Below are 251,420 nucleotides of genomic sequence, written 5' to 3' on the forward strand. Positions count from 1 at the left end.
GATGACACTAAAGCCTCGCCTATGCTGCTGACACCTGGGACCAGCCGTGCCGATGAGATACAGCGGGCTGATGTTCCCGGGTGGCGTCGGCGGGGTGGCACTCCGGGACACAGACTGCTGCACTACAGATCCCAGGGTGCAGCGCGCCCGCGCCCCGCCCCCTCCAGCGCTCGGGCCCCGCGAAGCCCGCCGGGACTTGTAGTCTGCAGAGGCGGGCGGGCGGGGGCTCTGCCGGCGCGGCTCCCGCCTGCCGGCCCGGGGCCAGCCGCGCTCCCCGGATCCGCCGAAGCGGCGAGGCGGGCACATCCCGCGGCGCCGGGCTCTGCCTCCCCGCCGCCTCCCCTCTGGGCTCCCCGCCCAGCAGCCGGGAGCCCGCCGCGCGGGGGGCAGCCGGCGGGGCAGAGCGGCGGCGCTGCCCGGCGGAGCACCATGCTGGAGTCCATCTGTGTCACCGGTGAGGAGCGGGAGCGGGAGCGGGGGCGGCGCGGTCCCCGCCGCGCCCGGGGCAGCCGCGGGCCGCCGGCTCTTCCCCGCCGAGCGAGGAAGCATCGCCCGGGCGGCGCCGCGGGTGTCGGCGGGGTGTCTCCTGGGGACGGGAGAAGGGGCTCCACACCTGCCTGGCTCCAGGAGCAGGAGCCCCCCCGGTGCATGGGGGGTGAGCGTGTCACCTGCGGGCCCTGCCCCGGGACACGGGGGAGTGCGGAGGTGACACCCGCTCCGCTGGAGCCAGGGACGGACCATGCAAGGAGGAATGCCAGTAAAACTACTGCTGATTATATCTGGTGTCTTGCACGTTTTGGCTCTACCCTTCGCTGTGTTCTCAGAGAAGTTAACAAATCCGTATAGTATGTGTGTGTATACAAACCTGTATTATGACTATATAACGATAATATAGACGGGTCCTCGTGCCACACAAAACTGTCTTCTTGTGCTGTGTACAATACAGTTGCTGCTTGAAAACAGATGTTTTCCTTGTTTAAATTTGACATCCTTTCATGTGTCATTACTTCAGGTGCTGAAGCCAATGTTACTTTTCCGTGGGGAATTCTATCTACAAGAAATCTGCTGGAGGTGTCTTAGTGTGCCCTCATTCAATACCCTTGCAATCATAACTAAGATCTCTTACAGCTGCTCTTTTTCTGCATAATTGATATGCTGTTCCATCTGTGCATGGATATGACTAGAGTGTTACTTATGATAATGGGAACAGAAATAAAGTTCATGGGATTGATCAGAGCATCCCTGGAGATGTGCAATAGCCACTGCAGTCTTAAAGGATGAGATTTTGTGAAAAATAGTTATTTTGAGTCCATATCCCTCCATCAAATATTCCTGACTGCACCTGTGTTGCAGTAGAAGCTAGAGACCTGCTTGGATGAGTTTCATCCTGTGCAGGTCTGCCTATAAAGCAGTGTTCTTTGATTATATCCTGAGTTTATTACATCAGTAGGAGTTTGTTGCTTGATTTCATTAGAGCCAAGTCTTCACTTTTATTGATTATTACTGTGCCCATGTAATTTAATTTGAAGGGCCCGAATTTGGAGTCAGTTACATAATACTGTATTTCAATACAGAAGTAAAAGTGCAGGAAACTGCTTGCTAGTCAGTCCATACCTTTTTTTTTTTTTCTTTTTAGGGTAGAAAGAGTATATCTCAGATATCATTGTCATTTTGAAGAAGAAAATCCAAACTGCCAATCAACCCTAAAAATGCAGGGTTACTTACGAACACTGGCAGCTAATGATCAGATATACAAGTTGGCTGATAGCTGAAACCTTCCCTTGGTTTTGAAGCTCAGAATTAAAAGCTGGATGACAGATAACACCTTTACAGGAGAAAAGTAAATAGGTGGATATTTTTTTGCGGAAAAAAAAAGAGAGTCTTAGGTTAAATGTAAGAGTTCCCAATATCATACAGGCTCTAGTTAATAACTAAGATGCTTGTGAAAATAGAAAGTAATTCAATGTCAGTGTTTTTACAGAAACTCATTGCCTAATTCTGCTCTTAAACCATGTTCAGTCATTATAGACAGAGCTTCCAGTGCATTCTAGTTCAAGTTGCCTGACAGCTTCTGTTCAAAACTGGAGTGTTTTTAAACTTTAAAGGGGTTTCAAGTGGTGAGGAAATAGAATATAGGATTGTGGTCAGAATAATGTATGCCACAAATACAAGCCTGTAGTGTTTGAGAGGCAGCGGAACATTACAGGTTCATATACAACACTCTATGTTGCCTGCTTTTTTTAAAGAATATTCTTTCTCTGCACACACTAACCATACAGTCTAGAGCCCATAAACTACAGGGTGTTGTGGATCTATTCAAATTTTCTGAATATCGGAGATAAACATTTATTTTTAATGAAATTGTACCTTTGCCCAGTGTGTCAAAGGATGAATCTTACTTGTCACATCTGTGTACTTCCTTCTCATCTCACAGTTTCAAACTTAACTATTGCTTGTAGAGAGATTACATACACTATTTGCATTCCTATAAATTTGAAAATTTAAGTCAGCCTTGAAATTATTTCTGATCTTGAGCGAAAAGAAACTCAGCCGTATTCTAACATGCTAATGGTAATCTTAAAAACAAAAGTAGTGCCTCAGACCATTACATCCCTAGGACAGGAGGAAGTGCTCCATGGATATGTTTGCTAAGCACCTTTCACACTTGCAGTTTGGAGAGGATTTGTTCATTGTGCTTATATAACCTGAGTGACAGCTGCTCAAAAACTTGCAGGAGTTCTCTACTATTTTAGAGCAAGGCTAGCCAGACAGAGATATCTGTGCCCACAAATACCTGTCATTAACCTCATTCAATCCTATGGAACAGGTATTTAAGAAGCTGCTTGGATAGTAGCTGCCCTATAGCCTAGAGGAAGGTATTGTTTATACAACACACCCAAAGGCTAGGAAAATGCTTACACCTGGATTTCACCATGCATATTATTGACTTATTAGCTCAACCCATCAGTTTCTAAAGGACAGAGACCAATAATATAAACTGGCTCCTGAACATAACATAAAATCTAACATTTTTTTAAACAAATAACCTCTGACAAGATTAGGCAGTGTCTGCAGTGGTGCAAGGTTCCAGGCTAGGGACTGGGATGCAATTTATGCATGGAACGTGTTTCATTAGTGCAGAATGGTCATGAAATTTGTGGTTCTCACATATTCTGTTAGCACTCATGGACTTCATCCCTTTTCCAGTACTGCTGTGACACTGGAATAGCTACCTGTGTATAAATGGAAGTCACAGATCCTCCTCTTTCTGCAAAATCAAGCCTATGGTGTTTTGAATTGTTCTGTGGCACATAGTACACTTGTGTCTGCAGGATGGAGCAAGTCCAGTACTGCCAGGTCCAGCTGATGTCGTGACAATGATGGGATTTTGGCTAGGACACAGCCTGCTGTCTTGTGAGATTCTTTAGACTCATGGGGTGGTTGCCTTTGGCTGGCTGGCTGCCCTGCTAGCCCAGCTTATGGGACAGCAGACGTCGAACACCATGGCACTAAAGAGGGGTAGAGCTCTACTCCGGCCCAAGTTGCCATTAACAGAAGGATTTTCTGTTCTTTGGTACCCTAAATTATGACAAAACAGGGATAGGCAGTCCTTCTGTCCCCTCCTTGCTTATCCCTTGCCATCACCTTGCGCCCCAAATGTGGCAGATTGTTGCATGTTTCACCTGTGTCACTAAGACCATGTTTTTATTAATGTGTTGGTGCAGAAAGGAACAAGATATAAATAAATGGAAGTAAACATGATGGAGAATCTTTTAGGAAGAGACTGTTTTCGTTTTGTTGTGGGTTTTGGGTTTTTTTTAATTGCTGAAGGGCTTGTGGCTTTGTGACTGTTGAGTGTTTGGAAGTGAAAACAATGAAAAGAATCCTGGTAATGTAAATCACATGAGGGAGGTTCTCAAAGGTAACTGGAGCCCTGGGTATATGTTCTTTGACAGTTTTCTACTGCGAAAATAGAAATAAGTCAAGTCAGGAAATTCAGATTTGTACTTCGCAGAACACATGTAGCACATGTGAATGAGATACAAAAGATAAAACCTATGGGATCTGTAGCATGATATCTGTATTCTGATATGCAAGGTAGCATTAGACCATAGCATGGTGGTTTTCAATTTGCCTTTTTCATATCTTTTAGAAGTAATCTGTCCAATGGTATCCATAATTTAAAAGCTGGGAATCACTGCTAAGCAATCCATGCAATTAATCTGGGTTGATAATCCATTCCTGCTGTCTACTTTATAGCAGCACAGTATCTCAGTACTTTTTGAAATACTGAAACAAGTTTTCAGGAGGCAAGCTGTGCAATTAATTTGGTTTATATTCAGAATACTAGACCTCTTTTTCAATCACCAGGTATTGCTAATAATTGAAAACTCTTGGATGTAGTAAGACAAGTTTTTTAGAAGACAGTATATTCTTAATTTGGTTGATGCTGTCTGATTTACAGATGTGAGTTTAAAATATGTTATAGCTTAAATTAATGTACTGGAGAAAGAATTTAACATTTGGTGGTTTGCCACATGATTTTGACATAGTCTGAAATATTATTTTCTAATTTATTTAATAATGATGTTTAGAAGACCTATACAAAATTTTAGAATAGCAGTTAAATTACTTCTGTTGAAAACTGCTTAGTTATCTATTATAATGTTTCAAATGTGCCAGATTACCTGTTGATTCTAGGTTTCCAGCACAAATAGGCATGGAACAGTATCCTTTAGTCAGAAGAAAATTAAGGACAGCCACACTTAGTTTGGCAGCTGAAAAATCACTTTGCTACGAGGTTACGCTTTTAAAGTAACTACAGATTGGGAACAACTATTTTTGATATCAGCCATGTGCATGTGAAACCTGCCAGTGCATGTTCAGCACTCAGCCACCATTTGTGACACTTCCAGGAGAATTCTGACTTACAGCGTTCAGCGATTGTCTACATATAAGAGCATTTATTAATGGCCAGCTGTACCTCTTAACTCTAACAGCTTGCTGTCATGAGTTTTTGGTATTAGATTGACACAAGCATTGGGGGCGGGAGGGAATGGGTGGTTTAAGGTCATTTTGAGTTGTTCCCTTGAATTAAATTTCTTGTTTTTTTCTTTTCTATTTATCACTTCTTATATACATGTGTAATAATAGTTCTATTTGTTCCATTATAGCAGCAGTTTAAGGCTTCTATATTCTTTGTGGCTTTTAAGAGCTGGTTAATAGAGAAGGTGAAGCATTAATGCCTCTAGTATCATGTTATTTCTTTGTCTATATTTTAAGAAGTAGCTGTGTGAATTCCAAGTTTAATTTGGTCTACCTAAGCAAAGTCGTGCTCTGAAATTTAATATGTGTTCAGACATTCTGGAAACCTTGGTTTTCACTTACCCTTCTTAAAAGTAAGGATTCTCATACTGTAATAGTTGATACAGGTCTGAAGTCAGTCTTAAATACCAGAAATATGAGAGTGGTCATCCTATTCTGTTGCATCCAAAAAATGCATCTCTCTTACGTATTTAGTTTGATGTTGTTCTCCTTGTGATGGGGAACTGTGGTTTCTCACCATGACAGCTCATGGGAGAGCAAGATAAGCCATGTAGGCAGGTTGTCATGTATGTGATGAGAAGGATCTGACAGAATTTGAGCAGGAATGCCAAGGAGCACGCTCCTGTGCCAAGCATGGAAAGAGGATTCACAGACTTATGATGGAAGAAAACTGAGTTTGCATAGGATACACATGCTTTAGTGAAGGGTAATAATCTAATGCTTCTACCTCTCTTCTTTTCAGTGGAGAAAACACCCTGGCTGAAGATCACCCAGCATATGTTCATGGAAATAGGACCTCTGGTCTTTTTGTTTTTTAGGACAGGATGTTCATGAGAACTGAGGAACACAGGTTGATATGGAACTGACAGAGGTCCAACAGCATGACATACGTTGTCATGGGAGCAAAACTGAATTTTCCTGTGAAAATAAAGCTGAAATTAAGCCACTGTTGATTTTTTTCTGCCTTGGAGGCATTTAATGATCTCTTGCTGCTGTTATATTCAGATTATAATTACTGTATGTGAAGTAATTACAGCTCAACTACATATAACTATGGGATGAAGCTCAAATCCCTTTTGCAGTCTTTAATCATGCCACAGCCATATCTCCTGTTCTGTGAATCTTTTTGTTTTAGGTACAGAAGTAGGAAACATTTCAACTGTAGCACAAATTATTTGTACATGTAGTTTCAGCTCACCTAATGTTCTACAGTAAACTGGTTGTTGAGAGGAGAAGATGGTTAGAACCAGTGAAGTGAGATCACTTCTCTCTAACAAGCCAGCCCAAATGTTAAATTCAGTTTTAATCCTCAGTGACTTTTCCATGCAGCTGCTCTGCACCAGGGACCAGTCTCCCCCGAAGGCTATGCCAGGGGTCAGAGCAAGAAAGGAGGGCTCACTTATTAAAAAAACTTTATTTGCTTTTTTGCACTTAGTTTGGTTTACAATGTTTCTTCTAAAATGTTTTTTTTTTTTTTATTTATTTATTTTAAGCCAGCTGTTATGCTAGAACAGCTTTGATTAGATGAAATACCCACTGTTGTCTTAAGGCATTTCAGGAGTGTAATTAGCTGATCTCTCTTGCCTCTTTAAATATAGCTTATTGCCTGTATTAAGAGTGAACACGTGAAACTGAAGTCTTTTAAACATATATTACTATCCATATGCTGTTGTAAATTGTTCACAGTGGCTGGCCCTTTCCAATGTTCTCACCCTTTTCTGGGAGTAAATTCCGTGAATCAGATTTTGCGGATGAGATCACACCAGACTGCTTGTATCGCAGCACAGATCCCTGTGGGACTTCACTGTAAACACTGCTCACATGCTCCTATACAGTTTCCTCTTTTTTAAGTTATTCTTTATCCTTACAGAAAGCCTTCCTTGCTAAAAAGCCTTCCTTCTTTATCCTTGGTAAAAGATCAATCAGCTCAAAATGATACATTTGTTAATGTAGCAGTAAATGTTCCTGAAGTCCTGCAGAGTCTTCTTTTAAACAACTAAGTTCTTAGCTGCCAGCAGTGTAGTTGTACATGGAGATGCAAGCATGAAACACTCGTTTAGCTGGATCTTACAAGTCCCAGTCTAATTGTCCAAAAGTGATATACACGCTCAGTGATACACAAAAGTGATCTACACGTTCTCCCCCATGCCTAGAAGTCAAGATGAATGTGGTGTGACTGCAGTTAAGACATTTTGTGTTTCCTTTATGTTGCAGTTTTGAGTCTTTGAGATTAGTATCACTGTGTGAAAATCAAGTTTGTCCTCATTATTTCCTTTTTTTTCCTCCCCTCTAAATGCAGAAAAACTTCACTGGCCTAAGACAGAGCTCTCTAGGAAATCAGTCCTGAGTCTGGAAGTACATAAGCTGAACATTAATAATGAAAACAGCCTCCAGCATCCGCCTTCTGGGATCCTTAAGGACATTTTCACAACGGGAACCAGTAGCTACAACGTCCTTCTGCAGAGCAAAGAGGAGAAGAAACACCACGCTCAGAAGCAGTCCTCCTCCCACCACAAGAAACACAGGAAGAGCGCCACCAAGCGCTCCTCCAGCCCGCGGGGCAGCGAGCACCGCCGGGGCAAGGCGCCGCTGCCCTTGGCGGGCGGGCGGCGCTGCGGCCCGCGGCAGCCGCCGCTCCTCGGCGCGGGCCCCGCGGCCGCCGGCCTCCGCTTCGCCAGCGGCGCCTCGGCCGCGGGCGGCGCCCCGGCACCGCCGCCGCGGCCCCGGAGCAGAGCTAAAAGGCATTCTAGTCTCGCAAAGCCAAAGCAGTCCCCGTCCTCAAGAAGCCATGGGCAGGAAGGCGATGCCGCTGGCCAGAAGCTCTGTTTACTGACTGCCATCAAGCCGTCCAACGTGGAGAAAGAGAAGGTTAAGTTTTTCAGCTCAGATTTCACGTACAATCCTCAGTTTGAGTATGAAAACCCTGCTCTGCCAAATGTGTTAGCTAAGCACAGCCACGCATCTGACAGATTTCTTAAGCAGGTATAGTTGCTTTTATTCCCCTCCATTTCCAGTGATTATTTCTTCCTATACCTACGTGGTATTGGCTTTGTTTGTAGCAAGTAATTCTCCTTATTCTCCCCTGCTGTTTGAAGAATGCATCAAAGATGAGAATGCCTTAGAGAACTGAAATGAAATCTTTTTAATTAAAATCTTTCTGAAATTTACAGGATTTTAAGGGATAAAGGCACAGTCCCTTCCAAATGGGCTTACATGAAACATAATTTAAAGCAAGAAAGCTTTTTATGCAATGAAGCAGGGTCCGGTAGAGGAAAAAATACAGTGCCTAAACAGAGAGAGGAATAAGGCAGCATAGAAATCCTGCCAATCCTCTTGGTGACACAGGGATTGGGAGGGGATAGCAATTATTTGAGGTCGTAGTTATTGGATAAGCATATGTTGATGTTCCTTGTTTTAATCAACTTTGAAAGGGTTTTGAATATACATTAGACTCAATCAAGCAGCAGCCAAATTCCATTCCAGAGGGAAATAAATTTTAAGAAGACAATTTTGGTTTTTCATAAATTGCAGCCACACTGGTAACATAGCTACAGACATTCGCATTCTGTGTAACTGCCTTGGCTTCCTACCTGAGTTGCAAAAAACCTAAACAAAAGCCCTGCTTTCAACTTTGACCTAAGTGACAAAACCCAGTGCTTATCTGTACAGTAGAAGCAGTATTCTTCCCACTTTTGCTATATATGTATTCAAGTGATAACTTGACTTGGGAAGACATCCTGCCATTCCATGAGTTTCACTTTGCGATATGAATACTTCACTTAAAACTAAAATTCCTGGTGGCAAAGATACATTAATTAAAAGGACTAGGGATTGTAAGAACTGATCCCTGACTTGTGAACAGACTGATTTTCTTTTCTTTTCTAAATCCAAGAATGTACAAAAGTGTTATTACCCATTACATCATTGTGTTGATAGTTTCCATTCTCACATTGAAAATATCCGTATATTTTAACAACTCAGTTTCTGGGTTTTCATTAAAAATTGATTTTCTTTATGAGAAAAGGGAACAGCTGTTCTAGTCTCAAAATCTTCTTCCATACTTCCAAACAACGAACTAAATCATAATGACACTAAATAAAATTGCCCCTTGACTAGAGCTTTTTAGTAGATTTTCCTTTGATTTTTTTTTAGCAATATTAGCAACATAGATGGCAGCAAATCAACAACTACTGATTTGAGAAACCGAATTTAATACAAATTATCCCTTTTAGTGTGGGCTAGTAGAGCCTTAAAAGTCCTTTTATGCATGATGATTTTCTGGAGCAAACCTGTCTTTGGTTTAACCTTCTTTTAACAAAAACCCATAAGCATAAATACTGAATATTTTAATAACTAATGTTTCCTCAATATTTTTCTGATTTGTAACTCTACCTTTTTCCTTGTCCATAAAAAGTATGGGAAAATAAAGGCCCTGTAACAGCTTTGTAAAAGGCCGTAAAGGATTTAATATTCAAGGAAGTATATTTCTGACAATTAACAAGGAATATATAAATTGATTCACAAGATTTAGTTTGAGTCTAGAAAAGCATGTATTCTAAATTCAGCTCCTAAAAATACCAAACAAAAATACCTTGCACTTAAAAATGCCCAAACCAGCAGCTTTAACATAGCTCCAAGCCCAGCAGGTGTCACTCTCTCTCTTTTATCTACAACTAGCTTTAGAAATTTTCATCTCCACGCAAATTTGAATTTAATTTCATGCAAATTTACTATCCAGAAAAAGCAGCATTCATCAAAAATTTTAATCAGGAAGTATTGTAGAAGCACTTGCTTTTCCTCATTGCTATTTTTTTTCTCGCAGATTTTACTTGTCAGAAGAAACATGTAGGTGTCTTACAGGAAGTTCAGAAAGGATGACTGCAGTTGCGAAAAAAGTACTCACAGTATCAAGAGCTGGGTCTGCAATAAAAATGCAACTGTGTGTAGTCATCCTTTTTGCTACAGGAAGGTTCAGTTCAGTTTTGTTGGGTTTGTTTGTTTGTTTGTTTGGTTTTGAAGCATATTTGGCTTCTGTTTATTGCTCCACTTATTTTAGAAAGCCTTGGTAACTGTGGAACAGTTATTCCTATTTTTTTCTACAAAAGATGCTCATGGCAACTTACACTTGCCTGCTCTTTTGTGAGTAAAAAGCTATAAACCCAGCTCTTACTGACTGAACCCACCATGTTTTTAGGGGGCTTTTAGGGTACTTAAGTGAAATGAGCTCAAAACCTGACATTTCAGAATTTTAGAGAATTTTTCAGTCATGTCAAAAATCTTTTTACCCACAGCTGTGCATATCCTGCTAGGACATTAAAACAGATTGTGTTTTCTTATTGCCCTTTCTGCATTTGTGCATGTCTATGAAATTGGTTAATATAGCATTACTGAAATATGTCTGGAAGACAAATCACACTCTGCCCCATTTATTTACTTTTTTAATGGCAGAGAGCACTGAAGGTTTGCAAACCATTAACCCAGCAATGCTGTAGTGGGGAACACAGGCTTGTGACCACCCACTTTACCCCATGCCTCTACTTATATCAGAGCTATTAAACCTTGGGCACAGCCCAACACTTTTATTGACTGACTTTTCACAGACATAGAGAGAACATTTTTGAGTTATTAAGGCATTTGAAAAATGCAAATTTTAGGGTATTCCTTCTTATACTCTGTTCTGTTTGTTTCTCTCTTCATATCTACATTATATTTTCTTCATAATAAGTTTTCTTCATGAGTCACACAATGCAGTGCCTTTAGGGAAGTAAACTGGAGAATAGAAAATAGCATGCAAATTTGCACTCTTCACAAGGATTAACATATCTGATATTACAGAAGTTAATTTTCTTACCACTGTGTTTCAAGGTCACTGCAGCAGCTTTGTGCTCTAAAAGTTTTCTGGCTCAAACTATTTATCCCTCATTGTGAAGTTTCTTAGCACTCAAAGCATTGTTATTTTTGCTTAGATGCTAGAGGTGGCAATATTTGCTTAGAAATAGTTCCCGGTGTTTGCAGAGCAGATGAACTTAACAGTTGCAATTTGCTGAACCAAAATCAGGAAGTTGCAATTTTAGCTACCCTGTTTCTTTGAATTGTACAAGGCAACAAAAATTCTATTTCTATATACATTAAAAAAGCCAACAAAAAACCCCCATCCATTTTGTCAAATGAGTGATCCTCCAGAGTTATACATCCTCTTCCCTTGTACTCATAAGAGTATAGCAGTTTTGAGTTCATAAATAAACCAGTTATACCGCATTGCAGGTGTTTGTGTGACACCTTTTAAGGCAATAATAAAAGTAGCCTACTATTAGCAAATTTATCAGATGTTGGGAAAAAAATTTAGGTGGAGATGGAAGGCTAAACAACATGGCAGTCAACACTGAGTAATCCTTTACTATGTCCAAGTGATGCCACAGCTTAGGCATGTGGAAGATTCAAGGACATGACACTGTCTGTATAAAGCACTTAATTGTTAAACACTTCATTCTGCACTAGTAACAAATTCCCTTGCTAACTAGGATTTATAGATAAGGTGTGTTAATACATAACACAAAGCATGTCAGGCTATCCAAGTGGCACAGGTTCTCAGGGTCTGGCACAAATATCTCTCTTTCCCTAGAAGGGACTAACAGATCACTTCTGGTGATACCACAGTAGGAAGATAGCTTTACTTGAGAGCAGAGTCTCACACAAGAACCCAGCGAGTATTAACTTCAAATTCTTTACAAAGTAACTTAAAAGTTTTTAATTAAATATATTTCTACCAGCTCTAAATTACTTAAATGTGACCTTTATACCACTAAGAACAAGCATGCAAAAGAAAAGCCTCTATAAACACTGAACAAAACCCCAAATACTACAGCATGAGTGGACTAGCCTCAGAAATGTATACTTACCTTCCTCCCTCCATTCCTCTAGACCCAAACAGCCACCATTCTATGGCTGTTGATTAGATTAACAAGCTCTGCCTGGTACTAAGTGTTAGCTAATGATGCACCTTGGAAGCTTTTTTTCCCCCTAGCTGATAAGTTATGCAGGAAGAAGAGCAGTGGTGTGTGTCTACCTTGTCTGTCTTACAAATCTCAGCAGAGACTACAACCCCTTTGCAGCAGAGCTGCTTCTGAATATAGGGTGAGCTGACTTAGATAGGGGGCTGACTCCTAGATCAGTGAGACACTTGTCTGACTTGCTTGCCTCACACTACTCATAAGAAGTCATACCAGTACATATTTCTACAATAACTCTCAACCACTGAGCTGAGTTGCTGGACATGGATGACTTGAGATTCAGAGACCTACTTGGCTGCAAATAATTTGTTTTAAAAAGCAACACCACCATAACCTAAACCAGTCAATAAACAGCCTTGCCTTGCTCTTGTTAGTGCTTCTGTGTCATTGCTTTCTTGAGCATCAGTAGAGTTTGCTGTGCAAGAGGGCTTGCCTTGGGATTGCTATTTCTTTTGGCACTCTTTGGTAGCGATCAGAGGGAAAAGCAGACATTTTAGCTAATATTGAAAAGAACAGGAATTATTACTCTTAACCAGTAACCTAGTACAGCCACACAGTTCTTCTTCCATTTTTTTTTTTTTACTTGTTGCTGAAGAATTTACCTTAGGAACTGCAGCAGTACCAGTGTTCTGCTGGCCCGGAGGCTGGAAAATAAGCTCATAGTTGGATGCTGCAGTAGGCAGCAGCTGGCATGCTGGTCTGGATTTTCCCCTTTTCCAGCAAGTTCTTCCAACACCTGAGTGAGTCATCTCACCTTGGACGCAGGTGCAGAATCCCAAATTAAGGGCCTGGTGTTGTAGTCAGTGCCTGGAAACCAAACATTTCCCAAACCTTTTTCCTTTAGGAACCACCCCCAGCCAGAGTGGTTGTGTCAACAAGCGTCCAAACCAGGAACATCCCTGGGGATGGGGCTCATCCCAGTGTCAGGGCCATCTGCCACTCCCCAGGGATTTGTGTGCAATGTGTCTGTGTGTGATGGCTCTCCCTGTTGTTTTGGTGCTTCCAGAGCCACACCTGCTCAGCTGAAAAGAATTTTCAGGACTTCTGTTTCACTTGGAGCAGAGTCAAGAGAGGTGATAGCGATGAGCACCCTTCTTAGTAATTTCTGAATATCTGTTCAGCAATGAGGAGGCTTAAGCATAATGACTTTCTCAGTATGCAGGAGTTCAAACTTGCAACACCTGTCTGGATGTGGATGGAATGCCAGGATGTTGGTTACCTAGCATGGCACATAAATAAGTTTCCCCTTGAAGCTGTGAACTCTATCAGGTTGAGGTAGGAGAGATTGGAGTGGGTCTGTGTTTCTGGAGGAGGATCTGTGTCTGAAAACCTGCTGTTTGTATTGTGCTGTTGATTCAAGTGTCTCACAGCATTTAGGAAAGTCTTCAACAGCCCAGGATGGTACCTGCAGGCAGGCAGGAAGAGTTAGAACTTGGGTCTCTTGACTCCCAAAACCATGCTGCCTTCTGTGGCATGGAGGTCTCAGTTCCAGGGAGTTTGCTGTTGCAGACAGCCAAGCAGGAGGTTTGATGTGTTCAGTGCTCATTTTCTCACTGTTCGTTGTCATGAGGTTGTTTTAGAAAATGCCTGCATGCCAGCTAAGGTCGGAGAATCCTCTGGGATTTCATTTCAAATGAACTTAGGCAGCCTAGAATTTAAGTGGGTACTTAGTCGTATAGATGTAATTGAAATTTAATATCAACAAGTTGTGAAGACAAATTTCATGCTAGAAGATTGATTGACAGATGACTTCTTCCAGAGTGAACAAATAAAGTTAATTAATTGCTCATAGAAACCCGATATACCAAACAATTAGTAGATGACATAAATATCTTAAGAATCCGCACCTGGCAAAGAGACTGAATAGCTGTTATCATGAATTATTCCGGCTGCTGGCTGAGAATAAACTACCTGGGAAAAGGGTGGGAATATTTAGGTCGCTTCTTTAACCAAGGATTTTGTATAAGACAGGCAAATGCCTTAGAATGTGCAGACACTTAAAAAATTATAAAACAGACAATGTTTTTAGAAGTTAAAATTCATAGGTAATTTTAAAAAAGGAAAAAATGGTTTGGAAAAATATACATGACAAAGAAATACTGAACATTAGGTGCAATATTTCTTTGGCATTCAAGTAAGTAACATTTCCTTCATCAAAGAGTTATTAGACTTTAAGGATATGTTTTTTATGGGTTTCAGTAGCAATTACCTCAGGGTTGATTAGTTTCAACTTGAAAAACATTAGGGAAGGATTGTTGATAGCTGTGAGAGATAAAAAATTAATCCAATTTTTGTGGAAAATCAGTCAACCTGCCAATGTCAGAATTACATAGCTGGAGACAAACGTGTTCATGAAGGGATATAAGTATATAATGTAAAAAGAGACTCAGTCTGCAAGATTTTCACCTTTTATTGTTAGTGGTATTTTCTTAGCAAGAGCATTAGTTTTCTAAGGTAATGCCAGGAGCTTCTGTTATCAAGTCTATGACAAAAAGCTATTCCCTGTAGCTGGACTGTTGCTGGGAAAGAAGTTATTCCATACCACATTTTCTTTTAAGGGTGTGAAACAACATGCTGGAAAGAAGACAACTAGGGACGAGAACTTCACACCCCATCAATAAAATCTTCAATATGCATAGTTCAGATCATGGTTATGAGCACTGTGCTGAGCTTTGCTCAAGGGACTTCTACTAGCAGCAATTCATAGGAGAATTGTTGATACTACTGTATTTATCTCATGAAATAGGCCTTCATTTTGGAGGGTTTTAAAGAAGTACTGTGGTTTAAATGAAAAGTTTAAATTAAAGTTCTATAAATAAAAGTTCCTGCTCTCTCTCCTCCTTTCTCAGACAGACACCCATGGTACAAGAGATTTCATTATAAGGAGACATTTTTGGTAGAAGTATTGTTAAAATTATAGTTACACATCTGCCTAATCAGTGTTCCTAAATTAGAAAATGCCAAGAAATTAAGTGAGATGACAGTAATAGTTGATCTTTTTCAAATTCTTTGGAAAAACATAAAAAGAAACATGCTGTCAAACTGCAAATGTCCTGGAGACCTGTTACATCTGTTTTACAAAGCAGTTGTACAACATTGCCAAAATAAAAGAGAAAATGGGTATTATTTCACTAGACTGATAATCATCTAATCATCACGCTGATGTATGTGGGTCTAAGATGAGTTGATCAGAATCTTTTTTCAGTACTTTGGCATTAATGCACATATCTGAAGATGGTATAAATTTATTGCAGAGCGTTTCAGCATGTATTAAATGAGTACAGCCTGTTAGTGACTGCCAGTGAGTTAAGAAAAGGAGGATTTTAAACTAAGAAAAAAGGAAAGATTGAAAGAAAGAATACAAGTGTCAGTCTGACATGGGGATCTTACTGCCCTGATATTTGCTATGCTTTTTCATTTTATAGTCCATTAATATTATGAAGCGGACGTTGCAGAAATATGGAAGCTATGAAAAATTTGAGCAGGCCACTGGAGGCAGCCTGCTGACCAAAAGTCGTATCTGGAATCACGTCAGGAAGTACATGGTGAAAGAAGGCTGTCTTGGTGAGGTAAGTCCTGCATTGATCAGGAAAGAAACACTTGTGTAGACCTTAGACATTACACATGGATGGACCCAGGAGACCATCTGGGAGGCCTTTCCTCCATAATTACAAGAATATTCCTTACATCATACTTTTCTCATGGCTAAGCCCAGTCTGATGTTTGAACAATTGAAACGACACACATTCATTGTGAAGGCTTCAGTCATCTCTCTGAGCCTGTTTCCTGATTCATATATGCTTGTTCTTGAATTCTCTTCTTTTGGGAGTACCCAAGAACGACACCCTTCCTTCCCTTTTTTTTCAGCTACTTGGAGACCAGCACATTTCCATTTATTCATCAGTTCTGCCATCTGTTATCCTGTATCAAATTATTTACACCAAAGGAAAGAGTTAAGAAAAGGCCAAGAAAAATAAGCAGCAACCCAAGAGAGTGATTTATAAGAAGCAACACAAATGAAAGTGACATAAGTGAATAAAAATGTCTGAAAGAGCTTGTTGAGTTGGTCTGAGTGCTGTTTATTCCTGGCTTTAATCATATGATTTTTAGAGCCCTGTGAAAAAACTTATTTTCTATATTCAGAATTTTAGCATTTTAGATGACCAGTTTGATGAAGTTACATGAAATTGCTTGGAAAAATCAGATGAAATTGAATGTATAAAAAAGGGATTAATCCAAATGCAATCACCAGATGACAGAGTCAAAGACTTGGATGAGATCACTGGCAGTGAGCAAGAGGAGTCTGAAATCATGAGACAAAAATTAATTTCCCAGAAACTAGGTTTAATTGGTAAACATAATATTATTAGGAGAAACTGCTAAACACACCATACATTTTTGTGAGACACTGATAACCAGATTTGACACTGAAAATCAAACTTTACCAGTGTTTCTAAGAGTGGGATTAATAAACTACAGTTTAGAGCAAGCAGAAAAAATCTGTATGTTTTGTCCTTTCCTGTGCTTTTATCTCCCTTTTCATTTTTGGCTTGGTTTGATTTCATGGCAGCTGGATCCTGCATCCTCATCCAGGAACCCATGTCCTTCTTAATAAAATGCTTCACATTTTCTGTGAAAATAGGGTAAATACATCATTCTTAGCATGATCTAAAATATGAAAATACTCTCTCCAGCTGAAGAGGTGTTAATAAAGCTAAGTGGCACCTGTCCTTTCAATCTAAGTGCTTTGGGATTTACCTATTTTTCCTGCCTCTTAAATGCAAGTTTTATGGGACCGATGGTTTGCTGTTGAACTTGAAGCTGAGGATGAGTTTTGAGTACAGGGAAGTGTTATATACACCTTTGATCCCTGGGTCCTTTTTTTGGATACTTAAAAAGTAATCTTTCTTTAAAGTAGTCTCCCTGGTACTCTTCTGAGCAGTACTGTTTCATTAGGCTTTACATGAAGAAGGAAATGTGCTTAGTCTTCAACAGAGTTTCACTTTTCCCTCCCAGTCACTTGTTTAAAAAGGCTTTTTGAAGTCAAATAATACAATATATCAATATGCATTAGTTTCCTTCTCTGCCAGTTTTTGTTTTGATTACCAGTTTTCCAAGAGAGAACAGGAAAGCAAGAACTATTTTGCTGTGTATAACAAAACAATACCAGTATTTCAATATTTCAAGTCAGCGTCAAGTAAGAGGAGAAAAAGTACACAGTACTTCCCCCTCTCATTCAAGTGACTTTAGAATTGCAACTGAAATGCTTTCAGACAGCTAATTATATAGATGCCTAGTCACTTAATATGTTCCTACCTAGTATTTTTCAGTTCTCAGTAATACTAAGATAATTCAACAGAGTTCAAAAACTGGTATTTTCTCTAATTTACTGTGCATGCAATTGCTCCCTGCCCTCTGAGTCTAGTCAGTGTTACCATACTAAATTTTTCAGTGATTGCTCTCTCAATCACCTGAGAGAGCCTTCTGAATGAGTTTATCCTACTCACCTTCTGTCAGTAGCACAGGTGAATAGGATGAACTCATTCAGAAGGCTCTCTCAGGTGATTGCTGATCCCAAGACAGAGTTGTGGAGGGCAAGGGACCAAAGAGGAATGAAATAATGGAAGAGTCAGAGGAAAAAGCAGGATCAGGAGCGAGAAGAGAGCTCTTTCAGTTCTACCTGAACTCTCTCCTCTTCAGATTGTGGTCCATCTCACGGAGGACCTGCTGTCCCGAGCCTCCATGACCGTGGTGAACGGCCGCCCCACTCTCACCATCAATGTCTCCACTGCGCGAGAGCACTGGCTGGAGGGGATGCTGAGACACGAAATTGGTATGAGCATCACATCCCTTCTGCAGGCAAAGGGGAGTACTTGCATGCATTCTTACTTAAGGCACAATGGTGGGCCAGGCACTGGACAGGTACAGAAAGAGGGAACATCCCTATCCAAAGAACCTGTGCTGGAGATGAGCTAAAGGGAAGGAGAATCCTTTTTGTTACTGCAGCATGCAGTAAAAGGAATCCTTGGGTTCATGGACATTAGTATTTTAGGTCAGATCCAGAGCAAGCTTTTGAAGTAAGCCTAACAGCTGGTCCCACTTATAGCACTGAGGTTACCATGCCAAAGGAATCTTGGAGCAGGCAAAGAGTAATCCTTTCAGATGATGCTAGCCCAGAGGCTTCACCTCGGGGCATACCTTCTGTGCTGTCACTGCTCAGGGACATTTTGGTAATTTTTTTTTAACTATTCTGGAGTTAAAAAAAAAAAAGGGAAATAAAAATAATGTGACTCTTCAACCTCGGCTCCAGCCACATCACTTTACAAACCTGTTCCTGTCACGCTGCACTGCTTGCAGATGTAGGCATGCTTTAGGTATGAAGAATTTACCCAGTGATCCCTAAACTGGTGTAAAATTGCTATGGTTTTGCATTACACGAGGTTGGCCCAGCCCTGTGGAAAATTTCTACAAAATTTTCAGTGCATCTGTTTCAACTAAGTACATGAAAATTGGATAAACTTGGCTAATGCCTGAATAGCAACTGAAGAATAAGCCTTGCAATTACCTAGAACCACTGTTACTCACATTTTAGGGGACATAGCATCTTCCAAGGCTGCAGTAGTGCTGTTTAATCATCTTCAGGAGGCAACATTTCTGCCCATTTACTTTGATTTCCCTTCCTGCTGTTCCCTACAATGCCTAGCCTATGCCAGAGACAATTCAGCTTGTAAGACTTCAGAAAATTCCTTTTCACAGATTTAGAAAGTCAAGTCCTCCTGATAGTTGCATTCCGTAAGCATTTTCAGGAATTTCACTTGCAATCAGCAGGTGAATATTTGCATGGTGTATATATCTCTGAGAAAATTCTCTGTTGTAGACAAGGCTAAAGTCATCACTTTTCCCAGTGCCCACTCCAACCAGCTCAGAGTTCTGAAATGGGTATCTCCTTATATATTTTATAACTTTTTGTTAATCATTGGATGCTACTGTTCTAAGTGCCAGATTCCTTTTTTTTTTTTCAGGAACTCATTACTTTCGGGGTTTTAACAACAACAGCCAGCCTTGGTGCAACCGCAACGGCCGTAGAAAACACGGGTTAAAACCAATCAACCCTACAGAAGAGGGGCTAGCGAGCATTCACAGTGTCCTGTTCCGTAAAGACCCTTTTCTTTGGAGAGCTGCCCTGCTCTACTACACAGTGTACCAGGCCAGCCAAATGTCCTTCAGTCAGCTTTTCCAGGATGTGGGGAAATTTGTCAAGGACCCCAATACTAGGTGGGATTACTGCGTACGGGCCAAGAGAGGGTGGACTGACACCTCACAACCAGGTGAGTTCCCTATTTTTCTCCTCTTTTTTACTTCAGGGGGGTTTACTTCAGAACATGCACAGAGCTCCTTAATCATGTCACACAGTAAAACCATTGCGAAATGCAGAAATTAGACTCCACACTTTCTGAAATGGGGTCTCAGGAATTCTGCTATGGAAAACAAGGTTGAAAATGCTCATGAGTGAGACCTTCAACCTGAATCAGTAAAGGATTTTTTTTTTTTTTGTGGAAGTGGAACATAAATGCAAAACTTTGAAAAAATTCATATTCAGAGTTTGACCTGCTTTCCACAGATGTAATGTTGCCTGTGGTTATTCACAGGCCCTATCTTCTATGTTTGATTTCTTTTTCTGGCTAGTGGGTTTTGCCTTCTAGCTAGTTTTTGGAAAGGTGTTCAAAGTCAGGGATATAAATATCTATCTTTAAAAAATAAAATTGTTCTGCTTGTAATAGCTTCTGAGAACATGCCTTGACTGAGCACTTACAGAGTGCAATGTATCTCCATTCCTTTCAGGCTGTTTCAATAAGGACCAGGTGTACTTGGATGGCATCCTCCGAATCCTGAGATACAGGGAGTCCATTGATTTCCATCTTCTGACAGCCCTTGGAAAGGTGACTGAACTCATTATTCCCAAGGGTACAGTTTTATGATTTCAGCAAGCCTGCCTGTAATGAACTATGAGTCATGGTGCTTTTACTTTGATCTAGAATTCTCTGCTCTGTACAGCACCTTCAGTTACACTGCGCAAGTTGCAAGTATTTTGAGGTCCTAAAAATTTCTACCAGCTTGTCCTCATTCTTCACTTATCAGATTAAGATTTTATGGTCATATTTCTCAGACTTTCCTCCCTTTATGGGGTGCCACCTGACTTGCAGTACAACAGACTGCCTTGGCCAAACACGACAGGTACTAGATAAGGTAGTGGTCCTAGAAGATGACAAAAGGAACCATTTGATATTAATGCACCCCCCTTCTACCACAAGGAGTATTTCATCTCAAAGTTCTCTCACTGATGGCAGGCATTTTTTAAAAAAAAATAGGGTTTTTTCCCTCCAGAAAAATGGTATTTCTATATTCACAGAATGTGAGTTTTAGGTGCATTCTAACTGTCATGGCTTGTTTGTTCTCAGCTCATCCTAAAAAGTGCAGAAATTTTGTCACATTTCCTGAACCAAATCCTTGGGTTGCTAAGCTTTCACAGTTCATTAAGCAGGGTTCATAGTCACATAAACAGGGAGTCAAATTGACTTGAGCTTGAATGTAGAGCTGGTATACCAACATTTCTGCCTACTTAGCAATCAATGTGTGATAAAGGAAAGGGGCATATTTATGACAGAGGGTTTTGGTCCACATTTGAGTTTTCTCTTTACTGTCAGAATCATCCTTATTGATAAGCAAGAGCTATTTAGGTAACTGAACCAAGTTAGGAAGCTTTGAAAATAAAATCACACTGTCACATAAGTCTGCAACTTTCTGTCTGAAATTTCCTTTTACTTTAAGCCTGCTTAACTCCACACAGCTTCTGCCTGCTAAACCACTGAACACACAGTTCCTTTACTGCTTTATGCCTGTCTCTCTTCAGGGAGTCTGCAGGTTGTGAGACCTCTTGAAAAACACACTAAGTCATTCCTCCTAAAATTACAAATTACACTATGATCCACATTGCATGGCACCCACATTAAAGGTCTACAAGCAATTTATTTCTAGCAGTGTGATAATTTATAAGTGCTTGACTTTACAACTTTTAAAATCAAGAGATCTTAAAATGTATTCTGAATGGTTTAGCTTCACACATCTGCAGTCAAGCTGGAAATTTGTGTATCAGACCAATGTCTGCTCTCAGCGTCACAGATTAGTTGAGCTCTGCAGAGATCTCTCAATATCATCTAGTCCAACTTCCATGCTTAAGCAGTGTCAGCTAGAGCAGTTTGCCCTGGACCATGTCCAGTTGGGCTTTGAATATCTCCACTGATGGTGACTCCACAACTCCTCTGGGTGGCCTGTGCCAGTGTTTTTCCACCCTCATTGTACAAAAAGGTTTTTTGTTCAGAGGAGTTTTGTGCATTTTAACTGGTGCCCACTGCCTCTTGCCCTGCCAGTGTGTGCTGGTGAGAAGAGCCCCATTCCCATGTTTAAACATGCTGATGATTCCCATGAGCTTGCTTTTCTCCAGGCTAAACAGTTCCAGCTCTCTCAGCCTTTCCTCACAGGAGAGATGCTCCAGTGCCCTAATCATCTTAGTGACCCTTCACTGGGCCCACTCCAATATATCTTCTCAGGAAAGAGAGAAGCATAAAACTTGCACTGGAATCTAGCCTAGTGGTTTATCACCACTTTAAATGGGGGATTTACTTGGTGTTTTAGGATGGAATGGGCAGATAGGTTGTTCCAAAGGGAGTATTGAGCTTGGCTGGCACATTTTCCAGGTCTTGCCTTCCTGTTGCTTCTGACATTACTTACAGTATAGAAGAGTGTGGTGTGGATACATGCAAGCTGTTCAACATACCTAGAAGTGACTAAAGGAAAACACTTGAAACCTGAGAAAAGGTGCAGTTTTAAAACTTCACAGGAAAGAATCAAATGCAGGAAGCACTGCAAAATATTCATGTGGTAATTGCATGCAAATATTGCCAAAGAGAAATAGAATGCAGATATTGGGTGTACTTGAGTATAGCATAACTACCAGAGTCTGAAAAAGTAAAAGCAGCAAAATATGACTTACTGTTATGTTTCCCAAGAAACAGATGAGCACATTACGAAGAGCATAAGTAAGCCTGTTTTAGCCTCAGTCTTTTTTCTCTAGTGCAATGACAAATAAAATGTCGTAAGGAAGACAACCTGTTTCCACCACAGGATGGGATTGTTTTTTATCTCCTTAGGATATCAGTTTTGGTAATTTTTTAGCAATTGCAAGGACTGAGGAAATGCATCCCATTCAAACCATATCTCAGATTACAGATACATGTTTCTTGTTTGCAGCAGTAACAGAAACCTCTGAACATAAATATGAGGGGGGAAGGATCCTTTATTTTTCTTTAGGCAGGAAAAGAGGTAGAAATTGATTGCATGTGGTGCTGTGTCTCCACACTGAGAGATGGTATGGTTTTGTAGAGCTCCTCTCTATCCACTTTTAAGTTAATTAGGTGTAATGCCACACAATCTTCAAACAGCAGTACCTTAATGACTTGAATAAGCCTGAGCATGGGTGTCTGTTTGTTTTTTTTAGTTGGGTGCATCTTCTCCTTGCAAGTAGAAAAGCACTCTTGTGTACTCAGGTACAAATTGATTCTCTCTGTGGGCTTTGTTCCAATTATCATCACTGAGATATGCACTTGTCCCTATGGATCAGGTGTAGCAATCTGGATTGCACTGTCCTGTCTTTCCAGAAAGCCCTTCCATGCCTCTGGCACATTGGTGAATCCTTCATCCACATTTTAATCGCTGCTGAGTAGAAACCATCACGTGCCAAGAGGGCAGGCTGCTTCCAGGGAAACCAGACTATACAGGGTTCAGCTCCTTAAAGAAAACATGAGGCAAAAAGGTTGGAAGGAGCAGGCTCCACTCAAGCCACCTGGCACAAACCTCGTGTGAAGCACAGTGAGGTGGGTGGGCTTTGCCAGAGCACATGCTGCTGTCTGCAGGGTGCCCAGAACACACAGCTTGGAGACAAAGCAACAACCACACAAATTTCATCACACTGGACAGCTGCCCAAGGAGTCCTGCTCTGTGCTTCCATGGCACCTTGTTCCCAGCCAAAGCAGTCATCCTTTCTGGACTATCATTCACAGCATCTTGAGCTACTGTTTAGAAGTCCTAGCTTTTAGAATCATAAGACTACAAAGATAGAAATATCCATTTTCCTTAGGAAAAAAAGCTGTCAGATCCTCTAATAGCTGCAAAATGAGAGTTTAACACCAATACCCAGAAGGCTCTGATGCCATGAGGCAAACCCAGTGTGCACTCTGCTATTGAATGGCGAAAACAGAAAAAACTAAAATTGGGATGCTTAGGTATTGTTCGTGCTGTAGTTAGTTACTAGAGGTGCATTTTAATTTAGTACATTTACTATCGAAAATTAAGCAGCAGATTTCAGGTCAGCTGGCACCATGACTGTCCCATATTGTTTCCTGTGCCATGCCTGTGCTGCCCTCCCTTTCTAATTCCTTAGTCTTTTGCACAGTGTTTTTTCCATTCTCATGTAAATCTTCCTGCCTTGTTGAGAAGACATTCCAGGACTCACATGTGCTCCATCCTTTCCCTTTCTATTCCTGCAGCTGCTATAGATGATTGTCATTCACATTCCTACAAGTCTGTTCACTGATTGAATCAAAACCAGAATCAGGAATTATGAAGGCATTTGCTAAATTTACACTTCTTTTGCATCTTCCACTGAAGCACACAGTTGCTCATGTTTTCAAATGGTTCTCCAAGGTTTTAAATTCTCCTGCTCTGAAATATTTTCTCACTTACAGGAGAGAATTTATAGCAACAGCAGCAGAGAGGCAATGGGACTGTACTGCTAAATTGACCCATATCTTTCCTTACAGATCTCATATGAGGATGTGGATCGCCTGAAAGGTTTAGCTGTGATTGAGAACATGAGGGTGCCACACTTCTTGCAAGACCACGCCCGGTACATGGAACACTTGAAAAAGATCATGGAAGTCAATGAGCTGACTGATGAGGAGCTCCAGGATCTCATAAATTAAAAGTATTAGACATCCATTCACTTAACTGTGTCAGGATGTAGAACTGGACTTCCCAGAGCTTGCAAAAAGGGACTTACGAGGAATGGGAGGGAAGAATGGCTAGAATATGTGGAATTCAGAAAAAGCTCCTTTATGTCCTTTTGCATTGTGATTGTATACTGATTATTTTTTAAAGGGATTGTGCATTTTTCTAAAATTTGGCTTAGAAATTCCTCTGCAGTGATCTGTCCAATCATCTACTCTGTTTTGTATGCTTGTATAGTGCTCAGTGCTGTCTCTTGTAATATATTGCCTTTTCCCACCCAGGTTTAGAGGTGGAGGAAAGGAGACAGAGGAGAAATTCCCCCTTGTTCACTTTTGTTTGCTTTATCTGTGGTCATAGCTGTCATGGTTCATAGCAATAGAACTGCTGTAAATTATGCTGCATTGCTGTCTGCATAACTTTCCCATTTAGTCGTCATTGCAATGAAAACAAAGTTTAAAAAACGTGCACAGAAGCAGGTCTTTGTGCCATGGGATCGAAGTCTATAATGTTACAAAAGGTTTCAGGGTGGTTTTTTTTTTTTAGTGAGAGGATTAAAAGAGAGAAAAGGTAGGTAATGGTTTAAGGATTGTAAGTGGGTAGCAAAGCTTTCCCCTTCATTCCCTCAAAAAGTTACACCATTCTACATCTTTATGTGTACAGTACATGTTTCAGTAAGCTGAATTCTGGGAAGGGCCTCCCTCCTTTGAGGACAAGCAGAGCATGTCTAGGAAATTCAGCATGGCAGTGTTTTGGAAGGAGGATCAAGCAAAACTGTGATTCCATGACCTATGGTTCTAAATAAATTCAGGAACACAGGGCCATGACCCAGCACAGCAGGCAACACTCACTTCTTTGGATCACCTGAGCCTACAGAGGACCAGGTCACATTTTTGACCAGTATCCTCACACTACAGGAAGCTTGAGCTTGCAGAGCTCATTTCAGAAACAAGATGTGACTGGGGGAGACAAGACGACTCTCAAGTGCCCTATTCCTGTGTTCCAACAGAAGTGCTGCACCACTCTGGAGCAACTTTACCTCTGTTTTAACTGCTGGTGCTATATCCAGGACCAAGAAAGAAAGCTCCTTGCAGCAAAGAGCTTTCTCTAGTCACATGATGAATAACTTAGATGATGCAGGAGAACTTGCTACATAAGCTACATTTTCTGATTGTGGAGTATTATGGAATTGGTGAGGCAAAGTATTCTGACAAAGGGTTTTGTTTTAGTAGACAGAATTTTACAAGGGCTCCTCTGAGCCCCTGGGAAGCAGCTGTGTCAGGGAGGCTGGGCAGAAACTAGTGGGAGCCTTGGACAGGGCTTCTGCCCTTTCTAATCCTGCTGCTTTTGCCCACTGGTAACAGGCCTGGCATGGGATAAGGAGAGTAGGTAGAGCCAAGGTTTCCTCCACACCACATTTGCATGGACCTGAGCCACAGTGTCTTATCCTAGTCTTAATGTAACAAATGCAATAACTCTCCCACCTTATTTTACACCAGGACATTACCAGGCATTACAGTAAAATCTTGAGAACATGTTTTCTGATCCATAGGAAAATTTGTGAAGAAAAGGTTACAGTTGGCTAAGAGGTCTGAAGATATATGCATAATCCCATAAAGCAGCTGCTTCTTTCAGATACTATTGCAGATTGTTTGCAGTGGCTGGCTGACTGGTGCAAAAAGAAAAATGCATTCAACAAGCATAAATTTACTAAATTTAGTTATTTTCAAGACAGGGACTTAGAACTGCTTGCAGCAGCCTTAATTTTGTGTTGTCAGTATTGTTCAGGAGCTGAAAGCCATTCAGCCTCTGTATGCTGTTTTCTCTCCTTTCCTCCTTCAGGCTGTTTAGTTTGATCACTAGTGACTTCACCTGCCCAGCTTTGTTATAGAGCTGTGCAAAGCAGACACAGAGCTGTTGCAGCAGCCTGACAGGAACCATTTGCAGTCAGTCCCGCACATGTGGTCCAGGTTTTGCTCCTTTGCCAGAAACAGCAAGAGAGCCACACATGACTGAAGTCAAGCCAAGGATTACAGTCAAAAACTGTCTTTGGAGTCAACTGGGCAGAGATCATTTGAGCTACACTGTGGAAAAATCTGGCTCACTTTGCTGACCCTGGGGTATGCAAAAGGGACATTTATTTAAGAAAAGAACAATTTTGAACTGATTTTATTCTGACAGGAGAGATCCTTGCCTTTCTCCCATGACTTTTACATAAGCAAAGTGGTTTGTATCCTCCCACAGTGGTTGCATCTTATAATCAAAGCGCATGTGCATAATGTATCCTCAAAACAAAGAGGCTGTGCTAGTCACACTTTTGCCACAAAATGCCATGCTTGCAGACCACTCTTTTACCACTCTGTAGCTCTAAACACTACCACAGGCATTTTTGCTTTACTTGAAGACCTGCATCACCTTTTTGCAAAGCAGTAGTGCCATTAAACTTCCATTCTTCATTCTAGAAATAGATTTGCCTGGTGCAAAGTTTGGAGTCTGGAAGTGGTTAGTATCAATATGTAGCAATAGGTGAAGCTGTCAGCTTCTGGTTTTGGCATCACATCATTCCTCCTTTGTAAAAGTGTTTCAAATTTTGAAATGTAGCTTTTGTAAATTTTCCTGAATTTTTGTTTTTCACTGTGAAGAGTCTGGTTACTGAGTTGTGATACTGAAGTTCTGCGATAGAGCGTGTGGACAGCAGTGAGCTCGTGTCACTGCACGGTTTCATGGTGTCAGTGTTGCATTGGCAGCCTTTCCTGGCTGTCTGGCTTGGTTGCTTTGGTGTATATCTATGTGTTGCTATGTTATTCCTATACAGAAACCTGTCTGGCATTGGAAAAGCCTCCCTGTTTCACCAGACCAATTTTGAAAGGCATTTTATACAACTTTTACAAATAAAGACAAAATAATGACAGAAAGTACTGAAGTGTTGTGTGTGGAAGAGGTGCCTTTCTGACTCTTTTTCAAAAACATCACCTAGGGTTGGAGTCACGAAGGGCCTGTTGAAGTCTTACACTGGGTATGGCTCTCCCTGCTCAGTCAGAAGGCCTGGCTGCTCATGAGGAAATTATCCTCCTATTTTCTAGGATATGGTCTGAGGCAGCATTGGAGCCTCTTTGCTGCAATGCAATTCTCAGCACCATCCATGTGGGAAGTGGCAACTCCAAATGTTCCACTTTAACACTTTGATCCAGCCCAAAACCCCCCCCTCCCCTGCTGCTTCATTCCAGCGCTCCCCATCTCCTCTCACATTAGAAAATTTGCTTACTTATCTCCAGGGAGTCCCATCATCTCCTTATGGCTCAGCTCCTTATGTGTAAGTAAGGATAACATTCAAGGGTTGTGGGCTCTTCTTCAGGGAAATATTTTAAAAGTCAATTGCTAATTTTCCTTGCAAGACTGCTAAGTATTATCACACCATATTCCCTTGCTAGAAAGTTTGGAAAACACAGCCTGAAATCTGTTCCCTTCAAAGGCTCCCAAACCACCACTGCTCTCCCTTGCCCCATGCATCCCTGACACCCCTTGTACAGCATCAGTAGGGTGAAACACAGCCCTCAGCCATCACTGGCAGGTGTATTTCAGTACTGAATAAATCTCACATTTGTTACAGGTGATCTGCAGGACCAATGCAGCTCTGAAGTTTTTTTGCAGCACTCAAGTGCCAGGACTGTGAAGCTGGATGCCCTGCCAGCAGTTTGAGAAACAACTTATGCACCAAGGTTCTCTGTGAGGAGGGAAAAATGGAAATCATTGATGCTGGAAACCGGGATGGAAATCTGGGGACCCATGAGTCAGAGTGGAACTCGACCCTGTCTAAGCCAAGAGAAAGGCAAAAGGAAATAGCTGGAACAATTATTTTGTCTGGGTTTGTTTGGGGAGATTTTTGTTATTTATTTCTTTTGTTGGTCTGTTCAGTTTGGGTATTTATAAGGGAACAGTCATTTAAAAGTGTCTTAATAACTTCTGTAATATATTAACTCAAAATTAATTTAGAGGGTTTTTTTAGTATGCAGTTTAAAATGAGTGTCTGAGATACAGAAGGGAGAACCTATTTTGGCTTTGCTGAACAATTAGAGACTTCTCACAGTCTATATTAAATCAAAAAAATCTGGATATTGAAATTTAAACCCTTTCATTTACATTGATTCCATTGCAGAAAGATGTCACCAGGATTATCTTTCAAGGCATATCCTTACTCTTCCCATTAAAGTTGTCCAAATTAATTTTTTATGCTGCTGCTGAAATGTTTTTTATCTCCCCCAATCACACAGGGCCTCTGAGACACTTTAAACATGTTTTTCTGAGGTGTCTATGGACAAGCAGAGTGAAGTACAGCATTATTTCAGTTCTTTAGAAGAAGGAAGTGAAGAAACTGAGGCTGAAGGTGGAACTACACTGGCCACAGCGTGAAGAAAGAAAGAGTAGAGGTAGGGAGCCCACAAATAGGGCTCTCATGAGTGAGCTGGGTCAGGTTGTATATACATGGTTTTGAAAAGAAAACATTCTGGAAAAAAATTCCTTAAAAAGTTGGTGGCAGGAGAAATGCAGATGGTGGCACAGGAGGGGCTGGCATGAAGCCACGGTACTCCTGCCATCCCCCAGGGTCAGAGTGGAATGGATAGCTCCCTGCAGGGACCTTCTCCACTGGATCTGCGCAATTCCACTTCACAGCTACTCCAGTACAACAGAGCTGGGCTCGTGTTCAGGCCCTGTCCCAGGAGTGCTCTGAAAAGGACACTTGGAGGGTCTCACATTTATACTTTAGGACCCAATTTCCATCCTGTGGCATGTTCTAAGCAAGAGACCTGTCAGGCTGTTTTCTCCAGCTTACTGGCTTATTTCTGTCTTGTTTGACTTTTGTCCTGGTCTCTATCACTCGTCCATCAGGCTGCTTGTAATTCAAGTCCTTCACATTCCGTTTTATCTAAGGAATATATTCACTACCATATCATGCATCTCTGAGCCTAGAAAGTAAGTAAATTCACTCTCACCCACCTAAAAATCCACAGGTGATCTGTAAGTCAACCTCTCCTTCCTCTCCTCCTAGCAGTATTTTAAAGCTAAGCTCTCCTGTATTTTTGATCTTTCCATATAACTTTCAGCCAAGAAGCTTTTGCAGGCATGGGCAAGATATGTCACCAGACACACAGGACAATGTGGAGAAGCCTCCAGTGGTGATTCACTCCTCCATCTGTTGTCTCATCTCTGTCCTTCCCCATTTCCCAGTCTCTCTAGTCCACATTCCTCCAGCTCCCAGCACCCTTGGTAGGTAAAAGAAACAACAGCTGTGCAGTTGAAGGGATCAAGTTAAGGTTCCCCCAAAGGAGGGTGTGCAAGAGTACAGAGGTGTCCAGCCAGGCACGAATGAATGGCCTTTGTGGGAGCCTGCTGAGAACTTCAGGCAATAGGAATGGGGGGAGGCAAAGTGACCACTCAGCTGCACGGCATCATCTCTTGGCTATAGACAAGGAAGTAAGGAGGTCTGAAGGAAGAGCCTCCCTCAAGGCCACTCCCTCAAATCTGGTGGGAAAGTGCTCTGAGACCCTAATGTTCCTTGCGTTTCCACATGAAGTTTGAGCAATGTTGCAGTTCAGGTCTGTGCACGTTCCGTTTTTTTCCCTTTTTAAATGAGGCTTTTCACACAGCTGATAGACATTTGGACATCCTTCAAGCTGGGAACACCTGATTGTGCAGGGTTATGAGATGGCCAGAAGGATGTGTCATCAAAGGGTCATCCAGCAACATACTTCTTAAGTGTACACCTAACCTGTAGGTACTTTAGAGTAAATCCTTTTAGCTACTTCTATTTTACAAAGGAACTTTTTTATCTACAGATATGGAGGTAAAAATCGCTTAAGGCTTAAAACCCTAAAAAACAGGTAAGCAGACAAGGGCTCTGTCTGCAATTCTGGTCTTATCCTGCTCTGTGGAATGTGGGAAGCAACCCAGAACTGCTGAATGGTGACAGTGAGAGCTGTGCAGTCTGCTGGCATGGCCCTCCAGTCACCCTGAGAGCAGCCAGCTCACAGAAACCTGCTGCTGCATCTCTTCTGGGGATGAAAAAAGCTGCTGCAGGCTGTTTCCCACAAGAACCCTGATTCCCAGTCAGTGTGACTCCTCGCTTTGCATTTTGCTTAGGAAAAACAAAGAACATAAGCCTCCTATAAAGTTTTTCCCATCTAGAAGCTCTGTATAAAAGCATTAAAGTCAGCGGCCAGGAAATGCCTACATGCCTTTGCCTTGCTTCCTGCAGCTAAGGGAAAGCTCATAACCTAAATATGGGACATTTCCACCTCATTTCTGAGCACTTAAATTTATGACGTGACGCGCTCCCAGCAAATAACAGCTGCTGACCCGGGAGCTCTGCTTACCATCGCATCTGGCTCCTGCCTGTGGCCAGTATGCTCCATCAAGACACCAGGTTTAAAACCAAAAATCAACTCGATGTTAGAAGGCAGCATTTAGATGTCTAGGAAAACTTTGAAGTCCCCTGGACTGACCTTTTTCTGTCATTTTCTAGGAACACTGAGCACTGACTCCCCTTAGGGTTTAAGAGTGCCAAGACCAAGGCTGATTAACTTGGACAGTCAAGCCTCCGCTCCGGCGTGCTGCATCAGGATTTATCAACCCACTGCTGCCACAACCTGGTTCTTGGAAGTTCATCTCCAGGACAGTTATTTCCTTGTGTTTGCTCCTCAGAGGTTTTTAACAGCTCTCCAAACCCTTCTATATCACACCTCCTTTTTTTGATGGCTTGCAACACTGCAGTGCAGCAACACTGCAAAGCCAAGTGACCAAATGGACATTAGCCAAGTTCTTTTAAAAAGCCCACAGGACAAAGCAGAGGGTTTCCCATGAAGCAAATGGGTCAGAGCAAATAGGAAAGGAGAATAATTTGGCTAAGAATAATTTAAAAGCTTTAATTGTGAGGAGCAAAGAGACCAAATACTAGAAATGGACCCCTCAGCCTTGGTGAGCTAGGTGCTGCTTTTTCCTGAAGATGCTAAAATGTAAAAACTCAAATATGTCCTTCTGGGAGCCACTTCTCCTGCCAGAAGGAGGAGTGAGCTCCCTGCAGAAGCCACCACAGGGACCACGTGCTGTGCATCAGCTGTCGCCATGCCCCTGGCCAGGGGAGGTCTGTGGCTAGCACATGTCAGCAGAAGACAGAAGGCAGCACTTTGTGGTAAGGGAATGGCCAAGGCTCCATGTGCAGTAGACAGGGAAGAGCTTCACCAACCTTCACTCTGCACAGCTGAGATAAATGGCCTTACAAAAAAATAAACCTGGACCAAATCAGTCTCTAGCCATTGGTGACATTACTAATGAAGCAGGACCCTGCCTCACAAAATTTGGGCTCCTGAGGGGACCCCAAGATGCGTAAGATGTATCCACCCTTCTGTAAGAATGGCTCACTGCTTCTGTACCCCCTCCTTAGCTGCTGCCTTCCTTGGCACTGCCTGGGCACTAAAGCCACAGCCAGCTGGGCCAGCAGAGTTTGCACTAGGGGCATCTTGAAATAAAATTGCTATTCAGGTTTGCTCCCACAGAGGCAAGAGAAACACAGCCACCACTTCAGCTTCCGAACAACTGTAGCACAACAGATGTTCTCAGGAACTCCAAAATCCATCAGACTCAAAACCACCTCATCCTCCTCCAGGGCTGTCAGAAAAAGCAAACTTTTTAAAACTGCTGAGACCACAGTGAGGCACTGTTGATTGCCAACATGAAGTAACTACACACGTACCTCATACAGATGCGCCATGCACAGCAGAATTCCACATGTAGGTATCCAATCCCTCCATCTTCCTCCCATCTTAGCCCAAGGCATCTTTTTTTCCACCAAGAAGTCACCTTTCCAGAGCTCTCCTCTTGGGCTACAGACCAGCCTCATTAACTTTCCCTACGGCTCACACATGGGTTATGAAGGGGGCTCAGCTCATTTCCCACACTGGCAGCCCCTGTTAACTCATGAGCCAAAGCAAGGGCCCCTGCAGCACCTGTGAGCACTATCACCTGCTCAGGAGGCTGCAGGGGCTTCTCTAGGCTTCAGTGCCTCTGCACTTGTTTACACCCACAGCAGAATAAATGAAATCTGGCCTTTCCAAGTTTTATTTCTAGAGCTATAAAATAATTTCAGCCTCCAAACATATTTATAGCAGGGAAACACTAGCTGGTACAAGAGAGTGAGTGTGTTTTTTGGGTATATTGCTGCCTCTCACCTCATGTAATATTCATTTGACTAAGGCAACTCTATTGCATCTTCGCCTATTATCCAGTGAGAGTTTCCTGGGGAATCTGGTGCTGCTCAAATTAAAAGAGGGCAGCAAAATTGTGCCTGATTGAAAAGGACAAAGTTGCAGCAAGGATTGAGAATGAAAGCTGGAGCCAAGGTCTTCAGCTAGTTTCTTTAATGACCAGAAATAAGTGCCTGCACCTTTCATTTTCAACAGGGAATGTTGAGCAACTAAAGGTACATTTTAGGTCTGATGTTCTGAATTCCTAGTCATTCACTTGATCTCTTGAAACATCCTTGAAATCTCCCTCAGTCTGAAAGTCACCCCCAGGCTATGCCACCTTTTTCTGGGTTTAGTTTTGCATATAGACAGAAAAGCTGTTCAACTGTGTGTGTTTGCATGGGAATTTATTTAGTTGTTAGTTATTATTAAGTCGTTAGAAATGAGGTGATATCTCAGAAAATTACGGTAATAAAAATACTGCAAGAATATTTTACTGTTTTGCTCTAAAACTCTCAGTTATAACATTTCCTTTGGTGTGGCACTGCTGTCAAGAGTAGTGAGCCATGCCAGAGAACTTTCCTCTCCTTTCAGCAGCAAAATGTGTGGTCATCTGCAGGCCAGAGCAGCAGGCACTGGGTTAGGGAGAAGCTCAGCACCTTTCACACTCAACCTATTTCTCTTGCAGATGTTGAAGTGCTGATATGTTTCCCTTCTAGGTCACTGATTATTAATTGCTGCATGAAAAATCTCATGTAGGTGGCAAATTTGACGCTCCATTCCTGGTGCTGCCGAGGCAGGGCGCTGGCTGAAGTGCCCCCACCCAGGACATGCACAGAACCCAAACCCCCTTGGAAGCAGTCCCCATCCCTGCCATAAGCACGAGGACCACACACTGTATTTGGACCCCCTGTTGTGGTGAGTGAGTGAACCAGGCTTATGCAGCAGCGAGGCTCAGAAAAGGGATGCATTACTGCCTGGTCTGCCAGAGGGAGAAACTGAAACCCCCTAAAAAAGTCAATGGGCAGAGGTCAGTGCATCATGTGGGCCAGCCCCTGCAGGGATCACATGAATATGGGCTCACCTATAGACCTCTAGGATGCATGGCCTGCAGAACATCGACTCCTAGACAAAGACCCATGGCTACATCTCACTGATGCCAGCTGCAGGCCCAGAGGACAAGGGCTGTTCCTGTGAGATCCCCAACAGGGAGCAAGGCAAATGGCACTGGAGAAGTGGACCTGGCCATGCAGAGGGACAAATTGGTGCATTCCCAGCTCCTGATAACTATTGTGCAGGAGGAAAACCCAAAACTGAATGTTGCACCAAAAAAAAAAGACAAAGTCAAGCTCCAAGAAGCTATTCTGGGCCAAAATTACCTTGCTAGGAGCATAAGGGAGAAGGAAAGAAAGGATGGGTGGTGCATACATGGGGCTGCGGAGGAACAGTGACTCTTCAGGTTGGGGCAGAGGCACCACTCGTGTCTCACTGCAGGTCACATAGGGATCAGCTCCAGCAGCTTTTGCAAGTGCTGAATGGCATTTGAGACTTGCCAAGAATGTCCATCGTGTCTCTCTTTTTGGGGCCTCTCTTATTACCTCAATTTACAAGCAGGTAAAGGAAAATAACCATCACCTGCCCTTCCCCCTCCCAGCAAAACCCTGTTCAGCTGCATTTTAGCAAAGAGCTTTTCCAATATTAAAAGTACACTTTATTTTCTGTACAATTCTCATCCAAATCTCCAGGTGTGGAAATGTCCACTGTGTCCCTGGAAAAAGTTGCAGATTGTTCTGCTGCCATGAGACTCCATCCAGAACTGTCCAGGAGGGGCACAAAGCCAGGACCACCAAAATCAAGTGCTGATGCTTTCTAGATGCAGGGAGGAGAGCAGGAAGGAGAGGGAGGGGAAGGCAGTCCTGCTCTGCTGTGAAGTCATGAGTGACCATAGTCTTCCCTGGGTGGCAGGAGAAGCACCCTCAAGTTCACGTCATCGTTCATGCTTAGTGTGGGAGTCGTTGCGTTCAACTGTCACCCCGTTCCCATTCCGCGTCACCTCCTTCCTGTTCCAGTCCTTTTCCAGGTAAAACTCAGCAAGCACGGGGCAGTGCTCTGAAGCCACCCCACCCCAGGACCAGTTATCAGGGATCCATGGGTTTGTGAGCCCTTCTCGCACGACAGCCCAGTGGCCTGCATCAAAGAGAATCACAGGGAAAACGTTAGGGGACACTGCCCAAAGCAATGGGCACGCGAGGCTAACCTAGCTAAAGGTTACATGACTTCACTCAAGCAACTCTACCTGTGAAAACCTTTTTCAAGCTCCGACTGATCCAGATGTTATCCAGCGACTTGGACCCTTGTGGGTTCTTTGTGCTGATGTTGGTGAAGGTGCTGGAAGGGACCAGGTGGTGAAACTTCTCCTTCCTCAGGATGTCATGGTCGCTGCTGTCTGGGGCCTGGTTAAAATCTCCAAGGATTATCACATCTTTTTCTCCTAGAAAACAGGAAAAATAGAAAAGAGTGGGAGGAATGGACATCCATCACTCAAGTACAAGAGGATTAATGGAAAGAGGGAAAATACAAATACTGACTAAACAAAGTGATTGTACTCTAAACTCCTGAAAGAAATGCTGTTTGAAGCCTTTTTCGCTGACTATTTACTCATGGCCATTCTCTTCATGACAATAAAACTAGCCAGTACACATCTGATGCTTGTTTTAAAATATAATCTCATTTATTATAGGGTCATAGAATCATAGAAAATGCTGAGTTGGAAGGAACTCATAAGAGTCATTGAGTCCAACTCCTGGTCCTGCACAGGACACCCCAAGTCATACCATGTGCCTGAGAGCATTGTCCAAACACTTCTTGAACTCAGGCTTTATGCTGTGATCACTTCTCTGGGGAGCCTGTTCCAGTGCCCAACCACCCTCTGGGTGAAGAACTTCTTCCTAATACCCAACCTAAACCTCCTTTGAACTCAGCTTCAGGCCATTCCCTCAAGTCCTGTCACTGGGCACAAAAGTGAAGAGATCAGTACCTGCCCCTCCTCTTCCCCTCCTGAGGATGCTCATGATCACAATGAGATCTCCCCTCAGTCTCCTCTCCTCCAGGCTGAACAGACCAAGTAACCTCAGCTGCTCCTCATACAACTTCCCCGCAAGCCCCTTCAACATCCTCGTTGCCCTCCTCTGGACACTCTCTAACAGCTTCTTGTCTTTCTTATATTGTGGCACCCCAAACTGCCCCCAGCACTGGAGATGAGGCCACCCCAGTGCAGAGCAGAGCAGGACAATCCCCTCCCTTGCCTGGCTGGCAATGCTGTCCCTAATGCCCCCCAGGACAAGGTTGGCCCTCCTGGCTGCCAGGGCACTGCTGACTCATGTTCAACTTGCCATCGACCAGGACTCCCAGGTCTTTTTTCCACAGGGCTGCTCTTCAGCCTCTCATTTCCCAGTCTGTGCACACAAGCAGGGTTGCCCCATCCCAGGTGCAGAATCTGGAACTTGTTAATCTTCATGTGGTTGGTGATTTTCCATTTCTCTAGTTTGTGGAGGTCTCTCTGCAGGTCCTGTCTGCCCTCAAGGGAATTGACAGCTCCTCACAGTGTAGTGTTGTTTTCAAACTCTTCAAATTCCTCCTTCAAGTCCTATGTCCTTACTGAAGATGCTGAAGAGAGCTGGGCCAAGGATGGAGCCCTGTGGAACCCCACTAGTGACCAGATGCCAGCCTGATATCACCCCATTCACTGTAATTTTTTGGGCCTGATCTGTGACCTGGTTGCTCACCCATCATGTAACATGGTTATCCAGCTGTGTGCTGGACGTTTTGTCCAGAAGGATACTGTGAGAGACAGGCTTTACTGAAGCCCAAAGATTAGTGTCTTTTTCTTGCTACTCCCTGTTAGTGACAAACTCAAAGACAAGCAGTTTTAGTCTCAGAGGTTTTTAGAAATCTGTGCCTTTTTGTTTAGTTTTTTTTTGTTTGGGTTTGTTTTTCTGCAAGAAATATCTTCTGTCTTTAACTTATGTAGGTATTTTTTTAATAGATTTTCTTTAAGAGTCAAGGACACTTTTGTGAGGCACCCGGGAAGATGCAGCCTTATGCTGGTATATACCACACTGCCAAAAGTGCAGTGCTCATTCTAACCTCTGCATTAAAAAAATCCCAAGGAATAGGACCAAGGAGCAGTCTGCAAGCCTGAGAGCAGAAGATGAGTTGAGAAACCACACAGACACTCCCTGACTACACCAACTTTCTTTTGCCTGGCTGACTGAAGGGATACTGCTCAACTTGGAACAGAAAATTACTTCAGTTACATTTTGTTTCCAACCCTAATGAGTGAGAATAGAAACTCCAGACTCTAATTTCATATCCATGTGTGCTCTTCTAGCCCCACAGATGTGGATGCAGACATTCCACCTGTGCCCTGGGATAAGAGGACAAAGCACACGCCTCCGTGCCCATCTCAAACCACTGGCAGAAATATCTGACAAGACAACTGAAGAATGGTGACAGCTGACCAGAGATGCTTCCGTCTCACTGCTTGCCACTGGAGAAGGATGCTGAAGGAGGCACAAATGCGCAAAAAAAAAAAATTGTGCCAAAACTGACTTCAGAGGAGAGATCTATGAATATTCTATAAGCTTTTTCTTTCCTGGGATTGAAGTGTGAGAGGGGATTGGGTGGACAGACTTTCTCTACCATACTCAGTGCTCCAGATAAACCTCCTCATTTTTTGCTGTTGCTGTAGAATTCGCTATCCAGCAGAGGGAGCACAAGCTCAACAAAATCTATTCCACTCCTGTCTTGCAGTGCAGGAAAGATGAATTGGGAAAGGGCAAGAGAGCAAGCGAAACTGAGGGCATACCACTTACAAATACTTCAAAACATGGTGCTTGCTAAGATGCAGAGGGGCAATGAATAGTTAGTGAGATTCTTTGTGGTTTCTCTACCCTTTTTAAGTCACAAATTATATTGTAAATAACATGAAGTTTAAATATTATTCTATAAATCATTCATTACAGCAATCTTCCCACCTTTGAAGGAAAAAACCCACCTGAATCTGAACCTGAGTTCCTAAGCTCCATCAGAACCCAAAAGAAAAATCAGTCTTTGTCTAATGGGATGACTGTGCCTGCTGTGAGCTGGTAGTTGTGCATCCATCTCATGACAAAGATCTCTTGCAAGATCTCTTGCTTGGCAGGACCAGGAATCCTGAAGTGTAACTTTGGTCCTCCAGTGCTAACACTTCCTTAATTGCCCAGGCAGTACTTGGCCCCTTCCATGCTTTCATCTCCACACTATATGTGAAAACGCCATTACAGAAACCTCTGGAGCACATCCTTGGTATTTAAAAATTATAAACAGGCTGGGATCTTAACAGCAGTACCTTGATTATGCACAAAATCTATTATATTCTATCCTAAACCACTCATGATTTTTTAAGCAAATCTACAAGACTACTTCCCTTAGAAGAAAAATCCATGAAAAAACCCCACTGTACTTACAAGTGAAATTTTAACTGATTGAAAATTTTAACCTTTCCATTCTGGAGAGGTTAGAAATAGCAGAGTATAAAAGACCCAGCATTTGGATGCATGCTTGGAAGGAGGTAAGAAGTCAGCCTGCAGCTGACTGCCCAGGGAGGGAATCATGATATTCTTCACCCATTTAAAATTTGCATGCAGAATAACTTATCATAAAATCATAACAAAATGTAAAGTTGACAGACAGAATAGGCTGGAGCATGTTAAGAAGCTGAAACACCATTTGCCATTGGGGAGAGAAAGAAGTACTTTTGGTTCTCCTCAGAGAGGAGATTCTGGGGCTCCTCAGACTGCAAAAGAGGGGGGAATACATCAGGCAGCCCTATGCTAAGCAAGGAAGAGCAAGCAACCAGTTTTCTAGACAACCACTGACTTCATTTCCCCTTTGTCCTGGCTCACTCTCAGCTCTGCTCCTACCTCTGCCAGCTCCTGCAACAACAACATCAAGCATGCCAGAACTGCAGTTTCGTGTCTTGTCTGCCTCCCAAGACCCTGACAGACATCCAGCCATGAGAGGGAAGGAAGTGAACCCGCCTGGATCATCCTGAGTGTGTGACTCTGTCTAACTGGACACTCCTGAGTCTCTCAGCAGAGGCAGGGAGCAGAGCTTCCCATGGCAGCTGCAGCTCTCAGGGGTCTCATGGATGAGCCCCAATGGCTCTCAGCCAAACTTAGCAACAGTTCTGGAAGAAATCAGGCCCTTGCTCATAATGAGGGATGATAACTGATCAAAAATTGCAATCATGATGCCCACAATTACAATAAGATTGAGAGAAAAATAAAAAATTAAGACAATGCTACTGGTGCTGTGCTGTGATTTTCCTCTTTTGGAGGAAATGAGTTTAAGACTGGCAGGGCTTGATTCTACTCCTCAGGAGCCAGAGGCTCCCCAGTCAATGCAATCTGGTCCTCCTCCTCCTCCAACAGACAGAGTAGCAGGAGCTCTCTTAAGAACCAATCTTCTGCTGCAAAGGTCCCTGACACAGACTGTACTGCCCACAAGGACCCAGAGCCTCCATCTGTTGGGACGTGGTGGCATAAAGCCCACAGCAGCCAGGCATGTGTCCTGTTCAATACCTCTCAGCAGTGCTCCCACATACATTCACACCCTCTGGGCCTGAAGCAACCATGCCCTTGTCAGTGGAGAACTCTTCAGGTGAAAAAATAAGTCTGGTGAGTTTGCAAAGGCATCTTCAAATTCACTAAAGCACCGGCAAATTTTGGCAGTGCCTGCGGGTGGCTCTTGGCCAGCAAAGCAAAGCAGAACCTTAACTCAGCCCTCTGCTGCAGTGGCTGAGCTCTGGTGTGCCAAGGCAATCAGCTGAGGGACTGACAGTGCCTGCAGAAGGTCTGCAGTGTTGAAATCTCTGCAGGAACTGGGAAACCCTCCTTTGCTTTATGGCAGGCCAAGGGGACATCTGTAGGACACACTTCCTGACATGCCCTTCACCATGCCCTGGATGATTTCCCTCATGAATTAAATGCTCAAATCCTTCCTAACAGAGTGACACACATATGATGAAAAGGATGTGATGTTACATTGGCTGTTAAGAAGTCTTCTCAGAAGTCTTGTAAGCCCAGTGTCTGATGCATGGGCAGCCCATGGAATATGGCCAAGCCACATGGGAGAAGATATCACAGAATCACAGCATGGTTTGTATTGGAAGGGACTTTTAAAGGTCATCTAGTTCGAACCCCCTGCCATGGGCAGGGACACATCCTACTAGATCAGGTCATTCAAAGCCCCATTCAACTTAGCCTTGAACACTGCAAAGGAGGAGCATCCACAGCTGCTCTGGGCAACTTGTGCTTCACCACCCTCACAACCACAAATTTCTTCCTAATATCTCATCTAAAACTACTCTCTTTCAGTTTAAGGCCATTCCCCCTTGTTCCATCACTATATGTCCTCATAAAAAGTCCCTCTTCAGCTCTTTCGTAGTCCCCTTTCAGGTACTGGAAGACTGCTGTACGGTATTCCCTAAGTCTTCTCTTCTTCAGACTGAACAACCCCAGATATTTCAGCCTTTTTTCACAGGAGAGGTGTTCTAGCCCTCTGATCATCTTCACAGCCCTTTTGTGGACTTGCTCCAACAGGCCCATGTCCTTCCTATGTTGGGGATCCCAAAGACGGATGCAGCTCTCCAGGTGGGGTCACATGGGAGCAGATTAGAGAGACAGAATCCCCTCCCTCGCCCTGCTGGCCATGTGATGCAATCCCCTCTGACTGCCCCCCTGAACTGTTATGCTAGCTCAGTCTTGGGGGACGGCCGAGGAGCAGAGCTTCAGAAGCCAGGAGAGAGAGGCTCAGTTTCCATGTTTATTTTCTGGGGAGAAGGAGGAAAAAGAGACCGAACAACGGCGGAGTGGGTTTTTATCTAGGTTCTGGGGGGTTGGGGCCATCTGGCCTCTGGCCAATAGGTTCCCTCTAGGGTTTATGGGTCATTCTAACATTCCTATCTGTGGGGGTCTGCTGCAGGGTGATACCATTCCTTAAAGAACTGCAACAGCCATGGTGCTTTTGATGCAGCCCAGGATAAGGCTGACTTTCTGGGCTGCAAGTGCACATGGCTGGGTCATGTCCAGCTACTCATCCACCAGCACTTGCAAGCTCTTCTCCTCAGGACTCTCACAATGCACCCAGCACCCTGGTTCCTGGGTCCAGCCACTACCAGGACATCCAAAATAACATCTGTGTGCTGCCCATGGTCACCACACCACACCACTGGAGACGAACTGGTGGAGCTCTTGAGAAAAGACAGAAGAGCTGCTACAAAGAGCAGCTAACAGCCACTGCATCTCTCCAGCACTGATGAAGGGAAGAAAAGGGGGGAAGAGGAAACAGGACCCACAAACCTAATGGGAGAAATATGGGGATGCTATGCCCTGCATTAAGGGAGGCTGTGGATAATAAACAATGTTCCTCAAATGCTCACCTGCCTCTTAGTAAGAATAAAAGATAATAGAACAGGCATCTGTTAGCAAAATGAGAACAGAAACTCAAATTTACTGCAGTACCCACATACAAATCAGTTCTTACTGCCCATATTTTGTGGACTAATTTGGAAGAAACTGAAGGATGGTGGTAATTTTAAGCATGAAATTCATTTTGGCAGGGTAATTCAGTACTTCAAAGTCACATGTGTGCACTACCATTTCCTCAGGAGACCACACCTGCATCCCACAAGTTTGGAGGAATCTGAATTTCTTCTTTTGTGAAAGACTAAGCCAAGAACAAGCATACTCCAGTAATGTGCCTGCCATATGAAAATTAAAACATGAAATAAAGGTAACACCAACAGTCTAAATACAGATGCAGTGGAAGTGCAGCTCAGTTGACTTCAGAAGAGCTACACATTTATCCCATGTTTCAGTTCAGCCTTTGGGGAGTAAACAAATGACCACACCTGCATCCCACAAGTTTGGAGGAATCTGAATTTCTTCTTTTGTGAAAGACTAAGCCAAGAACAAGCATACTCCAGTAATGTGCCTGCCATATGAAAATTAAAACATGAAATAAAGGTAACACCAACAGTCTAAATACAGATGCAGTGGAAGTGCAGCTCAGTTGACTTCAGAAGAGCTACACATTTATCCCATGTTTCAGTTCAGCCTTTGGGGAGTAAACAAATGATCCTTTTGTTTATCTTCATCCTTTCCAGTTTTAAAGTACGTGGACAAATACTTAAATCAGTAGCACTTAAAATAGCTCTGACAGGCTTCTGCAGCTCAAAAGGAGCTACGATAGAACACACAGAAAAACTGCAAATACCTCTTGAGTTATACAAGAGGGATATTTGCTGAGCTGGGCAAAGTTGAAAATCATCATGCGAATAACCTTGCAACCCTTTCACATCTTTCTTAAGCAGTAAACAAAGGGCCAGACATTTCTTTTCCAGTAACAGGATCAGCAACATTTAGAATCTAAACTGCCTTGTTCTGCTTCACAGGAAGTTAAACATAATTGCAAGCTTCAAAGTAAAAAGCAAATTCACAGAAATGAAGTAAAGAAATCCAGCTTCCTATTTCAGTGCTCAAGCTCAGGTCTAAATTCTGGTGTCATTTCATCCTGGTGTAAAACGAGAGCAACTTATTTGAAATCAACAAAATTATTCTACATATTACATCTAGGTACCAAAGCAGGATTTGGTCTCTTTTCTCATTAGCAGTCATCTGCAAATTTGCATTGGGTTTTCCAAAGAGCTTCCAATTATCCAAAAATTAAATATATAGAACCTCTTTCTCTTGGAAGAAAAAAAAAATTAAATTTTGCTCTGATAACAGGTAGGTGTCATTTCCACAAAGCACTTAAAATAGGGTCTCAACTCTAGTGACTTTACTTTCCTTTGAACTTGCTGTTACAGTAGCACAAAAACAGAAGGAACTTAATTTGAAAAAATGGTGTCAAAGCCAATAGGATCTCTTGTGCTGTTTGTATTAATTAGGAAAGACTGTAAGAAAATGAACAAGGGAAAAGCACATTTGTCACGCTATGCATCACACAAATATGGGTAAAGACAATTGTGAGGCTGATAAGGGTATTTCTGAAATGTTCGCTGAGACAAAGTTCACTCTTTAAAAAATTCCTTTGAATTAGTTAGTGTGCATGTGATAGCTGGCAGGAAAAACCCCTGCCTTACCTTTCAGAGTCTCCTGCAAATTCTGCGCACAGGCTGCCAGTTTGTGGCTGTCGTGGTTCTTCCCGGTGCTCTCTCCTGCGGAGGGTGGCAAGGCCAGGTGAAGGTTAACCACGGTCAGATCATTCATTCCAACCTGGGGGGCAAAGAGGAGAAATCGATGCCGTGCACGTGGGGAATGGAAGGTCACAACACAAAACCACGTGCCAGCTCCCAGTACTTTCAGTAGTAAATCTAGGGCAGTAGGACTCATGCTGCTGTATATGTGGTGTGTCTTGGTGTGTCTCAGTGTGGGGAGGAAGAGGACAGAGGCATTTTCATTTTGCAGCTTTGTTTGCAGTAACCTCATACCCTCTCAGTTCTGGGGAAACTGGTTTGCATTAGCAAACAGCTTCCTTTCACCACTGTGGTGAAAAAGTCAGCAGAAAGAAGTCAGCTGCTTATGAAAATCAGTTTATGCAAAATCAGTTGTTAATAAGCTACAAATAATGTCATGGTCATTACAGGGGCTAATTACAGGGGCTGTCTTGTGATTAGCCCCGGCTTGTCACAGAGACCAACCAAGAAACTTAATGTACCTTGAAAGGAGTTGTTGGCTCCCTGCAATCTCCTGTTCACCTTCTGGGAATCACTTTGACCTATTTGTATGATCAATTAATTACTAATACTTTATTTATTAATAATTATTCAATTAATGCTTCTCTCAAAGCATTGCCAGAGATGTCAAGTTCCCTAAACTGGACCCTTTCATCACAGCCTGTGTGGAGATGGGCTCTCTCTGCTCATATGTTTGCTCCAGCATATGCCCAAGAACTGGCTCTAGAAGTGATGATGCTCTTTTAGATAGGTTTAGCCCTAGTGAAAAAGCTATAAAATGGAAACTATGAAGTGTGACAGCAACATAACATAGGCCAGCCCAAGTCTCACTGGAGCACTGTGCCTTAGACACACACACACTCATATATATATATATATATATATATATATATATATATATATATATATGTATATATATAGACACACATATATATAATCCATCTCCATTCTCCCTGCACTCATCCCTCTTTGTGGCACTGACAAGAATCTCAGCTCTGTGGCCTGGCTGCTATTGAGCATCCACTGACCATCAGGCTCTCAAATATTCCCTTGCAGCAGGGTTTGCTCTCACAGGAACAAGGGAAAGGACTGACTGTGGTGAACTACCACATGTATTAAGGTGCATTAAGCACCTATTCATAATCAAGCCATGGGACCGAGATAAGAAGGGTCAGAGACTCATGCAAATTTTTATCTGTGAGAAGGCTGTGTCTCATTTCATCATAGCCAAATTATTTTTAGTAAAAGTTCTGAAAGGTTGGACTGGCATTATGGCAGTTACCTTGAAATGTGCAAGATAAGGATGAGGATATGAGTGCCTCCCATTGCCATTAGTCTGTGCAGTCTCCTGAGATGAGGCATCTTTCAGCTCAATGCCAGCTGTTGTATCCCAGAGGAAGCCAGAATATTCAACTCCCTGGAATTAAAAGGGAAAAAGAGAAATGCCAGTCACAAGATGGTAAAAACAAAACATTCTGCCCAGATGTAGCCCCATACCTACCTATCTATCTATCTATCTATCTAATCTATCTATATCTATATCCAGGCATGGTGCCTGCTGAGGGCAGGAAGCCCAATTGGCTGTGCCCAAGCATAAAAGAGAAACAGCTTCCTGGGCTATCAGTGGAAGATACAGAGGACAAATAGGCTTCTTCAGTTCACCCCTGCCAAAACCCCCACCAGACGGGGGAGGAATGCTTCCTGGGAAGCTCCACTGACTTCACTGAAGAGTGAGTGTGCCAAGCTGAAACACGCATCACTCTGCTATTCACAGCCCCTCACACCTGCACACTAGCTATTGGACATCTAGTTACTTCCAGCACTGCTCCAGTAAAGCCAAGGACTTAATAGTCTGTTTTATCTTCTACAAGCAGAGCATGGTCAGGACCACTGCAGGGGTGAAGGATGCTGCCCTTCGTGTGTGTGTTTGGGCTGATGTGTCCCCATTTCCTCCTACTCCAGGCAAGGCACTGGATACCTCTAAGCGTGATCAGTAATGAGGCAGTTTGTTACATGATTAATTGTCTAACCATGAGTTTGGTGCCCTGAGGTCTCACTGGGTGACTGCTAGGGCTTGCAGCAGACAATGCTGTGCATAGTTGTTCCTTCTCCCCAGGCTCCACACCATCTCACAGCCTTTTTTCACCCACAAGCTATAAATATCCGGGCTCCTTCACTCTCTTAGTGTGAAATCTGGTCTAGACCTCTCAGCCCTGTCAATTTCTCTGTCTCTTTTCCAGCTTGAATGTTTCATGCTCAGCTCTCTGCTCCTTTCAGCTCTGCTTCTATGATCCTGAATGGGCTTCTTTCTTGATTACTTCATGATGTGCAATTGGCATTTTCAGAAAGCTGTCACACCAGCAGCAGTTTCTAATTCAAAGACTGTCAGCCTCTTCTCCCATCACTCAGACACCATTTCCCTTGGCATCATTCAAACCCACTTCCCTTAGCAAATCACAGTTAAATCCATTGCAAGGAAGAGTTTTCTCCATTTCAGCTGCAATAAAAAAGTGTTAACAGCTCCGCTGACTTCCCAAGAGCCTTGAAAGGTTTAAGGCTGGTTCAAATTCTTTGGTTGCTCCTTTGATAAGTCACCTTTAAAATACTGACAAAATTATTCCACCGGTAAGAAGCCTAAGGTCTAAAATCTGATAGAGGAAAAGACATGAAAGAATAAAACTGCTGTCAACAGCTGTTGGCTATTTCCAGGCTCCAGACTTCGTATCAACATGGCAGTCAAAAGTAATTGCCTGGTTGAAATTCTCAGACTGTATGGAAGCACAAGCCAGAAGAACCATCCACCATTTTGTCTTATTTAGACCTACACAACATCACAAAATCAGCTGGTGCCAAAGATGCTTTGCTCTTGGGGTTACACTGTGTTACCTCACTGCATTTGTGTACATGGTGCTCAAACCTGACACACTCTCTAACTAGCCCCAGAAAAAGAAGAGACTTTTTGCTTACTAAAGGGTTCTACAGCTCAGCCAGATTCCCGTTAAAAAGAAGAGTCAAGTAGATAAAATTTCTATTTTTAGTTTGGCTGCACATTTCTCCCATAATTTTGGGAACCATTCATCCTTATATACCTATCAGTAAAAAAAGGTGGATGATAATTTTTATTTAGGCACCCTGTAGTCAAAGCTGCCATTGTTATCTTTGGAAGTACAGCTCAAGAAAGAACTGACTAAAGACTCTGAATTTAACATAGAAATTCTGAGATATTTATTAATAATTCTTGGTAAGAAAGGAAAAAGTGGAGGGAACAACTTTGACAACTTTACACAACTATTTATATTCAGTGTTTTAATGATCTGGCCTAACAAGAGATCCCAAAGATAAACTGCCCAAAGGGCATTTACATTCTGCACTGCATTTAAGTGTGAATTGTATTAAATTTTAGACACATTCAGACACTCTGTGTCTGTCTAGCTAGAGTACAATCCTTGTCCTGCTCAGGTGGTGGGTTTTGATTTGTTTGGGTTTATTTTTCCCTCATTCCTGGGTTTTTCTCAGAAGGGCAATAAAAGGAGGTGCACCTGCAAAAACATGAGTCCAAAACTAGAGAACGGTGATGCAACCTGGTTTGGAAAAGCCAAAATAAAGAAATGTGGATTCTAAGTAGCATGGCTATAGGACACAACTGCAGCCACATATTTAGTAATAACAGTGCTCAGAATAGATCATTCTGGATCAATAGATTGTTGAAGACTGCCCCATGTGCTAACAGGCACTACTTGTTATGTGACAGGTCTCAGATCCTGCTTCTACCCACAACATCCACACTGCAATAACTGCACCGTGAGAACAACCCTCTTTAGCAACAACAGTCTCCAGCCCAAAAAGGGCACTGCTCTGAAAACTCATTAGCACCCTTAAAGGTGAAAAAGAGAGACTTCCCTTGGGAGAAACTGCTTTTGGGCACAGCTAGTGATGTCCAGCCCAGTGCAGCTACACTATGAATATTGTCAAGGGTAGGCAGGTGCAGCTGTCACCACCTTAATAAGTAAGTACCACCCTGCAGTACACATTTAAACACACACACACATATATATATATAGATATATTCCCAGAGCAGAAGATGCTGCAAGGAAAAGCACAGTGCAGCATGGTGCAGATTTCAAATGGAGTCCACAGGATTTTAAACACCTGTGCTGAGGACTCTGGGGAACACAAGAAGTAAACTCTTCCAGATGAGGATGACAAGCTGCAGGGCTCCTCTGAGGACTCTTCACTTGCAAACTAGGAAAATGGGAAGCTCTTCCAAATGCCAGCCAGTGCAGCACCAGGGAGCAAGCTCAGGTGACTTGCAGAAAAAATGTCAAAAGTACTGCAGCCTGCCAGGGGAAAAACTTACCTTGTCCAAATGCATAGCTTTTCATCTATATATCTGTACTGCTCCTGTCCACCTCCCCCAAAAACACACACACCAAATACACACAAACATCTTCCTCCTTACAAGCGTGCCACAATTCTTCCAAAACAGAAATTGTACAGTCAAATTAAAAGCTATAGGAACAGCCAGCTTAAAAAACAAGAAATGCAAACCTTGCCAAAAAGGATTTGCAAAAAAGTATTGCCTTAAACAGTCAAAATATGTCCTTGGTTAGAGGGGGGAAAAAAAGCAAAGCCAAAGTTCAAAGTTAGGGATTAATGTACCTTGTGTAGCTGGCCTGAGGGTTTTTCGGAAACAACACCCTTCCAACATCCTCTAGGGCCCTTCCACTTGCGGATGTTTGGCAGCGTCGGCTGGTTCAGCTCCATACAAAACTAGAGAGAGAGGAAAGGGGAAAAAAATAACATCAGCTTAGAGAGTTTTTAAAAAAATTGCAAAATAAAGTGTGTAGTAAAGCACTGCTAAGTGGCACAGAGGAGGACAGGTTATGCTCTCTGCCTTCCCTGAAGGCTTGCAAAGGAGGTGGTCTGAGCCACATCCCAGGCCGATTCACCCCCAAATTGGAGAACAATAAAAACTAAAATAACTCAGTGCAAATGCTGCAAGTAGAACATTTATCCCTCAGACCCTTTTCTTTTCCTCCAGAGCTACTTGTTTGATTGGAAAGGGGTTTCCTCTGTGCTGCCTCGGAAGATGCTGGCTGCACCATATCCCACCCCTGCCTGGGGCTTCACAAACAGCTGCCGAACCCTCCTGGCGGCAGGAGGCCCCCATAGTTTGGCTGGCCCCACTCCAACAACACAGCCACCAGCACGACGTGAGAGGAAGGGTGTTGGCCAAGCTCAGTATCTGGAGTTTTGGGGTTAAGGCTCCTCTGACTTTATGCCAGGGATACGTGCTTGATTTCCTCCGCGCATGAAGGAAGCAGCTGCACACTTGCACGCAGTTCTAGCACGTCCTTCTCACGCTTCCCAGAGGTGTTCATTTCCTTGGTCACTGCTGAACAGCCACAGCATTACATGTCCAAGCTCATGGTCAGAGCTAGAAAAGCTGCATCCCAGTGCCCAGCAGATCAGAGATACCAGAACTGTGGACACTGTGGAGAGCCCCTGAGTCTGCCTGTGTTACATCTTGAGATTGAAATAAAAGTAACTGACTAACTAACAAAGAAAAACCACCCTGGAATTTCTGGGATCTGAAACTCCTTTGTGTAAACAATGTAGAATACTTCTTGTTAGCAGTTTTTCAAAACCAGGCTCAACAGGAGCTAGAGTCCTTTGTAAGGCTGATGTTGGCTCCACGCAGGCTCTGGCTGGAAGCTGCCAGGGATAGGCAGCAGTTGGATGCCCTGATTGTGGCAGAGGTTCTGGCTGTGGGGAAAGGGGCTGGGAAAAAGTCATCCCTGTGGAAGAGCAACAGGGACTTCCACTGTGCATCATCTTGTATCATACTGGAGAAACTGGGTTGAAATGCAGAGGCTTTCACAGCGAAGAAGGATCCTCAGACAAAGTCTTGGATCTAGAGCATCCCTCCAGATCAAGCAGCAATTTAACAAAGTATTTGCAAGGTAAAGAATAACCTTGTGTGCACAGTGACTCTTTGCAGTGGGACATGTCTAACACAGTTTGAAGAGCTACAGAGCTGCACAGATATAAGTATTTCCTACACAGATATCAGTAAAATGATGGGATAGTTATTTTCATATTTATCTTTTGATTCAGAAACTAAACTCAAACCCCGATCTTTCACTGACACCCTTGTCTGCAAGTTCAGCATCCTGCACACTGAAGCTGTATGCATTGGTTCTCAGATACACACAACCCAGGCACCTGTATTTGCCTCAGAAGACCAGGAGCTGCTTTGGTTGCACACCCGATGTGGTGTTATATTTTAGTTAAATGGTATGCTCTGTCTCACCCCTCGAAAATGTATGGTTTATTCCAAGCCTGTGATCCTCCCCTGCAGTATCCTGTGTCTGTAATCCCATTGCCCAATCTGTTCTGCGCCCACTTTGAATCTCCCTGTTAAGTGTGCCGGGGGGATGTCTCTCTCTCTCTCTCTCTCTTAGCCGGCTCTCCTGGATGGTGCCCTCTCAGCCGCTCTCTCCCCCTCCCCTTCCCCCCGTCTCCCTCAGAAACCATGCTGCCTCCCGGGGGTAGGACCCCCAATAAACCCTCATCTAAAGAGCACCCTCAGAAGCCGTGTGCAGTCTCCTTGCCTGCCGGCTGCTACCAGCGAGCTCACAGCGTAACCCACCCTCCCACCCCCCCCGAAAGGCGCCGCTACAACCCGAAGCAAAAACGCTTGGCACAGCTTTTAAAACAGTTTTCTGTGGTGCAGAGGTTGGCTGGGGATTCTTATTCGAGATGCCACAGAAACATTGTTGCCCATTATGTACCCTCAGGCAGTGCTGGGGCTGGGCTGATTTATGGAACTCAGAGGCAGGTAGGGTGTTTGCACAGCCTGGGAGCACAGCTCTGCTCTCAGCTGATCACCAGGTGCTACCCCAACTAAGACAATAAATCACGGCAGCAATAATTACTCACTCCTGATGCCATTCTGATGTCTTCAAACAGAGTGGATTTGGTCAATGAGTTTTCTAACACTTAAATAACTTGAATTAGAAAAACAAAAATATTGTTGCAATTAGGAGTTCAACTGTAACCTGACAAAAGACTTATCTCTAGGTTGCAGCTGCCTAGAAGGTCCAGCCAGCATAAAGCATATGACAGGATGGAAAAAATCCTACAGAAACCATCATTTCATTAAAAAGAGCATCTGCAGTTGACTAATTTGAATAGTTTGTTTCCTTCAGATTGATGGTTTTTTAAGGCCTTGATTTGACTTTGTAGAAACAAAAAGACAACAAATAAGATAACACAGTTTGTTCGGAAAAAAAAGCCCATTCTGGGTATGGCTGCAGCCATGGAGAACTTGGCCTACAGCAGCTGATTTCAATCTGTACTCACTTTCCAAGGCTTACAGGCACACATATTTTGAAGCTGTGACAGCATACTTGCTGAGGTCATGTTTTTTTGCTGAAGTGAGAATGGCATTTTTCAAATCATGTTGTTCTGCCCACAAAACCCAATGTCAACCAACATTACGCTTTCCCTCATGCAGCAAAAATACACAGACAAGCTCCTAGTCCACACTGGGAATGAAAAAAATGCCTTTCCTCTTTTGCTAAGCTAAGTTAGAGCTATGCCAACCCCTTTGAAAGGCAGTTCTTAAAGTGGTAAAGAAAAACCAAAAATAAAATCTCAGTCAATCAAAACAACTTCCCCCCACCCTGCCCCCTCAAAAAATCCTCCTAAGGAAAAAAGCTCTAGCTTTTTCTGTAGAGCCTTTCAAGGTGCAAGTTTCCTGAAATTCAAGTCAAAGCTCACACACACACACACTATGAGACCAACAGCACCAAGGCTTCTTTATACAGATGCCCTGTGGTCTCTCGGCCAGCTGGGTGCTGGTTTTTGAGGGATAGGCAGTGCTACCAAGGAGCAGGAAAATGGCAGCACCAGGCTCCAAAGCATACTCTAAACAAAGGGAAGCCTGTGCTCGTGAGACGTCAACATCTTTGTGCCAGGTAACTACCTGCCCATTGGATTAGATGATCTTTAAAGTTTTCTCCAACCAAAAACTAGTCTTTACTTCTATGATTGCCTCCATCTGGCATACAAGGCACCAATAAGAGCCACTGCCTCAGGAACTGGGACAAGCTCTGTTGGAATTGTTGATAAGCAACACGTCATTTTCCCAAGAAGGGAGGATCCAAAGATGCCATTGCTCTTTGTCCACCCTGATAAAAAGCTGGCACCTGTCCCTCCCTGCCTGTCCAGCAGCAGAGACAGGTGCTTATGGCTGACTTAGAAAGAGAACAGAGGGCAGCTGGAAGAAGCTGGAGAAATGCACATTTGAGGAGCGACTGGAGAAGTGAAGGCAATGGGTCTTGGACTAATTTGGGAGCAGGGGGAAAAACATATGCTGGGCTGGCACATGCTGGGGACCATAAGGCAGTTACAGTCTTCCTAACACACCTACCTGCCTCCCCAGGGCACTCCAAGCACTGCAAGAACATCTAACTTGTGCATAAAGTTCAGTCTCTTCCAGTGCAGTAACCCTGCCCACTAGTAGAGCTGCCAGCGAGCACTCTGCAATTCTGCACACAAGCAGCTCCCACCACCTCTTCTTCAGGGTGCCCTAGTTACTCTGTGTTTTATTTTGGGGTGCTATTTGTGCAGCCAACCCCATTTGTGCAGCAGGGTCATCCTTCCCAGATGATGACACCACTGCATGCTGAACATCTTAGCCTGCCAAGTGTTACTCCTGTAATGCCAGGTCTGGGGACCACCCTGAGGCAGCGACCTCCCTTGTGGTGAACATCTTTTGCTCAAAAAGAAGATGGGCTACTCCTCAACCCCGAGGAAACTAAATGTGACCCAGGAAAACAATGCCTTAGGGTTTAATAAATTGCACATTTCTTATTAGCCAGGGATTGCTCTTTGGAGGATACCTTTATTTCAGACCTGGAGTCAGAGCAGAGGCTGTGAGAAGGGCACAGGGAGAAAGAGCAGTCAAAAGGAGATTGCAGGGTGAGCCTGTTGTTGTGGCACGGTATATCTAGGTGCAGTAATCATCACCTGAACTTCAGAAAGGCACTCAGAGTAATTAAATATCCATTGTGGTTAACTAACAGGGAAGCTGTCAGGCTAAAAGGGCACTGCAGTTGAGGTAAACAACTACTTGCTTCATCAAAGAAAAGGTGATTTTTGTTCCTCTTAATTGAGAAGAGAGATGAGAATGACAGAATAAATTTTCCCATTCTAGATGTCACATATGCACAGTTACTTTTCTTTTAATAAGCACTAGAGGGAGCAACTTTAATGAGTACCAGAGATGAGTAAGAAACTTCTATAAATTCCTTATCATCTCAGCTATGTGTGTCATATTAGCAAAATTTGTCTTTCCATGGGGAAAGACACTTGCAGTTTGAGGTAAGGGCTGTTTTGTGCTACAGCGCATTTCCAGTATGACAGACTTAGTGCATCCAGAAAGAGTAAACAGAAGAGCTGTAAGATAGACCTTGTAAACTGAGCAGTGGTGCTTGAGGAGAAGGCCCACAACACTCTCCAAAAAATTCCCATCCTGAAATATGATCTAATTTATTTCTGATAGAAGATATAACAAAAATGACAGTGGCTTCATAGACCATCTGCCAATACTCATTTTTAATCCATACTTGATTTCCCTGCTCTATCCCTATGTACTTTATAAATTAAGAATTAAATACACATTATCCTTTCTTTATTCATCCAACTGGACTGTACGTTTATTTCTAATTGAAAAAGCAGACTTGAACACCCATAATCCAAATCCAATCTACCACAGGACACAGTTAGAGTTGGCTCACCCTAATGAAGCCTGATCCAGAAAGCCAGGAGCAGAAACATTACAAATATTTCCAAGAACCTGAAACCAGCACCTTTGGTTTTCAAGCAAAACTTTCTGATTTGGCTTCCAGAAGATGAGCGTTTTATTAGATCAGGTTTGTGAGGAGGAAAAGCAGAGTTGGGGGCTGAAGAGACTTGTGGGTGCTGCACTTTATTGTACTGGCTATTGAGGTAGGGCAAGGTCAGAGGCTTCAGGACTATTGCCCTGGTGTAGGCACACGTGGCAGCTCAAGGCAAGTCAAGAGGAGATCAAAGACACAGCGGGGCCAGGATGCTCAGCACACTTGTGCAGCTGGGTAACACTGTACTTCCCACAGGCTGGACCAACTCAGGAAGGGGACACAGAGGAACATCAGATATTTCAGTGACACCTGGATTCTCCTATACCCAAATGTAACAGCACGGAAGGAAGCGTTATTACAATGAAAGCCTGAAACTGAGACTCATCACTGGACCCCACTGACAAGAATAGGATTTCCCACTGACAAGGATGTTGTCTCAGGCCTTCATTGCTTGTTTGCCTTTCTCTCAAGCGTAGCCCTTTCCTGTTTGCAACACAGTCGAAAAACACACACATAAGAAAGAGATGCATTCCCTGCCGTGCGGGATGCACTCACCAGCTCTATTTCATATAAGTAACGTGGGAAAACTGGGGTGACCCTATTTTAAGTTATAACATTTTTCACATGCCCATTCAAATAGCCCCTTTCAGGAAGACTTCATTAAAGACTGCATAATCTTTACTGCTTGTGTTGTTCATGTATTGATATTACACAAAGGCAGATAGGGGTCTGATAGGCAGGTAATTATGAGTGTTTTCAAAGGAGAACAACCCCCCCTTCAGGAAATCAGTTTCAGTCTAGGCCATATGTATATATTTGTGATGGAAAAAGTTTTCTTTTTCTCAATTTTGTACAAAATTCTACAATGGCGTTAGAGCTGAGGAAATAATTTTTAAAAATGTAAAAGTTGGGAGAAAAATTCTAGGACAGAGAAAAAAATAAAAAAGGAATCAATCCACTGAACAGGCAAGGGCTGTAGATTCATGCCTGGAAAACTTATCTGTCCCTTTGGCCATACCAGCCTGTCCTATTTGTACTGGGTCATTGAGACCTGGGGCAATACCTTCCTATCCTTTCTGTACTGCTTTGTTCTTCCTAGAACTAAATCAAAACATCCAGATTCATGACCAAATAAATTCTTGCTACCCTCCACCTTCTTCAAATTATCTTATTCACCCTTCAAAAAGCTCTATACACTCATTGCAAGAGGTGAAATCAAGGCAGAGCCCTTCATCACAGCCAAATATTCACCCCTTGTCTTTCTTCAGAAATAAGATGAGGCCCATAGACACAGGCACCACTTCTGCACAGCTTTGTGTGCTATAGACATACAAAGCTCATTTGTTGGGATAATGTGCAAATTGGGGGCCAAAAGCTTGGTCCATCTCAGGGCACCTATAGCTTTTTCCTCAACTCAAGAAGGATTCATTTTTTTCCTGGAAAAGATGCTGCTTCTGCTTGTTAAAGAGCACACCAGTAATTCAGACATCCACAAAGGAAGGATTTCTTTCCTCTGAAGATCAGATTCTCGCTCAGCTCTGGAATGACAGCTCCAGGCACTATGTTATGGACCACAGAACAAACACTCACGATACCGCAGCCTCACTCCCGTTAGCCTTGTGGTGACCTGAATTCCCAGCTTTGCTGCAAAAACCACTTCTAAGCTTTATACTTTTAAAGAAGGAAACTTTCAGGACTGAGCTTCTCAGAGGAGACAGGATGAGGAAAGATCATTTTTCAAGCCAAACTATACACAGGCTAGAAACTAAGTGGTCCTGTCCCTCTGCCTGCTTCAGAGGTGGGTAATTCCATGTCTGCAGAGAGGCACTGCTCAGCAAAGCATCAGAGGAGACCAACATTTAAGGCACCCTGGGGTAAGGCAGCAGCTAAATGATGCTTGGCAGGATTGGAAGGTTTTTCAAACTGAAGGCATTGTTTCCCACATCAGATATCTGAGCCCCTTCATGAGCTTGACTCTCTTTTGAACCAGCCCATGGATGTGGGTCCAGCTGGACACGCGCCCCTCTTCTGCCTCTGCTGTGTTACTCACCCATTGTACTTTGGGAATGTGCCGGAAATAATTATGCTGATAAGCTTAACATTATCTCAGTTATCAAAATTGTGTGATCGTTTGTTTCCACATACAAACTTGTTGGAATCAGATCACTTTTCCTTCTTCCTAAGTCAGGCTTTACAGGATCCATTGGGGAGTGGTAGGAGCCTAAGTTTGCACTCCCAAGTTACTTGCTTTCCCTTTTGATTACTTACTTTGGAAAAACTTATGAGTTTTACTTACTTTGGAAAAACTTACAAGAAACAGTGAGTTTCTACACTGCCCTCCCAGATTAATTTGCTCACCATAGCCAGCCAAATACTTACTTTTCTGTACTATCTAAAAGGAAATTACTCTTGTAATCTTTGAATATATGATTAAAAAAAATATTGCTGCCCATGAACCCAGTTCTTTGCTCACCTTTAAACACTGTGTTCCCAGGACAACAATGCAGATCATTCACTGGCCTGTTCTCCTACCTTCATCCTAAACAAAGGTGATTATTTATACAAACAGTGCCTTTTTATAGATCTTCAAAAGGAAGACAAGGAAGAACCTTTGGCGCAGAGCACCAAAACAACTGAAAGAGGCAATACAATAACTCCAATAACACACTTCTAGTGCTGGGGGCACTAGTGAAGAATTATGGAATATTCAGCTGCCTCTTGTCAAAATTGAATACTCACTATCTTTCATCCAGTTTGCCATTTAATGGAAAGATGTCTTCAGAGATGCTTGGTGGAAATCTATGCTGCCCTTTCCATTTGGAGGAAGGGCAGCATAGAGGACAGCCATATCTACCAGGCCTCCATGTAGAACATTTGTGGGTTCTTAATTTTTCATGTTTCCATTCACAAGCTGAGTTATTTCCTTGTACTTTGTTGGATAAGCTCATTTGGTAGAAGACACTTCATGACTACTTTGTTTCATACTCCTAAAGAGGTTTGTTTTTTTTTTTATATTAAACATAATTCATAAATTAAGGCTCAAGAGGTCATCAAGGATGGCCACAAATTTCTTGTTGAAGTCATTTCAAGACAGAGTTTTATACTTCATAAGTAGGCACTATAATTATTAACAGCTATAATGGCATGCCAAGGAGATTCACATGATATAAAAAGGAATAAAAAGAAGTCCTGGTGACTGTGAGAATATCTTTTTTATCAAGCTGGTTATACCAAAGTTGAGTGTTTGAGTTCAAGCAGTTGTACTATGTTGTCATAAAATAGTACCCAGCCCAACTGAGTAGCTGTGCTAAAATCACAGAATCATGAAAATCATGAGCATCCATGCAGCAGTTGTCTGGAGACATAAACTATGTGTTCATTTGGACTGGATATCAGGTACTAGGCAACCAGGAGTCAATTGCTTCCTGGGAACACCTTTTTATGGTTTTGGTTTGTTTTTTGTTTGTGTGGGTTTTGGATGTTTGCTGGTTGTGTGGGGTTTTTGTGACGTTTTGTTGGGGTTTTTTTTTTTTTTTCTTAGGGAGTGGGGTTTGGTTTTTTATGCTTAATCCTGGGTCAATTATTTTCCCATGAAACCCAGGAATCAATTTCTGTGGTGTGGTATAAAATGACACCACTGTGAATACAACCTTACTCACCCAGGAACTACCAGGACCGCACAAGGTGACAATGAGTTTATCAGAGCCTAGCCCTTAATATAGAAAGCAAATAGAAAACCATCCTATGAAACATGAGATACAAAAGTGATAAGGAACAGTAGATTATTCACTGACTAAAAGCACCCCAAACAAACTGACTGGTGAGCTCTATGGATTTGCCATCATCTGAATCTCCTCATCTGCATACCACCTTCAGCCAGAGGAGAAGAGGAAAGGGGGAAAATGTACTAATGCAAAAGTAAAACAAATAAAACTGAAAGGGAACAGGGAAATTACAATATTTAAATGTTATAAATAAAAGAAAGCTGCTTAAGCATGTAAGCTTAGGACTTCCTCCAGTTATAAAACTTCACTAATATCTAGAGGTAATAGTAAGTAAGTTGGGTGTTTTGTGGCTTCATTTCTTTCCTACTGTTAGTATTACTGTTTTCCCCAACTGATTTACATCTCTGCTTAGAGTAAGCATTCTTTCCCATGGTAAGAACACAAAAACAAGGAAGAAAGATACATCTAATATGACTCACAACCATTGCCAGCCTCAAATATTTATTCTTCCTTCAGGCATTGATTACACCACCCTACAGAACACTGTGCCATCTTCTGTAAAGTTATTTTAATCTGCCTCACCTCATAATTCCTTTTATATTTTTACTGCTTATTATCTGGAGGATCTCTTGTAGGCTGCTAGCACTAGGCCATGTTATCTTACCTTTAAAAAAATAAAAGAAAAAACTCATACTACTTTCTTTTTTGTTTTTACAGCTCTAGCCCTTAATTCAAAGAGCCAAATTTGACACTGATTCCTCTCTGAAACAGCTCATTCTTTATTTATAAGTTTCCATGAGTAATAATACATGGTTTTCTGTCTGTCCTTACTAGCATGCCCTCCACAGAGTCTACAGGACTGTCCTTCAACCCTGACCAAAGTTCTGCTCCAACAGATGCCATGGATTCTGGCTTCCCATAGAGAGCATATACATTACTATCGAAAATTATTTGGGATGACATTAAAACACCCTTGCTGCTATGTCAATATTTTAAAAAAGAAAAAAAAAAAGCAACCAAACCAAAAACTACTCTTCCTCAAATTGCTGACTATTCAAAACTGTTCTTTGAACAGTTCCTGTTCTTTGAACTTGCTTTGCCTTCTACCATCTTCTAGAAGAAATCAAGGAAAAAGAACTGAGTAAGTCCCCTCTTACTTCTACTATTCACAACCAAATCTTAATACTTGCCAGCACTTAAAAACACATACTTTCTGTTCCTCCCTGCTCTGGAAGTGTAGAGAATGACTTCATTATTGGGTGAGTTTAGCTTATGTTCAGGGATAAGACCAGATGATTTAGAAAAAATGCCAAGCTATTGGAACAAGCAATCTCCATATCACCACTGCTCAGAGAGGCAGAGTGGTGCCCTAGGGAAGAAGAGGGCACCTAATAAGGGAAAGCATTTTAAGAGAATTTGTGTTCTCTGTAGCTCCCTGTGCTGTGTATAGCATAGCTTCTAGTGTTTTGTTTATTGAAGTCCACTGATCATCAGAGAAGAGATGGGCAATGCAACTACAGAGAAAAAAATCCAGCCAAGATGAAAGACACCAGAAATCCTACTAGAAGAAAGCCTGTGCTTCCAATGCTGCTGACCAAGTGATAATATTTTGCAGGTGAGGGGCCTGGAAAGTCAAAGTAGTCACAGGTCCTCCTGCAGAGAGCTACTGAAATTATCAAGGACATGGCCAGAACTGTAAGGTCCACCAATACATGTCTTTAAAGTTCCAGCCATCTAGATCCCTCCTGGAGGACAGAAAGGAGGAAAATATGAAAGGCCAGAAGGAAACACAGTATAGCTGCAGTGTTCCTACGACAATTTAGTAGATATGACAAAGCCAAAAAAGGCACCCATTTAGTAAAAAATGCTACAACATTTGCAGCTCCACTCAGCCAAAAATTATTGCTTTCCAATTACAGCTATTCTTTCCTTCACTCCAAGATTTCATGACCCCATGGGGTGCAGTCTGAAAAAAATTAATACTTTGTATTCCTGAGTACCTGCACTCAGGTAAACAAGCAAGACAACAAAGAGAGGGGGAAATACAGGGGGGGTGTGGGAAAGCAAAAGGGCAAAGTAATAGGGTATAAGGTGAGAGAAAGAATAAAAGCAAAATCAGTGGGATGATTTGGAGTAATCTCCTTTTACTCTAAGTGATCAACCATTGACTCCATGATGTCTTTTGAAGGAACATCATCTGATGAACTCTGCAGAAGCCCATCCCACAGCTCAGACACTTGACTCCAGCTATCCTCTCTAGAAATGGGAGCAGAAAAATGAGGCAGTGACAGGGCTGGAAGAAACTGATCAAATGTCTTGATTGAGTCACTGGCCAAGTTGGCATCTCCTTTTCCTGATCTCAGAAAGCAAGACTGCTGTTTCCTTATCTGGCTCTAGAGGACATCCAAATGTACTTACTTTTCAAAGGGGTCAACTGCTTTCTGGAAAGGATAGGTCTAAGAAGAGGCAGTAAATATAACTCCTTTACAGCAACTAATTCATTCATTGCAAATCGCCTTATGATCTTTTTTAACCAACAGCCCAAAGCAAGATTGCAAGATAGGGCTCACACTGTACAGAAGGATTATGGCAATTAAAATTATGCACACAAAGACTCAGTCCCAGACTAACTTCATTTCTGGGCTACATTAAAAAAAAAATCACATCAAATGCACACACAACCACATTTATATCCATGCAAGCAAGATGGGATGTGCCTATGCTTACGCCTGCAAATGAAAAACAGCACCTCTCTTTCAAACACTGAAAAGCTCCTAGGGATAACCTTTCACAAATAAACAACCTGCTCTGCTCGGAGAGGGATTTTATAAAGAACAGAGATTACAATGGGCTTAATCATGATTAAACACTGATCTGGCTCAATCTACTCAAAAGCAGACAAAAGATAAATAAAAACCTCCAGCAGATGCATTTCATACTGGAAATTCTGGAACCTCAATTGACGTCATACTTTTTATGTTCTGATAATATCTGGAGGAAACAGTACACTGGATCAAGAAAACAAAAGCAAATTTTTAGTTAAAATTCTCCATGTGCTGTGTAAAAAGAAGGTGGCTACAGCGTGGAACACACAAGGCAGCTCAGCATTTTACAAACCTCTTTTTGACTGCAGCTGAAATTGCACCAGCAGAGCAATGCTACTAAAAGTAAACAGGCACCCCTTTTTTGCCTCATCTCCCACATCTTACCCAGTAAAATTGTGCAACAGTAGTCACTGAATTTCCTCTCACACAAAAGCCACTTCTGATCAATGTCAGGCGTGTTAAATTTCTTCTAGTAAAATAATGCCACCTCCTCAGTATCACCCCAATTGTGCTTCACTGATTCCTCATGCCCAGTGTAAAAATTCTGTGTGATGCAAAGGGGCTGAATTTAGCAAATATTTCCCAGATACAGATATCTGGTCTTTCCTATAGGTGAGGAAATCCAGGAAACTGATTCCACATCATGGAAGACAACTCCAGCCAATACTATTGCTGAAGGATGTGGGAAAAGCCAAAAAATGAGCATAGATTGTAGAGGTTGTTTGTTTACAGAACTAAGTTTTCTATTTAATGCAACCAGGTAAATATGAAGAGAGAGAAATAGCTCTTTAGATGGGGTGGGGGGAATCTACCTGGAGGAAAAGGCTGATCAGAGTTTTTTTTATTCTGTCATCTCTAACAGAAATTCCCAATGGATGACTAAGTAAGATTAGACCAGCAGATAGAAGAGATCCCTTCCTGTATTGAGAAGGTGCATGGCTGCCTGTCCTCATGTCCAGAGAATGCATTCTGTGCTTCAGAGGCACCAGATGAAAGACTTTCAATCTCTCTTGATTTGTGACCTCCAAAACTTCTCACTAGAAGTGAAGGTGAAAATCCCCACACAGACAGTGCAAGCCTACTGATAATTGCTTTGTTCTTTTCACTGTCTGACCTCTTGGACATTGCTCACATAAATTTGCCATCATTGTTATAGCCAGACTTTAATAGTGAAACTTGTGTTGCTTACACTGATTTTCAAGTTGCTAGTTACTGTAAACGTCAAGAACATTATCCCTAAACAAAATCAAAATTCTCACCCCAATTCCTATTGTCCTTCAGCCCACCTAGTGTGTCTCATAGCAGTCTAAGTAGATCTCTTCCAACTCCAGGCAGAACAATCATCACTTTGCAAGTGAATTCCACACTTCACAAACTGCAGATCAGAATCACATGATTTGCATTTCCTAGATGAGAAGCCAACAAACTTCTCTGTGGAGTCAAGTGGACAGTCCTTTGTCATCTTGAGTAACTGCAAACGCATTCACATTTTAATACACAAATAGGGAAATAATGGGTTACTGTTGCTTGTTCACAAAGCAGGCTTACCTTTTAAAAAGCTATCAAGGGATTATTGAATTGCACAAATTATTTAATTTTCCTCTATAACCCACCTCTGAAGCAGGAATGAGCTCAAGAGCCCCTGTTAACACCCGAAAAATGCAGGAGGAAATGCTTAGAATGCAAAGAATATTTTTATTTTTCTTCTAAGATGGATAACTCTTCCTGCATAACTTGCTGGCATCAAGCACCAATCAGAACAATTGCTTTGGTGTACGTGTTTGCCTATGGAAAAGGGCTATGGATTTAAATGCTAAAACAGTTACCAATGAGAAATGTCACCTGGCTAGGCAGTTCAACCTAATTACTTACACAGATTTATTTTTAAACCGTAAAAACAGCATGTTGCTTGGGAGAATTATTTTTCCCCCTTCCCCAAATAAATACAATTAACATTTGGCAAGCAGAATTCTTCTTCTGCAATTAAGGACTTGCCAAAATTAGATAAAGTAAAGTACTCAAAAACACATTGGGGCAAGAGTGTCGCTAAGAGCATCTCCCAGAGCTGTGATTCTGGGAGAGGAAGAGATGTCGCATATAGGACTCGGCACCAACAAGCCTGCATGCCTGTGATACTTCTTCCTAAAGTCTGAGCAGCCTTAAACCCTTGTGGGGACGAGGCTGGCATGGCTGGAAGCCTTCCCATGGCATCTCGCCATCTGTGCTCTTCCCTGCCCTCGGCAAATGCCAGCAGCACTTCTGAAGGGAAGGCACGTAAGTAACGCAGACCCACAGCAGCAGGGCAAGCTCAGCAAGGGGGCAGGAGGACGCAAACACATCAATTTGAAGGCTCAAGGTAGGACAAAATACAGGTAAGCATGGGCTTGATTTTAAGCTGCCTGCAAGTCCACTCACATGGAGCCTGTGCTGGAATGGATCTGACAGGCTATGGCCAAAACAAACACAAACCCACCTCTGACCCAGATTTTTCTCTAGGTAAAGGCTCTTGTTCTTCTTACGTGACCTGGTTCACTGAAATAAATTATTATTTTCCCATTCCTCCTAACAACAGTAAGCATGGTGCTGGGGCTCAGCTCGACAAGCAGCACCCTGTCTGTGGTGCTTACAGGAGCCTGTGGTACCCCAGAAAAACAAACCAGCTCATGAGCAGCATCCAAGGGTCAGTCCAGCTTGTTCTAATCCAGGACAGGCTGTAATTAAACCTTGCCAATCATCCCTCCTGTTTTGGCAACACCAGGCATAAACCCCACCAGTGTGGTAGATCTTCAGCTTAAAGGGCCATTTTGGCCCAATTTGCCAAAATGTTGGGGTTTAGGAAATTAAACAAATGGAGTCTTTGCATGACACAAAGCTTCTCAAAGTGTATTAGTTTATTTTCAAGAGCCAAGGTGGGAGAAACCTTTAAAGACACTTAAGTACCTAAGACAGAATGGCACAAAATCCTTTTCCAGCAAGCCAGACCCCAACAGTTCAAGCAAGTTCTCCCAGCCTGCTCCAACTGTGAGATGAAGCTCCACTGGCTTCATGTGCCTCACCTCACAGTCTGCCTGTGTTATTCATGGCTAGAATAATTTTATGACACTGCTTTGAGGCCCTGGTTCTCAAGAGACTAGCTGCACATGCACTTAACTTCAAGGTGATTTGATTTCATAGAGCTGATCTGCAGCCCCTAAGTCTGTTCAGCAGGGGGCTTCTGCTCACTCCAGGATTCCATACACTTGTCAAACATATATAAGAGCACTTTCAAAACTGGGCAGGAAATTTTAGAAACAAGAAAGTTTCTGAAGTTCAAAAACCATCTATGACAGACTGGAAAGTGTCCTACAGAGCAAACAGTTTTAAGTTATCATGTCCATAGCGAATTTAAAGGAAACTTACCTTTGAAAACCAGAAAAACCCATCTTAGAATAAATATGAAAATATTATTATTTAATAATATTCTTTATTCCTGCAGTATAATGCTGATAAATAATGACTTAAGACTACAAAACTCAGCACAGTGTTCTCAAAACCTGACTCTGCAAGCAGGCTGGACAAGGGATTTTGTTCTATTCTGTGGGCTTCTTTCCTCTCTTGTACTTAAAAAAAATAAAGACAGCAAATTTCTTTGAACTTACATAATTCAAGCCTGTTATTTTCCATAGGCCTTTTAAATTCTTTAAGCTTGGCATTGTATGAAAGCAGAGATCAAATATTCAGAGAGCTCAATTTAGAAAGATAATTTTTCTGAGGCTGAGCCTTTCTGAAGAGCTTCCTGCAGTGCTCCAGACAATGCCCCAAACTGCCACCCCCACCATGCTGAGGTCACTTAACCTTGCCAGGCCATGTTTTTGGAGGCATCAGGCCAAAGGGAGGTATGGGTCTGTTGGAAAGGTGGGAAGGGTACAGGGTGTGAGGGGCCAGAGAATCTGACTGCTGCAAACAATGGAAATTTGCTAAGATCAACCTGCTTTGCACAATGAGTGGTTGAGAACCATGTCTTGCTCACGTGTGAAAAACGACAATGTCTCCTGCGTAGTCCTGTGTCACTGCCTTTTATCAAAATCTACCTCTTCAAGTCAAAATCAGAGTTCATGAACACCAGCGAAGAGATGACCCATGTGAATTAACTGGGTGTATGAAGAATCTTGGTGAAATGCATCTCAGTCAGTGGCAAAGCACAAGGCTGAAGCACCCACTGCTGCTGCATCTTGTTTTACTCATTATTTCTAGAGTACTCAGCAGATGCAGCCTGAACACAGCACTGCAGGACTTCTTCCTTCACACAGACCAGGATGTGTTCAAGGCAAGAGAAGGGTTGCTCCTTCCTCCCTGAGCCTTGCCACACCACTCGTAGGTACAGAGGAGCTGCTTGGATCAGGACCAGCTCAGTGCCTGCTCTAAGACAGCAGTTTTTCCAACAGGGCTCAGAATCCACTTGTTTTCTTTGCATCCTTTTCTTTGCATAAAAGGTCTCTCATCCTGCCTCATAGCTGGCTCCTTGGTCTTGCAGGTGAAGGAGTTAGTGTAGAAAGTGAAGGGAAGCCACTGGTTCCAGAATGAGCACTGGGAGTCCAGTCCCACATGCCAGGCCAGAAGAATCATAAAGCAAAAAGAAATCTGGTCTTACATCCAGAAGCAGGCCATCATAGAACAGTCTGTGTCGGAAGGACCTTAAAAGATCATCTGGTTCCAATGCCCCTGTCATGGGCAGGGACACCTTTCACCAGACCAGGTGCCTCAGGGCTCCATCCAACCTGGCCTTGAACACTTCTCAAGATGAGGCATCCACAGGCCTGAGGGACCTGTTTAAGTGCCTTCTCACCCCTACAGTAAAGAATTTCTTCCATGTATCTGATCTGAGCCTGCTGTGTTTGCAATATCCTTGGATGAAGAGCAACACTGGATTTATTAGTTACTGCTTATTATTAAGCATTGCTTACCCCAAGCTTGCTGTAAAATCAGAAAACACCAAAAGCACGTGGTCAGCTTAGACAAAACATCAACCCTCTGCCTTCATACACTATGTAGCTAGGAAGATGTCCTCTTTTATGCAGCATGGTATTCCATGAAGTTAGGAAGCACAACTAACACAGAGGGCTTTAAGAGCTTAAATCTGTTACAATAATTGCATTAGATGTATTTTTAATACCTTTTCCAATGCTTCTCTGTCAGCCAGCTCCTGCACAGCCAAAAGCTTGATACTGTAAGAAAAAACGGAGAGAAGAAGAGAATTAATCACTCTACTGCAAGAATTACAGAACTGAAGCGCTGTTTTTATCTTCTCTCTTGACAAAAGAAATACAAGAAATGCTCATGATAAAACAAAATAAAGCAAGAGAGACAATGTCACTTTGTTTGCCTTGAATTAGCTATCACAAGCAGATTTTTTTGATTTCCAAGTTACAAGTGTATCTGAATTTGCCTTACAGAGAAACTGCATCAATCGTTACATTTGTAATATCCAAATTAACACCAAAGGATCTTCTGAATGACAAGCACAGAAAAATATTCTAGACATTTCTACCAGTTGTAGTCAGCTTTGTTCCTCAGTGTGAACAGGTTTCTACGAGTCCCAGAAAGCCATTCCAGGGATTCACAATATTATATATGAGGTGCAGTAGCTAAGACAACCCAGCTCAAGAAATTTGAGGGAGAGGTCAGGGAAATGTGCACCACCATTTAAAATTAGGATAGAAAGGTAATCCTCAGTGATTATTCTTGTAATGCCCTTTGCCAATCAATCCCAAATTTCTTCTACTGAATCTTTTCTAAGTTTACCTCTAGGGGCTAAATCCTGCACACTGAATTTCATTCACTTCAACAAGGTTATGAGATTCACTCAAATAAGATTCTACACCTGTATTGCAACTCCGCAGGCTCACTTCCCTTACCCAGCCTTAAACCCAGCCACTTAATATATTATCCTTGGACTCCAGAGGATAATTTCCTTTACCCAGAGATACAAAAGCATTTGCATGGCAATAGAAGAATCAAATGATGCATATAAATATTGTTTAAGTTACTCTCACCACCCTGCACACAGACACAGTAAAAAGCCAGTATAGTTAAAAGCTCATATTCAAGAAGGTGTGAATAGTCAACATAGAAGCCTGCCAAATGATATAATACAAAAAAGTTTTATTAGCCTTTCAGAACCTCAGAGCAATATTGCATAATTCTTGAGCATCCAGTGGCACCTTATATGCTAATTATGTACATCCATCCTGCAACAGCAGCTGGCAAAGCATAGTTCTAGTCCTGTCTTTCTATGGCTTTCCACTGCAGGTATTCACAGCCTAATCCCTAAACACCAATGTGCTTTCACTTTAATGGACTTCTAGCTTTCAGTGTCTTCAGGGTATCATATAAAGCCTGTACCAAATGAATTATAAAATAGCCACAGACAATGAATTTCTAGTCTGCAGAGACTATTACTACTAAGACAAAGAGGGTGGAGATGGTTCAGAAAACAATGGGATAATCAGAAAAATGAAAAAGGTATTCCATTAAAGCCCAAACACTCTGGTAGCAGGGGGCATGTGATTTGGTGTTACTCTTTGGTAAACACACTAGGCTGCACACACACACATTCAGATGCACTGGAAGGCAGTTAGGGAAAGTACAAAACTAATACAAGGTATATTTAAACATAATTTTCCTTGCAATTCTGCCAGCATGCAAAATAAAGATGGGCTGGGCAGCAAGCAAAGAAGGCAGTTCCATTTAAAATACACTGCAGTGCTGTGTCCAACTCAGAAGCAGACTTAGCTGATGCACCTTGGAGAACAAACTCCAATAACCCAGGCAGGAACAATGCAGCCACAGTCAAGACCTGTCTCTAATTCAGGAGTCACCTGTTCATTTTGGATGACTCACCTCTGTTGTGGTGCACTTGAGAAAAACACTGGATGGGTGAGAGGGAAGTAGGCTAACACACACGTGGATGCATTCAGGGTGCTCACAGCCCCCTGGGCTGCTGCAAAGGTGGCTTAAAGTCTATGTATACATGGGTTGGGGCTATGCATATTACTGTTGTATTTCTTTTTTTGAAGCTAGACTTTTTGATTACTTAATCAAATCCATCAAGACTGTGGATGCTTCTACAAACAGACTGATTTATTTCTAGATCGTTCTATGTGAGTTAGCTGACACTCAATAGCTACAGAAGATGTAGACTGCCCTAAAAGCAAGTACCACTTTCATTAAAAATCATCATCTCACTGTAAAAACCTACCTTCCTTCCCATTTACACCTGTAAAGCCCCACAAGAACTTTTTCAACTGGTATGTATTTTTTTTTAAAAGTATCCAGTCACACAGAAGCAATTAACTAAACAGGAAGCAGGAATCTTTTTACTTTATTTCATTATATTATGGAGATGCTGTACCCTTGTTCAGAGGTGAAGAAACCATACAAAGGTTTACATCTTACAGAGATACTGCATATGCAGGGTCCGAATCAAATCTCAATTCAGAGTTGCTGCATGATTTGCAGCAACACTGGTTTGATTCCTGGAGAGAAAAAGACTTCCTCTGCTGTTACAAATTGAGACCAATGTTTGCCCATTACTTTACTCTTTTCTCCTCAGGTATTTTTTCTTGGTCAAAAGGAATCTACAAACACAAGTATCACCCCTTATACAACCAGCTGCAAGATCCTTCTTTCCTTAAAGCACCATCACAGATGCTGTCTCTGTCCATTGGATTACAGCACATTACCTGGAAAATTGCTCTTGATGACCAGTTATTTACTGCTATTTCTTCCAGCAATTCCAAGTAACATTAGTATGAGCTACCTCGATGCAATGTCAGCTTGGAAAAGCAGCTTCTTTCAAGGCTGCTGCTTTGGGCATTTGATGCTTCAAAAAGAAGTCAAGCTGCTTATTTAAGCACCACATCAGCAATCTTACAACCACTGAGAGCAGCTCATAACTTCATTTGCTGTTTGTATCTTTTTTATTCACCAAGGATTTCAAGTTACATGGGAATACAGTCAGTAACTGGGGGGAGAGAGGGGGAGGAAGTCTCCAATTAAAAAAATCTCAAATGAAATGCAAATAGTTACTAAAAGCCAATGCTGAAGCCCAAGGTCTTGCAGACTACAATACAACACTTAAGTACTACTCTGTTTATATAGATCCTTGGTATTATTTCTTTCATCCTCACCCGTGTTGTGCAAATGCTAACTCATGAATAAAGTTGTAGAAAAGTCGTATTTTCCAAAGAAACCTTAGGGCTCCTGGAGAGTCTGCTTTAACTTACCAGCATTAAAATATACTGGTTAAGAAACCTGTAATATGAGTAATTATACTGAAAATGCCTCTGCTTGAATCTGAAACTCTATTATAAATACTCACTGACTGAATTACTTACATGATCTATTTAAACAAAGCTATTGAAATTAATATCCTGGCACCCCAGGCACACTCAAAATACTTGAAAACATGCAGTGATCAGGATGAAGGACTCTCCTCCAGCACTGAAAATATGCAAACATGATGTGCTGTCAAGGAAACATGACTCCTCTTTTTTTGGCCATGGGTGACGCACGGCATTCTCCTCTACGGGAATTCCTTTTGGTTTCCAGAAGATTAGTCACAGTGCTGAGCAAATGCCTGTAGCTACAGCACATTTCTACACCTCAGGGTATCATTGCAATCCTTTCCTCAAAGTCTTCCTACTCAAAAACAAGTAGCATTGGGTTTCTCTTTTTAATCCCACATACCCAGGAGTAATTTAAGTCTTTCTGGCAGTCTTTTGCAACACTGCAAACTTGCAGATAGGTCCCTTGCCTGCTGATGAATTCCTGTTCACCCTGAGCCATCATGACCACATTTAATTTGCACTGAGCTTCACTTCCCAGCTTGAATTCACATTGCCCACAAAATCCCATCTGCTCTTGCAGTGGGGAATGTTGGGGCTTTCCCAAGAACCACTAGAGGGTCATCTGCCTGCAAACCAGTGAACCTATGGCTCTGCAGCAAGGCAGATGGGATAGACTGAGACTGCCGCACAAGGCAGATCTCAGATCCATCCATGCAAAATGCACCTCAGGTCTTCATCTGAGGAAGAGAAGGTGCTTCCTCCAAAATCAGCTTGAAGAGTGCTTTAGGGATAGAAAGGTTTTTAGAATTACAGTCAGTTTCTGGACCACCCCTGCACAGACCTAGAACTGCAGCCATTATAGACACAGGTCATGTGGTTGCCACTATCAAGAGAGAGGGTCCCCAGAGCAGATCATCGGTGAGCACAGTGACCTATTTCTGCTGAGCTGAGCACGGCATGGAGCTGAGGCTTCCATTCAGTGCAGAACATGGCAATTTTGAGGAAAGGGGAAAGAGGAGAAAGTGAGGAAAATGTGAAGCATTACATTCAGCAATCAGAGACTCAGTGAAATGTTTAAGCAAACACTTGGCCTCACAATGGTGCCCTACAAAAGCTTAATTACATACCTTTGCTCAAGGCCTGAATTTTTCCAAAGCCCTCATGCTTTCTATCAGCCAGTGCATAAGCCTAAAGTTAACAACATTGAGAAATGCCATTTGATTTCTCTTGCTTTTCTGTCACCTTCTTCAGTGTACAGCTGCACCAAATCTTGCTTCAGCTAGACTCACAGACATTATTATAAATAGCCCATGCAAAAACCATTAAATCCCAAACCATTTCGAGCAACATTAAATAATTCCTTTCTCCCGTACTTTTTGTCTACAAACTCTTCCTCTTTGATCTTGAGATAAGATCCCACAAATGTATCATGGCCCACAGTGAAGCTTTATGGAACACTTAAATATCTAAGAGTAGAGCATGAATGAAAGTAATTGAAGTGTTTACTAACAGACACATGTGTGAACTAGTTAACAAAAAAAAACAGGACAAAACCACTTGGGCCACCAAACTTGTAGGCCAGAATTGTATCTGGAAACCTATCCAAACCAGCCTTGCTCATCAATCTATTCTGCTCTAAGAGATGAGCATGAAATGTGAGAGTTGGACTAAAAAAACAACAACAACAAAAAAGCAGCTGAGCTATGCTAATGGTACCTGGTACCTGGGAGGGAGCACTCCCCATCCCTCACCTTAGTCTCCCCTTGTGCTGCTGAAAGGGCACGCTCATCACCATTCACACCACAGTCCCTGTGTTTCCTTTGACACTTGCCAGATGATGGGGTGAGTAACAATAAGGATGGGGAAGCACCCCATGCATGTACGTGTTCCCTGTGAGGGCTCTGGTGGTCCCCGCTGCCCCAGCTGTCAACAGCCTGAGGTTAACGGTTGTGATGAGATGCTTAGAGAAATACATGGAGAGCAGGGAAAGCCAACAGCCCAAAAGTAGCAAACACAGATAAACACAGATCTAGTGGCTTAAACAAATGTGGGGGAATATGGGGGGGTTGGTGTGTATAGAGGGCGTGGGGGTGGGGTTTTTTTCTGTTTGGCTGTTTGTTTTAAGTATAGACTTGCTGCTGGACCTTACTGCTAATGACTAACGGGACCCAAGTCTTCTCTTCTGACTCTGTCTGCCCCTGTGATGATTAACTTGCACAAGGGTAGGTGAAAGAACAACAGGCTCCCGCCAATAGTACTTACCAGACTAAGTTTAACACGGTGAGATGATGGGCAAGCAAGTCTGAGCACCCTGGGGCTGCAACAGGATCTGTGCCACTCCTCTTTTGGGGTTGCCCACACTGACCAGGGCAATGGGTCACCTAAGTGGGAAGCCTTTACAGTGAAGGACCAACCTTTAAGTCTTTCATCAATGCATGGACTGTAAAAATACATCTTATTTTTGCTGGCATATCCCATTTACAAAGTTGTCTTTCCCCCCAAGACCCTATTCACTCACACCCCCATAAAAACAAAAGCAGGAGGAAAGAAAAGCATGCTCAATGACTTTCAGCCTCGTACACTTCCTTCATCTACCACGTGAAGTTGGATGAGGAAAAAAAAAAACCCAGTTTCTCCTTTTTCAATAAAAGCATCTGCATCTTCTCAATAACTGCTTAAATGGAAGGAAAAACTGTGTCCACTGCCACATCTTAATGGCTGCTGGAAGCCACTAGAGAGTTTCTGAAGTAAGCTGATGGGCTTGGATGGGAATACCATGCCATATTGCTTTGGGACTAACTGCCAGCTAATGACACAACAAAATATGTTAGGAGATTCTCAGGAAAAAATATATCCACAGTAAGAAGAAATTATGATAAAATCAGGGAGCTGCATTTCCTACATATTAAATGCATTTATATCTATCTGTACTATAGATACACATAAAAAAGAACACATACATGTTATATATAATTTTTGAAACATTCATATATATATACACAACTATATATAGGTGAATTTATTTAGGGCTACTTTTTTTGAAGCTCCCTCATTGGGATGAAAGCAGATATTCTTCAATGTCTAGTCATTGCTGATTTGCCTGCAGCATGGTCTGAAACCAAAAAGCAGATCAAGACACTGCAGCTGGAAAGGGAACCAGGAGTAAATGGAAGGAGCAGAGAAGCCGAAATCCATCAAGCAAATTGGCAATGTAGTGCAGGCCACACAAACACTCCCACCCAGATGTTTGCATTCATGGATCCTATTACATTATGCAAGTGATTGAAGTACTTGTCATGGGGAGAAAGGAAACTGTAATGGAACTAGAAGAAGGAAAACATGAATTATGGATGGTTACTACTGAGAGTTGAAGGGGGAGAACAGCAGCATTACAAGGCAGGAGGCAACTGAAATAGTTCATCTCTTTCCTATTTCAGTGGTTCTCTGGGTTCAGGAATGCTCTCTACTTGTTCTCTGCTCTAAACTTGCAGCAAAGCCATCACTTTGCAGGATCTATGAACTCTGCATTGAGGATCTGATTTATGTTCAGCTGATGCTGTGGTTTCAGTGCAGCTGTATCATTGCAGGAACAGAACAATGAATCATAAACTCTGAACATTGTGTATTCCCAAGGCACAAGAGAAAACCCAAAGTCTGCAAGAACAGCAAACTTCTTCCTAGAATACTGAAAGGGAATAAAACATGCTGAGAATGACCCAAACCACAACCAACTGCAGAAAACATGTGAATGCCCACGTATAATGAGACCTGGAAGCCTTCTTGACCACCTCTTTGGAAACACCCGACCCAAGCTATTTCCATATGGATGAAATCCATGCTGCTGTGCATACAGACTTTCTCACTACATCAGTAAGCAGAGCAGATCACACTCAGCAAAATTAAGAGGGGAGCTCCTCAAAACTTAGAAAATCTCTGTGAGCCCAAAGCAACATCAGTCTTATGCATCTACCCAGAAAAGGTGTCTCCTGAGTTGTGAGGCTGTTTCAGGACATTTGTACAAATTCTAGGGGGCTCTATCAGAGAGAGTAGGTTAGGAGCAAAAAGAAGAGTCCTATTTACCTCTTTCTGCACACAGAGGATCAGATCTTGGGCCTAATTTTTTTCTTTTTTTCAGGTAAGGGGGAAGAAGACAGGACATCATTTCTACTTATATAAACTCTCTCTGAAGATTCCCTCAAACTTTTACATTACAAGAAGTCACAGAAGGGTCATCCTTTGGCTGCATGCAATGCATACTGTAATACTGTCCTTTCTTTCATTGTTAGGTCCATAAATCTGCATTTGAGGTACAGAGTACTGAAGACTCAAGCACTGTGCTAACCGTACTTTTTAGAAACACTTGACTAAGTTAGAGGACATCCTATGGCCTTTTCTCTTAATATCCTGTTATTATTCTTTCCTGTCCTCCTCCAATTCAGTCTCTGCAAACTGGTGGGATGCCAAGAGAGTGGCAGCAGTTAGAAAAGTAAAAGTCAGGGAAGACTTCCAAGGTCCTTAGAAGAAATGCTGGTTATTAAGGGCTGGGATACATTGCACTTGATTGAACAGAATCAAAGCTGATTCCTGAGAGGCAAAGGTTAATTAGGCAAATGACTCAAAAGGATCAATCTGTTCTAACCCATTATTTGTTGATTTTTTTTTAATTTTAAAAGAGAGTTTAAAATAGACTAGGCAGCTGAAAATATGTCCCAAATTCCCAAACGCATGAGATGAAACCACAAAAGGCCTGAGACTGCCAGGAACATAATGACTACAAAATAGTAACCTACAAAATATTAACCTAAAGAAACAGTACATCAAATACCTATATTAAATTATACTAAACACAGCAATCTTGTCCATACATAAATACTAACAGGAACCAAGTACATGCAGTGGCAATGCAGCTGAACTCCTAAAATCATTCAAAACTCTTGAGTGACAGTCCAGCAGGCTTCTTTGTCACCACTTCCACCTCCACCTTCACTGATTGCTCCTGTGACGAACACTTCGCTACATGATAATTCAGGCAACAGAAGAGAATACTGCTGCAAGTGGTGCATCTGTGTGTATGTGTGTTATATTTATGCATGTAAAAATATTACACCAGTTGTTGCAACTCACTTCTGACAGACAGCAAACAAAAATCAGTTGCCTGCATTACAAAAAGGGGGGGAGTCGCCTTTTAGTTTAATTCATCTAATAATAAAATGCACTTTTCCTCCTCAGTATTTAATTTCTTATTATATTTAGCTAAGAGCAATAATGCCTTTATCCAAACCATTTCACCTTATGCGCAGTTGTTTTGAAGTTGGGCACATTCCTCTGTATAATGTCCACAGTCACAGGATTTTTTTAAATTTTTCAAAAGATGCCTGTTTCCTTGTAATTCCACAGGAAGAGAAAGACTCACAGAGAATGTTGTGTCTGTGGCAACATTGATTTCTTCTGAGTCATTAAAACTGGACATGAACAGCTTATTTAACTTGCACTGAATTATTCAAATCTGTCCAACAAGGGAGGAGACCAACACTGAAAACAAAAAATTAGAAGGTCATAAAAATCAAAGGTGACTTAGAGCTTCCAAATATAGTCATTATGTTATAGTGTATGCAGTCTCTGGCATTTGGCTCTTTTTCTGGATTTTCTGAATCATTCCCTGCTGGGGTAGAGTCTTCTAGTTCCAGAAACAGCACCTTCTCCCACCCAATCCTACCCTACAGCAGCAGTGGAAAAACTGAGTAGTCTCTAGTTAAATAAATGGATATGCTTGGGAAAGGGCACACCACCACACTTCCATTCTGCCGTGAATTAAAAAGCTTCCAGCAAAATTATGGGGCTTAGGGAGGTAAAGTGGTTAATTGGGACTCTACTTTAAAAATATACCTCTGTGTCCCTGCAAAATAAAATGTGATTTGGAATAGCCTACTTCCCTTTCTCTGTTAGGTACATGAACCATATGCTACCAAGCTCTTATGTGAAAGTTTGTCATGGCCCTGTATTCAGCCTCAGAAACTTAAGGCAGTATTACTTTGCCATACATGCAGAGCCTCATCTCAGAGAAACGAGTTTACACAGTTAAAATCATTACAAAGAAATACAGTGAAAGTCAGTTTGCTTTGCAAAATACTTGCTCAAGTGCAATGGTGCATCTTTATGGTGGTACAACTACGATCAGCTGGTAACATCTGAGTGCCACTAAGATTTATCCTGGTGTTGTGCAGAAAGCATTGAAGCTTCCTGGCTGAATCTGGGTACAGAACTCTGCAGTTTTTTACAGCACACTCTTAAGAAAGAGATTGACCCTCAAGAGCTGGCTGCTACCTCGAAGAGGCTGGCAAAGCGCCACAGCCATTGTATATTTCATATGCGCATCTTTTGCAGAAGACTTCGTGCCAGACTGGAATTGTTTAAGATGGTAGAAGATGCTAAACACTGAGTATTAAAACAGAAGAATGTACACAAGAAATGCTCCAAGAGACCCTACAAAATTACTGAGGAGAGGCACTGTGATGAGGGAAAAGGAGCACTACAGAAACCAAGAGCAGTGCTTTGGTCAAGTGCACTTTTCTCCATGGCTCTTTCACGAGCAGTTTATGTTGTTTTACAAATTCAAGGACATTTTGACAAAAAGGCTAAAATGAAGTGCATCATTATAACAGGTGGGAAACAAAGCAGAAACTGTATTAGCAGATAGCCCGTATGTTTTAAGAACTTCCCACTCAGTGGCCAAAAGCCAGCTCACCTGTATTCCTACAGTGGAGCTTGGGAAGCTGGTGACAACACCCTAACACCAGTGCTCTGCAAGGGCAGGGGCAGGCATCCAAAGACTTTGTCAAGATGACTGAGACCTTGTCACCGTGAGAGGGTGGAAAGCGTGGATTTAACAAGATAACACTCATGCATTACTACTCCAACAAAAGTCTCCAGTGCAGGCCTAGCCTAACACTATCGAGTCTGCATGTAAACACAGTGGAGCGTCAGTCAGCACCATCTGCTGCTCCACACACAGGAATGGCGTCAGGACCCACTGCCAACAACTGGGGTGCTCTCTTTACAGCATCTATCCCAGATGGTGAAGGAAAGGTCACAATAGATGAGAATTCCTCAAAACTGTCACTCAACTAGCCCACACAAAGGTTACTGAAAACAGAGCAACCCAAGCTTTGAATGAATATGAATATTATCCTCCTAAAACACAGATCAATTGCGCAGTCCAAAACAAAATGTGAAGAAATGGAAAACTGTGAAGAGGAGCAGGCCAGAGGCAGCAAAGGCAGAAAACCTAAGTTCTGCATACCAGTGAAGATGACACTGCTCCATCTTGCATGCACCCAAGCCTTTAAATGTCAGAAAAGCCACAGAAAACAATCTAAGCCTTCTGTCAGTCTTCACTACTATTTACAAGTGGTGTTGATGTTAAGCCATAAAGAATTTTGTTTACACTGATGCTATGCTCTTAGGTTGCCAGAAATGCAAAGAATATTGTAGTCAGAAAACAACAGCCAGCCAATACTGAGGTTGCATCTGCAAGAGCCCACAGAAAGCACAAATTAGATAAGAAAACTACCTGTCAAATAATGGTAAGAAGTTAAAAGCCTTCTTTCCAAGAGCTAATTACAAAAGTATCCTATCAGCTTCATCTACAATATCACATGAAACTACATTAGAAAAGGGAATTTAGCTTATGGGGCATTTGAAGTGCCATTTATATAACTTTAACCCAAATAACAGACCAGACGGTCTATCAGTCCAGTTGTTTTGTACTTCAATAATGACTTTGAAGTGTGATGAGGGTTATGTGAAGCTTAAGCCTCTGGCTAGCCAAAAGCCACAACTGCATATAGCCTTTGCTCTGGTATCAGAGTAACACGAAAAGGTTTTGATTTAAACCTCCAGTGGATGCATCACATAGCTGTAACTCTAATCCGGGAGCAAATGTAATCCGTCCTCAGTTCTCAAAGTCAGAAAAACTGGCTGAGTCGACACTCTCCCAGCCAACAGCTGTCCTCAAACCAGCCTCTGCTCAGTTTGCTGGCAGAGATACACCAAGCAGAAGGGACAGACCACTCAAAAAGAAAGTAGAAGCAACGCAAACATGCAGCCAGGCAGACTATGGCCTATTTCCACAGGCTGCTACCTTTCACTTTTTCTACTGCATCTCAGAAAATTCCTTAAGACAGTGTGTGGCAAAGAGAAGAATCTTCTACCAACCAAATCCTGAGTGCCTGTCTCTAGCAGTACTACAGAGCCACAAACACAGGAACATTGGTCAAAAGAGACCATTTGATGCAGCAGTGTCCTCAACACAGGGCTATCATGAGGTCAGCTGTAGTCTTGAAAACCTCTAAAACACTAAGATACCATGACCTTGAGATAACATCTTCCAGTGCTGCACCAGCTTCTGAGTGAGGAAGCTTCTTTTAATGTCTGTTTTAAAGATCCCAAACCAACAAACTGCCCATTTGTAGTAAAGCAGGGAGTTATTTTACCTGCAGTGCTGAGCTATGGGCTTCCACTTGAGCTTTCACAGGCCTTCATTGACACAGCTGAGTTTCTTCAGGATCTTCTGGATTCAAGGGCTACCATCTGCCACAGTGGCCACTCCCTCAAATTACACACTGTTATAGAGCATAACAACTAATTAGTCATCAAAAAGGATAATTATCCTGCATGGTAAATATCTACTGCCACAAACGGTCTTTGTTGACAAAGGAAGAGGCTTATCTGACCACATACAGGGGTCAAGTAATGTATTCTTTCCCCTGCCTCAACAGTAGCCTGTGCCAGATTCTTTAGAGACGCATGGTAAGGAAGGCAAAGGGTTTTTCTGCTTTCCCTGCTGCTCTCATCTTTCATAACAGGATGCCACCACTGTCCATATAAGCATCTTAGCTGGTGGTTCCCAGGCTTTCTGGGCTGCAGCCTGCTGTCAAGATTGAAGCTGCTCTCCACAGCAGATGACATGATGTTGTGAAATATTTGACCAGAAGATACACAAGAGAGATGTCTCACCAACAACGAGACCACAGTCAAATCAGTCACACCCCAGGAATGAGGTAGGTGGAGGGCAACTAATCCTTTATTTGAGCTCCTGCTAGGAGCTAGCCTAAACTGTGTGGCATTTTCTGGCATGGGTTTATGAATGTGCCATGTTAAAAGTTTCCTTGAAGAAAGCACAGCAGAAGGTTTTTCCCCTTGTTCTATAATGTGCTTAGCAAATAGCACAGTTGAGTGACTTTACATTCACTTATCACAGCAGCCTCTTTGTTCTAGTATCTTATGACTTTGAGATCAGGACAAACTCCATCAGTTAAGGAGCCTCATTAAAGTGATCTATTTCTCCTAGAGAAGTGGAAAAATCTTAAGTTTCTGTGATGGAAGTTATCACTGAGAGTTTTAAATTGTGGAATACTTATATGTGGAAAGCAAGTTTCAAATCAAGAGTGTTATATGCGTACACACACAGAAGCTTATGCTGCCTGTGATAATTGGCACTGTTACAAAAGCAGATCTTTTGGTCAATGTCTGCAGAAACACCATGCACAGCAGCCTGCCTAGTAAATGCTTCCCTGCAGCAGAGGTCTGTGCACAGAAGCATGACAGTTTACACTTTATCCTCGGTCCTAAGGAAAAGCCATGTTCTGTGGAAGTTCAAGAGGAATGCCATCAAAGTGGAGCCTCCTGAAACTCCAGGTGAATGGGAAGAACAGCAACAAAGCCAGAACCCCATGTAATTTCTAGAGCAATTCCTACAATTTCAAGAGCATGAATCATTACTTTACAGCAAACAGAACCCCTGCATTTGTCAGGGTGTTCAAAAAAAAAGCAAAATGAGAATTAGTGTCAGTGTCCAAGTGCCCGAATTTGATAATGAATAGTACAGCACGCTGAACAAGGCCAGGCAGAGCAGCATCATGCTGAAACACAACAGCACTGCCCAGGCACGCTGCTCCCTGTGCCAGCACCATGACCATGCTGGCCACATCCACCCTCTTGGGGTGGCTGTATGGCAGGGCTCTGTCTCCCTCAATGGGCAGCAGGACTGATCAAAAGCCAGAGGTGACCACCCAGAAAACCTCTCCCCGTGCCATATTCCCAGGACACAGAAGCTCTCCTGCCTGTGTAATTTAAAGTTAATGTCTTCATACACCATTCCCTGTGGATTTCCACATGCTTTACAGAAGCAACAAGTGGTGATGTCCCAAATAGCCAGAGCGTAGTCTGGCTGTCTCTTGCAACTGCAGACAACTGAGTGGTCTGAGCAGTCACCACTCCTGCTCGCAAGCTGTATTCAGCAGCTGTTTAAGTGAAGCCAATTTACTTGGCAGACAAGAAACTCCCAGATTAACCTGGATCAGCTCTGGGTGCTAAGAAAGAGTAACAAGAAGCTAGCGGGAGATCTCAGGGACATGTGCTGCTTCTTCACTGATCAGAAAGTGCTTGAAGCCACAGAGAAGTGACGGCACTCATCCAGTATCGTGTCAGAGAGGAGGTAGGACAGACCCAGAGAGTGGCTACAGTTCCCAGCCAGTCTACTCCACTTAGACCACCTCATGTTTTAGTGCCTCATTTAGATATTTTACAGAGCAGGAATGCATACACATTATATAAGTGCTAATTATATAGTGTACAGGGCTCCTACTTCTGACTTAAGGACAGCATTAATGCATTATTCATTACTTCAGCATTTACTCTTCACTATTAGGATCACTCCTCTGATCTTTGTAGTAGACCCCCTTCCTCCTCCCCCCGCCCCCCAATTTAGTCAAATAGCTCCTAGCTATAATTTTGATTACAAATTGCAAGCCCTGTTTTTTAGATGATTAATTATGGAGGCAGAGGAAAATCCTGGTGGATAACAAGTGGTAGTTTAGAAGCACAGGACAGCAACAGGAAGTGTCAGAGTCTTCTTCTCAGCAAGGCCCTGTTAAGCAACAGATGTCCAAGACTCTCTCCTTCTCAAAGGGCATCAAATAAATCCCCAAACACTGAACAGCTGCAGCTTAATCCTAAATGGCCATGCTATTAAAAAAAAAAAAAAAAAAAGCCAAAATAAACAAAAATTCAAACCAAAATCAGAACACCTAAGAAATCATAAAGGCTGGGAGAATGGAAAGGGTCATTAACTTTATTTTAAAGCTTTTAATAAACACTGATGCCTGCAAACTGCTGCAACTGCTGCAGTGCACAGCCAGCATGCATGTGTGTATGTAACCAATTACTATACAAAGTTGTAGAAATTACTGTGACATAAATTGCAGAGGACTACATCTATGGAGGAATTCTATTTAACCAGCCTGCTAGTATCCACTAAGTAAAAAATGAAAGATTTATGGTCTTGTCATATCTTCTTTACCAGATGCATAATAGTGGGCAATAAACATGATTCAGCTGTGTCAGCTGTCACCAAATGTTTTTCTTTAGAGAGGGTACAGGTAAACTTAAAAGCAAAATTCCAAATCCTTCTAATTTTAAAAGACTTTGCGGTTGCTGGGGATTTTAAAAAAATAAATCTCTTTTTAAAGCTCTTTAAAGAGCCATGGAAAGGAGATTTTGTTAAACACATGATTCTCAGCATCTTCTTATTTGTGCTACACAGTGTGTGTAGGGCAAAGATTTAAGGCGCTTTGCTTGTGAGTGGATGCAGCCTGCCACGAGCTGCAGCAGTGTGCATTGCCTGAACTGAAATAACCCTGCACAGGCAGGGATCCAGCCAGACATCTTAGGGGTTACTAGGATTCACACTGAAAGAGGGGAAACACTGACTCTCACTCTCTCTCACTAATAAAAATTAAAATTGCCAAAGGCAGATGTCTCCACATGCTTAAATTCAGCTGGATAATATTTGGTTGGGATTGCATTGCCACAGGACTGAATAAGAGGAAGTTCTCTTATCTCCCTTGGTTAAGCAAGGGAGCAAACAGCATATCTTTTTTGCTTTACAGAGAAAGAGAAAAATAGCACACACACCACACAGCCTCTGCACTACTGTAAGGGAAAGAAGTTCCTGATGTTTTGTAAGTCCTAGCAGGGTAAGAAAGGTTAATAAAGTTTACTGAACAATTAATAGGGCATAACTCTAGCATACCTGCACAGCATCAAAATGGTGATTTCATTCCTTTTCCTGTTTATTGCTCAATGACTAAAGGCTCAGAAAGGAGAAGAGGTTTGGAGGCAGAAGCTCTTTCTCCTTTCCATTCACCTTGGCTAAGCATTCCAGTTTTTTGCACATGTGCAGCACACATCTTCAGGGTACTGAAGCTTCCAGACACATTAATCACTTCAGTGGGACTGATGTTGGTTTGCAGTCCAGGTGGGCAGGAGAGAAGGAAAACCTCCACATTCACATGTTCTCCTGATGAAGAGGTGTCCATGGAATAGCAGCTGGGAAGGCACAGTCCCCCATCAGGCTGGCTTCTCTCATACACAATGCCAATCAGGCACTTGGGGCTTCCTGAATCTTAACCTACACCTGAACTGCCTGTGGTCCCTTGGGGCTCACCAGCTTCACTAGCTTAATCAATAAAATACTAAGCAAATGATAACCCTACTGTGGCATATACATACAAGCCAGTAAGGAAAACCACAAGTGCATCCCCAATGCCTGAAACCCCAATATTCAGGAAAAGACTGGCCATGTCACAGATGATGAAAAGCAAGCAGGTACAGCAGCATTCAGTCACTTCCCTGAATAAAAAAGCCAAGTGCAAGATGGCAATTTTGGCATCTCAGTAAGGTCACCATGAAGCAGCACCATCCTTGGGGATAGGAGCATGAGGAAACAAAAAAGTGAGCCCTAATGGAGCAAAGAGGTAGGATGAGTCTCTGGGTGACACCACAGGTCATAGCCAACCTCTTACCAAGTCCACAGGATGCTCAGTAAGGCAATGATGACAAGATTGGTTGGTCTCACTTGGACAGTACCAGATGCACAAATGATCATGTAGTGACATTGGAGGATGAGGAAAGAAGCAGTACCCTTGGGGAAGAAAGGCTACAGAGGCTGCAGTCATGTCTTCCTCTTTTAGGAGAACATTGGGAGGAAATGACAACATATGTTACATATCTCATGACATAAGCACAGAGAAAAATGCTAAGGACAGCTTTCCCAGAAAAGCAGGGTAGAAGAAGGGAGCAGAAAGGAGAATTTTAAATGGCCCTTCTCTTCAGAGAAAAGCACAAATAGTTCAGGCAAAAAAAATGACACATTTTAGTAGTCAGCATGGGCAGAAAAAGAGGCTGATCTAACACTGGAACAGATCTTCAGCAGTGATGCTCCTCCCTTCATTTAAAAGGATGGCAGAGTGCTCTTCCCAGAGCCTGGGTCACTACAAAACTTCCCACCATCCCACCAGCTGAAGTTTGCTGACCACAACCAAAAGCAGAGAGACAACCTGTTCTGATGAGCAAACGGGGACAACTTGTGCGTGCACAGATACAAAGACAGCGTGCAAAGGGAGTTTCGTTACACCATGAGGCAGAACCAACACTTTGTTGGGATCAATCTACCCCTCCCTCTGGCAGGAAAACATTGCCACAAACCACCACCTCACTACCAGCTCTGCACTGAAGAAATCTCTCACGAGGCAAACCATCTGATTTCCTAAGTCAGCAAAGCCACCATGCTGGGCTTTTGATTTCTTCTCTGCCCTACCCCCATCCCAAAACACAATAATGCTTTAAAGCCTTCTTTCAAAAAGGGAAATACCCATCGTGTCTACAGGATGTGAGGTGAAAGGGATGTGGGTTAGCTGGAGGAGGTGGAGGAATGTGTCTCTGACTGCTGTGCCCTTTACATCACACCAGGATGTGACCCAAAGCTCACAGCGGCAACGGATAGAATCATAGAAATATTTAGGCTGGAAAAGACCTGCAAGATCACCAGCTCCAAACATTAACCTGACAGCACCAAGTCCACCACTAAACCCTGTCCCTAAGCACCACATCAACACATCTTTTAAGTACCTCCAGGGTTGGCAACTCAACCCCTTCCCTTGGCAGCCTATTCCAATACTTGGCAACCCTTTCAGTGAAGAAATTTTTCCTAATATCCAATCTAAGATCATGATATCATTGTGGGATTTGACTGACTACCCACCTCCCACTTTAGCTGTCCTATCTCCCAGTAACACAGCCTATTCTATAGGACATGCTCTGAGGGATGAAAGCAAAAAGTGTGAGATTACAGATCACAACAGACCTGCAAAATTGTTAAGTGAAGCTCTGAGTTAACCCTGCTATTTTTTCCGAAACTATCTTCACCATTTTTGAATATTCCTAAGAGGCAAAACTTGAAGATTAGAGCCTGACACTACAAAGGAGGCTCCAACATCTATTTAGGGAATAGATAGGACCCACCATAGAACCACCATTGATTTAGGGATCCCAGTCATGCTGGCTGGTGCTCATGGTTACAGATGTTTCCAGGTTCTCATTATTAGGAGAAACCCCAAAAAAATCCCAGCTTCAGTACCAGCTTCCCTCTCTTTAAATGTCTCCTTCAGCACTCCAAATACACACAGCTAATAACATTTGAAGGAGCAGCAGAGTGAACAGTAGCACAGCCAGATGTACCAGAATTTCTAATTTCACCTGAACTCCTGACCTGCTAGAAGGCAGGAGAAGGTGATAGAACTTAGCTGGAATAAATTTCCCTTATTCTTCTTTCCCTTTGGACCTGTGAATGCCTTGAGAGCTGTGCAGTCTTCTGGAGCCACACCTTCAGGTATCAGGTGGGTTGACCTCAAGGCCACCATCTTATAAATGACACAATCTAAACCTCCAAGGTCAAATCCCTGCACTGAAAGATGTCCTTGAAAAGACATCTGAATATATCTATTTATTCATTACCTTGTTCTCTCTCTCTGCTTGTATCTGGGTTTGGGAAAAAAAAAAAGGCCAGTTCAGTTGAAAGCACCCTCCTCCCTGTCCCATTAACCTGCTTTTATTTCCCCATGCTACCAGCACACAAAAAGAAACGGCAAACCAGGTGTGGATCAACCTCTGAGGGGCTGCAAGAAGGGGGATGGGCAGATGGCATTTCTTCCTGCTGAAACCCAGCCCCACCACTGCTGAACATTTGTGCTTCTTGTTGGCAAGCCAGCAAGCAGATAAATGGAGCACGGCCACAAGCCAGCCTGGCTAGCCAGGCATCCTCCCTAACACACCACAGAGACAAAGGCTCATCCCACCATCACACCATGCAGCCGCCCTCTGCCTTGGCTCATCGCTAATTCAGGGTTACTTTATTCCCAGGAACCGCCGCTTGTGTTCCCACATGGAAAGCCAGCAAGGGAACATGCTAGCCTTCCGAAAAACCATGCTCTGTGAGAAGGAGGGGATTAGGAGGGAACAATGTTGGAGTGTCTTCAGTGAGCTGGAAGCAATCCCAGCTTCTAGCTGCACAATGACATGCAGGAAGGAGTTTTGAAAGCTTCTCAGTCAGAGAGGACCCCTGCGTGCCAGGCTCGGAGACGTCTGGACATAAGAATGGCCTTTACAGCATAAGGATGCAAGAGGACTACAGAGCCCCCTATGCAGACCAGCCCTGGCTAAGGGGGGAATGGTGGCTCAAGCTTAACTTTTCCTTTCTTGGCATTGGGTGCTAATTGTGTAGCCCAGATCCTTAACCTTATTTAGGTCAGGGGCTTCGGCACAAAACAGTCTTAGAAACACCAGACTTCTGTGGGAATGAGAAAGTCTGCTTTATGCAGACTCAGAGCTCTCCAAATATTGGAGCTGAAGTGCAAATGTATCTTGGAAAGGGATGACAGGAGGAAATTGTGCTTGATGGGATGCACAGACTGGTACAAAATTATGTATTGTGCAGCTTTTGATATGATTTGCATGTTTTGTAACAAGCTCCAAGTGAAACAAGCTCTTAACAAACCACATGCAAGGTATGAAACAGGATTATGTGGATGCTTATAAAGATGTTCCCCCATAGGTTCTTCCTGATGCCCTGGCCACCCACTGCCATGCCACACATCTCCAGTTTGCCACTGATCTTCTCAAGCTTGAGTAGGTGGTAATACCCCAAAACCAGTGTTTTGGGGAAATGGTGAAGCTGGCAGTGCAGACACCACCAGGGAAAAGGAGCAAGAACATTGAATGCTGAGCCCTGGTGACAATTTTATTGGATTCAATAAAATTGGACATAAAACAACATAAATAGGGCACCAGTAATTCTTCTCAATGGTGTTTACGACCTGCAGGTCTACAAAGTCCATGAAGGAGAAATTGTAAACCTTTAACAATGCTGATCCCACTCCTGTTTCTTGATTATTCTGAGGAGGAAGTTACTGATTATTGTGAGGAAGAATCATTGCTCCATGGAAAGCATTCCAGATTATTTGAAGAGGTGTACCTCACACAGACTTTGTTAGCATGACTGACTGCCTTCTAAAGTTGTGCTATAAAAACAGCCTATGAAAACAACCAAACCAGTAATTTAATACCTATGGGCAATAACACAGTACTAAAATATATCTTGCCATCCATTGCACCCGTAAGGCAAAATGCCAGTATGGAAAACAAGACATAAAAATAGGGTGACAGGGAAATATGCAGAAGTGTTTGATTGGATGAAGCACTCAGGAGGATGAAAAAAGGGATAATCAAACTATCCAAAATTTAACCACCAATTCAGTGGGAAAAAACTTCTAGATATGACAGCATTTCCAAGAACATCCCAGTTTTGAGGAATAGACCTGAGAGGTGAAACTTGAGCCAAGCACAGGGAGTAATAAAAAGGGAAGCAACAATCTCTGTGCTTTATTTGGATGTTGGATTCATGCTGTTGTATGACCCTTGCTCCTTGATAACATGAAATTGGCCTGCAGCAGATAAATACACAAGGAAATCTCATCTCCAGAAGAACTGAAGTTTTTAGACCATCATAGTTACATTCCTACTGAAAAACACACTTAGGGACGAGTTAAGTGAGTACACACACTTCGTGCTGGTCTGGCTGTACACTCCAAAACAATAATCCAAAATATATCACTAAGCACTGTAAAAACTGGGGCACAGGGAATCTTGTGTGGGCAACTCAGGCTTTCTCCTACTAATACCGGGGATTAGCCAAATCAATTTGGCACTGATGATGAACGACACTGCCATGACAAAGCTGATATTCCTCCAGTACTTTCTATTTTTAAGAGATATTCTGAACAGCGTGCTGTGCTGAAGAGCTGCTAGACAAAAAGATTCTTCTGATATAAATTCATCAGTCTCTCCTCACAGAGCTGACATCTCCAACACTATCTTCAGGAAGATAGGATGCATATGGAAGAGGAACCATAAACTGTCAGTGCAGCATGCACCCGCACAGCATAATCAGATAGGAAAAAATACTGAGTACTCACACTGCCAAGTGCCTAATGTACATACAAATTCCTTTAAAACAACTGCTCTAAGAAGTTAAAAATAATACCACAACCAACACATCAGGAAGCTAACAATTTATTTCTCTGCAGAGCTTTTAGTACCTCTGAGGAACAGAAATAGAAAACATAAATACTTTTTTCCTTTAAAGCAATGGTACAAGAGCCTCCTCTAATTGCAAGAATTCCTAACACCCTCAGACATAAAAGGCGAGGCTGCAGTTCTCAGGCAGCTTTTGCCTGAAACTTGATATATCTTAAAAGGCACTGATTTTCAAACTGCCTGGCAAAAGGCCTCAGCAGAGAAAGAAATGCTGCAGCACATCTTGGAGCAAGAAGATGGCATTAGGATGATTTGGGGGAAGTATCACAGATGATCCAAGGAAACTGAAGTCCTCAGCCTTGTAGGTGAGAGATGATTTCATTCAACCATTATTTCATGGTGTGAAAGCAAAGGCTTGATCAAGCAGCATTTGAGATAACTGGAAGTGTTCAAGGTATGGCAAGACTTGAACATACCAAAAAGCCAAGTAAAACCGGTGAAAAGGCTTTAGATTCAGGAGGGGTGGAAAGAGGACACGGAAGGGGGAATCATGTTCACGTTGCAAGAGCAAACTTCAAAAATAAGGTCAAAGATAGAAGCAAGATTATGAGACAACTTCCTTTCAACCTATGGACAACCAATATACAGATATCTGCCCAGGTTTTTTTTGCCAAATTTCAGAGCTCAGCTGGGCAATATAGGTCACCATCATCCTTGCATACAGGCCCTCAAAAAATCTGCTCCACACACATAGAAAAAAAAAAAAAAAAAAAGAAAAAAAATGGATAGAGATCAAGTCAAACCTCAGCCAAGTCCAAGTGCTCTCAGTTTAAAATAGAAATGGGAAACACCACATCCTTGGAGGTGGCTTTTGCACAGGTTCCATCCATCAGCAATGCTTTCAGAACTTTTACTGACAACAGCCCAGAGTCGACATTGTTGGAATATCTATCTGTATCCATATCCATGAGCAGATGACTGAAACTGTATCTTGTCCTTTAAGCCACAACTTCCTTTGGTGCAGTGCTGCTTTGCACTAGAGAACTCAGAAGCAATTAAAACAAAACATTGTGGGGGTTTCTTGGTAACCAATGGGTAATTCACCAAGAGATCCCTCTGGGATGTGTTGGAAGTACCTCTGATCTGTCTGCCAGCAGTACCGACACCTTTGCCCTCATTCAGGCCACATGCTGCTTATTGCTCAATAACGTATTTTCGGGAGAGTGGCCAGCACGGAGGGCAGTGGGCAGCTGGTAGTCCCCATTAATTATGAAAGGGGATTGTAAACACAGCTAGAGATAATGGAAAGAGCTGTACAAAAGACTAGCAGGAAGATATAGACAGATAGCCAAAAATTGCATTGTCATTGCTGCCAGAATCATAGGAAAACTTGGGTTGGTCAGAATAAAGGTTGCAAAGGGTAGTCAGGTACCACTGCAGCATTTTCTTGATAATAGCATTTATTTTAGCTCTTAATTCACCAGCAGCTCTGATGTTTTGTGTATGGGGGCAGAATCTCTTGCAGACACAGTGTACTTCCTCTCCTATGTATTGTGGTGCTGCTATGCGCCTCATCACCATCAGCCCCACACATCACAAGAGGGGAATAACTCAAAGATTTCCCTAAGGCAATCATTACGGAAAGGGACTCCATCATTGTGTCCGGTGGAAGACCAGTATCTGCCCATATTAGCTTAAAATGGGATTACCACTGAAAATTTCCTGGCCTAATAGAAAAGCAAACTGTTTTAAACCAAGTCATATGGGTTGTTCCCAGCTAAGACTATCCTCCCCAATAGGGGCTCACATTATTCCATGTTTCTGCCTGCTTAGAGGGAGAAAAAAAGAGGAGTAAGGTAGTCATTTAACATTCTACAGGCAGAAGGTTTGACAGCAAACCCGAAGAACTTGCCTTGCGTGTATGAAAGGAAAACTTGCCTGACAGTTCATTTTTCAACACCTAATTAAGACCTGCTTTTGACACAACACCCTGCAATTCAGTGACATTGAGACGGATTGGTCTTATTTGTTTAAATAGAATAAATAAAGAAACCAAATAGAAGGTTTCTAAGTTAACATCCAGTGTGTACCCAACAGCACACTGCTTCCGGTTCGGTAAAAGGTGGCTAACCTTTACTCCAGCCAAGCCTGAGCTAGAGAGAGTGGGCACTGACCGGCAATTACCTCAAGTGAGCCTGGAGCAAGCCCTGGGCAGCTGAGCGCCTGCGCCTCCGCACCCGCAGGGCTGCGACCCACAGAGCGACACGGAAGCGGAGGAGAACAACGGAGCTATAAATACCAAGGAGTGGAAGGATAAGTCTGAAGGCAAAATCAGCAGCTTCTTTATTCCGCCCGCCTCGCGAAGCAGAGGGAACGGCGGCTCTGCAGGACTGGCGCGCAGCAAGCTCAAGGGATTTAGGGCAGGAAGGCAGCCACTGCCTCACGCAGCCAGAGCAGAGTTGATCAATTAGCTGTTCAGTAACCCATTAAAAACCCGTTCAGCTGTGAATGGCCTGGACAGCTGTTGTAGCTAAATCTGCACAGGAGATTGAGCACGTTACCTGAAACACCTATTAAAACAGGGAGAAAAATAGCCCCACAGAAGGAAAAGGAAATTTTCTGGTTCCTCCTCTTTATCCATATCTGTAAGCCTATGGTGAGAGCTGCTCCCAGGTATAGCCTTGCCCATTGGGATATTCACCACAAAGAGCAGAAGGGCTTTGCTGCACTCTCCCCCCAACTCCATGACAGACACGGGGACAGAACAGAGACAGACAGCCTGCATAGCCATAAGGCTCCCTTCCAGACGGCCTCAGTCAGAGGGATTCCAATCCATTCTGCACAAGCAGGCTGCATTAATTCCACTGCACTCACAGTGCACATCCATATCCGCAGTGTTCTCAGCCATCCCGAGCACACACAACAATATAACCCCAAATGTATTTTTCCATAGGAATTTATTATTTTTTAAATTATATTTTTATACACAGTTGAACTTCTGGAACATGCACACACATGGGGCACATGCAGGGTAAACTTTTTTCTCTTACTTACTGGCCTCTAATAATTTTACCACAGGCACTGAAAATAACAGCTTGGTGCTGACACTGAGTTCCTTCCTGCACAAGCCCCCCGCGGCAGGGAGGGAAAGGAGGTCAGCAGCACTGAGCCTCCCCGACAGTGACTGAGAGGTTTAAAACACTCATGCCATTTGAACGTGCCACATGGTCTAATCAGGACATGGATATGCTGTATATGCCAGGGGTGAAATGAAACAGTCTATTGACAGAAAATATCCTTTTTTTACCACAGCTGCATATTCCCTCCATATTTATCTACCACTGACATGATGCCCACCCTGTTCTTGGCACCTTACAAGGCATTTTGGAATCCACTATGGAGCACCCTGGCCTGAGATGAGGGAGAGGACAAACATGAGAAAGAAGGTCTCTGCCAGGTCCTCCCCTCAGCAAAGCCATCACACACTTTTACTCTCTGATAAATCAGTGGGGATCACCAGCTATTACTCAAACAAAGTACCTCTGCAAAACAATAATGAAAAAAAAAAAAATGGAAGTGAAGAAGCTATTGTCTTCCTATTTTTAAGCACTTTTATTATTAATGTGCCATGGTTCTTGTCTCCATCACCACACCATATAATAATGTTAAGAAATTACTGCAGCATATTGTAATTATTTCAGTAAGGATGCTGTGCTTCCATCTGTCAGCTTACACTTGCATTACAATGAAGAACAATGTGACTTAAAAATAAAGTTACATGCACACTGTAATCCATGACCTATCACCTCTTCTCTGCTCATCCAGACAACTCTTGAAATCATGTTCCCAAAGAAACAGTAATTAAAGACTAAAGAAGCAGGGTCCTCCTAACAATGAAGTTGTAAGAAACACACTGAAGCTCAACTCCATCAAGAAGGATGCAGCTAAATTTGAAAAAAAAAAAAAAAACTGTCCTAAATGTCCCTGTTTAACACTGCTGGACACCTGTGTTCACAGTGAGATAGACCAGCACTTGGTTGCAGAGACAGTGTTTTCCTCTAGTTAATAGTGAATGACCAAGTTTCTGCTTGCACCTTGTCAGGAACTTAGCAGTTCCTTGTTTCTTCTTTCCCAGTAAGAATGGAAATGGTCCTATTGCTCTTTTCAAAGACAGTTAGAAAACCACCCTTCCTGCAGCTGTACTGCAAGTTCCCAAACCACAGAAAAAAAATCACGAAGCATTAAATATTTCTGTTTAGAGGACGAAGCCCTATGTGTAGGTACCTAGTCTGTCTCATAAAGTCATGTGGCACAATATTTCTGAAAAGTCAAGCAGAATGAGGTTAGAGTCTTGTGGCCTGTGCTTGTGATTTGGGAACAGGCAGTACAACATCACTTAATAATTCACCAATTTATTACCATAAATCTGCCAACCCATTTAATCTTTGCCACGTGGAATAAGGCAAACTTTGCAGGATCTGCAGGAATAAGCTGGCAGCTCTGGTTTACCAAAATACCTGCAATGAGCAACATTAATCCAGTGACACAAAATAACATGTGCAAAATAGTCAAGCAGGCATGGATTGAAACTATGTGGCCATTAAGTGCTGCCAGATGTATCAATTAGACATGTTGGGAGAAAAGAATAATATATGAACCAATTCTTTTCCCACTGTTTCATTTTAGTCAAGCTTTATGGCACAAGTAACAGTGGCAGGGCATGGTTATAATTTTAAAAAGGAGAAGAATAATGTTTATTTTATATGGATAAACCAGCCTTTAACTGTATTATTTTTCCAGCCACACTCTCAACTTTAAAGCAGATAAAAATGACTGGTTGGATACAGCTCTTGAATGTTCAGGAAATACGCTGAAACTGCAGTTGTGCAAAGTTAAAACAATGCCCAGATCTCCATTTAAAACAGAAAATCCCTGGAAAGTCTACTCAGGGGTAATTTCAAGGGCCTGTCCTACATTCCTATGTCATGTCTGAGGAAGGAAAGCTGTGGGGGCTGTGACAACAGAGACCAAGCAGGATCAAGCAGCATCAAGCAGCTAGCTCAGTGCATTCACCTCTGAGACCTCCTGCAGAGCACGTGGCTCCAGATGCCTTCTCCAAGTGTCTGGACACATGGACGGCGTATGCCCTTCACGGTCTTGCTTCAAGTCCACCCCCTGCTTTTGATCTCTCCTGCAAAGACCCAGCAGCTGCAAAGTATCTCGAATAAGCAACCCACCTCCTTCAGGAGGAGCAGGTGAAGCCCTTGTACCTTGTAGAGGGGCTCAGTACTGCGTCCATACGAAGCAGAAGCTGGGAAATGGAATTCAATTAACATATTATTTTATTAATTTGAAACTGACACCACCTGTTCCCCCAGCAGCAGTCCTGAAAGGGGCTGGAATCCCTATCCAAGACAGGAGCAGTACCTTGGAGAAGCCCTAACCCCCAGGGAGAGGGCAGTGCTCTTCAGCATTAAGCTTGGCAGCCTTCATGTGATTTTACACATGCAAAGGAATGGGCCAAATCCTGAACAGGAGTAAATCAGCCGAGTTTCATTTCACTGGAAAATACATATCTCAGGGTCTGACCTGCTGGTTTCCTATGCCAGATGGTATGCAGAAGACAGTTCAAGGCTCCCACTAGTCTCCAGTAGGTAAAATATCATTGATCTTGTGCACGTGGAGGCCAAAAAAAAAACCAACAAAAAAGCCAACCCCCACAATAACAGTTCTTCCATCACCCCATTTTTTGTCCTCTGAGGTAATAGAAAGTGCAAATTAATGGTGGCTTTATATGCATCATTTTTTCTACTGCTCATTAAAATCCTTTGTGAAGTGCACATAAATGGTATCATCTAGCAATTCCTTTTTTTCTTAAGCTTTCTCTGAAGTTGCAGGAGGTAGGATTTCTTCTCTATTACATAAGGAGAAGAGGGTGTATTTGTTCTTCTGCTGTTTAAGACTTATTAGCATGGTCAGGTTACTCAAGCCAGGCCCTCTTTCCTGATCTTTTCTTGCAGGGGAGTTATTCTTGGCAAGGCTCCAGCCTAACCCAATGGAGGGAAAACCAAGTAGCGTTACAAAGAAAGAGATATAAAACAGATGCACCTTAGGGCTTTGACCGACCACTGAGAGCTTCAGCAACAGCGTAGAAACAACAAATACAAGCTGGTGATGAGCCTCTGAAGTGTGCAAGTACATCCATCACTGCTACCATGATAAATTACTATGATGTCTGTTCCGTGGGGGTGCAATGTTTTTCCATCATCTTGACGGGAAACCCAATACAATCCTGGAGGCAAGGTACCACACCATACCCCTTCCCAAGCAAATTAACAAGGCCCAGTAGCAAAGAGCTGCCCCTTGTAAAACCCCACCTCTCAGCCCAGACTAAGAGACTGGAGAGGAAAGTAAAAGATCTACCCTGTTATTTAGTGAAGGGGAACAATGGGAAAAGTGGCTCTCCTGCCTCCAGCACCTAGTGCAGGGGCCTGAGCAAGATTAAGTTTTCCTCATGTCTTAATAGGAAGAGACTGCTTCAGAGCTTGGCTCAGAAACTTCTCTTTTTATTAGGTGACTAGAGGATGTGCTTAAGGTCTCCTGGGGTAGGGAAGGCTAAGAAGAGGAACTTTCAAGCATGGTGGCACAGCAAGGATTACCCAGGGCTTGCCTGTACACCCACTGCCTCCCAGGAAGCAATTTTGGGCTGAAGTTTACCTACTGTTCCCCTGGCTGGAACACTGATTTAAGTCCCAGACACAGAAATTGAGATTAATTTCTTGCCTTTGAGAGACCTCTATGCTTCTGTCTAACCAAACTGAAAACAGCTAACCAGTTACAAACCTTGGGAAGGAAAAAGGACTGACATGTTCTGAAGGCTTGCTGTCCATGCCAAGAAAAAAAAACACCACCAGTGCTAAGTACAAACCTTATACTGTTATTTGTATTTGTTACTCTATACACATGCAAGTTATAATTTTTTAATAGTGAAAAGAGTCAACCACTGGAACAACCTCCTAGGGATGCAGAAGAACCACACTGATAGAGGTTTTCAAACCTCTAGCCTGTGTGATTGGACACAGCGATAATTTCATCCAGGCTCCCCTTCCCAGGAAAGGCTGGGTCAGATGATATTCTGAGGTCACTTTCAACCTGAGCTCTTCTGTGGTTCTGCAGTTTTTGCAACAAGTGTTAAGGCTTTATTACTTACACGTTTTGCATGTAGAAGATGTAACCACACCAAGAAGCTGCCCAGAGAAAGCAGCAGAAGGAAACAACAGCTTGAACAGCTTGATATCTGAAAGGAAATGGAGCTGGGCTCTGTAGACCTTTGCACACACCATCATCTTGACACACGGTCCCCCTCCTTTAGATAGAGTACAAGTTCTGGCCTTCAAACCCTCTATTAATTTTCATTCAGTCAACTGTAAAGTGTGCTTCCAAGGGAAAAAAAAAAAAAAGTTAAGAGGTATTCATAAACTTGCTGCTCAGTATTATAAAGCATCATGAAAACTAGTTGGAAAACCTCCACTGGAAACCATGCTGGGGAAGGTACACAACTGATCACTGCCCTTGGCTACTTGCAGACTTTGAAGCACACAGTCAAACTGGAGTTTGCACCTTTAAGGTGTCCTGTCTGTCAGGCAGTGTTGCTCATGCCTGCCCCACACTTCTTCATGGGATCATCCAGCTGGCTCCCCAACAGCCAGAGAAAGTGGTCAGAGGGTGTCACAGGAGCCACAAACTCAGTTTGTGGCAAGCAGGGACAGGCCTAAGGCAGGTATGGATAAGGAGTGGCAAAAGTACCCTTCCTTATGGACCTGGGGTATGGGACAGTTCTAGGGTGCTTCCACCATCCTTGTCCAGAGGAAATATCCTCCCTCTGGGGTTGAAATATGGGGCTATTTATTCTCCACAAAAACACGTGCTGCCTTTTACCTGAACTTGCCCTTTTAATCATGCTGCTCTTACCCTACATTTTTCTTTATTTTTTTGGTGAGAAGAAGTTGGTTCCCTCATTCCTCCTGAGAATGGGGAGGACATGGAGGTCAGATAGAGGGGATGACTTGCATCCCCAGAGACAGGCCAACTCTGACTCTTTGTCAATAAATCCCAGATTTTCGGAACAACACCTGCAAGAAACACTGTGGGTTTGGGCAAACTCACCCCAGACTTGATACTTCAATCCAATTATGTGTCATGCTCGCCTCCTCGTTCATCATGTTAAGCTCTTCTAAAATTATCCTCTAGTCCTCTGAATGAAAACACCTCGCTCCTTCACTTCAAACACTGTGATAAACATAGATCCTTGTAATATGAGAAAAGAGGGTGAGGACCTTGCTATATTTCATTATTTTTGCACTACAGCAATGAATTTCAAAATAGCTTAGCAGTAGTAGTCATGCTTACTGATTTAGTGTACATTCCCTTCACTGCTCTTCAGAAATTTAGCACTTCTGGGAACAAGCATGAGACTTTGAATTAGGATTTTTTTTCCTCTCCTCCCTTCAGCAGGTTACAATATGACATTTTCTTGCTTTTTGTTTGGTTTTAATGAAAGTCCAGCCCTCTTTCCTTCCTGCACAATTATTCCCTCAATGCAAAGGGTGGGAAGACAGGAGGAGCATAGCCTTCTAGCCTCACCTGGAAAGAGGCAGTACTTTTCCCTGTTGTTAACACCTGAAAGAACAACCCTAAGGGGTTTTAAAGCTACTTGCTGTGACCAGGTCATTAAAACACAAAAAACCCCAACCAATTTTAAAAAGCAAACCCCAAAGCAAGACTTTTAACTGGCATAAAAGTCCCCAATATGTAAAATTAAGATTCTTTGCTTCTCTTTACACAGTTTTACTAATCTTCTTGACTTGCTGTGCTTTATTTCTGGACTTAAGAAACCAGGTGAGGCAGCTCCTCCAGCTGTATGTACTGCAACAAGACAGTACTCCAGCTTCTGAGGGCATCCTGGACTACCTGAGATCAGCCCTGACTATAAGGAACCACCATGAAGGAGCACATTTATTCCTGCATATCAGGGCAGCAGCAAGCAGGTGCCCATTAGCACAGCTCACGAGAGCACCTACAGTCAAGCCAAAGGGCCTTCAGATCCACCTCCAGCTTGGGTCAAAGCTGGAAACTTGAGCAACATGTGGGACACCCACAGAGCACCTTGAAAACACATCCATGGATTTGTGAACCTGAACCGCTGGTGAGCCCCGTGCAGTGATATATTCTTGCTTGGAGAAGCAAGAGGTGAATTTCTCCAGGTGACTGTCTACTGAAGTTGATTTACCTGGGCAAAGACTGGTTTGCAAGGCATTCTGTCTCTTCCCAGAGTACACAACCTGAGCTGGGAGTGAGACCACAGAGCTCAGAAGCAGAATGAAGGCAGTTTCTGGCCTCAGCTGAGGCTGTTTTACAGCTGCAAAGCTCCACTGACCCCAGCAATGCTCACACAAGCAAGAGGAAATTCCTCCCTGAGTAGCTGAGTATGGCTTTTCCCAACGTATAATTTTTTTCCTGCATAGTGTTGCTTTTTTCTGTTCCCACATTTATTTTCCCAGGAAAGTTTTGCAGGCTTGTCTGTGGATGCACATTGCTCTCATTTCTTTCCAGCTTCTCACGTTATCACAAATTGGATCAAGTACAGAAAACAATTGCATCGTACTCACCCTGTGTGATTGATGACACAGATATGTGCAATAAAACAGAACAAAAACAAGTACTTCTACCAGGCTCCTTTGAAACTTCAAAGTATCCAGGAGACATTTTACAGCACCCAGCACAACAGCCTGTTGGTTAAGCTGTCCAGAAACTAAGCACCATGCAGTCTAAGGGCAAAAATCAAACAAATTTCTGGGGCCAAACTCTGCATACACAGCAGGCAGGAGACAAGCAGGAAGCACAGGATACCTGAACTAGTGAAGCAGAATACTGATAGATGTACAGATGTTAGGCTGAACTGAAGCTATCAGTGTAACATCTCAATAACCCTGCTGGTCTATCATCTTCATTTTGGGTATCAAACAGTGGTGGCTGTGAGATGACAGATGTTTCCTACATGGGAGCATCAGGCTCCCAAGCAGTGCACAGCAGAAGTATCCCTGGCCACAAATACTGTACTGCAGCACAGGATTTCAGGGTTTCACATCACTGTCACCATCCTGCTCGCATGCCTGACCTCTGCAACCACACCGACAAGAGCTGTTATTCAGTATATTATTGGAAAAGGACAGAGATAACAGTTCATGAGCACTTCCCCTCCCCACAACATCCCTTTCAGAAAAGGCCAAGAATCCCCTGCCCCTATTCATTTCCTGCTGGAAGTGCGAGTTGCAGCCAGAGAGAAAAGTAACTTTACCTCTGTTGTAAACTAAATGCCAGATCAGCTGGTACAGATTTGACACAAAAAGGAAAGGGTAGAGTTATTTTAAAATGCTTATTGCAATCTACATTTCTGTGTCCAGCAGAAAGTTTTGTATGACAGACATCCCCAGCACTCTTGCCCAATTACACACCAAAAACAAAACCCAAACTCTCAGCTTTTCATTAACACCAGAAGCACCATCCTGTTTGCCATACCACCAAGTGCTCAGCGCAGTCAGGGCACAAAGCCTGGCACAAGGACAGCACAGCAGGCAGGCAGGTGCTGCATGTCTCACACCCCCAAGGATGAGCAGTCCCTCCAGCTCAGAAGATGCCCCATGACCACTCATTAACAAGCTGTGTCACCCTTGCCGGACGAGCTGTGGCATTCCACACCTGTTACACAGTCCTTCTCCTGCTACTGCCCCCCAGCTTCTGGCAGGAAAGGCAGCTCTCCATGACATGTTCAAAAGGCTCTTAATGGAGAAACAATCCTTGACCAACCATTAACAGGCCTAAGGTGACTAGGTACCAGCCCAGTCTCCCCTGCACATCTGTGTGTACACACCCCCCTCCTCAGGAGCTCCACTGCCTATCGAGGGTTACAGCAGCTTTATCGAGGGACAGCCACTACAGTCCCACAGCTATGGCTCAAACAGGGTTTCATGCAAGAAGTGGGAAACATTTAGTAATCCCGAGAAGGATCACAACAAGGCTCTAGAGTGCCCAAACCTCAAAGGCATGAGCCTACAATCCTGCATGGAGCTGGGCCTGCAGGTCAGGTGCTGCCTCTTACCTGTTCTCCAGCAGCGTCATGCACACGACCTCCCGCACGCCTGGGTTGTTGGCCTTCTCGATGGAGCAGCTTTGCAGGTTCCACGTAGCCACCCTGAAGACAGGTCTGCCATCTCTCACCCCTCCAAACATCTCCACAGAGGGGCGAGTGGATATGATCTGGGTTGGACCCCCAGGAGGAAAGTCCAAGTCCTCGCTCTGGAGGCTAAGAGAGGTGGGGCTGGGGTGAGGCTTGGCCATGAAGCTGAGGCCACCATTGGTATTTGTTGAAGGGGGCCTGGAGCGCTCTGCAAAAATCTGGTGCCTGATTTTGTCCAGAAAGGAGGAATTGATGCAGTCCATCCTCACCAGGTCCTCGATACTTTTGAAAGGCCCATGTTCTTTACGGTAGTCCACGATGCTGTTGGCAATCTTCTCAGTGATGCCACGGATGCTCATGAGCTGTGCCGGGGTGGCCGTATTGATGTTGATCTTGGTGGCGGACAGATGGTGCTCAGAGGCCGGGTCCTTGCGCACGGAGCTGGGCGAGTGCTGCGCCGAGCTGCCCTTGCTGCTCACGCAGATCTCGAACTTCACCTGCTCCAGCTTGGCCGCCCCCACCCCGCTCACCAGCGCCAGGTCCTCCACTTTCTTGAAGCCGCCGATGTACTCGCGGTACTCCACGATGTTCTGGGCCACCACTCGTGTGACCCCGGGCAGGGTCATCAGCTCCTCCTCCGTGGCCGTGTTGATGTTGAGCCTCTCCTGGTTGACGAGGATGTTGCTGAAGTTGCACGCCGCGCTGAACTTGCGGCTGTGGCACAGGTCGGCCGGGTCGCGGGGGATGGAGCGGTGGCAGCCCAGGCTGCCCCCCATCTCACCGCCGCCACGGGCCGCTGCCGGAGCCGGGGGAGCGGGCGCGGGGCGCTGCCGGGGCTGCCCGCCCGCGACTCATGGACCTCCGCGGGAAGCCGGCGACGGACCGGGCGGCGGCGGGGCAGCTGCGGACAGACCCCGCGCCGCCACACACGCCCGGTCAGCGGAACCCTGCGCCCCGCCGAGGGGCCCCCGCGCCTTTCTTCTTCTTCCTCCTCCTCCTCCTCTTCCTCGCTCCTCGGCGCCGGAGGAGCCTCTGCAGCCACTGCCCGCTCCGGCTCCCGGCGCTCGCAGCCGCCGCTGCCCCACGCCCCGCCGGCGGTAGTAGTAGCTCTGCGAGAGCCCCCGCCCCTCGGCCGGGCGAGGCGGGGCCGCCGCCGCCGCCACCGCCCCCCGGGCGTCACCCGCGCCGCGCCCGCCCCCGCCCGGGCAGCGCGGGGACCGGCCCGGCGGGGCGGGGAGCGGCGCCGCCGGGACTCCCTGCGGAGGGGTCCCGGCCCCAGCGCCTGCATGGGGCGAGGAGGAGGAGGAAGGTTCACCTCCTCCTTCCCGCGTGGGCACAGGGGGACTAAGAACGTCCCCAGTGCTGTCGCCTGGCCGCTGAGGGCGGGCGTTTTCCGTCCACAAGGTCTCAGGTGTTTACACAGTCCCTGCAGCTTTAGTGTCCTAGAAGTTCCCTGGGCCCGTCTCTCTGCATCTGGTGGGGCATAGGTGTGTTTTCAGACCTCATGAAAGCCTCATCAGTAATCTCCACTTGTTTTGTGCTCCTGCAGGCACTATGCTTTTATACATCGGGGTAAAGTCTGCATTTTTTCTTTTCCTTTTTATTTTTTTTTAACATCTCAAGCGATTACGAGAGTGCTGAACAAACTGAAACTCCCAACAGAATGATGCTTTTGGACGTGTTAGGTCTGTCTCAGCCGGGGTGGTGGTCTGCAGCATGCCCACCCATTCCCTGAGAGTAACTTCATTCTGCACTGAAATCGTGGCTGTGCATTGCCCGTGTGCCTCAGCTGGCTTTAACATAGTTTGTTCGAGCACTGAAGAGTCAGAGCAGTCCACCACAGCCCATTTTGGTGAAGCCACTGAAATATTTACCCAGTTTCTACTGCATCCAGTCCCATGCTGCACTGTCTGCAATGTTATCTGTAGCCAAATTAGCTCATTTGAAACTAGCTCGACTGTGCCCACACAGGAGTGACTGCAATGTCAATGAATCGAAATATAATCAGAGGGTGTAATTGAAAGGAAGGGGGAACTGAAAGAAAGAGCAAACATTGCAGATGCCAGCTATGTGCCCTGATGCTGCCGTGTTCTGACAGTCTCTCTCTATGTATTTATTTTAGCTGCATAGAATATGGTACATATGTATTTTCAACATCAAGACTCTTGGTTGGCCCTCTAATGAAAATGAAACCGCTTGCAATAGCAGTTTGTACATGTATTTTTCATGGCAAGATAATGGAAATTATTTGCATCCACCTGAAATAAAAAGTTACATTTATTTAGCTTCTTGGCAAAGGAGAATGTGATGTGCTTAAGGGAATGCAGGCTGCACCAGGCTTTACCAGACTCTCAGACTGCACAGGGGCACGGGTGCTTTAACACTGGCTCTGGATACTCTGCTGCGCATCACACATTTCCCTTCTGTTCGCCTGAGCAGTGGAGTTAGCAAATTATCCTTATGGGAATGGTACTGGCTGCATCAGGGCACTGGCTGCATTAGGGCACTGGCTCTCTGCTGACTGCTGGAGCGGAGAAAGTGCTCGCTTAGGTGATTAAATGCTTCCACGTCTGCTGGAAAGTGCTCTGTACACTGCGATAGCAGCGGCCAATGCAGCAGAAGTCATGCTGGGCCTATTTCTGCTGGGACGATACCAGCACAGAGCTGGAAACAATTAACCATTGAAATGAGTATTCTTTGTGAGGCAGTATTATTACAGTAATAGCTCCACAAGCTGTTATCTCAATGGAGAACACACTCTTTTGCTTTCTACAGCAGGTTGTTTTGCATTGATCCAGGCTCATTAACTAAGTTTTGAAGCTGAAAAGCCCCAAAATCCATCTGAAGCATCATCTATGTTGCAGGCAGCACTAGGTATTCTATGTTTAAGAAAAAAGCAGAAGCAGCTTCAGAAAGAAAACAGATGTCCCTTTTGTCCAGCACTTTCTGTTGACAGCAACTACTCATCATTTCTTGAATCTGCAGCACCAAAATAACATGTGAGACTGGATGCAGCTGAGGGATGCAACAAGTGTCCCATCACCTAATCCTGAGTATGACCTCATGCTAATGTGAAATGTGGGCAGGGGGGGAGAATGAGTGGATTATCATTCCATTAGCACCATACCTGTATTTTCAGTTGTTGTTGACAGTTACAGGAAGCTTGCTGAGATCTGAGTCAACCTTTGGCACATTTTAAGAAAGCACCAAAAGATGTGAAAAAGTTAAACAGAAAGCAAAGGAAAAAAAGATGTCAACTGGCCTGACATCAGTGTTAGGTAATCCATTAATTAGAGGCAATCCATTAAAATGAGGTTCAGTCAGTAAATTATTGAAAAAACAATGGCAAAATTATTGACAGCCAGTGTAGGCAACAGAAAATAAATCTCGTGAAACCCAGGTAGATACTAGATTTTTATCTTTGATCCAAACCTGAGCTCAGTGTATGTAAATTTATTCAAGAAGAGATGGATTGATCATGGTCTCCTGGTGATCACTGGCTGGGAGGTAGCCTCCCTGGTCTGCTTGGCACCTATCCTGGCAAGGGGCCTTGAAACCAGCATTCCTGAATCTTCATCAGCCCCAACAGGTTTAGAGGGCTCTGAGACACCGGGGGTGGCTTATTCCTCAGGATCCGCAGCTTGCTGCCTACTGAGCAGCTGGCTGCTGGCCAGAGCTGGCTTAGAAACCTCTCAGTGACAGCAAAACTGAGTTTCACTGCTGTGAGGGTGTGACTCTGAGGAGGACCTCACAGGGCCAGGCAGGCTCCAGCAGTGAGAGGTGTGGGGGGACATCCTCAAAAGGCCCCTGGGAGCAGCAATCACACTTCCTGCAGAGTCTTTTTGTGTTTTACTGGACAGTGTTACAAAGCAAGGAGCTAGACATCAATGGTTTTGTCATTGCCCAGTGACCATTTGTTGATCTTGGACTTGCTTTGCCACTGTCTACAGCACCCCTCAACTGAGCATCTCACATACTGTCCCCCTAAACTGGTAGTGAAAGAGGTTTCTGGACAGCAGAGTGGCACCAGAGCAAGCAGCTGGCCACATGAGAAATGCAGGGGAAGGGTTGTGTCACCTGCTTGCCAGCTCTGGAGGTCTCAAACGCCTCTTCCCTGCAGGAATTCTTCAAAGAGGAAAGAACAAAACTAAACCTTTTCCATATGAAGGAGGTTCAGCAGTACTTCAGGCCTATAAATGCAATGTTTAAGGATGATATGGAAGTGCTTGAACCTGATGGAGTGGGAGCAGGTACTGGTGAACAATGTCTTTTGGCATAATTGATGCAAAAAATCAGCCTACAGGCCAACAGATTTTAAAGGCTAACTTCTTAGCATTATAAGTTGGTCTTAAAAGAACCTATTAATCTATTTTTACACTTTTTAACATTCGTCATCTATGCTGCAGAGGCTCTAAACAAATAAACTGGGTTTTATGATGAGGCATAGAAGGAGCCAGAAGATGTTACTCAACAGAAAAACACAGAGTTTGCCTTCAGTGTTCAGGCAGCAATTGCAGTTCCTACCAGCCCAGCATGCACTAGCAGCGCCTTTTCCAGCTCTCACACAGTTTTGGGGGGCTTGGCAATCATGCTTTTACACCCTGTGTTTTCAGACCTGCTGCACTGGGCTCTTAACAGGCAAGGGCTCGAAAAAGCAGCTGGTTAACTGCAGTGCCTGTATTCTTATTAAAGGGAGCTATTAAAATAATTGTTTTCTTTCTGCAAGGACATCTTCAGTAACACTTGTAACAGATGCCCGAGGGAGAAGACAGGCAGTGTTTTTATAAAGACAAGTAATAACAAGTAGGAGTGAGCAATTTCATAAGCGGTGGGACTTACAAAGTCTGATTCTTGGTGGCTCTTTCCTTTTTTGCATTTCTGATCTTTATTAATAACACTGAGTCTCCATCAGTCTCTCAGTGGGGTCACTAATGTGGATATCTCTGTTCTAAATGGCCATCAATATTTGTGGCTCTTTTAGAAACTCTGTATTTTTGAGACATTTAACTTTTATCAAATTCACTTGAAATTAACCATCTCTCTAATAAAATCCCTGGGGAAGGGATGATGGGTAAAGCAGCAGAGCACACAATCACATGAGTTTTTTCTTGGGAATCCAATGTCTATGATGTGAGCTCTTTTTCCTGTAAGGCATTCTATACAGCTGCCAAACTTGTTGCAAAAATAGTGATGTCACCAGTGCTATGTTGCCAGGTTACGGGTGTCACATCCTACAGAGAAATACAGTCAGAAGGGTGAGCAGAAGTGAGTCATCCTCATACCTTGATTAGGGCTTCACTTGGCTTGGGCTTGAGTCTTAAACGCAGACCTCTCCTTCCAGAGGAGATCTCAACCAGTGGCTCACCAGTGCTCAGCAGGACAGCTCATCCTAGAGGGAAACAAAAGGAACCCAAGCTAGAGAAGACAATCTCCAGCAGAGCATGGGATGCATTTTCCAGTTTCCATATACAGCAGGGGGGATTTGATTCTCATGCTCCAATCTGATGCGACATAGATACCCCTTGGGGCACAAGGATAGAAGACAACTAAAAAATCTAGTCCTTCCTTAACACCAGGGAGACTCATCGAGGCTATACTTACAGAAGCTTGCCTACTCCAGGCCTCCAGTGGTGGTATCTCCCGAACTTCCCAGATCAGAAACACGGGATGTGGTGGAGCTGTGACCCAGCTAATGTTTTCTTTGAAGCCTATCAAGTCCATCAAGCCTCTAGTAAAAATGCCCACAAATCACAGCTGTGTGAATCTGGCATGGAGGAGAGTCAGAACTGGTGACTTGTGAGCTAGGTGCCTAAGCTCTCACCCAAGGGCAAGCTTTCTGTGGTTCCACCCAAAGACAAGCATCAAGTGGGTTTTTGTGGAAAAGATACAGGCAATGAGATTTTAGGCACCTCAATAGCTAAGCAGGAGAAAAGGAAAATAAACCAACATGCTGGAAAGGGTTGTTCAGTATATCTTTCAGCACTTCACACAGCACTTTGGTCATCAGCAGTTGGACCACCAGCCTCTCAACTGAATAAATTACTATTTTGCATAATTTGTAATTTTGTCCTTTACCTGTAGTTACTAGGTTATCATAATTAATTTTCTTGCTAACAAATTTTAGAGAAATGTGTAAAAAATCCATTTCATGTTTACCTTTTACTTTTCAAAGTGTTTCATGATCATTAGTTAACTCATGCATACAGCTTTTTAACTCAGTGATTCTGCAGTTACTGTAGCAGCCTCTGCAATTCTGCCCAGACTTTTATATTACTTATAACTTCTGCTTTTTGGGGGGGTTTGCTTTTGGTTTGTTTTTTGAGTTTGATTGGGAGTTTTTTGTTATAAAAACATAAGGGGTTAATCTCTACTCATTGAATAATTGTGTTTCAGACCCTAAAATTATTCAGATAGGCAAAACCTGGACTCTTAGTTCTCCTGATTTTCTCAGCTATAAGGAGAGGTCAGTCAGGTCTCTGTAAGATTTACTTGTGCCATGATTGTTTCCTGTCTTTTCCCCTTCATGTATAAAATTCTGTTTGCTAAGAAGAAAATAAACCACAAAGTAGAGTCAAACTTTCCCCGAGTCCCAAATTCTCAGAGATCTGCAGAGGATAGAGCCTCATTATAAAACCAGAGCTCTGTTGAGGATCAGATCATTGGTTTATAAAACAGAAAATGTTTTGATTAAGACTTTTCACACAAAACATAGCATATTGCGTAAATTAGCATCTCTGCAATGCTCTCCTGAGAAAATCTGTCTCTCACATTTCAGGTCCTGTACCAACAATTAAAATGGTTTAATGGCTTCAGCCACTCCCAGCAGACTTTGAACTTCTCTGAGGAGCCTCCCTGACAAGCAGCACAAGTTGCCTAGTTGTTACAACACCTTCAGTGAAAGCTTGATCCAATTCCCATGAAGACAAAGGAAAATGCTCAAAAAGATTCAAAAGGCTGCTCTGCTGATTCAGGCAAGCAGGAGGGCCTGCAGTGTTGGTGGAATTGACTTGTGCGATTCTCCATCTGAGAGCCAGGTTTTATTGAAATGAAAGCGTGCTGGAGGAAGAACAGCAAGACAGTATAGAGGTCTTCCTCGAGGAACAGGTCCTGTAGGATGGCTGCTTGGAGGAGACATGTGAGCTCAGATCAGCAGCATCTGGGGAATGGGCAGCAGAGCATCTGAGCAATACTGGACCAGTGGAGGACAAGCAAGCCCCTGACCACCTGGAATTGAACAGCACTGAGCTAATTGAAACCAAACTGAAGGACCCATTAAACCTAGCTTTGAACACTGGAAAGACCCTGGCACGGGATTTTAAGTCTTTGGAAAGTCCTTGGAAGCTGTTCAAAAAACCCCACCAGCATGGCTGTACCAAACTCACTTTTTTCTTTGATGTCATGACTGACTTGAAGGATAAGACAGAAACAGCTGATTAATGACAGAGGGTGTGGAGGAGCATATACTTACAAAGCTTGTGGGTGGAGTCAGAAAGCCTGCAAGGACTTGGGTGGGTAGGATCAAAATTCAAAAGTCTACACAGGTCAGAAGGACATTCCAAAACTGACAAGATGAATTTTGGTAGAGACTTAGGGAGGAGAAATCAACATCATCCATTCAAATTGAGAATACCTGAGATGGGGCAGGAAAGGCTCAAAAACGTAAATAAGAGTCATCGGGGTGGCCCATTAAGTAGAGACCAAAGTCTGTTTCTAGCTGATCTCACGAATCCCAACACCATGATTAGGAAAATAGCTATGCACTGACACAGCTGCACTCAAGAGCATGGTGCTTAGAGCCACCACGCCAAAGTATTGGTGAATTGCTGCCAGATGTTATGCATGTTGCAAAAACCACACAGTTCTCCCAAAACAAACCCCACAGCCCTGAAGTGCTTACCAGTTCAAGGCTAGATCCTAGTCCTTGCTTATGCCAAGTGATATGTACTCTAATAATTGGAAACACAGGAACTCTGAAGTTCTGTTGGACAGGAATAAAGCTTGCATATCTTAGGGTGAGGAGTTTCCTGCCTAAATAAAGACTTAAAGTAGGTAAGATGTTATTCTTTTTACTGTGTATGAATTTTTAGCTGAGGTCACATCCACAACTCCAAACCTTGTGTCCAGCCAAATAACACATTTTGGAGAGACTTTTTCAAAGTTTGAAGAGACATGAGGAAAAATAGCTGTCACGATGTTACACAAGCTTTTGCATTTTGTCAAAGCATGAGTTCCCCACACTCTGCAGGCCGTTCATTCCTGCTCACCTGGTGTGTTCTCACCACCATGACTCACCACACAAACAACACAGCAGATATTGGTTGGCTGTCATTTCTATGTAAACACTCTTCTGGGTATTGTGGGATGTCTGTTTTTTCTGTGATGGATTCTCAGATGTTGCTGTGGTTCAGGAATGGCTCCAGCACCTCCTACTTCAAAAGTAATCTCACCAGGTGTCCTGAAATCAGGTTTTAATCCTTCTCCCAAGTGTTCCGAAGCATGCAGTTGATTAATTCTGATTCCATACCACGTATAGCCATGTCGCACACACACATTCTTGCCAGCCAGTAAACGAGCCTCATTCTTCCTGTGTTAGTCATGGAGCATGTCTCCTTTAACCTGTGCACTTGCAATTATGGCATGTGGGGTGCTCCTCCCATGACTCAGGGGATATTCTTGTCACCTGACACTGAAAGGTGCTGGGCATCCCTATCCTGATACCTACCAAATGACATCAGGGAAGGCTGGTAACCCACCAGCATGACTCCTAAGACAGGACAGAAGGAAGATGCAACACTCTGTGGGGTCAAACTTGGAGAAATGGTTGGATGAATGACTCACTTAAGCTGACTAAGGCCCATCCCAAAAGTGCCTGTTGCTGACTCTGACTGTTTCTTACTGTGCATGCAGACATGCAAACTGTGGCAATCAAACACCTTTGGGAAGACAGCTGCTGCTCCTTCAGTTTATGCACCATATTGCCACCCCAAACTGTATGAGAACTCACTGCACACTTAGGATTGACACTTAGGACTGACTGCATGGTGGTGTTCCATGGGCTTCAGAGTGTCAGGTACCTACTTTGGATGTGCCAATTCCCTTGGTCTGCCTGACACCCAGCATTGCCTTAGCAAAATCACGAGGCTGCTCACACACAGTTCACCTCTTAGACCATTAGATTTGCCAGGTATGATTTACCCTAACCAGGTAAGCAGTTGTTGTTACATGCACTGCCACCTCCATGCTGCACAGGGATGGGGAGACTGATTTTCACCAAACCAAGTCATCACTCCTACTAATTATTTTTTTCAGCTGCAACTTTTTTCATGGTGTTTCACTGCTTGCCATTGTTACGCCTACTAGCATAGGACAGTAGGGTTTTAGAAAGGCAGGTTAAAAGAGAGCTAACAGTGGTCTCCATGTATTTTAGAAAACTTCAATGCAGTAATTATCCATCACACTAGAGTTTGCAGGTTTCTAATGGTCGCTAGTGAAGCTCTGTGAGGTCTTTGATCTGAGCCTGCTGTTTGCACACTGTGCATGAGGATCTGCCATCTGCACTGCCCTTGTTGAATCCAACACTCTCTAGTGTGATTATAACTAGCTGGAGAGTGGGGGATTTCCCGCTGTGAGAAAGGGTATCAGCACGTGGCCTTCACAGGGGCTGTTTGAGACAGGCAGCCATGCACATTAAGAGTTGGCAAGGACACTAAACTGCATTCACATCAATCAATCTTGATACCACCTGGTTCTGAAAGAGCTGATTCTTCCAAAGACAAACACTCAAGGCTTCTTGCCACCTTTGCAATAGGTTGAAAAGAAATGGGGAAGGAGTTTTGCTCTGTCTGTATTCTCTTGTTCTTGATACTTTTAGATAAGGAGACACAAATTTGCAGATTCCCTTTGGATTTAAGCTAGTCATTGTTTAAGGCACAATGATAACTCTGTATCACAAGAACAAATCATGAAAGAAACATTGTTAGAGAAGAAATCCTTCGAATCAGAAAGGCACTGTGTTTTGTCCTTCATTAAGCTCTGAATTTCATTTGGTTCTGCAGGGCGGAGGCTGTGGCAGGGACAATGTCGGGTGCACTGCCCAGCAAAAACATTCCACCAACTCACTGCAGGATCTTAAGTCAAAGTGGTTACCAGAGACAAATTCTCTACAGTGTTTGCAAGTCCCTCAGCAGTGGCAGGGACATTCTTCCCCTTGGATTTCAGGAAGGGCTAGAGATCCCCAGGAGATCAAGCCAGGCGTGGTGCATGAAAACAAAAAGTCAAGACAAGAATTTGTGTTAGCAGAAACCAAATGGGGAAAAACAAAACAACAACAAAACAAACAAACACAAACAAACAAAAACTCCACCCAAAAAGAAAACTGTAAAAAACATTTGATTATATAAAGTTCAAGACGTGTTTCTTTAACATGATTCAGGAATTTCACAGTGCTTCCTCTAACTCACATTTTTAAATCAAAGTGTTCAAAAACATTGCATCAAGAAGTTTCAAATTCCAGAGCTGGAACATGCAATAAAAAGTCAACTATAATCTTGGTTTTAAATGTTAAATTAAGCTTTAAAACAAACAAACATACAAATTAGAAAATTGGAATATCCCAACAAAAATTTCTTGATTAGCATAGTTGCTCTTGCTCAAAGTTTTGGACATTTGTGATGTCAAACCATTGCTCTAAGCTCATTGTTAAAAACAAACCCCAAACCTTTAAGGACTTTTTTTTTCAAAACAGCATGAAAAGCCTGTAATATTTGACTGATTTGTGTTGTTAAAGGAATCAGCTTTAAGGGTCTTCACTCATTATAGTGTGTCACTTTGTATGGTCAGATATTTAATGTTCACATATTTTAATCTCTGGACAAAGCACAGAGACTGCTCACAGATAAGATATCCAACACTCTCCAGAATGTCTTCCCAGCTGCCTGTAACTTCATTTTACAGCTCCTTGACTCATATGGTGTCACCACAAGAGACTTTTACTCAGGTCCATTTAATATCGAGGAGTAAATTATCCAGGAGAATCCATTTACTTTGCTTCCCACCTTCTGTGCCACCAACTTACCTTTCTCTTGGCATCCACCCCTGATCCTCAGAGCTGTTTATGCCCTGGAGCTAGTAGTGGCAGAGGAGCAGCAGCAAAGCCTGAGCTGGATGAGGAAGCATGGGATGGCACAAGGATTTCTGGGCATCCCAGCATGCTCCCACTTTTATCTTCTCTTCACAGCTCTGCTCATAAGGCTGTGCCAGCTCACTGCTGAAGCGTTTTTGCTCTCCCTGACAAGGAAGAGACTCCTACCTATGCATTAAAGCTGTGTTAAGACTCAAATTCAGTGCTTGGATTGCTGAGATGGAGGAGAGTCCCTTATGCCTGGCTGCAAGAGGAGAAAATCCATTACTGCTAACCATGGCCTGGCTATTAAGAGTAATAGAACTAATTTTAATAGCATTAAACTCTTGAAATGTATTATATTTCAGCAGAAAATTCTGAGTGATCTTTCCCCTGCAAATATGCCCATGATGGTGGTGCAGCCCAAGGGCAGGAGTCTAGAGAACCTGAGAAATCACCATCCTTGGAAATATTTGACGCACAGCACTATGTGGTTCCAAGTAACTTTGACCAGCAGGTCAGACTAGATGATCTCCCTTTCAACCTAAATTATTCTACAGCTTTGTAGAAAATTATGGCCTTGGATGTGTTGCTATAATAAATAGGAGCTGGGGGAGGATTTGGTAAGCTGCAGAGAGCACAGATATTGAGAGAGAAAGAAGGGAATAGAGGAGAGGTTGTATGGCATTGATAGTTTCATATCCATTCTTTGCAGATCCATGTGGATAACTATCCCATTTTAAACTATAAAGTAGCTTACAGCTGTATGGTTTGGGTTTTTTTTAGTTAAAGAAGATATGTGATCTAAGCTGGATCAAAAAAAAAAAAAAAAAAAGAAAGGAAGAAACAAGCAAAAAATCCTCATTCATCTGCTCTCAAATAATTAAGATTTGTTTCTGATTCTGCAGGAGTGGATATAGTGATTTGTTAATATTGTAAGAATAAAATACATAAGTCCTGAACCAAAGCTCTGTTGAAATGGTCCAGCAGAGAGACTTTCTAGTCAAGGAAGTCATCTTCTGTGGGAGGAGAGGTACCTTCTCTGGGAAAGGAGAAACAAGCCAGCTTGCAACCAGCAATGTCACAGAGCTCTTATTCTGCTGTAACTCTGCATGTTATACAGGGTTAATTTTAAGAGAGAAAAAAAAACCTGCAGGGCTTCCTTAGCCAAAGAGGGAGAAGTTCGATCATTTCAGAACAATGGAAGCAAAGAGAACTCAAGGGAATTATTCATCTTGTAAATGGAATTTGATTTTCTAATGCAAAGAGCAGGCTTTAATTACAGCAAATTGAAACAATAGAACATTTCCTTACTAAAAAGTTGGAGGGCTTTTTGTTGCTATGATTACTATGTGAAGGGGATGTTTGTGCTTAGAAGCCCTAGTTATTATAGGAAGGTTTACCTTCAGCCAACTACTTTGTAGAAGTTACAATAATTGACAACGGGAATGTTTTCCCGTAACTTACTGCTCTTACAGACCAAATACAGATACCATGATGTGTGATGTACTACATTGGAACAGAAGGGGACAGAAACCTCTGGGATTGGGAAAGAAATGCTTTCTTCATTGGAGAGCATGGCCCAGAAGAGAAGCAGCACAAAATGATCTCCATCTGCCACAGCTAATGGGATTTCCCATCCCTCAGAAGAAAGATATCAAACAGTTAAGTCATATTATAGTTCTGCCCAGTACTGCATGAAACAGTCCTTGCTAGCTCATGGTCATTACATTTGTTAGCACCTAAAAAAAAAAAGTTATTTTATTGTGTTCATTATGACTAGCTGCATTACTAGGATAGCCCAGGTCTCAGTGGATATGATATGATATGACATATGATATGATGATATATAACTCTGGTCAGGTGTTTAGGTTTAAATAGTTTATTTTAAAGTTTATTTCATAGCCACACTCCCATCATGTGCTGGGGCCACATGTACTGGTTGCTGGCATGACTTCTGGAAACAGAGGTTCCAAAACTTGAGGAAACTGAAGGAAAAGAAGAAATTCCCACACTAGTGTGAGACTTTCTGAATATGACAAAAATGCATGCTGTATTTCTTAGAGGCTGCAGTCATATTAGAGCTTAATTACATTAACATTTAATGCTTAAAAATATCAGGAAAGGACTAGGGGGGGAAAATAAATCAGAACTCAGAGACAGATGAGATGCACACAAGTTTAAATGCTGGATTTGGATTCCCAATGAGGAACTGTTACCATTATTTTTGCCTCATGCCAAACTGTAAACAAAAACTTAGTGTGTTTAATCTTAAAATGCCCCCACCTCCAGCTTGCTAAGCTAGTTGAAGCTAATCAAATTGAACTACCACTTCAAAATAATTTTGTTCCCTGGAATGTTGTTTCATAATGAAAATTGTGATGGGGATAAAAGAGATCATGCTCTTCTGAGGTCTCAGGGCTATCAGCCACGCTCCATTTAACCTTAGCAGTCATCTGAGCAGGAGCTTCAATCTTTTTTGCAGGGAGTAGATGCACTCAGAGCTGACTTGGCAACTGACGCTGTGCCTGCATAACAAGGATTGAGTCTAGAGAGCTGCTGCTTGTGCTCAGCACCTTGTTTCTTGACCCATGTAGCTCAGAAACTTGTGCCTCGGTGAGACTGGTGGCCTGTCAGACCAAGGGGAGACTAAGTATACAGTCAGTGCATCCAGCTGAGAGAATACAGGAGCTGTACACGGGGACAGTCCCTGCTAATGGAAGAGGTTCTATGCTGCCATTCTTTCAGTCATTAGATGTCTCCTATCAGCAGCAGTACAGAAGACTGATCCTGGTTATCTACTTCATAAAAGCCAGATGAAGTATTTTTCAAGCTCTTATTGAGGAATAGCTTGGGATTACAGTTTTCTTAATTATCATCCCCTCAAATATTAGTGAGGATTCCTACAAAATATAAGTTGTGCAGTCCTAGAAAGTCCAGTAAAAGCCTCTGCTTTGTGTTATTCGCTGAATGATAGTCCATTGGGATCACATTGCCAAGAACTTGGGATTTCATAGCAAAGTGAAATTACACATTATAAGAGAATGCTCATAAAATATGTTCATTTTTAATGAAGATATTAAAAAACCACTCGGAGCTTTGTCTCTTCACTTCTGTGCCCAGCCTACTGCCGCTTTAATGATCCCAAGGCTGGGAACATGAAGAAGAGAGATACTTCAGTATCTCTCTGTTAGTGAGATTTCAGGGGTTTGATCTCTTCATTTAAGAAATTATTTTACAGTAATGGATAATAATGAAAGTAAAGTGCCTGAAAGATTTTAGCATAAATGTTTTTGAGTGGGGTCAAGGACTGTATGCCTAATGAATCTTCCCACCATATATAAAACCCTAAGAAGGTTCTCTCTCAGACTGTGGCAAGCAGGGCAGTGGCCAGAGCTCTCAGACAAATGAAGCAAAGGATCATAAATCTCTGAATACAGCCAGAGGGATTGTAGAGCATCACACAGAACATTTCATCTCTCCTCTCTTCTAACAGCAAGGTTCAGACATAATATGTGGGTATCCTTTATGTCCAGGATAGGACATGCAGGGAGAAACCCTTTGGGAAACCTACAGTGAAACTATTTTCCTAGAGGTTTCTGATGATCCCAAGCCATGTTAACAAACTGCTTGGAGGCACTTGCTCTGCATGATCCAAAAGGAGCAGGTCTGAAAAATTAAAAACTAACCATGTGTGATTGCAAATCATTTGCTGAGGTCCTTTCTCCAATCCTTATAATCTGTGTGCTTCAGGAACATCACAGAAATCTTTCCTCATAGCACCTTTGTTACAATGGAAGTGCCATTGAGCTCTTTTTACAACTGAAAAACTAGGAAATAAAATAAAATGCCTGAAGCCTCAGAGCTTGATCTGTCCCAGCCTTTCCCCTTGCCCCTGGAACATATGCAACATACAGACAACCCTGCGAAGTCAAGCTGAGCAGGATAGAAAATTGGAACAGCAATTTATTTTGAGAAACACCATTCAGGCACTGCATTTATCCTGCATGAGTCAAAGCAAATATTTTCTTCCTTCAGTACCCTCTCCTGCCAGCTCACCAATTTTTCAAGACCATATCCATAGAAAGGTATTTCTGTAGAGCATGTGAAAATTAAGTGTCCCTGTACTGTAATGGCTTGTGGCAGGGACATATCTTGCGTTTGAATCCTTGCTCATGATGGTTTTATTTCTGGACTGTGAAATCTTGGCCACTTGACTCTTAGATTAATATATTAACAAGATAAAATTATATACCAGAAGGCTTCTTAGATAAAAAGCTTAGCTTCTTATTATCCCTTTTATCCTTTGCTATGTCAGAATAAATTGTAGCATCTAACTTCAGCTTAACTCCCTATTCAATACTTAATGCTCAGCAGATAGGATAACATTTATTTTGTTTTGGAGTTTAACTTTAGATGAGGTGACATGCAACAGAATGGAGCACAGACACTGCAAAACAGTCTCCTGCAGTGTGACAAATTACAGAGTACAAAGGAGTAGTGCAGAGGCAATTAAAATAGGAATATACCCCTGGAAGCTGGCATGCTGCAAACCCATGATTAAGTAACCAAGCTGAGTCTTCAGCAATGTTTGTGCTCACATCTAACCATACAGTAGAACTTGAGGGGAAGAAGTCCAAACAAGGAGAATGTTGGTCTGGTTCTGTGGCAGTGGTTATTTTTCTGCAGAAGAAAAAGGGTCACCCTATACACCACCCTTCCCTTCCTGTGCCATTATTCTTGAAGCCATTCAAAATCATGCAATATAGCTGAGTAAGGTGGAAGGTCTTGCTTGTGCTGAGACCTCCCTCTCCGTGCAATAAAGTTTCCAAGCAGCTGCTCATCTTGCAGTGTGTGCATAACCCCACTGCCTTTAGTGGCCTAATGATCCTGTGTGCTTGCTGGCGTTTCTGTGGCTGGAAGAGGGCCCCTTCGCATGTCCCATTTGCCTGGCTTCTAAGAGGCTACTTAACCTCAGGAACATGACCTACAGGCTTACAGGAGCTGGGATTGTCAGCAGTGTCCTTTAAGCCTAGCAATGCATTCAGCAGTTGGTCCTGTCCTCTGGAAAACATGCTCTATGCTGCAGCTACAAAAGGCAGCGGGAGCAGGGGGACAGGTGGATTGAAATATATAAATCAAAACTTAAATTAAAACTTTTAAATGGCCGTGATAATAGAGCAGGAAAAATGTTATTCCTCCTTCTAGATAAGGATGGAGAGTGGAAAAGAAATTTGGCAAAGTCCATTTCAAAAACATGCTAAGACAACGAGTTAAGATGGGCCTAACTCCGAGTTTCACATCTGTTACCAAGGCGTTGTACAGTCTTGTTACAGCAACTAAGTTACCACACCAAGGCACTGAAATTAGTCACACAACAGAACACTGTAATTTACACTGGCAAAGCTATTTTTATTCACTTGGAGCTGTTTTTATAGACTGACATAATTGGACAACAGGTATGACAAGCCTTTACTGTGATCTTATCTTCACCGAGAAGAGATTTTGTTGCAGGAGAGGTTGAAACACAGGGCTCTGACAAACAACCCAGCACAAAGGAAGCCTACCTACCTCATCCATGGAAATCAGGGGGCCACATTTTTCTTTCTCTGAAGCTAACACTAATCCCACCAGAACTCCTTTATTGTAAGACAAGAACTGTAGTGATGTTTCATACTGGACATTTCCTGAAAATCAGTTATAAACACAAGACAGGAGCAATAGGAAGAAGAAAGAGGATAAGAAAAAAAAGAAGAGAAAAGAATAATACAATGTATTTTTTGTCTAAATATTCACCTTTCTGCAAGCTCTTGAACCAGGCAACTGCTTTTGTTTCCACATTCACCTTCAAAGTCCACCTTGCAGATCTGACCATACACAGCCACAGATCTTCAGAGCACATGTCATGTCAGCCCAACAGGATTCCTTCATTCCTTCACCTTACCACATGTATGAAGCTGGCCAGAGAAGTTGTGGATGCCCCAACCCCATTCAAGGCAGGGTTGGATGGGATTTTTGAGCAACGTGGTCTTGTGAAAAGTGTCCCTTCCCTTAGCAGGGGACTGGAATTAGATGATCTTTTAGGTCCCTTCCAACTCAAACCCTTCTCTGATTCTATGTTAGCCCACACAGCTCATCTTTACTCAGTCAAGCAATACCCAAAAGAGCAAGAATTTATCTAGACTTGATCATTATTAGTATGCTTAAATGGTAACTTTTTCACAGTGCTTCCCAACTTACAGACAGACTGACTTCTTGTATTGGCCTCATCATGGAAATTGTTAAGATTTAGCTTCATTTCACTCAATGAGCAATTCTAGCAGAGAAATTAAGTGAGAGTTCTGCAGCCACACAAGGCCGCAAACATGCTGCTTGGCACAATAGACTGTGCCTCAGCAAAGCTGCACCTACAGGGGCATAAAGTAACCAAAATGAAATTAAATATTTACTCCCTCATGATTTCAGCCTGGGCTGAAAAGCAGAAAAGGAAACCTTTGCAAACCATTCCCAGCTTTGCTCTGAGAGGCTCTGCTCAAAAGCAGCCGGCAGCTGAGGCTTAAACCCCACATTGATTAGAGCTGACCTGTGCTGAGTTAGAAAACCTGATACTTACAAAAGGCAGCAAGTAGCTGCATCCCATGTCATTAGGAGATGTTTTCCCCATAGAGCGCTAAGGAGCTGGCCCAGCTTTGGCTTTCAGTGGGAGCTCCTCGTCTTCCTCAGATTGCCTGACAAACTTCCCCAGGCACAGGCTACTTCTTTGTCATCCTTCCTGCGGTGTTTAGCCCTGGCCGGGAATAACACAGGCTGCTATAACATGAATAAGGGAAGAAAAAATCCCACTGTGCTGCTGACACCGGGAGAGCTCGCTGCCTTGTGGCGAACGAGGCGATAATAATTCTGCCAGTCCTGATGGGGATCACCGAAATGTCAAGGCTGATAGCTGCCCTTTCCCTTCTGACATGATCATTAGCCCCTGGGAAGGAAATAAATTACTGAGCTACTTAACACCTCATTAGGAGTTAAAACTATGTATTCAGCATCTCTAAGTGGAGTTTTAAAGCAGCTTGGTGTTTAACAGCCAGCTGTGAAGTTAGCTCTGACAGTATACAGCTGGCTGTGTCCTTAAGGGAAGCTTTTCCTTTAAATGTCTCCAAATTCCAGGCAAACAATTTTTTCCATTCTCCCTGCTTAGCTGAACTGGTTTGGGATGTATAGTCTGTCTGTATTTATAAATAACCCACTTTGTTTACCAATTATTGTAAGTATTTTCAGGAAAGGGAAGGAAGAACTAGGAATATTGCAATTGCCCGTCTGCCCTCATTAACCCAGTAATTATTGCACTGTAATTCAATTATTTCTTGTACTCAGTTCCAGATAAGAAGACTGCAAAGGCAATAATAGCTTAAGAAGTTTCCTCTTCTTTTTTTTTTTTTTTTCTTTTTTGCTTTGTTCTCTCAGGCTGTTTTTCTCTGCCTCTGCATCATTCCACGCTCCTCGTTATGATATACAGGGGGCTTGCTGCTGTGCATTGAATCAGAGCTAAAAATAATTATCTTCCTTTCTTTTTGTAGTTTTAGATTGTTTTAAAACCCAGATTGGTTGGCATTTGCGTGGTGCATACACTCTGAATGCTAAATAAGTTTTATCTTATTTTGTCCAAGTTAATAATGGCAAAATGTTGTGACCTATTACTGGAAACTAGGATGCTTTAATACCCAAATCTGTGATGACTCAAGACAGTGTCAGAGCAAATGCTTTGAAGTATAAACCAGCTTTTGATGCTCTTTGCTGTAGCAATGGGAGTAGGGGGGCACAAACACAGGTCCCATGTATGGAACTCTTCCTACCAGAAATATGAATGGTGCAAAATAGTCAGGTAAGGCTGGAGTTTCTAGATGGGACCAGCTTCCTTTTGCCTGGGGCAAAAATTACCTGTCAGTCTGGGCTGCTTTGTGGGGGTGCAGTGTTTTAGGCTGAACATCACCTGTCATCTTCATGGGTTTGTTGTGACCAGAGGTGCAACCACAGTGGCACCTGTGAGTGCGAGGGCATAGAGCTCTTCCTCCCTGTGGTTTCACTGCAGTGTCTCATCTTCCCTCTCCTGTAACCCCAAGGCTATGGCTTGGTTATGAAAACACAGTTGTCATCTACCACAGGGTGTTTTTTTCTGTCACCCACAGCATTCTCTGGCCCAAGAGGGTTTCATTTGTTCTCCATTCAACTTCACATGCAAGTTGGATCATATCCAAAGACTGTCACCCAGTTCATTTGCTAAAGGGTCTTCTTTTGCTGACAGATCCAATAACAGATTTGAGTTGAAGAAAAGTGACTCTAACCTGCTACTGGATAGGGGGGTGGGATGTGGTGTTTAAATACAGCTCCTCCTTTTTAAAAATCAAGGCTCAGGCTTAACTTGGTTGATGTAATTTCCTCAGTCAGTCTGTGTTGGACCAAACTGGTTTAGAATTGTATCTTTAGGCCAGCTGTAAAGCAAAAATGATTAATCCTTCCACTGCTTGACATAGAACTGCATTTCAGAGCTTAAAAGCTTTCCTTACTTGGGGAAGAGTGGTATATTCCTCCTCCTGACACACACACTCCCACATAGCTCATCAGAGCAACTGTGAGGAGCTGCTGCACCAGAATCCTGATTTCTAAACCAAATGGCAGCCACCATCCTTCCTCTGCTTGGCGTTCAAGTCTGTGCCACTTAGGTTTGGCAAGCTCCAGTGACATCTGTGTGTGCCTGATCCCACCACAACAGCCAGGTGCTGAGATTGGACCTGTGAAGGGCATGCACCAGGGCAGATGAAGCATCATGCTCCACAGATCAGCTCCAAAATGGGGAAAATAGCTCTGGTTTCACTCAGAGGACCTGCATGTAATGTCTGTGTATTTATCTTGTTCATAAGCATGGCCCTTCTCAGGGAAGCCAGGATGTTTTGGGACCTGCATTAGAAGGGGGAACTTCCTACCTGATCCCACTGATGTCTCTTGGATAGGAACAACATGCATTTGAATAGCCCATCGGGGCTTTTGGTCAGCCAAATGGCTACTACCTTACCTCTTGTGAACACTCCAGATCCAAATGGATGGAGGAAAAAGAAAAAAAATGAAGAAAAAGATTTTTTAAATCTCCAAAAATAAGCCTGGGAGAACTCTCCAGCTCCCAAGAGTGATTAAGAACTGGTTTATAACAACTGCTCTCAAAGCCAAATCTTCCATTAGCCTCCCTCTCCCCAGAGGCTTTTCTGGGGGATTATTTTTGAGTCCCACCATAGTTACAAATGAATAACCCACGTCCTTGCAAGCAGTGTTACCTGCCCCAGCAAGAGGGTATGGGGGAAGCATAACCCAGAAGAGGAAGAGGGGGTGGTGGATTGTGCTGAGCTTGACTTAAGTCAGGCTGAGTCACCAGGAGAGATGACCAAAAGCAGATGGAAATGTTTCCTCCAGAAAGTTTTTTGAAACTACCAGGATCCTCTGAGACAGGCTCAGGCCTAACTCTGTGTCTGAATCCAACATCAAGGTCTGTTTCAGCTAGTGCACATCTTTGGGTGCAATGTGAAGTTCTCCTCAGTGTCATGTTTTTCCTTAAGGGACACACAGGACCATGTTAGCATACTAATTAATGTCCTTTATCATCGTGTTTCCAGAAGGTTTTAACACCCAGCATCAGGAATGGGAATGGCTTATCTTGCAAAGGAACAAGAGGGATGGATGCCTGCTGCTGCCCTTGGGGCGGGGGCAAGTCTGTCCAGCTCCTTGCCTTCAGTCCTGCCTTGGCAACAGTGAAGGAAGTTATTCTTCATGTTCTGAAACTGCAAACACTGACTTACTTTGCAGATTTTCCTTCATGCTTGGCAGCAAGCACCAAGGCCCGGTGTGAAGAAGAGAAACTAGGTCTGGTGGCAGCAGCCTGAGCCTTTGATGTGGTGAGAGCTGCTTTTCCCAGAAAGTCACTGGTGACTTTCTAAATGACCTTGGCATGCAGCAGTGTGACAACCCAGTTGACTGGCTTGCTACAGCGATGTCATTTCCAGGTTTACTGCAAGGAAATCAGAGAAGTCCAACAGCACATTCTTCCCGAAGAGGGGATGGCCAAACAGGACTCAGGCTGATTTTCCTGTGCATGTACTGTCTCCATTTAATACACCCCCAGCTCTCTTATCAGTCCTGCAAGTGTGTCTGTAGCATTTGCAGTACATCCAGCAATGCTGTAGAGCAGCAGCATTATCCTGTAGGGATGGGTGAATTTCTCTGACCTCATTTCAGATCTCCTCAGGTATTATGGATTGGAAAGTTTGTCTTACATTCGTGCAGTTCTAGGGGTGGAATAAAAAAAAGGTAATCGGGAAGAAAATAATGCAGGGAGGGAATGGTAGTCAGCCTATGAAGCCAACAATATAAAAATTACTATGAAATTAGAAGCTGGGATGGGAAAGAGAAAGTTTAGTAAGTCCCTAGCAGGCTGTGCCTTGTAGAAAATATATTTGCTCTCAGAAGGGAGAGGGAAGATTACGTCATCCTTGGATCATCATCTGGTCCCTAGCTAGAGCACACCTTCAATCTAGATTAATGGACCACCCTAGAAACCCTAATGTAACATTTTGAAAGGTGGGTAGATTTGCAAACCTCTTCAAAAAGCATGAGCAGTCTGTAAAGCTCTGTGTTCCTCAATATCTACTTTTGGTACCAGAATTTTGGGAAACCGTAGCAAATAACACCATGCTTTCACTCACTCCTTTTTTTCCTTTCATTAATGTCATATTTTAGAGTCCTCCTGAGACTATTACTTACCAATATCTGCAGTCCTGGGCCAGCTTGCTTTCTCAAGGTGTGCTGACCCATGGCAGTGCTGCCTGCCTACCTGCTCTCAAGTCACACGTACTTTCTGGGCAGTTCTTCACCCCTTCTCCCCGAGAAGGGAGTGCAAAACTCAGGCAGATAGGTTTTTCAGGTGAAAAACTGAGTTGTGGGGAACTGAAACATCTTGCTTAAGGATATTTAGCTAGTCAGGGACAGAAGTGAATGTCAAATCCCAGGCTTTTCAAGATCAGGTCAGTGTTTTCTGCTCTGAAATGGAACTTGCTTTAGGAGAGCCAGCTGTAGTCATTCCTCTGCTTGGGACCCTTCAGCAGCACAATCCTTCCCATCTCACACCAATCCTAGGGTCACAGAGGATGGAGAGGCATCTCTGACCTGCTTCATTCTCCCAATCTCTCCTCTGGTGAGTCCCTGGCACAAAACCCCTCTCATCTACCAAAAAAAAAGAATATGTTCCTGGATAGCAGGAAATGATCATGCTGCCAAAATCACTGGTATGGTACAGCACCATCCCAGGAGGCAGCCAGCTCCTGTCAGGGGAAGTTCTCTGCAGACACAGAGGGATGTGCTGCCCAGGACTGGTGGCTTTTGGCAAGGCTGTCAATGATGGGCTTTCCAATGTGATTTCCCAAAGCTCCTCCTCTGAGGAGCGAACTGAGAAAAAACCTCTCATTCTGTTCAAAGACATCCATTAAATTCCCATTTAAAAATGTCTTTGGATGTAATTCAGTATTAATTGTAAACATGGATTCCTGACTATGTGAATATTTCATTATTTCGATTAGTCATCTATATTTTTAGAAACAGAGGGCATAAAAGATTGAAGTAATTTTGCTTCAGATCTTCCATGCTAGAGATCTTTTTCTCCAAAATACATTTTGTTAGAGCCTTGTGTTTCTGATGGAAGAAACTGAAGTTAAAAGGGAGATCTGTGCTCTAACACTTGCCTGAAATATGGGTCTACCTGGGCAGATGGCAGTGTGTAAAATTTCATTTAGGCAGGTGTGAAATTCTCCTCTCCAGGTCTCTTCCCAGCACTGACTGTCTTAAATTCCTCCCTTATCACACAGTGCATTTCCCCAGGGCTTACAACTTCCTAGATAAAAGCATACCTTTTAATTTTAAGCCACACAACATTTGTGTTCCACTATATTTAAAGACCTATGGTGGCTTTTCTAATGATCCACAGTGCTCTGATGGCTAAAGCCTGCAGAAACCCATATCCTTATGCGTGCCCAAGGGCTCCTGATGTCTTTAGCCCCAAGGATTCTAGTGAAATACAATTTATCATGCTATTAAAGATTCTCCTTTACAGAGAGTTATAAAATTTGGTGCCTTTTTGCCATCAGTGATCTGCTCAGTGGGATTTTTTAATTTCTTTACCCCCCCCCCCCCCCCCCCCCCGAGCCATTTCTCTGTAACTAGGGTTTGGTAATGCATGGCTGTACATTTTCAGTACATTCTGCTAATTTCCAGCTGGTCCCTGGGTTATAGATGAAATTTTGGAGCTGCTGTAATTCATACCATAGCTGTTCAAAAGCATGGTGCCACCACAGGCAGGCTGGAACCCATTAGGCCAGGTTTTTTTCCATGCAATATTATTTCTCACAGCTGCTAGGGGAGTACACATACTCTGACTTCTAAATATAGAGAGCCGGGTATCTTCCACCTCACTCCCATTTTTCCACAGCGTGCTTTATATCTTCCAGACATGCATTCTTCTTTGAGCTTTACATGAGTTTCTGAACCCAACTGAAAGAGTCAGCAGGTCCATGATGGAAAGTCACCACTTTTTAAGCTCAGCACATGCAAGGTAAAGGAAGACTCAAACTACTGCCAGTTATTTCCCTGCAGTGCTCCTATTCTTTTTGTTTGGCAGTGGTAGTCCAGTGAAAGTGGCTGAAAGGGAAAACGTTTAACATAGGGACAAAAGAAAATAAATTTTTGCAGGCATTGCCCAACTTGGCAGATTCTGTTCTTTTTAAAACTCTTTACAGCTCACACTGTTTTAAAGAGAACCTGATTAACAAACTGTGGGATCACAGACCTTAACCTCAGGGTGCAGCCTGAGGGGATGAAAGACAGCCCAGAGAAATGCATTGGTCAAGATTTCCAACCGTGCATTTCTCCCTCCTGCAACTCCAAGAACCAGACTCAGAAATGTGCCAAAAGGTGGAAACCTCTACACTGCTGATGTCCTTACAGCCCTTTTTTCTATGAAGCCACATCAAGTGACCTCTAAAGGCAGATATTGGTCCCTTTGTACTATTAGCAGCCAGACAAGAAAGGGGAAAGTAATTTAGTCATTGATGTCAACACTGTGGAACAGATACTGTGGGACCAATCCACAGCCCTGGGTGCCTATTTCAACTCTCTTCCTGCTCTCCCATGCACATTTTTGTAGTCACAAGGGATACAGGACAAGAGAGCTAGACTAATTTTTTTTATTTTTAATGTCCTGAGTACTTCTCCATGTAACTGTGAACTAGATTTTAAAAATTCCCTTACATCTGACAGAAACTACACAAAAAATATTCCAGTGCTTAATGAGATGCCTGAATGCTGCTTTGACAGCAGAACTGAAAAGTACCTGCTGGCTTTGCTGCACTGAAGTTTACTTCCCTAACTGGTGCACAAAGTCTAGTTTCAAGCCATTTAGGTTAGCTGGTCAAAGTCACAGGGTCAGTTCTTACAGCTTCTGTCACTCCAAATCTCTGCCAAGAAAGGTCAGTTTGATAACAGGGTTTCTCCATGTTGTCCTTTTCATCATAGTTTTACTGGTGGCCCAAAACATGTGTCAGCTTTGAATTAAAAAGAAAACACCACCAAAAAAATCACACACACCACAAACAAAACTGAGGGGCAGCCTCAGGGAAGAATTACACCAAGGGCTCATCTCTCTGAGTAAGTTTTGCCACTTCTATTAAATATGCTTAATTTTAATGATGGACATTTTGCTCCGATTACTGTGAAAGAACACTTATTTTATGTGTGTCATGGTTTATGGGCTATCCCCTTTGAGCTTATGGAGTGATCCTTCTCCCCAGACGTTTTACTCCTTGAAACACTCTTCCTAAATTACTGGAGACTAAGTTAAATGACCAAACCTGTGACATGGCAAACTGCTGCTGTTGTGAGGCTGAAAACTCAAAGATTTTCCTCCAAATCTGTTCATTGGAATATTTTGGTGTATGCTGGATGTGTCCCATGCCCAGAGCCCCCATGTACTGCATGGGATCCTGTGTCCTACCTGGCATGAGGCTCAGGAGGGAGCAGTAAGCCCTGTAACACTTGGCCCAAGGTTGTATTTTCCAGATGCACGTGATAGTCCTTTTTGTGCCTGTGGGACTGTCCTTATTCTTACCCTTTCTTTCAGTGTCTCAGAAACCTGCACAAAAGAAGCAAGAATGTAACAGAGCTGTAGATGCTTTGCTGGCTTCACTAAAACCATCTAGAGGATCCTGGTCAAAATTCATTGCCTTGTCCTGCTTAAAAGGAGAAAGTGTCAGGGAAAACACCTGTTCCCAATTCCTACATCTGCTCCACGACCTTAGTAAAGGCATTTCACCTTTTACTGCCTCTGTGTCCACATCTGTGAAGATAAATTGTGAAGAAACACATGGCATATGAGCAGGGAGAGCTGTAGGAAACTGAAATATCCCATCGGGAAGCACTAGTGATATCAATCAGCAAATAAAGGCTGAACAAGAACTGACTGTCTCTGCAGGACTGCTATATTTTGCAATCCTGCTATGTTATTTTTCTTCTATTTTCCCTCCATTTTCTCTCCCAGGCAGTTCCACTTCTACAAGGGAAGTTTGCAACTCTCCCCTCTCCTCCCCTTCCCCAGGGAGAAATTACATGTCTCCTGCCCAGAGCAGGAACAGCAGGATGCTCATATTTCACTCTGTGCCTCTGTGACCTTTAAAAATATAACCTGCCAGTGACAGGAAAAAGGTAAAGCAGGAATGTGTTCAGCTTGAAGCGCAGGTTTTCATAGCAGTACAGCCTTGTGGGACACACCTGCATGGAGGGGCTACCAAGGGAAGTGGTAAGAATAGCTGTGCTGTGTGCCCGAGCTGCAGAGACACCCTGGCACAGCCCTGCGGGTGCAGAGTGAAGCACCCTTGCTGCATTCCCCACCGTGCAGCTCGCTGGCCAGATCTGCCATGACTGATGGCCCCGCTACAAAAGAGGATCAGCAACGGGAGGGGTGGCACTGGACAGAAATTACTGAGCGGGAAGAGGGAACATTCAATCTCGTACTGAAGTGGAGCCAGCCTGGGGACCGAGATTTGCAGTTAATAACACCATACACTATTAATCCCCTGGTTGCACGGGACAGAAATCCACCACGTTGCAGGATTTTCATCCAATGGCTTCTCCTCTGTTTTCAGCAGCAGAGGATAAAAATAGGAAGGAGGTGTAAGAGATAATTAGCACTGTTAACTTCAGCTAAAATCAATTAGGATGAGCAACAAATGCTTTGTTCACTTGAAACACAGTTTTTAGGAAAGGAACTTAACTCAAAGTCTGCCCAAGGAGAAAAACAGAAGGATAAGCAGATCACAATGCTTCTGATGTTCTCCGAGCCACACTCAGGGGATTGGGATAAACAACCACATGGCCCAGTGCACAATTCCAGTGGTATCATTTATTTCAGTAAAAGAAGTTATAATACTTTTGAGAATGCCAGCAGCCACTGGGGATTTTTGGTAAGTGAAAGATCCTCAAACCTTAGAGAAGCTGTCCTACAATCACAGGTTCCTGGTTTTCTACTGTCACCATTGGGTGCCATAGGAAATAATTTGGGGAAGTATGTGCCTGGACAATGCTCAAGCTGCAAAGAGCAGGGCAGCTAGATACAGACTGGCAATTTTATTCCAATGCATCAGAGGAGAAGGATGTTAAAAAAATTAATTCTGTTTTGCTCTGTCTCAGTACATACCCATTTACACAGAAATGCTGGAGAAGTTTTATTTCAAGAACAACAACCTTTTACACAAAGCACAAAAATCCAATTTCACACTACAGGAAAAATTTTGGAAGAAAACTTAAAACAACTTGAACATTTTCACAAATTATTTTGAGGGTTTTGACTTGAAAGGAGACATTTTTTAAGAAGAAATACATTACATGAAAAATTCAAACCGCCTGTAATTGAATCCAGCAGTGGACTGATATAAAACCCTGAAAAGAGCTTGCCAAATATGTGTATCCCATTATTTTTTTCCAGTTTATTGCTAGCACATTTTAGAAATGGAAAGCAAGCAATTACAATGGTTGTATTTGACAAACAACACTTGCAAGATGTAAATTAACAATGCCTGTTTCTGGGATTCTGCATCCTTCTTATGCCATTTTATAATGGAGGGGAAGTGCTGCTTGTGCAGTGCTGGCAATGAAATATTAAGATGCACCCAGTGGAAAATCAACTTGTCTCATCTTTCAGCTTTGGCTTTGGATTAGACACTACCAGGAGAAGATAATTTTCCCAACAGGGCCAGCCTGGAGAGCAAAACTTGGTCACTGACAGCAGAAGAAAGCATTGCTTTGAAACCTGTTGAGCCACAGGACCCTTGCAGCCCCTTTGCTACCTTTTATTTTCTGTATATTAAGTGAAGGTGGCAGGTTTAAAATGAAGAAAAAGAAGCAGCCCTTCATGCAAAGCCTCATCAACCTCATGGTACCAACCCCATGAGTTCACAAGGACTGCAAGGATGGCGAGATAGCCTATAAGACAGAGCACCTGAGAGCCAGGAACCATCCAGAAAACACCAGTGAGTACCCCATCCTTATACCTGTTGACAGTCACTCACACCAGGGCAGGGTGGCACAAAAATGGGGACCATGCCGGTAGCCAGCCACTGGTGTGGGCACAAGGAGAGCAAGGCAAGCCCATCCCCAAAATGAACACAGCAAGATGTAAAGAGTTAAACACGTGCTGAAAACAGCATGCAGATCAGCTCTGAGCTTATCAGGGGACAAGGGCTGCCAGGCAGCTGTGCCTCCAGGGTCTGTCCGGGCCACAGTGACACTCTCCGAAAACACACTTGATTGAATTTTGCCTTGCTGACCTGATTACCTGGCTGCAGCCCAGCTTTTGACATCAGTCCTTCAAGCCAGAAAAGAAATGCTGACCCATGGCCAAAAAACAAAAATAGGGGAACAGACTGAGTTGGACAGGCACTAAAAACAATTTTTTAAAAATACATTCAAAGTCTTAAAGCACAGGATTACAGAGACTGTGGCCTTTCATATTTATTCGAAACTCTTACATGTTTTCCTGTGATAAACAGACAGCAGCTGGGTCAGGAGTGCCCTATGATTTCCAGTCTAATTTCAGTGTTTTACTGCTGCCTTCAGCTGGTAAAGAGATAAAAGCATAAGCCAAGCACTGGGTTCCTTCTCTACAGAAGTGGGTATTGAATAAGAACTCAGGTTTGTAATAAAACAAAACAAAACAAAAGGTCTTCAATCTGAGTGTTTCTTTGCAAAGAAAGAAAGCTGACAAAGCAAAACAATGCAATTTTTTGTGCAAACCCCACTGCAGATGATACCTTTACCTCCATACTGACTTCCCTCTCTGTAGAGGATCTTGATGTGAGCCATACCCCAAGACCCAGTCCTTGCTTCAGGCACTGCTGTGAAACCATATGGCCAGAACCAAGAATCCACCAAGTCCCCAAGACACATAATTTCTATACTCTAGAAAGCAGTACTTGAAGAAAACTTATGGAAAAATTTTCCATTTCTTACAGCATTTACTCTGCAGTTATTGGGATAAACTTCTCAGGGCGTTCACAGATCTCTGCAGGTGACATTGCATATACCAGTAAATTTTTACCCCCAGATAAGATCCTGATTTTTTTCTGCTTGCTGAGAACCCTGGCACAGTTCCAACATCCTACTGTGACGCATGCAATAAATAATAAACCCTTGAATATTTAAGGGGTAATTTAGTACTGGCTTGGGAGTTTCCTCAGATCCTATGAAAAGGACTCAAATCCTACTGAACTGGCAGTTGTTTGATTATGAATGGATGCCAGCTGCAGTGTAGCATACCCATCACATGAGGGATGCCTTTGCCTCTATTTTAGGGCCCTCTGCAAAGTCTGTGCCCTACACCAGTGTTGGGGCTCCTTGTTTCACCTTTTTCTAACATAGCTCCTTGTCAGCAAACACCAGAGAACATCTGAAAAGTATGTTCAGCTTGGCTAGCTCTTCCTTTTTTTCTATCTTTTCCTCTCCAATGATTTTAATTTCTCAATTTCAAGGGTACTAGGGATCCTCAGGTGAACAAGGTGTGCTGCTAGAGAACAGACTTCAGCAGGGAAGACTAAAGTGCCCAGCTAATGTCTCAACAAGTCCTTTCCTCAAAGTGTTTATTGCAATTAGAAACCTCATCCTCAGAATGTCCAGAGTTAAAAAGAGTTGCAAGTGTCAAGTTTCCTCTAGCACATGCCCTGGAGGACACCATTTCTCTCTCTTTCTATACAATTCATTTTACTTAACATACATTTTGCCTCCTGATCTTTGCAGACCTTATGCAGATTCAGAATAAGAGTCTATTTAGAGAACAATGGATCTGTTGTGCTGGGTTTATAGATCAGTACTGATATGAGCAATGAAGAGTACCAAATTCAGAAGCCAGTTGTTCTTAGATGATGTACACACACAGTGCTACATTTTGCTCAAATCATTTATAAACTCCTAAGAGACATTTTTATCTGTGTGCATTTGCAGGTGTGTCTATATGTAGTTCTCTGCATATATTTGTCTACTTGGCACCTCCATTAGCCTCACCTTAGAAGCATGGTATGCAGCTCCAACTTCCCCATTTTTTTTTCTTTGTTTATCCTCCTACCCACATCTCCTTCCCTTTTGCTTCACTTGCCTATCCTCATACCCCAGTTTCTCTCATTCCTGTCCTCCCTGCCTAGGCACCTCTCATACCCCTCTGAATACAACTCCCAGGGGTTCTGTGTGTCCCAAAGCAGCTCTCTACACCTGTGGCACAGGCAGCAGCCACAGAAGAAAGGGAAAATAAAGATATTGCCTCCTGCCAGCTCGCTGCAGCAGCTAACCCACTTCTCACTGCTAGGAACAAAACACAGGCTCTTCCACCTGGTTCAGAACCCTTAGGGAAAACTACATTTTGTTATTATTTCTTCTCCCTATCTACAAAGCATGTATTCACAGAAAAGCCAATAAAAGCAGACCAGGCAAGCATGAAATTTCTAACCCAAGCCAAAAACACAGCTGAGCCAAATAAACTCCCAAATATAACAACAACAACATAAGGAACAGTTTTATTTTTTTTTCAATCATTATAAGTTTGAAGTGCCTTCCATACAATTTTAATAAAAAACACAGATCAACCTGTGTGGGTGAAGTAAAGGGAAAGAACATGTCTATTATTGGCAGACAGTTTGACTTCAGTTATAGAAGAGCTTGTATCTTTTAACATCTCCCAGAAAAGTCACCGAGAGTACAGAGAAGGGGGAAGGGCAGTGAAACAGCTCTGGATTGGCTTCCACATGACTCACTTGCCGCTGAATTCCCGCCCCCCATCCTGCACGAGTGCTAGTGGGGATACATGGTGTCCCCTTCTGCCATCGCTTCCCTGAGATCCTCTTCAGACACCCCAAAAGCCACAAGCCAGGAAGAAGCAGGGTGTGTGGGAGGACACCACAGCTTCAGCCTTTGCTTCTAAAACTAAAACTTGGCAACTAAAACTTTAAATGCAACAGGCCCTTGCTGGCAGAGAGCAGCCAGAGCCAGCTGTGTGCTGGGATGAAGTCCTGGCACTTGATGGTAACTGATAGGGGTAAAACTTCCCTGCTGGGAGGCCAGCACAGCTCAGCAGGGCTGCTCAGGGGGAAAGGTCTGCCTCCTGGCTATAATTAGCATCATTCAGCATGCTAGGAATGGACCAGTGGACCAAAGCAGCTGGTGCCCTTGCGCTATAAGCAGTTCAAAGGTTTTATTTCAGAGGAGGTCTGGTCCCCCCAAGAGTGTGTCTGTCACAAGGACTTAGAATTGGTCTGGGCCACCCCAGATGGAGCCAGACCAGTTTTGATGTGCACATGAAGGCAGCTTCTGGTTTGGCTTCCTTCCTAGGCGCCTGGGTCAAATAAGCCAAAGTACCCTGCAGGTGCATCCAGCCCTCACATCCCAACACACAACTGTTCTGGGTGAGCGGGAGGCGAGCAGGCACAGACTCAGACTCTCAGACTTGCCTCTCTGCGCTGGAGGAAAAGGAGGGTCGAGTACAAGGACAACAGGCCTTGCTCTGTACTCTTGCTAATATGCAGCTTGGGCAGATAATGGTTCCTGCAGACTTGGATCTGCCCTCTCCTAGGAGCTGGTCCCTCAGTCCCATCATCTCCCAGCTAGAGCAGGTCTTGTTGGGACGGTTCTGAGGCTCTTTGCACGCCTGAGACCAGTTGGCATTGCTGGTACAGAGATGGGGATTGCTACAGACCATCACATCATTTAAGCAGAAATGGGACGAGGAAAAAGGAAAATCAAGCTGATTTCACACCATGCTACAAACTGAGGACTTGCTATTGACTTCTACCAGGGAAATGTCACAGCTCTGGATAGCCTCACACCCGAGGTGATAAATGGACACATTCATCACAGCTTGTGGCATTGCTTGACCTTTGGGGGAGGCTTCAAGGAATTTTCTTTCTTTTTTTTTTTCCCCTTTTTGCTTGGGAAGCGAGCTATCTGCATGGGAGGGTTTTAATTAGCTCAAAAATGTCATTAAGAAAAAGCAGGCCAAGTTTGTGAAGGGAGTAAGTCTCATGAAGTCAGCCATATTGTACTCTAGGGGTCAATATTCTTCCTGCATATTTTGTAACCTTGTTATGAAATATTCGAGGCAACAAATAGATGTTTTGACTGGAAATAGATTTCCCCAAAGAAACATTTCCTCATTTTCACATGCATTTCACCTAGGACTAAACCAGCAGCAGTCGTGGCTCCCCATCAGCTGCAGAGCAAATTCTTGTAGCAGTTTGCATAGCTGAGGCCCCAGATGGCCACTGCCATCCGTGGGCTATTAATAAGGACTGTTTTGGAACAAATTATCATTTCACAAGCAACCAGTCTATTTATTAGCCTTATTATCATTACTGCCAGCTGCAAGGTGTTTCGACTCAGTCATGCATTGTAGATGTGGCCTGAGCAGGAGACACGATGGTGCCAGCACAGGTGACTAGCTGGCCTCTGTGTGCTGCTTTGGGACCTGTCTGCCTGCTTGATTCTTTACAGTAATGACCTGCAGCAGCCATTCCTTGTTGCTAGAAGCAAAAGAGATGGTGCTGTTCAAATTATCTGGGTTAGTCCCCTCAGGTATTGCTCCTTCCTGGCACAGACTCTGCAAACAGAGCTTGATAACTCAGAGTGGCAGAGCTGCTCCCAGCTGAGTCAAGGCTCCAACATACTTGTTGCTTTTTATAGCTTGAGCTCTTCAAAATAATGTATTCTGCATGTTGAAGAATAAAACCACATGAAACGATTAAAAAAGAAGGGAAAGCAGGAATGTATGATGAGGCAGCATCAGCCCAATGCAGTACCTCAAGGGGATCCCTGCTTGGAACCCATCTTAAACTTTTATTGTTTCAAATTCCTATCACGTGAAAAGGCAGCAATGGATTGGGTGGGGTTTTTTTGCTATATGATTTTGGTTAAATGCTAATGCTGTCTTTAACTTCTATTCCCCATTAAGTGTCTTCTACAAAAGGCTCTTTTATCCCACCTGCCTCTCAATCCTCTTCACCAGCATTAGGAGGACAAAGGTAGGACAAAAAGGTTTGCTAGGACAGCCCAGTTTTCAGAAAGTGTTTCTGCCATCGTGGCTCTGCACAGCAAGGGGTGTAATGTGGGACAGGTAAAACCCACTCTTCATTGCAGTGACAGTAAACTCTTTCCAAGCCAAGGTGGCCAACAGCAGCTGCTCCCCATTCCAGTGGCCACCAGGAGAGCACACACCAGGAAGTGATGCTCCCAATACCCAGGCTGCTCCAGACACCCTACTTCAAAGTTTGCTGGAGAAAGTAAAGCAACTCCCTTATATCTACCCCTTCATCTTAAAGGCTTCCTACCTATGGATTTTGCATCCTTATATGAAGTCAATCACAGGCTGGGGGAGAAGCCAGAAAGCAGACTTATAATAGAAGCTCAACCGCAGTCTTTGGCATAGTTTAGCAGCTCTAATCCTGTAATAAACTCAAAGCACACGTGAGTCTGAAAAGCAGCATGGTGAATCCTCTATTCCTGTCCTCAGTATTTTTAGCAACCAGGGTAATTTTTAGCCCGTGCTTTTCTGTTGGTTTTTCCCCCCCCTCTCTTTTGGTGTAAAGATGTTGTCAAAATACAGGCATTGCTCGCAGTGCAAACTGCAGTCAGTTGATTCAGACAGACACGCCTGACATTTCAAAACACAAAATGCTCAGCAACCAAATTCCTGGCATGCTATGAAATGCAAAAATGTGAAACTGTTACCTATGGCAAACATTTCTCCATTTAATGTATCACAGGACAGTGGTGAGGAAATCAATGGAAGAAAAGAGAAAAAGTTAGAGTTTATGTTTTACAGATAGCTTAAGGGAAAGGAATCCTAAACCGTGAGCAAATGTTTGGTTTTGCATTGTGGCAAAAATCTTTGTTTCCTTAACATGGGGTGATTACAATGCAATCTGCATTTTTGTTTAAAAATACTTCTCCTGCTGTCTGGGCTTCACTGTAAACAGGATGCACTGAAATGTCAGCCCATCCGTGGGCTCTGCTGTGGCAGACGCACACAGAGATCCAACACACTCACACTCAAATCTGACCTGCTTCCCCAAAATAGATCTTCATCACCCTTACAGAGCCATCATTGTCTAATTACAGATCCCCAGGCATGGAAGAACATGGGGATGGGTAACTTGGTGGCTGTATTTAGTGTGACCAGAGGGAAAGGCTGGGGAATGAGTTGGGGGACACATCCATAGCCAAGCTGTGCAGGAGGGGGTCCTCAGCAAGGAGCCCAAACCTCACTGTCCATGCTACTTCCTCTCATCATGCCATTGGAATAAATCTATCCTGGCTGGCTACTAGCAATCGCCCACTCCTGCAAGGTTAGCTGACATGGGGCTGGATTTGTTCCTTGAACTCCCCACCACAAATGTAAGGAGGAGATCAAGATGTTTGCCTTTGACTGTTTTTCACATTCGTACAAACTTAAGATATAGAGACTGTCTTGTTTGTAAATTTTTCTCCTTTAAAAAAAGAAAAAAGTAGGACAGGAATTGGGCAAACCCTCAAAGGTCATGTCTTTTCCAGCCTCTAGGCCAGGCAAAGTTAAAGCACAAATAGTTTCCTAGAATCATGGACATTGAAATCTGCACAGAGAAAAGCTGCTAGTGCTAGAACCAGCCTTTCTTTTCTGCTCTCTCCTCCACTGAAAGTTACTCACATCTAACCTCCTTTAAAAAACATATATGTGAGATCGATAGGAAGTCTCAGCTATTAGACAATCAATATTCAACAGACTGCCTGTGACAAGGCCACTGTCCCTTAGGTGGCACCAGTGCTTGGCCTGCAAGAACTAACATTTTCCTTGCCATAACCATGATTTTCATAGAACACACATTTCTCACTGAAAGCAGCTTCCCCTCAATAGCTCCTGCAACGGTCTTCAGTAATAAAAATGTTCTTTTCTTTGTCTTTTCCTGAGCCCTGATCCAACACTACAGTTCAACACAAGGCTACCTTTAAGAATGCTTCTGATCGAGAGACTGTAACTAAGAGGACTGCAAGTGGCCTCCCTGTGACAAGGACTCTGGGTTTCCAAAGCTCCATAATCAAATTTCTTAGAAATATTTCTTGGAGTCTTGACTCTAAACACAATCTTACATATTTTGACTAATAAGACTTGGGTCTATGAGTATGCTCAAGTGCTTCAGTACTCCAAGACTTTATTCAGTGCAGGAGTTACACTCAGGCTGAAAAACCCCAAATCTTTTCCTACATCTCAAAGTTCTGACAATAGCAGTAGGTAGTTCTGATGTGTGCAACCATGTTAAACTGACTCATTATCCCACAAGCTCAAGTCTGCAGAGATTCTTAAAACCACAATGACCAAAATTCTGGTCTCCAGCAGAGGTGTTCAACAAAGCTAAAGCTGGAAAAAGGGTATGGGGAAACCCATTTCACTCAACTGCCAACTCTTCTCAAAACAAAATTCCCAGAAGACCAGCTGAGTTTTTATGGAAAAGTCATTTGCAATTTCCTTGGCTGTGGAAAAATATTTGTCAGCATATCACAACTGCAAGGGGTAAGGATGAAATTAATTGCTTAGAAAATTACTTCACAACATTATATAAAGGCATTTGTTTCAACTCAGTGAGCACAAAATGCCAATTGAACGAACCATTTTCTGTTTTCTTCTTTCTGGTTAATGACTGACCAAATTGGCTTGTTTTTCAGTATGTAGCCAACAGTTGCAATCATCATGATCCCTTGAACTAAGTCTTTACTCTCTATATTTCAGCCCAGAAATCAATGACAAATATAAGTCTATCTGATTTTCTTACAGGTGGCTGCAAATCCTTTGACAAGAGAATTATTCACTGAGATACCCTTGGTCTCTCTCTAAAGCTGCCTTGGACTCTAGTGGTACAAGGGTCTACTTAACAGATCTGTTTTATTGTCTGCTGCTTGGTTCCATATGCAAAAGTGGTTTGTAACATGCAAATGCATCTGCTAAAATACAGCAGACACTGAAGAAGGTGAAAAGATCCACACAGAAATAGTTATAACATCAAAAAAGTTTTACGTGCACGTGGGAGACATTCCATTTGGGGGTTGAGAGCCCTCCTGACTTGTCTCTGATGGCAGGGGGTGATGTATTGCTGGAAGGGGTGATGACAGACACTATTAGCAACCCTGTGCTGGGGTCACAATTTTGACCATCTACGTCTCTTCCAAATGGGGAGTGCTGCAATGCTAGACTGTTCCCAGAATTACCAAGAAACCCCTTTTCTCCCAGTGGCCAACATGGGTTTAGGGGTTTTTCCTAATAATTTTAAGGTGTGCACAGATGACCCATATAGACATAGACACCTTGTCATCAATAGAAAAAGACTTATCTGATCCAGTAAGCACTGTGTGAAAGTCGAGGAAAGCCAGCTGGGATGGCTAGGATGTTTTGGGTGGGCTGGCAAGTCAGGAAGTGCACTTGGACTTCTGCTGACAGATTTTGGCTGAGCTGACAGGTGTTAGCAACATAAGATGAGGAGGTGGCAGCACTCAGGAACAGCTGATCAAGCAGTGTTTACTGCTTAGAAACGAAATACAATAGGTTAGGTAGGCCTAAACACTTGAAAACCCCAATCCTCTTCTCCTTATCTTTCATTGAGAACAAAGGCAGATTTTAATGTAAAAACAGACCCACAATCCAGTCAGAACTTGTGTTGGTGTTACTAGCACAGGAGTGAGGCCACATTTCTCCCACACAATCCCTACTTGGAGTACATCTATACATGACAGGTGTTTTACCATGCCAGACTTTTGGGTTGGGGTCCCAAAACATCCATACAAAGTGTGAAGGATCTGGACACTGCTGGAACACATACTGCCTGAAATTTCTGCTGCCTCCACAACTGACAGGCAGCATCCCAGCAGTGGCAGCTCAGTCCCCATGACCACTGGGGGAGGGCATCAGTTCTCACTCATCAGCTCTGCATTTTTGTCCCACCTGCTTGCAGAACAGTGCTTGAAAACATGCTCTTACCCCCACCCCAAAAAAAGAGCCAGGCATTTAGTACTGTTTTCTTGCTGAGGAGATTAGGATGTTTTTATGGTGTAACAACAACTCATAGTTTCAGGCAAAAGATGGGCTGCCTCACGACTTTGAACTCCGGGAGTTGGCAAGGTGGCAAGGGTGAAGAAGCTGGCAGCTAACTCTGAGAAATCAGGCTGCCTTTTCCCCTCCCACTCATTCCCTGCACCAGATGTCAACTGCTACGTGCTGAAATGCCTGCCATCCTCCCAATTCCCTGCCTGCTGGCTTATGGCACAGCCTTACCATCTTCCCAGCACTACCTGCCAGCAGGTCCTCTCCAGAGACAGCACTCAGTGCATGCTGAAAAGGCATCTGTGCTCGTTCCTCCCTGCCTGTTATATATTGCAGAGGTGACTTTCAGATGTGATAGCAGATATGCAAAGAGCGCATTAAAAACATGCTAAATGAAAATCCTGACAGGGAGGAAAAGCCCCAGAGGAGCTATAGCAACAAGGGAATATTAATCATGTCCAATTAAATAAAGCCCAGTGAAAGCCTGCCTTCCTTGCAAAGCAGCAGGGTTTCCCCTTTTCTCCTTCCTGCTTTAAACGTTGCACAGTTGGGTTGCTTTCCTACCAATAGAAGTGCCATGCTCAAGGACACCTTCAAACCCTCCCCAGCCCACATGAAGGTGGGCATGTTCAACAACTTTACAGGGCAACCCACGATAGCCTGATGTTAATTGAAAATATTTCAGCCAAACAGTGAGCCTTCCATGCTCTTTTGGACACAGGGAGCCTCAGCAGCAGTTTTGGGCAGAGCCCATTCAGGCCCACCAGCCTTGCATCATCCAGGGCTGAGGTCTTGCCATGTTTCATGGAGAGGAACAGATAACCCACCAGCCTCAAGCGTTCCTGTACCATGGGGACCACAGGTTCCTCACTACTCTTAGACTGGGAAGGCTTGGAGGATTTTCCATGATGAACAGAGATGCCCACAACTGAGATAGTTTTAAAGGAGTGGGATTTTTCAAAACTGCTGGGCACTGGCCCAATACTGTCTCCAGAAAGGTCAGCTGGAGTTACCCACCTGACTGGAACCTGCCAATGGTTTGTGCTTTCCAAACTCTTTCCTTGAGGTTAAAAACAGGCTATTCTCCTGCCTTAACACCCCAAATATGGGGAGCCGTGCACAGCATGGCACTCAGAGGATGGGATTTATTCCCTTCCTCCAAGACAGGGAGTCGTTAAACTGCTGAATTCCTCTGGGACCAAAGCCTAGATCGAAGCTTTGGCTTGTGAACCAGCCCAAACCCAGCACCAGAAATACCAGCAAGGGAAAAGCTGAGTTTGACAGACAGTATACATGGTCTGTGGCTGAGGAAATTTAGTTCCTTTGTCCTTTTGTCTTAAGGGAACAAGCCAGTCTTAGTGCACAGTTCTGAAGGGACAAGGGGAGAAAGCAATCTGAGCATGCTTCATAACAGTGTTCTGCGCACAGGGAGTGCAAAAAAAAAAAACCCCAGCAAGCAGAGCAGGGAGAGAAAGTCCATCTCTGAGCTCACCTGAGATGGGGGTTATGCTAAGGCACCTTTCAGCATTTTGTCTAGGTTTCCTACTCACTCTGAATTAAGTTGGAAGTCCAAGCCTGCATAACAACACAGAATGAAGAAATAGCTTCCCCACCAGATGTCAGAGGGTGACAGAATTGCAGAGAAAGTCCAGCACTTTCTCTCCAGCTGTCATCGCTAGTGCCTAGAAACAAAACTTCCCTGCACTCTACAGTTTTCAGAGTTTACTGCCATACAACCTGTATCTCCACCTACAGCTTCTTCAGCCTTTCTTGCCATGCAGTTTTATACCAAGAAAATTATTTAATCATTCTTGTTAGATTGGTTTTAATCATTATATTTATTAAAGATTATAATTTCTGTAGAGAAAATAGACCAGAATGTGATTTTGAGCAGGAATCATGTTCAGTAGGAACATTTCTCCATCAGCTACTGAGGTCACCTCGGTATGCCCTATACCTGAAGGCAGCCTGAGACAAAAACATTTGTCTGGCAAATGCTTGCACAGAATGAGGAACAGCTCAATTCACTCACACATCTAAGGGGTCAAGATCTGCCAGCCACAAAACACCACCACACTGAAGGAATACCATATATACTGTTTGTTACCTAAATGCCTCACAATGGAAAAATAACAGAGAGGGAGGGAGAAGGCATCTGTGTTTTGCCATTCTGTCCAAAAAGAGGTAGCACAGCCTTGCTGGGGCTGCTTTTCCTCACAAGCAGCAACCTGTGGGCTTTGCACCTTGTGCCCAGCAAAAGCCCAGTTCTATCCATGCAGGGGTATGGGACAGGGACCTGGTGCATGGCCAGAAAGGCCTTGCATTGCAAGCTCTTCCTTTTTCCAGGAGCAAATTGTCACTTCAGAGAGTCACCCTGAGCAAGGAAAAAATATTAAATGGATCCCATCCAATTCTGCCTGCCTCCACGCCACCCTGCAGAAGTTAGTGGAGAAGAGCAAGGAGAAAGTGGGAGAAGCAGAGGGGCTCTGGAGGGAGGCTGGTACTGGTTACTGTGCCTGCTGTCTCTGCCAACTACCACAGCTTGGCCTTCATGTTTCAAAGCTGTGATTTAAGAAGATGCCATTTTGGGGGATGCCCAGCATAAACACTGCAAAAAGATCAAAGTTTCAGGGGGTTCTTAGTATTTTGAGAAAGCCTCCAGATGGCTGCCCAAATGAGAAACTGCAGAGTTTTCTCTTTTCTTACTTCATCTTCACTCCTGGCTACCCTGCAAGATCATGCAAGGAACAGATGCACAGAAAAATGAAAAACAGTTGGGAAAACACATATAAAAATAGCAGCAATGTCCATTTTGCAATGCAGAGAGCACAGCTATGTAAGGAATACATTTTGATGCCAGCAAAGAAACTCAGACAATCCTGTTAATTAAGAAACATCAATACCCAACTGCACTCCCTTGCTCCCATGACAGGCAACAGCTGCTCTGGCTCTAGAGCAGCAGCCAGCAGAGGAGCCCACCCAGCGGAGTAGAGAGACACAGGAGGCACAAGTTTAGTGGCCCTTGAGCACCAGCACTGCTGCTTGCTTCAGCTTTCCCATCTGTGAGATACTCCTCTGTGCTGCAGCACCTCTGAGCTCTGCTGCTGCAGAACTACACACAGCTAGTAACTCTGGAGGATCACCGTAGTAGCAGCGACAATGCAGGTAGGTCTGGTGAGTTCCTAGCTTATTTCTCAGACAGCATACATTTTTTGAAATAAAGACTCCTGAAACATAATCTTGCTAAACCTTGCCACAGGCATCTGGCTTCTCTCATATCTTTAAGTCAGCTCAGAAGGGCCTTTGCTTCCCTGCATCATGTTTGCAAATCCAGCATCTCACTGCTTCTGATCCAGTCTGTTGGGAAGCACAAGCTGTCCCAGCTCTGCCAGCTGTGCTCAGAAAGAAACCTCCTAAGGCAAAGCCAGCAGCTCTGTCTTTTGGGTCTGGCTGTCCCTGCACTTTTGGTTATGCCAGTCATGCACCACCTTGTGCAGGGCTGGGCTTTCCCTGCATAAATGGTAAATAATACTCTGGCCAGTCACCAAATGGCACATTTATCTCCCTAACAGTTCCTTCATCAGCTGCAGCTGAGCACTGGCAATGCTCCAGACCAAGGACAACAACCTCCCTGCAAGAGGTACTGCAAGAGCACCAGCTCTGTGTTCACTGTAGGGTACCTCAAATGTGGTTATGTCGGAGGTGGGAAGGACATCCCTGACAAGCTCTGGGGTGCTAATGATGGCTTGACCAACCATCTCCATGCTCCCTACCTCAGCCACGGATGGGGAACAAGGCCCAACACCTGGAATCTTCGGTCCTGGAGAGACGGGACAGCATAGGCCGGCTTTTGCTGCTGTCTCTGCAGGAACCAGACCCCCCAGCTGAATCATTGCACTTAACTTCTTTTATATTCTCTTAAAATCATTCAAGCTTTTCCTCTCTGAAGCAGCACTTTGGGATGCTGTTCCCTTTCCTACTCTGCAGAAGTAGTAAACCACACCATGATGCTGGCTGGACACAAGCAGCTCTGCTCATGAAGAGGGGCTGCAATACTCCCTTGAGAAATGCCTCATTCCTCTTCCCAAATAACACCATAGCTTGGGTTTGCCATATCCTTACACACAGAAAAAGGTGAAGGATGAAATGACAGTTCACTTCACCACCACGGCCACAGAGGAGGTGACAAGGGCAGCAGGTGGAAGCAAAAATAGCAAGTTTTCCTCAGCACAGCAAGCCTGGTGATGGCTGCTACTAAACCCCACACAACCAAAGCAGCCTTGCTGACAGCCCTGCCAGTGCATTGCCCCATACATCCCCCACACTCCCTGCCAGGACTGCCTGGGGGTGTGTGCGTGTCCCTGCATGGGGCTGGAGGTAGACAGGTGCGCTCCAGCTCCCTCTCTCCTTTCCTAGAAAGGTTTTTAGAAGCCCCCAAATTCAGTTTTGTCTGGAATGACTGAGGGTATGATGTGAATCAACATGAGTGCAACAAGTAAATGAGATTTGTCAAGGAAAAGACAAGCCAGGAACACAGGAACAAAGGTCTTGGTGGGAATAAAGAGAAAGCCTCAGATCAGGCAATAAATTGGTAAATGAGGCACAAAGGACAGAGGAGAACAACAACTAGCCTATTGTTGCTAATCCAGTCATAGTTTTCAAAGCAGGCTCACGAGTCACCAGCCCTGTCAAGGCTGGAACAGAAACCCCAGCTTACCGCATGCAAGAGCAGAACATCCTTTCTTTGGCAAAGCCAAGGGTACCTCATCTGTGGTCCTGTTCTTGGCATGTGGGAGGCTGAAGGTCTGGAGTTAAATGTTAAATGCATGGAGGTACATGCATATGCTATGGAGACAGCAGGAAAGCTGGCTGGACTCACTTGCAGGACCCTCACTGCATGGAGGGATGATCCGGGGAATAGGGGCTCCCCTGCCAGTTCAGTGCTGGGCAATGAGCCAGGCTGGGGCTGTGCTGTGCATGTTAGGGTTTCAGTCTTGCTAGAAAAAAATCCGGGACTTTTTCTGGGGCTTTCAGTGAGGTGAGCGTTCACGTCGCTTCCTTCTTGCCCCAGCAAGACTCAGCACAGCCTGAGCTCCCACCCAGCCAGTGGTTTGGACTCTTTCCACGAAGTCCACCAGCCCCAAGTCATGGTGGAGGCTCTGATCCTGCCACTGGTGGCATGGGGAGATCTGTGCATACCCCAGGTCTGTCAAGGCCATCCCACAGGAGCCAGCAACATCTCCCAAGTTATTCTTTGCCCATCACAGGCACTTCCAGGGAACAAAGGGGCCTGTGCTGCTTCTGTCCTGTTTTGACACTTCCTTAAGGAAGTTTTGCCCCTGCTTTTGTGTTGGACCATGTGGAAAACCTAAAAACACATAAGCCACAACACTTCAGATGGTACAAAGAGGTGCCTGCAAAGTTGCTGCCATTCCACTGCTTCATGAACCCAAAAGGAAGCTGTGAGCAAAGAGTCATGGCCAGCCAGGAGGGCTGTACAGGCTTTGGGTTTGTTTCTCCCCTGCTGTGCACTGCAGGTTTTGGGTCCCTGAACAGGACGGGGGAGCAGTGCCACCTGGCACAGTGCAAAGCAGAAATTTTGGCTTGCTCCAACAAAAGCCAGAGGTCTGTCTCCAGGCCTCAAGAGCCCAGGCTGCTGGGGCACTCGCTGCTGCAGCAGGAGATGTGTTCACATTCACGTGGAAGTGTAGGCATCTGAGAAAGCAGCCACCACAAGGAAACGAAACCATAGAGCTGCACTGAAGATAATTTTGGGAAGCCCAACATCCTCTTGTCATGCAAATCATTTGAGCAGCCTGGCAGTGCTCAGGGCAGGTAGTGTCTCACTTTTCAGCCGTGGAGCATAACTCCCAGTTTGGGCTCTGCAGTGTGGCTGGGGTGCACAGGGGCTGCCAACCTGGCAAACACCTCTTGTCAGCCAACAAGTTGTACTGCACCAGCAAAGCTGTGTGGATGGCTGCCCAGCAGAGCCTGCCAGTTTCAGGTGGATCCCTTTTCTTTTAAGCCCAGAAGTCATCATCATCAGGGCTTGGCTAGTTATAAACTGGAAGCAAACAGAAGCCTTGACTGTGTGCTCTGAGAGATGCTGTTGTACTCTTTTTGGGGTGAAACAGAAGGACAGCAGGACAACACCTCACCAGTCCTAAAGCTGCCTGACCTCTAGGAAGTAGCAAGAGCTCTCAGCAACATTATACATCTATAAAGAGTAAACACCCACCTGTTGGACATTTCCATTGCATGGACAAAGATGTTTTATTTGGTCTCTCACCCTGTGTCTCAGAAAAAGCCCTGACCTGAGTATCCCTACATGCCTGGCAGAGGTTTTATTTCTGTCCTGGAGGATGAGATTAGAGAGATTTCCTCCAGATTTTAAAGGCTGCTGAGTGAGACAAGGAGAGCCACAAGACCCAGAAGGAATCAGTCTCAGCTAGGGAACAAGGAGAGAGATCCTCCAGTCATGGTTCTGGCACAAGCCTCTCCTGCCTGCAAGTGCCCAATGGTGCTCTTTGTCACCATCTCTAAAGCAGCTTTATTTAGGATAAACGCGCCCAACTGTTACAGTGTCTCTGGAGACAGGTCACAACCACAAAACCTTGTCCTTCCCTGGCACCACGAGGCCAAATTCTCTGCCCCATTGCTGCAGGGTGGGCATGGAGGCACAGTTCCTGATGCCTGGGGAATGGGCAGGCCAGGGAGATGAGCTTTCTTTTTAGAAGTCACCCCATATGTCAGGAGAGATACAGAGTTCATTGACTCATTAAACAGGGTGAAGCTAAGCTCCTCTTGCATCACCCACAGCTGGCCAATACCCTGTGGAGGCAAAAGTGGGGAGACTGATGTTTATTCTCCAACCCCGCAGCTATTCAGCTTTGAACAAATGACCCTTCTGAGCGGCACGGCAGTAAATTGCTTAAACAAATGCAAAGTTCAGATAGTTGCAAAGAACTTGTCCCAGTTGCCAAAAAAATTACAAAACACCAGTGTTTTCTGAAAAGCAAGGCTGTGCAGCTCGCTTGTGAGAGAGGCAACAATATGCCAGGAGCCAGTGAGCAGGGCAGATGTGGAAAGACTCTGGTTCTTGCCCAGACAATACCTTTTGGAGCGGGAACTGATTTTGTGTTATTGCTCCTAACAACAGGTGCAAGGTCCCCTGTAGCCCTGCACGTGTTTGTGGGGAGCAGGGCAGCAGAAGTCCCATGGGCACAGCAGGTGTGGTAAGGTTCGACCAGAGTCTCCCTGAGCAGATTTGAGGGCAGCTCATTTCATCACCCTCTCAAGCTAGGAAGTGACTCACCTCAGCATGGGGTCTTTCAAAGTCCCTTGTCCTTAAATCAGAAGCAACTTTCCATACAGTGATCCCAAACCTCTTGAAGGAAAGGGTCAGTAACCTGGCCAGCATCTCCAAGCTGTATGAAACAACGTGTATGTGCCCTTGTTCCCCATGGACAGGCACATGAGCTTTGCCTACTGCAGCACCAAGCTTTGCCATTGCAATGTTTGAATCGAGAAGCTGCTGCTCCTTTTTCTTTCCATGAAGATTGGGAAAGAGGCATTCTTTTTTTCCCCCTCTGTACAACACCCAAGCAGCTGGTAGCTGTTGCTGTTCCAAAAGCAGCTTAAAACCATCACCCCAAGCCAGAGTCTAGAAGCTGTGCACAAGCAGCAAATGAAAACTTTGGTAGTCAAAGAGTCACAGCCATCTACTCCAGCACAACTGCTTGTGTTCAAAGGCTCAAACCAGTAAGAGAATTTCACCCCAAAATCTCACCCACCCTTCACCATTCAAACTACTATGCTGGAAGCTGTTCTTTTACTGGTTTAATGTGAGGAAGGAAATAAAGAGGGGAATAATGAAGTCTCCAGAGGCCAGAAGGCCACCAAGAGTTTGCACAGCTGCATGAATCAGCTGGGCCAGATTCAGGTGAAGCAGTGGCTTCCTGAGTTCAGCTGCACAGAATTAAGCACCCAGGTACACAGCTCTTGCACACCCCTCACTCAGGAGTGCTGTAGTCTTCAAGTCCTCCTCCAGTTAAACTGCATTCCTGGGGCTCCATACATCTCCCAAGGCTACTTTCTGAAAAATTATTTTCAGCCCCTTTTGCATGCAGAAAATTGTCACCCTTTACATATTTCTGAAATGGTTTCCAGGTGAGCCACAAAACATCTCACCACACCATCCTGCCCTTCCTCCCAATACCTGCCCAGACAAACCCTTCTAAGCCATGTGCCAGCTAACCCACAACAGGAGGGATTTAAAACCTTAACCCTCACCACTCCAATTTACCACCAGACTTCATAATCTTCTTCTTTTTTGGTTTCCAATGCAGCGATAACAACCCACAGGTATATTTAGAAGGTAAACCCTGCTGTGAGAGGAACTCTAACACAACAGCTTACAGCCCAAATATTTCACAAATAAGCACTTACAAAAAGAACATGAGCACCTAAAATTTTAGGGTTTAATCTACAGGAAACAAAAATGGGAAACAGTATGCTTTGTTTAAAACCTTACTTTTCTTTCTTCTCTGGAGCATGATTTACCTGCCATCCCTGCTCTCAGATACTGAAATGTCTTCTGAGGTCCCTGGTACAATATGGAGCAAACCAGAAACACATCCACAGCAACAAAACAACCTCAAACTCCTTACTTGGCAAACGGCCCTCAGGTCCCTATATTACTTGGCCCCACAGCTGGCAGCTGCTGGGGATTAAGCCCAGCTAAAGGAAATTAGCAGTAACTCACTATTACCACTACAGGAAGGTGCTGGGGTCTCTCTGCCAGGAGAGGATGGATGTACTGAGCCAGAAAGCAGCAGGAGAACACCCTGGCCCCATCAGGATGGAATGGGGCTGGGTTTCTCTGTGCCCTAAGTCTGTCTAGTCCCTCTGTAGCCCCTAGAGCAAAGCCCATCAGGAGGCAAGGTCAGCCTGTGTTACCTGATCAGTAAAACCAGGTAGATGGTAAAATGGCAAATCATGATTGACATCGTGATACTCTGAAAGATCTGATCTGTGTGCTAGGCTGGGAGCCTGGCTGCCCTACTGCATGGGTTGAGGAGGGATTTGAATGTCTTGTTGTGCCAGGCATGGGTGTACGTGAGTTTTCTCAGCCCTGCCAGAAAGGGAGAGGGGAAGCAGAAAGGGCTGGTAGAGGGGGAAGGCAAGGCTGGCTATTGCCTACCAGCATAGGGAAAGCAGGAGCATCATCCTGCTGCCTGGTGTGCTCCCTGCCAGCTCTTGAGTGCAAAGGCTTTGTTGAGCCCAGAAAGGTGAAGTACAAGGCTTGTGAATGCCATCTCTTTCCCACTGCTGAGCAGGTGGGCTAATTAAACAGGCTGCACTGCTAAATTATAGCAACACATTGAAGTTGCATGATTTAGATCAGCCTGACGCCCAGCAGGGCCCAACACATCATAAAATTGCAATTGCTTTTCCACTTCTGCCTGGAGAGAACATCTTCATGAAGCATCCCCTGTAGCACCTGCCACCAGTGACTGAGGGCCAGTGCATGAGCAGCTCCTGCCACCAGCACTGCTTTGGCCCGCTCCCTCTAACAGGCAGGTGGAGACAGAGACTTGGGAACATTTACAGTTCCAGAGGGATGATTTGAACTCTCAGCAATGTCTGACTTAAGGAAAGCATCATCGAGGATTAAGCCATTTGGGCTAAGGATGGGCATATAAAACATGGAAGCATCCCACACCAGTAACCATGACAGAACCTCTCATCCCACACCTCCCCATGGCCAGGCAAGGACTTGTTGAGTGCTTTGCATCTGCTTGTAGGTCACGCTGACTGAAGCTGTAACATCAGTGAGAAGGAAGTCAACAGGAACACAGAGGAAGAGGAGGAAATTCCTGTAAACACCACTGGATACTGCTGCTAAAAATAGATGGGAAGGGTGCTGGTTCCTGATTTACTATTCCTTCCTGTGACTTCCATCCACCAGGCTCATTCCTGCACTGTGAGAGCTGGGATGGGCAACTTTCCGTAGCAGCTGTTCCAAGACAGCAGCCAGCTGACATTGCACAGTCTGTAGATGTGTTTTTAAAGCTATTTGGCTTCCCCTGTCCATGCATGCTAGTCAAGATAACCAGGGCCAGCACTGCTGAGAAACCCCATATCTAAGCACAGAGCAAGGTTGTGGTGTTCTCATCCATGACGGGTATCTCAGCTGTCTCTGCTGGGCAAAGAGGCCATTTTCCTTCATGAGGAGCAGGAAGCTGGGCTCCTGAGGAGGTGATGGAGAGCAGAAGCAGCACTGCTGGGAGGTGGACATCCCACAGCAGTGCCAGCTATGTCCCCAGCTCATTGGAAGGGGAGCTGTGCACCTGCTGGGTGAGGATGAGCAGTGGAAAGCAGCTCTGGTACTTAGCCCAAAGGCAGGTGACTCAAGCTGCATCTTGCTTCACCCAGTGATTATCTAGCAATTGGTTTTCAAAGACATTTTTCACAGGCTGTTTCCTCCCTGAGGTAGTAACTCAGCATTCAGAGTTGCCAAGAAAATGGCATTCACCACATTATTCCCTTGGCTGCAGCCCTGCTGGCTAGGAAGAGGGACACACTCCTCTTCCAGGAGTTGATGAGAAGCTGCCTACTAATAGCTCAACCTTCCAATACTTCTCACTGCTCCATGCTCCCTGTCAAGCCTGGGAAGAGGCTACAGCAGGGGTTCAACAGCCATCACTGGTGTGGGGCAACACTGTCAAGAGGCACCTCTTGCCCACGTCCCAGCCACTGGGGTCTCACCTCAACCCAGCTTCTTCAGGGCTTATCTGGCTCCACGCCTTCCAAATCTGCTTGCATTTAGACTGTGGGGAAGCCCAGCTGCAGGGCTCTGAGCAGCCAGAGTCAGGGTTTGCCAGGATGTAGAGAAAAGCCCCAGCTTTTCCCCCATTATGTTATGTCCTTGAGAATTTCCCTTTGCCATGCATGGGGCAAATCTGTTCAGCCCATGTCTGACCATTACAATGCCTTTTCCCCTGTGATGTTCTAAACCAGTATGGGATGGTTCAGCTCTGCCTCTGTTCTGCTCCAGCTACCCTATGGATTTCAGGGCATCCTCCTTTTGGCCATGAAGGTCTTCTGCCAGGACGTATTAAGGCAGAAAGAAAGCTGGGAAAAGGCTGCTCCACCCATGCATCCTACAGCACGCAACCCCAGGGCAGCACTGCTTTCTTCCAGCCCTAATCCCCCACACCTCCATTTCAGTGCAAAGCCAGGAGGAAGAATAATTGCTGACAGCATTGCCAAGAAACCCAACATGCCTAAAACCATTGTGCTGTTTTTAGCATCTTCCATCCAAGAATCTCGCAAGCATGTGACTGAGGAGGTATTTTTACCTTCCTCCCTCAGCATTCCAGGCAGGACAGCTGCAGGTGCCTCTGCAGTGTGAGCCAGTCACTGGTGGCTGCTGTGAGCCAGGACCAGCAGCTGGGCCCGCTGCCAGGATTGCCAACTTCCAGCTCCCAGCAGCCCGGGACCCTGCAGCTGAACCAACCACTCCAGTTCCCCATGGGGTTTAGTCTTTGGGGTCAGAGGCACAGCAGTGTGCTTGAAATCCTCCCCCAGTGCTTCTGTAAACAACATCAAAGAAGATTAGGAACAGCAAATTTGAATTAAGGACAAAAACAGTGCAAAATTGTGTGGGGTTTTATTCAGATACAGTATTTGAAACTGGCCCAGCTCTCCTGCTGTGCAGAGTCTTTCCCATACATGCCCGACCTCCTATACCCAGAGCTGGGCTCTTATGGACCCCTCCAGATGCAGAGCTGGCCAATAAAACAGCAAATGAGAAGCAGGGGGTCAGACCTCAGCCAGCACTCAGAGCCCCAAACCCTCCAAATCCAGCCTCCCTGTGCCCATGCTGCTGCCCTTGGTGTGACAAAGAAAGTCATGTATTGCAAGGGTCCTTGCAAGGCTAATTCCTCACAGAAAAATCGGAATAGTGAGGCTGGCAGGACCAGGGCAGTGATCGCCACCTGTACTCAGCACTGGTGAGGCCACACCTTGAGCGCCGTGTCCATTTCTGGGCCTCGCACTTTAAAAAGGATACCGAGGGGCTGGAGTGTGTCCAGGGAGGGCAACAAGGCTCTGAAAGGTTTAGAAATCATGTCTGTGAGGAATAGCTGAGGGAGCTGGGCTTCTTTAGTCTCAAGAGTAGGAGGCTCTGGGGACACCTCATCGCTCTCTCCAAGCACCTGAAAGGAGGCTGTGGCCAGGTGAGGGCCGGGCCGATCTCTTCTACCGGGCCTGAAGTGAGAAGGCAAGAGGGAATGGCCTTAGGATGAGACGGGAGAGTCAGATTAGAAAAAAAAAAAGTCACTGTTGGGGTGGTCAGGCATTGAAACAGGCTGCCCAGGTGAGTGGTGGAGTCACCATCCCTGAGGTGTTTAGAGGGCATCTGGATCTGGCTCTGGATGATGTGAGTTAGGTGTTACAGTGGCAGTGCTGGGTGGACACATGGACTGGATGATCCTAAGTGTCTCTTCCAACCTTGATGATGATTCTGTGGTTCTGTGAGGGTCTCTCTGCACACCTATTCCTTGGTAGGCATTGCCCAGCCCTTGCTGGATGCTAGTTCGTTCAGACTGATATGTGGGGGAACAGAATTGGCTTTCTTGAGAGGCATCAAAATAAAGCCAAGGTCTGTGAAAACCCCTGAGGTTTCAATCGGCCCAAACCCTTCTTTGACAAAGCAATGATCCTGAGGAAAAGGATGGAGCCTCCTGACTCTCATTTGGACAAAGCCAAAGGCCAGCAAGGCTCTGGCAGGAAGGATGATGCTTGATGCAAGGATGACTGCATATTTTGCTAAAGAACAAGAACCGTTTCTGTCTTTGGGATATGTTAATGAGGGTATCTCTATTTTTAAGACATCAGCGAGAGCCACTCAAAGCACTCAGCCTGAACCAGCAGGGAGTTAATATCCCTGACAGAAATCCCTCCTCTGGGAAATCAGCCTTCAATGAAAACCCAGCACGCCATCCATCCTTTCACGGCGCGCAGCAAATCGGCTCAGGGCGCTGAAAACTAAGGCGTGTGCCCGTCCTCCGGCACTGGGCACAGCTGGCAGCGCAGCCAAGATGCTGCCGGCGGCACATCCAAGGGTGCAACAGCGGTGCCCCGGGACAAGGTGCCCTGCAGCGCCTGAACCTGCGGTGATTGCTCCTGCTCTGCAGCTGCTGCTCCGGGATGCTGGGAGATGCGCCAGCGGCCGGATCCCGAATTAGGTCAGTGGAGTTGTAACATCTGGCCCTGTAGCTGCCTCTCTGTGGGGATTAAGCACAGGCGCCACTCAGGCACTGGAACATAAATACCCCGAGATGCGGCTTGCGGGGGCCTGGACATCTGTGCTCTCCCTCTGGCCGAGGGGCTCGGGGGCTCCCTCCCAGGAGAGAGACTGCGTCCGCCCGTCCCATGGCCCTGTGCCAGCCACGGCCGCTCGGAGGGCACTGCCCTGCCCCGGGCTGGCCGCTGGGTCAGTCACCTGTGAGCCATTGCAGCACCATGGGAGGAGTTGCAAACTTGAGCAAACATTCCCGGGAAACTGGGAGAAACTGCCAGAAAGGAGGCATTGTCCGAAAGAGCTACGCAGGAACTCCGAAAAACCGACTTAGTCACGGAACAAGGCCATGGGCAGAGGGGACACCAGCTGCTGAGGGACATTCGCATTCACCATGCAAAACCAGGGCCAACTTTTTACATCCCGTATATAAACACAGTGTCTCTATATAAACCTACATAAATAAAGACATACAGGACATTGCTCTTGATTAGCATTTTAAGCAGAATCAAATTTCCTTGTTTCTCAGTCACGAGAAGGCAATTAGGTTTTCTGTGGGGGGTTTTTTGTTGTTTTTTTTTTTTTTTTGACCGCAGAGCAGCAGCAAGCAACACTGTCAGGTGGTCCCTTCTTGACATTCTGCAATGCTCTTGCCAGCTTGGGCTGCTCTGTGTGGCTGTGGATTTCAGGCCAGTTTAGTTCAGGGTTTTGTCTTTGCCGCTTCCATTGGAGCAACCTGAGGGGCACAGAGTAAGACAGGCAGAAGGATCATGACTGTATTTCAACCCCCTGCTCAAAGCTCAGAGCAAGGTACTCAGTATGCTCTATCCAGCTGGGCTGTAAAACCTCCAGGGATGGTGCCCTCGCATGCCTCCCAGCCTCCTGGGCACCTGCACAGCCACCGTGAGGCCTCCCTGAACTCACTGTAGTTCATTGACATCCATCGGTGTCAGTGAGATGTGGAATGTGGTATCCACATGTGGTCTAACAAAGTGCCAAGTGGAGGAGAGAACTCCTTCCCTCCAGCTATGGGCCGTGCTTCTGCCCACAGGGCTGGGAGGTGCTGCTCTCCATCGCTGCCAGGGCACGCTGGGAGCGCACACTCAGCTCCTGTCCCACCCCCAGGACTTTCCACAGCACTGCTCCCTGGCCAGTTCTGCCCCAGGTGTGCTGCCCTTGCAGCAAGTAGGAAGGAGCAGGTTTAACACCTGCTCCTGCCTTTTCTGAATGTGAAAATTAAATTTCTAAGTACACAAGACCACTTTTTTTGCATGCTTTCTCAATGCAACTGTATTTTTCTAGCTTCATGTGGCTAGGGATTGTCCCTGTAAATGGAAAGACAGGAAGACATATAAACCTGGAATTTAGGAAGAACAATGGTTAGAGGAGGTTTCAAAAAGGAAAAGTTTAAGGCAAATGGAAAAGAGCAGTATGAATCACACACCAGAAATACAACCACAACAAGAGCAGAAGGTGAAATAGAAAGTGGAAGCGGGTCTCTTGCCAATGCCCATAGCAATCCTCACTGCTTACAATCACTTTGTGACTTCATAAGTTGACCTCCTCACCCAGATCAAATGAAATCCCCTGAGCTTCCAGGCATTTATTGCTGATCATCTGTCTTTACAGACAGAAATATTTTAGTATCTCTTAAATCAGTGTCATGTGTGTCTCTTCTGCAATTTCCAGGAATTTCTGGGCTGCCTTTACTGTCTGCACAGTTACAGACATAATCTTTGTTGTACCACAGTCTTGTGATCTGACATAATTCTCTGGCTGCTTCTTTCTCCATAATAGACTCACTTCATTTGTTTGTTCCTCTGTGTTTAAAACAATATATAACCTTACCTCTGGCCCTCAAGATTCTCTGTCAATAAGAAGAGTTTGAGAGCAGAGACTGAATATGCTTCATAAGAGCACAGATGTAAGATGAAGACAGCATATAGAAGAAATTACTGAAGTTCTCTTTGATTCATTAGAAATCATACAATTAAACCACTTGGTCTGGACTCAGGGCCCCCCTATGCCAGGAATATCATAATTTTAGGCTTCTTCAAGCAGCTTTCATTTAAAAATTAGCTTTAGCCTTCCCCACTTAGGGATAAACCCCAAATGTCTTTCCCCATCCCACCAGACTGAGACTGAGCAAGGTGGTGGATGAAGCACACAGAAACAAACAGTGAATTAGGTCAGTGAGTCTACAGAAGCTTTTTTGAGAAGCTGAGGTTCAAAGATGCCTGAGTTGGGCGGTGGTCTTATGAGTTTGTGGTTCCAAGGATTGCAATAAAGCCACCATATCTCACAGGCCTAACCACTGTGATATCAGAGTGGTGCCAGGATATTTCAAGCTAGGGCTTGAATTCATATTTACAAGTGTTTTGTTAATGGTTCACTAAGGCCCACACAAGACTTCAGCAGCATACTGAGATTTAGCAGTGGGAGCAGAAAGAAAGCAGCAGCAACACCCTTTAAACAAGAGACTCGTTGCTTCATTAAAGGCAGTGTGAACAAGACACACAGAGTCGTGCTTTAAAACGTCATTCACGATGAGTGCCCAGCTTGTAATCAGATGCATTCCAAACACATGGGACTGCAGCTCTGCTACCCTCCCATCTCAGCTTCAGGACCTCTCCCTGCAGGCCAGAGCCAGCCTTGGGAGAGGTGAGCAGTCCCTGTGCCCAACAGCTGGAAAAAGAAGGTGGAGAGCTGGAGCGCATGAGGAGCCATGAACAGGAGCACATGAGGGCTGAGCACTGCTTGCCCAGCACTGCAGTCCACTCCCAAGTGGCTTTCCCTCATTATCTCCTTGCTCACTCGAGCAACAAAACCCTCAGTACAAGCAGCTCTTGCAGGCACAGCGAGGAGAGGAAAGATGAGGTAATAGCAGGAGAGGACAGCGGGGAGATGGTGGAGAAGAGCAGGATGTGTGGGGAGGAGGCAGCTCAGTGAGGTCTTTTTCCACAGACACATCAGTCACTATAGAAGCAGGAGAAGAGGCTGGAGCAGGAGAATCAGGGCATGACCACAGGGAAGACAGCAGGAGGCTGGGGAAACAAGGGCAGGATGAGGAAAGTCCTGGGGCTCATGAAGCTGCTCTGCAGGGAAATGCTGGGAATAGGAAAACGGAGATGTTTTTCTCAATTGCTGATTTGAGAAGCCACTACAACACACACCTGCTCACATCCTTGTATTTAGGGAAATCTTTTTGTCTGCATCTTTCCCAAACCTACTAAAGCCACCATGTAGGGAAAGCATTTGTCAGTACACATGGAGGCATTCCTGTGTGCCTTTGCATGATTTCTCCAATTACTGACTTCAAGTTACACTCAGTGAAGGCCATTCAACCCACAGGGGAAGAAACACCTTCTCTAAACAGGAACTACAGCACAAAAGTCAAGACACTTTCCTACTATGCTTCTGCAGACTTTCCTTTGGAGGTACTGGCAAGGTGCTCCCAAGAAAGGCAGAGGCTGAAAACACAGCCTGAGGTTTCTCATGTTCCAAAAAAAGGAAAAATAAACCCTTCATAAAAACCTAAGATGAATTTCATCAGGCAGAGGATGTTGCCACCTGCTGCTTAAATAAGGGCAGACATCAGTTCTCTATGGTTTGAGTCATTCCTGGGATCTGAATTTTTGTGCAGGGACTAATAGGTTATTTTTTTTTCTGCTCGTAACTCAGGTGCTCATTGTACTGCTGGCAAACACAACAGACCACAAAACATTCCTTTCTCTGCACTCTTCAGTGTAACCAGGTTTGCACATCAGGTGGGCTACCACAGCAAGCAAACATCACCTGAAAAGCCTTCAGATGAGCCCAGCTGTGTACTTAGTTGCCACTTTTTCCCTGCTGTCAACCTAGCATGAGTTGCAAACCTTTGGAGAGAGCCAAATTTTGAGCACTCAAAAACCAATTTAAGGACAGAAGGGACTTTTAGAATTATTTTCAAAGAGCTGTAAATAAGTGTATGGCCTACACACACTAGGTATAGGAGTGAAACCACTGCCCTTATTTTCAATTCAAAGAATTCGGTTGTAACGTTGAGAATTAGAGCATACATTCTTTGTGCAGGATTAAATAAAAATGCTGATGTTTCTGTGAGACAGTAGCTTGGCAGACTATGAGAAGTGAAATAAAATGAGCCCGGGTTGCTCTGCAGTCAGAGCTGATGAAACAGCAGCACTGAATTTCTATTCCCCCAGTAAAATGCCTCTGGGGGAAAATCTATTAATCACAATGATCTGGAAGGGAGCCTCAGCTGCAGATGCACTTGGGATACTGGGGACAGGGCTGAGCAGCCAGACCAGTGGCTGTGGCCAGGAAGGAACAGCAGGGACTATGCTACACCATCTGTGGGGTGAAATCTCACCAGGGTCCAGTGCACCAGAATGGAGATGCAAAGCCTTGGGAATTACGCTGATTTAATCTGAATTTAATTTCTGTAATGTTTCCAGACATGATGAAATTACTCTGCAATGTTTGTTTTCTGGGGGCTCAACCATTTCCATGCAGGGTCTAAAATCACCAACACAGCAGCAGAAACGGAAGGAAGCTCATGCCGTGCCAGGTGACCTGATACTCATTCGCTGGAGCTGGCCAAATTAGCTTCATCTACTTTGCCAAGACCCCATCACCCTGCCTACATCTGGAAGTAAAGAAAATTTTGCTTCTGCAGGGAGGCACAAATCTCTGTTTCCAGAGGGAAAACTGAGGAAAATTACAATTTTAGGTGACTTTCCAAAGTACTTAGAGACCTTTACTAATCATGTGAAGGCCTGAATGCTGTCAACACAGTTCTCAGGCATGGCACATAAAAATTAACCTTTCCTCTTCACCAGGAACTGTAGAATGGTTTGGGTTGGAAGGAAACTTAAAGCCCATCTAGCTCCACCCCCCCTTTCACAGGAAGGACCACCTTCCATTAAGCCAAGTTGCTCAGAGATCCATCCAGCCCTGCCTTGAACACTTCCAGAGATGGGGTACCCACTACTTCTCTGAGCAACCTGTGCCAGTGCCTCACCACCCTCACAGCAAAGAATTTCTTCCTAATACCTAATCTAAACTTACTGTCAGTTAAAAACCATTACTCCCCCTTGTCCTATCACTCCATGCCCTTGTTAAAAGTCCCTCTCCAGCTCTCTTATGGGTACTGGAAGGTGCTCTAAGGTCTCCCTGGAACTTTCTCTTCTCCAGGCTGAGAATCCCCAAGTCCCTCAGCCTGTCTTCACAGGAAAGGTGCTCCATCTTTGTGGCATCCTCTGGACTTCCTCCAACAGGTCCATTTCCTTCCTGTGCTAGCATCCCAGAGCTGGATGCAGCACTGCAGGTGGGGTCTCACCAAAGCAAAGGGCCAGAATCCTCTCCCTCTCCCTGCTGGCCACACTGCTTTGGATGCAGCCCAGGAAACGTTTGTTTTCTGGGTTGCAAAGGCACATTGCTGGATCACACCCAGCTTCTCATCCGTCAGCATCCCCTAATACTTCTCCTTAGGGCTCCTCCTCTGCCCAGCCTGTATTTTGCTTGGGGCTGCCTCAACACCTGCAGGACCTCAGATAAGTCAAATCTGAGGAGAAGTAATTCAGCAGTGCCCCAAGGAGAGGAAGAAATTCTTAAGGTTTCCAAATGAGAAAAACTTGAGAACAGACAAGGGATTCCTCTTGCCCCTCTGTAATCTTGCTGCACTACAAAAATCTGGTCACTGTGACATGACTGCTTTTTCCATTTCCTTTCATTGTGAAAGGCAGACTGGGGCAGGGGGTATCTGAGAAGCCAGAGGAATTATATTCCCTTAGTAAAGCAAAAGCATGAGTTTTATCTCGACCTATGTGGTCGAGCTGTCCCAGGGCAAGCTGAAATATGATCGCCTTCATTAAAAAACTGCCTTGTCTGCACAAAGCAAACATCTTGGCTGCCTCAGAAACCTCTCCAGATGACAGTGAAGAAGCGATATGTTACAGAACCAGAGCTTTTTCAACCAGGAGGGCAATGGATAAAAATTTTAACTTGTTTTTCTGTCAGTCAGCAGTTCCTTATGATACTGCTCAAAATTTTGTTCTACTGGTCATCCCCTTTTAACAGTGCAAGGGAAGAGAACAGGGTGCAGCATGCAGGAATTATTTGAAGATGCAGCTACCACAGCAGCACTGCCTGGCACCCCAGGCCACTTGCTGGGTCCCCACCTGTGGTCTCAGGTGCCCTCCTGCTTACACAGAGACACCCCAGGCAGCTGTGGATACCCAATACACCGATCAAATTCTCCAGGCTCACAGCTGGGACCACAGCAAGGGAAGGCCTTCTGTTCACTGAGATTCCTCTGCTGCCCAGAGCCAAAGACAGCCAATAACCTCCATCAAGCCAATAGGATGGGAACAGTGCTTTTTTCCAGCACCAGCAGGCATTAGATCTTGGTGGGGGGAGGAATCCCATTGGCACCCCCTGAAGGTGATCTGTGCCATTTTTACTGGGATATAACACACACTTCTAACAATGAACACTTGTGACTAGTTAGAAGCAAGGGAAGCTGCCAAGAGGAACAAGCTGAGCAGTTCCTGGGAGAAGTAACCATGTGGCAACAAGAAGGCAGGGTGGGCAAACCCACAGCATGGAGCAAAGCTCCAGAAGCACACCATTCCAGAAGGTGCTGGCAGGGGCAGCCCATTTTCAGGAAGAATAGCACAGCAGAACCTGGTGTGAGGAGCAGGCTATCCTGATGGCTGACCACCAAACCCACCAGCCACCCAGGAGAACAGAATACTCACCAGAATGTGGGATGAGGCAGATGTGGTTGTGGAGAAGGGAGCAACTGCCTTTGCTGAGCCTTAAATGGTGTAATGTCATGAAACAGATGTTGGCAGTGGAGGAACATCAACTGCATTGTAAACACCAAGGATTAGAAACCTAAGAACTGTGTGCAAAAACAACCTCATCAGGTAATTTGCAGGGAAAAGTACATCCTTCCCTTGGGCAACAACACAGCCTGCCCTCACTACCCACAGACAAATCGGCCTGACAATGCTACACAGACAGGAAAATGAACCCTTCATGTATTGGCTTGCTCCACAAATTCAGCTACACTTTCTGCTTATTGTCAAAGCATGAACCAGTGATCCAGCCCAATTCTTGACTTCTATATTGATTTATCTGTATTGAAACCTTTAAAAGCATTATTTTAAGACATTTCTATTTAAATCAGATTGAGGGGTGTTTGGCAGCCTGACCACAAGAGTACTCAGGTGAAAGTGTCACCTGACCCAAAGAGGTCCAACATGTGGCCTTTCAAGGAGTCAGGCCATCAGCAGCTCACTAGGCTCACTGCCTATCAAATGGGAAAACTGCAGTGAAAGCCAAAAGAACTACATCACTCCCTCAAAACTTTGTATTTCATGCTGGAAGCAGCAATTTCAGCATCTTGAGTATCAGGATGCTGAACCTCCATTGCGGTCAGCCAGATAAGCCACCCAATGTGGGAATGTATTTTATACCAGAAGAAAATCCTAAGTTTGCAGTCTTTACTCGCTTCTTCATATATAAAATTATACATGAATTTTCATACCTATATCTATCTAAAATGAAATATACCTAACCCCCATATTTAAGTGCAATTGCACATTCAACAGGGCTGTTTGCAGTGCCATGCTTGGCAGGAGCAGGATTATTTTATCTCCCTCACTACCTCTTTCACAAAACATACACTAAGCTGAATGGAGATCTTCAATCTCATATGAAAGCAGCAAAATTTCCAGCCCCACGGCTACCTGGGACTATGTTATTGGAGCAATTCCCGATACAGAAATGCCCCAACAGATGCACAGAACTGCTCCTTAACAGCTCTCGTTCTGTGCATCTGCAGAGCAGGTGGTGTTTCCTGCACACTTTAAAAGAAGAAACAGGAGATAAGTCCGGTACTATCCAGTGACACCTGGATGCAACAGGTTTCTGGCTGATCCGCATACACACCACAAACTTCTGCTGCATGTGCTCGGAGTTCCGACACTAATTCAGGGAAATTTTAGTATCCAAATATTAGCAAGTAAAATGAGTTTTGGCTTTGTAGAAATAACACATTTAAATTGTTTTATTCAGTGGAAGAAACAAAATACAAACCTGTGCTGTCTCACAGTGCTTATTTAGCTTACAAATTCTGTACTGGCTACACAGCTACTATTGCAGAGGTTCACACATCATTCTCAATTTTACTTTTTAATACAAAAGCCCTAGTGCAGCCCAAACTCACCATGAAAAGCCAAAAGCATTTTAAGAAAAAGTTGAGGTGACAGAAGTCTTCCCAAAAGGGCAATGCTCTATTTCAGAAGAAAACTCCAAACACATGCTCTGCATTTTCATTCAAATACAAATGCTGTGTAATAGATTATATTGCCTAAAGCTGTGGATGCTCCATCCCCGGCAGTGTTCAAGGCCAGGCTTGGATGGGCAACCTGGTATAGTGGAAGGTGTCCCTATCCACGATGTGGGAGCTGGAACTAAACTTACAGAACCCTTCCAACCCAAACCATTCCATGATTCTATGATTAATACAGAAGATCTAATGAGCTTATACGAGTTTCTGATCACCCTGAGTGTGTGTGAGAGGCTAGAGTGTAACAGTGAGGAGGAGAATGAAGACAAGCATAGTGAAACCAAGTTTCCTGATTTCTATATCAGAGCAAATGAGGATGCTAAAGTACCAGCATATACCCACATAGAGTGCATCCTCCATTTTTGATGAGTCCAAAAAGCAGTTCAGAATTCTGTCCTAGATGGTAATGGTTACCTGGTTATTAAATTATTCAATTTATTGAATTAAACTGAAACTTGAAGAGCAGATGCAGGCAATGTACATCCTCTGAGATATATCACAGACCAGATTTTACAACTCTATTTACTTGCAAGAGAAAGAAATGTCCACTTACTGACACTTGGTGTCTTCTCTGAAAAAGAGATAGGCAGAATATCTGAAATGAGTTACAAGGAGGCCTTTATGCAGGCTACTGAAAATGAAATTTCTTTGAGAAACTAGCGGAATAAATAATATTTCTGTAATCATAACTCATGTAAAAGAAAAAGGAACAGAAACAGAGTGATAACAGGGATAATACAGGAAACATCTGCAAAAAATTGAGATATTCTTCATTTTTCCATAGGTAAACAGACATAAAAAATCCCCATCAATTTTTAACAACTTACAATTGTGTTGTTTCCCACCCATCCACCAGATCCTCCTAAAAGCTTGCAGAAGACAGTAAGAACAGTGGGAAAAGCAGGACTGCCAGAAGGGGAGCTGGCGGGACACAGCACAGCGTGTGCAGGCACTTGGTGCCCTCTCCTGGAGAGAAAGATCCTTGTTTAGCCAGTTCAGAGCATGGCCATGGAAATGGGGTCTTCTACACTTTAAACTGATTCCTCAGATGAAATCAAAGACACAGGTCAATCAGAGAGAAAGTTCACACATTTCCAGAGAAGTACTCAGCTGTTCAACTCCATCACAGTTCCTGACACAGCAGCGTGTTACATCACAACATTGTTTATTATGTAACTTTTTACAATACAAACAAAAATACAGAAATGCAGTATATGAATACAGCTAAATGCAAAATGGTGATGTTTTTCTCGAGGCCATATTCCCATTTCTAGTAAAATAAAGAAAGACTGCACACAGGTAGAAACAGGTTGGTAGTTAACTCCACAATTTTGCCTAGAAATGACCTATAAATGCGTTTTCCTGCTACTTACCATAAAATGTAAAAAGGGAGTTAAAGGAAAGTTTTACTCACTGGTTCCTACCATATGAAAGAAGCTATATTCTATTTAGGAGGGCCAATATATGGAAAAATATCTAAATTAAACGTTATTACAAAAAATGAAGCAGTAATGAGATCCTTCTGGCTAAAGAAGTTACTAAATGAGAATAGCATATATTTAAAGAATCCAAAACATAAAAGGGTTGTTATAAAAAGCTTAGGTGCACTGTAAGCTTACAACTTTTGTTTTTCCATGTGTCCTTTTAAACAATGGAAGTGTCAAAAATAGGGTCAACTGTGTTAGACTAAATTACATTATTGTATATGCTGCACTGAATGGAATTTTTATTATAATAATAGAGAAGCATTGTTTGCATCATATTATGGCAATTTATCCTCACTAAAAACCGTCTAGAGTCCTGCATTTATTGATATCCTGTAAACCGTCAAACCACCAGAACATGATTGTACAACAGTAAAATGTTTTCTTTTGCATTAAAATGACACCTGTTCAAAAAAAAAAAAAGAATGAAAAAAGGTACTTAGAGCTGTTATTTTTCCAAGTACACAACACCCTAGACAATTCAAGGCATCTCATTCTCCATCAAAATTAACAAAAATTTGTCATGCTGTTAAATCCATTACTATGGATACGACTGGTGCAAAATTGGTCAAACGGATCCAACAAACACTGATGTCCAGGCTGGCATATTGGCAACTAATACATAACTGGTGGTCAAAATGATGCATTTAAAATATCTTCCCTTTCTTCTTATTCTTTTCCAAAGTTCTAAAATGACATTAAAAGAAAAGGTTTGTTAAATAATGCATACATGTTCTGATTTTTTTGAAAAATTATATACACCTTTTAAAACAGGCATTTTAATAAGGCTTTACTGGTTACAACACAATGGAGGAACTTACTAAGTACACAGTACTTGTAATGTGTGAATCAAGCAGTGCAGTTATCACCAGATTTCCCCTCCCAAGAACTGAGGGAATTAAACATTTTAATTCTCAGAACTTTAATTCCTCACACCCCAGAAGTCTGATGCAATCTATCAATATAAACATTTATTTACACAGATATATTTATGTGTGGATACCATGTTTTTGCAGGCTAAAACCCACTATAGAGGCTAATAATCTTCACACTATTGCTGAAATATGGTCATTTGTAACTAAAAGCAGTTCAAGACTTTTCTTGGTTTTTAAGTGACTCTTCCATAGTGGTCAACTACCATGGATGGACCATTACTGTCTCAGAAATTACCTTTGGGCAGAAAGCCACAGAATTTTTACCGTGAACTGCAGGACAAGACTCCAATTTACCTGGAAGAATTCTGTTGTTCCAAAATACGTTGTTGAGCCTCCCAGTTCGCTTTCTCATCCTCAAACTGACGACGCTTTTCCTCCAATTCTTTGTGTTGTGCCTCCAAATTCTTTTTCATTTGCTCATGGCGTCGCTGCAGCTGTAGAAGATTACAGAGTCAGTAGGTGCAGAAAACACAGCAACTTTTGGAACTGTACAGACATCAGCAACTGAACTTACTAATGCAACAAAATTATGCATTCTATTTTTCTTCAGAGACAGTAGCTCAGACTAGAAACTCTAAGGTGATAGGTATTGCCAGTAACTGAAACCAAAAGATTATTAATCCCATAGCTTCATTCTACAGTAAACAGAAAATGCCCCAAATGCTACCCAGTTTGCAAACAGGATTTGTAAGCAGCTATGTTTGGCAAATAAAAGGAAATTAAAAAACACTTTGGTATTCAACACAAACATTAAGCAGCAAATTGCAGAGCATTTGAGTATCACTAACGCATAAAAGAGCAGCATCTTTGACTTTCTGGGGGGGGGGGAACCCCAAAATACTGATTTCATGCTATAGCAGTAACTATATTGTGGATCTATTTGAAAAAAAAATAAGTAGATTAATTTATTCACTAATTAAATGAATTAGTATTATTGAAGAAGTGAATTGTCTACATTCCAAAACAGAACAAGAATTCTCTCCTGCAAGTTGATGGGACAGACTGATACTCAAATGTGTTGTATGTGAGGATGGAAACACTTGTCAGGAGAAGTGTTTCCTTTTGTGTGGTGTAATGTTTTTTTGAACTGAGTTAAATCATAGAATGGTTTGGGTTGGAAGGGACTTTAAAGATCATTTAATTCCATCCCACCTGCCAAGGGAAGGGACCTGGATGCTCAAAGTCCCATCCAGCCTGGTTTTGACCATGTCCAGAGTTGGGGTACCCACAACTTCTCTGGACAACCTGTTTCAGTGCCTCACCACTCTCATAATAAAGATCTTTCTCCTAATATCTGATCTAAACCTACTTTCTTTCAGTTCAGAGCCATTCCCCTTGTCCTGTCACTCCATACCCCTGTAAATAGTCCCTCTCCATCTTTCTTGTTGGGTCCCTTCAATACTGGAAGGCCACAATTAGGCCACCACAAAACCGCCTCTTTTCCAGGCTAAGTAATTCCAATTCTCTTCACTCCGTATGAGCCTTCACTCATACAAGAGCTGCTCCATCCCTCTAATTGTCTTAGTGGCCTCCTCTGGACTCACTCCAACAGTCTCATGTCCTTCTTGTGCTTGGACCCCAGAACTGGATGCAGCACTGCAGGTGGGGTTTCACCACAGCAGAGTAGAGGGGCAGAATCCTCTCCCTCGACCTCATGTCCACACTTCAGAGAAAGTGATGTAAAACTTCCTCTTTCCTTACTCTCTTGCATGACCCTGGTTTACACAGCCCTTGAAAACCTATTTCCTTCTACACATTTTTACATGGCACTCTGTTGCCTACTTTTCTACATTTAGATAAATACATCAGAAGTTTACAAAGTCATGAATTGCATGAACATAAAAAACTAGTATCACAGGATAACACTCAGTCAAAAAGTCATGAAATAGTACATGAAAACCTGAAGTATTTTTGTATTTCACATAGCAAGGAGAATGTGGGCACCAGAAGTATTAAAAGATGGTTCAAAAAGATTCAAGACAGAAATCAAAGAAAGGATAAATTTTGTAGTTTTGTGACTATAAAAACCAGGATCCAGATAAAACATATAGATTTAAAATCCTCAAATTTCTGATTGGTATATCTTACTATTCATATCCCTATCTATTCAGTTCTCAAAAAAAAAAATCTAAATCTTTTTCCTTTGATCCAGTATGCCTTAACACCTTACAGTGCCTAGACTGCCAAGCATTTCAACTACCCTTCCAAGTTTCCTCATTTTTCCTCAGATTTGGAGACAAACTTTCTTAAGGATCTTTGACAGTTCTGAACTTCTCTATTAGGCTTCTTGTGAGAAACTGTTTTCCCAAAACTTAAAAAATTACTTAATTTTTTACTTCTACTTCATAAGTTTTATTTAAACTTCCAATTATAATATTCCTTTAAAAAGAGCCCCTCGAAGCCTGTAAAAAACCAGTTTCACTGTGAGGACTTCACCTGGAGATGACAGAAATTAGAGTTAAGTATCCATAAAATTTGTTCAAATGATACCAGAACACTGACAAAATTAAATACCTGACTCTTCCTTAGCCTAGTAATTCTCAGTTAGGTGATGCCCTATAGGTATTGTGTCCAATTCCTGAAATGCTTTTTCAATACACACAACAAGTGGTCATTATTGCATTAACTTATGTAAGCCATAAAAGTCTCAAGAACTTTCAAAATCATATGGAAGAATAAACACAAAATATCCCAAAGAAAAGGGAGAAGAAGAGGGTAAGGAAGTTAAGAGTATTTTAACATGCTATGACTGAAAATAAAAATAGAACGCATGTGAACATTAAATTACATTTTAAGTTTAGACTTACACCATTTCAGCAAAGGCAACAAGCTGAGGAAGAAGAACAGTGTTGTCTTTACACATATAAACCAACTATGGAATCAATTATGTTGCTAAGTCTTGGCCAAAAGTCCCATCTCTACACTTGTTCAGCCTCAAGTTATATTGGTGTTTAAAACATTTTCATTACCTCAGCTTCGGAGTCCTTCAGTTTCTGAACTTTTTCTTTGACTTTCATCTCGAACACCTGTTCCATTTCCATTTCCATTTTTTTCATTTTGGCTACATGTTCCCTCCTTTCCTCTTCCATCTGTGCCAACGGGCTCCTGCCATAAATCCAGAAGAAGCAGTTAGCTAGTAAGAACTTTTTCCCCTGTCTGTTACATTAGGACATCTGGAAAAAGCAAGATAAAAATGCTGAAGCAGTAACAGAAACACATTGCTGTAGGCACTGCTAGCTTAAATTCAATTTACATTATTATATTAACTGTTTAAATAAGCTTTACTCAGAAAGATATTTCATACAATGTCTTTTCCTCCCCCACAATTATTTATACTACATTTAGGTTAACAGAAACTCTTGACTTTCTATATGTAGAACCACCTGGTCATGGAAAGAGAGGAAATCAATGTTAAAACAAGAAAAAGAAAATTAGCACCTTCCAAGTGATCTTCAGGCATCTTTTTCTTCCCCATAATTCAAATATATAAAAAAATTAATGTACATAATAAGAAAATTAGTAGCACTGTAGACTAAAGTCCTATTTTCTCTCTAAATCTTTATTGTTCCCAAGTGAGCCCAAGAGACACTTAACATTTCAACTGTGTTGAATGCTCTGGTCATAGTTTTAAGAGAGATCAGCTTTGAAAAAAAGGTCTGGACAACTGAACATCAGTATTTCAAAGTGTTAGTTGGAAGGTTTTCCTTTAGAAAGCTATTAATAAATGTAATATATAAAAATAATGTACATTATTTTTATACATTACATATACTTTATGGTATACTTTCCTGGATTGTACCAAAATTTTAAAGCTGTATAAGCCTGCTATCCATGTTATGGTGATATGGATTTTAAATAGTAGCTTTCACTATAAACATCTAATAAAACAGGATGATTGAGATCTAGTGATGATTGCTACAGAGTTTTGTTAGGAGTCTGCTGTTCCACAAAGAGCAATCAAACCAAATCACTGGCCTCTTATTTCAGTTTTGAGTATCTATGGCTTAAAAGGACAAAGTTTTAACTATTGTGTTGGTGAAAATGAAGAGCTGATTATATTTGGAATTGTTACAATCAATCATCAGAGGATATCTAATGTATATATTAAACTGAATCTGAATTAATAGATGCAATGCTTGGACTTGTGAGTAAAATGTTGTATAATATACAGAACTGAAATTGATCTTCAGTTTAATTTTTACTTTAGTCCTTCAAAAGGCCAACTGCTAGCAATCTTTTACAAGGAAAAAATTATTGGTTAAACACAGGTGAGGTACAATAATGCACAAAAGTACTAAGGAAGTGAAAGAAGAAGTGAGTAGCAGTACTTGTGGAAGCTAAGCAGCTGTCAAAACAATACTATTTTCTTCTAGAGATGTAAAGTTCTCAAATGCATCTGCTCTTCCAAAATTCAACTACAAAGTAGAATAAATACTGAGGAATCATTGCTTCAGTTTTAACTTGAAAGGGGTGCAGAACTGTCCTTTGATTGAAAACTTAGTAAATCCAATGGGGATGTCATGCAAGCTGTATTTGAGAAAGTAGTAAAAATCAGTCTGCACAGAAAATCTGATTAACTGACAAGTGAGCATTTACAGCTGAGAGCTTTACAGCATAGGTCACAACTACTTTTATTAGGTCCTAAGTATGTGACACAGGTAAAAGCACATCACACTGTATTTCAGGACAAAATTATATGAGGGATTTAAACAAAAACAAACAAACAAACAGCCAGACACAAACACAGAAAAAAAAATGAGCTGAAGGGAAAAAAACTCACAAACCACTAAACAAAGATGTAAAACATTTAACTAATTTCAGAGAACATGTGCTCTAATAATAGTCCTCTAAGTTATTCTGCAAAAATTAAAATTATTCTAGATATGTGCAAAGTAGAATCTCTGCAAGCAGGTAATAAGATAAAATCGTGGTCAGAAATTATTAAAGCTACTAAATCCCCAATTCAATGAAGAATTTACAGGTATGGATAAAAATTCCACTAATTCTTTATAAGCATCTATATAAAGATGACTGAGCTATGGATAGAAACTGGGGGAATTCCATAATTTATGCACTTCTACTGATTTTTGAAATTTGACCAAATTTGACTTGAATCTTAGCCAAAAGGCTTCTAAAGAGGATGGGTTTTTACAGAGGTATTTGTCACTGTAAGCATTTATAAATGCCTAAAATTTACAGTAGCACAGCTTCAGGAAAAAAAAAAAAACAAACCAGCTGCTAGTGGAAAAAACAATGCTAAGAGCGGGATACCAGGAAATTGTTTTAAATTTGAAACATCAAACAGTGAAATCCTTTTTGTCTTTATAGAATTTTTGTCTTAAGTTTTTTGGAAAAATTTAAATCACCACTTACATGCCTTCAACTGTGTCAAATCTAAAAAACAAAAAATACAGAAGCTTAGCTTAGCATGCTTAAATAAAACCACAAAACCAAAAAGCAATAATTTAAAAAAGTAAATTCAATATTATTAGATGCCTAAAGCTAATTATGTGCTCCCCCAAAAGCAAATTTTTCACACTAAAAGGAAAAATTGTTAGTTAAAGTTTGTTATAGTTATTTCAAATTCAGTTAGTTGATCACTACATCATGTCAATATTAACACAGGTTTGATGTGCAGATGCTTTCAGGAACAGTTTTCCTCCAACATCTATTCTTTTAAATAGATTTTAAATATTTTAGTGACATGAACCACCGCTTGCTCTATTCAAGTTTTTGGAAATCAATGCCACCTGGAGGCTTATCTCCTCGTTTAGAATTTGTCAGCTAGCAGAGGCCCCTGTATGAACGCCCGGGAATGTTCTGCCGCTGCAGGAAGAGCACTTGGCTCCCACGGCCACCAGAGGTCTCAGCGGCGGCTCGGCTGCAGCGTCAGCTCCCCCGGGCACCGGGATGCTGCACTCAGCGTGCCTCGGCTCAGCGGAAAACGGGCTGAAAACAAGCTCCCATCTCACCATCCTCTCACATGGGCTTCAGGGCATTAGGGCCGTTTCACAGAAGTCGCCAGGAATACAGGCAAAAGGAGCTGGAAGTGCTCCAGGCTTAGCAGTCAGAGGGACTCGAGCACAGTGTTACCCTGGATCATTGATGGATAAGACCCATCTTTAAGATGTACAATATGACTTTCAATAAAAATAAGACTTTACTTTTAAATTCACTGAAGATAGCAGCTTCGTACAGCAAACCAAACAGACTTCTCGAATTACAACATCTGAATTTCAGAGCAAATGCCAATTTTCTCACGTCACACAGTACACATGTGAAACTACATTGTTTCACGTAAAACAATTACCAAATGATTTAAAGAGCCAAGTTATCTACATATGTGAAGGCTACCTTGACATTTTATTTTTTTAATGGTTAGGATGATATTGAAAATTTTAAAGATCACACTAAACCTAAAATACGAAAAAACCCTCCATAACCTTGGAAAACACATGCTTTGGATTGCTCCTAGTTAACAAGTTACTTACAGAACAGTCATGTTTCACCAAATCAAAGGAGGCAAATCAGAGTTAAGACAGTTAACTGGACAGAAAAATGCTTCAATTCATCTGTACAGTATTATTAAAACTTGTAGCACATACTTTTGTTTTCACATTAGCATTTTTGTCTAAAGAAATATGTTAACAGCTGCATGAAAAACTGAGATCTGCTAGGATCATAAAAATACAGCTGTTTTAAAGCTACAAAAGGTCAGTCCAACAGCTCCAACAGCTGCCAGCAGGAGATACTTTTGGAAAAGTACAAGCACCACTGCATGTCTCCTGGTATGTCTGACCTCCCAGTCTCTCAAAAAACCAGCAGCTTAGGAGTTTCCAGAGCCAGGGGGTGTATCTGTGTTTAACCATATGCTTGTAATACCACCAGACAGCATCGGAGCACGTCTCCATTCTCACACAGAGATACAGATTCTGTCTCCCATGCAAGAATCAATATTGCCCCAATTTGAGACACAGACACTTGTTTCAAAAGGCCAGCAGGCAAGCATAAAATTCCTAAGGGGAGACACAGATAAACTGTTAATATCTGTTCCTCCCCCTCAGTTTCCAGGAGGCACATGGTTATTAGGAAGATTCCTTCTATGCTGTTTCAACTATACTAAATTAAAAACCCAAAAGCTACAAAAACACACTGAAGTCAAAAAAGCAGGTTAAAACTTGGGGAAAAAAAAAGCTGCAACTCAACATATGGTTAAGATAAAAACAGAAAAATAGCATCAGCTGCTTCATAACCAGCACACACATTCAAGAATTTCACGTATTTACTAAGTCACCCTGTGTTCTGGGGAATCAACTCTTACAAAATGTTCAAAATAATCTTGTAAGTTTGCAATAGATTTTACCATTTTCAGATGGCTGAATCAAACTGCAATTATTTCCTCATTCTCTTGAATAAAAAAACCCTGATAGCAAAGAGCACCAATTGTATTTATTCATCTCTGAGCTGCAGTACTGCAGTGCTCCTAGCAACAGATTTCTAAAGGAGAAAATAGTTCCAGAAGGCACATTCACCTGCAAATATTCAAGTGGGACAGCACAGTGATCTGAAGTGATGCAAAGTGAGCATGCTTCAGAAAGCAAAGTAATTCCAGACCCTCATAGTGTAGGTTCTGGCTCAAAAAGAATTATCAGGAATGCTCTCAGAAACTGAGTGGGGTGGAGGGGTGAATGAAGGTCACAAAGTGTTTTGAAACCTACTCATAGATGTATTTTTGTACAAAATAACATCTTAGTGTGTGTGCAATATGGGAATAAAAATAATTTTAAATAGTCACTCTGGTATTTTTAAGAATGCAGAATAACCAGTCCTCTTACACGGATGAGGTAACAGACTGAGTTTGTAGGTTCAGACTAACACAAATCTAAGCAGGCAAACAACAAAAATGGTGAAAGTGTTGTCACCAAAACTCAGATTTTCCAAAATCTAAGGAAAATATACTAAGATTCTGAAAGGTATATAAGAAACCCCAGTATTAAACAACACAGAGAGAAAAATGTAAACAACTTCATTTGATATTTCAAATAATAATGGGGGAAAAAGTTTCACTTTTCAGTACTGTAATAGCAAATAATAATACAGTAAAAGGCACAGTAATAGCAAGTTAGAAGTCCTGGAGAAAATGCAGAATTTTCTCTTCTGCACTCCTATTACTACATTTTCACCAGACATACTTGCTGTGTGCACTCAGAAGCCTTGAGTTACGAGTCAGGGATAACATGATGGCAAGAAACATGACAGTGAGAAGAAGCAACCACAGTGTTATGGACACATATATTTGAAAACGAGTATTTTTAAGACTTGACCTCATTAGAAACTCTATGTAAGTGCAAGTACACTTCTGAAGAGTTGCTATAACTGACACAAACTATTACATTTTTTGTCAGTGCTGAGCAGGGAAGTCTCATGTAGTCTCACACTAGATGAAACTAAATCACGTCCACTTAAATAATTCCCTCACAACTTCTACAGCATTAAGAGAGTGTAGAATAGAAATTTATTTAGTGAAAAATGGCTTTGTAGCTGTCAAATGGATGCAAATAGCAGGAATTTCCAACTAATTTCAGGGATCTTTTTCAGGAAGAAGAGCTGTAACTTTGCATACCATTAGCTGAAAAGAATAGTACTCTATATTTTGATTGAGAAATTTGTATTTAAATATAGTACAAAATAAGAGCACCATTAATTAATAATTATTTAATCACTAATTAATATTGATGCAGTTACTACATGCAGAGCAGGATGTGTGACTGTAGCTATTCTCAAATAGCATTATACAATTCAGAATACAGTAGAGCCTACTTTTCAATCTTTCAGTAACTTCATCATGTTGGCAAATAACTTCTTGTCAGAGGTAATAAAAATGACATATCAGAGTTTGAAAAAAAAAAAAAAAGCTACACAAGTCCCCAAACACTGCGCTGCAACTTCCTTCTCACAAAAGATAATGATGTTGCAATAATTCCCCTGCCATGATAAGCAGCCATATGAGTTGCTAGAGCAGCATTTTAAAGATGACAGTAGTAGGTCTGCTTTTTCAGAGTTTCAAAATAAATATTAACCCATTCTTCTCAAAAACATCCCTGACACTATAGAATTGATCATTCATCCCTGACATATAGAATTGATCATAGAACCACCAAAAATTCATAAACTAAAATAGAAACTAATGCACAAAAACTTTGCAGTACCACTGAAATAAAACTCTGAGTAAATGTAACAATTCTCTTCAAAACGGAATCTATCATTTAACACGTTCAGTGAAACTAGTGTAAACCTTAGTGAAAGAGGAAAAAAGCCCAAATTACAAGTAAACAAGAGGCATATAGTTTCAGACACAGCAAAGAGACAACTGACTGAAGGCTACATACATACAAACTCACCAGCACCCCTCCCCAAAAAACTCAAAACCAAAATACCACCACACATTCACAAAATCAGTCAACCAAAAAAAAAAAAAAAGGAGAGTAAAATGATTAAAATTAAAGTGCAATACAGCCTTAACAGGAACTTACTTTGTTAGCTGCCCTTTATTTTTGTTGTTGTCAACACCGTTGTATGTAACAGCTGCCAGTTTTCTGCTTCTGTAGTTCTCATAATGTACATTGTTAGTAACATCCTTCAGGTCCTGCATATGAGTTCTGTCAATAAGTGTAATTTATCAGCTTAGTGCACAAATACAAAATACTATCTGAAAAATCAGTCCCTGTTCATTTTGCAGATTGGCTTGAATTAAATTATATCCCTCCATTAATGTCCCATTACCCACAATGTTTTTACTCTACCATTTCCGCCGCTCTCAAGACAGCAAAGGCATAGAAATACTAAGTTATTTTGCACCAAACTATCTAAAGCTTGCAGTATTCCAAACACTAACTTACAGGACCAGTCTTTGGAAAGTTTGAGTTCTGTGGATAAACTTGCAGGTATTTGATAGGCAGATAAGAAAATTGTATATTACTACTACTGTAGTAGGTGAGTAGTACTACACCTTCTGTAGTAGGTGAGAAAAAGCAGGTCAGGCAAGAAACAACAAGCTAAAACTTCCTAGTTTCTAGTTTTTAGTTCTACAAAAGCTGAACATCAAGTTCAAGACTAAGCTAAAAGCATTCACATCTTTTCACAATTCTCCACTGGCAGCCTGGAGAAAAGCAAAGCTTAGCAATCAAACTAACAGTTTTTACAGCAGATGTCACCTAGTGGACTGCTGGGAGCACAGACCTCAGCACATAACACAGCAAAGTAGACAGTCTTGCTTCTTTCAGTGTAAAGTTTTTAGAAAATGCCTACAACTAAGTACACATCAGCACTAAGAGATAACTCAGGTTCCTATGGACTAGTAACAAGTAATCACAAAAAATTCACTACCAACACCACTGCTTGCTAAGTATGTGGTTAAGCAAGTTATCATAAAATGTAAGATAATTGTTTACAATTAAAAGTATAGGAATTAATATGAACTCACTATCTCAAATTCCTTTTTCTCCAGTATATGACTTCCCAATCTCTCAGATATACCAGAAAACTTACTGCTACCTGTCATTTACTTACCTTATCAACATGTTCCTCAGAATTGTGAAGTCACAGTGCTCACCATTTTCAACTGCAAGAAGAAGTAAGCTTTTGTTGAGATGTCAACCAAAATCTGTGCTTTACACAGAGGTAAGATGTCACCCGCCTACATTCATTCCAACAACAAATTACTCCCACAGCCTTGCCTTACTCAAACAACATGTGTGCTAACAGAAGGAAAGCATTAACATAACTATAATAATGTGTCTTACTAGCAGAGTTCCTGTGCTCCCCTAAGCCATACTGGCAAACTGTACTCTGAGTCAGTGCAGCAGAATAAGCTACCACAACAGAAGCACAGTTTTGCCAGTTTAACTGTTTGATCCTTTGGCTGTCTGATAGCACAGTTGTGTAAGGATCAGACACTAAGTGAAGAATTAAGTCGAAATCCAGTTATATCCAAAAACCTTTAAAAGACAGACTCAACCTGTTTGTCCCTGCCCAATAAGTTGCAGAAGTCTTCATTTTAATTTTAATATGGATTTAGTTCTCCATTAATGAAGCAAAGGAAGGTTGTGTACTGAATTTCATGCACCGACCTACAGATCAAGAGAGAGCTGGCAGCTGTCATTAGATGCCACCTATTCCACTGTGCCTATCACCCCACTAAAGTAGAAGAGGCTGATGCTGTGAGTGGCATTTCCCTGAGAGATCATGAAATGACACTGGAGAAAAATGCACACTCCAGAACTCTCTGATGTGCAGACAGAGAAGGCAACACACAAAGCTCTTAGCGCACACAAAAGAAAGGCATAGGGCAGGTTCCAATGTGCCTCTGAAGTAAAGACAGACATTGTCATGGCAAGGAGGGAAAAAAACAAGATGAAGGAATTAAAATAGCCCAAGTAAATTCAGTGAATCCTACAGAAAACTGCAGAACATTGCCACTTTGTGTGTTCATTCTTGTACCTGCACTCCTGCATTATTTTATTCCATGGTTTTACACAGACTGCTAAATTCCGCTCAGATGGTACATGAAGTCATACTCTCAAAAAAGCATCATCTCTGTCCTTAGCTGACAGACTGAAAGCCACTCCAAGAGGCTCCTTTTAGTTAGGCTAGCTCTTCCCTTCCAAAAGTCATATAATTGCGAACATGAAACCTTTCAGAAATTTGTTTTAAAATAAAGAAAAGCAGCACAATTTTGCATATCTCCAAATGCCAACAGAAGAGCCTGAAATAAAGCTTGATCTTCTATGATGCAGCTGGTTTTTACTTTCTGCCAAACCTCATTTCCTGCCAGACATGCACTTCAAAGTGTTACAGCATTCCTTTTTAAAGTATTGGTCCATACACTGCTTGCTGGCTGGGGTTTTTTGTCTGTTTTACACTGCATCCAATTTATAGTCCATTGCCCTTGGAAGGTAGAAATAGTGAGGGAAAAAAATTTCTCTTTATTCAATACATGCACAGCAAAGGAAAAAACTCAATGATCATGGAAAAATAGTCTAATAGCGATTGCTTTACTACAGAGCTTGGTGCAAGTCATGCCATGTGGCATTTGAAATACATGAACGGCATTAAAGCACAAGAAATGGCTGCCAGAAGAACATGCAGTTATCTTCAAGTCTCTACAGCAATAGAAAGTAAGTTTTAAATAAATTTTAAAAAAAATTTAGAAGTACTCTATTCATTACCAGGTACCTTTCAGTTGCTATACCCCAGCACTTAAGACTCAGATGTTTTGGGAAAAAATTAATTTATGACAACTGATCTGATCAAATTAATATTTATAATGTGAATGCTCTAGAAAGAAGAATTTAATATTCAAGTTTTAAATGAAGATAATGAAAGCAAAAAAAGCTAGAAAACAACTGTAATTTAAGTCACATCATTACTTGCAATAAATTACTACAGGTTTTACAATTTCTCACTGAGGCTTCAAGAGAAATCTGCTTGTAAAGTTACTTGCTGCCGAAACCTTTACCTTGCTCCAATATTGTCAGAATAACAAGATGCTATATTCAATTAATTTCCAGACCAAGGATCACTGAAATTAAGCATTTCAAACATTTCAAAATCAGACTCATGTCTAGTAAGTTTTAAATGAATTAAAAAAATCACAAGAAAGCCTTACCTTCTGCAACACCCCATGGGTACTGCCTTCCTCTAACTCTCTTGCCATTGACTTCAATGATCGTATTACTACCTACCACAGCAAGAGGCAAACGGTCCTACAAGATAAAGTATGACTTTAAAAATCAAAATCTGCTGCCAAAAGATACTGAAAGCATGCCCATGTATCAACTTGACATAAGTTAGGTCAGTGCTGCAACACTGCAATGCAGCTAACCCAAAAGTGCAGGAATAATGATGTTTATTGACCTCTGCCCAGTTTAATGACTTATATATACACACACTCCTTCTGAATTCCTTATGCTGCTGCATTCTGTAAATCTAGTTAAGGAACAGACACTACTGTTACTTAGTAAGCTATGCAAGAGGCAAACCATTTCCTATTTATTCAACTGCACAATTATTTACCAAGTCATATACCCACTGGCTACAAGGGCTGTTACTTTGACTGGATCTTGTACCCAGTTTTCAATGGTTTGACAAAGAATTACGTCAAGTTCTTGTTTTCAGCTGAACTGAGAATGCCTCCAGTGTAACAAGCAACAAAGAAGCCAAGAGCAGCTTCAAGGGGCAGAAAGGGACAGACTACTAAGCTCAGTACTTTGCACTTTTGTCTTTGCTTTTATTCTGCTCTTCTCTAGGCTTAGTCCCAGAATATCTTCCATTTTTGTCCAATTTGTGTTTATCTATCCTAGGAGATTTCCCCAGTAACAAAAAAATTTAAAAGCTCTTACAAGCTGTTACAGCTACTGAACAAACAGAAGCAAGGCTCAAGAAACATACACAACATGGACTCCAACATGAAAGAACAAACTGAAAACATGAGTAAAATAAGAAAAAGCCTTTCAATAGCCTGACAGTCCTTTTGATTTTCTTTAGTCATTTGTCTCCATTAGGGTTTCAGTGTATCAATCAGCCAGACAGCTATTAGCTGTAATGCACACACTTTATGCTACTGCACACCTCTGTTTGAAAGAAAACTCTTGCCTCCTTCAAAGCTCAGAACCAAAAAAAAAAAAAGGCTGTGGAGGGTGGAAAGAATTCAAATAACAATGAATTTTAAAAAGTGATCTTTAAGAGTTCATTAATGATCATGTGATCTAGTGTTCTCATTCTGAATTTTAGCTATTGAAGGACTTTGATGACTTAATAATGTCATTCACTGCTTCTGATAAGGAACACTGACCCTTAGGACAGCTTTACATCTGACTTCTATATTCTAAACACTTTGTGGGCTCTTCATTAATGACAGAATGCTTTTCAAACTCGACCTCCCCCCTTGCCCCTCCATAAGCACTTTTTCAAAAGAAAATTTGTTTACCTTTATCTTTTTAACAATCTTATTTTCTTCTTCATCATCTGTTTCTGGAAATTCATATATTTTAATTTTATGTTCTTGAATTTCTTTCATTATCTAGAAACAAAATTATTATTTGTTTGAGGATTTCATACTTTATAACAGCCTGATTTTTTGCTGCAGTCTCATTTTCCTCCTTTTGTTAGATATGTAAAATCCTTTAGATTACCCTGACTTAAATTACAACATAACTTGCATGTTTAACACCCTTGGGTGACCTCCAAAGTGTTAATAGTGTGACCATCTCTTCTTAGCCAAGAGAAGACACAATGAAAGATAGAGCTCCCCAGCTACCCCAATATTATTCACCAATACAAGACAGCAAAAATTAATACCAGTTTTCTATAACAAGACAAACAAGAGGTTTACTCTAATGGGAATTCTGCCTGCGTAAAATTAGGTGCAAAACCCAATACAAACTGTCAGACTAGTTTGGCAATTGGGTTCCTTAAAAAACAGATACTTGAATAAATAATCACAGGCACACTTTATCCCTTTGAGTTCCCACAACAGCTGCTGCTGTCACTCCTGTTCTTTTCTGTTTCTATCATACCTGAGCATCGCTTGTTTGAAGCAGGATCACCTACTTATTTTAATAGAGATTGTGATTGATGGCCTAACTCTAGCAGTTAGTACTGTTGAAAAACATTTGCAAGCAATAATGAAAATAAAGTGGCTGTCCTGTTTCGATGCTATATTTGTCTGAAGTGTATTTTTTAAAAACAAGCTGATTAGTTTTGCAGAATTTTAGGATGGAAAAATATTAGACCATTCAGCTGACAGCTGCACTGCAGAGCCCTGGGGAATATTTCTGGCTCTCAGGCTTGCACTCTTAGGAGAAGTTAAGTTTCCAAATCATGCAAGGACTTATTTTCAAAGTTCGGTTTGGGAAAGGTCTCCTGTATTTAACATCCACTCATTGATAAAGCTGCTTATATATTTAGAAATATTCTGTGTCCTACCATTTTTTCCTCTCATCTAATTTTTAATCTTATCTAATTAAATCAAGAGTTTTACACACAACACCTCTTAATGCCACCTTCTTTTCAGAACTCTGTGTTCTTCTAAACTAGGACTCGACAGAGTTCAATAAAACAAACTTTATGTCTTGTCTTGTTCTGGGTCCTCCTTGCCCCCTTCATACAGTACTACAAAGCTTAACTGTTCTACTCTGATAATATAATGTAGCTGAAAAGAAAACATAAACCACTTGTACCCATTCACAGCAAATACATTCTACAAAGACATTATAAAAGTTGTATCAATGTTAGAATTACCTCACCATCTTAAAAATGCATTACCACACCCAACAGCGAACAGGTTTACTGATTCTCATATAGTACCTGAGGTACCTTTAATAATTACAGTGCATCAACATGAAAGTGAATACCTCAATGCCATCAGTAAAACTGTAATACTGTTGAATACCTTATTTTTTTAACACATTTCTGTTAGGCACCTAAATCCTGAAAGCTTCTTTCCTCCCTTACTGATTTTTATCTTAGCAGTGAATTATTTTACTTGCCAAGAAACATACTATACTTGAAACCACTTCCCCTGAGGACAGAAACAAGATTATTTCACCAAGAATTATAATTAAATCTAGAGATATAAATTATTTAGCTTTGCTGTCTCAAGTTATTGCTTCAGGGTTTAAACTTTACATGTAAGTTAAATGTCACAACTTCCATAGGGACCAACTTACTAAATTATCCTATGTTGTAAATATTAATTTTTCAACTCACCTGTTTTTTAAATTGTTGGCATTCCTCAGGTGTAAGTGTATCTGCTTTGGCAATAAGTGGAATGATATTCACTTTTTCATGCAGGCGCTTCATAAACTCTATATCCAAAGGCTTAAGTCTGAAATACAGCATTAGAGCTTTGCAATTTATATTAATTTAAGCAAGATTGTACAAATGATGAGATTTGTCCTGACAACTACTCTTAAGACACTGATTTATGAATGACAGATGACTGAAAATGAAAAGGTTACCTGCAATTATTACAGCAAATTCCCTAAATTGTATAATACAAGAGGAATAAGTGGTTAAGTTAATAGTACTAGCAGTCATGAGTCTTCTGCTAGCTGAAAGTACACTCATTTAAGCAAGAGGTAAGAACTCTCCTATGAAGGTGGTAAAGTTTGTGTTATTAGCTGGAAGATAATCCCACTTAAAGCCTGACTGATAAGAGCTCAGAGTTGTGAATTATGCTCTCTTCACACATAGAGTTGCAGGTTCTGAAAGTCATGTCTCAGTATGCTTCCTCTTGAGAGTGGGCTAGGAGACTTTTTCTTTTAAGACCTTAAGATTGCTGAAGATGGTAACTTCTGTGGCCTATGTACAAATGAATTAGAAATATCTCATCTCTAAATTCGTGTGTAAAACAAAAACACATTTATGAAAGTGGATGACAGCAACAAAAACTAAAACATTATATGGGTATAGGATGGCTGTGTGGTAGTATATTCACTGTCTGTGTGGATTGAAGTCATCAGTATTTCCTGTTTCCTGAAGTAAAACTAGAGAGGTTTTGATTCATTAATGATAGCAAGTTTAGTCAGGCTTAAAGGATTCACTTAGAGATTTAACAAGATTATTCTTCATCTAAAACAAATTAGCATTAGGAACATTAAAACCAGATTCATTTGGTACTGGTATTTCTGAAAACCATACATAAAAGAATTAAGTTCATTTTAACATTTTCTACCTGTCACTAATTTCACCAGTTCTCAATCTTTCAAAAAGCTACCTGGGGCAGCAACACTGGGTTGGAGGGCAGCTGCCAAAGCAGAGTTGTTCAAAAGGTCTGATCACCTAAGGACCTGAATGTTTACAGTGAAGACTGAATCAGGAAAGCTTTACATAAAGATTCCAAAATTGCAGAAAGAGTGTGAATTCCATCATCACCCCATTCACTCACCTGGAAGGCTCCTCCTGCCCCTCCACTCTCTCCCCCTGCTTCCACAGAAACCAATTCAATCAATTTCAGGTGTTTATGGGAATACTAGCTAAAAATGTTGGGATGCATTAAATAGAAGGACCTTAACTGTTTTGTTATTAATTTCTAAATTTCTAAAGCAGGCTTTTACAAATGTATTCAAACCACAAGTATGAGTAAGTTCACCTAAAAATGCTTTAATTCAACGTAAATATAATCATGCATTAAGAGTAAAGAGGACACTACTTGGTGGGTTAGATGTGCTGCTGTCTGCACAGGAAACAGGAGTAAAGACTGCATCACCACAAAAACCAGGTAGGAAGTGAGCTCTGTCCTTTCAGTGAGGGCAGCATCTTAAAAGAGGAAATGAATGCTAAAAGCAGCACCAAATTTCTTCATTAACTTCCTTACTGAGATGACCATTTTAAGCATTTACTCCAGGTATTGAAAAACAGTAGGAAAACCTAGCATAATTTTATATCTTTTTCTCTCCTAATATTAACATTAAATACCTGTACAAGGAATATACTTTTATAGTTTTTAGCCTCACAAATTTAGCGACCAAATCTTAATTCATTGGAAACGTTACTTTTCTTTTTCCTTACAAACAATTTGTAACTCCCACTGATTTAGGAAGTTCTAACAGACGTGGGGGCGTGCAGGGAAGGCATGTTTTTTGAAGAATCTGAAAATTAGCTCAGAAACAATTGACTAACACAAGGAATCATCTTCCCTTTATTTAAATTACATTTTGTATTTTGCATACTAGTAACACAGTATGTCAAGAATTCAAGTGTTTGCATTTAAAACTGACATGCATGTTGAGCAAAACTGGCATTACAAACGTGCCTGTTGAACAACAACAAAATACTTAATAGAGGCAAGTCTACATAAAAAATCTCCACCCTCTGACATTTCTTTCCATATTTGGAAGTATCTGTACAGTTCAGAATTATTAGACTCATTCCAATGCTAGCTACAGAAGCTAAGTATAATAGTATAAAAGTATAATTTTTTAGTGCCTGAGGAATATGCTTTAAATTCCTTCATCACTCCCTTCAAGAAGTTTCACTACTTTTGACCAACACAACAGAGTAGGCTTAAACTTTTCTTCATTTCCTTCTGGTTTTGAAGGTATAACTCAAGAGTCTGACAAATTTAGTTATGATACCATGATAAAAAGATACACAACCAGTTTCAGATAGTTAATCTGTACCTAATACACCCTGGAAATGCAGTTCTCTCTGTCTACCACTAGATAGAAGTCTGATCAAGTAAAAACTATGCAGAGGTGGAAGATAACATAATAACTGAAAAAAAATCTGCAATGCCTATACTGGAATTGCCACTAGACAAAATACTACACACCAAGTGAATTATGGTATGTTTGCAAGGACGCATGAAACTTCCCATCTTCAATTTACATTAATGGGAGGGAGGAAGAATGGAAAGGAAAAATTGTTTTGCTTGACATGTGAACCACATTCTCCTAATGTGATCTAAAAATATCTAGATCACAAACAGACAAACAGACCTGGCACCTGTAAATGTCTTTGTATTTTTCATTGCTAGAATTCTATTTCTCTTGTTATGCAATTAATGTGCAATTGTATTTTCTGGTGTTTGGCTCGCTAATGTTTGACAAGCCAACGTAAACTCATATTTGAAATTAAGCATGATCTGCAGGACATTGAGAAAATCCAATCTAGAACTCAGACTGACAAATTTGGATATTTATCTAAGAGATTGAAAACATAAAATACACTAATACAAACCCATGTCCTGAAGGAGCAATGAAGTATAAACAACACTGCACTCTATTATCTGGCATCTGGCGTCTGTTCACTCGAGATTCTGCATTCAGGTAGTCCTCAAATTTACTGTCAATGTAGTCAATAACTGGCTGCCAGCTGCAGAGATTACATGAACAAAAACCTGTAAGTCACATTATTTACAGAAAGAAACCTGGTTTTGCTAAGAAATAGATGTTCACCATTTCCCCAAAGCTTGGCATAGGTTTTTTTGCTTTTCATTTGCTTTTCTTTAATTAAAGTACTTCAACACTGCAACTGACCATCTCCTCAACCTAAAATTGAGTTACATAGTTCTGAAGATACAATGTCTGTGTTCACTGAAAAAACCTTGCAAACACAATCACCTTCATTGTAAAAGCGTTAAACAGAACACTTAAGAACTGTAGCTAAAGTAATATGCTTCACTGATCGCATCTTGTGGCAGCACAGAAGATGGCTCGGCACACTGCATGTGTGGATAAAGAGCCAAATGCACCATTCAGTTTAAGGGGAAAGGCTGACAGCACTTCAGTCAAGTGATAAAGGTACTTGGAATTACAGTAGTTAGAAGTTTTCAGCTAAATGAAAACTTTAGAAGTGTTAATATTTTAACTGAATATTGAAGCCTACATTTTAAAATATGTCACAAGGTATTACATCTCACACATACACAAAACGCAATGCAGAATTATCATGGGAGAACATACAAAGAATGTCTTACCAATTACTATTATCCACAGCATCTCCAAATCCTGGTGTGTCAACTATTGTAAGTAGTAACTGAACACCACCCTCTTTGATTAAAACTTTTGACTGCTCAACCTGTAAAATGAATACAGTAAGATTAAAATTTCAGCAGTTTAGTCACCTATCTGAAACACTGGGAAAAGCATTCAATGAATAAGAAGCCTAACAAAGAACTGCTAACTTTTCTGCTTCAGAGGTACACTGTGTCTGTGCTCTGCTTATAAAATTCCAATAATTTCACAATAATGAATATTTTTTTAAAGAAAAAGGTCATTATTTAAATAAAGTCAGTGATAAAAGAACCCTCTAAGTATATGGGATATCTTAATATTTAAATTCCTGATAAACAGGAAAAACCTTAACCAGGCAATAAACTTGATAAAGTTGCAAACTTGGTCACTTCAAAGAAAATGACACTTTTCAAAACTAATCCTTCCCGCAAGCACCTTAGACACTTCTAGTCCCGTTAATGTATTTTTAAGAATACATTTATTCTTCAGCCACCATAATGGTTGGGAATGGAATCTCAAAGTGATGGTTTCCTATTACAAACAGAATTATAATGGAAAGTGATACAATCTGGCTGCAATCTGCTGAGCTAGACTTGTGTGACTGTAATGGACTGAGTTCCTGTTAGCTCAAGTCACTGATGGAAACCCGCCTCAGAAGGCAACTGCATCAGCACAAGGAATGAAGCAAGATCGAGGCGTGGGAGTTCATGTCTCCTGTTGTGACCACCCATCCACAGCACAGCTCAGGCAGCTTGCAGTGAACATGTCATGCAACAAATAGGCATGTCATGACAGAGAAGAACTAGGCTAAGCAGCACATGGACTGCTTCCTACTAATAGGAACACCCCCAGCACACCCCCTTCTTCCTACTAATATTTCAGTAATTATTGATATCACCAATGTCAGGTCCATCTGCCTGGAAAAGTGCTGTACACCACTGTACTATCAGTGAGATGCACAGCAGAATGAAATGACAAACCCATGTTGGCTTCATCCCAATTGCTTAGACATTTAATCATCCTTTTTTTCCCCTGATATTAAACTAATTCATATTAAATCACAAGTGACACCGTTTTCTAGATGTGGATTCAAGAAATCAGCCATTTAAGCCATTTATCCAGAACCACATGAGAGCCAGAAGGTGATGCCACCCTGTTGCTTAACATTCCTTAAGCATCACAAACCCTAAGTGGGGAGAGAAAAGAAAGTTCTATTTATAATAAACCCTATCTGGATGGTCTCTTGACCAGTTCAAGATTTGAGAAATATCATATTAATGCTTCTTAAGCTCTTGCACATCTCTAATTGTTGTGTAAGTGAAGTAGACTCTCACGGCCACACCTGAACATTGTTGCAAACGCTCTGCAATCACTGCTTATGTGATGCAGTGTAAACCCACAAGACAAACTAACACTGCAGAAAGTCGAACTAAATCCCTCTTGCACAACTGATTCCAATTCAGAAGAGAATATCCAGAATCACAGAAAACAGTAACTACCTACAAAGAAAGCTTCATATTTAATCTCTGAGTATGCAGGATGCTGTTTTTATCTACTCATCAGTAGGGATCCTACCCAAGTCAGATCAATCCCTTTTGCTGCTAGTTCTCAAACAGTTAATGGCTACCAGGATACTGGTCACAGAAGTATCCAGGTTGGGCTGGACTTCAAGACCACCCAATTCAAACTCCAACATGAAGATGCCTTACTGCAAGGTTAGAAAGGTGTAAAAAAACAGGAATTAAAGCCTTAAAAACACAACTGTACACACACCAGCCTAAGCCACCACCAAGTTACTCTTTCACAAACTATACAACTCATCCTTCCAAAAGTGTGCAGCTGAAAGCCATGAGAACCTAGGAATACATGCACTGCTTTAGAAACGTATGTTTTAATTATGGTGAGTGTACTTCCCCCCATCCTCTGGAGTTCTATCAAGAAATTTTATTGTACACAATTGATACCAGAACTCAAGACAGTAATCCCTTGCCATAGTCAACTCAGCCAAGATTTTACTACTCACAAGCTTTAGCACACAAGAGATTAACTTCTGATTCCTTGCATTCTTTTGGCTATCTTGCATATAGTAACCACACAGCCCTCCTATTACCACGCTGTCTGCAAGTATATGAAACCCACAGCACTAGCAAAATACTTGAGATGATAATGTTAAGAGATGTACTCTTGCCAAGAGCTGCAAGGTATCAGCTTTATTCTCCAGCAAAAACCATTAAATTATTATGGGCTCACAGTGGAATGCTTTCACAAAAGAAGCAATTAATAAAACATTATCGTGAACATATATTTATAACAAAGAAAAAGAAAGGTCAAGAGATCTCAGAAATGTCATGCCAAGCATTCTCCCTGATTCTGCATGCTTGTAAAATCTAAGTGTATCTGAATTTGTGAAGACACCTTCTGACAAATGATCTGCAGCAACTGAATCTCTGCAGACAGTGCTAATACATTACTGGGTTGTGAGGATTTAATTTTTTTTTCTTACTTTTCATAAATTCATGTAGGTATCTTGCTATCAGAGCAGGTTTTTCATAAACCTACTGATAGGAAACAGTAGATGAAGACCCTGCCACAAAGCCTCTGCAAAGTTGCATTTTTCTAACTTAAATGGATGTGTCCATACATGGTCAAAGGCACAGAAAGCAGCAACATCTGGAAAAGATCCAGAAAATCACTGTAAACTAGTGTCATTCACAGTTAAGCATCCAACTATATCCCATCATCTGATTTACAAGTATTCCCAAGGGATTCATGGAAAACATTAGTTCAAGTCTTGGAATTTAAGACTTTTTAAGAAAAGTCTCCTCCAAACAGCCATTTTCCCATGCACTCCAGTCAGCTGGGTCACACGGGTCTCCTTGGCAGTTACTACATAGTGTTCATCACTTGGTGCTTGTTACAGCTTGACTGCTTTTTATTGGATGAAACATGCCTTTGCCATCCTGCATTTAAGGCAGTCAGATAATGATCAGAGAAAACACATTTAATACCCTGTCATTTCTGAGTATGTTTCCTTTGAATTCTTCTGACACCAAATCACTTACTCTCAACCGTTTTTCTGCATTTTCTATGAGATTAATGCAAAGAGCTGCCTCACAAAACAACTCCAAACTGCAATGGTTTTCAAGCCTAAACCACAGTTTGTGTTTATCTGTGTGAGAGCCTCTTACACAATTCCTGATCAGTAAATTGTTCCCACCATATAAGAACAAGTGATTATTACAACCAAGATTTGAGGATGCTCAAGTGAGGTGTTTTCTCTCATCCCCCCACCCTACAAAACCCTTTTATCAATCGTCAACTTAAAAAGGTTTCCATGGGCAAAGAGTACAAATCCAGAGGATACAAACAGCAACTCCCACTGCTTATTCTTTAGTATTTGACAGGAAACACCTCCACATCATACACATTGCTACCACACGATTTTCAAACTTGTAAGGGGAAACAATTTTATCCTCACTTACACTGACAATGAAATAAGATAGTTTGTTTCTTTCTTAAAATGCTACACTGACTTTTCATTAATCCCAAGGAACTGAAAGCAAAACTGCATTGTAAGTATATTTTAAAAAAAAGTACTTGTTAGATAAAGTCCTAAGTAGTTTCTAGAGGGGAAGACAATCTTTAAATCTATTTCATTCCCACCATATTATTCTCTAAATCATATCAAACTCCAATTCACTATTGAAAATAGCTTTGGCAAGCTCTTGGCCTCAAGCTTTAGCCCACACAGTAGAATTAAGAAGAAAATGCAATAACTTTTAGCCTGAGCTCCGCTCAAGCCCTTTTCTTCCCCTCTCTAGCCTTACATAGGAAAAAAAAAATCATTAAGTGAGGCTTTCTGAAAAGTATGTCTTTTTCTTAAACCAGTAAATCAATACAAATCAAACCACCTCGATGGTCAGAATGAACAGCAGATCATCTAATCTTGGCCCTAACAGATGAAAGTATTTAACTCAAATTCCAGAAATTCCACACAGATCTTCATATTTTTTCTTACACTGATGCACTAGGAGGGGAGTGTGTTCTCTGAAAGATGTCGCAGTTTGGGCTTTTTTGTTAGCTTGTGCACAAATTCTTCCAAAGATTTTTTCCTAACTGAAAATACTAAAAATCTTCCAATGACAGGGAATCCATCCCACAGTTATTTAAACTAAAATTCAATGAACATAACCTGAATTGATTTAGATTCTGCTAAACTAAAATGTAATCATCAGTAATGAAATCATGCTACATCTCTCTTCGAGTAAAATATTCGCGCATCTATTAGGTTTTCCAACAGTCACTGATTGGCTCAGTAGTAAGTATATTGTATGAGAGTTTAACTCTCTGCACACCTCTTCCATCCCAGTTAACATCTCTTTGAAACAATCAAGCTGCTTCAAGGTCTTATTCAAATAATGGTCTGGTGCCCCTAAGAGCAAGTTTTCAAGTCCATTTTGTCAGTCACTATGGTTTTACATTAAACTGATAAAGCATGAACAGACATCAACAAAGCTTAGAAACTATTAATATGTTGTTAATCAAACTCTGGATGTTCAAAAGCTTTCCTCAAATAAGAAAATTTGATATTCTGCAATGAATTTCTTTTGTAATAGTATTCAAGTTTTAATGTTGAGCTAACATAAGCAATGCAATTTAAACTTCTCAATATGGACATAATAACTAACTTTTCCCTTCTGCTGTAGTAATTATTCTGTGTTCTGACAGTGGATTAAAAAACACCTTATCCAAAACCGCAAACAAAAAAAAACCCTGACGTCCCATAAAGCAATAAGGACAGTGGTTCATGGCACTGCAGCAGCTTAATTACTTGACTCCAATGAGTAAAAAAGCACTCTATTTTACAGCTTCTGTTTAGCACGTTGCATACCCTCCCCTAACTCAACATAGGGCTTAATCACTTTATCACAACTCTGCAATTGCCCAGTCCCTTCAGCCACAGTTGAATTTTGCAGCTGGAGGAACTCTGTTGGACAGTAGAAGCAATGGTGAGCACCCTTGGTCCTCACCTGTACAAAGTTAGATTATCACAAACTATCTTCACCAAAGTCTTAAGCAAGTGAGGTAAGCAGAACTCATGCATCCTCCTTATTCAGCTGCTCAGCTGTGAAGGCAGAAAGTACCTCACAAACACAGTGATTTCCTAAATGACCTATAGCATTATTATTTCTTAGCATTAGGTAACTTATTTTTAGTAATCTTTTTATAACACAGAAAACATGTTCTTTTTTTAAAGAGAAAATATAATTGATCAGTAGCAAGTTATTACACAAAACAAATGGATCAGCTTCAGTTTCCCAGTCTTTGACTTAATATTTCAGTTGCATCATGCACTTGTAGAAACATCCTCTTTGCCTAAATCTAGTGCTTAAAGTCAGGCAGGCTCACCCTAGTCCCTGATGTTTCAGAATAACAACTTCTTACAGGTCAACAAGGTACCACTAAGGATACAGTCTACAGAAGATTCACGGATACTTTTATACCCAGGTCCCTGCACTTCTGTCAGATAATGTAATACCTGGTCTCTAAAAGCCTGCCTTAGACAGATTTGCACATCTATGTATTTCTACAGATTTACTCACTATTTTAATTGATAATAAACACTACATTTTCAAAAAGTTCTGCACATATATGTGCTTTTTAATCTACAGGGAAAACCCAAAACAGTTCAGGGCTCCCACATTTCTACAGGCTACAGGTTTGAGAACCTGAAAAGTTTTGCTGTTCAGATACACTGCAAGACACTGAGTATTTCTTAGTGGTTTATATAATGACTAAATGTATCTTGAAACTCAGGTGCTTATGTGAAAACTGTACATCACCTTACATTACTGAATTGCAAGTTACAATATTCAGGCTGTACCTTTTTTTTCCCCTGTACTGTACTTACCTGTACAGTCTTTTTAATTCTGTGTGAAGGACCTGGATACTCTGGGGAATACAATTCAGTTAAGAATAATGAGTTGATTAATGTTGATTTTCCCAGTCCAGATTCACCTAGAAGAAAACAGAACAGTTTCAGTAAAACCAGGAGTATCACAACAAATACAAACATTTAGATCCACATTTCAAACACCCCTTAAACATAGTACCTGAAAACATGCACTACACTCTAAGACTTTGAGAATCTATAATCTTTTCCAATTTCAAGGAAAACCTTTCAAATCCAACTGTCACTGTTAGGCTCTACAGACATTAATTTTTCTGATCATATTAAGTATTGAGTGTGTTCAGCTTTTTTGTCCATTTCTCCCATTACAACATACAAAGATGATATTACATTGGATTTTATACACAAGCTATCTTCCTGGTATAACTCACCATAATGCCAAAGCAGATTAAGTTATCTCCTTTATTTCAAATATTATTTATTAGAGAGTCTTTATTACCAGGGAGGGGAAAAAACAGTGGGGGTAGGAGTGGGGGGGGGGGGGAGGGAAAAAGACTGAGATTAGATTGCTATAACTATTAAAGCCACAAGAGATAAAATGAAGTTTCAAACTACATGGCTTGCCTGGGAATTTTGCTGTTGTTGGGGTACAGAAGGGGGCTGGATTTTATTAGGCAGTTTTTTGATAATTTCTTCACAAGCAACAGTAAATCAGCTTTGCTGAACAATCTGGAGACACTACTGCCATGACAATGCAAGCAAATAAAGCTAAACACATGACAGCAAAGATTACCCTCCATTTACAGCTCTACAGAGACAAAAGCAAGAATTTCAGATCAACTATTTATTATTTTAAAATAAAAGTATTTTGCTTAGTTTTTGTTTTTTTTTTTTTGGTTTTTTTTTTTGTTAAGAAACTACTTCAACACCACAATTCACTCTGGCATGACAGTAAGGAAAAAGGTATAAAAAATGCTGCTTTTTTTCTGTTTAGGTTTCATATGTAGTCTGTCAGTACATGGATCTAAACAGAAACAGGCACAGAGAAATTTGCTTTCAAACTAATAAATTTGAGGGCAAACCATGTAGTTTCACTGAGGGAGGAAAATGAGCTGAACTGGGCCCATAATTGAAAGGTAATACTTAACTAAAGCACTAATCAGTCCAGCCCCAACAAACATTGTGTTGGTTTAGATAGAGACTGAACTGAGAAAACTTCCAACCCTGTCTGGAGGTAAATGTCCTGGGTTAATGCAGGAGAGTTATGTAACAGAAAGTAGTTAGGAACTGTCTCCTCTGTAACAGGTATCTGGGTTTCCTGCTCATACACAGCAGCCATCTCGATTACAGTGGTGTAGCACAGAGCGTCTGCAGCAGCGAGCGGAGCAATCTCATTAGCTACACTGTAAACGGATTAGCAGCTGATGGAACACTGCAACCAGAGCTCCTGCCGGCTGTCTGCGCTCTCAGTAGTGCTTGCTCTTCAAACACCACCCTTTCGGACAGATGAGCTAACCCGCGCCGCGAGCAGCGGCTGCCCGCAGCCAGGCTGATGGAAAGGGAGATAGATACTCGAGGTAGGTTGTCAAGATAGCAATGAACACTAACCCCACCAGGACAGGTTTATGCAAGCCAGCAGGGACATGCTTGCTGACAAGATTTCATCACTGCCCTGCAGATTTTGCCTTTTTCCGTGGTCAGATGCATGAGACACCTACAAACTATGCAGTAAACACAGCGCCTCCGAGTCTGGTTATAAAGGACACAGAATTTCTACTAGTTTGGACACAGGTTTTCTACTATGCATTTGGAAGACTTTAAGGGCAGGGGTCAGCTGCAGCCCAGAGGCCTCCCCACCAATTCTGCAACAAAAAGAAGCTTCTGAAATGCCCAACTTTCCATTCTCATAGATGCATCTTGGTTAAAGCTTAACCTCCATGTCACAACCCTGCTCAAGAGATAGACATCATTCCAGTTAAACTGAAGGTCTTTATCCACTCAAATGAAGTCTTCAAGAGGGTGGCTCTGGTTTTGAAATGGACAATTCATATCCTTTCAGTTACCTTCACTTTTTAACTTGACCTTCACTTTTTAACCTAATCTTGTAAAAGGCACCCTACTACAGTATTGAAGGAAGATTTTAGCATCAGATTCTACTTAAGTATACAAAAAGGGTTGCCCCTTCTTTCTCCCTTCTACTAGGGTTACTGCCAGTCTTAATATGCTGAAGAATTTCAGGTGAAAAGCACTGGAAATAACCACTTCGCCTGAAAATGAGTGCCTGTCAAGCTGTCATTGAAATTAAACATGTGGAAATAAGATTTTCAGCTTCAAAAGAGTGTAATGGAAAACCAGCAGTTTGCCCTAGATGGCTTGGGCATCTGTGGAACTCCATACCAAGCAGTCCCTGAACTGCTGAAGCATTACACCCTGAGAGATCTGAGGTTTGTTCCCCTCCTCACCCTTCACCACCCTCACAGCTGCAAGGAAGTGAAGACAATTTTGAGCTGAAATTAGTGAAAAGAAACTATGCTAAGGGTATTTATGCTCAATCTTGTTCCCAAAGGCACCCAGCATCCTGGATAGCCTTACCCATCATGCTAACTCTAATCAGCCAGTGCAGATTGTAACAGTTTAAACTGCTTAACTGCTAGCAGCAATCACATGTAAGAGTGATACCTCAATTCAATGCACCAATCCTGGATGCAGCTGTGCCTCAGACCATGTGTCAACATCTGCAACAGCAGTAAGAGGCTATAACATCAGATAAAACGATTGCACTGAAGCTGTAGGCAAAAAACTCTAACTGGAACATTTAATATTGTATTATAGGAAGTCATGCTGCTTCCACTGTAATAAAACAAGAGTTTCTTTGTGAAAGAAGAATTTGAGAGATCAGCTGTAAGCAAACATTCTAGCAGCCTTTCTGGACACACTAAAATATTCTAATTTTCATTAGAAATATGGTAAGTAGTAAAAAAAAAAAAAAAAATTCAAATCCCAACCAAAACAACCCCCCAAACAAACACACACAAAACACCCTTAACTCCACAGCCAAACAAAACGCTCTGTCCTTCCCAAAACTACCTAAAAGGATTGCCTACTGGAAAGCCTGGGAAATTAGCTTCCACGGATGCAACAGGCCATGAATACAACTAACAAAACCACAAGGGAGAAGGGAAAACAAGTGAAATTTAATTTGCCCTTACAGAAACAAAACGATACATCCCAAATAAAATGCATCTTCCCACTTTCATCAAGCACTTCTGATGATATTTTGCCCTTTGACCACTGCATGAACTGGCAAAAAGATGCAATGGAATAGAAACTTTTCAACAGCAATAACTCCAAATCACATAATTAATTACGTTGCGGTTAGACCTAGGTGCCTAAATTAGAGTGAGCCATTTTTAGAAATGTTTTTTAAAAGAAGAAAACAAGGAAAACATTTATTTTGTAATCTTGAATCCACAGTGTTAATTATTTCTGGTATCCAGGTTCTGCCTTTTACCTTGCCCTCTCTCTTCCACTAAATATTTCACATAGGCTTCAAATTCTTCTGAATATTGTTTTTTTTCTTCATTATTTTGTGTCCTATATTTATGAGTAACTTAGTGTTTCCAAATGCTAACATTTTAGCAAGCAGTTTTTATAGTCACATTCAAACACATGGAGCTGGCCACCCTTGTTGGTAGAAAATAAGCACATACTTTTACTAACATACTTTTGTGAAGCAATACCTTTTGTGAGCCCTCACACGACTAGCAAAAGTTCCAACTCTTCTCAAGTCCATGGATTTCTAAATGGCTGTACAAAGAGAGTGGAACTCTTCTTTTACACTTGGGTTAATGATCACCTCTTGACCATTAGCATATTTATAAAGATGGCTCATAGCACATCACTTTAAATTAACCTTGGATACCTGTGACCAAAACGCTGATCAAGTACCTTCCTTTTTTCCTACACATATATGACTAGCTGTTAACATAAGAAGAAAAACCAAGGAAAAAAAAAAAAAAAAAAAAAAAAAAAAAAAAAAAAAACAAAAAAACCAAAAACCAACACATTCAGTCTCCTGTTTAATATGTACAGCATATAGATCTCAAACATACTTCTGGGAATCAGAGGAGACCACTGGCATGTTTTGCAAACCATGTAAACAGTCTCCAGAATAGCACTAAAGCACGTAAGTAAAGGAAATGAACAACTGAAAAACTGGAACAATGGTGTGCAATCCATGTGAATGGGGGAAAGCAGTGCTCAGGTAAAAAATAAGTAACTAGCTCAACTGAGCTACATAAATCTTTCACCTTCATTTCCAAAGCCCTCCTCATAAATGAACCAGAAATCCTAATCTGTGATAATCAGCTAGAAAATCTACTCACAGCTAACTTGTTTCTATCAGTTCTTGCTATGACTTTATTGCTACAAAAAGCCTCAAATTGCCAGCATCTACTCCCTGTGATAACAGAAGTGAATTGGTACTCTTAATGATGCTTTTTCCACCATTCATTGCTGTGGCACATTAAGAATGTGGCATATTTACAACCTCCTCCAACTTTCCAGCCTCTGCCAATCACACTCAAATATCTATGAGAAAAATGGACAAGAAGTCTAGTCCAACCCAGCTTTCTTCCAGCTTTATTTGTAACTTGTGGTGGAGACCACAGTTTTCTTTTTCATGTATTGCCCCTCTCAATAATGCATCACACTACATCATCTAGATACCACATCATTCTAAAAATCCAGGATCAGTTTTCTTCTATATTTTTAGGATCTTGTTTTCTAAACTCAAGTCCCAAAGAAAGCATGACTTGCATTCTTAGATTTATGACCTCACGTGAGAGCTCATTAAACATATCAAGTGATCAAGGTGAGTAACCAATCTTGAACATTCTCAGCATGCTCTCTGCATGACTTCCTACCTCTTCATTTTAAGTTACTCTTGCAGAAATAACCAGAAGTTTTCTACTCTTCACTAACAATTACTTGGCTATCTACCAGTGAAACAGTATTTCATGCTTATGCCCTGTGACAGTCAACTGCACCACTGGGAACATGACCACAAGTGCTACGTGTATTTGGGAATTTCAAGTTGCTTTCCCAAGCTCCAGGTGGGACTACAAGACTGCCAAGGAACCACCCACCAGCAAGAAAAATGTTTTCCAGCACTGGAAGCCAAGACTTCAGTTAAACTGCTCAAAGTGATTTGCTTCATGCATCATCACCAAGAAGACGGCCCAGTCTCTCTGTCATTGTCTCTATTAACCAGACACAGAGAGAACTGCAGACTGAAAAGAAGCATTAACTGCTAATTGTGATGGCTGAGAAAAGGTAACTCATCCTAGTGGGACTTGTAGCTCATTAGAGAAAAGCTGCCAGTAAGTCCCATGATAACCAGGTTTCTACAAATTACACAGGGTTTTTGGAAACTTCCATGGCATTTTAAGTAGACATCTTTATTTCAAGTTCCTTGATACAGTCAAGCATAAGCTGCAGTTGCTTCACTGCTTTTTCAGAATGAAGATATCCAACAACACACTTCTTCTGTGATGAAGGGCAATTGATAGCACATTTGATAGCCACAAAGAGTTATTACAAGGAGATCAAATTCAACAGAAAAACGCTGTACTTCTCCACAACCTACTTATACAGAATGTTTACATCAAAGCATATTTTATTTTTAGCTGCTGAGCAAGTTTTTTCATGGAATTTTTCAATTTTATAAATTCTAATTATTGTGACAGTTTTTGCTTAAAATATAATCCCACCATTTTGATGCTGATGACTCAAAGGGTAAAAAGCTTGTCAGAAGGCATAAAAAAAATGCATTTCATCTTCTTTCATCCTTGTACAATTCACAGTTTATGTGCATGACAGCACCTGCAGCTTTATGCAAATGTGCAAAGGCTTTGATGGCACTGTAACATGCAGGCTTTTGCTTTCATGCAGAAGAGAAGCTACAGGAATAATCAGAGAGCCTGAACTATGGCGAGTGGTATGAAAGAACCATCCTCTTGCCGAGGGGAAATGATGCTCTGCCATGTCATTATAGACAACCACAAAAACGGAGACTACAAGATGCTTTTAATTTCAAGTCTGATTTTAGAAGCTTTCGTAAAGGCTAGTTCCTGCCTTCAGTGCTCTACAAAATACAAACCAACAGTCCAATAAACATGTAAGAACATCCAAATGAAACCCGTCTGGAGGAGGATGGGAGCAGGACCATGCTGCTACCACATATCTACTTTTCCATGTAGGACGGTGTCATGTGAAATCTTGCAAATTATCAACTCTTTTATAGACATTTATAAGGGGAAGAAAGTCAAAGCTCCACAATTTCATAACTTGAATGTGAAGCATAAATTATGGAAGCAACATATGTTAGAGCCACAAAGACGCTCCTAGCAAAACAGAACAGGGAAGTCTAGCAGCAATAAATCCATTTCTGCCTGTCAGCAACAGCATCAACAGCAGCATAATTTCAGCATTTAGGATACAGCAAGACAATTTAATCAATTTTCTTAGAGCAGAATTTAAAGTGCAATAACTGAGGGCAGACTCTTGGTATATCATTCTTGTCAGAGATGACATATTTAAATAATTCAGAAAAGCCATTAGCAGGGATGGGAAATATCTCAGAAGAATATTGCAACAGATTCTACACAGCATTTTCCAAGTACTATTGTTTCTCAAAGCAGAAGGAGGTCTAGCTTTCTACAACTGACAGATTAAAGCTGCCATGAAACAATGGTTTAACTTCACAGGTGAAATTTTGGCTACTCCCAAGAAAAATGGTCCCCTACTCCCAATCCAACTCTTGCACTAGAATTCACAATGCAGCATGTGAAGCAAGAAGTAATCCAGCAAACTAGGGCACATAGGGCTTCAGGGTGGGAAAACAAGGGGGAGATGACATCAGATACATTAGCTAAGTTAAATACTCTCCTACTGGAAACAAGGATAAGTGTAAAAATCTGCATTTATAAATAGACCTCTTCTCTGTCACAAAAGAATCATCGACAATTCACAAGTCAAAGAATTTGTGGCACTTCCCAAAGAAAGTCTTATTTCCTCTAATTGCATATACAGGCTGTGCTCCTGATAAACAGTGTGTCTGCAAAGTAGCCATTTAAAACAGGACATCTTAACATGAGGCATGAAAAGCAATCTTTCAGCATTTTGGACAGAAACTTGCAGCCCAGTAAAACCATGGAACCAAACCCACAAGTTTCTCTTCACTTTTAGTTCTTCAATATTACTGCAGATGACAAAAACACTGCATGGCATTGGTCCACTCATATCTACTACCAAGAACAGCTGAAATGCAACAATCTGAGCTTCAGAGTTACAAGCCCACCATTAGCAGCTGCAGTCCAGGTTCACCAAAGCTTACCTTGCTTTGTTTTCTTTGTTAGGTGAAATAAAACTCCTATGTCTGATTAAGCTGTAGTCATACTGCAATGCAGCTTTAGAGACATTACAAGCAACAAGAAGTTGTAAAAACTGACCTACATGGGCAATCTCAATGCACAAGGTCTCTGTATAATAACTGGGTTAAAGAATTCAACTGGAAATGACAGAAGCTGCAGAGCTCCAGGACAGATCTTCTATGCTGAAACTCATAACCAGGATACACCTTAAATTTTCACAGGCTTTGACAAAGCAAAAATAAAGATCCTTCACAAGAGAAGAAAAAAACCCTTATTGCTTAAAAAATCAAATCTAGAGGAACAGAAACTGTCGTGAAAAATGATAAAGCAGGATGCTCTGTTTAAGGCAAGAAAGCAAACATCTGAGACCATCATTGCTGCAGAGCTGGACTTACTCTCTGAAGGCAAATTCAGGGATAAATAGAATTGTATTCCCTGATTATATGAATTATTAAAAAAAAAAAAAAAAAGAGGGGAAGATTACAGGAACATGAAATTTGTCATCTCTACATTACTGCTGACAACTAATTGTACAGTATAACTGCTAACATTTGCTGACTAAAGAATAAAAAGTATATTAGTGAACAGAGATTGCAGATTAGTCACAGCAGGCTCTTTCATTACTTGGACAGAAACAAAACTGACACGGCTATCAAAATGCTAATGAAAAAGATGGGGTTTACTTAATCTTTAAGATTAAAACACTTGGTACAGATAAAGGGTCAACATCTGAATATGGCATGCATGCAACTCAAGAACAAGAAGCTCTTGTTGATGAGTTGAACACATCAAGTTGAGTAAAAGGAGATAAAGGTGAAGCACTTTAAGCAACATCTTCCTCAAAACACCATCCAACTGATACACCTAAGGCATGAGTATCACAGAAAATTTCAGAAGGACAAAAAGCAAAATTATTTTTATTTACATGGAGCCTAATGAGTCTCTACAGAAGAGTACAAAGATCACTTAGATTGACTTACTCAACTTTTCATCATATCTTCCCCTGAAAATTTACACTATAACAGAATAAAAGCTACTGGAAGTATATTGAGTGCTCTCAAAATATCCCAGATGGGACACTCTGCTATTAAGCAAAGCCACAAAACTTTGTCAGACAACTTAACTTAGAATATTCCTTGCAGTAGGAAAAATTTCTTTCAATACCTTATACCTTCCTTCTTGCTGCCTTCTCTCTTTAATATCCTTGGAAGCACATTTTGTAACAGGAAACTATGTTATGACAAACCCCTTAACTGGCACAAGTGGCAAGAGGAAGATACAGATAGCTAGACAGAATTCTGAAAATACACCCGAGTGATATGATTCTTGTGGCAATAAGGAATGAGAAATTAGGGCAATGTTGTTTGCAAATTATGGTAATTCTGCTTCTTTGGTCTGGTGTTAGCCAACCAAGGAGCAAGAGGATGACAGAGATGTGCTCTCCTGGACACACTGCTGCCACTTTTAAGCAACCTTGGAAAACGTGCTTTTGTTTCCCTAAGACAGCCCCCAATGTAATTGTAAAAATGGGCATTTTAGCTCTAAAAAATGGTGTGAAATAAGCTTGTGTTGTCAAGATTACACCCCTTTTAATATGGCAACAACTGTTCTGCTTAAGTGCAAAGCCTTTGTTTCCAAATTGCTGCCACCACTGTTCAGTTTTCTAATAATGACTTAGAAGAAAACTGAGCTGCTTTTGTAGCCGGCAGAAGCATCTGTTTACAAAGTGGAAAGGAAAACTGACAGGTCTGATAAGGTCATATCCTAAGACCTGTCTAGAATGCTTGCTATATTTTGCAGTGGATAAGTCTGAAGGACAGACATGGGAGTTGGACCAGGAATCCTTCTGGACTTCCTGCCAGCTACAGAGGACACAGCCCAGAGCCAAGGACACTGCATCTGGTAAGTGATAGGCTTGTCCTTTACAGAAGGTGAGAATGATACACATTAAGTTTAGTTAAAATATTTTTTCACATACATTCTTAAATCATTCAGTCAAATACAATGCAAAAGAACCCCCTAACATGTAAGCAAGTGAAAATCTGACATGCTCTTTTCTGTCTCAATGCCTGCTGAGTTGCAGCTAGTGTTTTCTGCTCTGCCTGGCACTGATGTAGCAGAAAAGTGGTGAACAGATACTTGTCAATAGTCAATTTCCTTAAAGTTAGCAACTTCACATATATTCCACACTTTTACCAGCAGTATATGTCTCCAAGACCTCAAAAAAAAAAAAAAAAAATCTTCAACTTCTTCTCCACCACAATGTAATGGTATCCCTCTAAATTAACCTTTTTATACAAAACATCACAGTTTCACCTCATCTTTTATTTCAATATTTATGCTATGCTAAGGCTGAGTTGCACTGTGGATTTCAAAGTTATTTGCCCCTATAGGGCTAGAAGGACATGAAACAATCTCATTATTTCTATATTCCTTAAATTAGAATATGATATCACCCTTACAGTACTATGCATTTTTGTTTTATCTGAACTTCAAAATCTGAATTGAAGAAGTCTAATGTTGCTCTCCCATAGCAAAAATCTTCCCACATCTTATGTGCCATCTTTAAAATTTAATTTGAGCAATTATCATATTCCTGTTCAAGTTTGTTGTCCAAAATGATACATCAGATACACATTTCTACTGACATAGTCATTTTATTAACAAGACTTAAAAAAAAAAAAAAAAGAAATTAAACTTCAGTGAGGCATGGAAGTCCAAGTGACATAGACCTGATTAACATGAAGTTATTTATTTATAGTTTGTATGTGAAAGATCCCCATTTTGGGAGCCATCTGAAATTGCATACTACTGAGATTTCTACATTCCACAAATGTTTCATCTGGAAACACATATCCTGATTTGGAAACACACAACTAATTTAAAGCTAAGACTGCACTATGCTAAAGGATGTGTCATTTAGAAACATTTAAGTTGTACTTTTAAAACCAAGAACAAATATTTGCCTTCATCCTACACCACACCGGGCAACAGCTGCAACAACCAGTGCTCAAAAGAAGTGTCAACTCAAAAGCATGTTGCCAAAGTTACGAATCCACTAACATCAGCTGACCTGATGTGTGACTTAAGCTGAGCAGTGCTACAGGTTGTGCTCTTCCCCTGAGCTCTCAAAAATTTCAGATGCATAAAGAATTCACAAAATACAGTTTTTAAACATTTACCTAGTAATATTTTTCAGTTACACCCTACAAGACTGACTTTTGCATAGCCTCATTTAGTATTTTTAGTAGGAAGTTATCCACAGGATAAGCTGCTCTTCCAATTAGAGAAGTCAAAATTCTTCAGGGAAAAATATCTCAGGCATAAACGCAGATCCTGTGTTACAACCACAACATTACATAATGCTCAAGATTTTTAGTCAAAACATTAGTTCAATGTAACCAAGGCTCAGTTTGACAACTTTCTGAAACAAATGCCTTGTGACTGTCATATCAACCAGTACTGCCACTGAAAAAAAAATTAAATCCCAGCCTCCAAACCATTCCTCCTTTGTGCTGACACAAGATTTTCCTTAGCTGTGTTGCAAGCAGACTGAAGACTAAACTTCCTTGCAGCTCCCAGAAACACTCCAGCTGGATTTACACACTAATCCAATTCGGGCCAAGTGCTATTAGCTCTTTCAAGAGCAGCACAGACTTAGGCCAGGTTAAAATCTGAACTTCATCCTAGAAGAACAGCTGCTATTGCTGGATCACAGTTTTTCTAATTAAGCCAGAAGGACACTTTATAAATGACACTGAGGATATTATGAGTTTTCCAGTACTTAAAAATTATGAAGAATCATTTCCATTCTCTTACTCATGCCACTGACACCCTCTATATCAACTAAATTTTCCCATCCAAGCATCTTTAAAGAGTTGTCCACTACATTAATAAACAGCATGAAAAGAGAATTCCAGCATCTGTAAAAAAAAAAATCAAGGATTTAAAAAAAAAAAGCTCCACAGAAAAACTAGTCAAAAGTAGGCTGACCACATATGGAATGCACAGTATAATTTTTTCACCCTTCACTTTGTTCTGTTTTTCATTAAACAAGCAAACCTTTTATGTTTTGGGGTGGTTTTATGTGGGTTGGTTTGTTTTTGTTTTGTGTGTGTTTGTATTTTTTTGTGTTTGTGTTTTGGTTTTGTAGTTCTTTTGGCAATGGAAAGTACTCAAGTCTCATCCTCCTAAAAGCCACCAAAAGCTGGTCTAGGAAAAGCAGCTGACAAGCACTCGATACTTAAATGAAAATATGCATCCAGGTTTAATAGTTTTTAAAGACTTGCAATTACTGAAAAGCTAGGAGAAAATGAGAAGAACATGGACCTTGAAATAAACAAGTCTAACACAGTGAGCCCAGTGCTACAATAAAAAAAGTAGTTTTCTTTCTTCAGTGTTTTATCCATTAACATCTGTGATGCTCATCATCCTTGCCATGTTCTGATGGGAAACCTCACAAAGGACCCAGCAGTCTCAAAGAGAGCAGCTCTGGTTATTTTCCAGTGGTAACTTTATGCTGGTCACATTACAGATCTACCAACATTGAAGTGATTGAAGGAAGCCTAGAAACAGTTTGGCACCATCCCATTAGTTGGTGGAAAAAACAGCCATGTCAAAGAAATCCACAGGTATTGACATTAAAAAGAAAAAAGCAGCCAGATGACATATAGAACTCCAAAACAGAGCTGTTTCTAAGTCATTGACTGACAAGGACTTTCCACTGAATCGAATACTTTTGAAAAGGAAGATCCAGTTCAGGAGTTTTCCTAGCCATTTCCAAATGCTATCACTAGTAGCATAACAGCCTTATAAAAAGAGTGGGGAATAGGGAGGCTTTTACCCTTTCAGTAACATCAGCTATTGTTCAAATTTACTATGATGAAAAAACCAGTGTGGTTTTTTGTACTTGAATACCTATAGTGTTACTGGGAACTCCATTCTCAAAAGTACAGGCAAAACAACAGCCAAGTCAGCATCACAAAAATGAAAATGTAACTAAGCACCCTAAAGGATAGGGAATTAAAAGGATGAAGCTAGCAGATAAAGTCATTATGCTGCAGTGTAAGGCGTCTCAAACACCAATACCCATCCGAAGATAAACCGGCATGCAGGCAAATACCACAATCAACAGAAAACCTGGGGCTGGAATGAGGAGAACGTTGGTGAGTGAGAAAGTTGGTAAGTGTCCAAAAAGTACAAGACAGTTTGAATAAAACTGAAATATAAACTGCTAACTATATCTGAAAACAGCAGTTACATATAAACAGCCCAAATCTATCTGCTTCTGAACAAGACTTCTCAACAATGAAGCTCCCAAGTCATGCACAGTGGTCAGAGAAAAAACATGTACAGAGTCCCAAATCAAATATAATACTGGGAAATCAGCACCAGTCACCCCAGCATCCAGTTATATGCTGCAGTGAGACAGTCCTGCAGAAAAAAATCAATTGGAAAGCTATGGAAAATGGTTTTAGGCAAGATTCAAACTTCAGCAAAAATATGTTGTGCTGAGCTGTGTACATCAGTGTACATCAATAAGCCCTCTGCTCCCAATAGCATTCTTTCCAAAAATAAACTCAGCATAAAAAACCACAACAAACTTCCTCTTTCTATAATGTGTTTCAGGTTAACTAGTTTTTAGTTTGATCTTAATTCTTCTATTCTGTAAAATAAAGACCAAGGTTGGCACTATCACCCCTGTAAAACATCGTCTTTTCTTCCAAATTTCCATTAGGATTTATTTTTTCCTCCTCACTCATCTGTAATAATGCTTCATTTGAATTATAGGCCTAAATTGCTCCAGAAATAATTCAGGTACTGAAGTGACAACAGAAGTTATTTGTAATTGGACCCAACTTACTACTTGTACACCAGAGTTACATTTCACAACACATTCTACCCCCTCAGTTGAAGACGCAGGGCTGTAATATCTGTCAGGATGCTGCACTGTTTCTTTCAACCATACCAGCTAATCCAAAAAGAAGAAAAAGTTATTCTTCTCTGTTAGTTGACTGCCCAATTACTGGAAAAGGAATATCCAGGGGGTCCCTAGCTCCCTGCAAAAACAATATGAGATGTGTATATTCCTGTCCTCCCCATCATGATCACAATCCTGAAGGACTGGATGCAATCTTGGCATATTCCTGAGTTAATTTTTTTCCTAAAACTTAGCCAGCTCTGATTCTGAAAGGGGCCATTTAAAAGACAAACAATGAAGATTTAAATGGAAATGGTTCTTGGAAAATAAAGTACTTCAACTACCTCTCCCTGAAGTCCTTGTACCAAGTGTACTAAAGGTACTTCAACAAAATACATTTTCCTGGGTTGGGTATTTTGGGTTTGATTTTTCTTGGTGAGAGGGGCCCACAGTGTTTTTTAACTTGAAAAGATTAATTTCAATGATTAAAAGAGATAATTACCATGACTGGGGGAAACCACAAAGTGACCTGGATGGCATCTTTAAGTTCCCAAGTGTGTATTTTTAAAACTTCTTATTTAAGTATAAATAGCCCACAAAAAGCTATATTAAGATCTCTAATGTGATAAACAGTGATGTCTGCATCACAGAAGAAACAGAAAAACCATTTTCTGCTATAGTGACTCTGATACAAGATACTCTTTTAGCATTAAATCTGTTATTTTAAATCAGGTCAGATCTGCTCCAAGCTACATTCATTTCACAGCATTTGTACAGTAGCAAAAAATAAACTGGTCACATTTTTAATACCCACTAGATTTTTAAGAGCTTTTCACTGACTTTTTTGCTGTCAGAATCAATTTCCTTATCTTAAAGATCATTATGATTATACAAATATTACTCAACAAATATTTGTAAGCTCCACAGGTCTACTGCAGACACACCACACCTATGTTCCTGCATCCGTCTTCATGCTTACTCAAGCATCTTGAAATGTCACAAATGGGAACAGCCTGGGATTAGGGGAATCATTAAAATCCCACCATCCATCTGAGGAGACTATCAACTAATTTCTTCACTAGGAAAAGCAAATGCAGCAAACCCATAGCAAACCTTGAAGTGTTAACCTGTTTTATGCTAAGGACCTTGACATTTATTGAATTAAGATGAACAAGCTTGAAGCATTTATCACTGAGAAGTTTGCAAAACTTGACAAAGTAATCTATCAATAAAATGCAGTCAGAACTTCTTTGGCTAATTCAATCTAGCTTACACCCTGCATGTTAAACATGTCATGTGCTTTTATGGTTTCTCAGAGTTTTTACACATAAAAATCCCCCAGACTTCTAAAGCTTATACTAGACACCTTATTTCCTTATATCCTTTCAAAGAAATTAGCCCCACCTAACAGAAAATACAAACTAATTCCTACATACAAGAAAAGTCAAACACTGCAAAATTTGCATAACTAGTTGTACTACAGGAACTAAGACTTTGCTACTACACCTAAGGCCACACTTATACTTTTACTGGAAACAGCTATGCCCAGAAAAATTGCCCTCATTTGTAAGCAGTTATTATGGGCTTAACTGCAAATACAGACTTATAAAAAGGTTTATAAATTCTATTATTGCACACGTTATTCCACAACTGACAAAACCAAGTTTGATTTTCTAGACACCAGTGGCCATCCCTTCCTCCCAGGCAGTTAGCACAGGTTCCTCTTTTAGCCCTCTTGACTTTCTCTTTCTGGATGAAAGCCTCAAGGCAGATGGACTGAACTCTAATCAGCAAACTGACCCTATTACCTGTAATCCTTGACAGGACCTTCTGATTTAATATTTGTTCTGAAAGAGTTGACATGCTGCCAGGCTGCCCCATGATATGAATAAAAGTCCAGTAAATGGGAACATCTGAGAGATCTACTTAAAAGATGAATTTAAATCTCAGCTAAAACTGAATTGCACATGCAACCATCTAGCACACAAGCAAGACTTGCTAGCCAGTAACACTTGTGCTAACTAGTTGTCCAACTAACACCAAAAGTAGAATCGAAAAATCTTTTTGATATTCTCTCCCAGGGAGACAAAGTCACCCAATTCTACAAAAAAAAAGTGCAGTATTAGTGTCTATCTAATTACCTGAGGTTTCTAGTCTTCAGCACCTTTTGAAATACTTGGAAAGTCATCGAGAGGTAGTAGAATAGAAAAGATCTGAGAACAGGCAGCTTGACGAGGAATAACAAGTATTCTGGTACCACACAAAAAGTATAGGGAGAAAACAGCTCCAATACTTCATACAAACATCTATAATCCTGAATTGGGTGATCAAAGCAGTAATTTTAAAACTGAATGCAGAATACTTCCCCAGTCTCAAGAAGCTCTTTCGCATAACCACTGCTGCTGGCCTTAGTGGTCTCAAAGTTTTTTTGTAGATAAAGTATCTAATTATAGGGGCATAATTTATATACAATCCAGAAAGGAAACAAACCTCCCTTCTTCTCTTTTCCTCAAAACTTTAGCATCTGTCTTCCCACATCCAGAATTGGGAGTGAGGAAGTAAGCTTTATTCAACCAAACAGGAACACACCCAAAACAGTTTTTTCCTTATATTCTATTTCATATATATCTGTATTAATGCTTTTGACTCCAGCTTCCTTACATAGAGCCTTGCTGTTGCTGTTTACTTTTTTCCCCTAGAGATGCAGAAGCATTGTTTCATCTACAGCAGAACAGCGCTTTTTAGTCTTCAACCCCTCAGACAGCCTAAATCCCACTCAAGAAAATAAACCTGAAAGAGTCTATGTAAAATTATGCAATTTTTGCAACCACACTTCTACCCTCAGAGATTTCGTAACCCACTGAATACATTTCATTTACAATTCTAACACTGGTCCATTGACCCAGGCAGCAATATGCTGCAGAATATGATTAGGCTATTTTGAGTAGTATTTTGACAAGTATACATGAATGTCTTAAAAGAAAATGAATTTAGTACCTCTGGATCTTAAAATTCTGAAAAAGAAGGATGACAGAGCATATAGCAAACATACTCCTACATGAAATGCTTCATTATGTAACAGATCTCATGAAACTTCATAATAAACAACATATTTGAGCACCCTTTGGCATACAAGTTTTACATAAAAGTAAATATATCAGTACTACTGAAAAAATAAAATAAAATAAATCCCACAACATTGCAGCTTTTAAGTCACCTATATTTTTCACTTGCTTCTTTACATAATCACTGTTGGACCTAGAGCATAGGAGAAACACTGTTTTACAACTTCAGTGCATTTAACTGAGAAGGAACAACATTAGACAGCTACTACATTTTGTATATCCTGAAACAAGAAGCGCCAAGAAAAAAATGCCTGTGACAAGGCAGAAAGTTTTTTTTCCATTCATCCTGTTCAGAGCATACACAATAGTACTTAGTTTTGATTTATGGTCAATGCTGACTACTAATTAGCAGGATTAGAACAGAGATATTAAAAAGCCTGTTCTGAAAGGCAAGCTAGTGTAGTTTTGACAAGCTTGAGTAGATAAATTATCAACATAGTACAAGTCATAGTCATTATGCATAAACTCAAATATGCCCAAGAGCAAATGGAGACATGCTGCAAAAAATCCTAAAAACTACCCAAAAGCCTTTCAAAAACAGCATTACACAACAACTTATATAAGCAAGTTAAAAAGGGAAGGTTTTACTGCATTTTAGCCAAACTTACACTTTATATCAAAAAGGTTATCAACAAAGTATTCAAAATTTTATTTGCTTTGTTAGACTCTTTAAAAACAGCCAAAACACACAACCATAATTTGCATATCCAGATTTTATTAAAAAAAATACGAAATCCAGATCCTGCTCTCAAGGTCTCTATAGCTAAATGAGATTGGGATTACATGTCTCAAGAGAGCTAATGAGGGCAAAGAGCTTCAGAATAGATTCCATATATTCTTTTGCATTCTTTTAAGCCGTCTGTAGTTTTAGACAGACTTCAGATTCAAGCACCCTTTGAAAGCAGTAAACTGAATCAACTTCTCAGAGAGTTACAAGGAAAGAAGTGAGAAAACCCTTCACAATGACAGCAGCCAGCACATCCATATAATGACTGTGAGCCAATGGATCACTACATCTGTGCAAGAAAATTCTACGCTTCTTTTTACAGTGCCTGTCTTTGTAAGACATTAATCACATGAGTCAGATGAAGAGTCACTTTGAGGATTATTGCATGGATTTAGTGGTACTTGATGACAGAAAGGGCAGGACCAAAACATCTAAGGCTTCAACAGCGACACCCACCAGCTCACATGTAACAAAAGCAGCAAAAAAATCTCCTGATAAAACAGGTAGAGAGAATTCATGCTTTCAAAAATTCCCCATGATATAATATTCAGAGCATTTCCAAAAAGCTTAAGTAGAATTCAGGGAATTGCATTTATTCTGAACAGTGCCTATGCACAATGTCCCAGGCACACCTGACTGAAGACAGGCCAGAGCCTCCCCTTACAAATCTGCTTTGTAACAACCTGTTAAGTGGCAACTCATTCATCCTAATCTTTTAGGGAAACATGGAACATACCCACCTCTACTTCACACAATTTTGTGATTCTGAAGTGATCTCATCTCAAAGTTTGATGAAAAAATGCTGTGGTATTCAGTACATTCAAGATAAGAGAAATCCTTGTGGGGCATGGGGTACCATCTGACAACCTCTTTTGGCATATTGCCAGAGGCTGAACAGAAATTCACCTGTTCGCAGATTCAGCCCAAGAAGAAGGTTCTCCATGAGCCACAGCTCTCTGCTGTTCCTGCCCACCTTATCACCAGCCAGTCACACGGTTTTCAGTTCTTCAGCAGCACCCAGTGCTAAATCTGAATCACAGGACTCAAACCAAGGGAACAGCACACAGCAGGTATATCTGTCCCAGTCACATTTTTTCACCTTTTTATCCATGGAAATTCAATTACTAATTATTTTTGCAAATCAAAATTTACATCTCAACACTAAGGACAATACAAGAAGTCTCCTTTGTCTCCTGCTTTCACCTTCCCCTTCGGTACTTTCCCACCTTCACACCCAGCATATCAAGTCCTCACTTTCTCCAAGAATAGCTCAAAGAAACACAGCTTTTGCTTGCTGCTAGAAGCAGATAACTCTGAAGCTATACATATGTTTTGACATATGCAGTTACTTTGTCAGAATATGTGGAAAAAGCTAAAAATGGTTTTTGAACAGTAAGTAGAAGTAAAAGCCTTCCGGAAAAGGTTCAAAGTGCATCAACAAAAAAAGCTGCAGCCAGAAACACCAGAAACAAGAGAAAAAGCTACAATTTACTGGGCATGAAAGAATGCTAAATACATTCAACAGTACTGTTATGACACAGCAGCTTAAACTAAACAGGTAGAAAGGCATGCAAGAGATAGCCCTTGATCTTCCATTCTCAGAAGCATAAACATATTCAAGATACAATTTAACCAAGAAGTCACATGTGTATACCTACAGAAACAAATACAGTCTTTCTAGTTATCTTAAGTCTTAGCTGGAAAATAAAAATTCCTCAGTTTTTAAGGTTTATTTTTAATAATTATTTTAATGACATTTCATTTAAAAGCTTGTCACTGCATGAAGAAAAGCCAGCTGAGTTTACATCTTTTTGCACCTCCATGTAGCAGAGTTTGTAGATGAAGTTCTATGGTAAAGAGGCTTTATACAAAGACCAAAAAAGGCACGTAAGCAAATTGAGGCTGCAGATTATTACAAGTAAGAGAAACTGCACATTTATGCTTCTTTGTAATAAATAGGTAACATTAACGGAGTTGTCCATGTCACTCAGGTAATGCTATTCATGTATGTGACAGCAATATCTGATATGAAAAATCCCAGGAGTTTTAACAGGATAGATACTTTATGGGGAAATATACGGCAATTACTGCCAATCTAAATTGGGCTTATACACCCACCTCTCTAAAAGACACCGCAATCTGCTGTATTTCTGTGTCAAAGTTGATAGACTCTCTCCTCTTACCCAAGAAGAGCCAGCCTCAAGCTTCATCTGAAGGGCATGGATAGGAGGTTTATTAGAACAGTACATTTGGGTTTTCTGCATGAACAAAAACAAGCACCTTAAGATGTGACACTTCTCCAGGATGTGACTCTACTTTACTTGCAAAGGTGTAGTTCCCAGCAGCTGGAGAATTAGGAAGCAGTATCCTGCTCCATATTAAAACCCTACAAATAGCAACATGAAAAAAGCAAAGCAAAAAAAAAAAAAAAATCCCATCACTTTATTAATGTTTGGATATGGACACTTTCTCAAGAAGGAGCACAATCCATAAGTGTTCTGTAAAGCACAAATATGAAGAGAACATAGAAGTTATGAAAAGTCTCCCCAAAACCATCAAATGCAGTAAGAAAAGAACCATCCTTACTGAGGCTAGAGCTCTAACCTGAGTACTTAGTTTTGCATTTAGCAAGTTGAGGATATCCTTAGTGACGACCTTAGTGTGATATAACTACATCAAACCACTAAGAAATATGCAAACAAGTAAAAAACACAACAAGTTTAGTGAAGTAGTGAAGCATTGCTACTGGGCTTTTTAAAATATTATTATTATTTCATTGTAATAATTTACTTATTTAAATATTTATCACATTCAACATGCATTAAACTGATTTTTTTTAAGCTGACAGCAGGAGTTTTAAGGAAACTGGTAAGTACACATATTGACAAACACAGCATTATTTAAGTAAGCAGAAAAAGTTCTCTGTATCTGCCAGCAGTTCATCTTGCTAGTAACAGGGAAGCCTTTGTCTCCCTGCTTTTCAGCAACACAAAAAAAAAATCCAAGAAAAGATGCAATAATATGCCAGTTTTAAGATGCTAGAAGAATAAGATAACCAACTATGGAATTACTCACTAACTGCATTATCTTTTCTGTAGCAGTTTATTAAAAAGACAAACATAAGAAATATCTTCACAATCTGCATATTCAAATTAGTGTAATTCAAATAAGAACTGTCATTTTATGCCATTTAATCAAATGCTAGTTTCTATTCATTTCCATCTATTTTGAGGCAACTCAATTTCATCTTTGGCTAAAATATTTTTACTTTCTCATTAACCCGATACTGTGAGTGGCCTAACTTCACCTGATTAGCAACTGCAAAGCATGTCAGGACACAAATTTAACCACAGACCAATTCTAAAAGGTATTAGATTCATAAAAACTTCAGAGTCCTATCAACATCTTGTATCTTCCTGAGCTCTGCTTCTGGTTGAAATGGTATAAAAGCAATTTTGCAGTTCAGCCTTTTTTGAGCCAAAACAAACTACCTCAATGGCAAAATGACAAAGCTGAATGGCAAAGATAGCGTTGCAGCATCTCATCCATATGATGAATCTCTACGTGACAATGCTGTCTCTGGAAAGGCTTGGACTACTGCGTCCTTAAACTGATTTGACAGAAACATTTGTCAAGTAATTTTAATAATCAGACTAGAGAGCCTACATTTCACCACAAGTTCAAGAAGGCAACTGACACCAGACCACTACCATCAAGTGTGACTCCAAAATGCGACCGTGCTTATTTTATCCAGTCCAGCATCCTCCTCCTGAGAGAGGACAAAAGCAGATGTTCAAGAGAAACCACATGAAAGTGCCTTGAACAGTGGTTGGACCAGATGACTTTTGAGAGATTCCATCCAAACAAACTATTCCATGATTCTGTAAAAAGGCATGCAAGCAAACAGTGGTGCTTCCCTGAAATATCACTTACCTCCCAAAGTTTATGGTGCTAGTTGACAGTAATCTTTATTTTGACCTCTTCACAACATGTGTGTTTGGAAAGTTATAAATAGTAAACAAGAAACTATCAACAGCCAGGCCCACACACTATTAAACTCAACATTTGTTCCTCAAAAACTAAAGGCATGGACTTGAGCAAAGCACAAACTTCAAGCACAAAATGGCTGCTTAACATTTATTTGCAGGAGGGCTATTTTGAAGCCTTTTAAAAGAGCTCTACAGATGAAGAGTCAAGAAACTGCAGGAGGCACAAAACTGGAGACCTCTTCATCCATCTCTACAGAGAGTGGTTTTCTCCAAATTAGTGACATGATTTCAGTTACTGTCATTATGATGATCCTCCTTCTGCTTTTCTACTTACCCTGCTGTCTCTATCTTTGCCTGGTCTTAGTCAGCCACTCAACACCATTTAATAGACACTAGAAATACAATTAGAGCGCTCTACACTGTGCCCTAAAAGCAAATTACTTCTTATAAATGAAGTTTCTTTATAGAAAAAAAGACCAAATAAAAAACTTCTGATGAGTGCCAAAATAGGGAAGAAGAATGAATATATATATATATATATACACACACACACACACAATGCCTAGAAGTTTGTCTGTTGATTACATAGCACAGCTGCTGCCTTGAATGGTAGGTCTCAACTCCTTTCTGATTAGACAGATATATAAAAATGTTATGCAACTAGTTGTAGAATAAATGCATTTACTGTCATTTAAAGCAGAAGCTGTTTTTGAGTAGAACCTCAAACCATCCAAGTATCTGCAAAGCTCATAAAATACTTCCTCTGAGTCACTTTTACTTTATTCAGCTATCTGAATGCTTGCCATTTGACATCAATCAACCACAGCAGATAAATTCACAGTCAAAAATCTGGACACTGTCCTCAGTTCAAACCACAGCCAAACAGTGTATAAAAATCACATTCTTTTACTTATTGTAGACTGAAATAGCTGTGATGATTCAAGCCAAACTGTTTCAATTTGACAAATATTTAAAGCTAACATCTGACCCAATCATCCAGGTCTCAACTAATTTCTCTGCATTCAGTCACTAAAAAGTATCTGACCATAAAATGACTTCACTATTAAACAACAGTGGCTAAAAGGATCAAATTGTACAGACCAAGAACAGTATTTCAGAAACAGAGCAAGTTTTTCTTCTTAAGAACATGGATTCAGTTTTTTAACCACTAGACAGTGTTAGTCTATTAAGTGGATTAGTAAGCACCGTGCATTATTGGATTAACGTCTACCTGTATTGAAGCAGAAGTGGGTATTGCAAAATCACTGATAGAAGACATTGCCTTGCAGTAGTAATTGGTTTAGTTTCTTAGTTTCTTAGTTTTAGTTACTCAGAAAGAAATAGGAGACAAGATATATCCTTGAAATAATAATTCAAATAAAAATTTTACTTACTCTAAGATAGTAATAGAATAAAAATTGAAAAATTCCGTCACAACTTCACAGAATAAGCAAATATTAAACGCTGTTTTTATTGATACAGTAACCTACATATAGGAGGATTTTTGACAGAGAAACTAAGATCACACTCTTCAAGGTTTGACTTGGGTGGAGTTTCACTCAAGTTAATCAATGTGTCACAAATGCTGCCATGGAACATAGGTGTGGGGTGTGGGATAAGTGGCTTCTTTTATCCTGCTCAAACCAACCTCTGCACCAGTTCCCTCACAGGCTTCAGAGTACATGGAAACAAGGTGGCTGTGATTTTGTTTAAAGCTACTTTTTTTCTGCATCAGAAGATTTGTACTAACAAGGTTACCGCTGGCTTTTTCAGAGCTGGGAGTGTCAATACACTGGACCTATATAAAGAGATTATATAACTACCATTGCTGAGAGCACTGAAGAATGGTTAGTCATAAACCTGTGCAAACATCAAAAATATTTTTACATTCCCCAAGTTTTTGGTCAAAAGTCTGGAGATACAAGGTTAGAATCTGGTGACCAGAATGTTCAGAAGAGACATCCCCTTAAAAATAATTACAATAAAATTGAACATTACTTTATGTTGCTAACCTACCAAGGAAAGCACCATCACACTTCATCCAAGAGCCAAGAAAACTCATCTTCAGGTCCTTAAAAATCCCCTTGTGTTATTTTTGTTATTCAGTCCTACATGAAAAGTGGGTATTTTTACTGCAGGGTATTACATTAATTGCTCAAAGGCTTCTTTGACAGACTGTGCCAACGTCATGTAAGGCATTTTCTTGGATGACACAAAGAAAACAAACCAAATAATCTTCATCAATGTCAGATGAAAATAGCTAATAAGGGAAACAGCAGAGCAAAAAATAACGAGAAACTGACAATAAACTGTCTCCATCCATCAAATCAAGGAAGAACAGATGGTAAAAGAGAATTGCTGACTTTTGAGACAAAGAAGTTGCCTCTCAAAAAACCTACAGCTCCCTTTAAACTGTGCAGTGTGGGATAGAAACTTCAGCAATATCTTGTCATCAGAAAAATCATGTAGATGTGAAGGCAAATAAATGGATCACAGTTTAACACAGAGAGAAAGTAAATATTTTACAGATTTACATCATAGGACCCAAGGAGATAGTTATAGATGAAATATCAACCAGCTCTTTACCAGATTATTACATCACAGGTGAACCACTCCTATCTTTCATGGCCAACCTTGGAATATTCCTGAGATTCCTCCCTATCATACTTGTGAATAAAACACATAATATTTCTGTCTTGAAAGACAGACGACACAGGTAATGTGCATGAAGGCAAGAACAACCGATCGAAGTGTGCAGTGAATGCCCTTTGTTACTCCATCCCATTTGATCAGATCAAGCATCAGCAACTGCTTATCTGATAATTATATACTTCAGCAGTGGTTTGTTTCACAGTTGTTCAGTTTAACACAATGCTCATGATCCTGTACTGAAAAGTGTTCCAAAGACATCCAACAACTTCTCTCCATTTCAGACCACTGAATGACTATTTTTTTCACTATCTGAGCAATAGAAAACGGACCCACCATTCTGGCTTTGTCCATGAATTCAAAATTCAATGTATAATGACCTCAGACTGCTATTTTAAAAGGCACAGCATGCTGCTTGCAGTTTGAGATGTCACCTGGGAATGCTCCAGATTCTTTTCAAAAACACAAGCTGTCACCTTATACAGAAAGCAACATCACTTCGCATATCCCAAGCAGTAAAACAGCATAGCCAGATGATGTTAGAACTGACACTTGATGCTTTTACCCAGCCCACATTTAACTGTGTCCTATCATTGCATTACTTCTCACTCCACAGAAGGCTGAGTTTAATCCCCTCAAATCACAGACCTTTTTTGCACTTCTGAGGAAGCCCCTGCCCCATGAAACACATTTGTTTAGCCTTCACAGGTGAAGTTTCATGAGAAGGACCAGAATGATGCACTTTGCATAAACTTTGACAGACACATGGTTCCAGTCTGAAGATATCAGCACAGTTCTGGCTTTAGGTTCCATCTATGACCAAAATCAAAGTTTCACTGATAAAAACCTAAAAGTGACTGTGAAATTAGGAAACCAGGACCCTCTAAAAAAACTTTCACTTCAAGTTTAACAGAGGGAAGGAACTATATCAAATGGCATTACAAACTTAACCTAGCTTAAATCAACACTGACAGAAAATTAGCACTAGTCCAAGATAGAGTGTAAGAGTTCTCAAATTTGTGCTCTTGGTAAACTACCTACAGAGAAAAATCAGGATGAAAGTAAAGGATGACAAGAACTGAAACAGAGAAAAGTAATTTGATTAAACAGCTTCAGGAGCCTTTCTCCCCTCCAGCCACTAATAAATCTAAATAATCTGCCTTAAGCATTGCATTATGGTAAAAATTAATGAAAAATACCATCAGATACACCATAAGAAGTGAGAAAAAATATTAGAAGATGCTCATTCTATTTAATAAGAAAAATTCAAGACAAGAGTATGGTATAAACTCTGATTTATCAGTAAATGTGCTCAGAACCTCAACAGAACAATATCCACACCCCAAAATGAAGCAGTTGCATATAAGAACCATACTACATAAAGAAAATACTGGAAAAGGAAGAAAAGCTAACTGTTTCAAATGGATTGACAAGGAAGATCTGAACTGACTGTTGTAAAATCAGCCAGAGGGAAAACAATCATATTGAATCACATTTAATGGATCACATGGGCTTTACTACAACTGGATCTTTAGATCACAAATACTCCATCCAAAAATATCACTTTGGTTACAATATGAACCTATTCCTTTAAAAGGTTGTCAGCATTTCTTGATAAAGGAGGCAAGACTAACACTTTCAGCCAAGAAGAAATGAGAAGCAGTTTTAAATTCATCCTGCATATTTATCTATACAAAAAACTGGCTCCTACTTTGAATCTCACTCCGGGCTTGCAGCAATGATGGTGTCAAAAATCAGTGCTGCAGTATGGTTTCACCTGATTATCCAGGGCTAAGGAACTGGAAACAGTATTAATGTGACTTCTAACACGTCACTGCTTACAAGATGTGCAACATTTAGTTCACACTCTGCTCATGCACATGACAGCTCGGGACAGAAAATCTGTTGAGTAGCATCGAAACAAGTGTTGCCACCTGATAATCAATTTAAGAAATAAAACATCCATTAGTTTGGTACTTTTTCTAAGATGTATTCAAGTTTGCACATTACTTATTACCGTTATTCTAAAATCAAAATACCAGACACATTAATTTCAGCTAAATTGTGACCGACAAACCTGCCATCAACAGAAATAAGGACCAGGTTCAAATGCTGATCTCACCATAATGAACAAGCTTACAACAAAAAAATAAGTATCAACTTATCAAAAAAAGTGTATTTGTGTGCAGGGGCGGACATGTTTGGATGTGTAAAATCAGCAAGCACCTTTTTATTTAGAAATAAAAGAAAAAAATGGTAAGGTAGGAGAAAAAAAACCACTATTTATGTAGTTAGGAATACAGCAAAGATGGCCTGAAGACAGCTAGTACTACGATAAGATTGATTATGCAGGGAACCACCAAAAAAATCCTCAAAGCTTCAGAAGAGAAGATGACACCTACACAATACAGAGCACAGTCTCTCATTAGATGGTTTTTATGAAATTTCCTGAATTAATCTATTAGAGATCCAGTAAAATAATTCACAGCATTTGTTATGACACTGACAAGAAAACAATATATGGAATAGAAAAAAAAATTGTCTGCAACAGAATCACCACGTTTTAGGAAAAATAGAAGTAATTTAGATTACAGGCAGATTTTTTCCAAATTATGGGTTCACATCTACACACTTGGAAATCTAAGTCTCTTCACATAAAAAACTTTGCCAGTAAACAAAGAATTTTAATAGATAATTTAGGATCTGACCAAAATATTGTCACATGAGAAACAGATCAGTTACATTTACAATCACGAAAGCTTTACAAAAATATATTTTTTCACAGTAATATTTTAATATACTAATACTTGGTACTTAGGGTTAGTTGTCAGAACTTGAGTCATGTAACAGCAAGCATCCAATAAGAAGTACCTTAATGCAGTTGGCTTTCATATAATCTACTCAAGAAGCTTTGCATCCAAACACTTAATAAGAAAACAAAAATCCAAAGGCTCTTTAGAAGTTATCCAGTAAGCACTACAATTCCAATTAATGTTGTAATTGCAAACAATTAAAAAATGAGAATTGAAGATCAATCCTATTAAATGCCAACTTTAGTACTGTTCATTAGAACCTTTAAGCTACTGTACAGAGAGGAAAATATTTAAAATTAGCTTAAAAAATTATTTTTTTTCCACTAAGTGATTAAAAGCCACTCTGCTATAAGCAACTTGTGTAAGTATTTGAAAAGCTATGGTTTCTAGATAAACTCAAATAGATAGATTAACTAAATTTCCCTGACAATAAGTTTCAACAATAACCCACTACAATAAGTTTCTCTTTTCCATCGGGTTGTAGACTTTGTGGAGGTTTCTTTTCCCAGTAATAGAAAAAACAAACAGCAAAATGCTACAAAAGAGGCGGGAGCAGCCTCAAGTATGTTGCCAACTGCAGTTCACTGCATTACAAAAGAAAGAGGAGGGGGAAAAATGAGAAAAAATCCATCCATAACCCAACAAAAATGTATGAGAGAAGATTTTCTAAACAGAAGCCAAGTACTCACATGAATATGTACTTTAAGGTCCCATCTGAAAGTAACTCACTGGAAAATCATGCAGGCCAGTAAACTCACTGTTAAGCTGCTGATCTTTCACATCTTGGAGAGACACTTATTTCTTCATTAAAGATTTTCAGAGTTCATCTATTCTGCCCTCTCAAAATTTTTTATCTACCTCTTTCCACAAAAAGGAGCGTCAGGTGACTGATGAGGCATTACTCCAAAACAGAGACTACTCCAGAGGAGCATGTCATCTGAGGGCATACACTGACTTCATTCTGAGTTCCACCAGTTTCCAATTTCCTTTGGTTTTACCTCTGCCAATTCTCCTACGTTCAACCTATTTTGCTTCAGCATCCCTAGCACCTATGTGTCAAAGTATTTAGCCATCAAATTCTACACTTTGTAGGCATCATCCGTGGAATACAATACATTACTTCTTTAAAGAATTCTGTAACCTTAAAAACAACCTTATCTATACCTATACTCCATGGAAACCTCATGAACAGAATCCCTGTAACTTAATTTCATTTTTTATCTGGTTTTCTGAAAGATCTATTTCCATTATATCACAACAGCTGAACCCAGACTTCCAACACTTCTTTGGAGAAGTACCTTGAGAACTGGAAAACTGCTAACCCAGCCCCAGCTGTACCAGGCAGTTGCCATGCAAGCAGCCCAAAACAGGCTGCAGCCAAAGACGTCCAATAGCACAGGGCAGTTTTCAGAGGATGAGAGAACTACAGGAATTCAGGTGTTCTGAAGAAAGGAACTTACAGGGGGAATGGAAGCAGGATACCTGCACGAAATATTGCTCATTCTTTTCCATCGCATGCTTCTTCTTTGTAAAAACAAGAAGACTCTACCCCAGTCCTGTACACAAGACTGTGCTCCCCTGACTGTATGCACAAGGCACTGCACACTCAGCAATAGCAGTGCAGGATCCTAAGCAGCCAGGTAAGGAAGGTCACACCAAAGGCCAAACACCCACTCAGATACTGTGGTAGAGACACGACTGAAACCTTAACTAGGAGCATTTCAAATCACAGCAGAGCAACAAGAATTGGCAACATCCCAAAACTCTTCCTACTTAGTTGTACTGCCCACACACAGGTTACTTTTCATTTAATTATTCTTCCTATCCTGTGATAAATGATCTTGTTCCTGGCATTAAAACTGACAGCAAGTAAAGAATAAGTATCTGTGAGTAGCTAAGTGTCTTAGTACCACTGGTTGGTTTGATAAATAAATTGCTTCAGAAAGGAAACAAGTGAAGGGCGTAATTCTAATCAGAACATGATCCATCACAAGAAGATACAAGTATTAAACCAACCCAAGCTTTCTTCAGTGAACAATAAAAGCATTTTAAAATCAGGGTGTGCTGCTTCTTTAATGTAACTTCAGGTCTTGCAAAATACAGTCCTTTTCTTTGCATCCATGCCAAAAAACCACATTTAAACCAAACCCCTTGAGTATGCATATAATTACAAATTAAGGACTCCAACAATATTGCATGGCATTTTCCTCCCAGTTGTAATCTGCAGGTGATCTACAAGGCTAAAGGAACAATTTGGAAAGAAAACAGGCAATTTACTATGGGAGAGGTTTCAAAACAGCTTTCAAAGTCAAAGCTACCAAACAGTTGCTCAAGAACTAGGAACTGTGCAGAAAGGTCCTGTGGACAGCCACTCAACTGTAAGCGTTCTGTACTTTGGAAATCAGATGACTTAAAAAAAACCCCAAACTTAAAAGTCCAACTTCTAATGTGACTCATGAAGCTTGAACACTTTGAAATACACAGCTCTAGGAAAAGTTACCACAAATACATGTTCTTAAGTACATAAGGTCTATAGGAGAAAGGAATTTTTAAGAATTATGACTTTGCATCTACTTGGGTGTTGGTTCAAATTCTGTTACCAGCGTTGTTTCAATGCAAGAACAACAAAAGAGGGATTTCCTGACTCAGTGTTCAGAAGGAAGACCCACTGAAAAATAACTATTTGTGCCACACCTCATATACACTAAAGCAAAAACACACACCCACTACTTAAGCAAGTGTAATTATATTAACAGACAGAACTACAATTCCACAATTAAGACTTTCTTTAATTGTGAGTTACTAATCACAGTGGTATTAATTTTGGAAGTTTTCTTTTCTTAAGCATCTGACTTAAACATGTACTTTCCTCCAAAAAAACCTACACAGTAGAGAAATACAGAGAATACACTTTGGATTTCAGACAGACTAAATATTTATGTCGGGTTCTCAAATGTTTCAACAACTATCTTATATTTGAAGAGATTACACAAGATTATGAAGGAAGCAGGCTACTAAGGCAAACTTGACATTTTTTCCACTGCTGTGCTTTAATTCTTCAAATGGAGAATCAGTTGCTTTAAACCCCTACTTAAATGTATTACTTTGAAAGCAATGAGAATGGAGCTCAGTTAAATGTATATTTCCACTCACTTTATGTCATATTCTCAGAGGAGATTCTTCTGAGTTTTTATACTGCAAAATCAACTTGTTGCAGAAGCAGCATTATGAAAACTACTGCTTAGCCTTTGAGAATATAACTAATATGAAACAGCCTCATGAAGATTAAAGACAAATCAATGAAAACTGATTAATAAGGAAAACAAAGGGCTATCTCAGACTTCAATTTCTCAAGAAAAGTTTATAAACACTAACAAAAGAATCAATACAATTTAGAGAAAAGAAATAGATATGTCAAAATGTTTATTATGGCTAAATATTATAGAGTAACACCAGTTTCTATTACGGTTTACTTTTCAATGATTCTTAAAACATTCAATATAAAAAAAGTATTTTGACATCCTCTTTTTATACTTGTATTTATGTAGTTCATAATCACTTCACCCACTAATTATATTTAATGTAAACACCATAACACCTGGAAATCATCAACTATACTTACAGAAAAGAGCTCGCTAACATTACAAGCCTCAAATACATCAATCCTACCAAGTCCTGACTCAGAAGAGCAAGTTACAGGACAGAAAACTGTCCACATGATTCCAAAGCAATGCCACCAATCAAGCTCAGGAGGAGAAAACCTGTCCCAGAAACCATTCTCTAGGCTATTCAACAACTACTCGGCCTTATGCATGCCCACATTTAAAAGCCCACTCTGCAACTTCACTAGCACAAAGAAGAGCAGGAAGCCACCACACACTGCTATGGGCAGCTCCATCATTCCAGGGCAATGACAATAACTGGGGAAATACGCATTTTATGTACTCACATTCACACTTTAGGCACAGGAAATGTCCTGCAAAACTAAACTACTTCCCTTCAAAAAAATTCTTACTGGAAACATCAGATCTGTTTCATGCTGTACCTACTACTTGCTCAGACACAAAAATCTTACACTGTTAAACTGAAAAGAGAATTGTTTCTACAGCTGTAGAAACACACACAATAGTACAACCATATTGGCAAATTCTCCCCAAATACTGCTCTAGTGACTTTTCATACTATACATTCCAAAGACAAAAAAGCCAGATATAACACTATGCACATCTATTAAGTTTAACTGATATTTCCAGACCAAATGTACAACAGGAAAATAGCTTCTATACAAATGCATTAGCTGCAATATCAAACCTCATGGACACCTGAAAATGGCCGGACACAGAGCCCAGATCCCAAACATTATTTTTTTTTTTTGTTATACCTGTTTAGCAACCGCAAGCATTGTTTTTCTCTTTTTGCCTTTCAGAACAAATGGGTAACACACTGACATTGACTACCTCCAAATAAAGCAGAGCCAGTAGATCAGTAGTTGTGCAATATGCAGTAAAAGGTAGCCATGCACACATGACTCTTAGTAGTAGAAAGAGCAAGAGAATATTTTAGATAATCTCCAAGAGATAATACATCCAGTATTCTTATTTTTCCAGCACTGACCATACACAGATAAACACTACATTCTAATTAAACATTACCAAAAAATTATAGATAATTCCATTTACGATTACAGATTTGTATCATTATGTCAGCTAAAGACCTCAAACCAAGTTAGAGTACACTACCTCACGGGATGAATACTGCAACAAATAATTACAATCCTGACAATCTACTTGCAGATTACATTACAGTGTTTACCAACACAAGTGATCAGTAATACACAAAATATTTCATCTTCATATTTAAAAACAAACACATTTTTTCAGGGCACACTATCACCAGGCACTTAACTTTTAAACAAAATAATTTCTCTACCCCACCCCTCCCCAAATGTTCCCAGAGTACTAAAAGATCAGCCATCATTTTGTTTGAACACTCACTTTCAAGTATCAGATTTCTATACCTGGGGGTCAATAGAAGAGAATTAGTGGCATTTTTAATTTAGGAAAATACTGCCACTTCTCCTAGTAAGCTTCCAGAGAGCGGCACAAATTTCCATGCAAACAAATGAAGTCTTAGTAGTAAGCGCAAAAATAGTAAAACTAGTCAACATCTCATTTTCAATATAACTTTAGACTAAATTTTATTCTTGAGGGTCTTACATCTTCTACAGCTTTCCTAAATGTAATTGCTTTAAACTATACTACAGGGAAACAAGAGAACACTGACATAATATTGCAGACATTCTCCAGTTCTATCACATCTCTACATCTACCACTTATGAGTTTCATCCCTTCCTCCTTTTTATTACCTGTAGATAGCAGAAAATAAAATTTTATTCTAGACTTAACAAGTTTGTACTAAATAATTATGTACTTGGATGCTAGACTATAAAGGAACCTGTCATCAAGTTCCAAAAGAAAAAAGCAACCCTCAAATTTTATAATTCTAGCTCACTTTTGTAATCAAAAGAAAAATATATATGATCTATATAATGAGTCTGCACCAATTTGCCCTTGATTTCTAACTGTCACTAGTACTATTATGTTACATCCTACATGCACATAAAGTCTGCACAAGAAATCCATTGTGTTAATGGCAAAGCACTATCAAGCTAGCCAAACTACAAAAGATAGAACTAGGTAACAAAGTGACAGATGGCTATTAGAAAACACTTTCTAAACTATTATTATTATTATGCTGATTAGCATGCCAAAACAGGGTCAAATATGCACTAGCATCAGTTACACACAAATGTACCCAACTTTACTAACAGTCTACTATCAAAAAAGTACTCAAAAGAACAAGAAAAAAGAAAGAAATGAGATTCCCTAGCAGGAAAGATGACATATTTGGGTCATCACTGAAGCCTAAATGAACTGTTCTGAATGGTATTATTCATTCAAACTAACAATAATTTCCCATTTACTGTAGTCCACAGGGAACAAACTGTTTACATTTGGTTTTCTTTGCAACCATACAAACTAGAAAGGTTCGTTTAAATTAAAGCTTTGATTTTGTAGCATAGTTTTGTGGTCACAGAAGTGCAGGAGAGACAGGATCCTCCCGCCTGGTTATAAACAAGGTTTGCCGTGTTGCACTCAACCATAAAAACGTTTCTTTTTTATTCAAATGAAAATCAAGTTCAAATTACTTCAGTCATACTTGCAAGTAGCATTTTACACCAGATCCACACCAAACTGTTTTCCTAAGACTGTATGAACGATACGGTTCTCATAATTTATTTGTCTCCTCATTAACTTGCACACCAGAAATATTCTTTTTAACCAACCTAAATTTATCAGTCTAGCAGGGGAAGATCCATGTTTTCTCCTGAGATCATGCAAAACATACTTATATCACCATCACAGATTTTAAGAACTGTATCAAAATACTTCTAACTATCAACACTCAACACAAAGAAAGGAACTTACCAACTACCATGAGCGTGAATTCAAATCCTCTTTTCACAGACTTTCGGTAAACTTGATTTGGAAGATTTGCAAACCCCACATATCCTTCAAGGTTCTTCTGTTGCTAAAGCAAGGGATATTTAGAAAAAAAAAGTTAAAAGGAAAGCAAGTAATTTCTTAATCAGCTTGTATTCTTAGTTATCGAAATGTTAACTTCATTTTCACATTTGCAGAAAAGTGCTATCTACCCAACCTCTCAACAACCCAAGGTGCCTACATTCAAGACAGTATAATGAACTGCAGCAAAAAAATACAAAAAAATTAGCACAGAAACTCAGGCATTTAGGAGTATTTTAGGCAAATGCAATTGCCATATTATGACTGTTTGTATAAACACAACAGTGAGCACGTGCAAAATTAAAACATAATCAACTTGGTACCAATGACCATTTGAAACACAGGCCAGCAGCATAAATGCACCCTTCCTATACTCCCAAGTCAGGGTGGTATTGCCTCAACATGATGGGAACCAACTTGATACCTCTGTTTCTGCGTCACTCAACTGGAGGCTTTCAAGTTAAACCCAGACTTACAGTAATGCAGCATGCCTTGCAACGAATCCTCCATACAAGCAAAACTTCAATTGTCTTGTACTCTGAAAAACTTACCCGAAATAGTGCCTACTATGAAACAAGAGAAGAATTCTGGATGCTAGCCATTACTTCTTCTCACCACATTAATGAAAATGCTGGAGGTGCTTAAAATGCCTCCTCCTCACTGTACTAGACCCAGCAATCTTTCAAAGCTCAACTGTGCTACCCTTACACCACTCTTCCAGACAATCCTACAACTGTTTGTTTATTAATACAGCAGCTCTGAGGATTGTTTTATAAGACTGGACACTTTAGATATTTTACAAATATTCTGAGAACACATTCTTGAGACAACTGTCTACTAAAAACAACACTATGACCATGCAAAGTTGAGAGGATGTCATGTGATGTTGGTACTGACTCAGTTTCAGAGTTTGAGAGCTGTACATACCCACAGAGCTGAAGTGCTATCTACAAGTTCAAATTCTACTCCCTAAAATTATGAGCATAGGGGAATTCTAAAAAATAATTTCTAAAAAGATTTTCTACTGCAGGCACTCTTGGCTCAAAACTTCTCTGTATAGGATATGGTATGGGTAATTCAAGTTTGGTATGTGGCTGACTCATTTATTTTGAAATTTTTTCTTTCTAAAACTGACAGAATAAGTTCAATGCAGTAATAACTGAATTTTGAAATTAAAAATATTTATTGAATTAAAGCAAGGCTATAAAACCACTATCACCTTTAAAGTATTGAATGCAAGAAGAACTAACCTCTTGCCAGACCAACAGCACTAGTCAATAAATGGACTCTGTTTTAAGTCACCCAACTGATTTCTCCGTTTGACAAATAAACTGTTAATCTCAAACAAAACTACACCATTGCAACGACTAAGTTAGAGGCTCAAGTTTAAATACTCATAATGCAACAAATGTTATTACTTCCCTAAATGTAGGAATCTTTGCATCATGTCATCAAGGAACTTCTTTAAAGATGCTTTTTGTTTCAGTATAGCCTTTGGTGCAGCTATAATCTCATCTGAAAGGTTTAAAGTATTTTAAAAATCAACCAGGAATTTAAAATCCAAATATTTGTTTTAGTTTTCCAATCTATTACTACATGTAAGGAATGGAATTTGTCATAATCTAAAACTCTGAGCTGGAGCCAGTGTTTTAGAGAAAGTGCATGACATGCAGGTAAGTGCTGTTTAAGATATTAAAGGACTCCTTAACAGTGCAGGTCCTTAATAACCACTAAGGACATGGAACTCCTATTCATCCTACCAGATATGAAATATCTAATCACAGTCAGACACTCCTAATAGTTCTACTTGTCAGCCACCTGCATTTTTTAGTATCTACATACCTTTTAATGTGTGTCATGTTTACAAGAAACAGCTCACCCCCTCATTAGCTAATTCTTTTGCTTAAAATAATGGGTTTCTATATAATTCTTGTTTCAAACAAAGTTATTTCTCTTCCCATTTATAAAGAGCTCCACACTTCAGACAGTTTTATCCCTATGAACTTTTAGATCACCGAGTATGAAATGCTAAAAAAGAATAAGATGGCAAATTTTGGGTTGTTTGCTTTATTAAGTGGGTCTACATTAATTACAATTTTAGATAATGAAATATAAATGGTAGTAACAAGAAAAATGAAGATGCATGAAATGTTACCCTGGGCATTAATGCTGTGTCTAATGTGAGCATTTGATGTCAATAGGAATAAGCCTTTTAAAAAACTGCAGCTGGATGCCAGATTCATATTTCTGGTATACCAATTAAAACTGAAGATTTCAACATACTGGTTTTTAAATGGTTGCCTTTGTTCATAACTTGCCACTTCTGAAGAGACCAAAACAAATTAGGAACTGAGTTTCTTTAACTCCTGCAACAGCTTTTAAAAGAACTTAGTACTTTTTTTGAAAAAGAATTGGCTTCCACTGTCTTGAACATGGTGCCAAATGAGATCTCATGTTTCTAATACTTACAATACCTTCCACTTAATTTTTATCCCTTTGTGATTTTCAACCAGCTGCTACCTAAGCTCAATTTTAGTTCAGCTACTAAAAAATCAAATGCTGCTTCTATTCCTATATTAGCTATAAAACATCTGCATCAATGTAATACTTACAGCTACTTTGTAAACAACATGTTTCCATCATTTTCACAATTGAAGATATCAAGAGAATACATCCAGAAGTAGTCCAGTAAAATGATGAATTTGAACCATTGCAGCAATAAGTCCATATAGTCGCAGCCACAATCCAGAGAGAGGAACAGGGCAGTGTGAGAAAGAAAAGAAAAGAAGAAAAAGTTACTTACATTTGATCAAAGTAACACACAGTATTTTCCAGCTAGTATGCTCAGGATGCAACATTTTAAGCAAAATCACAGAATGGTTTGGGATGGAAGGGGTATTGAGGAACATCTATTTCTAAACCCCCTGTCATGGGCATGGACACCTTCCACTAGGTCAACTTGCTCTAAGCCCCATCGAACCTTATCTTGAATACTTCCAGGGATGGGGCATCCACAACTTCTCTGGACAATCAGTTTCAGTGCCTCACCACCCTCACAATAAAGAATTTCTTCCTAACAGCTAATCTGAACCTATCCTCTGTCAGTTGAAGGCCATTTCCCCTTGTCCTCTCACTTCATACCCTTGTTAAAATTCCCTCTTCACCTTTCTTGCAGGCCTCCTTAATTTACTTTGTTAGTAACCTTAATTTAGTTTGGATTATACTTGAGACAACCTAATTTCATGGTAATATACTACATGAACTCCAGCCATTTAATGATCAATACAGGCAGCTGTACGATAGCTCTTTTTACTTGAATTATTCAGCACGTTTTTTGTTTGCCATACGCTACCTGAACCTGTAATGGGTTCAGGAGTGTTTCTTCTTCTGAGGTGTTCACGAGAATACGCCATCTCATTTCACCACACTACTGCATAGCATCTTTATTTTATTGTGGAAAAGGTACAAAGATCAAAGCCATCATCCCAGCAAATGTCTCCCAGCATTCTGTATTTCTAAGTCACTTTACACATTCAGTGAACAGTGTCAATTCACTTCATTTGCAACACTGAGCATTAGAACACTGCTGCAACCTTGGGCACAGCTGTCATGGTTCAACAGCCAGAAAATAAAGAACAAAGCAGGGAGCACAAGCTAAGTGTCTGTTCAACAGCATCTAACTCTGTGCATGACAAGAGGTCTACAACAGTTCTCCAACACACCACTTACAATACCTTAACTAAAAGCGGTATCACAAAGATCCTGTTTATCACTAAACATCTTCCCATGCTTGAGTATTTCAAGACATTGATACCAAAAAGTAAGTTAAAAAAAAAATTAATAGCAAATTCTAGGCCAGCAGTTAAAAGATGCTTTTGCACCTTAATATCTAATTTTTTATCAATTCCATAGTCCCAGAGTCTGAATTTATTTTTAGAAACTTTATACTGTGACGGAAACTGCTGTTCAAAGTTGCACTGAACTCCCCTTCTGCTTTACTACCTAATGCAATATAAGCTTTCTGTTTCCACAGCCCCCTTCATGTTCTATCAGCATCAAGAGCCATGACAGCTCAGCACATTGGGTACACTGCTGCTGTACTCTTCTGAGAGGACAAATAAGCAAAGCACTGCTGATCAATGCCAGTCCTTCTCTGTGCCTCGCAGAAAGGTGGCACAAGATGCTCTGGAAGGAAGCTCCCTTTGTTTTGGGAGGAAGGGAAATGCATATGCAGCAGAACTGGAGCAAACTGTACAGGATGGAACATAACTAATACTGCAGTTCCTGCAGCAGTCCCAGTACTCCAAGATTTTAATATCCTTAAGTACTACATGACTATCAGGTATCGTATTGCACATCACTACTTTCTACTGTGAAACAAGGTAACATCATCAAGCACTGGTTCACCAAGTGCACACAGGGTCCTCCTTCCCTGGACAAAAGCAGTACTATTTCAAATCCTATTATCCAGCAAGAACAGCCACATGGGTCACCCCAAAGTTCCGGTCTTTAACAGTAGCCGGAAACATACATCTAAGGTAGCACATACAGCAGAATAAACAGAGCAGTGTTTCTCTTAACACCTCGAAAGTCACCAAAGATCTACCTCACAAGCATTTAGGATGGAGTATTTCTTCACTTAAACAGCATTTGACCAATGTCTCTTCCATGCACACTCTTCTTATAATCACAAAAACAGCATCCACAGAAGTCCCTGTATCAAGGACTCCCTCTGTTATTTGTTAAAAGGATGACTTTATAATTTCAAAATTACCTCCTGTTAGCTTAACTGCTGCACAGCAGTATCTTCATTGGAAAACAGCCCTAATCATCTAACATACTGCATTCAAAAGAAGCCATTTCATGTATCTGATTGCTCCTGCTGCTCATACGTAACTCTACTCTAGCTCTGTACTCTTCTAAAGAAGCCAGGGCAAGAGCTACACGCAGTATCCAAGCGGCAAAACACAGATCCTATGTCTGATCCTGTGCTGTCTCTTACTCTCTGATCCTTTTACCAATTCCCAACATGTAACTTATTTGACTCCTTCCAAGCACCGGGCTGATGACACTGTGAACTGTACACAAGACCTCACTCCTGAGCCCTAAAAAATGTTCACAGCTTGTCACTGAGCAGTCCACATGTATCACTTTACATTCACCCAAGATGCATTCCAGGTATTATTTTATATCAAGTCTTCTAATATTTGCAAGTTGTTGCAGTTGTCAGCCATCTCCAATCTAACTTAGCACAAATGAAGGCAAGCCATACAATTATAAATTTGGCCTTAGATGACTTTCAGTGCATCTACTCTGCGTACTCAACGTTGCTTTAATGTACATCTCCCTCAAGCAAAATGTCACAGCCCACATAAACCAGCTGCAGAGCTGGTGTTTTTGGATCCATCATCTGAATCAATGAATTAATAGCCAGCAGCAAACTGCTCTAACTATGCAAATGAGTGAAAAGACAAACAGGGCATCAGTGGCTTCCCAAGCATCTCTAAAGGAGATCACTGATTTAAAAAAAAAAGTAGTTTCTTTTTAAATACATCTATCATCTTAGTTATTGCCCAGACACTGTAATTTACATTTCTCCTTTATTCTGGAATGACTGTGTTCAGGAATGATAAATTTAAAGCCATTCTTCAGGTATTATTATCTGGGCCAAAAGATGAGTGTCTCTGGCCTAAGGTCCAGTGCCTGACAAAGGAGCACACCTTATCCCTCTGATCAAAAGGAGATGGAAGTCCAAGGTGAGCTAAAGCCATTTTTTACCTCTATGATGTGCAACCTTAGAGTTCAGCTCACACTCAACATGGTTAAGTGCAGCTTCTGTGCACTGATAACAACCAACAGCCTGTAATATGATGTTATGAAAACTCTTTGAGGATTTATGACACAACCAAACTAGTAGCAAATATTAATGGAGACAGCTGGAGAGAAAATAAAAGACCAAACTGAAAAGCAGTGTGACATTGGGGAGTCACTGTCCTTTCCAATCAAAGTTGGCTTTAGCGCTTCTCAATCAAACTTACTCTAAGACAAATACTTATTTTTCCTCTAGTCACCTCCTAGGAAATACTGTTTTTAAAAGTACCCAGGAATATCACAGAAAACCCAAAAATTGTTGAAATCTGACCACAACACAAAGTGATATTAGAAAGGGCAGATAACCTCTGCAGTTGGCAAATGATAGCAATGTTTGTTGTCATCAACAATGAAAAGAAAAGCTGATCATTCTTCATGCATTTCACACAGCTGGAACCAGGAGCACCCTATGAACACAGTATTTTTTTCTACAATCTACATGTGCTATGGTGTCAATTTATTTTGGGAAGGTAACTAAATGCAGGGCAAGTTTTTTTTATACACAATTTACTTAGTGCTGCTAAAACAGAAGAATTTGCACCTGCTCTAACAATGATTTCAAGAATTAAAATAGTATTTTTAGAACTTTTAGCTGAATTTCTGCAAACCCTTTAGCGACAGTATTTCTATGCAATATCCTATCACCATGCTGTGAGTATGACCAGTTTGACAGTTTCTGGTTCTATGCATAATGACTGGTCTATAAGCACTGTTTACTTCTATTTCCTCCACTATCCCTGACATGGTAACTTGTTATTTTCTTCGTTATAGCACTGCTAGTTATTTGAAGTCTCCACATCAATACAGAGAAGCCTCCAAAACTGCGATAAGGCTTTACGAACATCTTCAAAACCCCTTCAAATTTTTTACAGTTTATCTAACTTTGCATTTTTTCAACCTATCAATATAGAGGCAATACATAAAGAAAACAAGTAAGACATCTCCCCATCTTGTTATCCCACATCTCAGAGACACAACTGCATATCTTGCAACTCACAGTTTTTGTTACTCTATTCTTAAAATAGAGGCTTCAGGTAGCAGTTATTTAGTGTAATAATGCTTCTACAACCCATGAGCACTTGTTAAGATAATACATAGTACTTCAGCATTGACATTTTCTCTGCAAAAACCCTTAAGATAAACACAATCATACTAAAAAAAAAAAACCATCCAACAGAAAAAAATCCAAAGAACAAAAGAACAAAGTATGGAAATAATATAAAAGGGAAACTCATCAGATCTATTTGCAAATTTAAACTTAAGTTGAGTATTTGTGAACACATTTGTCCTTTCTCTATTCAAAGTAAAGTAAAAATATTTGCTGGGTCAGTAACATCTGCTGTAATCTGCACGGCAGGAGTCTAGCACTGAAATGGAAAGGAAATGAGCACTTCTATTCCCTCAAACAGACATCAGCTGCAGCCTTTTTTTGCAAGATAACAACTTGATTTCCAAGTGTGAACTGAGGGTATGGCCTACATTAGGAAAAAAAAATTATTTTCATAAAGGATTGAAAAATACAAAATCCTTTCAGTGCACAGTCACAATTAAGAAATGAGGATCTCTTTCAGTCTCTAGTAGCAAGCTGAATAAGTCAATAGTACTAATTCCAAGCACTGATCCACTGAATGCACTAATTCTGCTGTTCCTCAAAATCACACTAGGCATAGTGAGTGAGCAGGTGAAGAATGAGCTTTAGGCATCCCTCTTTTTTCCCATACCTAACACCATCATCTGGCTTATTAAAATGGTGCTGAGATACATGTGATGTCTAAGAGCAAAAGGATTCTGCACTGTAAAGACCAGAAATAGTAGATAGCATAAGCTGTCTGTTGAGCTACAGGCAGCATGTCCAGGAGGAAAGCTGAAAACTCCAAAGAAAAACAAACAGGATGTAGTAGTCACACTACTAAACCTTAAGTTGTCTAGTAAAAAGAAATCCCAGAGACTTCAGAGCCAGTGTACAATAAATATGCACAGCAGCTACAGCCAACACAGCCGGTGCTGCACTTCTTTGAGCAGCCAAAGTTCAAGAAAGCAGACAACTACAGGAAAATGAAGCCAGTTAAGTAGTAACTAATTATAGTTATAGAAGGGGCAGAGAGAGAGGAAAGTTGTCAAACTAAAAAAGCAGGCCTATATAACTTAAACATGCAATATTAAAAAGCTCTACCCATTATTACTCTATAGAATAATTCAGGCCAGTCACATATGTTGACATTTTTTTTTGTAATAGTTCAACCGCCATTAGAATTAGCTAGGCAATTAATTCCTTGAAAATCAAGTAAACCTTTTTTGCATTTTAGATGAAATTTTAAAGTACAAGAATACTATTTTAAAGCGTCTCAAGTGTTTGTGTATTTTCCCCTTTATTCTGGCTTTAAAAAAACCCTTAGTCTGCCTGCAGAGAGCAGCACACAAACCACCATCACACGGCAACCTGCATCCAACTGAAATGACCAACTCGAAATCACAATTGACAGTGAAGTGACGATTATCTTCCACTCTATAAAGTCGAGGTCAAAATGAAATGGCAGCTGGGGACTTTCTGTGAAGAACAGCATCAACTACACATCACTTGATGCATCGATCACCACCATTAACCTCCCTAACTCTTCTTTTCCTCAGTTTTGCTGTCCTTGAATGTTTATTCCAATACAAACACTGAACCAAGGGCTGAAGATGAAAGATACAAAAGAAAAAAAAGTATTAAAAACCACCAAAAAAACCAAACCCAAGTATGGAAGAACCCTGGATACAAAACCTCCAAGGGAAAAAAAAACCACTAAACACAAACAACTCCAACAAGAATGAAAACAAACTATCTGTTATTACACTTCCTATTTAACATGTCTCATGTCTGTTTAGCTTGCAGATATTTCACAAAAGACATCTAAATAAAAGATTTTTAAATAATTTTTAATCCCCCAAAAAGCCCTACCAGCCAATACCAAAATGGTGGCATCTTTCAGAGAGTTTTATCTCCCACTACTTTGATCTCCTGTGACATCAACTAAACTACAGTTTTGAAAAGAGGCATTTTTAAGGAAATGGAAATTCTCCCCCAAGTAGGTCAGTGCCTCTACATGGAGACCCTTTTGAAAGTCTCACTTGGCACTGGAAACACAAAAGGAAAAAAGCACAGCAAGTACTAAGAAACAAGCTAACATGTCATGCTACAATGTATTATTTAGTTCCTCTGTCATATCCTTTTTCAGTTCCTTCAGGTTCACCATAACATGGCATTTTCCTTCAAAATCTGCATACAGATTGATCAGTTAACTGAAAGATTCAGCAGGGGATGATCAAAAAAAAAAAATTAAAAAGTCCAAAAAACCCCAAGAACAAACCCAAACTAACTGATTCCCACACCAAATCTCTGGGTGAAGCAGCAGCAACAGCACAGGTATCTCATGTAAGGCCAATAGTTTCCCAGGAAGAGTAGATTGCTGCAATCCAGCTGGCAGTATTTCAGCCAAAGGACCCTGAAAAAGGCATTTGCAGGTGTGCACTTTGCACTTCGTTCTGTTCAATGCCTGGAATCTCCACAGAAGTGAAGTCCCCAGCAGCGCATCCCATTCTCCCTCCTCATCAAGCAGGATAAGAAATAGCATTATTACAGTTCTAGCCCAATGGGTTACTATCAGATCTAGTAAAATTTCTTGAACATGTAGGTGCAGAAGTGCTAACGAGAGGTGACTCATTCATGCAAAAATACTCAAGTACATTCAACATCGTCTAAATGATGTGTGTTCCCCTTAAAGAGAGAAACTACAGTATTTCATCCTGATTCTGTCAACGTAGACAATTCTCATTTGAGAAGTAACTAGGGTGAAGGGCTTTCACCATACATTTCTGTACAGTGGATGCAAATCATTCCAATATGGAAGTCATCTGGTCTTCTGTATATTCATATTTTCCTATACTAGTTTCTATGCTAAACTTCTTACCATCTGATACAGAGAAGCTTTCAAAAGTCCTGCTGGTTTCACCATGACAGATATTTTGAGCTAAAGTTTTAAGGCACATGTCCCTGTTCCCCCTACAAGAGCATATTTTAATGATACCAAAACACAGAATTTAGGCTTTTTAATTCTCATTTTCATGATATGCTGAAATTGTATTTTTGTGTTTCAATACTTCTACTACGATGTTCATCAAACCTTGAGAGGGGTCCATAGGGATATTATTACATTACTAATACTTAAAGAATTTTACCTTTTAACTATTTCCACACTGAGTTCTCTATTTAGAATATAAAGAATTCTAATGAGACCAAGATGATTAAAAAAAGACCCAGGTGCTATTTCAAAGAATTATGCCAAGCCACGCATTAAAAAGCACTTCATATGTTAAATTTAGATGTTATGAAACACAGCTGGCTGGCTGCATTGTTTTTAATTATCTTTATTTTTAAGCTAGAGAGATACCACAGAAAGATAGCTCCCATTATAATTACTGTATAAGGAAGATAGTAAGTAAAAGTTAAGGCTGCTTCCCTGTGAGTTGCAATGGCAACTGATATAAAGAATGGTCCATATTTACAGTAAAATTTATCATCCAGGTTAATATTAAGACTATTACAATACATACTTGATAAAACTACCATTCATTTGTAAAATAGGTCAGCATTTTGAAATCCTAAAGTTTTATTTCATTTACTCTACATCAATGATTTAATTTTTAACTTGGTGTTTACTGCATATGTTTTTCAAAGAGAAAGGCAACACATCTGAGAGCAACCAAATCACCAGCAGTCAAACTGCTTTGTATGACAAAACTAAAGACAGTGAGGAGTGAAGCCACAGCTGGATTGCAAACCATCCCAGCGATTAACAGCACCAAAGCTGTTGGTTTCTCAACTTCCCAAATCCTTTTGTTTTTGGCTTCAGTGAGGAAGCTGGCTGTGAAGAGCATGCACTACATGGTCTGACATGTACACCAGCTGAACAGCTATCCTGCATGATTAGCCCTGCCAAATTTTCAAGTGGGAGTTAAATCCTCTCCACACCTTGCTGCCACACCAGAGTACTCAGCAGGCAAGATGCACAGCCAGAAACACAATTCACAGCAATAGGAAACCCAGGATCATTGTTGATGCCCACAGCCACAAAGAACTGAACATACCAAAAAACAGTCACATGCAGGCTGATTGCAAGGCCAGGGGCAAATGAAAATCATTCAGCGACCAGGTTAGAGGCCATCCACTGATACTTCTTTGCAGAAGCTGTATCTTAATCACTATCAAAGTCTTCTTCAAAATAACTCTTGCATGTGTTTGGACAAACAACACATCAGTGACCATTCATTACTAACATACTGACATTCAAATAACTTGGTCTGAATAAAATACTGAGTATTATTAAAATTTTAAACTCCCCAGCAGAAAATTTCCACTGTTGAAGAATTCTGAACACAACAACCCTCAAACAGCCTTTTACAGATTCCCTGTTATTAAAGATACGAAAAGGAACACCACCACCCAGCTCAAAAATTAACTTGCTAAATTTGAAACTGCTGGTAAGGAAAAACTCCCTGCTGAAATTCCCAGCTTTCCTTGCCAAATGTTTATGGGACGGGGGCTCATTACCCTTACCTTCTCCTCCCTTCTAGCATCTAGTCTTCAGCATTGTTTTGAACTTGTAACATTTAGTCATTTTTTATTTAACTAACTGAAATGGAGATTCTTTTTACTCACAATCCTAAACTGTACAATGAACAACCACATACTATGGTTTTTGCCCCAGTCGCTTTAAGGTCTTGTTCCTCATTGTTTCAGTCTCTAAGATAGAAACTGCAGGTTCTTTCCACTGCTCTGAGAACTTACTGGTTTGCAGATGCCCACAGAACTGCAAATAAGAGCACTGAAGATCAATATTTGGCACAGCTGAAGAACAGGAGGTGACTGCAAACTTCAGTACCATACTGCAGGAGTTTGCAGTCTATTCTCCTCTAAGTTCTCCCCCAATTAAATGCTACAAAAATATAGAACACAGAAGGTAATAGGATGGCTTCCCTTTACCCATCATCAAGAGATTACTCAGACCTTGATTTCACATCATATGGCAAAGCTTCCCAAGAAGAAACTAAGATACTCTTGAATCTCTTGGTTTGTTAATACACCTTTACTAACTACAATTAGGACATGTTTGTTCCCAGAAGCAAGGAATGGGAAGAAACAAGAGGATGGGTTTCTTGGCATCAGTCTACTTTGGAAATTTTCACTGTCCAAAATGTAAAAACATTAAATTACATTTAAGCCAGCATCTGGAATTTTACTACAGTGCATATTGGTAAGATCACACATTTAGAAAAGCCTCTACTGTCAGAAAGCTTCCAGAGAATTACATTTCTCCAGCAACAGTTTTTAATGCCTCAGAATTGTCTTGGGTTTTTTTGGGGTTTTTTTTTGGTTTTTTTTCCCTCTCTTTTGTAACAGGAAGTCTGTGATACTACAGAAAACAGAAAACTGTGATACCACCACAGTCAGGATCTGGTCATGACTACAAGACCCTCTGCACTGTGAGATTTCTGCAGCCATCATTAATGAGTGCCTTAGTTTTGCGTATCACTCTAGAAAAGTCTTAATGCTAATATAATATTACCATAAACGTCAATGGCAATGATTCAACAGCCTGTAATAAAAAGCCTCACCTCAGCCATTCAGTGATCAAGGAGTGAGTGACAGGAGCTGAAACAAAAGCCATTAAACTTTGCCCAATTGTGTTTATTCCCAGGTAAGTCACCAGCCCTCACCAAGGGGAGAATACTACATTCTCAACCACTAGCACTAATTCCTCCAACAGGACACAGTCTTCCTCCTTCCCTATCTCAACCACTGGCAGAGTGGAAATAAACAAGTTGTACAACTAGATCAACTACCACCTATCCCTGATGCCTTGGGCACACTGACACAGCAACTGCCAGCCTACGTTAAGATTCAGTGTTTGGGTGGGAACAGCAAATCAAGCTCTCTTCTCTTTGCAGCAGTGCCATGTTACACCAGTCTAAAGCACACACTAAACCAAGGCTGCATGTAGCTCTCTACTGCCCAAGTGGTTGACTGAAGTTCCAGCTCTTGCCTCGACCCCACTTCCATTTCTTTTTCCATGACAACACTTCTGTGATCACATGGTATGAAAGGTTCAGGGAGCTCAACTAATAGAAAGAAAAAGTATTTTGAGGAAGAAAGAACAGGCAGACCCTGTGAGCTGAGCTCCATGAACTGACTCACTATTGGGGTGGAGAGGCACCAGGGTGGGCAGAGCAGCAGAACTGCCTCCTTTCAAGCAGCTGGCCAAGATTCACCCAGGAACTGCACCACCAGGGCGAACTCAGGCCGCCCTCCTATCAGTTCTGATAACTGCACATCAAACAAGTGAGATTAGCTCACACGCCCAGCTGAAAACTACTCTACTGTAAGGTTACCTTTCCATTGCATCAGCAAGCTCATCTAATCACACCACCATATGAACACTCCAAGTTTTCCTACACTGTGCACAGAAAACACATAAAATCAAGACAGCATTTTTCAACTGCAGTGCAGTTACATATCAGTCTAGGCTATAAAATCATATGGTAAGGTTCTTACGAAAGAACAAATAGGAAAGCATAGGACACTGCTGGGCACACTAGAATTTCCTGCACACTGTAACAGAATTACACACAAATGAAAATGAAACATTGCAACTGGCCAACATTGGAAAATATTTGATTTAAGCGTTATGTTAATGTTAAGTATTCTTGGCAATTTTGACCACCTCACTAGGTCATGTTTCATTTTATTTAAAGTTCAGTATGAATTATTACATAAATGGTCTTTTAAATGTACAACATATAAAAACAGGCAATATTTAATGTATTATTATTCGAAGAATCTATCTGCCCATGATTAAGTGACAATCACTGGTAGCAGTACCAACCTTCATGCCATCTTACATTTTTCTCAGCATCAACTTCAATGATCTACAATGCTTTTTCAGACAAATGTCACTCCAGAAATTCTGCCATGAAGGACTTCAGCTGCCTTTCTGAAAGGTTTCTTTGTAATAACATCACTGTATAATAGGCTGATTTCTGCATATATTGACACTGCTTTGATTAGAATTTGATAAACTACTACTTCATAGCTCAACATTCACAACGATGTTGCAGAGCACACCTCATATACCTAGTTTGTATTTCTATTTTTCTGGTCATTCTCCCGTCATGCTTTACCCCACAGCACTGGAAAGAAGACTCATATGCGACATTCTCTGCTTTAAGAGCACACTTCTAATGACCACTTTCATCCTTTGATCTTTTTCATCAAACAAAAGAGCAGTGTAAAGTAATTTTTCTTTTCTTCAGGTCTCACATCTTTTTTGAGTATGATGAAATCTTTCAATTTAAAAAGCTCTATAGCTCTATTTTAAAAGTGTCAGACCAATACTATGTGCTGTATCTTAATATTGATCCCCCTAGAATTACAATGAGTCATGGGAGGAAGCAATCCACCTAACGTTTTAATCAGTCCTCCCCCTGTTTGTAAGTCAACACCTTAAGTATTCAGATTAAAAAATAAGAAGCACACAACTATTAAAAGCTTTAAGTGAGAAGAGCAATAATAGTAATAAGCAAAAAAAACCAAAACAAAACAACAAAAAAAAACTATTAAGAAAAGCTGTATCTGGAGATGTTATTTTCAATGTTTACCAAAAAATTCTAAATCTTCTGTGCCACTAAGAAATAATTCAGTTCTATTTTAGTTTAAGTGCTTTTGAATGTAACACCCAGAGTGATATTGTTCAGCAATACTGCTTCCAAAATTATTTTCAAATGCGTACTGAGCTATCACTGCGTTAAGTGACAGAAATGTGGCGTGAAAACAGCCACACAAAGAGCCATTTGAAAATAAGATACAGAAGTATTCTGTTCCCCATGAGTGGCTTTAAGAAGAGCTGCTGGGCAGTGACTCTGAGCAGCAGCCCTGCCAGCCCGTGAGACCAGCAGGTTCCTGTAAGGCACATCTGAAGTGTGGAATTGCACTGATGCACAAAAAGCAGAAGATTAAGTGGCTTTTGGGGGAAGGAAGTCCAGGACATACATCAGAACAGGATTTAGTCAAGCGTGTGTTTTACACTGCTCTAACTCAAACTCTGTCAAAAGGAAAGTGGATACATATCGGCTTCTGAAGTGCTTATTAACCTACTCGCTACTTTTTGATTTTTAATCTAAAGTAAGGATGCCATGGCTTACAGGAGTTTCACAGCCATGTCCACACAATGAAGCCAATATCTGGTTTTAGAGGGCTGCTGCATTAAACTAAAGTCATGAAAGTAAATACTGATCTCATTGTTTCCTATTTAAAAACCCCGCAGAACAGAAAAGAACTACCTGATGACATTACAGAGTTATCAATATGCAGCCATTAAACCAGGGCTGAAAAAAAAATTGACTCATCCCTGACATACATGAAACTCACTCTGGCAAGGTGAACAGGAAATCACTGGCTTCTGTGAGCTGAGTTCCTGGCCCTTGCAGTTGAGAAATGCCTTCACCTCGCTTGTGCCACCATCCGCACCTCTGCAAGACATCTACTCCACGAACATCAGCTCAAGACGTTCAAACCCTCCTAGGGAATAGTTTGTGACCGCCTACAGTTTAACACTACCCCAAATTTGAATTACTAATTTAAACGAGGCTTAACTAAACTACTTAAGTGGTGACTAAATGCCATTCTAATTACAGAGCACACATTTGCAATTAACTAGCTCATTTCAGGAGCTGGAGCACCAACTTACAGAAAACAGAACGTCACTCATACATACACATCTCTGGTCTAGACAGGTTAAGTGAATAGTCTGGCAATAAACCGAAGTTAAAAATGTGTCTCATACTACAGTCCTCTCTCTTACAGCTTCTCTGAGGCAAATTTTCCTTCACTGACTTTATGCTTAAAATGAGGTTTTGAAACTGCAGCCATTGTATTTTACAACTATTTGTTGTCTTAATGGGTATTTTAAGGTAGTAATAAAAAAACCACCACAGCAGCACAGAGTTACTAGAACTTAAGAAAATAAAGCCCACTAAGTATGAGCCTGCCCCATGAAAGAGACCAAATACCACTAAGTTGACAGCCAGTTAAAGGAAAAAAAAAAAACTGCTGTGCACATTTAGACATTTCTATGCAAGAAAAAAGGCAAAACCTCTTGTATTTCAGCTTACAAAGCAGACAAATCTGACCTTTAATTTCTTCACAAGATAAACAATCAAGTTTTTACCCATATACACAGAAACGCACGTGCACTGAGTACGTATCTGAAGCACTGTTTTAACTGAGACCAGTTATTTGTCCTTATGGGTAAGCAGAAGGAAATGCTGTGAGTTATTATCAGTGCAGGGATGATATGCACAGTTCTTGTTACATCTGCTTCAATTTCAAAATGACTTAAGTAACAACCCTTTCTTCCATGGCAGCAAACACAGAACAGGTGACACTCTTGGATTCCAATTGAGGTTTCAACACAGACAAGGTAGTAATTAACCTTTAAAGCAATGGCTTCTTGAAACCCACTCTTTTAAGGTAAAAAAAATGTCTATTTATTGGTTTTTGTTATTTGCGAGTCATCTCAAAAAAAAAAATGCAGTCATCCAAAGTCAAATTGAATTACTGCTCTTATGTCCACAAATCAACAGCTAAAAATGCTAGTAATCCCACAAACTAAGAAACTAAGCAGGTATCAAGTGAGAGATGCTAAACACTACAAAAAATACATCTCCCTTTATTTCCTAACATTTCAGTAGGTAAAGACTTTATTATATATACATATAGAATCATAAAGAAGAAATAGTATTAGTTTGACACCTCAGTGAAAGTTCTAGACATAAATTAAATTAGCATTTAGCACTGAGCAGCTATTACTACAAAAAGATCTCACTTCCTAAGAAGGTATGGTCTACCTTTTAAAGCCAGATAGATAGCAGTGGCCCATCTAACTTTCATGGGAACTGAACCTGCATATTTTTACACAAACTGACATTTTTTTGGTCATGATATTAATACAGACCATAGGTATTTCTGCATATAGAAGCATTTTTTCACTGAGCACAATCTAAAGCCACTGTCACTCAGAGGGAGATGACAATGGCCAGGAAAAAACATTCAGTGAATGGGATGTTCTGACAGTCTTCTGTTCAGCGATATTTCATCTGCAGGAGGTGGCACACAGATTGCACGCAGAAGATTCCTGAACACTGTCTTTTCTTGGAATTACATTCGCACATAACTGGTTCAGCGTGAAGCCAACAACTTCACGCTAAAATAAGTTTAGCTGCTTTTCCTTAAGTCGCCCATTAAAACAATCTTCGTGTATAATCGCCCCTTTTCCCAGCCACCCTCCTGAAACACTAAGCACCCCTCCAATTTATTCTGCAAGACTAGCTCGCTAGTCAAACAGATCAAACAGAAACTGCTCAAAAAGGCGTTTCATACAGACTCCCGGGGCAGCTGTTCGAAAACTGTAATTTCTACTTTCTCCTTTTTACAAACGACCGGTCCTGGACCCCTCGGGCTGCAGGGGTACGGGCTGGGCTGCGCAGGCGGGCGCCCGTACGGAGGCCAATAAAAGCCAGACCCAAGCGAGATACAGCCCTCTAAAAATGCCCTAAGGAGGAGGGAAAAAAAAAATACAAAAAAGGTGGGGAAAAAAGGCAGGAGAAGGCAGCAAACGAGGCAGGCAGGCGGCTGGCGGGCTCCCGCTGCCACACACGCTCCCACCCGCGCACGGGCGCCCCCTTCCTTCCTTCCCCCTCCTCCCGCGATCCCAGTCCCACCCGCTCCTCGCCCGCATATTTGAAAGGCTGCTTTAATTCCTGCAGCAGCAAATTCCTCCCTCCCAAATTTGGGCGCAAAAGGAGAAAAAGGGGAGGAGGGACCGGGATGGAGGGGGAAGGGGAGAAAAACGAGGGAGAAGAAATATCTCCGGCATTCTCGCCGCCCGGCTCCCCAAGCCCCGCGCAGGCATTATACAATTTCGGCGAGGCAGGAAGTGACTGAGGGGGGGTGGGGGGGAGAGGCGGCGGCGAGGGGGGCTGGAGCCGCATCTGAGGAGGAGGACGAGGAAGGCGGGGGGCGGCCAAAGGGACGGGGGGCCCCGCGGCGGGGCCGCCGGGATGGGAGCCTCGGCGGTGCCCGCTGTATCCCCCCCGCGCCGTCTCTCAGCCCACCCATCGCGGGGACCCCAGGGCCGCAGGCTCGCACTGTCACGGCCCCCCCGCCGCGCCTCGGCCCCGGGCTAGAGACTCACCCATGGCGCTGGCCGGCGGCGGTGCGGCTGCCGCTGCTGACGCTGAGCTCCGGCTGGCTGCTCGTCCTCCCGCCCTGCCTCCTTCAGCCGCGGCGGCACCGAGCGGGCCGCCTCCTCCTCCCCGAGCGCCTCCCGCCAGCCAACCCGGCGGCGATTCTCCAACGCCCCCTACGCCGATTCCGCCGAGGGGCCGCGGCCCTTCCGCACACAGCGCCTACGCGCTCCCGCGGCCGGCCGGACGGACTTAGCGGCTCCGCTCCCGCCGCCGCCTCTGCCTGCTCCTCCTCCTTCTCCCTCGCCGCCTCCGCCCAGCTCCTCACACGCTCCCCGCCCGCCTCTCCGAGCACACAGCGGCTTCCGGCTCAGCCCCTCCGCTCGGCGCTGTCCCCACGTCTCTCTCCCGCCCCTCCCAGCCCGGGGTCGGTCACGCTGTTATTTCCTCCCGCGCCGCGCCGGAGAACAGAGGGACCGCTGGGAGGCCATTTTGGAACCGGGCGCACTTAGCGGGAGCGCGAAGGCCGCACGGCGGGCGGGCCGGGCTTTGCCCGCATCAAAGATGTCCGCCGGGCTTGACGCGCGGGGCGAGGCGGTCGCGCCGCCCCCGCCTTGCGCCGGGGCCATGCCCGCACCGGCGCCGCTCCGTGCTCGCCTGGCGGGCCGGGGCCCCTGCGCCGCCTGCGGCTGCCCACGCAGGCGGCGTTGGGAGAGGCCGGCGGGAGAGCGGCAGCGGGATGGGCAGAGCGAGCGAAGCCCTCAGCCGTGCTGAGCGCCGGGGAGCCTCGAGCTGCGGCACTGCGGCGCTCGGCTCGCTGCTCCCCCACACAGTCATGACTGGGTGCCCAAGTCCCCCGTAATGAATGAGGACTCCGTGAGAAAACACCAACCAAAACACAGCCACACCATTCGAATGCAGCTTGGCAGGCACTAGATAAAATCCTTCTAGGGGACCGAGGGGATGGATGCTTGGTTGTCCTGGGAATCCCAGTGCCCTGCTGCCTGGGCTGCTCTAGTAGGTCCCTGAGACCCTGCATTGGCTCCTCGGAAAAGCTGCTGCCAGCCGAGGTAAACGTCCACTGCAGTACAGAAGTGACACGGGAAAACATGGATTCCAAGAGAGGCAGAAACTTGCCTTTTGCTTTTCCTATTCCAATAGAGCTCTCAACGTTGCATTTCTGTTTTACGTTTTGGACAGGTATCTGTCCAAAGGCTCCAAGAGCCTTTTAAAATCTGGGATATTTTATGCCCAAACTGGAGTAGTGGAGACCTGTATTTATGACGTGTGATTTGAAACTTAGCATACTTTCTTTTGTGTGAGGGATTTTCATGTATGGTTCGTTCCTGGCCTTTTCTTTCACATGAGACACAGTGCACTTCTCTAATTAGAAAAGGTGGTTAGCAAAAAGGTAAAAATACATTAATTTACTGTTTATTGTACAATTTGTTGCTGCCATTATTAAAATTGCATCTTAACATCATGCCCTGGTACTGGGAGGATGAAAATAGCAATTTTCATTTCAGCAGCCAAAGAAAATTTTTCAGTAATACCGTATTTCTGTAGGCAGTCATAGCCAGGCAGGCAGGAGCAACAATGAAGACACAAAGTCTGCCTTTGTTTCTCACAGAGTTCCATCCAATTCTTTCCTGTCTAGTGTATTTTTTTTTCTTTGTGCATTTGATAAACAAATACTTTTTATGACAAGGAAAATGCGTAATCTTTCCAGAAAGGTATGCAGCCCTTCACAATGTGATTCAGCACTCTTTAAGAACTGGAAATGTTACAATATACTGTGGTTCTTGGGTGCCCAAGGGAAAGAGATTTTTGTTATCGTTGGTCACAGGACTGCCAAATGTTATCTCGTAAATCCATGTCTTTCACAATGGATGAGGTAAGAAATAACCTTTTTTTCATTCTGGTTGGTTTAGGTGGTAATGTCCATGGCAATGAGATAGAGCTACATTGCTCTTGTGGTTATTCAAATGCCAAAGAGAGACATTTTATACCACAGAAGTTGTTCACTGAATGCAAAATATGGTCCCCACAGCTCTCCCATAAAAATACATTGTGGGAAAACAAGCAATATGAATAATACTTGTTTTCTCTCTTGTAGTAGGGGCTTCGCATTGCTTAAAAACATCTGTCTTGGTTTTCAGATGTGTAATGTTAAGAAAATAGCATGTAACTGATGGGGATATCTTCAAGTAGAAAATCATGATTTTGGGGAATTTCCTTTGAAGTAAAACATTACTTTGTGGATTGATTGTTGGAAAAAACAAAAGTGAGCTTGCACCTTTGAAACGTACTGCAAAACTGGCACGGGGTTAATGAGGAAGGAAGATGCAAGCCAATGGGTTTTATGTGAGGTTAATGTCCCATTTTTCTGGGTTGTGAATAGCAGTGTGGGGGGTGTCTCTATTCATACAGCAATTCACAGGCTTTGGAAGATTCTGCAAAATTGTGTTCATTTTGAGAAATAAAGCAAGTGCAAATGGGTCCCTGAGGTTTGAAAAATACTGTGTTCTGTGTACAATGTAATAAATCCAAACTTTTTTCATTCCCGTAGTGATCTGCTGCTCCTCTTCAAAAGCAAAGTCTTCATTAAATATGTCATTGAACTTTAAGAAACTGAACTCGATAAGTAAATTTCAGGATTCTGTAGATTGTATTTATTTGATTCAAATATAGAAGATACAATTTTGTGACTGCTTTTTGTGAAAAAAGCTTTGCAAATTAAATGCAGGACGCTACCTGCCATAACTCAACCCCCATCTCTGTCCCTCTTGTCTTCAGATACAGAAACAAAAAACACTCACCTTATTTAGAAAATCTATTAACTAGGCTTGCCTCCAGGTTGGTTCCCAACCAGCCTAGCCAGTTTCAGTTTCTCCTTGCCAGTGAGACATAGGAAGACTATTTTGTTTTTGTATTTCTCTTAATGCAAGCAGAGGTGACTCACTTGGTGAATTTGCACACAGCATTAGCTCCAGCATGAGATGTGGTGGAATAACTGCGCTTGTAGTCTCCTGACTTGCTCCTGCATGGCAACTCCAGTCCCTCCTGGGTTTGTAGGGCACATGGTGCATCTCGAGACTGAATCATGCTTGCTCAGTCAGTCCAAAGTATGCAGCATCCTTTGGAGCTGTTGTGCAAGCATGACAGATCTTTGTGTACCAAGCAATGTCTTGCCGAAACAACAGTTTTTTTTACATCAACTGGGTGAAGTCCCAAATTCCTGCTCCTATATACAGTCTACCTCTTGCAAGATAGGAGGCTGAGGATACTCAAATTTCAGATTTGTAATAATGCCTAACAGCATCTTGACCACTCTTTGATCGCTGCTTGTCATGTTGACCAGAGGTGTCTCTTGTCCTTGTGCTGCATTGCCTCTTGGATACCTGTTGCCCCTTGACACCTGTTGTTGGATGATCTCTTTGTAAATGCTGCCATTTTACTTGGTTCTCTAGCACAAGAAACAGCAGTAACACAAATGCTAACAGTAATGTGAGGCATCAGGTGTCACATCTGTCTTGTCCATCGACCCTGTCCGTTGGGGACATATCAAGTCAGTATGGTCATTTGCCTGAATAAATGTTACCAGAGTCAGGCCTGTATTTATGGCACTTTTCTGCTCTAAAAGTAGGAGGGCTATCATGAAACAAACCTTGCAAACTCACAAGGAGCACAGTAACCAGCTAGAGGGATGGAGCACCTCTCCTCTGAGGAAAGGCTGAGAGAACTGGTTTATTTCAGTCTAGAGAAGAGAAGGCTTCAGGGTGACCTGTTTGTAGCTTTCAGTACCTGAAAGGAGCCTGCAAGGAGGAAGATGGACTTTTCACTGGAGCATGTAGTGACAGGACAAGGGGGAATGGCTTCAAACTGAAAGTAGGATTAAATTAGATATATGGAAAAAATTATTTTCTGTGAGGGTGGTGAGGTACTGGAACAGGCTGCCCAGGGAAGTTGTGGCCACCCCATCCCTGGAAGTGTTCAAAGCCAGATTGGATGGGGTTCTGAGCAACCCAGTCTAGTGGAAGATGTTCCTGCTCATGGCATGCAGTTTAGAACTAGATGATCTTTAAAAGCCTCTTCAAACCCAGGCCATTCTATTATTCTACCCTAACTATCATTACTGCTGCATCATGACTGTCGTCTTTGGCTGTCACCTACAAGATTATTCTGCGGATATGCAAATGAAGCAAGAAAAATGTTCACCTCTTGCCCTCCTTTTAAGTTTTCCCATTTGCTTTTTTTAAAAATTGCTCTGCAGCAATGAGAAAGAGCCATGTTCACCAGCAAGTGAATGCTGTAAAAGTTATGAACACAGGCTTCTATTGAACAATTGCTACAGGAAAAATACAGCATCTCTTGTTTTGTAGTGTGTTTACTGTATCGTCCTGGTATACATCCATTACTTCAATTATCTAAAGAAAGAGGCTTTGATAGATTACGACCCAATGATGTGATCTTTGTGAGAGGCACACACATGCACTTATTGTTTAAGGTAGAAAATGGTTGCTTTGTGCAGTTATATTGGTGTAGCAGGGAATATAGCTCAGTAGAAGCAGGAAGGCAGCCTAACCCTTAGCCCTGCACTCACACCAACAACTATTACTGCCTTAAGTGAGGTGAGATACAGCCTTCATGGCAGTTTCCTTCATCCATGTGAAAGACTCATGTCTTGGGAGACATAGGAGGTTTCCAGTGGTGTTAAGCTATTTGAAAAATGCACCATCTAATGCATTGTTTGTGCAAGAATCACAGATGCAAGTTGGTGAGCTGACAGATTGAAAAATACATTTCCTACACCAGGGAATCAGAGCCTTGAGCAAGGGCCCCTCTCGCCCTTCCACCTCTCCACTTGCAGGCAGTAGCAGCAACTGCTACTGGCCAGCAGCAAGGCGATCGTGTGTGCCACGTGTCCTGTAATTCCAGTTCTCCGTCTGATTATTTGTTAATAAGTAAACCCCACTGGGGTTGGGCAGGTCTGGGTAGATCCTTGTGAGGCTTTCCCTATAGCCAGATGTGTAGTCGTTCACGAGCAGTGCTGCAGCTGTGCATGGCTGATGGCTGCTGTGTCTGAGCAAGGCACGAAGGGGCTGCTCAGGCTGCCACTGCTGTGAGAGCCAGGCCTTTGGGCAGCTGAGCCCGCTGCCTATTTACATTAGCAAGTGCTTCTTAGCCTACAATAAGGTACTGCTGTCATACTTTACATATTAGATTTGGGGGGAAAAATACTTAAACATGCAATGCAATGTGACATTTTATTGTCTTTTTTTTTTTTTTTTTTTTTTTTGTAATTTCAGGAAAGGAGTTATGCTTTCCCAAAGAAAAATGTTTTTTCTTAAAATGAATTAATGAGCTAAAAATGAATATCCTGCATAAATGCTAGACAGTGGGTTTGTTTTTTTTTTCTTAATTCCAGAAGGAAAATATTAGAGAATAAATCAAATATTACAGAACTAATTAAAACATCAGTTCTGTATGTACAGTAGTCAGCTCTTTATTCTCTTTACTAGTATCAGGACACTGTTTCTATAAAAGGTAAAGTGAATGACAGGTTCTGATGGGAAACAAGTACTGTGTATCCTGTGCCACTGTGTCCCCAGCAGTCTGGCTTTGAGTTTTGCAGTTGTCCTGTTTTGATTAAAGGACATCTATATCAGCCTAGGAGCATTGAATTGGGCTTTGTCTTTGCACATACTAAAGCAGCAGTACATCTAGTACTTGACATTAGACTTGAGGTAGCAGTATGCACATCAAGGCCTTGGGTAGAAATGCTGAACAGCTGAAGCCAAGTGTTGCAGATTGTGCCACTTACTGGCATTTTAATCACTTTTTCATTTCATTCTGTTTCCTTTACCTGTAAAAATGTGGCTGTAATTTCTGTTATAGTTACTGGCATGCCTATAATCTGGAATCCTCTCCAAATTCATTCCAACATGATGAGTCTCTCCCTTTGTGCCTCAGGTTGGACCAGCCTGGACTCTGTTCCCTCTGGGTAGGCAGGTCCTGAGTCCACCAGTGCACTTACCCTTGTGCCACTGTGCTTACTCAGCACGTGACTTGGCTCCCAGATCTGCCCTTGGAGGCTTCACCTGGCACTTAAATTAATTGATTAAGCAAAATTAATTGCTTAGCACGACCTTTAGGAGCAAAGGGTTTCACACAGAATAGGACTTGTTCCACCACTCCTGTCTAATCTGCCACACCACACAAACGTGTAATTTGTCCAAGGTAGTCAGACAATCCTTCCGGGTTTTTGAGTTGCTGCTCTGTATGAACAAATTTATTGGTGTCTCAGCACCAGAGCATCAACCCTACAAAACCTCCTGAAAGTCACTTTTCAGACACTCAGTTGCAAATTTCATGTACTCTTTATGCATGTGATCTCTAGGTTCCAGCCTAAACCCAGACGTTAAACCCCTGGGCTAGAATCAATGAATAGAAGCTTTTATAGTTCACTGCTTGGTTTTGTCTCCTGCTTTTGTCAGAGGATGACTTACTTATTCCTGTCTTTTGGGCTTTGCTGATAGTTTATTTAGTGGCAGTCATTAAGCTGAACACACCTATGCATATAGCTCTAGTTAATCCAGTAGAGCTACTCACTTCTCTTTTGCAACAGAAGGTGATATGGAATACTTAGCAGTAAGTAAAAAGCAAACTCTTTTTTATTTTTTACTTAAGCCAGGTGTGACAGTTGGCATCTGATTACACATAGGTCTGACTGAATGCTACTGCCATTGGTGATAGTGGGAATTTTGCAATTTAAGTGTTATTCAATCTTGAATAGTCAAAGCTCACTATTAACAGAAAAAAATCTCAAAACTATATTTTGTAAGAAAACCACAAACTACTAAAATATGAATATAACTTTCATATAAAGTATTTCACTATAGAAATACTCTAAATACATTATGGTTCAATCCGCTTAGTTAAATTATTAGTGCATAATGTGGGAAAAAGCCCTAGAAATATAGAATAAGGAAAATGCTGCAACTTAATTCAGATTACTTCTTTGTTTTTATATTCTGAATTGCAACATTCTGAACTTCAGTTTCACATAAGGAGAAAAATACTTAGTGATTTTGCTATGATGACTGAGCAATACTAGAAATAGAGCACAGTTCTGAAAGAATCAGTTACATAGACATTTGGGATTCATAATGTGAGATAATGGTCTTTTTGATGATGAATACACTATATAAGCCAAGAATATTTCAAGAGCTTTTTTCAAAGTAGATCCGTTAGCAAAATCCAAAACTTATCCTAAGTCTTCCAGATAAGGAAAGTTCTTGTGTTGTTGTAATAACAGAAAGTTAGAGTGTTAGAGAGTTTTTGAAGAAATTATGTGCTTGTTACAGAGCTAGACTTCAGACACATTCCTTACAGTGTGTAAATTTTAATGCAAAACACATAATCTGCTTGGAAGTGTGGAAAAATAAGGGTTGGGGTTATTTGCATAATATCATAAATATATTTTTTGAAACAACTTCTGGGTCATGAGCTCATTAAGTGTCCTTCTTGGATAAACTGGCAGCATGAACTCTTCCTACACAGGATGTTTCTAAACTCCTTGCCAACACTTTTGTTGTGGTTTTTTTTTTTTTTTTTTTTCCCCTAACAGTCCAATATAATGCCCAAAGTCCTGTAAAAAACATGGTAAAAAAACTGTGGTCAAATATATTGGAAGCATATACTGTTTGGTTTTACATTGATAGCACCTTTTGATAGTTAATCTTGTGCTAATGGAGTGCATGGGAACACCTCTGTTATATAATATACTAAATAAAAGATAGATAGATAGATAGATAGATAGATAGAGTGGAAATGCTTAGATGTATGACTTCATGATTTATGAATTTAGTTCTATTTGTAATGGCCATGCCTGTCTTCAGATATTACTCACTTTCACCAAAGATATTGTGATAGAAATAGTCTATTGGACTGACACTTACATGCCAGTTCCTGTGTGTTCTTTATTTCCTTGAAATACCTAGCTGGAAAATTGAATGTTATTGAAAGAGGGTTCAGTTGTGTAGGAAGCAAATCCTTGCCCACATTAGCTTTCTTTAAAAAGTGTTTTGTCTCTTTATTGCAGAAAGAATGTCGTATTGTTCTACCTGTAGAGTATTATTAAGCAGCTTGTGTGTTTACTGTTGAGTTGCCTAGCTGGTTCAAAAATGCAGTGTATTTCATTCCAGTTCATGAGCCAGTGATCTCCTAGTTTATATCAACTTATTTCTTGGTGTTTTTTCTAGTTTATTGTATTTATCTCAACTATTTAAAATGTCTGCAAATGTCCCCATGGTAATAGAATTCACTTGGCAGCACTATATCATTATATGAATCATTACAAGACAGTAAATAAATGGCTTAAGGCATAACTAAATACCAAATGGAAGTCAATCAGTTTGGTAACAGCAGAAAGAGTTTATTGTGAAGATAACACCATTACTATTTTTTCCTGGAAACTCCTGCTTCTTGAAAGAGTTGGTTTGGACAGACTTGAACGTTTGGTCCTGATGTTTTAGGGGATGTCCCCCAAAGAAAAGCTTTCTCTGCAGATGGCTGGATCACCCCATAACTCTCTTGTGCCTGAGTCCAGATAGCACAGCTGGCTGTTGGAACGTGTATGAAAGAATTCTGATCACTTAATTCTGGGGTCATGCATCTCTTAGTGCTATGGTCTGTCCATCGTGAGAAGTAATGGAGAAGTAATCCTTTGGAAAAGTTCTTTGCTTGAGCCCATGCCTCTGACAGAAAGCAGGCTAAAGCAGTATTTATGGAGTGTCAAAAGATGTAGTGTATGTGCATGAACTTCCAATGAATAAACAAGTCACTGTTTTTTGTAATGGCATGTAATGCAATAAGATGGCTGAATACTTGCAGAGCATTTTTTGCAGAGAACAGTATTCAATTTTCTTGGGCTACAACTGGCAAAGCAGCCTTTTTCAGAGTATTCATAATTACCACAGCTCTGAAAAAATTGTCCATTCAACTCAATGTCTTCGATGGACCCATTAGCTACTGTTGTCTTCTTGCATAAATGCAGTTGCAAAAGTGACAGGGTTTTAAAGTAGGATGTCTTAATCCATTGTGATAGCTACATGGCTTCTTCTTTGAATATAAAGGAAGACTGTGCAGTCAAGCGTATTTTAATTCCATATCTATAGTTCAGCAAATGGAAGAGAGAACATTGAAAGCCTTAAACCACAATGTGATAAATTATAACAAAGTATAAAATGAAAACATTCAGTTTATTTAGAGACTGTTTCAGAGAATGGAATACATCGGTCTTGAACCAAAGCATACATTTATGTAGACCGTTGTTATTTCATGGTTTATTTATAAAATGATTCCATTTTTGATAACATCTGTATATGGCAAGGTGCCTAACCTCTGGGGCACAATGGGGAGAAGTTATAAAGTTAGCATCCTCCTTCCTCTTGATGTACAAGCAAAGAAGCTGGAAGGAATCACAGTGTTACTCTGCTGACTGAACTCAGGCAGCAGCATCTGCTGGGTCTTACTACCTTCCACTCATTGGAGAAAAGACAGAACTGCTCTAAAATGGAGGCAACAGGAAATCTTGTTAGGAGGCTCTCAGAACACCCAACCAAGGCAAGGTAGATACAAGGCTGTAGACTTGTTGTGGTACAGAATGAACACTGACTTCAGTCATGGTGCAAACTAGACAAAATCACACAAAGTGACAAAAATAAATCAGAAATTACCCAACTCCAGCTGTTTACACAAAGCACAAAATCATGGCTGTTATAATTCTGCTTTTCTTTTTGGTTACTTGACTGGGAAGCTACTAAAACATAATTTCTATTTGAGCAAATTTTTGAAATAGCAGTGAATACTTTTGAATAATGCACTTATTAGGTAAAGTACTGATCTGGATGGAAACAAAGGTCCTAAACTACATCTTTGTGTACAGAAATTCCACTTGCTGTACATCACTGAAAAATTAAGTGTGTCAGAAAAAATAAATCTGATTGACCATAAAATGTTTTATTCTGTAACAGTTATGACCCAAAATGTATTTTTAATGTTGGAAAAAATAACATATTGTTCATTTTGTCTGATGGATTTTACCACTTCCTGCCTGATTATTGAGGAATTCAGAATGTTTTGGCCAACAAGAAGTGTGTCCACACTAGGGAATTTCTTGCTCTCTTTTCAGGAAACACAGCTACATTACTGCTATTAGTGCAGGCTTTCTCACCACCATTTATCTCATGCTGTCTGGCCTCTGTCATTTTTCTAAATCTCTCTTATCTGTTCCGCAGTGGGCCTCAATCCTGCAATTAATTCCACTTGGTGCAGAGGTTGGCAGTGCAGTCCCAGCCATTACAAATACCTGTAGTAAACACAGAGGAGATTGCAGTACATGTGCTGGCAAATACCAAGCCAGCAACTTTCTCACATCACATTTCCTTTCCATTGCCTGCTCCCATCTCCTCTCAGCTTGAACTCTATACCCTCACTTGCTTGTTTCCTTTTTTTAAATGATGCCTAAATATTCTAAAACAAACAAAAAATCTATTTAATGAGAAAAATACATTAGCAAATGGAAGGGTGTTTTTAAGACTTTTCTCCTCAGCAAACTGGCTTTCATTGAGCATTACATGTATCTCTGGTAAATAAATTAGAAGATAAATAGCATTAAACTCATAAAACAATTGCTGTATTTTGCTGATGGTTGGCATCTCTGCAGTACAGCTGCTTCTCCCAGCCTCCTGGGAGTAGAAAAAGGGACAATAGTGAGTTATGCAGTGTGACTGACATCTCTTCCAATCTAAAGGCGCGCGCACACACACACACACACACACACACACACACACACACACATATTTACCCATACTCACCATCAAATCAGAGTAATTTCTATAGGTTTAGTAGCATCTTGAAAGGCTTTCTGTCACCCAACCAGGAGCCAGCAAATGGTCAATGCAGGAGGTCACACAGGGTGGTCTTAACAAACTCTTTTACCCATGCAATCCACAACGAGTCAGACAATGCCTTTGTATCTCTCAGAACACATCTCTTTTCTAAGCATCTATTCTAGCAGGTGCAGCTCTGCATGTCAGCCACCCCAAACAGCCAGCTGTGCTTGCAGTGAAACATTACACTCTGCAGCCATCAGAGGAGAGGAGTCATCACCAAAGGCTGTAAATAAAAGGGGAAGAATGTAGTGGCTTTGGGACTTCTGCCCAAACAGATAAACTTTGACTGCTGTTGTGCCTTTGCTTTCTTAAGAAGCCCCAAGTGCTGTTTCTGATCAGAGAAGAAAGAAGTCTGCTGCCATGACCCTCATCAGGGTCAACTGTTCCAAGCTGGAGTTCACACTCCAGCATTGCCAGGACTGTGTTGTTCAACTCTAAGTGCAATCCTCCATGCTGTATTCCACATGGATCCACCGATTCCTCTTGTGGGTCCTACATGTTTCTACCTCCTCTGCTGATTTATGGAAGTTTTTCATTAGTTCTCTGTTCCCCACTGCCTGTGTCCAATGAGGAGTCCTCTACATTAAAGCAGGTCTTGAAAACACAAGGGGGAACAGGAAGGCTATAAGTAACTGGGTAATGGGTAATTCAGTTAGTCTTCCAGAGACTAAGAGACAAGAAGACTTACTCTAAGGAGAAGTCACTCCTCAGGAAATCCTTATGGATCATTGTTCCTATGGAGCAGGAAAACAAGCCTCTCACAATAGAAAATATCTTCCCATCAGCAGCATTAGAAAATGATAGAGCAACCAAGCTCTGGTAGAGTGAGTCATCACTCAGCAATTTTTCTTCAGTGCTTTCCCACTGATTGCTAGCAAAGGTCATGGGTTGCTAAGCCAGAGTCTGGAGGCTGTAAGATGGGAAGGGCCATCAGGAAGCCCTGATGCTGACAAAGATGTTTACCTCTAAATTTCAGTCAAGCTCAGAATTAGAGTATCGGGGTAAGATCCATCTTCTTGCTTCTAAATTCAAGATTTGCATTTTAGTAAATCTGAGGGAAGTGTTGTTGTTGCTATGGATAAGATATATGTAGGGTCCAAAACTCAGAATTCATTCTTTTAGTAGACAGAGAGCAAAGAAGACAGGAGAAATTAAATGGTGTCATGTCCCCTGCTGAGACATCCAGTTCAGGGTTAGCTCCAGATTATGACACAGAAAGTAGCTTTGACTGCAGTGTACCCCTGCCTGTTGTGACAGAAGTCACTCACATCTGAAAGGTCTTCAATCCATCATTCAGCTCCTTCTCCATTCCTTATTTGTACTGCCCAAGTAATTAACTTACTGCCTGTAAATCTGTGATAGGAGGAGGAGTTGCATTGGAAAAAGGAAAATCATTGCTTTCTGCTTCATTTATCTTAAAACTAAATCCCTAACGAGGTGTCACATTCCCTTCCTTCCTGCACATGTAAGCTTGTCTAAAATAGCCACCCTTCCCTAACATTCAGTTATCTCTAGTGTAGCATCATTGCCTGTAGCAACACTGAGAATAGTTAAGATAAGACATCAGTGTTTTATCACTGTTTGGTCTAACCTTACTTAATGCAAGTCTGGATGATAGAATAATAATAAAAATACCAACACCTTAAAGGACCTTTCCTGCCCTAAAGCTATTATTTCTATCAACAATGCAGCCAGAGGAGAAGTCCCAGCAATGGAAGACATGGAGGAAGGACCAAAGTTTTAGGGTTACATTGGGAAGCAGGTATAAAGAGAGGTAAAAACCTGGAGCCAGATTTTCATGTCCATTTTATTCTCATATTTCTGCAATATCACTGTGAAAAATGAGAGAAAAGTGCTTCAGTAGTGTTAATTAACCATTAGTGACCTCCTGAGCTCTACAAAATTTATGGCCTTCATGGAGGTCTCTGGCTCTTTTTTTCAAGACTGCAGGGAGACTGTTTAATTTTTGCATTTCATGGTCATTTGGTTCCCTGTGATTTCCCCTTGCAAAGGTAAAGTGACAGGCTGTGCTTGGGTAGAGCTTCTATCCTGAGAATGTCCAGACGTGCCCCATTCCCCTAATGAGATTATTTTTACTCTGTCTTAAGGGTATTTTAGGTCATCACAGAAGTCAAGTTTTAGCTGCATACCTTACATGCATATATATATAAAGACTGGTGTTGGTTGCATACAGTACTGCTCAAAGTACGTCAGAAATATGTAATGTATGATAAACAGAAAGATGGGTTTGGGGTTTCAATCATCTTTCTTCTAAGTGAGGTATTTCAGGACTTCAGCGAAATGCACATGTCTTACATTAGAGAAGCTTAGCAGGCTCAGAATATGTATATCCCCATTTCCCTTCAGCCTGTGAAGCTGCCTTACTACCAAAGCTGAGTAAAGTATCTTTATTGAGTTAGTGTAAACAGCTCCTATTCAGCTCTCAGCCCTGCAATCATATACTGGCTGATTTTTTTTTTCTCTGCTGCCACATTTTTCTTTTTCGGAAATAAGAACTTTCTCATGCCTGTTGATTTCATCATACAGGAATTTAATTCAGCAGTCACCTTAAAAGGCCATTCATTTAGATTTAGGGAGGAGCACATTTGCTTCCTTTGCAAAATATGATGTCAAGGCTTGTATTTTTTCCCCCTCAATTCATCTTTGAATAGGAAATGCAGAAAGAGAAGGGTACACAGTAGAGCACAGCACACATTTATATGGTCATCTAAATGAACAGAGCTGAAAGACTCATAAGCAATGCCTCTTTCACTGAACGTGAGTACACTGGTTGTTCTTTCTGAGGGTCACAGGTATGGAAAAAAGGCACAACCTATTTTGGCAGGATGCTGATTCAAGCTTCTTAATTAGCCAGCTAAGAGATCAAAGAGCAGAAAGAAGTCAGATGAAAGCTAGGTGCTGGTGTGGCTGCAATTCCTTTTCTAACTATCTGTTTCCCAGATTACAATGATGTCAGGCTGTATCTGTCACAATTAACATGGGGAGGAGGAAGATAAAACAAATGCTTGTTTACTGTAGGCTGTACCAAAACAGTTTTTGTATAGATTTCTCCAAATGAAATCAGTTATTGTAGGTGAGTCTGGTGGCTCCAGGTATTATTAAAATTGTCTGCACACCTCACAAAGCCCTGTTTACAGCCAGTTATAATTTCTTCTGAATTCAGCTCCCAGAATTGAGCTGTTCAGAGCCGTCTGGCTCTACTAGGTACACCTACGTACGCGTGGCTGTAATTTTCAGACACAGCCTAAAAGGCTTGGTCAGGTCAAAGGCGTTTAGAGTGGAGATTTGGCCTTTGCTGTCAGGAGGGCTGGGGGGAGGAGGGAGAAGTGGTCTTGCTGAAAGAGCTCTCTCTTTTACACTCCTTCAGCAAACGCAGCTACAGTTCGCTCAGTCAGAGGGAGGCCCTTGAAGGCTTGTCACTCACAAGTGTTCAACAGAAACCTTCACAGTTTTAGCAGCTTACCTCCCAGATGACTTGTCTTCCCTGAGCACACTCCAATCCAAATTTAAGATAACTTTTCCCCCAGTACAGTTGTTACAAGGCTGGCTCCGTGGCAGGTCACACCTAATGCTGAGATCTGAACTGAGAGAGGGGCACAGCCTGGTTTTCAGCCAGCTTTCCCTGGCTAGCACTATGGAGGAAAGGGGAAGCTACTGCACAGCAGAAGCCTCAGAATAGTGGAAAGTGATCCTGGAGGTGGCAGGAGGAAGGATGAAAGTTTTAAACCAGAATCAGAGAAGGGGGAGAACACTGGTGATGAAGTAAAGTAGAAGGCAGAAGCTGGAAGGGACCATCAGAGCTTCGGAATACCCACAAAGAGAACTTGTGGTTGAACCTGGCTGAGTTGACACAGAAGAAAGGGAGAAAGGCAATGGGAACACTGATGCTGAGACAAGGAGAGGGGTCCAAGTGCTGGTCCAAGAAACAAGCTGTACATGGGGCTGATGTATGTGGTCCATTAATCTTGGATTTACTAAGGCCTAGGTTTTGCTGTGCAAGAAGATTTGGACTGGGTGGAGAGTGGAGGTAAGGACTGGATCAATCAGAAGTACAGGACTTGAAGCAGAGGGCAAATAGAAGATATGGTATGGATAAATGGCCCCTGGGGTTTAAATGCTGCCTTGGATTCTGTCCCACTGCTCAGAACTCCGTGCATTCCAGGCAAACTTTGTATATGTTTGCCCGGAAGCTCCTAATTTCCCTGGTGGTCAATGTGACTCCTAAAGTGAGAAAGTTCTGTGTTCAGAGTTGTGACCAAAGTCAATGGAGGCTGTGTTTTTTGTATATGGAAAAAAAAAAATCCCAAACATTAAGTGCTTAAAAGGATCAGGTTTTAATATCTCACATTGGTTGCCAAGATTATTTTATTTCCCCCCCATTTTTTTATCCACTCACATCACAGGTTTTCTTAAAAAATATTTGTGAAATACTCAGATTTTATACTGTTAAATGCCAATAAACAAGCATCTTGGGAAACAAAAAATCCTTCCTTCATTACAAAAGAATACAGCAAAGTAAAGTCTGAAGCCCCATTAAACAACCAGTAGAAGACAAATCATTAAAGAGCTGCTAATTCCATAATCAGGTCTTGTTCTGTGTACTGGCTGAAGCAAAGATACTCTGAAAATATAGTTGTGTATCATGCTAGTAGGAGCTGAGCCATCCATGGAAGTACTAGTTGGAAAAATATCATCCATTTCTTCTCATGTAATAGTAATAGTGTAAATGCAAAGATTTTAAGCTTTCTTCACCTGTAGACCCCTGTAAACTTTACTGGAGATATGCAGATCCTTGAATAGTGACTAAACAACATCTTGTTCTTTAGTTATTTCTGCTGCAGCCCTTGGAAGTCATCTGTGGAACCTTGGGAGTCTGCAGACCACATGTTTTGGACTGTTGTCTATGACTGTATAGCTCACAAAGGCCAAAAAAAAAGTGTTAAACCAAGAATCATTTTTTCAGTCTGTCCAGTAACATGCTCTGTGTCATAAGAAAGCGTATGAAATATTCAACGCCCTTGCTGCTAGCAGTCATTTTGAAAGAAGGGAACAAGTTTGTTCTGATTATGCCATATCAGATGTTCTGCCTAAGACTTGTCTGCTGTTTTTCTTTTTTTCTCCCTCTCCAGAGCCACTGACAAGTCTTGCATTTCTCTAGTTGACCATTGTTATTGTACCCAAGCCCAAGTTAAGACCCCAGCACAATAACTCACCTCTGCCAATCTAGTCCAGCTCCTAACATGCATCATGTAGGGCTGAAATCCAGTTTTAAGGCTCCCATACTTGAATGTTTCCATTCCACTGCAAACTTAGAATGATATTTGATTCTGTAAAAACAAACATTATGAAGGTGTTTTCCCTTGAAGTTTAGTAACTTCTGTCACTGGTGTGCAAGGATCTGTAATTACAGTAGTGTTCCCTTCCATCCACCACAGCTGTCTCCGCCACTGTTCCCCCTCATTAGGAAGCTATCCTATAATTTAAGATTAGACCTTGAGCATAAGGCAGTAATTGCCCCTTTCTGTTTGAATCCTTACAGAATTTACATTGTCAAGCTGAGGCATCTGTTGTGCTTAGACCTTTCCACCTTTTAGAAACAGGTCTTTACTTGAACTTCATTTTGCTTTGCCTAGTTTGCAACAGCAGTTCCCCCAGTGTAAATGCTGTGAGAACTGGTTGTAGATAGCCCTCGCTTCAGGAAAGCCAAGCCTCTGATCCTCTTGATACTGTTAAAACCACTGAGGATTTTTTCTCACTATCTGACTTTCAGCTTTTTATTACATCAGTGACCTGTGTCACTTTCCCATTAAGTTATTCTGGCTGTGAAAATTATGGTAGAAGAATTGAAAGTGACATGAAATGATAGGTTTATTCAGTTCCCCATTCTGAATAGCTGCTCATTTCTGGAGTATGGAGTATCTTTATTCATTACCCTTTAAAATGACACATATTTTAAAATTTCGTTAGTTCCATCAATGTGATATATGAGATCTTCCTGAGCTCATAATTTGTCACTGCTGCCTTTGTATAACTTAATAATAAAAATCTTAGTAATGGATGCTGGGATGGTAGCAAAGGATGTAGCTCCTTGTTCCCTTGTTTCTGCTTTTTAATCTTTTAAGCCATGAGACCCGGATCTTTTCCTCTGAAAAACTTGGTGTTTGCTAGCTGAATTATAACAACAGAGAGATAAAATTAATTTGCCAGAAAGCTACTTTTAGCTATTTATTTATTTTTAATTCAATTTGCAAAACAAAAAAGGATGAATTCTGAGCTGCAATCACATTTAACAAAGGATTTAAAAAGCAGACCAACCCATAAGAGCTTTAGCAAACCACTAGCTTTTTCCCACATGCCAGGGCTCTTCGTCACATTTTTCAAGACTACCAAAGTGAACAAAAAGGGCTCAATGTGGGTGGGCTTGGGACAGAGGTCTAACACATGTGAACATGGGCTCAGAGTACTTAAGCTGTTTTCTGCTTCAGTCTTTTGGCCTCTTGCTCCAGTGTCTGCATGGCAAAGGTGTACATGTGCACCAGGTATGTGTGTAACATCCACATATTGTAAATTATGCTTTGAGTAGCTACTCACTGCCTTCACTTTTCCTGATATTTCCTGTTCCAGCTTTTTTCCTGAACTGCCAGCATTAACTTACTTTC

The 251,420-nt window shown here is 41.6% G+C and overlaps 3 protein-coding genes and 1 long non-coding RNA gene across 5 annotated transcripts; 1 reads left to right on the forward strand and 3 right to left on the reverse strand.

Annotated features, from left to right (window-relative positions):
• Positions 1 to 211: 211 nt before the first annotated feature.
• MATCAP2 (microtubule associated tyrosine carboxypeptidase 2) lies at positions 212 to 27,031 on the forward strand. The gene is made up of 7 exons (XM_068203726.1): positions 212 to 454; positions 7,346 to 8,028; positions 15,482 to 15,625; positions 17,757 to 17,889; positions 19,079 to 19,384; positions 19,899 to 19,996; positions 23,933 to 27,031. Exons 1-7 carry the CDS (start codon positions 430 to 432, stop codon positions 24,092 to 24,094), a joined length of 1,551 nt encoding a protein of 516 aa, XP_068059827.1. The 5' UTR covers positions 212 to 429; the 3' UTR covers positions 24,095 to 27,031.
• A 6,898-nt stretch (positions 27,032 to 33,929) lies between these two features.
• EEPD1 (endonuclease/exonuclease/phosphatase family domain containing 1) lies at positions 33,930 to 97,074 on the reverse strand. Its single transcript, XM_068203738.1, has 7 exons — positions 96,006 to 97,074; positions 64,243 to 64,294; positions 47,292 to 47,402; positions 43,915 to 44,049; positions 42,540 to 42,672; positions 34,650 to 34,844; positions 33,930 to 34,540 (listed from the first exon to the last, which is right to left on the reverse strand). Exons 1-7 carry the CDS (start codon positions 96,857 to 96,859, stop codon positions 34,341 to 34,343), a joined length of 1,680 nt encoding a protein of 559 aa, XP_068059839.1. The 5' UTR covers positions 96,860 to 97,074; the 3' UTR covers positions 33,930 to 34,340.
• Positions 97,075 to 113,280: 16,206 nt separating this feature from the next.
• LOC137481821 (uncharacterized) lies at positions 113,281 to 133,521 on the reverse strand. Its single transcript, XR_011003705.1, has 2 exons — positions 133,132 to 133,521; positions 113,281 to 118,464 (listed from the first exon to the last, which is right to left on the reverse strand). It is a non-coding gene; the product is annotated as an uncharacterized lncRNA (long non-coding RNA).
• A 22,172-nt stretch (positions 133,522 to 155,693) lies between these two features.
• Positions 155,694 to 215,633, reverse strand: SEPTIN7 (septin 7). Of its 2 annotated transcripts, XM_068203823.1 has the most exons (13): positions 215,537 to 215,633; positions 182,393 to 182,499; positions 176,445 to 176,545; positions 175,706 to 175,840; positions 172,733 to 172,850; positions 170,952 to 171,044; positions 169,632 to 169,728; positions 167,534 to 167,585; positions 166,498 to 166,623; positions 162,338 to 162,358; positions 159,934 to 160,069; positions 157,259 to 157,398; positions 155,694 to 156,716 (listed from the first exon to the last, which is right to left on the reverse strand). In XM_068203823.1, the coding sequence occupies exons 1-13, from the start codon at positions 215,544 to 215,546 to the stop codon at positions 156,677 to 156,679; spliced, it is 1,176 nt and encodes a 391-aa protein (XP_068059924.1). In that variant the 5' UTR covers positions 215,547 to 215,633; the 3' UTR covers positions 155,694 to 156,676. The 2 variants fall into 2 exon arrangements, with proteins under 2 accessions (XP_068059924.1, XP_068059933.1); XM_068203832.1 differs by lacking the exon at positions 162,338 to 162,358.
• Between the last annotated feature and the right edge of the window lie 35,787 nt (positions 215,634 to 251,420).

Source organism: Anomalospiza imberbis, chromosome 1 (genome assembly GCF_031753505.1).
Source record: "Anomalospiza imberbis isolate Cuckoo-Finch-1a 21T00152 chromosome 1, ASM3175350v1, whole genome shotgun sequence".
NCBI lineage: Eukaryota > Metazoa > Chordata > Aves > Passeriformes > Viduidae > Anomalospiza > Anomalospiza imberbis.

Coding starts and splice junctions, on each gene's coding strand:
- SEPTIN7 (XM_068203823.1), bottom strand. Junction 172,851..175,705: donor ATTGCTCCTTCAGGACATGG/GTTTGTATTAGT, acceptor GCTGTATTTCAG/ACTTAAGCCTTTGGATATAG. Junction 166,624..167,533: donor CTGAGGAACATGTTGATAAG/GTAAGTAAATGA, acceptor ACTTATTGACAG/AACTCATATGCAGGACCTGA.
- MATCAP2 (XM_068203726.1), top strand. CDS start 430: ATGCTGGAGTCCATCTGTGTCACCG. Junction 455..7,345: donor GGAGTCCATCTGTGTCACCG/GTGAGGAGCGGG, acceptor CTCTAAATGCAG/AAAAACTTCACTGGCCTAAG. Junction 8,029..15,481: donor CTGACAGATTTCTTAAGCAG/GTATAGTTGCTT, acceptor TTCATTTTATAG/TCCATTAATATTATGAAGCG.
- EEPD1 (XM_068203738.1), bottom strand. CDS start 96,859: ATGGGGGGCAGCCTGGGCTGCCACCGCTCCATCCCCCGCGACCCGGCC. Junction 64,295..96,005: donor ATGACGCTGCTGGAGAACAG/GTAAGAGGCAGC, acceptor TTTTTCTTACAG/TATCAAGCTTTTGGCTGTGC. Junction 47,403..64,242: donor ACAGAGAAGCATTGGAAAAG/GTATTAAAAATA, acceptor CTCTCTCTCTAG/TTTTGTATGGAGCTGAACCA.